Genomic DNA, 231,671 nt, shown 5'->3' with positions numbered 1-231,671 from the left:
TTTGCTCTTGGAGCAAGAGAAAAAACTAAGAGGCGATTAAAATAAATCATTGAATCAGATCCTTACCAAAGAAGAGAAGGAAGCCCCACATCTAGGGGGAAGCTCTTGGGTGTGGCCTCGTCAGCTCCACTCCCAGCCGCCTGACACGCGAGAAGAGAAGCCGCCTCTTCCACCTGAGAGGGTCGGAGGAGGGGCTGACTGGAGGTGCGGCCCGCCGGCTCTTCGCCCGCTCCCCATTTTCCGACAGCCAGCCAGTGCTTGAACTTAAGGGACTCCGGGGAAGCAAAAAGGCCGGAGCGGCGGCGGCGGCAGCAGCCAGAAGGAGGGGCGGACCCTCCGCACATACAGCCCCTTCGCGCCCCCCGCCCCCCTTGGCAACAGCGCCGCTGGGACTCCGTCCAGATTTCCTTTCGGCTGCCTGTGGAGAGCCGCTTGGTTTCCTTGTCTCTCCGATGTGCATCGCGGAAAGCACTCAGGCGGGCTCCCGCTGAGGAGAAGGAGGAACTGCAGCGTTGCAACGGGAGTTTGCAGATTATGCTCACAAGCGGCGGCGGCAGCACCACCACCAGCAGCAGCAGGTAACTCCCGCCTTTCGAGGGGGAGCGGATTCCCCAGCAAGCGGTGCAGGAAGAGCACCCGATGCTGCTTTTTCTTCCTTCTTTTCTGTGGCTCTGCAAGCCAGGTGGTGGCCGGCCGGCGGGCGGAATCCCTCTCGGGGAGGTCGCTGGCCTCGCTGCAGCTTTGGCTCGGAGCGAAGTGATGCCGCTCTCCCTGCCTCGTGCCAGCGGGGTGTCCTGCTGCCCCTCTCCGCCGGGGTTTAGTTAGGGGGTGCGCGCGCGCGTTGCCCGGGCTTCGTCCGCGCTCTCCTCCTCCCACGTGTTGCGCCAGCCGGGCCTCCTCCGTCTTCCCGCGCTGGGGATCCCGCGGCCCTCCAGATGGTCGCTGGACTGCTGCAAACTCCTATCGCTTTCCTGACCATTGGCGGTGCCGATGGGAGCTGAGGTGACGTCTATCAACATCTGGAGGGCCGCAGGTTCCCTAGCTCAGTCCTAGGCACGTTTACTCGGCAGTAAATCCCGCGGAGTTCGGTAAGAGTGTCTACAATTGCAGCCTAATTACACCTACTGGAAAGTGCGTCCCCCTCCTGAACTGAAAGGTTCAGTTTTGCTAGTGAGTGACGTCCAGTGTCTGTAATGGGAGGTGCTGGGTCTGAAGAGACTGGGATATTTGCAACTTCTCTGAAATCCTACATGTGTGGAGCTGGTTTGATGGTAGTTACTTAGTAGGAAGGAAAAGGCACTCTGCATGTGTTCAGAGGCACTTCACCCTTTGCATTCTTGCTGAAATGCTTCCCAGGATAAGTGGTGGCAGCTCAGAAGAAGCCCTCTCTTCATCCATTTTCTTTCACAGTCTGCTTCTAGTTCTTGTCTGGTTTTGTCCTCACCTGTACACCAGCTGTTAATAGTGTAATTTTTTAAAAATAATAATTATTCTTCTCCTCGTGCATGTTCTCATGCAGCCAAAGGAATGTCAGCCCTCAGGCCACTCTAGGCAGGGAGTCCCTTCTGAATTCTATAATATGTTGCATTGTCAACCAGCTGTTAAGCCCCCTGGGCCTGTCCTTTTGACAGCTCGCCCCCATGGAGCAGGGAGGGCAGAGTAAATGGAAAAGGATGGAATATCTTTGCACTGGAATCACAAATAATTTTGCATCAGGGTGGCACCTTCGGATTGGGGATATCATCACAGCAACCCTACAAAGTAGATTAGATTGGTAATCTAGGGAGATTTACTGAGCTGAACAGGGATTCGCACCAGGTCCTCCTGATCCAACATTCTAGCCGCTGTACTTTGTGTGATGATTGCAGGGGTTGTCCTAGATGACCCTTGGGGTCCCTTCCAATTCTATAATTCTACGATGGTAAGCTCTCTCTCTCCCCCCCCCCCCGGTGGCCCATAATTTATATAACATTTTTTAAGGCTTGAGGCACACTGTCACCATTTATTCTCCTTTTACAGATTGGAAACTGAGGCTGAGGCCTTACCCAGATGGCCAATCAAAACACATGCTACCCATATTTCAGCCTTTGTGGGATTCTCCTGCTACAAGCCTCACATTAAAGGCAATGAAGTGATAGCCAATCCATGAATAAAATGTAGAGGTGTGGGAGCCATATTTTAACATCTGTGCAGATGTACCATTTGGCTATGGAAACAGAGGGAACAGCCTTCAAAGAACTAAGGAAATCCTCATTTTTAAAGCAAAAAGTACATGAAATAAAAGAGGAACACAGGAGGTTGACTTCTGCTAGGCCTGATTATTTGTAGTCCGGTACGTTGCTCGGTCCCAGTTCCTGCCAACCTAGTACTGTAGTTCGAAAGCACGTCCAAGTGCAAGTAGATAAATAGGTACTGCTCCAAGCAGGAAGGTAAACGGCGTTTCCGTGCGCTGCTCTGGTTCGCCAGAAGCGGCTTTGTCATGCTGGCCACATGACCTGGAAGCTGTACGCCGGCTCCTTCGGCCAATAATGCGAGATGAGCGCCACAACCCCAGAGTCGGTCACGACTGGACCTAATGGTCAGGGGTCCCTTTACCTTTACCTTACTGTCTACTGGCACAGGGTCTCCTGCAGACAGGGGTGTTCCGGGGGGGCAGGGGGCGGTCTGTCCCGGGTACCATTCCAAAGGGGTGTGTGTGACAAAATGCCGACCCCCCAATTGGCGGCACCCCCTGGGACGAGTGCCGCTCTGGGTACTGGAGCAGGTTGCTTCGCCTCTGCATGCAGAGGTCTTTCCCCATCATGTAATACTAGCTGGAGATGCCAGGGGTTGAGCCTGGGACCTTCTGCATGCAAACCACGTGCTCCACTACTGAGCTATGGCTCCACCCTCCATCCCATATACCAGGGGTCAGCAAACTTTTTCAGCAGGTAGCCGGTCCACTGTCCCTCAGACCTTGTGGGGGGCCAGACTATATTTAAAAAATAAATATGAACGAATTCCTATGCCCCACAAATAACCCAGAGATGCATTTTAAATAAAAGGACACATTCTACTCATGTAAAAGCATGCTGATTCCTGGACCATCAGCGGGCCGGATTTAGAAGGCGATTGGGCCACATCCGGCCCCCGGGCCTTAGTTTGGAGACCCCTGCCATATACCAATGCTGCAGGGTAGAGGGAAGCTTTGTTCACTATAATTAGAATGAATGCAATAACCTTTTTAGGTGGTGGTGTGAAAATTACATTTTTTCCTGTGATGTGACCAAAAAAGAATTAGAATCCAAGCTGCAGAGATGCAATAACTCTGCAACACATAAGGAACAATAATGCAGAAACAATAATGCATTTACTGTGGAAAGGACCCTGAAAGTTAGCGACTTTCCAAGACTTATCTTGTGGTTTGTGGCAGAGCTGGAATTTCAATCCGAGATCATATGCTGTCCACTGAATGCACTTGATCTTGCCAAGTCAAAAGCAGTTTCCTGAGGCTATGAATATTAGACCAAGGTGACCCACCTGTTCATGCATATTGCTTCCAGGATTCTAGGGGAAGACTGGAGTAACTAGCAGTTAGTTAGGCAAAGAAAGTGGAAGGACTCCAGAGTGATGCTCTGATTATTTGAAATAACTTTCTGGCATGGTTTTGCTCGATGTGGAAAGGGGAATCCCCATATTCCATCTAGAGGGTGGGTCCCATTCCTGAGTCCCTGCTCACTTTGGTTACTGATCTTGCATCTTTCAAGGTGCAGAAAGACTCGCACAAAACCCAGAGCTGCTCCCGTGAAGTATGCCTTGGCACCTGTTTTAACAGTAAAGTGTCAGATGAAATATGTGCCCAGGGGAAGCTTGGAGGCGAAAGGAAAGGAAAGGAAATCCAAGGAACTAGAAAACCTGGGAACTTAGGAGTAGAAGAGCAAAACAGGGAGCAAAAAGCAGCTGGAGGAGAGAGGGGCTGTGAAGGGCTGGGCAGCAGTGCCTAGGGTGGCAGGTTTTGCTGTCTGAACTCTGTACTGTACACACCTTTTGCCCCGAGGCTGAGATCTTTTCTCAGCTCCTGCAAAGCTTTTCAAAGACACTCATTTGTGAGCTTTGTTTGTCTTTCACAAGGGCTGCAGGGGATTAATCTGAAGCTGTGTGGTGAACATGGACTCCTCTGGATGAGCAGGACATGAAAGGGGTGGGAGACATAGAAAAGCACAGTTTTTACACTTATGCCTGAGTCTGTTCTGTCACACCTACACAGATGCATGTGCTCAGTCTGTTTTGTGTGTGCACAAAGCATCTTAGATAGTAATGCACACCATTTGCACGCAGTGAATCTCCTGACACTGCAGGCACTGTGATCTCCGGCACAGTTAGAATTGCATGTGGACAGTGATGTGTGTGCAACTTGCTGTGAGGCTGGCCCAAAAATTACTCAGGAGAACAACATAGTCCTGGCACTCTACTTGAGTCATGCATATGTCATTGTGTATAATGGTGCTTCCTCTTTGATGAGTATGCCTGGTATTAAAATGGAAAGAATCCCGAAATGTGTAAATGTGTGATACTTGGGAGCTTACCGGTAATCCCTTGGCATGAGAGAGAGCAGTTCCATGAATGGATCACCCAGCTTTATTTCCTTTCCTTTTTTCCCAAAAAGTGGCTTGGGATGCATTTAGTTTGGAGTAGGACTATGGGGCAGAGGGAGTTTTAACTCTTTGGCCCTGCACCAACCATGCAATGCAAATGTATCGCCTTCCTAAAACTGCTGTTAGCATCAGAGGGGGAAAACATACAGACACACAAATTGTACCTGTATCTCTTTCCCTCTGCCTCAGTGTGGTGTAGTGGTTAAGAGTAGTAGACTCCTAATCTGGGGAACCGGGTTCACGTCTCCGCTCCTCCACATACAGCTGCTGGGTGACTTGGGGTAGTCACACTTCTCTGAAGTCTCTCAGCCGCACCCACCTCACAGGGTGTCTGTTGTGGGGAAGGAAGGGAAAGGAGAATGTTAGCCGCTTTGAGACTCCTTCAGGTAGTGATAAAGCGGGATATCAAATCCAAACTCTTCTCTCCTCCTCCTCCTCCCACAGCTCCAATCCAAATTTGGGCATGGCTGTTTTTTAGAAGAGGAAAACCGCATTGGGACTTCTGTGACTGACAGTGTAATCCTATAAATTCTATTGAGTTCAGGGAGATTTACTTTCAGGAATATGTGTACAGGATTGCAGCCTGAATCTCCCAGTTTAGCCTTCTGGTGCTTCTGTAGGACGAGAGCAGTAAAGCCAGTGCTTGAAAAAATTTCAGACCATCTAAATTCTGAGCAACTAAATTCTGTGTTAAGAAAAGCTGAATTCTGTGACTAGTATGAATTATGAACATTTTCATAATTTATCCTATTCTCCTTAATTTGTTCTGTTGTTTTTCCCCTCTTGCGTGAAAAAAAAAATGGTTTTGATGGAAGCCCTTACCTCTGAGCACTGCAACTTTTGGCCAGTCACCTTCTGATACTTCAGTAAGCGTTTCCCACATTCCCTTGAGCATCTTTACAGTCAAAAGGGCTGGGAACTTGCAGTTTTTAAAAGGAAAGCTAAGTTTGTCAGCACATTCAGCCAAAGTTACATTTTCTTGCACTCTTGCAAAACCGCAGAGTAGGCACAGCACTGAGTAAAGCTCTCAGCGGCAAGCGTGGTTCTGCCTTGGCACATAGGAGACTTAGGGTAGTTCAAAGGGGGGAAAGTATTCAATTCTGCTGCTTACCTTTCTATTTTGACAGGGAAACTCTATCAAAGTGCGCTCCAAACCAGCTGAACAGCTATGCATTGACCCTGTTGCAAAAAAAAGGAGAAGATTGATATCTTTTATGCAACATTCTTTAAATGATCCAATCCAGTATAGCAGATGTGTGTTTGCAGATCTTGGGCTTGAAGGCTGATGACCATGGGTAGGCAAACTAAGGCCCAGGGGCAGGATCTAGCCCAATCACCTTCTAAATCCGGCCTGCGGACAGTCTGGGAATCAGCGCGTTTTTACATGAGTAAATGTGTCCTTTTATTTAAAATCCATCTCTGGGTTATTTGTGGGGCATAGAAATTCATTCACCCCCCCCCCCCAAAAAAATATAGTCTGGCCCCCCACAAGTTCTGAGGGACAGTGAATCGGCCCCCTGCTGAAAAAGTTTGCTGACCCCTGCTGATGACTGTGGCCTCATCTGCACAGTACAGTTAAAGCAGCATTATGCCACTTTAAACAGCCCCCCCGCCCAAGAACACTGGGAAGAGTGGTTCATTAACAGTGCTGAGAGTTCTTAGGAGATCCCCTGATCCCCTCATAGAACTACAATTGCCGGAGTGGTTTTGCAGTTAGTCCCTTTCCCCATGGAACCCCTGGGAATTGTAACTCTGCGACAGGAATGGGGAGTCTCCTAACAACTCTCAGCACCCTTAATGAACTACACTTCCCAGGATTCTTTGGGGGAAGCCATGACTGTTGAAAGGTAGGATGGTACTTCAAATGTGTAGTGCAGACAGAGTTTGTGGGGCATAATCCACAACACTGAAGAATGTCAATAGGCATTTTAGTTTGTCAGTCTTATTCCTGTTATAGCACAGCTGCAGATCTTGGGTTGCCATAGGCATCCCACTTACAATTAATAATAGTAAACTAAGCAAAAACAAAGTGCAAGGAGGCCTCTTGTCTGACTCTTCCAGGAGCGCTTGATTGCTGCAAAGTAGCACATAGCTGGCTAGGAAGTTGGTGGTCTTGGAATTGAGACAGGCTTCCAGGAGGTAGGGATTTCCAAGCTGTAATTGTACTGCAGGAGCTGAATGCAGCGCTATGATAATTCTCTGTGCAACTGACATCTCCAGAGTGCTAGCCCTTTCCTATTTATATGTCATACCAGGATTTTCATTCTGTTCTTTGGTCATCTCTTGTTAAGGTACTACATACCGGTACTTCCTCTAGGATGTTGCTGTACTATAGCTCCCATCATCCCTGAGCATTGGTCATGCCTTTATCATGCTTGCAGTCGGCAATACCAGTGTGGATGACTAGAACTTACCAGTGTTTATGACTAGAACTAGGGCTGTCGAGCAAGGTCTTGTAGGACAGCACTGATTTTGAAGCAACTTGCAACTGCTCTTGTTACGTTCTTGCCTCCTGAGCCATCGTCTTTTCTCTTGTTCTCTTTTACAGACTCCCACAATGAGAGGGGAGATGCTGTTCCTCACGGCGCTCCATGCCACGCTCTTTGCTTCAGCGCAAGTTATGGCTCAGAAAAGGGAGAGAGGTAGGTGGATTGTAACATGTGTAACACTACGGAATGGTTCCATAGCTCAGAGCACATGCTCAGCACCTGAAAGAGTTTGGGGGGGGGGAGAATCCTCCGCTGGAGACCTTTAGGGCCGCTATCAGTCAGAAGACCAGGGCTGGTCTGCTTCAATGTAAGGCAGCTTTGTGTCTTCCTCTGTGCGTGCTAAAACAACAACAGCGTGCTAAAACAACAACAACCCCCACACGGGTCCTTTGCAACTAAATGGTTGCACAAGCACAAGGATTAGCAGTAGCACAATGGTTCCCCCACCTCTCCTCCAACCCTGCGCACCCTGCCCCATACCCAAATCTACTGCAGAAGGTTGGAGGAACCCTCAGACTATATTTGGGAGAGAGAAAAGTAGGAGAATGTTCTGTGGTGCAAAGAGAAATCTTTGTTCTGATGGAACGTTGTCCTTAGCGCTACTTTGAATACAACACCTGCCAAAGTCTTGCCCAAGGATCTTAGTCTGCATTCCAACAAGAGAGAGTGAAGGGAGAGGAGAGGGTAGCAAAAAAAGGGAGGGAAGGGTGAAGGAATGGAATAGGAGGAGAGGTGATGCTTCCAGCACCACTCGGAGGTTCATGCTAAGGGTGAAGTTGGTTTGGCTGCATTGCCCTTCCGGAATGAAGATGGAGGTGGTGTATACATAGGTCTGACTCTCCCTGTTTACCAGAGACAGTCCCTGTTTTCTGATTTCTTTTTCCTGGTGAAGCATTATCTCTGCATTGCAACCTTTGGAAGATGACAAAGATGACTACTTGCAATGCACTAGGTCCTTTAGACACCAGGGAAGCTGTGAACAGAATAGAACTGCTTGCCATTCTAAGTTGTGCCTTCCCCATTCCTTTATCATGGGAATGCAAGGGACTTGGTGTTGTGGAAGCAACTCTTTTGCATGAGTAACCCTACTGCCTGCTGTGCCTCCATTTATTCATGCCTTGAGGAGAGCTGCGTTTTGCCTGCTGTGCCTCTGCCTATGTATCATTTGCATGTGTATCATTCTGATTTGAGCATTAAAACTTTTGGAAAGAATCAGCACCTGAGTTCATGGACTTTAGCTAGGGTGGGCCAGGATACCTGGTGTAAGCAGCAGTGAGGCCGCTGGTAGGAAGGTGGGCGCAAAGGTGCTCCTTCTCACCCATCTCTCCTGACCCCTTCCTGACCTACTTACAGTCTCCAGGCATTTAACACCCTGGCTTTGAAATAAGCTGGGATTTGTTAGGCAACTTTAAACCATGGTTTAATGCTCGCTTTTGGCCCTCAACGTCTTTAGAAGAATTCAACCATAGTTGCTAGCTCCTGTGTAACAGAAATATATGTTTATGTCATGAACCTGTCACACAGGGTACATACACACTGCTTGCACTACCTAGAGCTACCCACCTGTCAAATGTGTGAGTTTGCAAGTCTCCCTTCACTCCCATTTTAAACATCAAAATCTCTGGTCCAGAGGTTTCCCACCCTTACTACAGCATGACAAGCTGTTTGATGGTTCCAGTTATCTAACCACAACTTAACACTGATAATTGCTCTGGCTTTGCCTCAAGATAGTTTGCCAAAGGTTTTGTTTCATGTTGGAGTGTTTATTTTGCTGAGAAAAGTCCATTGCACTTAGTGACCTTTCCTCTTCCACCCTTTCTCATCCTTCTCTCTTGCCTGAGAGCTTCCAGATCAAAGATTAGCATGCAAATGTTCTTGGCTACCTATCTAAAGTTTCTCTGTTCACATTCATGTTCCATTCAGTATCCCATTGGTATCAATACTGTACACTCACTTTCTCTTGATATCCAAGAGTTTTAAAAACTGATTTTCCCCTTGAGGAGCATATTGTGGCTCCTTTGAGTAGAAACTGAGCATCTTATAGCTCCACTGAGGTGTCAAGGACTGGCTTCTCTGCAAATGTTTACAGATAGGCTTGCACTTTCCCATAGCACCTGGCAACAGGAGAAAAAAACTATTTAAAAAGCCATCTTCAAAAATGTTGGGCTCCACTCCCCAACTGCACGTCTGGGATGAAGCAAAGGAATTTACCATGGTCCCTTTGTTACAGAAAAAGACACTCCTCCTCTATTCACCTCCTAAATCAAATATCATGATTCTAGATAGCATTTCTTTCCCCACTTCAGCTGTGCCAGTTATTAAGCCAGGACTTGCTGTCTCCTCTTTCTCCTCCAATCCTTCCATAGGATGGAGACTTGGGAATTTAGAGGGCCAGTTGTGGACTTGATGCACAAAGAGGGAAATAATCCGTCACCCTCTTGGAATAGGAATGGTTCTGTCTGCCCCGGTGGGAGCTGGAGCTCCAAGCTATCTCTTTCTGATGACTTAACTCTAAAGGAATGCGGTGTGTAACTCCCAGTGTAAAGGACACCTGATTGGTGTGCAGATACATTTCTGTCTGCTTTGTGAGTGGCTGTGAATGGCAGCAGTGAATGCAATACCAACCTGAGAATACACAGCCCTTTCTCCAAAAGGCTTCTGGTACGGGCTTTTGGCCTGTATAGAAGCACGGTGCAAGGCTGGCCATACCCAGCCTCTGACCCCAAAATGGGATGCCTATCATGCTTCTGTATTTCACGTGACAGTGAACCATTTGAGCCATGGGTTGTTGTTTTACAGTGGTCTGCTCCAATGTCTACACGGCCGACATAGTGTTCCTGGTGGACGGATCCTCTAGCATTGGAAGAGCCAACTTCCAAATGGTCCGGAACTTCATGGAGGGGCTGGTTGCCCCTTTTGTCAACGTGGTGGGTGAGAGAGGGGTGCGCTTTGGAGCTGTGCAGTACAGTGACGAACCCAGGTGAGTCCCAGCCTCTCTGTCCTCCAGCAGTATTTGCAGGAGCTGCAAATTCATGGTAGATGGGTCTGTCCAATGGCTGCGACTGTCAAATCGGACCTTTCTGATTAGAGGCAGTGTATTGCTGAATACCAAGTGCTGAGGAGGAAAAACAACAAGGGAGGATCCTTGCCTTCGTCCCGTGCCCATAGGCTTTCCAGAGGTGCCTGATGGATGACTGTTAGAAAGAGCTTGTGAGCTGGACCAGACTAGCCCTCAGCCTGATCCAGCAGGGCCTTTCTCATAGAGCAGGTGGCTAACTTGTGACCCTTCAGGTCTTTGTAGTTGGACTCCTATCAGCCCTAATCTATATGGCCCTCTGGGATATATAGTCTGGGATGATGGAAGTTAGAATCCATCAACATCTGGATCTGGCACCCCTGTCTTAAAGGCTTCTATAGAATAGCCTTCCTCCAACCTGTTGGATGTTGTTGGACCCCAACTCCCCTCAAACCTAGCCAGCCAATGGCCAATTGTTGAGGATGATGGGAGTTTCAGACCAACAACATCTCAAGTCCACCATGTTGGGGGAAGTGTTCTAGAGCTTTCCATTGTCATCGTGTAGATTTTTGCTCAAAGTTCTCTGCGTTCCTGCAGTATGATCCTCACAATGCCCAAAGGAGAGGGCACTTCTTATTCACAGAGTTGACTAATTTAATAGAACTTCCATAGAGAGCTTCTTTTCAATTAGGCATTTGGCTGGTTAACATTATATGGCCTTTTAAACGTGTCTGTGGGAGGAGGAATATTAGTTTGTTTTGCCTTGTGGTCTTTGGATGAAGGGCATTATACAAATTCAGTAAGTAACGGTGATAATAGTAATAGCTTAAGCTGGCTCTAAAAATGGCTGGGGTATCTTTTTTTCACTTTCAAACCCCCACCCCTTGAGACTTTAGCTCTTTGTTCAAATATAAAAGAAACCTGGATTCACAGCATGGCCTCATTTTCCTTTTCTGAAGAGCCAACCATTCCACTTACACCTGGAGAAACACCTTAAGAGCACCACTGGGAATTTCTGAAAAACTCTTTGGTGATGCACAAAGAAGTAGTGGCTTATTCAGTGGATTCCACTCAAGAGATGGGCTGGCAGGTCCTGTGACTTCTGCTCCTGCCTCCTCCCCTGACCTTTCCTTTCGTTTTGACCCCAGGACTGAGTTCACGTTCTCCACATACCGCAATGGGACAGCGGTGATGAGGGCTGTCCGAGAGATGGCCTACAAGTCTGGGAACACGCGGACAGGGGCAGGCTTTCGCCATGTGGCAGATAACTTCTTCGGAGCCGGTCAGATCCGGCCTAATGTTCCAAAGGTACCATGAGAGAGTTTCTTCCGCTAGATCAGAGAGAAGGGTGGCTGGATGGGTGGGAAGTCAATGGACAAAGCAGCAGGGTAATATGCTGGTGGGACTTCTTAGCCTCCTGGTGACCTCTCTTTTGGGTTCTGGCACTGTTGGAGCATGCATGTTATGAAGCCGAATAATTAGCTATCACCGTCTTTGGGAAGGTTGAGAGAGACAGAAGGGGCGGGAGGCTACCCCCAGGCTATGATGATGCACATTCCCTTAAAATAGGTCGCATGTGGCAACCCCTCACCATTCCCCCTGCATCTGAGCCACCCAGCTTAGGTGAAGGATCCAAAAAGTTTGCACCAATGTAAATTCAGAAAGAGGCACTTTGCTACAACTCCTTGTTGAGGGTACCTCCATGGCTTATAACTTTCCCTTCTCCGCATCAGATCTGCATCCTCATCACAGATGGAAAGTCTCAGGATGAAGTCGAGGGGGCAGCTGCAAAGCTGAAGGATCAAGGCATTAAAGTCTTTGCTGTGGGTGAGTGGCTACTGCATTCAGGTCCCACGAGAGATTGGGACCCAGGAAGGACAGCATTCGTGAGAACTTCTCCCTTCCTCCATCCCCCATACAGTCGTATCTTCCGGTAATCTCTGGCTCCTTCACCCTGCCGCTGGTTCTCTGTATGAAAAAGCAGAGCTCGGTGGGTGATGCTGGTTAACATACCAGCATCACCTACATACCAGTTCCTACTTGCCACATGAGGAGGCCTAGGTAGGGAACAAGTACTTTGCAAGCAGGTGATGAGCCTCCTAGTTTTGTTATCCCTGGCAATCTTCCCTCTCACAGAAGGCACATGCACCTGGGGTGAACATGTGGAAGTGGTTGGCTATTGTGAGAGCAGGATGCTGGATTAGATGGGCCATTCGTCTGATCCATCAAGGCTCATATTATGCTTTTAACATTTTCAAAAAAAAAACTAATAAGAAACTTTTTAAAAAAAAATAAACCCCAAATGTTCTATCTCAACAGTGGATTAATAAATCACATATGATCACAGCTGTCAAGTTCTCCCTTTTTTAAAAGGGAAATTCCCTTGTGCTGAATAGGCGTCCTCGCGAGAAAAGGGAAAACTTGACAGCTATGCATATGATTTTGAATGTTGAACACGTGCAATTGTCCCTTCTTCAACAAGCCATGAAATATCTTGTGTTGCAGTGTTGGCTGCATCGTACAATGCTAGCCTGTTTGGGTCCATTACAATTAGGAGAGAAATTGGCACAGTCCTTGTGAGGGTTGCAGGCACTGTCTGTACAGCAGCCCTCTACTTAAAGTGCTCACATGGTGGCTAGGGGAGGGCTGTAGCTTGGTGGTAGAACATCTGCTTTGGATGCAGAAGGTCCAAGTTTCAGCTCCTGGAATGAGAGGAATTGAGGAATGAGAATCTCCTCTGTCTGAGACTAGAGAGTAGCTGCCTGCTCATTGTAGGCAATAATCATCTGCCCTTCACTGCAAACAATACTGAGCTAGAGTGACCGATATTCAGATTTCCTATGTTCTTGCCTTAACCTGTAATCAAGGGCCATTATGTATCCAGGACTGTGCACAGAGAGGACCCAACACTCCAGTGCATGGAAAAGACAGAGGGTTAGGAAACCACAAATGTAGGTCTAAAGGTGGTTGAAGACAATTGCTACCAGAGTCCTCTGTTTCCCACTCAGGCATCAAGAACGCGGACAGCAGCGAGCTGACCAAAGTGGCTTCCACCCCCACAGAGGATTATTTCTTCTTTGTCACTGACTTTAAAATCCTCTCAACTCTCTTGCCGCTGGTGTCGCGGAGGGTGTGCACCAGCACCGGAGGCATCCTACAGCCGGCAGGTAAAAGGTTCGGGGTGGGGTGCAGGTGCCGCTCGGCTTTGAATGCTGCTTCGGTCCTGATTCTCTCTCTCTCTCTCTGGCAAGGGTTGCAAGGGGTTAATTCCCAGCCTGCCCTGTTTCCATGGAAATGCATCAGCAAATCCTGGAGGAAGCTCCTGATCTAATCAATGTGATACTCCACCAGGAACCCTGACCTAAGCTCAGTGTTGGTTTAACCTCACCCTGCGGGTGGGTAGCATTCAATCTTCTTACCCTCCAGTGCTTGCTGGTGTCAACATAAGTTGCTCATCATTCTACAAATCCTTTCAGCCTTTTTTTGTGTGTGTGGGTTGGGGGGGGGGAGAGGGAGGAACTGCTTTTCTGAAATTCCTGGCCTTTGCTCACCTTACCTTCTGGGCCTGTGGTGAGCTGCATGTGCTAGCAAGGATCTTGATTTATTCTCTCTGTTTCCTCCCCTCCACTTTAAGGTACAGAGACATATGGTGGCCCCTCGAATTTGGTCTTCCTGGAGCAGGGAACAGATATGCTGAGGATCCGCTGGACGGCGGCTGGTGGTCCTGTAACAGGCTACAAAGTCCAGTATGTGCCTCTCACAGGCTTGGGGCAGCAAATAACAGCTGAGATGCAGGAGGTGAGCCTTCCCCTTTCAGTGCAGTCCTAGGTGTCTTTACCTAGCTGTAAATCACAAAAGGCAGGCTAATCCTAACTCCCTGCTGATGGGGACCCTGTGGAGTGGTGGGAGCCAGCACCACACCCACAGCCTGGCCACTCATGGCGGGGAAAGGGCAGGGAAAGCCTGGAGCGGATGCATGGAATGGGCCCAACTCCAACCCAGTGCTGGCTGTGAGAGCAGCTTGGGAGCCAGCAGATCCCGGACTAGCTCAGTCCTTCTCTTGGAACACCCTGTTTTAGCGCTTTCTGGATACTGCCAGCAGGTTTTTCCGCCTGGCTGCATGTTTGGCAGGCAGAAGCGGGGAAATCTGCGCTGACAGAGTGACACTTGTGTCTGTCAGTCCACCGGCAGCAACCAGAAAGAGGCCAGCTCAGCTGGCAGAAGCGAGCCAAACAACATCTCTGTTCAGTCCAAGCCCTCCTCCCCAAGCCCAGTGTAAGGAAGGCTTAGATTGTAGCTTAAAACATAAATGATGCATTTTATGTTGTTACCCCTGCCCTCCGGAGGTTTAAACCTAGGGTTGATTAGGAAGTAAATGTTGCAGATATTTCAGTCCAGCCATCCCTACATATTGCCATCTTCCCTGGGGTGGGGGGGGGGAATGAAATGGCTTCAGAATTTATGGAAATTTTACTTTTTTAAGCACCCAGGAATAAACTTGACCAGAGCTGTGTGTGTGCATTTACATTTTACCTTTGCACCATTTACCCAGTTTAGATGCCTTCCCTTACAACCTACAGTTAACTCCACAGAGAGAGAGAAAATAGAGAGGTCCATTGATCTTGCCTGTGTTCCCCCCCACATTGGGGAGTTTGTGTGATTGGATAGAGATAAGGAAACCAGTGAAGAAGAATGGGTTAACCCGGGCTTGGTGCCTTCCAGATGTTTGGGGCCAACTCCTGTTAGGAGCTAGCCGGTGGGAGTTTGGGTCTGAAAGACCTGGAGGGCACCAGGTTGGCAAAGGCTAGGTTAGACATTCCTCCCTCAGCACTATTGCTCCAGTTGAAACTCAAGGTTCTCCCTCTACCTGTCTTCTGTTGTAGCCCTTTAGCTGCTTCCCCCAGGCTTTACTGTCCAGGTGCTAATTTAGTGTAAGAAGTCCCACACATAGTTCTCTATGTTATAGGAGGCCACTGGCAGTCATGGCTTCCTCCCTCATGTGCACACAGTTAAAATGGATACGAGTGTTTTTGTCACACATGACTAGGGACTGGTGCATTCTTCATACTATCTGAAGCTATTTTTCCCCATTCATTCTTGCTATTGGACAGGTTAGTTTGGGACCTGGTGAGACGAGTACCGTGCTACGTGGTTTGAGGGGAGGCACAGATTACCTGGTGACTGTTATTGCTCAGTATGCCAACAGCATTGGAGAATCCGTGTCCGGCAAAGGACGTACTCGTGAGTAATGACTTCTGCCTCTGATAACCCCACATTTCCACGACTTCTTTGAGACTTCCTGTTTATGTGTGACTCTTCACAAGAACGTGATTCGTTTGGGTTTCCTTGTGTGCAAGGCACACGTGCCGTGCATGTGGGCTTTGTGCATTTTCCTGTGTGAGAATTGCTTTCTGTGTAGGAATATGGTAGTTGGTATGTGAGTGTGTGAAGAGGCCGCATTTGGGACAATTGCAGCAATAGGGGGTTCAATGAATGGTGCTTAGTCTGTGCAGTTGTAGCCTATTTTTGAGGAGACTCAGGGAGGAAAAATGTAAGGAGTTGTATCCAACTAAATTTCACTCAGAGGAAACCCATTAAATGTCCATTTATTTTAATGGGCCTACTCTGAGTTGGACTATATTTGTATGCAACCCACAATTATTGAGGCTGACATTACTTTTGATCTTGGCACCACCATTAATACAGAAACCTTGGGTCTTGGGTGTCAGGCTCCAGATCCACCTGCTGCTTCCCTCCTTTTTAGAGCTCACATGCACCTTGTATGTACACTGAGTTCATCATTGGAGACCTTTCTCTGGGTGCCTGCACCTTCTGAAGTTAGGTACTGATGGCTGTGTCTTTTGGGCTGTGGCACCCCATGCTTGGAATATGCTCCCCAGATAGGCTTACCTAGCTCCTACTTACATGTCCCTTTGGCAAAGACCTTTTTATTTCCCTGGGCCTCCTTAAATATTAGTTGAATCTGGTTTTGTACAACTTTTGTGATGCTCATGAGCTGTTCTTTTAACTGGTGCTTTTAAAATCCAAGTTGCCACTGTTGTGTTATATTTACACTGCAGGTACCAACTGTGTCATTACCAGCGATGTCTTAAATGGTTTTTATGCACAGTAGTTTTATTGCTGTTATGACTCGCTTTGGGAAGGAAGGACAGGTTATAAAGTACAGATTCCTGTACTGCAGGGGGTTGGGCTAGATGACCCTTGTGGTCCCTCCCAACTCTACAGTTCTGTGATTCTATCATTTGTTTTTATCGACTTAACTGTGTTCAGGGTCTATTGCTGAATGTTGTTTTACACACACACACACACAAAGTGGTACCTTGTTTACAAACTTAATCGGTTCTGGAAGTCCGTTCTTAAACCAAAGTGTTCTTAAACCAAAGCGTGCTTTCCCATAGCAGCGGGGGACTCAATTTACAAGTGGAACACACTCAACAGGAAGCGAAACATGTTCTGCTTCCAAGGCAAAGTTCATAAACCAAAACACCTACTTCTGGGTTTGCAGCGTTCTTAATCCAAGTTGTTCATAAACTAAGCTGTTCTTAAACCAAGGTCCCACTGTATATTATATATTTGTGCTACCATCTTGGATTTTGTAACTGATGGTAGCAATGGGGAGGCTATTGATAGAATATATCATATCCTCATTTGTGCATCCCACACAGCTCTTAACTCTAGGTTGTGGTGGATATAGCAGCTCAGATTGAGACGATCTGAAATGCAGGGAGCACGACTCACCTACGTTAGCTTATGACAAGAGTTGTATGTTGGCCTTTGGTGTCCCTCAGTTGCTCACTCTTTCTCTTGACTTTGCAAACTCCTATTGTTAGTCTCCTCTCAGCACCCGCTGGTAACTGAGGCACCCACCGTCCTTTCACCTTGCACCCACTGTGTGTCTCAGTCCCACATGAAGAGCACACAGGCATATCTTCTTTCTCTTACAGAGGCTGTGTCTGGAGTGGCAAATTTCCAAGTGTTGGATGCAGGACCCTCCTTCCTTAGGCTGTCATGGGCCCCTGGTTTGGGTACCCTACAGGGCTACAGGCTCACGTACCTGGGCAGAGGTGAGTGAAGATTATGGCAGGGTTGGCAGAAATACCAATCAGTCCTGTTGTTAGGTAGAAGCGCTGCAGAACAACTGTAAGATTGACTCTGAACTCTTTCAAGAGCTGAAAGGCTGCTGCTTTCACCTGCATTTTAAACCATCATTGGACACAGCATTTCCCACCCACCCCTTAAGCAGCTGGCAACTAAGCAGAGTAAATGCTGAGGGTGATGATGTTGTGCTTGAATTGTTGCCAAGAACAGGAGGCAACATGGGCTCTGGGCAGCGGTCATAGGTTATAAGCTAATTTGGTTTTAAGAGGATACTGAGAAGCAACTCTGGAAAATCTTTAGAATGCCTCCTGTTTTTATATCCAGGATAAGAATGTAAGAAGAGCCTGCTGGATCAGGCCCATGGCCCATCTAGTGCAGCATCCTGTTCTCACAATGGCCAACCAGATGGCTGCAGAAAGCTTGCAAGCAGGCCCCGAGTGCAATAGTGCTCTGCCCACCTGTGATTCAAAGACACCTTGCCTCTGACAGTGGAGATAGAACATAGCCATTGTGGCTGTTGGGTGGGTCCTGTTGTCATGTTTTCCTTGCCTTTCAATGCTCCAGCTGCAGCAGGAGGGCAAGCAGTGCTTATTGGTGGAAGGCAGGCTAGTGTTCGGAAGAGAGAAGCTGAGCCACGCTGGAGTTGCAGAAGCACAGCTCAGCCCCGCTCTTGTGGCTTACGCTTTCTGTAACAGCACAGCTTGAAAACAAGGCCTTGGGACAGCGTGGGGTGGAGGAACAGCTTGTGCCAGTGTTTGGAGTCTCTCTGTGCAGCTGTGAACGTGCTGCCTGAGCATCGCCCTGTGTGCCCGAGTGTCGCAATACATGTGCGTTGCTGCCACAGTTTAGGTTGTGCTGAGAGAGAGAGAGTCCAGGCTTGGGGGGAGTGGAGGCTGTTTGGAAGATTCCCTCTACCATTTCCTGTGTTTTGTGCCTGTTGGAAGCTGCACCTGGAGCTGCCCCTCCCCAGCCTGCAGCCATCCCAGTGCTCAGAGCCCTGGCAGATCTCCCAGAGCCTCACCCACTGGGTGGCCACACCTGTTGCCATGGCAATGCAGAGAATGCTGGCCCTGTGGGCACCAACATGCTGCTGAGCTCAGCAGAAGCAGCCACCGCTTGGGCTGCTGTTTGGCTCTGCGTGGCCCAAACATGCAGGAGCCAAACGGCTGCAGCGTCAGCCACAGTGGAACCAAACCATGTCTACCCATGGCGTCCCCCACAAGTCCTTTGTCTATCATTGTTGGAGAGGTCACCCCTGGCATTTTCAGCCCCGGTGAAATGTGCTCAGGTCCCTGCCCGGTGGTTTATTGGCTGCAGTGATCCAGAAACTCAGAGATGTGTGTATCTGCTGCTAATTTGAGAGATGCCGACATAAACAAGTGGACATACAAGAATTCATGGTGGGGCAGGGATGGACTCCAACCAAATGGACCACCTCTACCTGCTGCCATCAGCCAAGCACACAGACATTCAGGCCCAGCTCTAGGGGTAGTCTCGGTGGCGTGGGGCACGGGGCCGGCAGGAGGGCGCTGCGCGGCAAAGCTACGCGGAAGCCATACTGCGCCCGCCCACCAGGGCGGGGGCGCTGGAGCGATCTCCGCGCCAGGGCGCCTGACCAGCTTGAGACGGCCCTGCAGACATTTTCTCTCTCACATGCATACCATCTGTTGCTCAGGAAGTGTTGCCTAGGTGGGACTTGGAGGGGACAGTTTGACCCTCCACCATGAACCTGTAAGACTAGGGAGTATTTACCATAGGCAAAGACCCTCTCTGAACCTGCACAGCCCTCCAGTGTGTCTTCTTGGGTGTCCACATGTGGATTGATTGGATTCTCAAATAGGCTATAGATTCCTCCAGGAAATGGATGGAAGATCATAAGAGCATAGGAGGAGCCTTGCTGGATCAGGCCAGGAACCCATCTAGTCCAGCCCTCAGGACCTGAGTGCTGCAGCATTCTCCCTACCTGTGATTCCCAGCAATGGGTATGCAGAGGTAAAACATAACCACGTATAGTTTTACCCTCCATAATATCACATAGAAGCTGACATGGCCACCAAATTAAAAGTTTGGGTTGCATCATGAAACTGGGATGCATATTCTATTACGTATTGAAGATGAAGGAATATTCTGAAAGAAGCAGAGGTGCCCCTGCAGTGACTTCAGTATGTATGTGCCCCTCAGGTCAGCGTGGGTGCTTTGACTTAGAGCTGTGAATCTCTTCACCTTTCAGTCATTAGACTTGGTCGCAGGGACGTAGCCAGGATCAAAATTAGGGGGGGGCAAGGGGCAAGGGGCGGGGCCAAGGCACGGGGAGAGGGGCCACAGTGGGGCAAGGAAAGCCATGGTAGTTCAGGGGCGAGGGGGCGCCAGGATCAGCCCGAAATCGGGCTGTTCCGATCCCCTCCTCCCCCTCTGCGATCGCCGGGGTGGGTGGAGGGAAAGCTGGCAGTCCCTCCACCCGCCCCACAGCCAGCAAGGGAGAAGGGAGACGTCCCTTCTAGCCGGCTGGCTGTGGGGCGGGTGGAGGGAAAGCCCCAGAGCCGCGCAAAGCGTTTGGCTGGCTTTCCCTCCACCCGCCCCACAGCCAGCCAGGGAGAAGGGAGACGGCACCGGGCAGCGGGGCAAGCTGGCCACCAGCGGCCCTGCTTCTAGGCTAGGGGTGGCAACTGGCCCCCCTGCCTACGCCCATGCTTGGTCGTGTTCTTGACTATATGCGGGCCATTAGCTTAAAATTCCAAAAATAAAAGGACCAGTGAGGACTTGTTTGCCAGCAGTGTTTTGAAATAAGAAGCACCTCACATAACCAATGATGTCATTTATGTGTGGTATCTTTGGTAATGCTGTGTGCCTTCACACTTCTGTTATTTGTGTCCCTGAAATTCTCCTTGTTCGTTTCCAATCAAAGGTGAAACTCAGCCCGAGGAGATCAGTCTTGGGCCCAGTGCTACTTCAGCTTTGCTCAGCAACCTTCGCCCCAACACTGACTATATGATCACACTCTACCCAATCTACCCCCGTCAGACAGTGGCACCTGCCGTGATCAACGGCCGAACATGTAAGTCCCATCTCAGTTAAGACCATCAGACCTGGAAAACTGGGAAAAGAGAGATGGCTCTCATGTATTTCTCTACTTGCAAACGAAGATTGTATCCATGCTTTGATTTTTACATCCCCCCCCCCCTGCAAGTAGAAATAATTTCCTTGGCCAGAGATTCTGTCAATCATTGTGTTTTTAATATGTTCATTTTCTTATTGTATTTATGAAACACTTTAATTTTTATTGCATCCGTTGCCCATTTCACAACTTTGGATGCACGACCCACAGCCATGATTCATCCTTGTTTCCTAAGGTGATAAATCTGCATGTTGGGATCTGTAAACCGGTACTTATTTTTGCTATATGAATTGTTTGCATTATTTACTTAAGCAGTTGAGTGGCCAGTGCATGGACAGGCAACCCCAAGTTGCCCCAGACAATCACCAAAGTTGCTTGTCCCTAAACCTGGCCCCAATGAGTTCCTAAGGAATTGTAGTCTCTCCCATGTTTTGGATGAGTTTGTAGATTTTGAGAGATGTAGGTGGACAGGGCTTGTAGAACTCTTCAATCAAGACTGCCTATTTATCTTTAGCTGAGGGTTTTAAACAGATATTTTAGATCAGAGGAGGCATCCCGCTTTAGATATTATTTGGTGCATGCTTTTAAATATGCACCATGTTTAAAATACAGTTGTAAATACTGGGAACCATTCCCTTCATTCAGTTTGCACTGCAGTTAATTAAGAATTAATTCTGCGAGGTTGTGGTGCACCAGCATCTAGACCAGGCATCCCCAAACTTCGGCCCTCCAGATGTTTTGGACTACAATTCCCATCTTCCCCGACCACTGGTCCTGTTAGCTAGGGATCATGGGAGTTGTAGGCCAAAACATCTGGAGGGCTGCAGTTTGGGGGTGCCTGATCTAGACTGTAGGATTACTGGTAAATGGCACATCTAATGAACATGGAATGTCACCACATTTTTCAGTGTTGGTCCCCCCCCCTTCTCTATCCTCAGTGGGTTTGTCAGGAGTGCAACAACTGTCTGCCTTGAACATCTCCTCCCAGGGCATGCTGGTGACCTGGCGGGGGGTGAGTGGAGCAACGGGATACCGTGTTACCTGGGGCCTCCTCTCAGGTATGTCTGCTCAGCTGATCCATTTTCTTCCTGTGCTCCAATATCAGGATGCCAGAGCACAGCATGATCAGTCAGATCTCTCACTGTGACTACGTGACTGTCCCAGGATGCTATGAAAATACACTTTTTTACATGCCCAGTGGGACCTAATCAACTGTAATGATGCCTTATGAAAACACAGGGGTAATTTCACTTTGCAAATAGCACTATTTGTGAGATGATGGTGTTTCAGCTGCCAGAAAAGAGGGGTGCAATTGTTTAATTCAATAGGTATATTTGAAGGTTTTTTGCGGATGAATATGGAAAAGTGCGGGAGGTGGTTTGGGTAGCAAATGTGTTGATCGTAGCGGTTCAGAACAAGACTTCAAAGTGGCTTGGCCTAGGGCTTAATCAGATGACTGGCTAAAAACGAAGCAAGTGACTGGTTCAAACAACTACACACACACACACACACACACACACACACAAAGAAGCTTTGTGTGTCTGTGTAAAAAGTATGTCTATCATTTATCAAAAACCAAAATGATACTAAACATAAACAGTAAGCTCACAACTTAAGCTCATTAAACTTGTGTACATTCAGCTTTATGTGCGTGGCATAAAATTAAAGTGGGTAGACATCCCGGGGGGGGGGGAGAGAGACTTTAACATTCTCACCAACCATTGCACCTAGTGTGTTTTGACTATATGCAATTTTGGCTTAAGGCACGATCCCCGGAACATAACCCCCACTTAAGTTGCGAGCTTAAACTGCATATGAAGACTCACTCAATGTGGGACAAAGGTAAAGGTCCAGTCGTGACCGACTCTGGGGTTGTGGCGCTCATCTCGCGTTATTGGCCGAAGGAGCCGGCGTACAGCTTCCAGGTCATGTGGCCAGCATGACTAAGCGGCTTCTGGCATACCAGAGCAGCACATGGAAACGCCGTTTACCTTCCTGCTGTACTTACCCTGTTTCTCATATTTTAAGACATACCCATAAAATAAGCCATAGCAGGATTTCTAAGCATTCAAGGAATATAAGACATACCCCGAAAATAAGACATAGTGATAGGCGCAGGAGCAATGCCGGCCGCGGCAGGAGGAGAAGGAAAAAAATAAGACATCCCTTGAAAATAAGCCATAGTGTGTTTTTTTGAGGAAAAAATAAATATAAGACATGTCTTATAATATGAGAAACACGGTATCTACTTGCACTTTGACGTGCTTTTGAACTGCTAGGTTGGCAGAAGTCAATGTAGGATACATGACTATAAAAGTTATTCTAGATATGTGTTAGCCTTATTATGCAAGTGCACTCTATGTGGGACTTTCCTTGCACAGTGTGGCAGCACCTACCCTTTGGAACTCCCTGCCTATTGACATCAGGCATGCACTTTCACTGTACTGTTTTTGGTGCCTATTAAAAACATTTTTGTTTAGTCAAGCCTATTCAGACATGTAGAATGCTGACGTGGTGTGTGTTTTTTTGTAACATAGTTTTTATTCATGTTCATCTTTAAACTATTTAACATGGTTGCATTGTTTACAAAAGAGCATATGGGATGCAACAATTACATAAAATTAAAATTAAAGCAAACACTCGGATAAACGTTTCTGAATACATTAACAAAGTTGTGTTTCACATGTGTTTTAGTTTGTGTGTTTTTTAGCTTATTAGCCTCTGATCTTGCCTTTATTGGAAGCCAGTCTCCTCAACCCTTTTAACGGGTAAACTTTCATAATCCCACGAGGAAGCAGAAATTACTCTGGATCGTAGAATCATAGAATTATAGAGTTGGAAGGGGACACAAAGGTCATTTAGTTCAACCCTCCGCAATGTGGGGATCTTTCACCCACAACCCTGAGATAAAAAGTCTCGTGCTCCACAGCTCTAGAACCTGAACAATAACCAGCAGTGTTAACTGTTCCAACAAGCTGTCAAAATCTCAGGTTTTAAAAAAAGAATGTCAGCAATCAAAAGTACTATATTACATCCTAATTAATTATATAATTCATATCTTAATTACATCATGGTGATATTATATAATAAATTACATAATTCATAACTTTGTCATTATATAATTATCTTCCATTTAAAGCAGCATTCAAATGCTGTTTTATCTGAAACTTTATCATGAAATATGGTACCACATCTGCATATGTGGTCACACTAGGTAAAGTGGATAACCCAGAACCAATTCGCAGGATCTGTTGCGTCACTGTTGGGTTCCAGTTCTCTTGTTAACTCATTCCATCTATTGACTGTAGCCATTCCATGCATTGCTGGGAGCCCTTGTGAGTTAGTTGATGGAGAGTGTTGCACTTGGGTCAGAAATGCCGGAGTCCAGAGCTCTGCTCCACTGCTCACCTAAGCCACCACACTTTTTTTTCTTTTAAAAAAAATATATTTATTAATTTTTACATTTTAACAATCCAGTAAAAACCACATTAAAACATTCCAAATTAATACAATAAAAAAGCCAAACTTAATGCCAAATTATACATCTTTGGATGGCTTCCCATGCTCTGAGGTTCAGGGAGTGATGATCTAATATTGTACTGCATTTCTTAATTGGTCCCAATAGTCCCAATAAAACATTTCCGATGTTGATCATTTATTTTTAACACCTCTGAGTTCATTTAACAAGTGGGTTAGTCCTTTGTAGTTCTGTGTGAAATATTTTAAGTTTCTTCTTTTTTTATCTTCCACCACGCTTGACCCTTTGTGAAATGGACAGGATCCAGGATCCAGGATACAATATATATTGTAAAATAATCAGTTTGTTCCAGGGGCACTTTTTTCCTTGTTATTGTTGCTACTCAGTATTGATGTGTGTCCATGAAGACAGCTGTACAGGTTTAGGTGGGACATTGGTCACTTTCAGGGATACTGCTGATGGCATCCTCTCTGCTAGGGACCATCCTTTCATTTCTGTTTTCTTAGAATTTCCTATGTCCCTGTGAAGATTAACTTAGTAGATAGTCTTCTCCCCCCCCCCCCAAATTAAGCCAAGTGTGAGATGTCCGCAGGCCATTTGAATGCAGACCACTCTAAGGTTCATCTCCGCATGCAGTAAATACTTTGCTGTCAACTTTTGTTTTTTGTTCTGTGCTTTCTCAGGTCAGGATGTGCAGAGAGCTGATGTGGATCCCAGCAAAAGCTCCTTCTTGTTGACCGGACTGCAGCCTGATAGTGATTACCTGGTGACTGTTGCTCCAGTCTTTGGGCAGGTGGAAGGGCCAAAAGCCTCCATCAGGAGGAGAACTGGTGTGTGTTGTGTGCCCGAGGGAGTATTTGTGGTTTGTTTGTTTTATTGTTGTTATTAGCAGGAAATTGTGCTAGTATTGGCCAGGCAAAGTAAGGCCTGTGGTTTAATAATTATTGGTCTGTTCAGCATTCCATTTATAATGCGATGACTCAAGTTTAAACTAGCTTTACAGAAGAGGTACCAGAATTGTTCAGGGCACAGTTCTTGTTGGCAGACGCTCCTGGAGGGACGGCAGACCCCCAGTACCTTCGAGCATCTCCCAGTAGGCATGTCTCTGGAATGGCATGTCCCTTCACTAGTCCAGAGTGCCTGTCTGCGACACTTCTCATATGAGAAGTGCACACAAGTCTTCTGGCATCACACAGCTAGAAGAAGGAAACATCCGTAGATCTAAACTACGTTTTATTCACATTATATACAGAGAATCCATAATCACGTCTGTGTTCTCCAAACTCTGTCAGAAAACCGAAAGCATATAGCAAAAATCAAAGTACAGTCCAATAACACTTGCAGATGAAAGAGATAAGACAGTCTTCCGTTCCCACACTCTTCTCAGACATCTCATGTGATTTATACCAATCACACTAGCCAGCATCAGCTACTTAAAATCCTAACAGTTTTGTGGTGCAAGTTTGATTACCAGCTCACCCCCCTCCCCTCACACCAATACAGTTGTACCTTGGTTGTTGAACGCCTTGGTACTTGTCCGTTTTGGCTCCCGAACGCCGCAAACCACTGTTTTTCAGTGTTCCAGAGCCGAACCTCTGATGTGGCTTCCACGGTTTCCGATTGAGTGCAGGAAGCTACGCCTTGGTTGTTGAACATTTTTGGAAGTCAAATGGACTTCCAGAACAGATTCTCTTCAGCAACCAATGTATGACTGTATTCAAAAGGGGGAGAGGAATGCAAAATACAGTGCAGTGTTGCAAATCTGCTGAAGATTGAATGAGATACTGCAGTGAAGATTGGTTTGTGTGGGTGTGTGGCAAGATCCCATTATGCATCTCAAAGGCAAAGCCCAGCTGGGCCCCTCCTTTTTGAAGAGTGACAGAGCTTATCATAGTGGGTGTTTTGATTCAGATTGGCTTCCTACCCACCTTCACAAATGAACTTCTCCCATAGTCACAGGCATATGTGGAAAGTGAAGTATTGAGTACTGAGTGGTTCTCAAGCTTTTTCTAAGAGTCTCAATCCTCCTGAGTCCACTTTCTCTTTGCTATGTTTAGATGCCATTATACTCCAGACTCTGAGAATTGTCACTATTGATCCAACGTCTATCCAGTTGGCCTGGAACATCATCCCTAACGCCCGAGGTTATCGGCTGGAATGGAGAAAAGCAACAGGTAACCCAGCCTGATTTCAGCAATGAGTGGAAGGGAGGTTGTGGGGAAAGCTAAGACAGTGTGGGTAGACCGGGGAGGCTGTCTCACACACACTCCTTATGGGAAGGAGTGTGAAAGATTATTCTTTTCCAGCCATTTTCCTGAGACATGATCTCTGAGGGTCCTCCATAGGCATGAGGCTCCTCTCTATAGAACAAGGCTTAAGAGAAAGAGTATAGTGTTGTTGCTGCAAAGTTTGGACAAAATGGGAAGATCTGATGAAGTTGGTGGGCTGGATGTGCAGACGATTGCTGTGACTAAGAATTGACGAACTTATTTCTGCTGCATGCAATTTCCACAAGTGTTCTGTTATAAATCTGTTCCATTCCATCTTTGCATTAATCTCCAATTTATTTATTTTTTTAAAGCCACATGAAAATGCACATGTAAATATTTATTTACACACTTTTATGTATATTTTTTTCTATCAAAATACACATTTCTAAATTCCCTCCAAAATATGTGTGTTTTTAAAAATGCATTTGACTACATTAAGGAAAGAAAATCTGTGTTAGGGAAATGCAAATGCTTGTAGAGAACAAAGTTTCAATCCAGACATTAGTCCAGGAGGTGCAGATCAGGTCAGCCGGACCAGAGCTCATAAATTCCCTAGCATTCTTACATGTGATCTTGTGCTGATCTCCAGGTTTGGAGCCCCCCAGGACTGTGACACTGCCCACCAATGAAAACAGCTACACTCTGACTGGGCTGCAGCCAGGCACTGAATACCACATCACTCTCTACACCTTGTATGATGGCAAGGAAGTGGCCACCCCAGTTACCATCTTGGAGACTGGTGAGTAAGTGATTAATGTCTTGCTGCATGTTTAGCCCTTGCCACCTTGCTTTCACATCTGGAGAGAAGGAAGGGCCCTTGCAGTAGAGCTGCCAAGTTTATCTCTCTGAGCAGTAGGCTGGTATTAAGATAAAGCTGCCTCTTCTGAACCTTGCTCTACATATTGATGAGATGTTTGTCTTTGGGTGAGTTTTGTTTAAAGTGCTGGGAAGTGTTTATACCTTTATACAGAAGAAGCAGCTTTTTTTAATGATCAAAATAAGGAAAATGTCCTTGCAGAAGCTGGATGGTTAGAGGGTGGAATTCTGAATATGCAAGCTAATTTAAATTAAGTAGAACTAAGCCAAAGTGCGCTTCCCACTTTAGATGATAATATGGGGGCGGTGGCTTCAAAAGCAGGGCAAATGAATTCATTTCCTCTGTGTGTGGTGTTGTCATGTAAACAAAACAGAATGGTCCTGTGCTGCCAAAATGTTATTTTGGTGGCTGCATGACCCCTGACTGGCTGGACCACAAAGCATTGAAAATATGCCCCCCACCTCGTTTTTTTAAGAAGAGGGTGAGACCCCCTTTAAAAATATACCGATGCAGAGGGGTATTGAATGGGAATAAAACAATGCAAAGTACGCTAAAATGCTGGGGAATCTTTGGGAAACCAAACCCTCATTTTTGTCCCAAAAATGTTTGCTCACAGGACGTGACTTTGCAATTAAGATTAGAAATCAACAGTTCTCCCTGTAATGTAATTTTTCAAAAAATTATGTAGACATTTCTACCCCAGATGTGTTGCAATGCTTTTGGCTTTCAACATACCTTTAGCAAACGGGATGTGAATCAATATAAACATTAATGATGCCTTCCTCAACCTGGTGCCCTCCATATGTTTTGGACTGCATCTCCCATCAGCCCCATCCAGCATGGCCAGTGTTTAGGGATGAATGGGAGTTGTAGTCTAACAATACCCGTAGGAGGGCACCACATTAGGGAATGCTGGAGTAAAGCTTCTGAGCGTGTTTTATGGGTGTTTCTTTCATTCGCCATGGGTGTCAGGTGTGAGAGAGAGCAGGGAGCTTAAGGTCCTTGGAAGAGCCCAAGCCTTCCTCTTCTAGGCTTCCAAGTGCTGAATGGCTGTAGCTTGGAAAGCCAGGGATGATGCAAGTGGCAGGAGTCTCTTTGTCAACCTGTTCCTTTGACTGCAATACATGTTTACTTCAAGCAGGGGCAGCAGACCTGCAGGTGGGCAGGCAAGATCTCTGCAGGTTTGGGGTGTTCACATGTGCTGCCTTTGTTTCCCTTTCTCTTGGGAACCAATCCCCATGATTTTCTCCAGCCAATCAAGTACTAGAATTGTGGACTTGAACCTTCCACACCAGCAGTCACGGCTCTTAAGCCAAGTTGGTTGCATAACGTTCTGGAAAAACTTTGTTTTTCTGCGGCTTGGAGCTCTAGGCCCCTGGTTGGCCTTCTGCATGCATCTCTTCCATGTTGATCAGATCTGTACATTATTAAGCTGTGGGCCGCTTTTTTGTTTTTGCTGATGTTCAAAGTCCAATATAGGGGGTCCTCCTCCCCATCCCTTCTGCTGCAAATAAATTACGGCTTTCCCTGTAATGAGAACCTGGTGCAGCCAGGCTGGTCCCGCTGCTCGTCATACTGGCACCTTGGCTTCCCTCACTGGTTTCCTTGCATTTGAGCTGTGGTTTGTCTTGCAGGGGTGGCACAACCTGTGGGCAGCATCTCTGACTTGAGGGTCACCGAGACTTTGGGGAACAGAGTCAGACTGGCCTGGACGGGTGTCCCCGGGGCCACAGCATATAAAGTTGTGCTGCGCAATACCCAGGGTGAGTATCTAGGGGAAGCAGAATTGTGGGGTGGGATTGCTTCACAGTGGTCCTGGTCCTATTGAAGATCCAGTTTGCATCCTCAGCTGATAGGAGCAGGGATGCGGGGGGAAGCAGTAGAATTTGGTCCATTAAGGCAAATGGGGCAATATCATAGCTGCCAAGTACCCCGTTTTCTCCGGGAAACCCCCGTTTTTACTTACCTTTTCCCGGTGGTCCCCCGTATCACTTCATCTCCCGTTTTTCTCCGTTATTTTCTCCTGCCGGCGGCCATTCCCCCCCCCCCCCTTCTGATATACCCTTCTATGGGCACAAAAAATTGCTGCCGCTGGCTTCAAAAGTCGCATCTACGCATGACCGGAAGTGCGTAGAAGCTACTTTTGAAGCCGGCGGCGGCCATTTTTTGTGCCCATAGAAGGGCAAAGCGACACCGGAAGTTACGTCGACGCAACTTCTGGTGTCACACGGCTGCCGGTCCTGGATTCTGCAGTCCGGGACTTGGAAGGTAAGGGCAGTATCCCATCAGCCCTCAGCAAGACTTCAGTCAGCACCCACCTGCCTGCCTACTTACTTACTTGCATTCAGTCCAGGTATCTGTCATCTTCCTCCTCTATGAGTATTGCCACTGTCAGAGTCAGAAGAGCAAGCAAAACCCAATTTAGATAGCTCTGCCTGTCATGGCCCTGGCCCCACTTAGTGTTGGCCTCTCTGCCTTCCACCCTACCAGCCCAAATGGGCACCAGTCATTGCTGAGGAGGAGCAAATGGTAGCCATAGGAGAGGAGGCAGAGTAGTGCAGTGCAATGCAACAGCATTTGTTGACAGATGGATGCCCTGCCCAGAAATTGTTCCTCAGCTAACTCCCGATACTGTCTTAAATGTCTCTCAGTTTTACTGCACAACCATGAGAGCTAGGAACTTGTTTATCTTAGAAAACCAACACGGGTATCTCGTTTGCAAGTGAAAATTGTGAATGTATAGCACATGGTCGTTTTGGTGTCTGCTGCAGATGGCACAGAGAAGACACGGCGTATCCCAGGCTCACAGACCACCGAGGACCTGACTGATCTGAAAGAGGACGTTGTGTATGTGGTGCGTGTGTCAGCCGTTATTGGCAACCGTGAGGGTAGCGCTGTTCCTCTCAACATCCGACTCCGTAAGTGTCCACTCATCCCAGATAGTCCTAGGCCCTTTTCAGAAATTAGCCTCCATGCGCATGGAAGTGGGAGCAGGGCCACATGCGCTAGCACCATCACCACCAGCTCCACCCTGAGACCTTGGTGCAATGGGAGGGAGAGCCTGTGCCAATTAGGTAGAACTCAGGTGGGTCTCCAGCTCCTAGCCTTGAGAGCCATGCACTTACTTCCACAGCCAGAGGCAGGAATGCTTCTAAATATCACTTGCTGGAAACCACTGGAGGAGAGGAGTGTACTCTTGTGCTTGGGTCCTTCTTGAGGGTTTCCTGGTTGGCCACTGGAAGAACAGGATGCTGGAGTAGATGGGTCATTGGCCTGATCCAGCAGGTCTTCTTGTGAGAAGCTTTAGCAGGTCACACTCCATCTGCAGTATGGTGATAATAATTCCTCCCTGAGACATGAAGCACTTCAAAAACTCCCAAGGCAAGAGGGGAGAACATTTTCCAGCCAGAGGGCCACATACCTTTATGGGTGGCTTTCTGAGGGCCACATGTCTGTGGTGGATGGGGCCAGAGGGAAATGTGGGTGCAGCAATGGATGTGACTCTTTGGTACCATAGGCTGCACATCACAGCGATGCAAATGTCAGGAGTTTCTTCATACATGCACTCACTCCCATATCCCATTCGGACAAACCAAGGGCATCATCACACGTCAAGGACACATTCCAACCAGGCAATAGCACTTCAGGAAGGTGTGGAGTAGGGCTGGTGAGGGACATGGCCTGAGGAGGGGAGGGGTGACCTGAGGAGGGGCATGGTCTGGGGGGCAGTATAGACACCCTCTGGGCCTGAAGTTCTCCACCCCTGCTCCAAAGTGGCGCGTAAGTGATTGTGCGTGACCAGTTTTTCCCAGCCAACCCCCTCAATTCTGTCTTTGGCTTTGTAGAACGCCCGACTGTGGGCAGCATCACCAACCTACAAGTGGCTGCCCTTGGACCCAGCCAATTGCGGGTGATGTGGAATCCAGTTGCCGGGGTTACCGGATATAAGGTGACGTGGCGGCAGAGAGATGGTGAGTTGTTCTGTGTGTGACAAAAATAACATTGAAGCCTTCAGAATTAGGCTTAATTGGAACTTGGGGGTCTGCTGTATTTAAGGACTAAAGTGTAGTGTCAAAACTAGAGAGATGAAATATATGAGGGGTGGGATAGGGCAGGAAGGAGAACTAGCTTGAGACTGCTGCCCAGTTACAAAAAGTGACAGCCCACTCAAACTCTGTAGACTCAATTAGCCTGATTAACTTGGGGAAAGTCTCCACATAGGTTAATTCTAAAATGCAATGCCATTTCGGACAGGATAGTTTTATGAAGTTGTTTTGAACCATTTTTAATAATTGTGTTTTTGTGTTGTAACCTGCCCTGGGACCTTAGGGTGAAAAATGAAAAATAAATAAACAACCAACCAACCAACAGGAGTCTAGTTTAATCAGCAATCTAGAGATCTCTTGAGTTCTTTTTTTTTATAACCAAGCAGGGGAAATAGTTTTGTATTTCAAAGGTGAAATACAATAGCCAGGAATTCTTAGCTTGGGTTCAGCTTATAACAAAAAATCCCTCCAGTTGGAATTTGTATTCCTTTGGGCAGCAAAATCTCTCTCAATTGGTCTTTTCTTTTTTAAAACACACACACACACACACAGTGTTGCTGTTTTGAAATATTTATTTGTCTCAGAAGGATGTAGACTGGTTTTGTGGTATGCCTGGAAGCTGTTCTGTTGAAGGATACCTTGTTTTTGCTAAGATATGCTGTTTCTGTTGGAAATGTCTGTCCAGAGTCTTACGTGGCAGTTGTGGCAGAAAAAGATTCCCAGAGCTGCTGTCTGGTAGCTCTCAGCTGAGGGATTTCTTGCCGAAATAGTCCACCCTGTTTTCAGCCCTGCTTTATGGAATACGCTTCCTCCAGCTTGATATTGTCTTCTCCCCCAGGTCAAGAGTTCTCTCAAGTCCTTCCAGCTAATAGAAACTCCTACACTATTGAGGGCCTGAGAGCTGGGTCCTTCTATCTCATTGGAGTCTCGGCCTTGGTTGGCAACAGAGAAGGGAGTCCGGTTACCGCCACAGCTACAACAGGTGAGGTCAGCTCTGGCTGTAGAACAGGGATGCCCACAGCAAGTCCATCTCAATGGCACTGCTCTCAATCATCCTTTTCCGTTCTTTTGTTTTGCAGCCCCTGATCAAGTGGGAATGGTCACCAGCTTGCAGGTCCTGGAGTCTCGGAGCACGGATGTACGAGTCACATGGGTTGGTGTGCCCGGAGTTACAGCCTACAGAATTGTGTGGGGCCGCAGTGATGGTACAGTAGCTGCTCAGTTGATCAGTTGTCTGCCTGCATTGATGCTGTTTCTGATGCTGATGTTTCTCCCAGAAAGTGAGATAGCAGAACCTTTGCAAGTCCCAGAATCCAAAGCCCCATTTGTTTTTCCCAAGTATGAAACGGGTTAAGACAGGGTTTAGAAACAGCTAGCCTTCCAGATGTTGCCAGACTGCAACTCCCATCTTTCTGACCATTGGCCATGCTGCCTGGGGGCCGATGGGAGTTGGAGTCCAACAACCTTTGGAGGGCTACAGCTTGCCCATCCCGGTTGTAGGCCAAGGATAACCTTTTGTCTGTGAATAGTATCAAGATTTGCACTTGCGAACTGGGATAGCTTGAGATGATTTTGCCCATCCTTTTAAAACTCTGCTCTGCTTTGAAGGTGGACCTGAAAACAGCAAGCTGGTCTCAGGAAGCACCAATTCCTTTGACATCCAGAACCTGGAAGGCGGAGTCAGCTACACTGTGAAGGTCACTGCACTGATTGGCAACCGCGAAGGAGACCCTGTGTCTATCATTGTCACCACACGTAAGACTTCAATGGATTTGTGTGCCACATCTCTGTCTGGTCCTCATTTCAAGGAGCTCTGGGCACTCACTACTTTGGCCTCTCTGTGAGTTAGGCAGGGGGGTTTGGAGACGTTGATTTGCCCAAGGTTGCCGGTGAGCTTCATGGGCAAGTGAGCGAGAGGTGTGAGCATCAACTGACTCCTTTTAGGTGGGGTTTGGCACCCTGGATTAGGCGGTGGCTGCATTTGTAGCTGTCATCCTAGAATCTCCCTGGAAGCAGAGGCTGCGAAATGGGGTTTGCACAGGGGTTTTCTGGATCTTTGGAATGCCCATCTATGGAGGGTGTCGGCTGCAGTTCCTAAACGAAAGGCCTTGTATTCATCCCACATTAAATACCCAAATGGACTCCTGGAGCACCCTACAGGATGAGTCCATGTGCATTCTTCGGTTCCCTCAGCAAGGTTCACTCCCTTCATCCAGGACAAATACCGTAGTTCCTACTACTGTGCCTTCTCCTATCCATGGCAGTGACTGACCCTCCCTGGATCCTCTTCCTTTGCTAACCCTCCCAACCTTTCCTCTCAGCGACAGTCTCAGTTCAGCCAGTTGGGAATCTGCGTGTGACCGACTCCTCTGAAAAGCACATCCGGGTCGAATGGAACCCAGCACCAGGAAGCACAGGCTATCGGCTTGTCTGGCAGCCTGCAGATGGTGAGTATTGCCTACACCAGAGATGGTGAGCCTCAGGTCTGGGGACCTCTTTGCCCTTAGGACTCTCCTCAGCCAGCCCTGCTTTGCACCCTCTTAAATGTTTCCTTCCTCCCCAGCTAGAACTCTGCCTGGGTAGAAGGGCGTGTGTGAATTTGCATTTGTTGCTCCACCTACTTTCGTTTCTGGACCCACCCACCTCCGGCATGTGGCCCTTGTAAAGTTGCCTAGAAGGGAATGTGGCCCTTGGCCCAGAAAAGGTTCCCCAGCCCTGTTGTGCTACCTACACCTCTCTTACTTCCGCCCAGCACTCAGGAAATTAACTCCCTCTCTAACCCGGGGCAGGCGGACCAGAGAGGAGCCAGCTGCTTCCGGCCAATGTCAACACCTATGACATCAGAGACCTGCAGCCAGGAGGGCGTTACGAAATCCGCATCACCAGCCTGGTGGGCAACCAGGAGAGCAGAGCTGTGGCTGTTGTTGCCAACACTGGTAAATCCACCTTCCATTCTTCCACTAAGTTGGCTAGTCTCTGCAGGCACAGAGATCAGCTAGAAGACACATTATTTATGAATTTAGAAGATATTCAAAGCGTACCTCGCTCTCACAGGTGACCTTAGGTTGCCTCTTGTACCCCCATGGGGCACTGCCTCAGGCCTGGCTCTGCTTGGAGTAAGGGAGCCATCTCCTGGTGGCATCTTCAAATTGCATTTCATCGGAGCTAAAAGGCTTCGTTCGCTGTGCTCTCCCTTCTTTCCTAGGTCTCACGTATGTGACCTGATAAACGGTGGTGGTTGGGAGTTGTGTGTGTTTCTTGTTATTTATTTACTTATTTGATTCCATTTATGGACCCTTTCCCATGAACTATGTCCAAGTGATTTCACAGTAAATTTCTTGGGTGTGTATACCTTTTCCAGAGGAGTTAGATTGGAGGGCTTATAACTTCAGACAGTATTAAGGTGTTTGTATGTTGTCCCCAGAGATAATGTGATGTATACCGTGTTTCTCATATTTTAAGGCAGGGGTCCCCAGACTTACCGAGCGGCGGGCCGGTGCCCGCCGCGCCGACCGCGCGGTGGGCCGGACGGCAGGGGAGTGCGCGCCCGTGTGCATGCGCACACGCACACGGGCGGGGAAAAAATCGCCGAAAATCGCTTGTGCGCATGCGTATGGGCCTCCCCCGACCCGGAAGTGCACCAGAAATGACCTCTTCCGGGTCGGGAGAGGCCCGTACGCATGCGCACAAAGGATTTTCGGCGATTTTTTGCCGATTTTTTAGATCGCCGCTGCGCCGCGCGCCGCGAGAGCGGGCGGCGGCAGCGGGCGGCGGGGGTCGTCGCGGGCCGGATTGGAAGGCCGATTGGGCCGCATCCGGCCCGGGGGCCGTAGTTTGGGGACCCCTGTTTTAAGGCATCCCCAAAAAATAAGCCATGACAGGATTTCAAAGGGTTGGTGAAAAATAAGACATACCCCGAAAATAAGCACTATCGCAAATCCCCGACCGAGCGAGAGGCGAAGGCGCGGGACCCAGCAGGAGCTCCCTGCCTGCTTCCCCGAGCCGTAGCTCATCGGGGGACAGAGCCGAAGATCGGCGGGCGCTCCTTGCTGGGCTTGACAAGCCCGGGAAACAGCGCCCGCCGATCTTCGGACCTGTGCTGTGTGACAGGCGGGGGGGGGAGCGGAGATCGTTCTCCGCTCTCCCCCCACCCCCGCCTGTCACCGAAGATCGACGGGCGCTCCTTGCTGGGCTTGACAAGCCCGGCAAACAGCGCCCGCCGATCTTCGGCCCTGTGCTGTGTGACGGGCGGGGGTGGGGGGAAGCGGAGATCGTTCTCCGCTCTCCCCCCACCCCCGCCTGTCACCGAAGATCGGCGGGCGCTGTTTGCTGGGCTTGACAAGCCCGGCAAACAGCGCCCGCGTGCACTTAATTAAAAAATAAGACATCCCTTGAAAATAAGCCATGTCGTGTTTTTTTGAGGAAAAAATTAATATAAGACATGTCTTATAATATGAGAAACACGGTAGGTTCTTCTGTTTCTGCCCTGTTATATGTTTAAAACCCGTCTTGCTGTTTTTTCCCTCAACTTCTAAAGAAAGAGGTTTGTGGGTTTTTTCCCCATCAACAATGGTGTTTATATATTATATTTCTGTATTGCCTTTCCATGGAAAATGATGAATGAATAACTGTAACAAACCAGTGGTGGCTAGTTGTGTATATGGATGGTGCTGTTCTCACATCTGCTGGGCTGTGAAAACATCTTTGTGATGAAAACACTCTCGCTTGTACATGGTAGTTATAACTACTGCAAGGCACTTCTGCAAAGCTTGGGGATGTAAATGCTTCCATGAGGAGTCAATGGCACTGGGGAGAATGTTTCACTAGTGTGGTAACTACTGCCATTGATCATGATTATGGAGTCTCAGTTGCTTCTCTTGGTGGAGGCAAAGATTGTCTGAAGGCCCCAGACAACTGCCTCAACTTTTTACCTCTGCTTGTCCAGCAGCAGTGGGTCGTGTGACCAACTTCCGGGTGGCAGAGGCTCAAAGGGATGCTGCGATTTTGACCTGGACTCCCGTTCCTGGGGCCACTGGCTACCTCCTCACTTGGAAATCTCCACGAGGTAATGGCAGAGGTTGAGGACCAAACAGCTGGGCCATTGAGGGGTGGGTGGGTATGAAAGAGGAAATACTGGCAGTGTGTCCTAGTGCCATCACCTCCTCCAGCTCTTGCACAGCTGAAGACTGGGTGGAGAAAGGCAGCTTGCAGCTAGCTAGCAAGAACAGATCTCGTTATATCTTGGCCTTCCTCCAGTGACCTCAGGGCAGCGTGCATAATTCTCCTCCCCCGTTTTATCCCCCCCAACAACCTTGTGAGGTAGACTGAGGCTGAAAAACAGTGATTGGATCAAGGCCACCCAGGGAACTTCATGGCTGAGTTGAGATTTGAACTGGAATCCATAAGCCAATACTTTTTAAGTACTGCCCCACACTGGCTCCCAGGAAGCGTGAAAATGACTGGAAGATTATTCCTTCCTTGGCAGGTGTAGCTGGTTCCCCCACCCTTCCCACCCCTCACTTTTCTCCTGTCATGCACAGGCCGAATCTCCCCATGGCATACCTTCTGCCACTGGTTCCAAGACCTGCTGCAGGCTTGAGATCTGTTACATAGGGGGGGCCACAGCCTCCGTACTGGGTCATCCTCTTGTGGAATTGCCCTTGTTTAACCTCCTTCATGCTCTTGCTTTCTTCCAGATGAAGGGGAAGCACAGAGAACGTTGCCTGGGTCTGCCACATCACACCAAGTTTCTGGCCTCCGCCTGGGCAGGAGCTACATCTTCACCATCCGCCCGCTGTTTGGGAGCGTCACAGGTCCTGAGACTTCTGTGACTGACCGCACAGGTGAGGTATCCTTGCACCTGGGAGGGAAATGCAGGACCTCTCCTATGTTGGAGAGCTTTCAAAGAGGATTGGACAAATTCAGGGAGGTTGCTGTCATCAACAACTATTAGCCATGATGGCTCTGCCTCTGCTTCAACAGTCTCTCTCCTCACTCCCTGTTATGTGTTATGTTCCCAAGGAAAACAAGTGGAGCTAAGGTGGATCATTTTTGCTTGGGCTGTTTCTGCCAGGCCTTGACATGCCACCTGGATCCCTTCTGTGCTCTGAACCAAAAGCTGTGCACAAGGGCAGCTTCTCGCGTGGGTGGGTGGAGAAAGGTCTTTGTTTTTATGTCCCCTGACCTCTGCATGGACGCCAACCCTACTCATTTTGAAACGTTCCCCTCTACAGTCTGCCGAGACGCCCGCAGAGATGTAGTTTTTCTTGTGCATGCCACTCGAGACAATGCCTACAACGCAGAGGCCGTGCAGAGCATCCTCTCCAACACTGTATCTGCACTGGGCCAGTTGGGTCCTGGTGCCACCCAGGTAATGACTGGCAGCTCTTCCTTTTGGCTCAGTTTGCATGTGCTGTAGGTGTTGGACCACTTGGTAAGAAGCCCATGCCAAGCCTCTGCCGCATGGCATGGCAAGCCATTCTGGTGCCAAGGCTCCCACTGCGGTCCTGGTGATTTTCACTTCATTTGCTATGGTTTGTGTCTGTAAGGCGAAAGTGGATGGAGCAGCACGGGAAGCGGCTGGTGTGAGTGGCCAGCCACACAGTGTTTCAGGTGGCTGCCTTGCTGGCCTTCGTGCACCCTAAAGTTGGTCAAGTACATTTCCCTTAGACATTTCCTGTCTTGGCTGCGGAGTGTCTTGGCTGCAGTGCCCTCTTCCGTACAACTCTCTTGCTCTATCTCAAAGGTGGGGAACCCCATTCCACCTGAGCACAGCAACCCCTTATTGGTGGTAGTGGGTGGGAGCAAAAACAATAAAGGGTGGAGCAATAGATGTAAATTTTTAGCTTTGTGCAGTATGCCTGTTTTTACACAAACTCTCTCACACACACATACAGTACATGCCTTTGGCCGTATCCAAGTCCAAGCACACATTGAAGCCTGGCAAAAATACTCAAGGAGGGTGTGAAGTGTGGCCTGGGGAGAGTCCCAAGGGCCAGGTGGAGAGGCCTGGAGGGCCACATCCAACCCTGGGCTTGAGATTCCGTACCTCTGCTCTGACTTTGTTTTTTTCCTTTTCTCCCCCAGGTGGGCATCGTGCTTTATAGCTACCGAGGCCTCCCTTTACTCCGGCTCAACCGCTCTAGTGACTTGCCAACAGTCCTGCAGTTTATCCGCTCGCTGCGCTATGATGAACCCAGTGGCAATGCCATTGGTAAGTGCAGGGCTGGGGGACTGAGCCACACAGGCTGGGGGACTGAGCTGTGTGGTACAAGTTTAATTGGTTCAGAGACCAGGGAGGGCATCACTGTAAGGACAAAACACACACACAGGGCTTTATTTCTGTTGAAATCCAGAGCCGTGTGTCAGGAGCTGCTCTGTCCTCTGGGCCTGAATATCATCACCTGCTCTTCTCCAGGATTTGACCTGGAGTAATGTGGGGCTGCTTCCAGTGTGGGACTGGTCTTTTATCAAGGGAAAGATAGCCAGAACTGCCACTGGTGTTGACTGTAACTTTAAGAACTGTAAATTAAAGCCAATGTGTTTGAGCTCGTTTCTTCCTCCTCCCTCACATTCCTTTTTTCCTTATGTGTCATGTCTTTGTAAGCCCTAAGGGCAATCTTAAAACTGATTTTTGCAAGCCACTCTGTGAGTCTTTTCAGCTAAAGGGCAGGGTTGGTAATAAATCCTGACCATGGGGTTGGCCAGTTACTGCTGTAAGACCTGAACAAAGTAGTGGCCAGATCCCAAATAAGAGGTGGCCACTTCCACTCCTGTAAAGCTCTGTTGACAATGAAGCACATGCTTGCTTTCTGTGGGTATGTGTATCTTGGGTCCTTTGCTTTCTTCACTGCAGGAGCTGCCATCAATTTTGCCAAGAGCGACATGCTGAGTCTCGCTGCAGGGCGCAGACCTGGTGTGCCCGGGACCCTGGTGATCCTGGCGGATGGTCCATCCAGCGATGATGCAATTGGGCCAGCCAGGGATCTCAAGGCTGCAGGTAAGGCACACAGGCCCTTAGAGTGTGGAGGGGGGTGGGAATATAAGAGTACAGGAGCACAGGAAACTTTCCTTACATCTTTTGCCTGTCCTGAATCTTCCAACATTCAGCTTCATTGGGTGGCCTGGGTTCCATGAGAGAGGGAGAATAAACTTATCTCTGTTCACTTCCCCCACATCTTGCCTAATTTTACATACCTCTGTTGTATGTATCCCTACCACTGTCACCTATTTTCTGAGCAAGATAGCTCCAGATATTGTAACCTTACCTCAGTCTGCCCACGGACTGTCTCGCCATGCTCTAGTTATCTCTCGCTCGGACTATTGCAATGTGCTCTATGTGGGGCTACCTTTGAAGGTGACCCGGAAACTACAACTAACCCAGAATGCGGCAGCTAGACTGGTGACTGGAAGCGGCTGCCGAGACCACATAACACCGGTCCTGAAAGACCTACATTGGCTCCCAGTACGTTTCCGAGCACAATTCAAAGTGTTGGTGCTGACCATTAAAGCCCTAAACGGCCTCGGTCCAGTATACCTGAAGGAGCGTCTCCACCCCCATTGTTATACCCGGACACTGGGGTCCAGCGTCGAGGGCCTTCTGGTGGTTCCTTCGCTACGAGAAGCCAAGTTACATGGAACCAGGCAGAGGGCCTTCTCGGTAGTGGCACCCACCCTGTGGAACGCCCTCCCACCAGAGGTCAAAGAGAACAACAATTACCTTTAGAAGGCATCTGAAGGCAACCCTGTTTAGGGAAGCTTTTAATGTTTGATGGATTTCTGTATTTTAATGTTTTGTTGGAAGCTGCCCAGAGTGGCTGGGGAAACCCAGCCAGATGGGCGGGGTATAAATAATAAATTATTATTATTATTATTATTATTATTATTATTATTATTATTAGGAAGTTGCTCCAGACCCTTGATTGTTTCTCTTGCCCTTTTCTTTGCAGCTAGAAAAAAAAACTTTTCCAGAGAAAACCCTATCCCTGTAGGTCTGACCAAAGGTTCTCTTGGAAAGAATTAGTTAAGCTGCTAGTCTCTTCTTCCGAACTGTTAATGTGCCTTGCCTAGGGAATGGCCAACCCACAGAACCCCTCAATGGGCTTACTTTCTCTTTCTGTGGCTTGCAGGAATCCAGGTGCTGGCTGTTGGCATGAACGGGGCTGACCGCGAGCAGCTGCGCCGCCTGGTGACCAATGAGGACCGGCGCAATGTTTTCTTTGTGAGGAGGGATTTGAGCACTCTGCCAGAGGCGGAAGAGGGGCTTGCCAACGCCCTCTGCAGGGCAGCCGACACTGAAGGGGTAAGACGTTCCTCACAAAATGCAGGGGAGGGATTACCTGCAGTTTGCTAAGCCACTGAATGGAGGGAGGTGAATGGAAGAGTGTTTGTTCTGCCTGTTCAGGTAGCACCCATGCAACACAAGACGTCTTGAGGTGTAGAAGGACAGCCACTCCTCTTGTTTGTAGGTGGCCTGGATTCCTCACACACGAGGGCCTTGTCTTAAGCCATGGGTAGACAAACTAAGGCCCAGGGGTCAGATCCGGCCCAATCACCTTCTAAATCCAGCCCGCAGATGGTCCAGGAATCAACGTGTTTTTACATGAGTAGAATGTGTCCTTTATTTAAAATGCATCTCTGGGTTATTTGTGGGGCATAGGAATTCGTTCTCCCCCCCCCCAAAATATAGTCTGGCCCCCCCACAAGGTCTGAGGGACAGCGGACCGGCCCCCTGCTGAAAAAGTTTGCCGACCCCTGTCTTTAAGTGGAAATGCCTTGTGGTGTGCATATAATCACATATTAATGTTTAATTCTTTTTAAATTACCCCCAAGTTTTTAGCTGTTCTCACTTTATCTGTAAGCCACCTTTAATCCCCGTCAGGGGGAAAACGGGAGTGTAAATAACATCATCATCATCGCCACCATCATTATCAATAATAAAAATAACCACTGGGTAAAGACCATCCCCCTGGAGCACTCTGCCAAGTGGTGGAGGGAATTCACCTCTGATTTTACATGGTAAAATGTTTGCATCTTGGCAGGACATCACAGGCCACGGGTTGTACCAATTGGTTACACGCGCACTGTGGTGAATTTCATCCCAGCGTCCAGCACAAAACATTTTCATGCAGCGGCAGCAGCATTATAGCTATTCTAACACTGGTCTTTTTATCCTTTGTGTTTCCCCACTTCTTCCCTCCCTCAGCCTAGACCAGAGCCCTGTACGGTGCAGTGTCCTAAGGTAAGTCACAGGAAGCTCCTGTTCAGCAGGACTAAACCAGGACAAGGAGCCGATGCTCTTTCTTGTAGCAGGCCAGATAAGAGCCGGAAATGGATACCAGGGGTGTGGCTTTTTTGAGGGGAGGGCTGTACCTCTGCGGTAGAGCACATGCTCTGCGTGCAGAAGGTCCCTGGGTCTTCAGGTAGGACTGGGAAAGGGACCCTGATCACGAACCCTGGAGAGCTGCAACCGGTTAGCGTAGTCAGCATGGAGCTAGGTTGACCCAGTGGTCTGACTCTCTATGTTCCTAACTGGGCATTGGCAAATAGAGACCTGGTCAGAAATTGAATTGGCGGTGAAGCTGTAGACAAGTATTTCCAACCTGTATTTCAGGCACCAAGAAAGGGCTTCCGAGCCTGGGGGGGAGATTCACACCCACACTCCCACATTGATAGAATATTTGAGGGGGAACTGCGGGACTAGTTCTGCACATGCCAGAAATGGGTGCTGTGTCCACAAACCACCCATGTGCTTGGGCAGGGTGGGGAAGGGCTCTAGGGCACGCTCTACTGTGTGAGAAGATGTTCTCTGGGGCAGGCTAGCCCAGGCCTAATAAGAGCTTCTCCTTGCGTGGAATGAACTCTAGATGTGCATATCAGTATTTCTCCCACCAGTTAAATATGTCGGTGGGTGACACAGGGCAGAGCGTCCTTCCATGGTTTGAGGGGGTGGGAGTCATGTATATCTGCCTTCTATAAGAATCAGCTGGAGTAAATGAGAGATGTGGTGAGAGCTACCAGAAGGCTTTCTCATCTTGGACAGGGGCTCTACCAGACGTGCCGACTCTAGGGGGCCGAAGGCACCTCAGCCTCCTTAATATTTGTTTCAAGGGGACCAGGCCCCCTCAATCTTTAGGTGGTCCTGCGCACCACAGGCCCAGGGGTCAGCTCCTCTTGAGCTCTCGGTCTCCTGCGACGTGTGCACGGTGTCACACATGTGTGTGATGTTGCATGCGACCCCTCCCCCCAAAAAATATTGGGGCCATCCCTGTGCCTCCGGGTTCTACAATTTATAGGCCAAGGCTGGGAGGAACCTGTGGCCTTCCAGATATTATTGTACTCCCGCCCCATCAGCCCCAGCCAGGGTGGCCTATGGTCAGCTTTTGACACTTGGGCAAGTTTTTAGGGCCCACCTTATTTATATGTTTGCAAGTTGTTTTAAATTGTTTTTCTGTTGTGTTCCAATGCTGTAACCTGGCCTTGGACCTTAGTGTGAAGGGCAAGGAAGGAAGGAAGGAAGGAAGGAAGGAAGGAAGGAAGGAAGGAAGGAAGGAAGGAAGGAAGGAAGGAAGAGTAGTCCAGCAGTATTTGCGGTGCCATGCATTAGCCAACTCTGCTCTAGGCTGGCACAGCATGTGGAAGTGTGTTCAGTTCCCCTTAGAGACAGGACGGAGGAAGTCAGCAATGGTGGAATCCGACCAATGATGCCATGCACTTTCCTAGGAGACTAAGGCAGGTGGAGAATAGGAGGGACTTTGGCGGGCATGGAAATGGCTCTGCACTGTTTCCCACTCTAGCTGTAGGCCAATCTCAAAGCTATTATTATTTATTGAATTTATATACCACCCTATACCTGGAGGTCTCTGCAGCATTGGACCACTTCCCAAGAGTTTTTTCCCCCCCTTATAAGCTGCCCAGAGAGAAGCAGGGAAATGTTTTGAGGTGTTCTTGCATGCAAACTGGGGCTTCTCTTTTCTTTTCCTGCAGGGCGAGAAGGGCGAGCCTGGTGAGATTGTGAGTATCTGAGATTTCCCAATGAAGGTGATCTCACACTGAAGTCCTTTTAGGGCCTAAAGAGGGTCGGTCCCTGGGGGTGGAAACAGCACTTAATCTCTCTGATCGTTTTTGCAGGGACGGAAAGGACGCATGGGACTTCCTGGGACTTCTGGAGATCCGGTAATGCCTGCTCTTTTGTGTGGGTCCCTGACCTGTATGGCTTGGAGTAGAGCTCATCTTGTTTGTTACGGTGCTGTTGGTTTGACTAGGGTCTTTTCATCTTCAGACTATTGGGGGCGAGGCAGGTGAGGGGGGGGACCCCTTGGCAGCAGCCCAGCCTGTATTTCAGGCAGGTTATAGCTCCCAGCACCAAAAGCATTTGGAAAAATCCACAACAGCAACCAGGCACTTCTTAAATAAAACAAATCCTATTATTTGTCTTTGGTTTTTTTCAGGGGCGCAATGGAATCCCTGGTCCTCCAGGCCCAGTAGGACCTCGGGGTCCTCCGGGCGATGTCACTGAGCGGCGGGGTGAGAAAGGAGACAGGGTGGGTACTCAAAGCATCTCATGTAGTCTTGAATATTTTACTCAAGAGGGAACAGAACACTAAGAATGATGGAACTTTTTTATGGGCAGGAAGCCTTCCTTGTTCCTCCTCATCAATCTGTTCAAGATCAGAGAATCCCTCTGGGTTCATCTTAAATTAGAGAATTTAGCTTTATGGTGCCTCTACTAATGAACTCTCTTTCCTGCAAGATGAATAGACTATGGGAGCTTGTTGCAATAACTTGCCTGCTTGGGTTACCTGGAGCTATCTGCTCTGCAGTCCCTTTGCTTTTGTTATTTGGATCTCACTGAGGGCCTGGCAAGTAACAGGCCCTTCCTTTCAAGTAAAAAACAAATTAGATGATCTGCGATCCCTTTCATTTCTAGTCTTCTAGCACTGAAATCCTAGACACGCTTCCTACTGGAATAAGTGGGATTTACTTCTGAGTAATATAATTAAGATTGAAACCCTAGCAAGCAGATGCACGTGGTAAAGAACGACTTATCCATCTGGGAATGCCTGCGTGTATGTTCTCATGCATGTGCTTCTTAATCTTAAGAGTAAAGGGCATTTTCACAATGGCATGTGCGACGAACCCCCTCGCCGACGCTGCCAATAGATTATGAGACGAAAGGGTACCGGGGTAAAGCAATCCCCACTCAATTCCTTACGCCTTAAAATAAACCCCTCAATTCTGGACTTCTCAGTAAAGAGAGTCTAATTCACGGGTGTCAAACACAAGGCCCGGGGGCCAAATCCAGCCCGCCAGACCTCTTCATGTGGCCCGCCGAGCCCCCCAGCCAGCGGGACCCAGCAGTGGGATCTTGCTGCTGAAGCGCCGCGCCAACAAACAGCTGGGGCCGGGGGGGGAGCGTAGAAAGGTGGCCAGAGCAACGCTGCGTGGAGCCACAGCAGGAGAAGGAGGAGGCAGCTTGCCGGGTCAGTGCCTGGCAGCGCCGCACGGAGAGTCCCGAGCCTCTGCGACGCAGCAGTGCTCTGTAGCACTTTGAATCCTCCTCCTCCTGTCACGGCTCGGCGCCTGGAAACGGCTGCTGCTGCTGCTGAAGCACAGACAAAGCACCCAGCAGCGCCGTGTGGAGGAGGAGGAGGATTCAAAATGCTACAGAGCACTGCTGCATCCCAGAGGCTCGGGACTCTCCGCACGGCGCTGCCTGGCACCGACCCGGCAAGCCGCCGCCTCTGCCTCCTCTTGCCTCACCTCATCCTCCTCCTGCCGCGGCTCAGCCTCACGAACGTGCAACTCTGAGGCTTTATGCACTTCTCCTAAAATGGACACCCGCTGCCTCACGCTGCACGGGAAATGCTTTTTGCCCTTGGGTCCCTTCACGCTCTTTTCTGGCGCTGAATCAAGGCAGCGACCCCCCCTTCCCTTTCTTTCTTCCTCTCTCTCGTTCTTATTCTTTCTTTCCCTCTCCTTCCTTCCTTCTTTATCTCTGTCTTCTCTCCCTCTTTCTTTTTCTTTCCTTCTTTATTCCTTCTTTCCTACTCTTCTTTCGCTCACCTCTTTCTTTCCTTCCTCTCTCCCTCCTGCTCCCTCTTTTCTTCCTTCCTTCCTTCCTTCCTTCCTTCCTTCTTCCGTCCTTCCCATCTTTCTTCCTCTCCCTCATTCTTATTCTTTCTTTCCCTCTACTTCCTTCCTTCTTTCTCCCTTTCCATCTTCTCTCCCTCTTTCTTTTTCTTTTCTTCTTAATTCCCTTCCTTATTTCCTACTCTTCTTTCTCTCCCCTCTTTCCTTCCTTCCTCTCTCCCTCCCACTCCCTCTTTTCTTCCTTCCTTCCTTCCTCCCTCCCTCCCCTCCCCTCCCTCTCCCTCTCCTCAGAAACATAGGATGCTGCTTTATACTTCTGGCCCTTAAACCCTGGAACCAGGAGAGCAGCTCCAGTGAGTCAACCTCAGCCAGTCCCTTTGGTGAAGGGTGGTGGCTCACTGGCAGAACATCTGTCCTGCATGCAGAAGGACCCCAGCATCTCCAGGTACTAGTAGCTCTGCAAAGGTCCTGCATGAAACCCTAGTGAGCCTCCACCACCCAGTGCAGTTACCCAAAATCATTTTTCAATAAATTGTACAATAATTGTACATTTGAATATCTACTTGCCATTATTCTGACTATGTTTCTGCTTTCAGAGCTAGTTATTACTTACATTATTACAAAAAACTAATAATTGAATGCAGTGACAATAATTTATGATAATAAAGAGTGGACACATAGTCCTACAGATACAACCGGCCCTTTGAGGGTGACCAAACTGCTGATGCGGCCCCCGATGAATTTGAGTTTGACACCCCTGGTCTAATTCCAGCTTTCGTGGCCTGATCTCACAAACACTCAGGCTATTTGAATGAACAACCTCTTGCCTACAGAACAGGGACTCCCTCAACTCAGATCCCCACTTTATCAGTCTGCCATATCACCCTGGCAAACTTGTGGCACTCTAGGTTTTCACCATACTGCCCATGTGACTCTAGGACGCAAACTATCCCCTTTTCCTTAGGTAAGTTTTGCCATTTTCTGCGTCTCCACCTCGGTGAGTTTTAATACGCTGCTGGAATAACCAAGACGATACTCTTTGGCACAAAAAGAAGATGAATTTTATTTACTTGAGAACATAGGTTTTTCTTTTCTGAACGATGCATAAGTTTACAAGCTTAGTTACAGTTGTACATTAACTCTGTCAGACTTTAACTTCAAGTTATCCTAAGCCTAACCTAAACCACCACTATCCTGGCCCCACAACCTTCTTCTTCCCTCTTCGTTACCACACTCCCCCTCTCCCAAACTGCCAAAACGGTAATCATCCCGCCTCCTAAAGATGCGCTGTCAGTTAAACTGGAAGTGGATTAACTCCTTCTAATCCAGGGTGTAATAAATCTTCCATCCTGGAGCTAATCCGTTACAGCATGTTCTTAATCGCTCTTGTTTTCTTCCAGGGATTTCCGGGAGCTGATGGATTGCCAGGGAATCCTGGCCGCCCTGGTGACCCTGGTTCTTCTGGCCAACCAGTAAACAGCATTTTTCTTTTATCTTTTTAACGTCTTGCCATCTGTCATTGCACACTGGGGCATTCCCATTTCCCATGATGCCTTGCTGTACTGAGACATTTATTTGTCTTCATCCACCCATTTGAGCTTAGGAATGATGGGCCCCCCTTGAGCAAAGAGAGCTATCTTCTCCTTGCACTAAGTTTGTAGTATTGCCATGACTTATGTTAGCCTAACCTGACTAGTTGCAAATTATCTGAACTATGAGAGGCCTCAGGGATTCCAGTACTTAGCCTGAGTTTGGCTTCTGAAATATACTCGGAGTCGAGAGTGAATTTCATGCTCTTTATTCAGCTCGTAGTCATCAAGGAGAAGAAGAGAAGAATGCCCTTTTCCCAAAACCATCTGCTTATATACATTATTTACACAATGGGCTTTGCGTGATTGGCTACTTTAGGGCTACACCTGTGGGCCAATCAGTTTGTGGATTGACTTCTGCCAGCCGCCTGATTGGCTGCTCCTGCAGGCCAATCAGGTTGCGGATTCACTTCCACCTGGAGTTGGATTGGGTGGCTCCTGAGGACCAATCAGACTGCTGATTCTGGATCCTATTGTTCTATGATTCAGCTCAGTACATAACAGCTTCCTTTGGAATGAGGTCACTTTGGGACTTACTGGCATTTTGGAATATTTGCTTTTATTCAGTGCTTTTTTTTCTGGTGGGACGCAGGGGGACACATACCCCTAAACATTTTGTGAATATAAGTTTGACCTCATTGAGGGGCAGTATTTCAATATGAGTAGGAAATGAGAGTACCCCTAAACATTTTTTAAGAAAAAAAGCACTGCTTTTATTTACAAAAATGCACGTTAAACATAGGTGGGAGTTCACAGCTTAGCGCTCCCAACAGATACCTGCTAATCACCCAGAGCTCCAGCTTAGCTACCTGGAATTCAGTCTGTCCCAGCCTGTGCTGTCTTATTATACCATCAGTGAGGAACCTTTGACTTCTCAGATATTGCTGGACTGCAGTTCCTATTATTCCTAATGGGATGATGGAGTCCAAAAGCATCTGGGAGGGCTAAAATCTTCCCCATCCCTGATCTTAGAATAATAAAATTGTAGAGCTGGAAGGGACCCCAAGGCTCATCGAGTCCAATCCTCGGCAATGCTGGAATCTCAAATAAATCATACATGACAGATCCAACCTCTGCTTAACAACCTCTAAGGAAGGAGAGTCCACCACCTCCCTAGGGAGTCCGTTCCACTGTTGAACAGCTCTTAGATCCATTCACACCCACACATAGCTTGATGACATCACCCCCAGCCAAGGAAGGGGGCAGAAGATGCGGGAAGAAAGAAATGTCCCCCTTCCAAAACAGATATTGGTCATCCTTAAAGTCCTTTAATTTCCTCATTTAAAAAAAAAAAAGAAACTGAGCTATTTTGCTGAATACCAGTTGCTGCAAACTACATCAGGGGAGAGTGCTCTTGTGGTCGAATCCTGTTTGCGGGTTTCCCACAGACTGGCCCCTGGTTGGCCACTCTGAAAAACAGGACTGAAAACAGGATCCCAGTCCTAAGGATCTTAGGCTAGGACTACTTACAAGTGCAAATCTCCAGCCAGCTTGTGCCTCAGGCAACCTTCACTAACAGAAAACCCAACTCTAAAAGAATGCTGAGTCGGCAGGTACCCAAAGGGCCCATTTAGCCCAACCCAAATCCCACTGCAGCGCTATGTGGCTGTACATGTGTCATCTTCCCATCCCACCTGCTCAATTCGGGATTCCTATCCTGGGGCGAGGGAACCCTTTTTATTACTGTCCATCACTGAATTTATTTTCTCTTCCACAGGGTGGCCCTGGCCTTCCTGGTCTCCGAGGACTCCCAGTAAGTAAAGGGGTTGATTCCCATGGATCCCCTCTCACTGACTGAAAAGACTCTTACTTATCTTTACCGTTTTCTTCCAGGGAGAGCGTGGAGTGATTGGCCCAATAGGGCCAAAGGGAAGCAAAGGTGAGCCGGTAAGTGCATAGACGACCTCCTAGAAGGCTCAGGTGGGGTCTTAATTTCTGAATTCCTACAGGGCAGTGTTTCAAGACGCACTGCCAAGCCAAAGGTGCTGTGATGGTGAGAACCAGAGTTAGACAGGAGAAACTGCTCTAGCCTGCTCGTTCCCAACCCTGTGTTTCTGTAGTCTACCATAGTGCTGCAGCCAGTGAGGTGTTTAGAGTGTTGGACTAGGACCTGGGAGACCAGGGTTCAAATCCCCACTCGCCCATGAAGCTCACGGGATGATGACCTCGGGCCAGTCCTTGCTTCTCAGCCTAGCCTACCTCACAGGGTTGGTGTGAGGATTAAATGAGGAAGGGGAGAACCATGTGTGCCACCTTGAGCTCATTGGAGAGAGAAAATGGTGGGGTATTAGATAGATAGATAGATGAAGAATACCTGGTTGGGAGAAACGGTGGAGGGGGTGGGTAGGAATAACACAAAGCCCCCACTTTCTTATCTCTTCTGAAATTTGGCATTTGGGTGGCATGACCCCCCCTCTCTCTTCACACTCCCCCATCTCTCTGGAGCAAGGCCATATTGGACCAGCATCTGTTGTAACCCACATTCAACTGGACACAGGTAGTCAAGGTTCAACAGCACTGGGACAATGACCTCATGTCTGGGAGTCCTGGGACTGATTCTTTGACTGCAACAGGTGCTGTTTTAATTGATCAGGGCTGCCCTTCCCAGATTCTGCTTCCTCATAGGGACACCAGAGAGCAGCAGGCAGCTGGGACCCAGATGGCTTGTAGGGTTTAAAGCGCCTCCTCTTCTCGGTCGATGACTCTAGAAATCTGTGTACCATTCATGTTTCACCCTGCACAATCTAAATTCAGATTCCAGCTTTGCTAGTAATAAATATACTTTACTTCTGCTCTTTGCCTTGCAAAGGACCCATATGTTTGGTAAGTCCTAGGGACAGATCCGATTTCTTTATATTATCAAAAAGGATGGGGCATTGCTCCTTCACCCCAGCATACCTTGCAGCAGGCATGGCTAGCTCCATATTTGAGGGGCTCCCCAGCAGTGTTGTGCAGCATGCCCCCCCTTTCATCAGTGGAATCCCACCATTGGGCTTGCTGGTGGCAAGCAGCAATGAGGAGGGAAGCAGGATCCAAGCTGCCTGCTATTTAAAATCTCCTTTTTAAAACTTGCAGGCATGTCTTCCCCCTGAACTTTCTGCTTTTGTTTTGTTTTTGCTTACCGTAACAGTCCAGCACGTGGAAAAGTTCTAAGTGACCCTGAAAACTGTCTAATGACTTTTTTTGTTGCTGCTTGTGGGCGTTACACTGCTTTTGCTGTGGTACACCACATTTTAACATAGCCGTAGAATAACTGCCTGTATTTCCTCCCAAGAGAAACTGAGGCAGTCTCCCGCTTCATCCCTGAGCTGTACTCTGTTGATGTGACCTTCGGCCTTTTGTCTTGGGCAGGGGGAGCCTGGTGAGCTTGTAAATGGAGCAGGAGGAGGTGGGCTTCCTGGCCGGAAGGGGGAGCCTGGCAATCCGGTACGTAGCATCTTACAGGCAAGAAATGAGAAAGTGGCTGAATGGGGGGGGGCAACCACAGAGGGGAGGGGAGGATAGTTGTACTGCATGAGAACCTGAGCCCCTCTGTACATCAAGCCCTGCATCTCTTGAAGCATCCTGCAGCTGTTCAGCACTGCTGCTCTTTCTGTGAAATGTGTGGTGCAATCCTCCATGTTCAGTGAGATTTACCTCCACGCAGGTGTGCAGAGGATTGCAGTCAATTGCCTCCACAGTGGGCAAAGTAGGAACCAACTGGTGGGGATGGTCCTGTGTTTGTTAACTTCGCTCTTTCTTCCCGAAGGGAAGCCCTGGACTTCCTGGACTTCCTGGGACCAGGGGATCATTTGGTGATCCTGGACCTCCTGGGCCTGTGGGACCTCCTGGGCCTGTGGGACCTGCCGGCGAGTTTGTCAAGGTATGCTCTCCCCCCTCTTGGAAGGCTGTGTTGTTTCAGCAACTGCACCTTATGCAGTCCATGCACACACACTTTGCCCCTTTTGCTAGGTATGTAAGCAGGCGTTGCACACACATGTGCCCAAACCCACAAATTCACAGCAAACAAGCTTCACTCTATGCAACAGCTCTTGCCGTTTGCCTCTCATCTTCCTCTTTGTAGTGATATATGTATCCCCTGGCACATATATCAGCCTCACACAAATCCCCTCCCTGTTCTGTCACTATTCACAATCCTCATATCATAAGCCACCCAAGCGGCAAAAATATTTTTTGGGAAGCACCAGTAGAGCAGCAAACAGCAGGAGAGATGCATCTGATCAGCCTCCTGTGACATAGCAAAAGTTCTTGGACCACATCTCCCCAATGGTTTGGGATTTTTTTTGGGATCACCCTTGACCCTGAAAGTGTGCCCTCACTGAATGCTCCATGGTTTCTCATGCATACACCTGTCACTGCAGTTTCTTATTACCAGACATGGGCCCCCAGAGTTGCCCAGCTCTTCTCTTGGACGTGTCTTTCCTGTAATGTGCATATTGTTGCGTCTATACCCTATAAATGGCTGTTGCGTGATGCACTCTGCATTTGGATGAATACACGGGGTGCTTGGAGATGCTGAGCATAAAACTTTGGCTTACGTGTGGGCAATTTTTCTTACAGGGAGAGAAGGGCGACCGAGGTGAGCGAGTAAGTGATCCTTCTTTTCCCCTGGCTGCTTTGCCCTTGCTGTTGTGGCACATTTGATTCTAGGAGTTTTGTTTGTGATTGTGAATGGGAGAGCTGGAAGAGAGCTAAAGGTCTTCTTTTCCCTCCCCTTGTGCAGAGACATCCTATATTGGCATACTGGTACCCATAGCAATTTCCCCCCCTTTTTCCTTTTGCACAATTATTTAGCCTTAATTAAAGGAGCTGTATCATCAAGTATATTTGTAGACCATGGGTGGCCCTGTCTCCTCCAGCCCTCCATTTATTCTATATGTGTTCAGCTCACCTGATTATCTCATGGTTTGTATATTCTCTCCCCCCACCACCACCACTTCAAGGTAAGCTCAGTAGCTCTCTCCCACCCCCCTCACATTGACTCATATATTTTTTGGGTCTTCTGACTGGCCCACCCCAACATTCTCATATGCATACCTATAAAGATATTTTGGTGTCTTCATTGCCTTCTGACTAACTGCTCTGTGTATTAGTGGTCTGCCAATGTCTGCTCTCAGTTATGTATGCTGATTGTTTTGTTCTCTTCTTGACCTGGGATTTAGTGCAATTACTACACTTGGCCAATCTCCTAGTGTTTCGTTCTCCACCATCGTTTCTTATCTGCTTACGTTCACTTCCTTTCAGTTGTGCTAGGAGCTATGGAAGAACACAGATTTGCCCATACATCTACTTAGAAACAGTCTGTTTGTTCTATTAGGAAAGGTTTAGTAAAGCTCAGGCACAGATTTCAGGCTGCAAAGCTTTAACTGCACAAAATGAATTCAGAAATGAAATTTAATGGGAAAATTCTCTTACATCTAAGCTTAAGAGAAAATTGTACATCTTTCTAAGCTGGGGTTACTGCCGTTCTCAGATGGGCTTCCTGCTTAAATTATATACATCTGGGCACAACCTCAGTAACTATTATTTGCATCTATTTACAATTTGAACTGCTCTTCTTTGAACATCACAGCCATTCGAAATAAGCTTTACCTATGTTTTATACAGAACAATCTTCCTGTTCCAGGATTATGGATGGGTCAGTCTTCAAGTTAGCTGTATTGTGCTGAGATGACCATGCTTGTAACTGGTTGCACAATGTGTCCTCTGTTCCCTATGTAATATTGTGCTGTGCCGAAATTGTGATTGCAGTGTTGTAGCTGTCCAGAGTCTCATTTTGGTTGTCTTTCTAGGGCCCTCCTGGATCAGGAGATGGGGGTGTGGTCAGAGGAGAACCAGGTTCCCCAGTGAGTATATCCTTTGCCATTCTTTTGGATAGAGGACAACAAGAGAGGATTAGAGCACATGGGCAAATGCAGTGTTTATAGATGTGGATGTGAGCATTTCTTGAGGAATACTAGAATGGGGCTGTGAGAAGTTTGTAGAGGTGAGGCTAACATTGTCCAGGAGCATTGGACAGTTATTGCTGAGGGAAGTTTAAAATTGTCAAAGATTACAGGATTCAAATGCATAGTGACATATTGGGGGGAAATGTTGAGTTCTGATTGCTGGGAAAATGTGATATATCTGCAGCTCTTCTTCAAGGGACGGCATCTGAATCCCCATATATGAATACTATATGAACTGCAAAGGACATAAGATCTTTTGTGTTGCCTTTTGTGCTCTAGGGTGTGCCAGGAGATCCTGGGCCAAGAGGACCTCCTGGGCTCGCAGGACAGAAAGGAGACAAGGTAAGATGACTATCTATCCTTAGCTGCCAAGTATCCCGTTTTTCACGGGAAACCCCCGGATTTAAATCCGTTTCCTGCTGTTCTCCTGGAAAAAAATCCCATAAATCCCCCGGATTTCCTACCTGCCAGGGAGCCTCCATTTTGGGTGGCGCTCTTCCCATGTGTGGGCACCGGATATCAGGAGAGCGGCACCGGAAGTCGCTTCTACGCATGCCCGGTGGCCATCTTGGTGGTGGCCGCATGGTGGCGGCCGTGACCAAGATGGCCGCCGCCATGTGGCCACCACCAAGATGGCCGCCGCCATGCGGCCACCACCAAGAGGGCTGCCGGGCATGCGTAGAAGGGACTTCCGGTGCCGCTTTGCCAGATTTCCGGTGCCCACACATGGGAAAAGCGGCCCCGGAAGTTGCTTCTATGCAATTTCCGGTGCCGCGCTGCTGCTGATCCTGCATTTTTCAGCGGGAGACTTGGCAGGTATGCATCTATCTGCTCAATGACTTTGAGAGCAAGCAGCTAGTAGGTGAACATAATTTAGTATTCCTCTACCATTTCTCAATGCCCTGACAAAGCAGAAACCTGCTTTATCCCTGCTTCTGCACAGACACGTCTGAGACAGTTAACACAAGAGTTGTACAGATGTGAATTAGTTTGCGATGCAGGTATACTTCTTGCTTTTAACCCCTCAGTTCCCTATAGCCTACTTGAATTTCATGGGTGTTTATTTAAAATATTTCTAGCCCTACCCTTCATCACATGCGACCCAAAGGCAGGGATAGGACTTTTATTTCTTACGGGTAATAACTTATTTGCTTTGTGTCCAAAGGGGGATGGAGAAGAAGGTTTTCCTGGACCACCTGGACGGCCTGGAGACCCAGGAGATCGAGTGAGTTTTTGAGAGAAAAGAAATTCCTGCTATGTCCTGATGGGATTTAGAGCCTATGAAAACTAGATTATTAGTTTCATTCTCAAGAGGAAGAGCCTCAGCAAAAGATTGAACAGTTCCAACAGTGTCCACGCTGTCTGGGGAAATAGGCACAAGTTTCCTTGAGAGATAATGTGAGTCACGTGGCAGATTCCTCACTTACCAAGTAAAATGCTCTTGCTTTGTCTTTAGGGCCCTAGAGGACCTCCAGGTGAACAGGGAAGCAAGGTAGGTACTTTCAAAGCACTGAAGTGTTCTAGAATTAGGGCCACAGCGTGTCTCTCATTGACTCTTTCCATTTGCTGTCAGCCATTCAGAGAATACTCTGCAGTAGGCCCAGCCTAGTCCTTTGGTATGCAGGGTTGCTTTTTCTTCACAGGAAACTCTTAATTCAACCCCCCTCAACAATGATAGAGGTTAGAAACTCCTTGGTTGCTTTGTAATGGGCCCCTTCATCCACACTGGCACCCTCATCCTTTGTTGAATCACTTGCACCCTTAAATGCGGCTAATACACCCACTATTTTTGCGACAGGGAGACCGAGGGCAGCCTGGTGAGATTGGACCACCAGCCGAGAAGGTGAGCTCTGGTTGGAAAAGGTGACTATATTGTACAGATGGAGGCAGGATCTTGTTGAGCCAAGATTTCTTTGCAGAGATGGAAGATAACCAGCAACTTGGTTTGGGCAGCTGCTGCGTATTACGTGATGAGACATCAAGTGACGTGCATTCATGTGTAATGAATCAGCCGCATATCAGTCAAAAACTGATTCACAAATGTGTGTCCATCACTTGGTGTCGCATCGCTTTGTACATAGCCCTTGACGCTTTAATGTGTCAACTGCCTCCTTTCAAACAGAGCGATATGAAAGCCCTTTCTGTGGTGTATGATTTGGGATGCTGTTTTCACACATGCATCGCCCGCTTTGGTGCTGTAGTCATCGAGAGGTGAACACACCTGTGGGAATCAGCTGAGTCAACAGTACCGCTTTGTTCCAAACAGGCTTTGCGTATGCTGGCGGTGTGCAGGTAACATTGTAAGGTGTTGTGTGAGGTGCCTGTGTATAGGAGGAGCTTCCAGTATTTGCCTTGGGATTCTGTCCTCGGATCCTCTCCCCACCTGGAAAAGCTTGGATCTGGGTTGAGGAGTCCCCAGAAGGGGTAATGCAGACATAGTGATGGTTGCGCACCTCTGCATGGAAGCCACCTGCATTCTGTATCCTTGTTCTAACGGAAGCATATCCACACAAAAAAGACTGGACATTGGCTCCTCTCAAGAAGACAGTTTTTTCCAGAACACTCTATGGCTCCTTAATCTGCCAGACATATACTAATTTTCTCATTTCCTTTTCCCTTGTAGGGAGACCGTGGATTACCTGGCCCTGAAGGAGAGAAGGTACTTTCATTCAAGAGTAGCCCTGCTGTACCTGGGGGCTCAGTAGATTCTAAGCTCAAAGGAATTCCCTCTCTGGGAGAGCTGGTGTGGTATAGATAATTCATAATAATTAATGCATCAAAATTAATTAGTGGATAAACTGTTTGGCCTAGACCAGGGAAACCTGGCTCAAATCCCTGTTCCTTAAGTTCTTAGTGTTTCTCATCTTAACCTGCTTCTCAAGCACATTCTGGTGATAAACTGGGGAGAAGCCTGTGTACACCACCCTGACAATGAGGGAAAAGGGACTTGCAGAAAGGAGCTGCTGTTGAAGAGCTGTTCTGTTCTTAGACCTCAGTGGTGAATCTGAGTGTTGTCCAGACTCCATTGCAGGGATATTGCTAGGTACTTCAATTCTACAAATCTGCATAAAATTTGTGTATGCTAAATGTAGCATACACAATGTAGCATACACAAATGTAGGCCTCTGATTGATTAAAGCCTAGCTGTCCTCTAAACAAAGGGATTTTTTCTTTAAAAAAATTAAGAGTTTAAAAGAAGTGGGGGAGAGGCAAGAAATCTAGAGCCCAGCACAAAAGATCCAGGACTTGGATCATTTGAACCACCTGCTAACAACTTCCCTGCACTGGTGCAAATACTCTCCTTGGCCCTACTAACTTCCCCGTTTTCCCTTGTTCCAGGGAGAGCAAGGACCTGCAGGTCGTCCAGGTCCATCTGGCAGAGATGTAAGTATGGGTCTCCCCTTAGGCTCGGTAGCTGACCCTGCGGGAGAATCTAGACGGGAACCAGCATTTAGATAGGAACCAACTGGTGATTTGACCCCTCTGTATATGCTCACCTGGCTACTCCAGAATGTAGTTAGTACTACTGCAAGCGCAACTGGTATTGCCAGGGTGAGATCCATGGGTGTTGCCATATTTATGATGAATATGTTTCCCTTTGATTTTTTTGGAACAGGGCTTGCAAGGGCCGCCTGGCCTTCGAGGAGAAAGGGTAAGGACTCTTTAAAATAACGAACAACTAAAACAATACGACGAGTGAAATAATTAACATAGGATGAACAGTAATCAAATGTTTCCAAAATTAGGGGTAAAAAGTCTTTGCATGTCTTCTGAATATGCCTAAAGTTGGAGTTAGGCACACACACCCTGAGGTCGGGGGTTCCAGAACCTAGTCACTGTCCCACAGACCTCTGAGGGCAGCCAGATTACCCACAAGGCCTGCCCTGCTGATCTGAATTCCTGGGCTGGTCTCCTTTCGGAGGCTGGGTAGAAATGTAACCATGTGGCTTGCCAGATTCATTGCGACCCCCTTGCTTTTGTAGTTCTAGGCAAGCAGGAAAACTGAGGCTCATCAAGCCCTTGGGAGACAGCTGGACATGAGCCACATAGGCCTGGCTCACAGCATTCAGAATTCAGAATGCCTGGTTGGTTCTCCTAGTCAAAGAAAGCTTGACAAGTTCACTGAAGAGTGAGAACTGAGCTGTTTTCTGTGCGACTAATTGCAGATATTGGTTAAATTCTGCTCTTTCAGCCACCTCATAATATCTCTCATGGTTTCTTGGCTCCTGGGGTGCTGGCTCCCACTAGTGTGAGACAAGTGGGGTATTGAAGTTGCATCACTTGGTCTGGTGCCAATGAAGTCCCTGGTCCGAATGAAACCCTTCTAAAAGGGTTTTGCTATTTTTGCTATACTTTCTGAACCTTCTTCCTGTGTCTCTTCCTTCCACAGGGAGACCCAGGGGAACCTGGACTACCCGGGAAACCAGTAAGTGCCCCTTGGTTGAACCCACATAGTTGCACATGAATGACTACCGCATATTTTTGTGCGACTGTTTGGTGAAAACCTTTCCAAACTCATCCTAGCTCTCTTCCCTAACCCCCCCCTCCCCATCCCCCAACCCTGCTGGTGGTTTTATTCCTGGGCTGGAAAGGGTGGCCAATGTATAATCTCTCATCCCCTCTCCTCGAGGTATTTTCACCTTCACATTACGTAGCTACTCAGACATACCGCAAGCAAATTGGGTAACTAGAAATAATGTTGTGTGCCATGTGTGAGAATGTGCATATAGCATCCCACAGAGGTACCTTGGTTGTTGCATTGATGGAATACAGACGGGAGGCTTTTTATGCCCCCTGCACCCCTTCACCACCTTGCACAGCTAATGGGCAGGTGGAAAGCTTCATCACCTCTTCACCCTGAAGTGGGCAGGTCCCGGCCTCCCTTCCTGCTTTGCACACAGCTTGCAACCAGTGGGTAGGAAGTCCCTTTCCCTGGGTTGATACTGTCAAAATTATACTCAGCAGGTTCTTCCCTTGTGTGTCTCTTCTAGGCTTCCAGTCTGTCAGGAATCAAAGGAGACAAGGTAACAGCATGGAAACAAATCTGCCTCTCAGTAGGGACTTGCAGAATAGGCAGCGTAGCTTAGAAACAACCCTGTTTACTCTCTTGGAGAAAACCACTGTGAATTATTTCAAGCCCACTGTTGTGGCACTCTCTTCTTTTTTTCTGGTGGTTTCATCCCTCAGTTTTGGTAAAGGGACCCCTGACCATTAGGTCCAGTCGTGACTGACTCTGGGGTTGCACGCTCATCTCGCATTATTGGCTGAGGGAGCCGGCGTAGAGATTCCAGGTCATGTGGCCAGCATGACAAAGCCGCTTCTGGCGAACCAGAGCAGCACATGGAAACGCCGTTTACCTTCCCGCTGTAGCGGTTCCTATTTATCTACTTGCATTTTGACGTGCTTTCAAACTGCTAGGTTGGCAGGAGCTGGGACCAAGCAACGGGAGCTCACCCCTTCACAGGGATTCGAACCGCCGACCTTCTGATCAGCAAGCCCTAGGCTCAGTGGTTTAACCACAGCGCCACCTGGGTCCCCTCAGTTTTGGTAGCGTCTTACAAAACAGCAGTGCTCATCTCCATTAATAGTATGGGAAGCAAGAAATCGCCAGTATTACCTGCTGAAGCTGTGTTGCTATCTTCTTTCTTTAGGGGGAGAGGGGCCTTGTAGGACCAGAGGGGCCACCTGGACCCAGAGGAGATGCCGGGAGCAAAGGAGAGCGTGTAAGTGCTCAAGATGTCTCAGCGCTTGCCGGGTGTGACGATGCAGCGTGCAGAACCTGATTCTTTTGACTCCAGAGTCCGGATTTCAAGCCAAACTGAGATGCTCACTGCTACAAACTTTGTCAGGGATTACATAGATTTCTGGACAGAAGCCTAACAACTTTACTCTGAGAAGTAAAGGCGGGCTAGAAATCCGTTAAATAACAATCATAGTAGATTTGTGTGGCCACCTATGAGGAAGGCAGATGCTATAAGGCCAAGCTAGAGAAAGCTGCAAAATTTACTCGTTGTTTTGGTGGCAGGAAGCTGGGCAGAGCAGGATGGTGGTTCATCCTTGGTGGAGGTTACAGAGCTCCTTCCACCTGCTGCCTGTCCAGCCAAATCCAAGAACGAAAGATGGATTTCTTCCTCCATTCCACAAAACATTTTGCCAGGCTCTACTTCAAACCCGTACCGTTTGAGATGATTGATGATGACTGTGCCCATCCAGTTGAGCAAGATCTGACTAATGGTTGAAACACTCTTTTTTTATGACCATTTGATAAAAAGGTACTGTAGTTCACTGCTACAGTTCATGAAATCCCATCTTTCCATATAGCAGGACCAACTTGCGCAAATCTTATTAATATGTGTTGTGGAACTTTAGAGTAAATACAATGTGAAATCAGTGTGCATGTGTTACATGGGGGAATACATACATCACATCCCCTCAACTGGCTTTTATCCTGACATGGCTTTGTTTTTCCTTTTAGGGGCCGCCTGGACTTGGTGTCCCAGGCTCACCTGGTCCAAAAGGAGAGCAAGGGGACAGGGTGAGTCCTATCCTAATTTCCTGGATCTGTGTTCAGGCAACCAGCTGTGCACCCGGGCTCTGTTAGTCCCCCTCTTTACTTTGAAGAAGAGGGATCTCTTCAGCCTCTGCTCTTTGATTTGACCCAATGGGCTGGTGTCTGTGCAGTGCCTCCTCCAGTAGTTTCAAAGCTTGCCAGCATTTGCACAAGCAGCAGATGTGAGGCATGTCTGCTCAGCCTGCCATATATTCATGGGGAAAGGGTTAGGACTGTGCACCCGAAGAAGATTTATTTCCCCCCATGATGTTAACCCTTACTTATCTGAAAGTAAGGGTATCTGAAGAAGTGTGCATGCACAAGAAAGCTCATACCAAGAACAAACTTAGTTGGTTTCTAAGGTGCTACCGGAATGAATTTTTATTTTATTTTGTTTTATCTGAAAGAAAATGTGACCTCGCCCTCTGTAGGAGCCTCTGCTTTCCTGAGTGACATAGAACCGTATTAATTACCTGCTTCTTCCCTTTCAAAACAGGGGATAGTTGGTTTGACTGGCAAGACAGGTGCAAAGGTAATTATTGTGCTTTGGCTGAAGGGAGCAAAAGGGTGTTGATGAAGTCTGGGCTAGACAAGTGGCGTTTGCATCATTATAATGTGTGTGTGTGTGTGTGTGTGAGAGAGAGAGAGAGAGAGAGAGAGAGAGTATGTAACGTGGGAATAAGGAACCAGTGAACCTCCAGATGTTGCTGGATGACAACTCAGATAATTCTTCAGCATTGCTCATGCTGGCTGGGGCTGGGAGCTAGAATCCCAGCCAGTGAGCTTCATAGCAGAGCAGGAATCTCAACCTCCCCAGTTCAAGTCCAACCCATTATCCTGGCTCTGAGAGAGTGGTTCTGTGCAGGCTGAGTAGGCGTTGGGGGTAGAAGCACCTTTTAGCCTTCTCAGAGAGTGTCCCAGTGCCTGGCGGTCAGTTTGGGGCTCCTTTAGGATCCTGCATTATTTGTATTGATGCCATGTTCATTTCCTTGGCCAATGGTTCTCTTGCTTAGGGTGAACCAGGAGACCCAGGTGAGAGAGGAGAACCAGGAAGACCTGGACTTACTGGACAGACCGGACAGAGAGGAAAAGAGGTAAGTAAGAGAAAAGAGACTTCGGCTTTTTCAGACCTGGGATCTACTTTTAGCCTAAACTTGCATTTTAAGAACCAACTCTTTTTTTAGCCATGCATTTGTATGGTGACCATACTGCTGGCCTGTTGCTTTAGATTACAACAGGGCAAGGCATGAGCATACTTAACAAGTAGATTCATTTGAGGGTACTTAGCCTTTAACACAGGGCCTGTTGAAAGTGTGCTTGTATTTTGGTGATAATAAGAAGGATGGAAACAACTTCTCTGCTGTGGATTCTTTGCTTCTAGGGTGAAAGAGGTGACAAAGGAGAGGAAGGAGCCCCAGTAAGTAAGAGCGTCTCAATTTGCCACCTGCCCACTCTGATGTTCCTACTTTTTCTTTTACTTACCAAAGGCAAAATAAGAGATTTATATTCCACCAACTGTCCATTTCTTTAAATATAGCCTACACGTAATGTATGCAATACCAAAAATCATCTTCAAGTACTTAGCCCTCTCTCATTTTCTTTCTCTCCCAAGGGTGAGCCAGGTCTACCGGGGAAACCTGGAGAGAGGGGTCTGCGGGTAAGTGCAGTGGAAGCACTGCCCAAGCGGGTGATGTGTGGCATGAAGTTGGGAGTTATTTCTAAGAAAAGTCATGGAGACATAGATGCAGGATGCTGTAAACACTGAAGCAGGGGAGTGTGGATGAGATGACTTGCCAGCACTGACTTGCCATCCCTTTGGTGTCACAGCATAAAACTCTGTCCATTGAGCCTGGGCTTTGGCATTGCAGAAGAGCTGCTGGGCAGTCTTTTGCTTCTTGTATGGGCCTAGCCTGGAAGGTTGACATATTAGCATAAGCCAGAGGTTTTCAGCCTTTTTGAGTCCACGGCCCCCTTGACCAACTACATTCTTTCTGCGGCACCCCTGTGGGGCTCAGGAGCCCAGTTGTGTCACCCCTTGCCTGCAGAGCTGGCAGCCTCTCACCCTTTTTCAAACACCCTTTCTTGTGGAGTGTTCCCTCAGCCTACTCTTTTCTCCCCTCTCCTTGGGAGTCCTCTGGGCAGCCGCAGCTGATGCCCCTGGTCTCTGAGCTGCTTCCCTGCCCCAAAGAGAGGTGTGTCCTCATACTGCCCCACAGGGGCCTGGGAAGCACCCTCTGGCCAGCCCCAGAGGCACCATTTGCCTGGGGAGCTTGTAGCCAGGGCTGCTGCAACAAACAGCTGTGCAAGCCTTTGGGAGGCAAGAGGGCATCAGAGGAAGGGAGGCAATGAAAGAGGGACAGAGGCCAGTGTTGCCTGCAGCACCCCCCCTGACCATCATTCAAGGCACCCCAAGTTGCCATGCCACACTAGTTGAAAACCACTAGCATAAGCAGTGCTGATTGGTGGTGTTCGGGGGGGGGGTGGCCTGCAGCCTGAAGGTTTGGAATCTATTGATCCTCCTTGTTCCTTAGACGAAGTTGGAGAATTTCCTTTTCATCACAGCATTGAATTCCTCGGCCCTCTGATTGCCCCCTTCCACTGACTAGTTTCCCCGTCCAGCCTCCCTCCAACTAGCCAGTTCCACAAGGCAATGCCCCAGGCATTGTGGTATCCCAGTGTGTTATTGGCTACCTGATAATGTTCTGATTTTCATTTCTTTTTCACATCACAGGGTCTGCCAGGAAGCCGAGGGCTTGCTGGCGAGAAGGGGGACCAAGGCGACCCAGGTGAAGACGGGAGAAATGTAAGAGCCCATTTTGTACCCCCTGACCCAGTTGCAGCACCCACCCACCCCAGGCTTGCATTTACAATGTTGCTTCTTCCCTTTGCAGGGCAGTCCTGGAGCACCAGGGTCAAAGGGCGACCGAGGAGATCCTGTGAGTAGTGTGCTTTTCCCACTATTGGCTGCTCTAGCCAACCTATGTCGTCTGCTTGAGATCTTGCCCAGAGGTCTAGACCTTGCAGTTGGGGCTCCAGATGAGAACGGACAGGTGCATGGTTACTGGCACCAAACAAGGCTGCAAAACAAACATATTATCTTAATACAGAGCCACCAAGAATGCCTGGGGCAACCAATCAGATGGATGGGGTACAAATAAAATTAGTATTAGTATTATTACAACAGCAAGCTGCCTCCATGTTTCTTCCTGACCATGGGAACTTCCAGACACACACAGACACACAGATTCTTGTATAAAATATATGTAGTGAACATTCAAAACCTCCCAGCAGTGCCCTTGCAGGGGCTGGCTTTTGCTCTCCGCACTCCTCGTTCAAATCTGTTTCCCTTCCTTGTGTCCACACTGGCAAGCCGAGTCTCCCCTGCCCCCAAGCTCTTGGCCTGCTCAAGTTCTGGCTCCTTTCTGTTTCCTTGTGCGCTCAGTGCCATCTGTTTGTGGTCACATCCCAAAGGTTTTTGGCACCGAAGATGAAACCTGCTGTCGCACTTCTTCACATTACACTAATAAGGGCAAATCCTGGCAATGGGTGCTTCGTATTCTTCATATGCTGATGCTGGAGTTGGCAGCCTGCCTCCCAGGGAAATGACTCTGAAAGCTAATGATGCAGCAGCCTTGCTGGGGCTCAATATTTGATCAGTGCCCGGATGGGAAATCACCTGGGAAAGCTTCCTAAAATCCTACCATGGAAGAATGTCATTAATCATCCAGGCAGAGGAGGCTGAACTAGCTGGCCATCTCTGAACTTCTTGACTACATGTCCAGCATTACCTCTCTGAAAGAAACCCGGAGCCCTCACAATGCCAGGTGGAGATAGAGGAATGTGTGCATTTTATAGTGTGTGTCAAGGGACTCCCTGCCCTCCTTTCTAACAAATGTGATGTTTACCTTCGCTCTCCCCTGGGACATAGTGCTGAATCTTTGTTTTCTTTTCTTCTTCCCACTTACCCCCTTCCCCTTGCAGGGTCAGCCAGGACCCCCAGGCCAGACAGTAAGTTCCACATTTCCCTCCCCAGAGGCAGTATTTTGCTTTAGACTCCTCTAAGTGTCTAACTCCTATTTTCCGCTCTGCAGGTTGGACCTGGAGGAGGAGGAGGGCAAAAAGGCGAGAAGGTGAGTAATCTGGCTCCAAGATCCCATCCGCCCCACCTGCTGGTAACTGTGGGAAGATGGCAGGCTCTGGACTGCAGGCATTCTTGGTGGGAGCGGGAATGTCATGCAAAAAGATGCTGCTTAAGGGCTAAACTAGACATAACATTGCATGTCTTTGCATTTAGCATGGAGGGTGTTTTTCATAAAATAAATGCAAATAGAATCAGGGGGGGAGAGCTGATAAATAATCAAGATCACAGGAGGTGTAGGGGGGTAATTAACCCTCTCCCCCCCCCATCCTGCAATCCTATGCTCTTTACACAGGGAGGAAATCCCTTATGGGCATTTGAGCATCATGCCCAGTCTGGCCCACAGAGAAATCATTCACCCTTGGGCATTCTTCAGAAACCGTTCTGTGGATATTGGTTAATGAGAAGCGAGGGCATGCCATTGTTGTTTCTTCATCCACTGCACCACTGTTTCCTTTACAGGGGGAGCCAGGGGACCCTGGAGAGGATGGAATGAAAGGTGTCAAAGGAGATGCTGGTTTACCTGGCCTGCCAGGAGAACGAGTAGGTGCCAGTTCATTGGAGTTATATCTGAGGATGCCCAAAACCTCATCAAGCTAAGACTGAGGCAATGTAGAGCAGCTATTAGAGAAGAAACAAGCTTTGGACATAAAGGGGATGAAGGGCAGGTCTTTAGGGTTGGAATGGGTTCATCTCCTGTTGTTTACGGCAGGGATTGCTGAACTTTTTGGGGTCTGTGTCTCATCTATATCTGGAGAAACCACACACCACAATCTGTTCTATTGGCTACAGCAGAGTGCTTCTTCCAATTTCAACAGGAGAAAACCACTGTGGGGGCCAGGGAAGGCCTGTGGGGGCAATTGGGTGCCTGTAGGTGCCATGTTGGCCACTTGTGTTTATGGTTTTCTCTGTACATTGCTTTGAGTTGGAAAGGTTAGTTCATCAAAGCAAAAGGTCATCATCATGCCTTAGAGAGTAGCAATGTGTAGCAGGTGTAGCAATGAGGCATAATATCAGGGGTAAGTGACTTAGTAGTGGATAGCAGGTGGCTCCCAGGGTGTATTTCTCCTTGCCAAATGGGCCCTGGCTAGCCTTGCTTCTAATGATTTTCCAGCAGCAGTCAATGCATAGCTGCCAAGTTTTCCGTTTTCTCGCGAGGAAGCCTATTCAGCATAAGGGAAAATCCCTGTAAAAAAGGGATAACTTGGCAGCTATGAGTCAATGGCATTTTTATTTAGGCAAGTCTCTGGCCCACGAGCTGACTTGTAAATACATTTGAAGTGGTTTTAAACTGGAGTGCTGTTGTTGATGTTTTAACCTCCCTTGTTTCTGGGTGTATTATATTGCTGTTTTATTTATCACATTTTATTATATTTGTATGACTGAGAACCCTTGGGTGGAAAGACAAGGTCTGTTGGCCTAAATGGCCTAAAAATGTCTAAACGTCAGCCAAACACTCCCTTCTCAAACCCTCTTTTTTTGTTCCTCTCTTGCAGGGAATTGAAGGCTCCAGAGGTCTCCCTGGAGTTCGTGTAAGTCTTTTTCTCTCTGCCTTGATGTGTCCTGCTCCCCGTATGATTTCTGGAGAGCTTAATTCCCAGCTCTATGTGGTTCTTTGAACCGAGCATGTGCTCATCTCTTTCATTTTGCAGGGTGATCCTGGAGACCGAGGCCCTGTGGGAGAGAAGGTAAGAGAGCTCTGACGTCTATATGCTAGAGGTGATGGTGAGAACCATGGAAGCCCGCTGAATTTATAATTCCCCCAAGTAAATGCTGCACCCACTTCTATCCACAATAGCAACAGCTTGCTTACTTTTTAAAAAAGAAAGCTGAGGTTTTCTTTGATGTCAATTTTTGTTTCAGATAACGAATTTTTGATTTAAATGGAGAAATTATAAAATAACTAAAACTAATATACACTAATGCAGTGGGCTTTCGTGGTTCTTGCTACCACCATCTCTGATAGTGCTCAGTACCTCAGGAGCTTTATGCAGCCACTGAAATCATGAACGGTGGTAAAAGATGGTGGCAGAAGTCCCACAGCCCTAATACTGCAGATAAGCCTCTGCCTATGGCCTCTTAAACATCAGAGGCTTTTTCACACCTCCTGCCTTTTAAAGACTGTGCAGGGGATTATCTCCGGAGATACAACTGTCAAAGAGCGGGCAGAGGCTATCTCTAACTTTAGCGCTATGCAGCACACTGCTAAGATTGGAGATAAGCTAATGTCTTGTCTTAGTGCTGTGGCGCTTAGTGCTAAGACTGGAGATAAAGGATCTCTTGTCTCCAATCATAGCACTTAATGCTTAGACCAGAGATAACAGAGCTTCATTGGCTCCCAGTACGTTTCCGAGCACAATTCAAAGAGTTGGTGCTGACTTTTAAAGCCCTAAACGGCCTTGGTCCTGTATACCTGAAGGAGCGTCTCCACCCCTATCGTCCAGCCCAGACACTGAGGTCCAGTGCCGAGGGCCTTCTGGCGATTCCCTCACTGCGAAAAGTGAGGTTACACGCAGAGGGCCTTCTCGGTAGTGGTGCCTGCCCTGTGGAACGCCCTCCCAGCAGATGTCAAGGCAATAAGCAACTATTTTACTTTTAGAAGACAACTGAAGGCGGCCCTGTTTAGGGAAGTTTTTAATGTTTGATGCTGTTTTAATATTCAGTTCGAAGCCGCTCAGAGTGACTGACGGGTAGGTGTGGATTGCACAAAATGGCTTTGTGGACCAAATTCAGAAGTCTGACAGGCTTAATTAAGCCCATGGGCTAGAGGTTTCCCAGAGTTCCAGAGTATACAAAACTTTCCCCACAGCTCCCATTCTTCCAGAACACTGGGCACTCACTCTCATTTAATTCTCCTCCAGGGCGACCGAGGCCCTCCAGGACAAGATGGCCGGAATGGGTTAGATGGGAAGCCTGGTCAAACAGGACCTGCAGGCCCAAGGGTAAGTGTAGTGCTTGGTAAAAGATACAATTTGCAGGTACAGCTAAGCCACAGTGGTGCTGTGTCATTGTTAGCCCAGTCAATTGTCCTATGAGCTGCTTCAAAGACCATATGCACAGAGTGATTAGGACAAGCAGCCATTTTGTAGCATTTGCCGTCCGCCTTCACAATAATGTCCATAATATGGAAACTGGGTTGTTGGGGGCTGATCTTTAGGCCCCAAATTAGAAAAAGTCCTCAGAGTGTTTATTGGACCAGATTAGTTGGCGCAGGAGAAAGCTTTGACTTTCACGGCAGTCTTCATTAGGCAGAATGTGATTCTGTCTAGTGTTGAGAGCTTTGTAATGTGAAAGCTTGTACACCCCTTAACAAGCCTAATTTAGTTTTTATTGGATCATCATTGGATCTCATTGTGTCACCTTAAAAAGGGAAGTAAACACAATGGTTCAAGTAGTGAATGTGTTCTTATAGAGTCCTAAATGAACCTCTTGTTTTGCTCTAGGACCAGACCTGACTTTAATCGTAAGGGGAGAGAGAGATGTTTCTGTGAAAAAAAGACTTTTGTGCCTCTCCAGCACCATGTTTAGAGAAATTGGGGGTTGTTGCAAATATTAGTTGTTGCAAATAAAATAACAGTGATGTGATTATACCTGCCTCTGGGGCTTTTTTAAAGTATCTTACCATCTTAGACATGAAATAAATAAATAAAATGGTGTTGTATCTCCTGCACACTAGATTCTAAGTTTGCTGGATGCCTGGCTCTCGATCACATCCACATCTTATTTCTCTCCCTAGGGTGATCCTGGGAAGCAGGGTGATCCTGGCAGAGATGTAAGTATGGGTACCTCACATCAGGCTATGTGAGTTTTGAGCTCAAATGCTGATACTTTCTCTTGCAATCCTGTTTCAAAAGTGGGGTGCTACTTAGAAGCTGAAATCTTACAGCAAGTCCATCATTTCCTGTTTCTCCATCTCCTTTACCTGTTTGAGCACAGCTCCTGGCCTTTCTTCTTGTTAGTGATTAGCACTTAAACACCTTAGTGTGGTCTTCAGGGACTACAGGAAACCCTGATGTGACGGAGTTGGTCTAATTTAATTTTCCTCTTGCTGATCATAGTGCAGTCTGTATAGAGTCCCGTTGTCTTACCATCCTACAGGTGCTTGGCATTCTCTTTCCACACTGTGAGAGACTTCTTAATCTCAGCTACCAGGTATCTTATGAAGAGTTGGGTCTCTCTTCTGCTCTGCAGACTAACAGGGGTCTACCTCTCACCTTTTCGCCTCCCCACCCTTTTCACAGGGTCTCGCAGGTCTGCGTGGCGAGCAGGGTCCTCCTGGAGCAAGTGGCCCCCCAGGACCTCCAGGATTGCCTGTGAGTAATGTGCTTAAGGATGAAGGATGGTATTTTGCACCCACTGATAGTATCATGCAGTGTGCAGCTCATCCCTGATAATACACACCCAACATCATACTTCCCTGTAGTGGCTCTTGTTATGGAGTTGCTCTTCTTCTGTGTCCCAACCTGTATGTCCATTTTACATGATTTGATAAGAGGAATATTGAGTCTGTAGGGCGATCAAAGAGAAACAGTGTTGCTGTTTTTAAGGACAGTCAAGACTGGTCCTGCACCCAAGAGGCAGGTGGTGGAAGTGCGTAGTTCTTTTGAAAGGAGGAAAGGTGTGCTTTCGGACGACCCTGGCATTGCTTTGGGTTGAATGCAACCTTCTGCAGCATAATGTGCAGATTGCGTTGGTCATTAGCGCATCAACCCTACCAGCCAACATTTGGCCAACCCACAGTTTTACATCATGTAATCACAGCCTTGAAATGCAATTCTCTGAGCAGCATGGCCCGTACAGAAACTGGGACATTTTACCATCTGCCAGAAAGTTCTCCTTTCCTCTTCCTCCTTTTGACATTGTTATGTTTAAATCTTCTTTTCATTCAAGGATGAAAGCCAGGGTAGAATGAATGAAGGGTGATCTTGTGCTCGGTTGATGTGGGTTCAAATCCCACTTTGTTTACGGTGATCTTGGACAGTTCAGTGTCTCGGTTCCCTCTCTTGGCTCACAACTTGCATTTCTTTTCCAGGGCAAGCCTGGTGATGACGGCAAACCTGGGCTGAATGGGAAGAATGTGAGTGATGGGCCTGACCCCCATCCCCTTCAGGCCTGACAGGCAAGGGATTGTATCGGTGGGGTGGAAGTGTGGGTGACTGAAAGAGCACTTTTTATCAGATATTGCAGCAAATGGGAAGATCAGAGCAGTTGGTCTCTAAGCAGACCTTGGAGCAGTAACATAGATGTGACATTTTATTTTCCAGGGTGAAGATGGGACTCCGGGAGAAGATGGGAGGAAGGTAAATCCCCTATATGTTTTCCTAGTATGTTAGCCAAACCTCCTCCTGATAGCCAGCCTACTTGCAGCCTATCAGAAAGCAGGGCGGGCTTTATGATGAAACAAACCCCTCATCAGGGGTACCATTATTTCCAGCATGACCACCATCCTGCTGTAGCTCATAGCAGCCAGTTTGCATTAAGAGTGTCAGTGAGCTGTGCAGTGATGAGTGTAAGGCAGCAGCCGCCGGTGTGATGGGGCAGAGCTGCCCTTCCAACATTGGTGTTGCTGCAGCTCACCTGGACTGGGCTGAAGCAAGGCAGGTTGGCAACGAGGTTGGGACAGTGCGGGTACATGGGCAGAGGCATTCTGGCACTCCCACCACAACCCTGACCTTGCCACCACCCCAGCCCTGCCCAGGGTATGCTGCAGGGATACGAGTCTGGAGAGTGCAGCACCTCTCCACCACTTGGACTGCTACTAGGTGTAGGGATCCAAGGAAGCTTGGAGCTCTCTGTTTAGGGAATACAAGAGTAGGAAGGCATGGCTCAATCCTGTCTGTACTGCACAATGGTAATTTTAATGATAAAATCTTGTTTTCATTTTTCCTGTTCAGGGGGACAAAGGTGAAGCTGGAGCGTCTGGCCGAGATGTAAGTACCATTGCCTTTGAAAGGTGGTATTATTATTATTATTATTATTATTATTATTATTATTATTCCCAAACAACTTTATATTTTAAAGAAAAGAATCTCACAGCAGGCTACAGCACATTAAAACACCACATAAAACATTCCAGAATAAAACATTACTGAAGAACGTCAGCTATGAAGTATATATTCAAAGCAACGTAATTAAAACATTAAACATTTCAAAAGAAAACATTTACTGTACTTAAAGGAAGCCAGATATAAAATGCACGTTTAAAACAGCATAATTAACGAGAATGAAATATTATCATAAGCATAAAACAGGTTTGCCGGTATCCCCACCTCTAAGAATCAGACCAAGAACTCAGGCCAACAATACCATTCAGTAATGAGAATAACCCCTATTAACAAACCAATTGTGAACATGGAAAACAAAATTACACGCAACCATACAATTTCTGTAATAAACTTAATGTTTAAATAATATTTGAAAACTGAAAATTTCTCAGTTCAATGGTATCTAATTGAATAACTCAGGTTCCAGTCTTTTGACGCAAAATATCAATACGGCGTTTGGTGTGTATTCTTGCTACCTCTTCTTGATGTCTTCTGCTTCTGTTCTGATTGTTGGTTATGATAATAGTAAATAAATAAAGGCTCTCCAGTGAATTCTCAGCACCAATGAGCTGAAAAGGGCCTCAGGCAACAGGGCTTAGAAACCCTGCGGAGCCACTGCCAGTCAGGAGAAGCCAGATGGACTCTGTATAAGGCACCTCCTTCTGTATTACATGTTACTGCATATGTTCTTTGCTGGCAGGGTCGTGAAGGTGTGAAAGGAGAGCGAGGGACCATTGGACCTCCAGGCCCCCCTGGGCCACCAGGTGTTCCTGGCGTGCCAGGGCAAGTTGGTCCTCCAGGCCAGGTGAGTAGCCTCCTCACGCATAACAAGCACCACATTATTTTTGCCAACTTCACCAGCAGAAAAGGGCGGACTCTCCCGGGATGTTGAACCGAGAGCAGAATTAGTGTTGTTTAGTGTGAAAGGCAAGCCACAGTTGGTCTCTCTGCCTTCTGCCCTACCTCCTCCCAATGGGCACCACTGCTTCAAAGTCCTGGGGAACCTTGCCCACTTCGCCTCACTGCCTAGCTGGTTAGACATTGGGAGGTCTGGGGGAGCGGCTTCAACTTCCCCCACCCCAGCATGCTTGATTCAGACAAGGCCACTGTCCAATGGATAGTGATTTTGTTCCCTTGGGACCACAGGGGTTGGAAGCCTTTTTAAGTTCTCCATACAGTCAAGAATTCTGTCCCTGCACTCCTAATAGCTCACTAGAGCTGCTGGGGAAGAAGCTCCCTCCCCAGGATAACAGCCAAGGTCACTGCACACAGCAGTCTTGGCTCTGTTGGTTGCAGAGTAAAATGTGTGTAAGAGAGAGAATGGGAGAAGTTGTCTGTATTTGCATATGTGAGCATGCACACATATGAGTCTGCAGCCTCCAACCCTGGTATCCCTTATAATGGGAGTCCCGGCAGAGCCCATGTGGTTAAGGATTCTTTGTGTTGAGTGTCCTTGCTTAGTTGCTGTTTTGCTCACCACTGTCTTGCCGTTTTCAGAGCATGCCAGGCCTCCCAGGGATTTCAGGACAAAAGGTAAGCAAAGCCTTCTTGTACAAACTTGCACACAGTTTGACGGAGTAAGAAAATATAGCTAGCACATTGCAAACTTGCCTCCACATCAGCTGAACTCTCCCTGGGATTTGAAAACTCAGCCTTCAAAGTATGGGGCATCTCCTATGGCTACTCTCATCAGATGAGCTTATGGCCAGAAAATAAACGAGGTAGCTGCAAAGGAGGCACGCTGTGGACTGGAGTTCCCTGCATATCTGAATCCCTACCGGCAGTAGCAGGATATATTGCCCTGTGTGCTACAATCCATGTTGCATGTCTCCAGGCCCCTAGACCCAAAGTACGCTACATGTAGAGCCAGAGACCTACTGTATTCTGCACCCTTAGTCAGAACGGAATTTCTCTCTTCGGTACTAACTCCTTGTGTGCTTGTGTTTCAGGGAGACAGAGGGGAGCCCGGATCCAAAGGAGATCAGGTGGGTATCTCTTAAAGCCACAAAGCACCTGAAAAAAGTAGAATGACATGGCGGCCCCAAGTGTTGGAGCCCCTTGCAGAGGGGTCGTTGACTTAGTCTTGTGGAATCCCTGTCTTATTATTAGCTGCAGTTTGCAGTGAGCTCCACCTGCCACAGCAATCACTTTTCCTTTTGTCATGTAAAACTGTGATAATAAATACGCATCCCACTTTGAGAAGGAGTAGATTTGGAAGGGACTCAAAGCACATTTGAACCAGGACTTACTGGAATCTTTATTGGCCAGATCACTTGGGTTCTAGACCAGGGATCCCCAGACTACAGCCCCCGAGGCTCTTTTATGCGGCCCCTGGGGACCCCCGCCTGCCGCTGCCCGCTCTTACCGGCGCGGTGTGGCACGGCTGCCGACTTCTGACCCGGAAAAGCCACGGAAATAGCTTGTGCACATGTGCACAAGCTATTTCCAGCGCTTTCCAGGTCGGGAGTGTGCCAGAAATAGCGTTTGCACATGGGCACGCACAGCCGCGTGCTCCTGCGTTCCCGCGCGTGCTCCCCCACCCTCCGGCCCACCACGCAATCAGCGCGGCGGGCATCCGGCCCAAAGCCAGGTAAGTTTGGGGACCCCTGTTCTAGACCATCCCCAGTCTGCACTGAGCTACATGAGGGCCACATATCATGCAGTAATGCATATTAATGGGGGTATTGTCATGCACAACACACCAGAGGCTTCTGCCCGCATGAAATGCAATCTAATGACCATTGATGGGGGCTGTTACATGGTGATGTGCACCTATTGAGTACTATAGCTATACACAATGAGCCTTATTTTGTTTTCCTTCTCTCTCTCTCTCTCTCTCCCCACCCCCACCCCATCACTTACAGGGAAGACCAGGGGAAGCTGGGCTTAGAGGTGAACCTGGAACAACACCGGTGAGTTAACAGACATGCTCTTTCACCTTGAGGGCCTGGTGGGGGGACATGACACATGTACGGATTTGCTCTCTGTTTAAATTAACAATAGACTCTGGGGGAGATGGTGGTAGCAGTGTTTGCCTTCTCCCAAATATGCCTTGTGGCTTGAGTCGTGGAGGGAAGTACCGTGTTTCCCCTTTTTTAAGACACCGTCTTATAACTTTTTTTCCTCAAAAAAACACACGGTGGCTTATTTTCAGGGGGTGTCTTTTTTTTTAAGTGCTGGTACAACTGGGTCCCACTGGCTCAGGACACTCGGTGCTCTCTTCCGCGCACATTATAAACACCACACTCTAGCCTACTGTGCTATCCAGGTTTTACTGTCAACCAGGCTGGCAGCAGCTCTCCAGGATTTCAAACTTGGGGGTACCTGGGGGTTAAACCTGGGATCCTTCTGCTCCCCGGGCTCTCTCACGCCGGCCGAGGAATGAGGAGGGAGGCCGTGACCCGTCCCGCTCCGAGATGCTTGTGAGGGAAGCGCGAGGGGGACGAGGCTTGGGCCCATGCCCCTGGCGCGCGTGCGCGGCTGAATGACGAGCCGAAGTGGAACCTTTTCTCTGTGGGGGGGGGGAGACGCGCGCGCGCAAACACACACACACACACACAGAGAGAGAGACACGCACAGGGAGAGAAAGAAAGAGACGCGCGCACACACACACACAGAGAGACGCACGGGGGAGAGAAAGAAAGAGACGCGCACAAACACACACACAGAGAGACGCACGGGGGGGAGAGAGAGAGACGCGCGCGCACACACACACACACAGAGACGGACGCACAGGAAGAGAAAGAAAGAGACGCGCGCACACAGAGAGAGAGAGACGCACGGGGGAGAGAGAGAGAGAGACGCGCGCACACACACACACACAGAGACGGATGCACGGGGAGAGAAAGAAAGAGACGCACACAAACACACACAGAGAGAGAGAGACGCACGGGGGAGAGAGAGAGAGACACGCGCACACACGCACACACAGAGAGAGACGGACGCACAGGGAGAGAAAGAAAGAGACGCGCGCACACACAGAGAGCGTGCGGCTGCAGCGCTCACGAAGCAGCGCTGCACTTAGGGGAAGATGGCCAGGGAGGGGGGCTGCGGGGTCAAGGCAACGCGTGAAAGGGACGGATGGCGAGGAAGAAGTGGGGAGTGAACTGATTGGGGCTTTAACATGCCCGCACGCGCAAAAGGGAGGCTCGGAATGTGGAGATCGGTTCTGGCTGCTTCTCTTAAAGTGCCGCAAGTAACGAGCCTCTCTCTCTTTCCTCCTGCCGCTCGTGCCCTTGGTGCTTCGTGCGGCGCTGCTTCACGCTTTGTCAGCGCTGCAGCCGCCACCGCTTCTGGGCACCCACCCGACCCCGCAGGCTTCCTCCTCCTGCCGCGGCCGGCATTGCAGGAGCTGGGTCCTGCTGGCTGGTGCTCCGTGCGGCACTGCTGCACGCTTTATTGGCACTAAAGCAGCCACCGCCGCTTCCGGGCACTGACCCGACCCGGCAGGCTTCCTCCTCCTGTCGCGGCCGGCATGCTGGGTCCTGCTAGCTGGTGCGGAAGTATGGCTTATTTTCGGGGTATGTCTTATAGCTCTCAAATGGTTAAAAACCCTGCCATGGCTTACTTTCTGACTACGTATTAAAAAAGGGAAAACACGGTATTTGCTCTGTAGGTACCTTTCTGCAGTACCTCTGCTTTCCACTTGTAGTACACTGTGGTCTGGGTTCCCATGGGTGGATCAGAGGGGGGGGGGCTGATGGATGTTCCTAACACTGGATACCGGTAGGAGATGGTTTTTGTTTTCTCAATTATATGGCATTACTGTGCCTCCTCATTGCCATAACTGGAGTATTCTGGTGTGTTTCTCTGGAGCACTACTTGGAAAATAAACCCACATATGTAAAAATTTATTAGTAATGGAAGCTAGGGAACTTGTCCACCAACAAACTGGTGAAATACTGTATAGAACTGTCCCGGTGGGAATCCTGCCCTAAGACAACTATCTGTTGGTATAGCTTCCTTTATGTGTCTCCAGTTGGGAGTTCCCTTCTGCAGAGAGCAGCTTATATAGAGAGAGGGATCTCTAGGTCTGTGGTGTTGCTCTGACTTCTTGATGGTTTGGTTGTGCTCTATTGTGATGTCACAATGGAGTTGATCTCCCATAGGGAGAAGCAAGACAAGAAATACAGGAGGGTGGCCAGAACCCTCAAGGGAAAGACTAGACAGTTTGATATTTGTTTGTAATTTATCTCCCCCTGCCTACCTTTTTTGCTAATGGGTTTCCTTCCTCCTTTTGTCTAGAATGTTGAACGTGCCTTAGAAGCGAATGGAATTAAGGTATGAGTTGGCAGCCTCATTTGCCATTTTGCCTCCAGGGTTATGCTTTCCAGTGTATATCTATCGTGGGACCTGGTTCTTTCTGGTGAATAACCAGGCAGATGAAGGGAAACGTTTCTAGGCTCTGTCCAAAGTGCTAGAATTAAGCTTTAAAACCCTGGTACCTGGTTCCTTAAGGACCATCTTACATAGGGTTCACTTAGGAGACAGTGATGGTCACCAACCTGGATGGTTTTAAAAGAGGATTAGACTAATTCATGGAGGAGAGGGCTACTAGCCATAATGGATATGGTGGAGTCTCCTTCTTTGGAGGTCTTTAAGCGGAGGCTTGATGGCCATGTGTCAGGAATGCTTTGATGGTGTTTCCTGCTTGGCAGGGGGTTGGACTGGATGGCCCTTGTGGTCTCTTCCAACTCTATGATTCAATGATATGCTCTGATTCTGCAGTTGGAGGCAGCAATGCTTCTGAATACCAGGTGCTGGAAAGCACAGGAGAAGAAAGTGCTGTTGTGCTTGAATCCTGCTTGCTGCTGGTTTCCCAAAGGCATCTGGTCAGCCACTGTGAAAGCAGGTTGCTGGACTAGATGGGCCGTTGGTCTGATCCAACAGGCTTTTTTTAGGTTCTTATACATCATGAACATCACAAACAAATGAAGGTTCTCGAGTGCATCTTACAGTATACCTTAAGGTTTCTGATTGAGGGGTACCTGCTCAGGTACTTGGTACAACATCAGCACAGGCTGCAGGGATGGTGGGGGGAGCTGCTGTAGCCCACTGTCCTTTGATCTCCATCACCAAGGAATTCCTCTAGGAGGGCCTGCACCTGGTGTTGGCCTAAGAAAGAAGTAAACTAGAAGTAATGCTGGTGTATCTTCTACTCTGTTGCCCAGAATGTTATTTCTGGGTGCTTTTAGCATCCATGCTGAGGTTGCCTCCAGTGTTCCAGCTTCATGGCCTCCATGACGACCATAGGGCTCTCTCAAGTTATCATTGGTCCAGCACACAGGGCAGGGCATATATTAAGTTTGCCTTTTGCTCCAGATGTAGGAAGGGGTAGTCTGGAAATAGGGTGTGTGTGGAGACCATGCTGTTGAGGTTTGTGCTTAAAGGTTTGTGCACAGGGTGGTGGACCAATTCTGCCTCTTTTCATTTCCTTAACAGACAAACTCAACTCTCCCTCCTTCCTTTACAGATTTCCTTACTGCGGGAGATCACTGGTGCCTATGAAGGGAGTTCTGATCAATTCTTGCCTGCCCCTGTCCGCTGGAAAGGCATGAAGGGTGACAGAGGGGATCCAGGAGAGAGAGGGCCAGCAGGCAGAGAGGTGAGGTTTACAACTCCCTGGCTATTGTGCTCTGATGTTCATGCAAAGGTCTGATGGAGCAAACAAAATTTCACTTGGTGCCAAAAGTTGTTCACTATTGGTGTTAGTTTAACTTCAGGGGAGGGAGGTATTCCTCAGTGGTGGCGCTACTATCAGGAATGCCCTTTCGGAACTGAAGGATATAGTGGAGCTGGAAGGACCCAGAATTCAACGTTCATGCTCAGAATCTGATTATCTGACATGAGAGGTTAATAGCTGCTGTAGCTGCTGGGACCTGATTCAAAGCTCCTTTGGGGGGGATCCATCCTGTTGGAGTTACCAGTCTCCATGATGAAAAGCATTTGCAGAGGCGCTTTGCTCATAGAAATATCTGAGTTTCCTTTTGTAGAGAAAGCTGATCTGAGGCCTGTTAGATGATGCTCTATGTTTTGTTTTGTTTTCGCAGGGGCTCATAGGCTTCCCTGGAGAAAGAGGCCAAAAGGGAGACAAAGGAAACGAAGGCCCCCAAGGTCCAACAGGAAGAGCCATTGGAGAGCGGGGGCCAGAAGGACCATCTGGCCAGCCAGGAGAGCCTGGGAAACCTGGAATACCAGGGGTGCCAGGCCGGGCAGGAGAACTTGGAGAGGCTGGGAGGCCTGGAGAAAAGGTGGGTATATCAAAAGGTGGGAACAGAAAGAGACACCATTAACTGGGAAGGCACCAAATGTAACCAGGAGCTCAAAAGCCCCCAAGTAACCTTCGCCTACCCCTCCAGTGACCACATTTTCCGAATCCATTGCTTCCTCATAGTCATTGCATGAGTTGCAGAGCAAGAGAGGTTCTCCTAAGTGGGATTATCTGTGGGAAACATGTCTGAACATCAAATTGTTTGTTTATTTAAAACAATGAAAAGTTAGTTATCTCTCGCTTGGACTACTGCAATGCACTCTACGTGGTGCTACCTTTGAAGGTGACCCGGAAACTACAACTAATCCAGAATGCGGCAGCTAGAGTGGTGGCTGGGAGCGGCCGCCAAGACCACATAACACCGGTCTTGAAAGATCTACATTGGCTCCCAATTAAAAGTGTTGGTGCTGACCTTTAAAGCCCTAAACGGCCTCGATCTAGTATACCTAAAGGAGCGTCTCCACCCCCATCGTTCTGCCCGGACACTGAGGTCCAGCTCCGAGGGCCTTCTGGCGGTTCCCTCATTGCGAGAACCCAAGTTGCAGGGAACCAGGCAGAGGGCCTTCTCGGTGGTGGCGCCTGCCCTGTGGAACGCCCTCCCATCAGATGTCAAAAAGGAAAACAGCTACCAAATTTTTAGAAGACATCTGAAGGCAGCCATGTTTAGGGAGGCTTTTAATGTTTAAGAAATTAGTGTATTTTAATGTTTCTGTTGGAAGCCGCCCAGAGTGGCTGGGGAAACCCAGCCAGATGGGCGGGGTATAAATAATTTATATTATTATTATTATTATTATTATTATTTATTACAACACAGTTAAACCAAAATAAAGCCATGTGTTAACAATATACATAATAGACTCATGGCTACTTTCACATTTCCTGGATAGCTCGTTAGGACTTCTTTTCCGGAAACAGTTTTGTGGTTCTTTCTAAAACTCATCATTTTCTTTTTCCAGGGTGATCGGGGTGAGAAGGGTGGACAGGGAGAGCCGGTGAGTGGGTTTTTTATTATTATTATACTTTGTGAGTCCAAAACTATCCATCTTAGGACAGGTGCTAGATAAATCATCTTTAAAATTATCCATGCTGGAGTATTCATAGAAGAAGGAATTTGCCAATTATTTGTTCACACTAAAAATATATGACTTGTAGTGTAAACTGAAATCTGGAAAATTAACTTCTTTTGATATTGGCAGCTGCATTCTCTTAAGTGAGATTTGAGGTTGTGTTATATGATCATTAGCTGTGTGTGCACCTGGATGTTTTGTGACTAATTGGTTTCGCCTCCCCACCCCCCACCCCACCCATGTTACAATTTTGTCATGGTAAACATTGGGTTGGCTCTAGACTTTAGTTGGTCACACTTTACTCCCATTGAGATCAATTGTATTTATGTACAGCATGACTAACGCTCCACTGATTACAGTGGGACTAAAGTACTGTACAACAAATTGGGATCCAACCTATTGATCTGGTTCACACATAATGCAAAGGCAAACCAAGACTTAGTGTAAAAAGGTAAAGGGACCCCTGACCATTAGGTCCAGTCGTGACCGACTCTGGGGTTGTGGCGCTCATCTCGCTTTACTGGCCGAGGGAGCCGGCATGCAGTGTCCGGGTCATGCGGCCAGCATGACTAAGCCACTTCTGGCGAACCAGAGCAGCACACGGAAACGCCGTTTACATTCCCACTGTAGCGGTACCTATTTATCTACTTGCACCTGACGTGCTTTCGAACTGCTAGGTTGGCAGGAGCTGGGACCGAGTAATGGGAGCTCACCCCATCACGGGGATTCAAACCGCCGACCTTCTGATTGGCAAGCCCTAGGCCACCCGCATCCCGCTTAGTATAAATGCATGTATATATGGGTTCCCAGAAATAAGTTCACAGCCACTTTGCTTCTCCTCTGGTTCTCGTACAGCTGCACTTCTGCTGCACTAAGTTTAGCTTCACATATCAACTGAACCCAGACTCATGGTTTGCCTCACTCCAGACAAACCACAAACTGTAACCGACTTTTATTCTTAAGAGACGACATGAATCTACCTTGCAGGGGAAAGGGTAAGGTCCTGTCCAACTATCATGAATGCAAGCTCCACTGATCTTGGATGCTCCTGGTTACCTAAATTTGCAGGCGGGTGGGGATAGGAAGGGAATGTTTAGATTGCTTTAATTGCTTGTCAGAGAGACAGAAAATACAGGTCTTAATTGGTTCATTTGGGAGAAACAGCAAAGGTGGGAGTGCCTTGTTCGCCAGAAAATGAAAAGGAGGCAGCGGAACAAAATCTCTAGTGCATGTTAGATATGCACATCCTATATAGACTGAACCTGAAACTATATACCAGAATTGAAAGGTGTACAGAAAGTTTAAGGGAAATATGCTTGGGGTTTGAAGAGGCTTTAGAAGCAAATAGACAGCAACAATCTAATGAAGCTGTGGACCCAGTCCGAAAGCTTAAGGAGAGATTTGTGAAAGGGGTCTATCTTGTGGTCTTGAGAAGGGAATAAAAAATTGCTGATTTGGCCAAAGTGGAGAAACTCCTTTCTTGGATTTTAAGGAGAAAAAGTCTTCAGGAAAACTGTCAAACAGACAGGGCACTTGTATACTGGTTTCGGTATGAATACAACTGTATACTTCTCTTGCTGTTGGGGTCCGGTTCTTGTTTAGGCAAGAGCATAGGAAGAGCTATACTGGATCATACCAAAGGCCCATCTAGTCCAGCATTCTGTCCCCACAGTTGCCAACCAGAAGCCCATGGGAAGCCCACAGGTGATATTCTGAGGCACTTGACCTCTGAATAATATATAGCCTTCATGACTAGTAGCCACTGAAAATTCAAATTTATTAGACTTCAGAGTGATTGCCAATCTGTCTCTCCGCATCTATCTCTGACAACATACAAATGCAGCTTCAGGACAAAGAAACTTTATTTTTTTTTAGGATTATATACCTACTTTGAGGATACAAATCCTTCTGAGACAAGATATTTGCCTCAGGGTAATTGGTGTCAGTCCAGTTTGGAGCAGGCACTGAGGGCTGCCTTACTTGAAAACAAAGTAGAGAAAGTAGACAGTGCTTGAATAATGAAATACATGTGGGATAAGTAAAACCCGCAATTCTGCATATAAGCATTGGAGGGAGGGAAGCGGATGTGTACCACTTTTTGTGCTTGCTGTTTTTCTGCTCCAAATCACCCTCATGTGGCTTTTCTCCACCACAGAGTTCTAAACTCATGTTTATTTATTTGCTTGTTTAAAATATTCATGAGTTCCTTTTCTAATAAGAAGCCTCAAAAGTGATGTACAATAATAAACCAAGCCCAAAACACAAGACTAAAATATTTAAACTGGAAGATTAAAAGCGAACACCTCAACACAAGTTTGGAACTCTGCTCAGGTCAGGGAGAAATCACTTGGGGGAGGGAAGTAAAACAGAGAGATAAGCAGACAAGGACAGGGTTAAGAACCCTCCCCTCCCCTATACTGCTTTTTGGTTCTGAATCCCATTCTCAGGAAATGTATGTATGTATGTATGTATGTATGTATGTATGTATTGAAAGTGGCATCTGGGCCCTGTTACAGATGTTTTGCCTGTAAAGTATGGTAGTTCTGAATGATATACCTGTGGTGGGCCCATCTCCCTGTATTCCTCATTCATCCCATGCCTTTAGGAGTCACTGGACAATGTCTGCTGTTGTGACACATTGCGGGTGGGGGTGAGTAAGACTTGGATCACTTCTTTGGCAAATCATCCATGTATTTGATCATTACCCTGTTTCTCTTGTCCCCAGGGCAGAGATGGCTTACAAGGGCCACCAGGGCCACCAGGACCCAGGGTGAGTGATTCCTTCAACTGTGTGTGTGGTTAATACGAGTTCAGCATCTAGGGGACGTGTATGTGTGTGGGGGTGGGTGTGTGTGTGTGTGTGTGTGTCCTAATTGCTGAACTCATATTAAGCTTGTTCACACATTGTACTAAGCACAGCTAAAAGCTATATCTACACAGGTGCATATATTTGTGTAAAAGAATGTGCACTTTTTGATTTCTGTAAAAGAATGCACACAGTTTGATTTGTACAGCCCAGCTCTTGTGAGCATAAATGGTACACTTATTGAATGTAACACGAGGAAGACCTATAATAAGTCAATGTAAAATGATGTTGATCACTGGTGTTGAGTTATATCCTGAATTCTTTGAACTCTGTGAGAAAATCCCTGGGTTTTGAAAACCCAAGGAAAGGGGAGACATAGACATCTTCTGCCCCTAGTCCTTGTGGATTGTACCCTGTGGCCATGAATGCCTTGCCCTAGACAGCCTTGTGTGCTTCCTTGGAGGCAATTCAGTGTTTTGAAGCTCAAACAGATCCCATCCCTTTACTCCTTCCTATTTTGCCCTGCCTACTTACTGGCTAGATTTCTAATGGGAATAAAAGTTAAAGCTTTTCCCTAACACGTGCTGCTCTAAATTGATACCAGGCCTCAGAAGTTAGCGTTGAGCATTTCCCGTCTTCCAGCTGAGTCCAGGGTCTTCAAATTTCGCTGCCTACTTTAGTTAACTAGAAAAAGCTCAATGAGTAAGTTATGAATGCCCATCAATGTAAGGTCAATCTCAAACATACACACACACACACACACCACACACACACTCTTCTGCTCCTGATTCTGTGTGAACTTTTTTGAATTTGCGTCATAGCCTAGAAAAATTAATCAAGCATGAAGGATAGCTTGGATAGCTCTGTTGGTTACAGCATGGTGCTGATAACGCCAAGGTTGCAGGTTCGATCCCTGTTAGGGACAGCTGCATATTCCTGCATTGCAGGGGGCTGAACTAGATTATCCTCAGTGTCCCTTCCAACTCTTAAAGTTTTATGCTCAGGGAAGGATGGCTCCTAAGCTGCATGTGGAACAGATTAAGTCAAGCAATTCCTACAGCTCTATTAGCAGTTAGTTCTTGAGAGGTGATCCAAGTATTGGGATATCCACATAAATGTTCTTTGCATGTAGTGGAGAACAGTACAGGTATGTGACATTCTGTCAGAATACAGACAAAACATGAAGGGATGTTAGAGTGTGCAGGGTCTTGTTTCTGTGCAGGAGGAGAAACCCCATTGCAATTCTTCTTATTTTTCCAGGTGGATGGAGTGGAAGGGGGTCTCCCGGGGCTTCCAGGAGAGCGTGGGTCTGCAGGACCCAAGGGAAGCAAGGTTAGTGCCCTTTCCATGCCAGTCTTTTCTCAGCCAATGGAGACTTCCCTACCTATGCACATAGCAGCTTTAGGGAAATTCCCCCCCCCACTCCCCAGAATAGGGCTATGCTCCACTCTCCTAGTGGTTTTAATAATTTCAGTTCTAAGCCCTGTATTTTTCTGACCATGAATGGTAACAGAACTCGCATTTAGCTCCCCAAATCAGGGAGCCTTTCAACCCACAACAGAATCTGAGACTGCAGTATTGTAAACTCTCCCCACTTTGAAGACCTTCAGTGGGGCATTGGGGTTTTTAACCAGTTGGTTAAATATAAACAGAATTGCTGAGTCCCAAACCCTCAATTTATCTGCCATTTTGAGATAATGAAGAATGTGATGAGACAACATAGAAAGGCTATATTAGAAATCTTCAACATGTTCTTTCTGCTTCCCTTTTAATATTCATCTGTTAAAATTTGCTAAAAGATTAACTTAAACATTAGTTAACTAGCATCACAATCCAGCACAGGTCTGCTCAAAAGTAAGTCCTTCTGTGTTCACTGAGACTTGCTTCCAAATAAGTGTGCATATGATTGCTGTCTTAAATCTTTGCCTAGTAAATTACAGCCCTAGTAATTTGAAAAATAAAAACAACAACAACAGCAAAGGTGTGAACCATGTGATAGACAGAAGCTTGGGAGGAGCAAGGTAGCAATGCAGGCATCCTTGTTGAGCTTCACATGATAGCATTTGTTACTACTTGGGCCATTATGGGTGATGAAAAATAACTAGGCCAGGAATGAAGCATCCATGACCCCCCATATGATGGATTCCCAAATCCCTTCTGCCACAGCCAATGATTGGGTTGATGAGGGCTGTACCCCAGCAGTACCGCGGAGGGCCAGATTCCCCATCCATGGACTAGAACTCACTTCTTTGAGGCTTGCAGCAAACAATTCCCCTTTTTCTTCCCCTTGTACAGGGAGAGCCAGGAGAAGATGGCGAGAAAGGCTCTAGAGGCGATAAGGTCTGAGTATAGTAAGTCTCCCACCCCTGCATCTCTCCGGCTTCCCCTGTGCCTGCTCTGTGCCTTCGCTTGCCAAGAGGGGGACCTTTACTTTCCTGCCGAGTGTTTGGCTTTGAAAAATCTTCTTTTTCTCTATCCCTTTCATGGGTTTCATGAAGAACTCAGCAGTGCTGAGCCGAAAGGGGGGTTACTTGCCCTCCACCCAAGCAGGGGTGCAACAACAGCTATGACTAAGAGTGGGATATCCCTGCTCACCAAAGCAGGAATTTCCTGCAGGTGTTTTCCTGGCCTCACCATGCTTTCCTTCAGAACTCAGCTTTGGGAGCTTGGCTTGCTTATTCCCATGATTATTCTCCCCCACCCCCACCCCACCCCCTTCCAATACCAAAGGACCCTACCCCACTCCCAGAATTGGGGTAGAAACCATGGATAATGACTGCTGGCACTCCATTCCTCGAGGGTTAGGGTCTCGACTCTCTCTAGGTTCATGGTCTTCCTTTATGCCAAGGTAGCATAAAGTTCTAGCTCAAGGGCCCGGAAGAAAGGTGGGACATGAAGGTACTAAATAATATCACAATAAACTGATTCCAGTGGGACTTCATGTGCTTACTTTTCAGGTTTGCCCTTGATGTGTACATCCCCACACTTCTCACTATTTCTCAGGGGGGGGGGGGTGAGCCAGGGCTGTCCCAAAACATTGGCAGCCTCCATCCATGCCCTCGGTTGAGCTGAGCCCAAGTCCCATGCTGGTCTCCTGGGGAAGCAATGCAGACAAACGCATCATAGTGGGCAGTCAAGGGGAGCTGGATATGGATTGGCCCTTGGGATGGAACGTTGAAACAAAGGGCCCCACCTACTTGCCTTTGTGACATCAAGCAACGTTTTGAATTGCAGGGTGAAACTGGGCAGAAAGGGGAGAGAGGCGAAGCCGGCGAGAGAGGCAGGGATGGGGCTCCAGTAAGTATTGGTGATGGACCGCTGTTGGAAATGGTGGCAGGGGGAACCTAGTTCTGAAATCGCAGCTGTCACTGCTTCTTCTAATAATAAACAACACCCTGTTTTGGGGAGCAGTGGGGCTTGGGGACATAGTCCACGCCCACCTGCATTTGATGCTGTTCTACGCTGTGGCTGCAGAGATGGTATTTGATGCCTTGTTGGCCTTCTGTTTTCTCTCAGTGACCTTGAATTCTATTTTGCTCTAGGGGCTTCCAGGAGAAAGAGGCCTTCCTGGCCCAGAAGGGAAAGCAGTAAGTAAAAGTGGGGGGGGGGGTGGAAGCCTCAGTATTGGGGTGGGAAATGTGTGTGATTTGGGGAGTAGGACAGAAGGCAGGAAAGAGAGAGCAAAGAGAAGTATTCAGAGCTCAAATTATGGCAGGAAAGGTGGAGGGTGGGCTTATTGAAATCCACAAGTCATATTCCCCAGCTCCAGCCTAGGCTTTTTCTCCATAGCCTTCTAAAAACAGTTGCTAAACCATTCCAGGAACAAAAGTCTTGCTTCAAGGCCTTCCATCTGCCACACATAATTCTGTATAGTACAGGGTGGCCTAAAAGTTTACAGTTGAATCAGTGAAATTCATGACAACAGATTATATGGGTACACATAACTAACACACAACAAAGTGGCAGTTAAATTTCAGGCTGGCAGTTGGGAAGTACAGTATAGTGGAGTCAGATAATTTTCCTTTACTGATACTGTGAATGATGACAGCAAACTTGAGTCAAGAAAGTGGATTCTAAAGCAGTATACCTACTTTTGGGCCACCATGGCAGAGAGACAACATTATCTTATATTATATTATATTATATTATATTATAGTCAACTTATTTCTTTTCATATGAAGCAATATAATTACATACAGAAGCACGCACTGTTACTTTCTGAATGCTTTGTGTTTGAGGTTTGTTTCATATTCTGCATATCTTGCAGAACTTGTCCATCTGAATATGTTCTTCCAGAGGTTGTCTGTGTAGCTGGTGGTTTTATCTGACCGGATTGTTGGTTACTATAATCTATGAAGCTGCAGTAGTAGCCTTATTCCACAAAGTCATCCATTGCAGAAGTACTTCATGCTACCTCTTCTCCGCTTTCTTAGCATCTGTGCTAGCGTCATAGTCCAGACATAATTGTACCAGATCTCCAAAGAGATTTTTTCTTCAGTTTTCCAACATTTATACGTTGCTCTTATTTTCCCCTTTACATATTGATAATAGTAGTGTCTGTTAGGCTGGGCACTTGTGATGCTTCTCACTCTGACCCACAGAGTCTGGGTAGAATCCCTGAGGCACTAGGAGCCCTGAGTGGTGATGGGCAGGGGAATATCCTTCTGCTTTACCAGCAGCAGAAAGCCAGGGTGAGATTCAAGGAGAAGAAATATTGTGGGGATAGAGGATTCTCTTCACAATACATTTTCCTTTCACACCTAGTTGGAATCCATCTCTGTGTTGCTGTGTGCGCCTTCCTTCCCCACAGTAACAGCGTGCTTTGCCTTCTGTGTTGAGTGTTCTACGCTGATGTAACAAACCATTTCTAGGACACTCCCCACCCACCCCTGTTGTCTTGAGAACACAGTGGATTTTTGCAGGAATCCACCTTCCATCGATGCTGTCCCTTGCAGACCATCATCCTACTGAAGAGGACTCAACTGAAGGTTCTTCTTCTGAGTGGAGCAGCCCTGCTCCATAAGAATGTTCAGAAACACTCAAGCATCCGGACAAATGACTAGAAGCTTCCACACACTGTCTATGATGCCTTGTCCTCACTCTTTTATGGCCTTAGGAGCCCCAGTGGAATGGTCTGTGTGGTGTTCACAGATGGCCTCAGATCTGCCTCAGTAGAGCTCCTTTGTGCAGGGGAGCTCCCTTTTGGCCTGACAGAACTCAGCACTTCCCACAGCAAAGAGGAAACAGGATAGCAGCCTCAAATCCCCTCCCCCTCCCCCAGAAAATTACAGTTGTACCTTGGATCCCAAACGCCTTGCGATATGAAAATTTTGGCTCCCGAACGCCGCAAACCTGGAAGTGAGTGTTCCAGTTTGCGAACGTTCTTTGGAACCTGAAAGTCTGACGCGGCTTCGTGCCTTGGTTCCCGAATGCTTTTGAAGTCGAACGGACTTCCAGAACGGATTCTGTTCGACTTCCAAGGTACCACTGTATGTTTCCAGGCCATTCAGAGGACAGTCTGTCCCCTTTGTTGGAGTGCTTTATGTTACTGGTTCATGTGTGTCTGTTTTCTGTGTCATTCCCTCCCATCCAGGGCCTGCAGGGTGTTAGAGGGCCCTCCGGCCCAGCTGTAAGTAACCTTTCTTGGTAGGCCTCAGCTGACCTGAGTCACTGGCTGTGGTTGGCTTCTTCCGCTCGTTCGCTGTCTCTCTCTTCTCTCTCTGTCTGTCTCTAGTGCGGTAGGAGCAGCTCTGCTTGGCATTGTGTTGTGAGATAAGGCAAGGGCCAAGCAAGGCTTGCTTGAGGGATTGCTCTGGGTCTTGCTAACTCTCTGGATATTTGAATTGGATCTTTGCAGGGCTTGCCAGGCTTCCCCGGAGTTCTGGGCAGACCGGTAGGTGCTCCCTTTGCTTCTCCCACCTGCTTGCTGTATCTCACTTGCCCCTCACCTTGCATGTAGCAATATGCCTCTTGCTAACAGTCGTCTATGGAGTGTTTTCGTCTTCACATCACACTATAAGCTTTGAAGGGGAGAAGGGCAGGGCAGGGGGAAGTCGTTGGCAGTGCGGTCAAAGCAGAGGCCTGGGGTCCAGAAGGAAGGAACTTTAACCTCTTTCTGTACCTGTTGAATGGGAGTTCAAGATAATGAATCTTGCAGTTAATATTTGTAAACCATTGTTGATGTTGTTGGGGTAAATGCAAGAGGGAGAGTCCACAGCTCTAATAGCAATTAAACCATGAGGTCACTGGGTGATTGTAGACCAGGAGTGGCTAACCATGTTTTTTTTGGCATGAGGACCATATTCACCCTTAGCCAACCCTCTAGCATCTGCATATCAGTGGTGGGTGGGTGTTCTGCTGCCACTACTAAAATAAGTGGGACCTTACAGGTGGCATCAAAAGTGCTTGGAGGGTTAGGTCAGACCCCCCAGGCAGGGGCTAAAGATCTCTGCAGTAGACCAAACGACCATCTCTCTGCCTCAGGCTTTCCTCCTTCACCCCAGTAATTTAGAGGTTGTTTTTCCTCTCCCTGTGAACCATTTGAGAGATGTGATGTGTACAAAGAAATTTATTTTATTTTGTGCAAGTATACAAGTATGCTTCACAGGAACTTATGCAGTCCTAAGTACAGGTGTGGTTTGTGGAGAATCACTGGGAAATGTACTGTGTCCTGCCAGTTCACACAATCCTTTCCCTAAGTATGGTATCTGCGAGCATGCAGAGGCTTGATAATGATTGCATTTTGGAAATTTAGTGGTGAAAATGTCTGTGAACTGTCCCGACGTGGAGAGCTCTCCAGGAAGAGGGGCAGAGTAGTTCATATACTGAGCTGTGGTTTCAATGCTCCATATCCAGTACTGATTGTGTTTCTTCATTCATTTCAGGGTAACCAGGGAGATACTGGACCACCAGGCCCTCCTGTAAGTAAAACTGGCTTTTTTCCATGATATGTTATTGCATCCTAAAATCCGCTTAGCCAACCATGCATAGAAAAATAAAGGTCCCCAGTGTTTGTGGCAAGGATATGTAGTGTGTGCAGCCTGGATTGTTCCATTATCTAGTAGGCTAAGTTCTGAGAGGAGACAGCACCTCCAACTTGATCGGAGGCAGAATATTATGTATTGCACACGAGATTTCTGGCAATAGTTGCTTCCTTCATTTCTGTATCAACCTTGTTGTGCTTTGGTTACTGAAAATAATTGCCTTTTTTTCTTTTCAGGGTCCTATTGGCCCTCCGGGTGCTCAAGGTCAACCTGGAATAAAGGTATGTATCTGATTTGATCACCAAGAAGCCAGAGAATGATAGGGCTTTTAGAACTACTTTCTACCCAAACCAGTGACAGCTGGAGGCTTACACTCCCAGCCTTCACCATCGCCTGCAGGGAACACCACAAACACATCTCCGAATTCCTATGGAGAACTATGTTTTCTAAAAAAAAAAAGGGACAGGAACCCTATTATGCCAGGTGGTTAGCCCACACTCTTCTTTGCAGAAAATGAAGAGTGTTCAAAACAGGTTCATAATAGTGAGTTGTTGCGTTTTATTCTTCCTATTTACAGGGCGATGCAGGAGAGCCTGGCTCCAGCACCCGAGTAAGTACCTCTAACCTTCCCTAGCCTTCCCTCCCCAGCACAGCTTTCCTGCTGGTTCCTAGTCTTCTAGCCTAATAGATGTCATTTCAGGGCCTTCGCTCATTGCCAAAGTGGCTCTCGTGAGTTTTACCTTTCCTTTCTGACTGTTGATATTTCGGTGTTTCTTGAAAAGCCCAGTTAGTTGGGAATTCAGTACCATTAGTCCGGCTGAGTGTAAGTTTGATCAGAGGTTTCTCATCTCTTCATTGCAGGGTCCACCGGGTCTCCAGGGGAATGTTGGACTCCCAGGATCAGTAGGACCACCGGGACCTGCAGTACGTGACCAATATGCTTCCCTAGCTTCAGAGCTATTGGAGAATTAGGTTGGGAAGTTCATGTCTCCTCCTACATGTTTATTGATGCTTTCTTGTTTGCATTTATTTTCAGGGTCAACAGGGCCCTCCAGGGTTGCCGGGACAAGTGGTAAGCTTGCTTTGCACCATATGCCGACAGACTCCTCCACACGCCATACCACTTTACACAACTGATGGTCGTTCTCCAATGATTCAGGCTTTGGTGCCTGCTTGAGTTGAATCCCCATTGGTACATTTCAGGCCTAATGCCCTTATGTTTGTCTTTTTGACAAAGAGCAGCTTGACTAACCAATTCTCTCCCTGTGTGGTGGAATTCATTCTCGTTGCCCACTTATCCAAACACACCCAATATGCAGCTGGTTCCCTGGCCATCGTGCCCTCCGAGCAAACCTGTTTGTCTAAAACACTATGGAATGATTTCGTTGCAAAATATATTGCCTGTGTTGTCCCCTGTGTACAGACAAGGTCAGGCACTAATTCCAGCTGTTTTCTCTCCATGTCTTAGGGTCAACCTGGGAAGCTAGGTGTGCCAGGAAGGGATGGAGTGCCAGGGAAAGACGGGGAACCCGGACTGCCTGGGAAAATGGTATGGCCTGCAGTGTGAGGTTGTAAGTTTCCTATCTAAACTGTGATTCTTTTCAAGACTGGGCAAGACACCAAGACTCAACTTACATGATCTTGCCTTGCCTGTGCACCAAGGGCTGGTTACAGAAAACGGACTTGATTCATCAACTTTGCATTCCTAATACCTCTGTGGCATCATATGCAGACCAGAGGCTCTTAAAAAATCTTCTAAGCCCCCTATCTCTGTGGTTTTGTATGAAGCGCGGGGATTAAGCTTGCAGGTTAGAGAGCAGCAAAGTATTTCCTGTAATGGTTCAAATCTCATTTTTTGATAGGGTCAAGTTAGCCATTTTTGAAGCTGAATTCAAGACATAGGGCAGTGGTTTGAAAATGAATTACAGTAGTCATACTTTATGATCAAAGAGGCCACCTTTTATGTGAAGTCCTCCTCTTCAAGGAAGCAACTGCTCCCAAGCATTTGAAAGTCACTAGCTGCAATCCTGATTGCACAGCCCAGGGGAGTAAGAAACATTTAACACAATGAGACTTGCTTCCAAGTAAATATGCATAGAATTGCATTGTCAATGAGGGGCAAGTGAGCCTACCTAAAGTCTTACGTGTTATTAACTACTTTTCAGGGTGTCCCAGGACCAGCAGGACCTGCCGGACCCAAAGGAGAACCTGGGGATGCTGGGCTCCCAGGACAAGTGAGTAACAATCTCCATTTTTTTCTGGAGCATATGCTTTCTTTCTCTCATTTGTTCTACTAAATATTTTTGTTCTAGTAAATACTGGCTGAATTTTCCAAATATACATTGTTTCTAATGGTTAAATATTTTTACCACTGCACTTGGAAGCACTCAAGGTGACTTGTAAACTATAAAAGAAAAGATAATTATACATTTTTTTACAATGAACATTGTCTCTGTTTTATTTTATTTAATGAAATTCAATATACCGTTCAATTCTAGTAAAACCTCAAAGCGGCTTATGAAACAGCAAGAACATTAAATTAAAATTACCAGTAAAGGTAAATTGTCTCACTTTGCTGTTAAGCATCCATCTCTCTTTCTCCCTGACTGTCTATAGAGTGTTGTGGGGCCTCCTGGAGCAAAAGGTGAGAAGGTAAGCTACAAACAGGGGGAAAGTACAGAGAACAAGGTGAGGGGCACCAATTTGGGGGTCACCTCAGATGCCAAACTGTCTTGGGCCCGCCTGGTACAATGTACTGAACAACAGTATGATGCATTCTGGTGGCACAAGTGGACAGAAATACAGCAGACCTGGGTCCTTTGGCAGCTCAGTGAGGATTGTAGAAGCAGTTTCAGGATTATGACTCGAAATCTGCTTGCCGTACAAATATTACCCCTTCAAAAGTGGTGATGTCTCCAGCGGGTGCAGATCAGTGCTAATTTATTTATTTTGTATTTTATTACACTTATAGCTAGCCGTACTTCTGTCATGCAATCCAAGGTCATCTTTGTCTGGTTTTCAGCCAATGACCCAGACCTAGTGAGCTTCCACATAGTGGTAACCTCATGTAGAGCTTTCAAACTGTATCTTGGAACTTGGATGCCATAACTTGTCAGAACTGTGCTGCCTGTTCACTAGCGCTGTGAGCTATGGCTCTTCCACTTCAAAGAGAGTGGCTTTGCTCCTGACATTTTTCCCAGCAAGACAGAAAAAGGAGCATACTCTCTCTGTGTTCCATAGTCTTCATGGAATCTAAAGAGGGAACTGAATTCAGTCAGATAAAACAAATGTGCCTGGCACTTACTTTCTGGAAGTGTAGGGAGAAGAGAATACCAACTTTTGAGGGTGGGGTGGGAAGTTTGATTGGATTTGAAGGGAAGCTTCAGCCGTACTGATAATCTACATTATCTGTTTTAGGGTTCACCTGGTGACTTTGATGGGGAAATTTTTGGGAAACCGGTGCGTTGGCTTTTCTTATTACTCCCCCCCCCCATTTCTGTTTCTCAGACTCTTGTTTCCCAAGCCAGATATCAATGCTGATCTTTCTACTTTACAGGGTCCCAAAGGTGATCGAGGCATTCCAGGCCCTCGAGGAGAAAAGGTGAGAAACAGATTTCCAAGAAGGAGCCTTGGTATGCTGTGTCTGTGTCTGTGTGTCTGTCTCTCTTTCTTTCTTTCTTTCTCTCTCTCTCTCTCTCCCTCTCCCTCTCCCTCCGTCTCTGGAAGCTGAGGACTTCATGGAAGCCCTTGAGGCCTTGGCTCATTGTCAGTGTAGATACCTCTAGATAACCTTCCTTTCTCCATGCTAGGGTGAACCTGGGAATCAAGGAGAGCCTGGAGATCCTGGAGAAGATGTACGTACTATGTAAAATGAAATGCTTGATCAAGCTACCACTACAAGGAGGTACCCCTGTCCAATGAATGTGATTTGGATGTTGGAAGAGTAACCATGCATCATCTGATTTCCTAAAGTGAGGTGCCTGTTTCCCCAGGGAGAAAACCCCCTAGGGTAAATGAGTGTGTGTGTGTGTGTGAATGTGTGTGTGTGTGTGTGTGTGTGTGTGTGTGTGAGAGAGAGAGAGAGAGAGAGAGAGAGAGAGAGAGAGAGAGAGAGAGAGTGTAACTGGAGGGACAATAGGCTATGTAGAAACATAGCTGCCTGTGGACAGGCTAGGCAGTGACAAAAAACCTGAGGCAAGTCCTTGATAGGCAAAAAATAGACCTTGTAAAGTGTGATAGATAGAAATGAGTTTATTTTTAGAGTGGTTATTCCTAATTTAGTGCAATACCCTGGGGAGGATACCCAGTACCAGCAAAACTGGACAACCTTTTCTTTAAAACCCCCAAAACAGAATTCAGTCTATAACATACCCAAGCAACTAGTTCAATGGTTACTAATGCTTAACAAAAATCTGCCTTCCTGTAATTTAAACCTATTACTTGCTAACATCTTCCTGCCTATCCTCAGAGGATCTGATGGCCGATTCCCCTCGCCCCGTCTTTTTTATACTGCCTTTTTTGTATTTGTATTTGAAATGCATCTAACACCTTTTGCTATTTTTCTGTTTTTGGATTTTAATAGGGAGCCAAAGGATCATCTGGGACCAAGGGAGAAAAGGTATACAGTGGTTCTCATGTGTTTTGTTGCAGCTTCTGTTGGTTAAAGTCCAAATGTTTATTAAATCTTTTAGGTGTGCTTTTATTGTCCGTGTGCAATATTCTGAGATGTTCCTAACTCTACATTGTCGCAAGTATATGTTAGTGGCTAGGAACTCAGTAGCAGTCAGAATGGTGCTCATAAATGGAGACGGAGGGCATCCATGTTCTATTTCATCTGAACTATCCTGTTCTTGTCCAGTTTGCAGCCCTCAGAGGAAGCTTGCCCAGTCCAGTCCAGACCCCACTGAGCCTGCTGAGTTAGGGAAGTTGTTGTCCCAACCAGAGCCCTGAGTCATCTTGGGGCTTAAGAACGGTGGAACAACCTTCTCTTCTGGTAGTTCCATCCCCTTGGAAGAGCTCTGAGCAGCCTTTAAAAGGTCTGTAGCTATTCTGCAGTCGCATGGCTCTGTGTGGTTGGGGAACAGGAGAAGCTGCAAGTGACTCAACCTCGGACACCGAGGATGATAGAAGAACCAATCCTCATCCCAGGACAGTGTAGAAGTGAGTGCTAAGGGATCCCCTTCAAGTGAGATGGCCAATACACCATCTAAATCCTCCTGAGATTGACACCAGGACCCCGAGGTAGGGAACATGACATCAATTTACTTCCCAGTCAGTGAGCCACCTAAAAATAAACTAAATTGTGCCATCTCTTCCATGTGAGCTAACCACCCACCATTAGCGCTCTTAGTGCAGTCTGTTGGGAAATAAACAACCAGATCTTAATAAGTATTTATTCATCATCTAGGCACACAATTGCTTTTTCTTTCATCTGCATCATTCAGGGTTCACTCGGGATTGGCCAACAGGGACCTCCTGGGCAAACTGGACCTCCGGGATTAAAGGTAATCCCTTTCCTGTTACTTCTGTGACCCCATGGTATGCAGCTTTTCAGAAATGTTCCCGTTTCTCCCCATTTTGTTCCTTTACACAGCTTTAGCCTCAGGATGCATAAGCCTCTTCAAACTATTTCAGCACTGCCCCTGGTGGACAGCTCCTGCTGAAGAAACTTTGCCATTCTTCTTATGGTTTGCAAATCAGAACCAGGAAAAAGTAACATCAAAGTACTATATCTTAGAATACAGAACCAAATACAGAGGAATGTTAATGTTCCGTAGCTGAGATTGTAAATTTGGAAATTGCTTCATTCAGTACTATACTCTAAGCCTGGGTTTCTGTTCCTTTTGAGTTTTAGCCAGATAAAAAAGATATTTCAAAGGCACATAATCTATTCATTTCTATTGTCTAGGTGTATTAGAAAGGCTAGAATAACAACTATGAGTGCAAACCTCATACTTTGCCACTTCTTTTATGAATTTATAGTGAAAACGGTTGTCAGATGTTTGGAATGGGGGAGAAGGGGGTGGGGCCATAAGGATTACCTATTTCTGGATCTGACATAATGTCATGCGGTTTCTTTTCAGGGAGACCCTGGCTTGCCTGGACTCCCAGGACCTCCAGGTTCACCAGGCACAGCTGGGATTCCAGGCCAGTCAGGTCTGAGAGGAGAAAATGGACCAGCTGGCCTTCCAGGACCTCCAGGAGAGAGGGTAAGAGAGGTCACCGCCACCACCCTTCCAGCTCCAATGCTCTTCCTTTCTTTGTTGCCAATATAAATTAATGGAGATTCAGGTGTGTGGCTGTTCCACGACTGAACATTATTCTTTGGTCGGGCGCTTTGATCAGGTGCCCCAGCATTGGCATGTGATTCTGAAGTTGTCCATAGCAATGAACATTGCCCTAGTTTATTTGGACTTGCTTGTAGCCTTTGAGCAACCCAGCCTGGATCTAGACAAAGAGGGACATCATGTGGTTCTGGATTTGGGTTCACTGAAAAGGATGAATCGTTTCTAGCCCAGCTGAATAAAAGCTTTTGCAGTGACAGCTGTTTTCCTTTCCAGGGTCAGGCTGGCTTTCCTGGAAGGGAGGGCACTGCAGGACCTCCAGGTCCACCTGGACCACAAGGACCAGCGGTATGTATAGCATTTGGAATGTGGGTGTATGGTGAGGATTGCATAGATAGATAGATAGATAGATAGATAGATAGATGCATTCTAGCTGGATCCTATCCCATGTGCCACTGTGTTCCTTGTGTGTATTCCTGTGTGGGTGCTACAATATTAACCTGTTTGATTGTTTTCTCCCCCCCCCTTTCCCCATCACTTTTTTTTATCATAGGGTACACAAGGCATTCAAGGAGGGAAAGGTGACAAGGTAAGCCCTGATTTTGCCCACTAGCCTCCAGAAGCTCTGAAAAAGATGGCGATCCACACATGGCCTCACCTACTTAATTTGTACAGTGTGCTGTTGCTCAGGGCTGCTGGTCCTTATGAATCTTGGTGCATAGAATTTGGTAGAATCTGGCAACTGGTTAAGAAATCTAAAAAATAATAATATCAGTTTCTAGTGTAAGAAAGGCAGGTTTTAGCACCTCTAGTCTCAGATCAGATAGTGTCAGTTTTAGATCTTGCAGGAAGTTTGTTTCTGCCCAATATCACACTATATAAACCAAAAAAAGAAGAACCAATGAACTGCTGCACTAATGAGACTTAGTTTTTTGCATTATTCAGATTTTTTTAAAAAACAAAACTTTTAATACCTTATTACTTAAGTTATATCAAGCCTATTTTTTCCTTGGAAATATTCTGACAAAGTTTGAGGATCTTTAAATAGATGCAAAGCTTTGCTGAGTTGCTGGCTCCTTAAATTCATTGAGAAAATATTGCACATAGCAACAGGATGATGGATGGATTTTCATTTTCCTCATTTTAAAAAAAGATTTTTTTTTTTAGGGGGCCACAGGTATTGGGCAGCCAGGTGCTAGAGGCGAGCGAGGAGATCCAGGACCCCGGGTATGTATCTTGATTCTGCTTCTCAGACTTAGACCAAAACTTGTGGGGTGGAATCAGCTCACCTCAGTATATAGGTGTTGCAGTCTAACTGTATCAGACAAGCAGCAAATAGAGACAGAGCAGTTGGCTATGTGGGATTTTGCACTGTTTGAAGGAAAAGTCTGTAGCAACCTTTTAGTTTCTGGTTTCCATGAGGAGGAGGAACAGATATGGCCATCAGGCAAGGAAAATGACTGACACCATTTTGTCTTTCTGTGGAATAAACCTTTAGAAACCCAAGCAGAACCCGTACTTCAAAATTTTCTGAAGATCTCCTTAGCTCAGGGGTTGCCAGTTTGGCAACCTCCACATGTTGCTTGACTACGAGTCCCATCATCCCTGAACACTGGCCATGTTGGCTGGGTCTGCTAGGAGTTGGTTTCCAACAACCTTTGGAGGGTGTCATGTTGGCTGCCCCTGCCTTAGCTTAACTTTGATGTGGCATCTTCAGGATTCATCTGCTTGCTGAGTGTTGTGATAGGTTCTTGCATTGGGTTCAGTCTACAGCTACAACCGCAACCTCTTCCCCATCCTGTGCTCTTTCCTTTCATCTGCTTCAATGCCCTTCTCCTCTTCTTTTTTTCTCAGGGTGAAGATGGGCGCCCAGGGATGGAAGGAGATCGCGGGCCTGCAGTAAATATCTTGACTCCCCTTCATTCTTTCTCTGCTTCCTCAAACCTGAGCATAAGCATTGGTTGCCATTCTGAAATGACCTCCCTTCTGTTTTGTCTTTAGGGGCCTCCAGGAAACAGAGGGGAGAGAGGTGACAAAGTAAGTAAAGCCTTTTTTGTGGGCTGGGGTGGGGAATTGTAAGAGGGAAATGAATGAGGTAAAGGCTCCCTTTGTGCCCTTCCTTCCTGCTGATCACTCAAATAGCAATATTTGTAGGGATAAAACTCTGGATCGGGACCACTGAAGGAAGGCTAAATCAGATTATTTGTCTCCTAGCGTTACCCACTGGTGTAACCACTCTTGGGCTTATGAGCAAAGGGAAACGTAGATTGCAGAGACTGAGAGTCAACCTCTAAGTGACTTGAGTCAATGAAAACGGCTGGCTTTTTTTTAGCTTATTCTGTAAATTTTTATTTATTATATTTCTATTTTGCTTTTCACTCACACAAATCACGAAGTGGCTCACAAACAATAAATAACAATAAGAGAACATCACAAGTACAACATGAATCATATAGTATAATTTACAAATTATCAGTAAAACATTTACAAACCGTCACGAAAGCAACCGCATTCTATAAAACGCTATTAACAAAATAACTAAAACAATAAGCTGAACAACACACCCACAGCAAAAGTTGTACTATAAAATTCGCAAGGCGCTTCAGCACTCATAATCCTCAAAACAATATTAACAACATGAACAAACTAGCAACCAAAAACAAACTAAGCACTCCCCACCCCCAGGACTCATAATCTTCCAGTCAGTTTATCAAAAGACACCTACACATAATGTCCGTGGTGGCAACATCGTTCAGAAGGTTCCTAGGGCTGGAAGGTGGGGCAAGGCAGGCGGAAAAGCCATTGCCTGAGGGCCAGCGCAAAGTCTTGCTCCCTTCATTATAAATATTTGAAATTATATTGACAATTCCACAAATATGTTTGCAGTTGGCCTAGTCTGAGGAGTAGAAAATATCCTGAGTGAGACTGGAATCTTGAGAACAATGAATTCAACAGAATTATTTTCACCTTTACTTTCTTCTCTCCTAGGGAGATGTTGGGCTCATGGGGCTGAAGGGAGACAAGGTGAGGGCTCCATCCATGGCAGGATTGTGATGATTGAACACAACCTTGTGGGATTCCAAGCCCAAACCCTTCAAAGCAAGGAAGGAAAAAACACATCCCTGCTCGCAGAGCTACTTCTGCAAACACCATGTTTCCACCTGATGCACATTAGACTGGCCTTGGGAAATACGATATCAGGGCATTCACTGACGAGCTTCCACCCACATACCTGCAGTAGCTCTGCTTATAGTCAGGTGGTGTCTGTACGGGGAAGGCTGTAGCTGAGAGGTAGAGCACATCCTTTGCATGCAAAAGGTAACCGGTACAAGCCCCAGCATCACCAGGTAGGCCTGAGAAAGAAACTCCTGCCTAAAAGAGACCCACTGCCTGTCATTATAGACCATACTGAATTGGATACAGTGATGTTCTGACACACAATAAGGCAGCTTCCAATAATGGTATAGTTAGCGGTATGTGGTGTTACCCCTAAACTGCAAGTTTTCCCCTGACCTTGCAATTGCTCTAATCATTCTGTAGCTGTGAGGTAAGCTGGTGCTCTCTCCTGGGCTTGTGCCTTGGATTTTGCCATGTTGTAACAAAAGGCTTCTGTTGATCCTGTGTGGACTGAAAATTTGAATTTGCCCAGGAGAAAGTGATTGTTGCTCACATGACCAACAGGAACAAAATTATAAAAAATCCTACCAGTAGCACCTTAGAGACCAACTAAGTTTGTCATTGGTATGAGCTTTCATGTGCATGCACACTTCTTCAGGTATCAGACCAACACGGCTACCTACCTGTAACTATGGCCAACAGGAGTGGGGGATGCAGCTGTATGATCTGATTGGCAATTGCTTTCTCTCAATTGCAGGGTGACACTGCCATTGTGGAGGGCCCACCAGGTGCTCGAGGGAACAAAGGGGAGCCGGTAAGTGTCTTGGCGCTATTAAAAAAAATTGTCTACCATGTGGCAGGTGGGGGGAAACATGTGGCACTGAAGTCTGCATCCCTAGTCCTTTCAACTAGTTTTCTTTCCTTGTACCTGTTGATGTTTCACGCAATATCATATCATATACCATTTGTACTCTTCCGACTGCACTGCTGGTTATTTACTGATAATCCCTCTTTCCCATCCTTTTCTAGGGAGACCGTGGCCTAAAAGGGATGGAAGGTGACAAAGGTGACAAAGGAGACCAAGGCATCTCTGGAGAGAAGGTACCAGAGCAAATCCCTGGGGACCTGCATAAATGACTTGCATTGGGTTGGGGTTGTGTACCTGTGTCTGAAGGCAATGAGCAGATATGGGGCCATATTTTACACATATCATAAAGTTGCCAGCTCAGAACGAGTGGTAGGTTTTTTTTGGGGGGGGGCTGCAAAACATTACTAGGACATCAGCAAGGCAGGCTGAAAGAAGTAGGTTCAAATTCTGTATTCTAACTGGTGTACAATAAGGTTACCAAAAGATATAATAACGGTACAATCACTTAAAATTAACCATTACTTCATAAAGCTTAAAGTGCTTGCTGAAATAAAAATGTCTTCTCCAAGTTCCAAAAGGGAGGAAGTTTGTCTGATCTCGGCTAGGAAGAAGTTGAACACATGACTCCCAGAGCCGGTGCATCCATTCAGGCGACCTAGGCAGCTGCCTAGGGCGCCAGAATGGAGGGGGCGCTGGCCAGTCTGCCCACCGCCCCCTGGTGCTGAGCGGCTTCAGGCCGCTCTCCAGAGGCACGCACATGCCTCCGGAGAGCAGACTTAAGCCGCTCTACAGCTGACAGGCGCAGTGGAGGCGGCCCCAGGCTCGCGCTCCCCGTGCGAGGCTCCGGAGGCGCGCGGGAGCCTGGGACCACCTCCCCCCACCTCTCAGCTGTTTTTATTTTATTTTTATTTTTTTCTACTTTTTTTTCTACTTTTTATTTTTTCTACTTTTTATTTTTTTCTACTTTTTATTTTTTCTACTTTTTATTTTTCTATTTTCTACTTTTTGTTTTTATTTTTTCTATTTTCTACTTTTTCTATTTTTTATTTTCTACTTTTTATTTTTATTTTTTCTATTTTCTACTTTTTGTTTTTTCTTTTTTTTTTTAATTTTTTCTTTTTTAATGGAGGGGGTGTGCCAGAAGGTGATCTCGCCTAGGGCGCAAAAAAACCTAGCACCGGCCCTGATGACTCCTAAACTCTGGCTTTGGCCTATAGTAATTTTGGGAAGTGATTTTTTTCCCTTCAGCACCAGGATGGGACAACCAACTTCTTTTTTCTGTTGCCCATATTTTTCATTAACGTTCCCCTTTATAACCTTTAGGGAGCGAGAGGTGAGCAGGGAGAGAAGGGGTCAGCAGGATTCCCAGGAGCACGTGGTCCTGGTGGGCAGAAGGTAAGAGGTTATCTCATAGTTCACTGATTACTGTTGTCCTATATGACTTCAGGAATGACACCGTTGAGCTGGTGGGGATGTCAGGTGTGAAGAACGCTTTTTCATTTAGGGTAGTTTTAGGAGACACCTGCTTTCTTAAAGACTACTGCACAGATGATCCTGCAGGTTTCACATCTAAAAATATAGGATGGCCGTACTCAAAGGTTGCAATCTAAAGTATTGGTAATATGGTTGGTTGACAGCAGCTAGGATATCAATGTGATCTCGTCTTCTTTTCAAGTGTCATTGCAGGTGCTTTGAAACTTCTGCTAGCAAGAAGGCTGCCATTCTGGAATGGCTTGTGCATATTAGAAAGTTCAAAGATGTCAGCAGAATGATGCCCTTTTGTAGTCTTCTTTGTTTTTAGAGACTCTCATTGAGGCCAGCAAAAGTTTTAATTTAGATTTTGAAGCTGAAATGGCCAACTCCCAGCCTTTGATCTTTGTTGTATGCATATCTGTGTGCTGGTTTCTTCTTTAGCATACCTGCCCACTTGACTTCTCACCTTTGTATTAAGCATTTCCATATTGTGTATTTGCACAGGGAGAAGTTGGTGCATCGGGAGAACCAGGAGAGCCGGTGAGGACTTGTCATTTGCTGCTCTCTCTGCTCTGTCTTACGCAGATCGCAGCCTGAGACTCACAGTGACTTGCCTTCCTCTTTATCCCTCCAGGGCCAACCCGGGAAGGATGGCATCCCAGGCACCAGAGGGGAGAAAGGAGAAATGGGTCCTTTTGGGATGCGAGGTCCAAAGGTGTGGCAATCCGTGATTTGCTTTCTTTTGTGTTTCTCCCTGTGATCCCCAGAGATGCTTTCCAGACAAGGAAGTACTATGTCACAAAACAGAGTGGAGCTGAACCTCTCTGCCAAATCTATTTTAATATACTTGGGAACTATCAAAGGGGAAGTTCAGATTTTGTGGTGGTTGTGGGGTGTGTTGTTGCTTCTTATAGCCCGAGACTGCTTGCATTATCAAGAAAAGGTTTCTTCATCTTGTAATCAATGATTGCATGTAAAAGCTGCCTCTGTAGCTCATCAGAAATGGGTGTGAAGATCCTTGAATTATACTGGCAGAATACATCCCTTGCTGGGTAAAAACCTTGGATTGGATGTGGGAGATCCATGTTCAAATCATTCCTCAATCAGGCAGCTTATTGGGTGGCCTTGGGAAATTCTGTATTATTCAGCCTGGTCCATTTCACCAGATGGTTATCATGCTATTGTCATCAATGGGCTTGCTGTTGTTTTGTCTGGGCAGGGGGCAGGAAATGTATTCTGAAATCCTAATAATTTTTTGTAAAGAATGGCAATGAGCTGTGTACGCTGAACAGGTCCATAAAAATGGTTTAAGACTCATCTGTGGTGTGCTATTTCTCTTCTACCTGTTGTAGGGGGACCGAGGGATGAAAGGAGCCTGTGGCCAGGATGGAGATAAGGGAGAGAAAGTAAGTGCCAAAGTTTCTCTTAGTTCCCCCCCCCCTTTTTTTGCATTATGACACATTGGGTGGTACTTAAATTTTAAAAAATGCCAGTGTCAGGATTAGCGCTAGTGCAAGGGGATTCCATCCCCTCTCTAAAGCACTAGAAGTTTTCAAAACATTGCTTTGGGCAGGCACAGAATCTGTATGTGTAACTGCACAGAAACTCCAATCAGCTGAGCAATGTGGGGGGCGGGGGGGTTGCTGTTCCTGTTCCTCAGCGATCCCAGCATTAAAAAGATTGCTGTCCCAGCCCTGCTATCAGCAGCACAGGGATAGCAACCACTGCTGCATCAGGATCACTAAGGTATGTGTGTCATATGCGGCTGTGTGTGAGAGATGTGTGACAGCGCAGCAGCAGGAGAGGGGTGTGTGTGTGTGTGTGTGTGTGTGAGAGAGAGAGAGAGAGAGAGAGAGAGAGAGAGATTGTGCTTATGTCCCTGCTCACCACTGTGCCTGCCCATCACTTCAGTGTGGTGTAGTGGTTAAAGAGCGGTATACTCGTAATCTGGGGAACCGGGTTCGTGTCTCCGCTCCTCCACATGCAGCTGCTGGGTGACCTTGGGCTAGTTACACTTCTTTGAAGTCTCTGAGCCCCACTCACCTCACAGAGTGTTTGTTGTGGGGGAGGAAGGGAAAGGAGAATGTTATCCACTTTGAGACTCCTTCAGGTAGTGATAAAGCGGGATATCAAATCCAAACTCTTCTTCTTCTTGTTGCCCACCTCTGTCCAAGAGAGCAACCGCTCTTCCTATGAAGAGTGTGTGAGCTCACTGCCAAGCTAGCGCCCAGCATTTCCTTCCCTTGTGTCCTTTCTCACTATTGGGCCCTCTGTCTCTTCCAGGGAGAGCCGGGCCTGCCAGGCCGAATGGGACTTGCCGGAAGGAAGGGTGACCCTGTAAGTGTTCCCAGCGCATGCCAATGAAGCAGTGTGTGGCAAGACATGTGTTTGGAGAGGTCAGCCTACCTTGTGCTTTCTTTTCCTAGGGAGAGGTGGGCCTGCCTGGAACCCCAGGAATCCCCGGGAAAGAAGGCCTCATTGGACCCAAGGTATGGACTAGAGAACATTGATGTGGACTCAGTAATTGGGCTGGAAGATGGCCAGCAATATGAAGCTGCATCCCAACAAGATGGAAGTACCGAGGATGGGTGGTTCTTGGGTCTGGTTTTTCTTTTGTGTAAGTGTGGGTGGGGGGTTCTTTATGAAATGCTTTACTCTTACAGACACATCTAAAAAGTCTGCTTCAGTTATATACTTGATCAATATGTTGTTTTTTGTTATTAGGGTGACAGAGGGTTTGATGGCCAACAGGGATCCAAAGGAGACCAAGGAGAAAAGGGGGACAGGGTATGTTGTTCTTTTACTGGAAAGTGGTGAGGTTTCTGGTTTCATCAGGATCAAAGGTAGTCTCAGACTGCTGAAGAATTTGAGAGCATCCCTGCATGTCCCTTTTCTTTTTTCTTTTCTTTTTTTATATAGTTTTATTAATTTGTGCATAAATTTTCCAAACCCAACAAAACATCTCTTTTAATATTATACAATATTTTGGCTAGACTTCCATCAACTACGTCTAATGATTTCCAATCTTCATCACTTAATCTTGCATTTCATTATTTTCACTATTACTTTTAATAGTCCATAACTAATAATCCTTTTCATTCATCTTCCCTGCAATATTTCATATAGTTCTCCTTACGAAACTTCTTGCAATCCTACTAGTGTAGTCTGTTGATTACAATTGATTTTCAAATAGTTCACATATTTACTCCAATCTTCTAAGAACCTCCGATCCCGCCGGTTTCGATTTCTCTCTGTCATCCAATTCTGCATAGTCCATTAATTTCATCTGCCACTCCTCTTTCGTCGGTAATTCTTCTTGCTTCCATTTCTGGGCCAATAATACTCTTGCTGCAATTGTCGCATACAAAAATAATTTATTGTCCTTTCTACTAATGTTCTCACCAATAATACCAAGTAAAAATGCTTCTGGTTTTTTTTATAAATATATATTTCAATATCTTTTTCATCTCATTATATATCATTTCCCAGAAGCTTTGCACTTTCTTACATTCCCACCACAAGTGATAAAAAGTTCCTCCTTTCTCCTTACATTTCCAACATTTATTATTTGTTTTATACATTTTAGCTAATTTTACTGGTGTGATATACCATCTATACATCATTTTCATCACATTTTCTTTCAAAGCATTACATGCTGTAAATTTTATTCCTTCTTTCCACAATTTCTCCCAATCTTTTAACTGTATATTATACCCAAAGTCTTTGGCCCAATGTATTAAGACCGACTTTACCTCTTCATCTTTCAAATGCCATTCCAACAGCAATTCGTACATTTTAGACAATATTTTACCATTATTATTTAATATTTCAATTTCAAATTTTGATTTATTGTAACCAAATCCATTTTCTTTTAAATCTTCTTTAAACATTTCATTAATTTGGTGATAGTGCAACCAATCATTTACATATTCTTTTGCCTGCATGTCCCTTTTTCAGTGCTGTGGCACACAATGCGATGCCCTCGGACATGCGCTTCATCTTCTGTGCGTCTGCTGGGCAACTTTGAGGATGACGCTTGTGAAACCTCATTAATTGCTAAGCAAAGCTGCTTCTGTCAAAAATTGCAAGGCCCTTTGAGTAAAAAGTGTGGCGTGTGAAACGGGAATCACATTGTCTACATATAACTATGGTAGACGTATTTCATTCAAGCGCATGACGAAGGCAAAAAGAATTGCTCCATAATTAGCATCAAATGAAAATGAACTGTGGGCCAGTATACTACAATGTGTAGCAGGCACCTAATAAATGCTTCCCATCTGATAGCAAGAACACTGTTGTTAAGGGCTGTAAGCAGCTGTGATAACACTGGAATCCTCCTATCGGTGAAGTGCATTTTTTTTGAAGGCAGGGAGAAAATCTTCTTACCATTTGAACTATTTTAGTCCATGTCAGCATTGCATAATATTGGCCTTATGCAGAAGGAAGGGGCAGTCAGTTTTGTTTGCAGGTTAGGGATACCATGTCAGGACTGTTCCTATTCTTATCCTCTGTTCCTTATTTCATAGGGTGCTGCAGGAATTATTGGCTCTCCAGGACCTAGGGGCAGTGATGGACCCCCAGGGCCCCCTGGACCCCCTGGCAGCATTGGCCCAAAAGGCCCAGAAGGGATTCAAGGGCAGAAGGTAAGTGCCCATAATTTCCACACCACTTTCCTGAAAGCCAAATGTCTGTGCTTAAAAAAAGAAGAAGAGTTGATTTGTTGCGCTAGGCTAGGGCTTTGATCCGCTTCATTTGTGCAAATTTAAATCTCCAGTTTTGCGCTTTAATCCCTCCCACAAAATAGTGATGATCTGGAGGCCCCGTGTCCCCTCCAAACCTGCTGTCTCTTCTTCTTTTTAAAGGGCCACATAACTTCTGAGCTGGAGAGGCAATGCAAGAAGTGCTAAAAAAAGAAGAAGCAAAATAAAGCAATTGTCTTGGTGTGTTTGTTTTCCCCATTTTAGGGTGAAAGAGGGCCACCAGGAGAGTCTGTTGTAGGAGCCCGTGGAGTCCCAGGTCTGTCAGGAGAAAGAGGGGAGCAGGTTTGTAAATATGTCTGTAAGTCCCTTTGAAGAAGGCTAGGATGCTTCATTTACTTTGAAATAAAGTAAGGACAGTGTTCTCAAAGCTACGAACATGAGTTTGGCCAAACTGCGGGAGGCAGTGGAAGACAGGAGTGCCTGGCGTGCTATGGTCCATGGGGTCATGAAGTGTTGGACACGACTAAGCGACTAAACAACAACAAAGTAAGGGTGAAGGAATTCCATCAGTTCTGGTTTGGTATTATTCAGATTTACCCAAGGTGCACAGGCCACTCTGCAGAGAGTTTAAGCTATTGCGCTAGGTTGTTCAGGGGCCTGTAGGATTGTGGAACTGGTAAGTCCTTTCTGCACAAAATACACACACACTCACTCCAAATTTCACTGGAGATTTCATCTGACTGGGCTTTAAAATCTGCCACCAAAATCTGTTAAGCCACAACCCTAGAACAGAAACCTCATCATACATCAAGTCTTCTGGCAAAGTGAGAAAACTCAATTTGACAGGAAGCTCATTTCAGCCTCTCACAATGCTGCACCTTTATATATATATTTGCTACGTGTCTTCATGAAACCTCAGTTTTAATTTGGGGTGGCAACTTGTAAGTGCTTTAATAGATGGAAGAACACATAAAGAACTATTTCACACTAGTATCTCCAAGCCAATAAAATGGAACTGAAAGGCTCCCGACAATGGCAGCAACAATGCCCAACTGATGGAGCCCCAGTGTAGAAATTTCCCAGGGATCGTGAGGAAGGCTGGGGAAGGGGCCACACACTGAGCAGGCCAAGACTGGACAGGGTCAGGCAAAGGAGCAAATTCTGTAGAGGAGTTGAGAACCATAGATGGAAGGAGTTTGCCGTAGCTGCAAGGATGAGACAGGAAAGAAAAAAATATTAGGCACAGCAGGGAGGAAAGGGAAGGGAGCGAGGGAATCTCTGCCTATAAGCCAGATGCATCATCTTTGTGATTTTCAGCCATAGGATCCTTGGATACCCTTGCTCTCTAGGCTGTATTCTTAGTACAGTAGTACAGATCTGGAACTATCTAGCTGACGGGATCTTCATCTCCCACACCCTTATATGCCAGATTGGCGGGGAGGGGCACCCTGCCAATGGTCACCTGACATCACGAAGGTGTCCCGTGACATGTTTTCCTTTGCCTGCACCGTTTGAAATCAGACTTTGCAGGTAAAAGGCACAGCACTTGCTGGGGTTGGCAGTCAGCTTGCAGAGCCCCTTGCTTTTGAAAGCAGTGCTGCTGTTAGCAGGTGTAGAGCAGGTGGCAGAAAATGGCTGATTAGGACCATAGGTTCTGAATGATGTGCAGCTCACCTGGGCTAGGTTAGGGCCAAAGGCTTACGTCATCTTCTCACAATGGCCAACCGGCAGGACATGAGCACTGTAACAGTCACCTCCTGCTCTTCATTCCCAGCAATTCATATTCAGAGGCTTCCTGCTTCTGACACCGAGCACCTTCTCTAGCTTATATTGCAGATCTTCCAGAAATTGAGTAAGTTTCTTAGCATGTTAATGTATTGTCTTCTGTCATCAACTTGCTGAAATCCTTTGTTTTTTGTTGACAGGGAAATCCAGGGCTTGATGGCCTCCGGGGAGAGAAGGGAGATCCTGGAATGACGGTGAGGAGAGAGACCTAAGTTTATTCTTTGAATAAAAACTCTGAGATAGGATGGCCATTTCAATATTGCTAGCCCTATAGTGGCCAATGGTGGTCAATGCAGCCGAGTTTCTTCCTTTAGCAGGAAGTCAAATTCAGTCAAACTCTTGGCCCTGGTTTCCTTTAAACTTGCTCCCTGCTGCTTCTTCCATTTTGACTCTGCTCTTGTGCTGGAATGTCGTTAGGCGACAGAAGTTTGCGCTCTTAACATTCCCTGTGTATATCTCACATTGCTGCACCAGCCATGGGAGATCCATGCAGGGGTAATAGAACTCATCATGCTATGCACTGTCTCCTCTGCAGGAAGAAGAGATCCGTCTGTTTGTCAGGCAGGAGATGAGTCAGCACTGTGGTAAGGCCTTGACCTCCTGCACCTCCATCCTACTGTTTGCTCCCTTGACTCTTCCACCTTATTGTTTCTTTCTGAGTGTCCTTCTCCTCCTAGTTTCACAAGTACCCTAACTGGGCATGAAACATACTTGTTCCATGGTGTGTATTTCTTAGGCTGTCCCTTTGGGGTGTGTTCTGTCTGAGCCAAACTACACTTGTTGTGCAAAAGATCTGGGACTGGATTATCAGCTAGTGCCTTCTTTTTTAAATCAACTGCAGTTGTGGGTATGTGGGAAATGCAGCAGGCATGAGTGTTGTGGGGTGTTCAAAACTTCCCTCATAGAATCATAGAGTTGGAAGAGACCACAAGGGCCATCCAGTCCAACCCCCTGCCAAGCAGGAAACACCATCAAAGCATTCTTGACGTATGGCTGTCAAGCCTCTGCTTAAAGAACTCCAAAGAAGGAGACTCTACCACACTCCTTGGCAGCAAATTCCACTGCTGAACAGCTCTTACTGTCAGGAACAGGCCCGGCTCTAGGGGTAGTCTAGGGGTAGGCCCGGCAGGAGGGTGCTGCGCGGCAAAGCTGTGCTGCGCGCTGCACCCGCCCACTAGGGCGGGGGTTGCCAGAGCGATCTCCGCACCACGGCGCCAGGGCGCCCGACCGGCTTGAGACGGCCCTGGTCAGAAAGTTCTTCCTAATGTTTAGGTGGAATCTTCTTTCTTGTAGTTTGAATCCATTGCTCCGTGTCCGCTTCTCTGGAGCAGCAGAAAACAACCTTTCTCCCTCCTCTATATGACATCCTTTTATATATTTGAACATGGCTATCATATCACCCCTTAACCTTCTCTTCTCCAGGCTAAACATACCCAGCTTCCTAAGCCGTTCCTCATAAGGCATCATTTCCAGGCCCTCAAGTGCTGTTGTCTCAATCAAAATCCACCTCCAGGATTTTTTTTGTTTTTGCAGGGGAATAAAAGGGTTAAATGCCGCTTCCTCCCCCTTGCTGCTGCGCCAGAGAAACTGACAGCCCCTCACCCCATGGCTATATTTGGGTTGGTTTCAAATCTTCCACATAGCATGTAGTTTGGCCTCCAATGCCTGACAGCTGAGACCCAAAACTGGGTGCCTGGCCGAAATCAGCACCATCATCATTTTATTTGTATGCTGCCTTTCCACAGATTAAAACAACGCTCAAGGCAACTTACAACATGACAAGATTTACATAATTACAGAAGTCATAAACAATAAATAAACCACATTAAAAAATACACAACCAAACGGAAAACAATTTCCACATAAATCAAAATCTATAACTAAGAATACAGCATTAATATCACAGTTTAAAATGACATAGGTAAAAAAATAACCGCAATTTTTTAAAACAAAAACGAAGCTCTCTCTGCCCGGTGGCAGCAGCAGCAGCAGTCCTTTATGGAGCCCGTCAGGCCCCGCCCAAGATCAGGTTGTAAGTAGCAGGACTGGGGCCCTCAGGTGCTGATCAGGGGAGTCCAGAATGTTGAACACCCAAAAATCTTTTTAAATCATTTTTCAAAATCTAAAACCAAAACATTTAAAGGGCACTGCAGATGAACAATTCTTCGCCAAACTGAAAGAAACGCCTATTTCTCGTTTCAGCTTGTGGAGGCCAGTTCTCCCCTCCTGAGCGACGTGAGTATATTTGTCTCTGTTGGATCAGCTTCCTCTTTGCCGTAATCACAATCCCAGCCAGCAGGAGCGGCTGGCATGGTGGGGCTGTGCCAAGGACCTGCCCTCTCCACAACTGCATTGCTGCCTTGTGCCAGAATGGGGTGGGGCAGAACCAGGGGCGTACCCAGGATCAAAATTAGGGGGGGGCAAGGGGCGGGGGCAAGGGGCGGGAGGGGAGGGGCCACAGTGGGAATATGGGTGGGGCTACGTGGCCTGCGTCCTCCCAGCTCTTCTGAGGAGGCAGCCCCAGGCTCTTGTTCCCGGCGCGAAGCTCCAGAGGCGCGCGGGGAACGCAAGCCTGGGGCTGCCTCCTCCGCACCTCCCAGGTCTTCCGAGGAGGCGGCCCCAAGCTCCCGTTCCCGGCGCGAAGCTCCAGAGGTGCGCGGGGAACGCGAGCCTGTGGCTGCCTCCTCCACTTACACTCCCCGCTCCCGCTTAGCGCTCCTCCGCTTACGCTCCCCTCGCGCCTCTGGAGCTTTGCGCTGGGAGCCGGAGCCTGGGGCTGCCACGCTGCGCCCCTTAGCCTTTTGCTTCTGGGGGGGGGGCAATTGCCCCCTCCTGCCCCCCTGCCCACGGCACTGGTCGCCCCTCTGGGCAGCTCGCCCCATCCCCCGGGTGCGCTGTTTCCCTCCGTCTCTTACGTTTACACCCCACCGCTTTTGCAGCTCGATAGTGGGAGGGGGAGAGGAGAAAGTGCGATGGGTTATGGAAAGGGGAAAGGGGGGAGGGCTGGTCTGTTTCTTTCTGGCTGGGGCCGCGCACCCCACTTTTTGCATTGAGATTTCTTTCTTTTTAGCTTGGGGGGGGGCGGGCAGCTGGCTTCTAGAGTAGGGCAGCTGCCCTAACTTGCCCCGTGGTGGGTACGCCCTTGGGCAGAACGGCAGCAAGTTTGGGGTGTGTGGGTGTATCGCCGGGAGCATCTGATTGGCTCTGCGCTGACCTCGCTGCTGCCTAGCCCCGCCCCAGCACCTTCCAGGGAAGCAGCAGCAATGCTGCTCTCAGGAGGGCGGCTCCTCAACACCATCCCACCATGCCAGCTGCTCCGGCCAGTCAGCGGTAAAGAGCAGCATCCTGCATTTCATGGATAAATGAATATGGTTTGTGCTTCCAGGTATGCAGCAGGCTTCATCAGCTCACTACATCCTTTGTAATGGGCACTTTTTTAATCGCCCCATTCGTGTTTTTAATCGATTTATTAATTAGCACTAAAACTCTTTTCCAGCTATATTTTGCAAATATCAAAGTATTAGTGACCTGTAATGTGAGTGTTTCATAGCACGATCATATTCATTTTGGGGGGAAACAATACAGGGCAGAACTTTCCGGTGGCCTCCATTTTAGCAAGCTGTTTAATGGCAGCATCCGAAAGTGGGTTACTGTATAGTGTTATATAGTGTTACAGTGCTGAGTTTGATCTTGAATGGGAACATAGTGAAATGAGCAGCAAAGCTTTGGGAAAATCTAGCACGAATTATCTTCTTCTTTGTTATCAAGGGAGAATGGTGTGTGCGGGGAGAGGAAAGCAGAGGGGGAGAGGAAGCAGAGGAATATAAGCAGAGGAAGAATTTTGGAGGGGTGGTGGGAGGCCATGAGGATCTCAACAGCACAGGGAGTCTCAATAGCACACATATAAAGGGACGCAGGTGGCGCTGCGGGTTAAACCACAGAGCCTAGCGCTTGCTGATCAGAAGGTCGGCGGTTCGAATCCCTGTGGCGGGGTGAGCTCCCGTTGCTCGGTCCCTGCTCCTGCCAACCTAGCAGTTCGAAAGCACGTCAAAGTGCAAGTAGATAAATAGGTACCGCTACAGCGGGAAGGTAAACGGCGTTTCTGTGCACTGCTCTGGTTTGCCAGAAGTGGCTTAGTCATGCTGGCCACATGACCTGGAAGCTGTATGCCGGCTCCCTCGGCCAATAATGCGAGATGAGTGATGCAACCCCAGAGTCGGTCACAACTGGACCTAATAGTCAGGGGTCCCTTTACCTTTAAAATGCATCCCCCGAAGTGCCAGCATCAGGGGTGGGAGGCTCTGAAGCAGGGCAACACCCCTCAGTCACCCTGTGCTCAGGAGCTTGTGGTCAGAATTGGATTTCCACGGTGCTGGGAGGACTTCTCAGGGCTCCCACCTGCCTTTAGGTTTGTGCATGGAATTCACCTTCTCCTAATATCCCACAGATAAATGCTGCATATCTGGGAGCAGCCAGTGCTGTTCTTATTCGTCTCCTGGCATATACTTTCCGCTGTTTCGCTAGTAGAAGCTTTCCATGTGTTGTTGTGTAGTGCTGAAACATTGATCCACCCAAATGTGCCAGGGCTCAAGGGCACAGCCCCACTTCCAGCATGCAAAACTGGGACACAATTCAGCCGTGCAGACTCTGGTCTGCTTTTCAAAAGGGTCCTCTGCCACTACAGAAGGAAATGCCTGGCTGAATTGGAAATGCCATTGGACTGGGCTGCTGGGGAGAGAACGTTCTCTCTGTTACGGTCGGCCCATCATGCAAACCTTATGTCAGGATTTTCCCTGTCTGATGTGTTTAGTGGCTGACTTTTGTGGAAGAGGGCAACACCGGATGTGGCTCTTGAACTCTGGCTGTGGGGTGGGTGGGGGCCTGTGTTGGTTCATGTCTGGGGTGGGAGGTAGTACAGCTTGTCAGTGACTCTTATGTGCTTGTTGATGTTTGTGTTGTGACCTTGCCCCTCCCAGGTCTCCTCCCCAACTATCCATCCACCCAACCGTTCCCATCTGTCAATGCTCAAATAGTCCCTGTGCTTAAGTTGTCCCACGCTGAGGAAGAGGAAGGTGAGTCCTGTCTCTTGCTGTTTCGTGTGCACAGTATCACCTCTGCTAGCATGCGCAGAGGTTCTGCCACCAGCCTCCCCTTTCCTTGCCTTTTCGCTTCCCTTATAATGCCAGCCGCAGGAAAATGCAAGCTGTTTCAAAGGCAGGATTTGGTGATATGCTTGAATCATTTGAGGGCGTGGCAAACAAACGTAATAAAGTGAAAATAGCAAAGCATCCTATGGGGATGTTGAAGACTTAACACATTCATTGCAGCATATAGTTTTGCAGGCCAGAGCCCTCCTCGTCAAATGGAGCTTATCCATTTGTCAATTGAGGAAGATTCAGCTTTCATTATCTGACAAAGTGCAGTCTAGCCAGCAAAAAGCTTGTGCCATAATTAACTTATTAAAAACTAACAGTCCTTTTTGTTGGTTTTTCTACAACAGATAAACATAGATGCAATTGATAATATTGCATTTAGGGTGGTAATAAGGACAGAAGTACTGGCAGAGCCTTCTCATGGTGACAGACCGTGAAAGGACCGATGGCTACAGAATATGCCAGATACAGAAGTAGCCCAAAGGTACCCTTTGCTGGAAAGTTGCCATTTGATCACCCAAAATACATAAAGTTGCTATGCCCTTATACTGTGGGGCTTGTCTTTGGGCAATTAACTGATATGGCATAGATAAACAACAAGCTATGTAACAGTTCTTCATTTCATGCATAAAACTAAGCCAAACTATGCTGTGATCAAGCAAATGAGGTTACCATGCTACTGGGGCTAAGTCATGGGTTGGCTTAGCATTACATCCAAACCCGAGCTTTTGGTTTGTCTCCCCCAGACAAACCATGGGTGGTAAACCAAGACAGACTTTAGATACAATTCCTGGTTTGTCTGGAGCAGGGGTCGGCAACATGCGGCTGCGCGCTGCACTAAACCGGTGCAGTGCGGGGACTCGCCAAGTGGTGCCAGAAATCACGTCTGTGCACGCGCAGATACTGGAAATCGCTTCTGCGCATGCCCAGACACAAAAAATCGCTTCTGCGTAGACACAATTTCCAGCGCCACACTGCGCCGGTTCGTCCCACAGACTATCTCCATGGGAGTGATCCGGCCCATGGCCGGTAAGCCTTGCCAACCCCTGGTCTGGAGCGAGAGCTCTGCTTCCACAGTTGGAGGCAGCAATGCTTCTGAATACCAGTTTCTGGAAACCACAGGAGGAGAGAGTGCTCTTGTGCTCGAATCCTGCTTGCTGGTTTCCCACATTCATCTGGTTGGCCACTGTAAGAACAGGATGCTAGACTCGATGGACCATTGGCCTGATCCAGCAGGCTCTACTTACTTTCTTAAGCGTGCTCAGGATGAGACCTACCCATTTGTTCTTCCTTCCTCGCCATCCGTTCCTCATCATTCTTCGATTCCTTCTGAAGCAGCCATTCCTCTTTTGTAGGGAGCCAGGCACGACACGTAGTGAACGTAGATGAACCTGAATATGAGTACATCTACACAGAGGAGGACTATGAAGAGGGCCTGGGAGCAGATGGGACAGAGAGCCCTATGCTGAGGGATGGTGAGCTCCATTGGTCTGCAGAACACATTTGATGGAATTGGGACATCCTCTCCTGCAGTTGCCCCTTGGGTAGGGGTAGCAGCAGGCTGGCGCACTTGGCTCCTACTGAAGCTCAATGGAAGTGATTGGGAATCTGTGTGAAACTACTAGCTTTGGGTATCCCCTGCTTCATAGTATATAATACCGTATTTTTCCGTGTATAAGACTAGGGGTTTTTTTACCAAAAAAAATGGTTTAGAATTGGGGTTCGTCTTATACATGGGTAGTGCTGAGGGGTGTTTTCTTAATTTGGAGTCCCCAGAAATAGGGGACGTCTTATACATGGGGGCATCTTATACACGGAAAAATATGGTATATTGAATAGAAAACCACTGCAGTGCTAGTTGACCACTAGTTGGCAGCCTTGGCAAGTACAGTAATATTGTAATTAAAAAGCAGCAAGGTGGATACCTGTAAGTCACTTTCCTTGGCCATGGGACGAATGGGCTTTGAAAGATGGAGAGCTTTGGTAGTCCTGCCTCCCACCTGTGGTTAGCAACAAAGTAGAGATTACAAGTAAGCAAGGAAGATTCCATGCCCTGATTAAGAATAGAAAAGAACCTTCATTATCCAGCAAACACGTTATTCATTTTGATAAGTAACATTCCCCCACAGCTGAACTAGCCCCTGCAAGGTTAGTAGATCTTAAAGTTGCCTCTTGGGCTGGCATATCACTGACCAGAGTTTTCTAACAGAAAGAGGTGCAGTGGATTAATAAAAAAAAAAGACTCCTTAGGAAGCCAGTAGTTAGGCCTATTCTGTTACTTCCAAGTCTCAAGGTTTTTAAAGTTTTTGCACTGTGCAAACTGTATCCATAGGACACGAGGGCCATGTTTTTTAGCTTTTGATCTTTAATCTGCAGGGGCATGGGAATAGTGAGAATTGGATGATATAACATCTACAGTTCACTTTCCTTTTTTGTTTTATTTTGTGTGTAGATAAGATGGTGCTACACTGTGATCCCCTTTTGTTCTGGGTTTTGTTTTTGGCCAGAAATAAATTCTGGCTCTCCTGAAACACCTTTCATGCCTTTGCCCATCCCATTCCTTCTTCCCATCCTGGGGTGTTAGGGAGGATGGGGAGAAGCTCGATACAGACACTAGAAGCTTCTCCTGTGGCCATGACTTCTTAAACCAGTACTCTGCTCCCTGTTTGCAGAGGTACTGAGCCCCAGGGCAGCTTCCAAGCACGAACGGCAAAAGAGAGCTCCCTCTGAGGAAGGTAAGCAGCAGACCTGCCTTGTGACCTTTCTCTCTCAAAGGAGCTGTTGTCTCCTTTCCTTCCATCCTCTTGGAATGAATAACGAACCATTTGCTCCACCCTGTAAAAAGCAGGTTATCTAGGCCAAGATAAGGAACATGGGGGCTGTGGGGTGCCTGCGGCCTGCATGCCAGTCCCCAACACCACCACCTGCCCCATATTACCATCAGGGCCAACCAAGATGGTGGGAATATCGACAGGCTGAATATGGCTCTGCTCCGCTTGGATCCTGAGGTGGCCTGGTATTCTTTGTAGAGGTGGCCTTTTCTGGCAGGGCCAGTCCACAGTCTCCTTTTAGAAGAAGAACTCAAATCTAGTTGTGATGGCACTTGGAGGGCATGTTGGCTGAACTTCTGGAGATAAAAATAATGGCATGTGTCCACAGCTGCATGTTTCCAGTACAAGCCCTGGTCCTCCCAGATGCTTATGTCTATACTGTGGATGAGTAAACTTAGCTCCTTGTGAGGTGACAGAAGTTAGAAGGAAATCTGTAGGCTGAAGTACGTGAATGACAACATCCTAGCATAACCTGCTGATGTGTTAACTACCAACCCTGTGTGGCTCTTTTCCACCCTCCTCTGGCACTGTCTTAGGCACGCTAGGTGTGCAGTGTTTTCTGTTGAGGTTCTTCTCAGTGTAACACCTGAGAGTGGATGCTTATGCCCTAGGAAATCTAATGTATAGGTTTGTTTCTTCTTCCAGCTGAGCCATGCTCCTTGCCCCTGGACGAGGGAGACTGCAGCAAATACACGTTAAGGTGGTACTATAACCAAAGAGTGTCTGAGTGCCGGCCCTTCATCTACAGTGGTTGCAGGGGGAATAGCAACCGCTTCCATTCCAAGGAGGACTGTGAGCTTCAGTGCAAGTCATAGGCTGCTGCAGGTAAGATTGGTTCAAAGAGGGGCCGGCCTGGGAGCCGCTTCTCCATCTTTTAGCAATTCCTAAAGCATCTTTCCTCAACACTGCCCTCTAGACCAGAGGTTGGCAACCTCCGGCCCATGGACCAGATCCAGCCCACGGAGGCCATTTATCTAGCCCACGAGCTGCCCGGTCACAGAGCCACCCGCTCGGCAAGTCCCCTGCACGCTGCACTAAACTGGCGTGGCGCAGGGACTTGCCGAGTGGGGCCGGACACGGGCCGGACATGCGCAGAAGCGTTTTCCGGCGCTGTGCTGCCCATGTCCGGTGCGCCGGAAATCACTTCTGCGCATGCCCGGAAGCCAGAAACCACGTCTGCGCATGCCTAGACGCCAAAAATCGCTTCTGCGCAAGTGCAATTTTCGGCTTCCGGGCATGCGCAGAAGCAATTTCCGGCACCCCAGACATGGGCAGCGCGACGCCAAAAATCGCTTCTGCGCATGTCCAGCCCATGTCCAGCCCACAGACGATGGTCCATGGGAATGATCTGGTCCACAGCCGGAAAACGTTGCTGACATCTGCTCTAGATGCTATTGGACTACAGCTCCCATCAGCCTCAGCCAGCATGGCTAGCAATCAAGGGTGATGGGAGTTGTAGCCTAACAGCATCTGGGTGACACCAGGGACTCCGCTATACAGCTGCAAATAAAACATTTTAAGCGTGTTTTAAGTACAATATACAATGTGACACAAGATGGAGATGGCAAGCCTTATGGAAAATTCAATGTCTTTTTTAAAATGCTTTTTTAAAAAGCGTTTTCAGAACAGTTTTTATATGTGTTTAGATTCCACCCAAAAAGGGACCCAGGTGGTGCTGTGGGTTAAACCACTGAGCCTAGGGCTTGCTGATCAGAAGGTCGGCGGTTCGAATCCCTGTGATGGGGTGAGCTCCTGTTGCTTGGTCCCAGCTCCTGCTAACCTAGCAGTTCGAAAGCACGTCAAAGTGCAAGTTGATAAATAGGAACCACTACAGTGGGGAGGTAAACGGCGTTTCCGTGTGCTGCTCTGGTTTGCCAGAAGCGGCTTTGTCATGCTGACCACATGACCTGGAAGCTATACGCCGGCTCCCTCGGCCAATAATGCGAGATGAGCGCGCAACCCCAGAGTCGGTCACGACTGGACCTAATGGTCAGGGGTCCCTTTACCTTTAGATTCCACCCAGGTTTGGGAAGTCTGTCCTAAACCAGCACGTTGAAAGCAGGATCAGTTTTAAATATTGTTTTCAAAAAATTATTAGGTTCTCTCTCTCTCTCTCTCCCCCCCCCCCCCCGGTTTTGGTAGGTGGCAACACATTGGATCAGAACAGACGTGTATAAACTCTGAAGTGGGTTTTGGATTCTGGGAGAACTGACCAAAAGAAGAGTTCCGGCTCCTGAGGCTCCCAAACTATTCTTATCCTGCAAAAGGTCTTAGAGTTACACACACACAGAGTACATTTGGTCTGAGACTCATCTTGCAGCCATTTCTACTGCCTGCAGCACAGTTGCGCGTGTTTGTGTGTGTGTATTTTGTATGTGTATGTGTGCGTGTGTGGGCTGCTTCAGCTGGAGCAGAGAAACGGTGCTATTCTTTTTTAAAAAAGTATTTTGGTTGCTCTTGATTTATTTTTTAAATTAAGGTGAAATTTTTATCAAATGAAAAACATATGCATAACCTCTTTTATATATAATATAAAAAGAAAAAGAAAAGACATATTTTAATTAGAGCTCTCTTAACTTATTTGATGTTGGCCGACTGATGACACATGGAATGTATTATATAGCCAGACCAAACTGAGTCTCTCAATTCAGGTTTGCATCCTTTATGAGCTTTTCCTCTTGCTCCCTTGTACCTGGGGGGAGCCAAAATGCCCTTTCTGTTGCAATAAGAAGTGCTATGAGTATCTGAATTCAAAAGTCCCATGATGCATTGCCAAAGCTACAGTTCCAGCAATGCTCCAAAGAGGTTTTTTCCTGCAACTCTTCTTTGAAACTTGACCCCCTTCCATCCCACCTACTCCAGCTTGTCAAATGAGGCTTAATGAATACACCTATGATTTGCCACATCTGCACATCTGGTAGGAGAGTTTGTCACTTGGGATGGACTAATAGGGTAAAATGATTCTTATGGAGTGTTTCTTAAGGACCTGACCAGGAGGAAGAATCTCTTAATTAGCTATTCCTCTTTCTCTCTCAGAATCTTCCAATGCCTGCAGTGTAGGTACACCTCTTCATTTTTCGGCTCTAGGCTTTAAATCTGCTTTGGGCAAAGTAGCTGCACAAGAAATCATATGTAAAGCAGATGAAGTCGACTCTTTCCAAGACCCCTAGAGATGTCACCTCCATGAAAAACAGGGAGTTGCATAAATGGAACCTGAGTTCCCAGGCAAATTATTTGTTCAGCAGTGCAATGGCAATGGTTGTTCCTTTTAGCTATTGTGATTAATAGCCATTAATAGACCGATTCACTGTGAATTTGTCCAGCCCTTCTCACATCCAGTGGCAGTGAATTCCATATGTTACTGGATTGTGGCAAAATAGGCTTCCTTTTTCCGTTCTGAACCTACAGATTGTTCTGAACTTCATAGTATTTCATCGTATTTTAAATAACACTACTGATTTTATAAACCTTCATCATGTTCTCCTTTAAATGGCTTGATTTCTAAACAAGAGTCAAATGCTAAACCTTTTCCTTATAGGTGAAGCTGTTCAGTGCCTTGATCGCTTTGATTATTCTTTCCCATCCCTTTCTGATGCTATTCTATTCTTTTTGAGATTGGCAACCAGAATAGTAAGCAGTCTTCCAAATGTGCTGTGCCACACATTTCAATAAAATAAAATAAATAAAAGCATGATGAAACTGACAGGAATTATTAGGGAAGAAATTGCAAATATACTTAGCAATGTTTTTCAGTGTTGCTGCACATTAGGCCAACATTTTCAGTTCTCTCTTTCCGAGGTAGTTACTCAGCCAATTCAGATCCCACAAAAAGGTATAATTTTTTTAAAAAAATTGCCCCGAAACTTTTTTTGCCTTCTTAAATACCTGTTGTGGTTGTAAACATATTTTTGTCAGAACCTATGGGGAAACACCCTCCTGTGTAAATATCACTCTTAAAAAATGAATTCATTTGAAGAAGATTCACCTTAATCCTGAACAGCAAGCAATAGTCTCCAATAAACAATAGCATTTGGGAAGACTCCAAACACAAATCAGAGCACATGTATTTTGTATGAGGGGATTCTGTATGAAACACTTGTTTTTATGTTTTACTTGCTGAATAACATTATGGAAATAATCAGTGAAATGCTGAGAATGGTGCTATGCTGTTATTATGTTGCTACCACTACAGGGCATTTTAAAAAGCTTTGCAATCATGTGCATTTCAACCCTGATGTCGTTGTTTTGTTGTTGTTATTATCACCCTTCCAACAACTAAGCCAAATAATTTTGCTATCTCCTCTGCTCAGTCCTGCTTCTCTCTTTTCATCTCACTCTTTGGCATCCTGTGTGATCTTAGGATTAGTGCAGATTCAGACAAAGCAGCTGCTTTTTTTTTAAAATACCTTTAAAGAAAACAGCAAAATAGCTAAATACACAAACATATGGCATGTGAAGAACATAAGAAGAGACCTGCTGGATCAGGCCCATGGCCCATCTAGTCCAGCATTCCTGTTCTCACAGTGGCCAACCAGATGCTTGTATGAAGCCTGCAAGCAGGACCTGAGCCACAACACTGCTTTTGCCCCTTGCAATTCCCAGCAACCGATATTCAGAGGTGTACTGCCTCTGACAGTGTTTCCCACTGATGTCCTTGTGGATACTATCTGGTGCTATTACAGTAATTATTTAGTCATCATGTATATAGGAAAGCAGCAATTTATAACCCACTGGGTCTGGTCTGGAGTAAACAAGTTGTGGGTTGTTGCCTTTGAAGGGTGGCTATTAAAACACCCCAATCTTAAATGTGTTTGTAGAAGTAACTTTACTTTTTAGTGGAATTTACTTGGGCATGCCTAAGTCCCCTGGCTCAAGTACACAGTACCTGACCACATATGCACACCATTCAAAATCAATTGGTTTAAGCACACTTAACTGGTGAATTGTTGTCTTAATTCCTGTTGGATTTCACCAGAGCCTATGAAAGTGTTAAGGTGGTAGCCAAACCCACTGGTTTCTTAGAGTGGTACTTCATAGTTAAGGCTACCATTTTCCTGTTGAGCTCTCTTGAGTTTGCAGAACATCAGGTGTGATGCCACCAAATTGTAATGTCGCTTGCTAACTCCAGAGAGAGACTCTTTAATCCCGAGGGACTCTGACAATAATCCCAGCCCTTTTCCAGTCCATGAAAAGATGTTGCTTGTCTTTTGTATTTCTGGTGTGCAAATTCAATCAAATGTCAAGATGGCCTCCTAAAATCAAAGAAGCAGATCATAACAAGTACAGCAAGTTAAGTGCAGCAGGTGACTCAGGTAATAATTTAGTACTGGGATCTGTGGGACAGTTTCTGATGGCATCACCTAGGACACAGTAGGTAGTTTGATGTTGCTGACTTTGGACAGGATGGCTTCGACTGGACTTCCATAGGGTTACTGATGCCCCACCTCAGATGATGTGAACTACAACTCCATCAACCTTGACTGTTGGCCATGCTAACCGGGACTGATGGAAATTGTAGTCCACAACTTCTGGAGGGCGCTGTGTTGTCTACCTGTGCCTTAGGTTATTCCCAGCTCTGTGTTCCTTTGAACAAAGGGAAAGTCACTGTCATTGTAAAATTACATGAGAAAGAACCAGCTATCTGCTATCTAGTGTTCATTGTCTCCATCATGGGGAAAGAATGAACATAGGAACCTGACCATTTTAACAAAAGATGACAGGGCTTCAACCCTGCAAAGAAATCATGTGCTCTACTACTGCACTATAGCTCTTCATCTATACCAGGCATAGGCAACCTTGGCTCTCCAGATGTTTTGGAACTACAACTCCCATGATCCCTAGCTAACAGGGCCAGTGGTCAGGGATCATGGGAGTTGTAGTTCCAAAACATCTGGAGAGCCAAGGTTGCCTATGCCTGATCTATAATATCAATACCTTGCAAATTCCAGAAGAGTAGCCAAGTTTAGTCTTTTATAGAAACAACAAAGAGTCTCATGGCACCTTAAAAGACTAACAAGGATATTCCAACATGACCTTTCATAGACCCGGTATATGAATCTCACTGCTTAGTCATTCAAGCTGTCAAAAAACAGCCATTCCATCCTGACTGTACCTAGCTAGACCACTGGATTAACTGTATGGAGGAACTCAACATAGACCTTGCCTTTTGTCCTCTGTCCAGTGTGTCTGCAAAGAAAGAAAGAAAGGCATTTTGGTCAAAGAGCACCACCCCCTTGGTGTACATATGATCTTTGCTGCCATCATTCACTATTTTAATCCCAAGATGCTGACTGCAGAATATAGATGCAAAAATAACTGTTGTTTCTTCTTTTTGTAAGATGCCTCTAATTATGATGTATGGTGCAAAATCCAAATGCAGTAAATGAATAAAAGTTTATGTTTTACCTCATTCAGTCAAGTGTGTTTGTCAGCTGTTTTGTTAGAACCCACAACAGGACAAATCACCTACCTCTAATCCCACAAGAAATCAGCCTCCACCTGAAGCTGGTTCTGAAGATCCAATCTCCTTAGAAACACTGTGAAAGGGAACCACTTCTCTGGGTTCCCATCCCAAGGGTCCTCATTCACTTTCCCCTCTGCATATTGATGGAAGATTTGGGTGGTGTACCAACTGAAATAAAAATAACATTCTTGGCAATACATTCATTTTTATTACAGAAATGCTTCCCCATAGCGATAAGTTCAACCTTCCCCAAATCTCTAAATTTTTCTTTATTTCTTTCCAAGTAGTTATATACTTGTCTTTAAAAATATTTATGTTCTTAGTTGTCAGCCATACACCTAAGTATTTAACGTTTTTTCCTATAGATAATTCCATAGTTCGTTGTAAGTCCTTTTTATATTGCTCTGTAACATTTTTCACCAAGACCTTCATTTTATTTTTATTTAATTTGAAACCCACCACCTGACCAAACTCCAAGATCCTATCCAAGACCCTCAGTATGCTGCTCCTCAGGTCTTCCACAAGATCAGCCACACCACCTTTCCTATGCCCCTTAAAATAGCCTGCTACCTTCTGTTGTGTTGTAGGACCCTGTCCCATCATCAGTGCTGAAGATTCAACTTACAGTCTGGTTGGTTTCTGCATGTGGAGTGCAGTTGGGAGGGCGGGTACACCACCATGTCCTTTGCCTCAGGTAGCAAATTGTTTTGGGTGGTCCTGATGCAGTTATCATGTGTTGTCTTAAGCTGTAACATAACAAGAGCCTGTTGGATCAGGCCAATGGCCCATCTAGTCCAGCATCCTGTTCTCACAGTGGTCAACCAAGTACCTGCAGGAAACCAGCAAACAGGACCTGTGCACAAGAGCTTTCTGGCAACTGGTATTCAGAAGCATTACTGTCTCCAAGTGTGGAGTTTGAGCCCCTGACTCAAGCCTCAACACTCCATTACATCACAATGGCTCAAGCATTGTGAGCGGCACTGGCCATTGTGGCTTCAGCAGCATTATACAGCCAATCCCTTTTGTCTAAACTTTATTCTTAGCTGTCCACGTGTCAGTAAGACTGTTTCAATTATGAAAGGCCAACCTGATTCCCTGCTTTCCTCCCCTAATGGTTGTGGATAGCAGAAAGCAACAAACCATAACTGTCGTTTGGGCTGCTACTCTTGAAGGTCAATGCAGCCATGAATTTGGGAGCAGAGCAATGGATTCGGCTCAAATGGGCACCAGCACATGCTCTCGTCTACCATTTGCAGTGAACGGAAGGAGAGAACTGCTAGATCAATCCAAAAGCCCTTCTAGACAAGCATATCATTCTCACGCTGGCCAACCAAAGGCCTATGGGATACCCAAGAGGAGGACCAGAGCATGATAGCAATCTCCCCTTTCAATTCACAGCAACTGACATTCAGAGGCCTACTGGCTCCAACAGTGGAGGGAGAAAATAGCTATCATGGCTAGTCGTGGTGAGGGCATCAGCTGGGCCTTGCTCTGTGAGGCTTGGCATGGAAAATAGATGTTTTGAGGAAGCCCTTAGGGCTTCTTAACCTGAGGACAGAACTCCTTTAGTCTCATCATTCCTTTCATCTCAGCACTACAGCAATGCAGTGAGGCACTATCCCCTGTAAAGTAGTTTCTCCTGCCTTCCTCCCCTGCTGCAATATTATCAATAAACCACATTACAGTGGTACCTCGGTTTACAAACACAATTGGTTCCGGAAGTCTGTACTTAACCTGAAGCGCACTTAACCTGAAGCGAACTTTCCCATTGAAAGTAATGGAAAGTGGATTAATCCGTTCCAGACAGTCCGTGGAGTACTTAAACTGAAGAGTACTTAACCTGAAGCAAACTTTCCCATTGAAAGTAATGGAAAGTGGATTAATCTGCTCCAGATGGGTCCGCGGAGTACTCAACCTGAAGCGTACTTAACATGAGGTATGGGTGTAATTGGTTCCGGAAGTCCGTATTTAACCTGAAGCGTACTTAACCTGAAGCAAACTTTTCCATTGAAAGTAATGGAAAGTGGATTAATCCATTCCAGACAGGTCCGCAGAGTACCTAAACTGAAAATACTCAAACCGAGGCATACTTAAACCGAGGTATGACTGTAAATGAAAAGCATATGTGTGTAGAGGTAGACATCTTACTCACACCATGGTTAACTTTCTATAACAATAGTTAAAAGGAGCATCAGAAAAAGCTGTAAGGCCATGCCTCCCACACCCCCCCTTGATGTAATGAACACTATGGACATTGGTCTTTCAAAACAAAAAACACAACTGCATCCAAAGGTGAAGTGTCCAAGTTTGCACTGATATGGACAGCTAGAGTTCAGCTAAATAAGGTATTCAGTGGTGTTATTGCTTATTTTTTAAAAAAACAAACAAACATTTTGATTGAAATGTGCATTACCCTGGGCTTTGAGACAGTGCATGTACACCCACATGCATGCACACCCATACAGAGGTTGTCTGTTGTGCTGGGTTTTGTACTTTCCAACAGAATTTATGCTTGCAGTAGAATAGCTAAAGAAAGTAGGGATAGGGGGGAATCTATAGCCCTCCAGATAGTATTGGATTATGACTCCTATCATCCTAGATCTCTGACCATGTTGGTTGTGGGCTGGTGGGGAATTGCGAGTCCAACAGATATCCTTACCCCTGATGTAAAGGAAGTTGAAATTATTCACTGCATATTAAACAGGCTTCCAGAGTTTATTGGATATAAAGACTGACTTTGGAATCAGCCCCAATTCCCAGGTTTCTGGTTAAGATGCCATCCTAGTTTGGACTGTATATACAGTACCACTCATATAAGACTGAGAAATATTGTGACAATTTAGTATGCATTTTCCTTCTGGCCTAACTATTGTTTGAAAACTGAAGTAGAAAATGATAAGGGGTGATAGATTGTGTAGCTAAGATGGAATAAGTCTCTATGTTTGATATGTCCGGATCACTGCTTGGGGTATTATTCTCCAGAAAGAATGCCTTTTAAAATGTAGTTCATTAAAATGTATTATTAGAAATTTTATGAACTGCTATCTCAAAAAATAAAAATCCAAGCAGTGCACAAGTCCTATCTAAAGACATTTGACTAAAATACATAAACCAATGTAAAACAGACATAAACCCATAATAAACACAGATAAAATCAGTAAGACATTGAAAACAGATATAACCTGACAGTGAAGTTTTCAGCAGTGCACTGATGGCACCTGCTGCAAAGCTAGCAGGAAGCAAATCTGAAGCTTCGCCTTTTGTTGCTGGACCCTGACTCCAGCTTCTTTAGTGAACATTTTGAGATAACAGCGGCTGGCAGTTTGGTGCAAAGTACACAGGCCACTTGTGTAGTGTAGGTTACAGCACAAGCCGCTACAAGACGTCCCTGCGTACTCTAGCTGAAGCTCACCACCGTCAACATGTTCTTTGAGGACCACTGGATTGACAGTAGGTACATCACTCTTTTTGAATGTTTGCAAAATGTAAGAGATTGGTATGAGGAGGTACTTTGAATGAGCTTCTTGCTTGCTTTCTCCTTGAAAAGGACAAAGTAGCATTCCACAGCAGGCAACAGGAAGTGTTGATAAGCATATAATCACTATTATTATTAAAATAATGGAATCTACAACTAGGTCTCAATAGCACAATTGAAGAGACCAGTGTTGAAATGTATTTGGGGAGGGGTCTTTACACAATAGTCAAGATTCTGGTCCTCATGCTGGATAGGTTAGCATTTTCACAGTAAACTTATAAGCATACGTTGTTAGGAGTAAGCTGCACTGAATAAGTATATTTAGTAAGGATTGCAATTTTCATTTGGTCCCATTGCCAGCCTATTGTTTTGTCTGGTGAGCAGGGAGAAGCTAAAATTCCTCTGACCTGAGGGATTCTTTTTTAAGTTCAGTTCAAGGAACATAATAGAATATTCCACTATGATTATACAAAAGCATGGGACTACTTAGTAGCTCATTTAAGACTAGTACCGTATCTTGGCAAGCTTCTCTCTACTGCCGATTCAGTTCCAGGTTGAAACAAGCTACGCTGGTTACAATATGTCCTTGATATGCTTCACATTTCCACCACCTAATACACCTTCAACTCCTAACATGTTGTTACATGGTAAAGTGATCCCTGTTTTTTCTAAGTGATAGAAGGCCAACATTACAAAATTACAGGATTGTTATATTGGATGAGAGAACCCTGGGTACTTAGGCACTGAGAGAATGCTTACGGGGTCTTTGTTAAGGTTTGTTTTATTTACAAAGTATGTTGGGATAGGATAGGCCCATACAGCCATGTCTAAGCCAAGCATGATATATCCCCTTCCTTGCCGCTATTAACATTTTAACAAGACAAATTCTTATGGGGGTGGCATTTTTGTTTGTTACTATGTTATGTATTTTTGTGTTTTTATATTGTAAACTGCCCTATGATCCTCAGATGAAGTGCAACATAGAAATTTAATAAACGACTTAAATAAATTTGAGAGGAGCAGCTTTCTTCCAGCATAGAATGGGACAATGGGGAAACACTTCCTTGACTGACTTCTGCTTGTTAGGCAGCTAATCAAGGCACTGAAACATTGTCAGGAAAAAAACCAAGAGAAAACACAAATAAGAATAAGCAGTAGAGGACTTTTACTCTTATTCATGAAAGCCAACTCAAACGATAGTATAGGATAACAGCAGTGTTGGAACAATTAGAATTAAACACAGGTGGCTCTCCAAACAGCATCAATGCGAATGTTCTGAAAAGAACCACCCTTCTTTTCAAGTTTTATTTTTGCTGTTGCGAAATTGATAGTTCCTGGCAAACTGCAGTTCTTCCAAAGAGGAGGGACTTTCCCACACCCAGAGTATGGTCATCCCGAAAGCCAATTAGCTTGTCCAGAGGAAAAGAAATATACCCAACTGCGGTTGCCCACTAATTAGGAGAGTCCTGGAAGCGGAAGCAGTCGCTTGCGATCTTCCACACTGTGCTGTTGTTTGTGGTTTGTGCTGTTAGCAAGAAGCTCTGGTTGAAGTACTGTTGCTCGTTCCCATCAAATTTGACGAACCCGTATGTCACAATCAAGATCGTGTTATGGTTCTCTGTAGCTTGCTCATGAACGGGCTGGCAATCAAACGTGGTAATTTGAAAATCACTTGAAGGCAGCTTTTCGAAGAATTCTGCAAGCGCTGCTTGCCCAGATACTGCATTCCCATTCCAAACGAGGGTCGCTTTATCCTGGTAGAGTTTGGTCAACGCCCGCCTCCTTTTATCCATGGTTTCATAGTAAATATTTGCGAATTCTTCCGCAGCTTTGCAAGCTTGATCCACATAGGTTTTAAAGTTCATCGAGGTGGCCATGTGGGCGGCGGCTGAGGCGGGAAAATAAGAGGTGGAACCTCCCTTCTCTTGCCCGCAAGGGCCTAGAATAGACCCGGTTCCCTCATTCCTGCTCGAGATTTGCTACCGCACTGCCCACGCATAGCTCTCCCCTCCACCTCGGCGCTTCCGCTTCCCTCCCTCTCAAATATCCGCGTTCCTTGAAAGCGATTGGCCAGGATCCTATCACGTTCTCTAGGTTCCCAATCCGGCTATTGGCTTGAGAATCAAGGACGCCTCGCGGTCATCTCCCCGCCCCCGCGCCCCTCCATCCCCGCCCTACTCCTGGCAGCCACGTCGAGCCCTCGGCAGCCCACTAGGCGGCGAGGGCGCCTGCGCGCTCCTGCCGTGCTGAGCTGTCCCGGTGACATGCTGGCAGGAAGTGGCGCCTTTGCAGGAAGTCGGAGCTTCAGGGATGCCCAGGGAGGCGCAGTCCACCTTAGTAGCGTAATAGCCCTTCTCGGGGTCCGCGCTCCTTGCCTCTCCCCCTTGGCCGTGCTGGGTCGCCTACTGGCCTAGGCTCTCGGGTCTCAAGCTTCTCCGCGGTCCCTGCAGCGACAAAGCGACAGGATGCTGAAGAAGTTCGATAAGAAGGACGAGGAGTCCGGTGAGTTAATGGGGAAAAGTGTGCTACTACCCTTGCTCTAGATCTGTCGGTGTCCACACTGAATTCAAAAGGATGGGATGCGAAAGTGGTAATATTTATCTCATTGAAGAACAGCCAACAGCACCCTAATGAATTGATGAGAAGTCTTCGCTGTTCCTCTCGTTGCCTATAGCAATTCATTTGTCGTCCCAGTTGGGCAGCAATGAAGCTACTAGCACGTTTGTATAGCTAAGCAGGGTCCAGTATGGTTTCGAATTGGATGGGAGGCCGCTTATTGAGATTTCCGCATTGCAAAGGGTTGGGCTAGATCATGCATCCCCTAACTGCGGCCCTCCAGATGTTTTGGCCTACAACTCCCATGATCCGTAGCTAACAGGACCAGTGGTCGGGGGAGATGGGAATTGTAGTCCAAAACATCTGGAGGGCCGAAGTTTGGGAATGCCTGGGCTAGATGATCCTCGAGGTCCCTTATAATTCTACGATTTATATGTGAAATTCTTATTATATAGGACAGGCGGCATCTCCAAACTTTGGCCCTCCAGATGTTTTGGGACTACAACTCCCATCATCCCTAACTAACAGGACCAGTGGTCAGGGATGATGGGAATTGTAGTCCCAAAACATCTGGAGGGCCAAGTTTGAGGATGCCTGATATAGGAATTCTTTAATGTTTTGGTTGTTGAATTGCTTCAAGATGCTTCATGGGAAGCGATTCATCAGATAAATAAAGGTGATCTTAAGGGAAATGCATCTATATCTCTTGCACATCTTATTTTAATAAGGCTTGAAACTGTTATTATGGTCTTTCTGCACAAGGTTTCTTTTGTTCAACCATAATATACTTTTACTGTACGGTGGTTCAGCAGTTGTATACTTTCCATCACCCCATAGCTGTTCCATTTAGGTTAGAACATTTATCTACTGTTTTTGCTCCGTCTCTCCTAACCTCTTAGGCCTCGCTTGGCAACTTATAAAGCCCTTGGCAAGCGCTCTTGGACTGTTTTAGTTGTACAGTTCCAAATGTGACATTAGACAGTCTATAAATAAATAGTGCTTACATTTGACTGGTGAGTTTTTTGCAGGTTTGGAGAGAAAGCAAAATGACACCTTCTCCTTTCCTCTCTGTGTGTATAAGGCAAGTGCCTGTCGAGTGGTTTCTCTCTCCATCTTTATTTCAAGCATGGTACAGCTTTGTTGATGGATGTCTGCAAGCCACCCTTCTTTTGAAACAATAGGGATGCTCATTTTAGGGCAGTACCTTGGGTGGCTGAGGGAACAGCTAATGAATTTGGTTGGCAAGATATGTTGAATAACTAAGTCACCGACAACTGAGTTTCTTTTGTGCGTAAGCTGTGAGTACAAAGGAAACTGCCTTATGCCAAGCCTGACCGTTGGTCAGTCTAGCTCGGTATTGCTGACTCTGGTGGGCAGCAACTCTTCAAAGTTTCCAGACAGAAGACATTTTCAGCTCTGATGGGAGATGCTGGGAATTTGAACCTGTTTTATTCTACATGCAATGCATATGCTCAGCTATAAACTGTAGATGAGACAGGGCTGCATAAATTTTATTTGTTTTGTTTTGTTTTTGGTTGTATACTTTATTGTTTTTTTCTTTTTCAGCAAAGGATTGGGAAGTGGTATTTGAATTAATAGAATATCAGAAATAGGGTTAATGGGTGTACCTATCTTGAGGTTAATAGCAACTGGGGGGGATTGAACCTGAGACCTTGTTCATGCAAAGCCTGTACTCTGTCGCTGAGTTATAAGATCTTCTCCCATCACAAGTTTTTCTGTATGTAAGACTCCTTTACAGAGCTGGTAAATTTCCAAGCTTCTGGTTGCTCAAGTAGCTAAATATATCTAAACTTTTTGAAATACTTCCTTTGGGTTGGTTACAATGGTGTTAGTTGCATATAGCTTGTCAGCCTCAATATATGGGATGATTTGTAGAGGTCTTAGCCTGCCACATATGAGGAATTCCCAGATCTACATTAAAAGTTCTTTTTTGAGGATTCCAAGGTGATAAATATTCACCCCAGCAAAGTCGATGGTGACTGAAATTCAGGCTTTCCAGCTTACTGGATTTTACACATAGTGAAAAAACCTTGGTCATGGTCACATTTGATGTTCCTTTGTTGCAGGTGGGGGTTCCAATCCATTCCAACACTTAGAGAAAAGTGCTGTGCTGCAAGAAGTAAGTTCTTTAACAATGCCAGTCTTTTTATCAAGGTAACACATTTTGGCATATCTCTGAGATCTCATTCATTCACATCTTTCTTCCTAGGCTCGAGTATTCAATGAGACCCCTATAAACCCTCGGAAATGTGCTCACATACTCACCAAGATTTTGTATCTCATAAACCAGGTAATGGGGAGCCTTTTATTTTTCCATTTACAATGGTTTCTTCTCTATGTTAAACCAGAACTTATCTGCTAATGTGTAGAGTTTGTGCTTGTGCTGTTTCAATAGCAGTGGGTTGTGAATTGTTTTGGTAGTGCTTCCTTTTCCCCCTCCAGACTGATGAAGCAGGTACTGTCATCAAGCAGCAACCAAGTAGCCTGTGCCAGTTCTCAAAGTGACTCTCTTTTGAAGAGGTAGTTGGTTCTTTCCACCTGGGAAGGTAGCCTCCTTCCAGCAATTCCTGTAGCCAAGCTGGTGCCAAAGGTATTGCTCTGCTTTCCTTTGGACCACATCAGTGAGGCCAAGAGGGAGGTCTTGTTGCCTGGGCAGCCCAGGCCCTCCATAAACACTTCCCAGGCTTACTCTGCAGGGAGACATACAGATGCCAGCAAGAAGCTCTTGTGGCCGGGGTCCTTTTCCACAAAGATGATGTTAACAAAGTTGCTTCTTTCTGACCTCCCAGCCGAGGCAAACTATTGACATGAACTTCCCTCTGTTGCTTAAAGCGATTGCTAATGTAGATGTGATTTCTGCGGCAATGCTCACTGCGGTTTATTCCACCACTGATTCTAGTTGCTAATAAATGTTGATGGGTTTCTTCCCTGCGTTCCAGGGGGAGCACCTTGGTGTGATGGAAGCCACAGAATCCTTCTTTGCAATGACCAAGCTGTTCCAGTCCAATGATGTAAGCATGCCAAGTCTGCCTCTATATGTTCACATAGGGAAGGGGAAGAGTATGGGAGGCCTGTCCTTTAGTGCAGGGCTGTTCAGCCTCCAAGAGGCTGCGATCTACTCCCACTATAAAACAACTGGCAGTGATCTACCCATTGGGTTGTCCAAAGTTGTTGAGCTTTTTTATAGGGAGCCAGAAGAGTTGTTGAGCTGAGGGTCCCAGGATCAACCACGGACGTCGCACAATCAACCTGTTGGACAGGCCTGCTTTAGTGTGCAGTCCTGGGCACTTTGGCAAAATGGTGGGGTGGCAGGTCCACTCCCAAAATGGCCTGAAGCCATTGTTACATTTGTTTCTCATAGAATCATAGATTTGCAGAGATGGACCCAAGGGTCATCTACTGCAACCTCCTGCAATGCAGGAATCTCAACTGAAGCATCCATGACAGGTGGCCATCCAACCTCTGCTCATATGATATATTGGTCAAGTGCAGTCATGGAAACATAGGAAGTTGTCTTATACCAAACCCGACTGTTAGTCCATCTAGCTCAGTATAGCCTACACTGATTGGCAGTGGTTGTCCAGGATTTCAAACAACAAATCTATTCCAGCCCGACCTGGGGATGCTGAGGATTGAACCTGGACCTTCTGCATGCAAAGCAGATGCTCTGTCACTGAGCTATGACTCATACCAAAATATGTTTTGGGTGAGCCAATAGCAAAATGTTTGGTGACTCTTGTTTCCCCCCAGAAATGATAGCAATATTGTTTGATTATTGATTGATTGATATCCCACTCTTCCTCCTAAAGGATCCCAGGACAGTGGCATTATACCCTGTCCATTTTTTATGCATCCTAACACTTATCTTCCTTGTTTTTCTGCTAGCCAACTCTCCGCAGAATGTGCTACCTGACCATCAAAGAGATGTCCAGCCTCTCAGAGGATGTCATCATTGTGACTAGCAGGTGATTCCTTCTCAAGCTGTTCTCCATGCGACTGTTTCCCTTTTTTAATTTAAGGTGTGTGTGTGTGTGTGTGTGTGTGTCTCCTGAGATCCTCTTAGCCTTGTAGGGTTGGCAGCACTGCCTACAGGAAACAATGAAATTGGTGGGTGTTTGAGAAGAAGAAATGATCTTATTGAAAAAGGGTATTGAAAGACAGATGCTGAAGTCTTCTCAGTGCGGTTGGCTGCCTCCAATCCTTGAGCAATCCACGCATGTTCACTGCAGCTGGGAAATCAAGACAAAACAACAAGATAATAGTGCCTTCTTTCTTTTCCCCCTCTTAAAAAAACAACCTATTGCTTTTTTATCCTGTGGGTACTTTCATGAGTATCTTTCTAGCATATGTGGAGATAAGGAATGTTTTGACTCAGTAGAAACTGTTAACAGCAATGTTTGCAGGCAAATTTGAGCAGTAGTTTGCACCTTCCTTTTGAGTGTGTGAGCGCATGCACATTTTGAAAGACAACGAACCACATTGTTAAGGTGTAGCAACTCCTATTTTAGCTTTTGTGCTGTATCTTGTGATTTACTATTAGCTGCTTTCCTGCCCCCAATGATCTTGCAAAATCATCAGTTTCATAAAGTAACAGGCTACCATAACTTCTCTATTAGAAGTACACTCAAGGATTGACAGGGGTACACATTATCACATTTGTGCCACTCCCACAAAGGCATTTCCATCTTGTTGAGAACGTGCTTCAGTTTCTTCTGGCCTGCAGCTCTTCTTGTGGAGGTGGAGGTGGAGAGGGGATTAACAAAATCTATCCTTCTGGCAAACTGGGAATGTCCCCTCACTCACCCAAGTTTAGGATATTCCACCATTCTTCAGCAGAGTTTCTTTCTCTTTGAGAAAAATAAGTGGCTCACGTAAATGTAAACAAGCTTTAATAATAAACTGAGTGAAAACTGTAGCAAAATAACATGATGAGTGAGACTAAAACAACATCGTGAGTCGAGCCTGAGGCAAGAAAACAAGAAGAGGCAGTTGGTCGCTCTTAACTGACATTCTTAACTGAACATAACGGTTCACACAGAAGGGAAGGGCTGATTCCCCTCCCAACAGATACCAAACATTCTACTGATCAAATTAGGTCGCCGTGTTTTTCTTACAGCTCTCGCCACTGTTGCCTACTGTTTCTGAAAGCAGTCCTAAAAACTTTTCCCTATTTTAATCCAGTTTAACCAAAGATATGACGGGGAAGGATGACAACTACAGAGGCCCTGCTGTACGAGCCCTCTGCCAGATTACCGATGTAAGTGCCACAGTGTAATTCTTTGCTGGCGGATCTTTTTCTCCCCCGCTACCCCTGCTGTCTTCCCCCATCCTTCCAATCACTGTCTCTCTTGAGTCCCCCTCTTTTCCGTTGCTTCCTGACTCGCTTGCTTCTTTTTTGTTCATTTTGCCCCTTCTCTGAAGTCCTCCTTCCAAATGGCCTCCTGTTTCTGCTCTCACGAGCATCTCTCGCTTTGCCATCCCCGCAGACGACCATGCTGCAGGCCATCGAGCGCTACATGAAGCAGGCGATTGTGGACAAGGTGCCCAGTGTCTCCAGCTCTGCCCTCGTGTCGTCTTTGGTACGTAGGTGCTTGACACACAGCCTGTGCCCCGAGCGAGAAGGCCTGTGTTCGGATAGCCGGAGCGTTACATTGTTTGCCCATCTGTAATAATAATGGTATATGCTTCTTTTTGTGAAAAGCTAGGATCGGAGAATGTACTTCTTTCCAGGAACTCAGAGTGTCTCTGTTCTTGGTCTCTTGGTGGTCCATTGCTGCATTTTTGGGGACGAAGCAGTGACGTTCTGAATTTTGTTGTTGTTGTTGTTGTTGTTGTTTAGTCGTGTCCGACTCTTCGTGATCCCATGGACCATAGCACGCCAGGCACTCCTGTCTTGCACTGCCTCCCGCAGTTTGGTCAAACTCATGTTCGTAGCTTCGAGAACACTGTCCAACCATCTCGTCCTCTGTTGTCCCCTTCTCCTAGTGCCCTCTGAAATTTATACCTTCTGCCAAATTGCTTTTCAGAAGCATTACCTTCCTGAGTTCTGAGACTGTTTCAAGCCACAGATGGAAAGGGGGCGATGGTGATAGGCTGACATTAACATGCAGCTCATAGAGCCTAAAACTTGTGCCAGACCTTTCTGGGGTCTTTCTTTGCCTCTGCTGGAAGGACCCTTATTTGGATTGCAAAGGCCACTTCTTTATGTGCCTCCTTGTTGTTATTTTTCTTGACAGCATCTTCTGAAAACAAGCTTTGATGTGGTAAAACGCTGGGTGAATGAGGCTCAGGAGGCAGCTTCGAGTGATAATATCATGGTCCAGGTAAGAATCTTAAAGCCACTTTCAGTCATTTTTTAAAAATGGCATTGAATTTTAGGTGTGTGTTTCTGGGTTGATTTGTGGCAGGGAAAGGGAACCTTTGGTCTGCTGGCTAAACTTGACCCACCAGGGGTTCATATGTGCCCCACATGTCCTTTCCCCCCAAACCACACCAACCTGCCTTCTACACAATGTCCTATGTGATGTTTTGGGGGGGGGGCAGGTAGAGTTATGGCTGCCAGTTCAAAAGCAGAAACCTCAAAGTGCAGACTCTACTACCCATTGGCTGGCAAAGCTTGGTGCGCTTAAAGGCACCACATAGATAGGCGACACTTCCAGCTCTACAATTCTGTGATTCTAAGCACAGTGTGGTGCTTTGAAGTCCCAGCTTAGGGACTTCAAAGTGCCCAATCCCTTGACATCACAGTGATGTCTGGTGAGTGACAGGTGGACTACCACACCCACCTGTCACATTTAGCCCTGATAGCTAGGATCTGATGAGGTTCTGGCCTGTGAAGCCAAAAAAACATGGAAATAACCTTGACCCTGATAAGACCCATTTTTCCTTCTCATTAATGTCTTCCAGTATCATGCCCTTGGCTTGCTATATCACGTGCGCAAAAATGACCGCTTGGCTGTCAACAAAATGCTGAACAAGTTCATGCGCCATGGCTTAAAATCGCCTTTTGCCTATTGCATGATGATCCGAGTGGCCAGCAAACTGCTGGAAGAAGAAGCTGGAGGGTAAGTCCTACTGCTTGCTATTGTTTTTACATCCCAGGGAGTCAACATTTTGCATAGTGCTACACCAAACGTTCTTCAGATTTGATTTTGGGCTTTATTTTAAAGTGTTGGACGGTTTCCCCAAAGCACCTGCAAGTCTTACCTTTCTTACGTTAGCATCATTAAAATGGGGGGGGGGGAAGGTCTCCTGCTTCTAAAAAAGTAGGAAGTCCATTATAGGGACATAGGAAGTTGCTTTGTACTGAGTCAGACCATTGGTCCATCTAGTCCAGTACTGCCTGCACTGACTGGCAGCAGCTTTCCAGGATTTCAGGCAGGAGTCTCTCCCAACCCTACCTGGAGATGCCGGGGATTGAACCACCTTGCAAGGTGGGTGCTCTACGGTTGAGCTGCGTCCTTTCCCCAGTCAGTTTTGGCTGCATTAGAACAGCACTGAGAGCAAGGAAAGCTATTTGGGCTGGGAGACATGGCCCTTGATGAGACTGCCTTGCAACCAGATCTGATTCCTCCCACCCTCTAAAAATCATATGCCGCTCAATGGTGGCAAAAAACCCTTCGGGTGGTTAACACACCTCCAAGCAGTTAGGTCACTTCCAAAAGTTCAGTTTGCTTTCCCAGTGGATAGCCATGCAAGTTTTTAAGTCAAGCCATTGGCCTATGTGTGGGAACCTGACTCTGACTCCTCTTCTTCCTCCTCCTCTTTTGGTGTCCTAGCCGTGACAGTCCCCTGTTTGATTTCATTGAGAGCTGCTTACGGAACAAGCATGAGATGGTGGTCTATGAAGCTGCATCTGCCATTGTTAACCTGCCCAGCTGCTCGGCTAAAGAACTGGCGCCGGCTGTGTCCGGTAAGTCTTTTCATTGTTGGAGGAAAGGGAGGCTTGCTGGACACATGCCAGTTTGGCTTTCTGGTTGTAAAACTGAAGTCTCACTGTCAATGAAAAGCACTCCTTTGCTGGGTTCAGTGCAGGATTCTCCAGCATCTTGAGGGTTGCTGTGTGTTGCAAAGCAGGCCTGTGAGTGCTGTACGATAACATCAGCAAAGTGACATGCAGGCAGGCTCATTGATTGAGATGGTGCATTTGAGTCCTGGGAAGATTGGATATGTGATGTAAGAAAGCCTTTGCCTAATGTTAGGCACCAGGCCAAAATGTTCCTCTTTAACCAGGCCTTTGCTTGATTTCATTGACATCTTATGCCCTTTTTAAATGTGTTAGGAGGGGGTGTTATTGAGTGATTGTTGTTTTTATTTTGATTATGTACTTTGTGGTTTTATAGTCTGATTTTATCCTGTGAACTGCCCTGAGACCATTGGGTATAGGGTAGTATGATAATGATAATAATAATAATAATAATAATAATAATAATAATAATAATAATAATATTTGCTAAGAAAAGTGTACTCTAAAAGGAATCAAAATCCACTGTGAATAGTAAGAGAGGCGTAAGTGAGTGGATGAACCACAACTTGATGCAGGAACAAAAACCTGGTCATGTCTTGTCATCTCCAACAGACAGCATCAACCAGGGGTAGCTAACATTGTGCCCCCCAGATTTTGTCAGACCTCAACTCCCATCATCCCCAGGCAGGCTGGTCAGTGGTCAGGAATGATGGGAATTGTAGTCTAGGAACATCTTGAGGGCACCACATTGACTATCTCAGCTTGGATTTGGTGACTGGTGGACGAAGCAATGTGCATTTGCCTCCTCTGGGGATGAGAGAAATATGTCTCTTCTGCAAACTTCTTGTGTTCCAGTTTCACACCTTATGCAGGCTGTGATCTGAATCGTTGCAGTATGGCTGATGTGGCCATCTTGCAAATAATCCTCTATTATTATTAATTTTGCAGTGTTGCAATTGTTCTGCAGTTCACCCAAAGCAGCACTTCGCTATGCAGCAGTCCGAACCCTCAACAAGGTAAGAAAGCTCATTTTTAAAAAAGTAAGACAGCTCAAAGAACTCTGACCAATTGGGTTTGCCTAGTTGGGTAGGGCTAAATTCTTAGTCTTTGGATAGGTGAAATAATAAAAAAGAAGTACCATTGCTTCTATGAGACCAGCTGATAGGAACAGATTTCACTCTGGTTATGTGTCCATTTCTTGGTTTTCTGAGCTGTGGTTTAAGAAGCTGGGAACAGGTTTTGAGGCCCACGTACTTCTTCCCCTGAACACTGTCTTAATTTTAAGTTGCAGCTCCTTTTTGCATCCCAAACAAGAAAATCTGGGTCAGCGTTCCACTAACCAGGATCAACTGTGAAGATTTGTGTTACTAAACTGGCATTAAACCACAGCATTAAACTGCATTTTATAGGCAAGGTGGAACTGTAGCTCAAAAATAGCAAGACAACAGCTGAAGTTGGAGCACAACAAAAACAGTTTAATAAATGGCAGTTTATTTGTGTCAGAAACTTTATGATTCTTTCCCATTGTGCCGGAATTGTGAACTCTCCCAGGGGCTCTTTTATTGAAGATACTCTTTATTCATGCTTACAAGTTCAGCCAGCCTGCAGGGAGCAAATTCTTCATTCTGTTCCTCACCGCTAGGTTGCTATGAAGCACCCGTCGGCTGTGACCGCCTGCAATCTTGATTTGGAGAATCTGGTCACAGACTCCAACCGCAGCATTGCTACCCTGGCCATCACCACCCTGCTGAAAACCGGCAGCGAAAGTAGCATTGACCGGCTCATGAAGCAGATCTCCTCTTTTATGTCTGAAATCTCCGACGAGTTCAAGGTATGGAAAGACTCATGTCTGGGGCTTTTATTGAGCTTTTCTGCTTGTGGGATGTGGGCTGGTGTGAGGCGCAACTCCGGTCATTCAGTGTGCTTGTTGCATTCCATCTTCTTTCCAGGTTGTTGTGGTACAGGCCATCAGCGCCCTCTGTCAGAAGTATCCACGCAAGCATGCCGTCCTCATGAACTTCCTCTTCACAATGCTGCGTGAGGAGGTAAGTGTCGCCGTTTGCATTGCTCTCCTCATGATTGGCTCAGGGCGATCTTTCTCCTGCAGCCTCTGCAACCCAAAATGGAAGCCTGCGTGACAGAAATATGACTAGCTTCAGGTTACAGCTTGGACTGCAGGAATCTGATACGCTGTAGAAGTCTTTTAACCCAGTACGTTTCCGAGCACAATTCATAGTGTTTGTGCTGACTTTTAAAGCCCTAGACGGCCTCAGCCCAGTATATCTGAAGGAGCGTCTCCACCCCCATCATTCTGCCCGGACACTGAGGTCTAGTGCCGAAGGCCTTCTGGTGGTTCCCTCACTGCGAGAAGCCAAGTTGCAGGGAACTAGGCAGAGGGCCTTCTCGGTGGTGGCGCCCGCCCTGTGGAACACCCTCCCATCAGATTTCAAGGAAATAAACAACTATCTGACTTTTAGAAGACATCTGAAGGCAGCCCTGTTTAGGGAAGTTTTTAATGTTTGATCTTTTATCGCTTTATTATTATTATTGTTGTTATTGTTATTATTGTTATTATTCTGGTGGGAGCCGCCCAGAGTGGCTGAGAAAACCCAGCCAGATGGGTGGGGTATAAATGATGATGATGATGATGATAATAATTAATAATAATAATAACTATTTCCCCACTTGAGTAATGTCAGTCAGATGCTACTACTGCTCGCAGGGCACATATGATACTTGCTTGTCAATATTAGCTAAAATCCACTCACCATTTCCTGCAGAAAAGCATTGCTTCCTGATTATGCTGTACTTATTTGTAGACTGGATGTGATGTACTCCTATACAAGGCCCGTTTGTGTGTGTGTAGGTGTGTGTGTTTTAATGGGCTTGGGCGTCAAACGTGTTGGTGGAGCAGGCACACCAGCCCTGCCCCAACATCTCCACCTACTTCACTCCTGACTTTTCTGTGGTGTGAGGCAAGGTCTGAAAGGGGCTTCCAGCAACCTTTGGAGAACGTCCTTAGAAACCTCTGCATGACTGGTGACCTTGATAAAGGCAAAGCAGTCACAAGGAGACTTTGACATGCATTTAGTCAGGCATGCTTAGAAGACCACATCAGACCTTCCCACTCAACATGGATCAGGTATCTGAAGAAGTGTGCATGCACCTGAAAGCTCATCCCAATGACAAACTTAGTTGGTCTCTAAGGTGCTACTGGAAGGGATTTTTTTTATTTTTTGTTTCGACTACGTCAGACCAACATGGCTACTTACCTGTAACAGGTACACACAAGTGTGCATGAGTGTAAATAAGGCTACAGTTTGTGTTGAGGGATTTTCCAAGGTGTTGCCTGGTGTTCGATTTTTTTTTTATCAGCCTGTCTCCATATTTTAGATTAGGGAAAGGGAGATGTTTTGGGTCCATGGGCCATGTCCTTATCAGAATTGGCCTCGTGGACCAAATTTGACAGGTGGGTGCTAGTTTTGCCAGCCCTGGGTGCTAGTTGCCACCTGTCTTGCACCAGCGCCCAGCCAGTTGTTGACCATTTCAGCACACTTCCCTCCACCTGAAAATCTGCTCTTGGCAATCTTATTTGCAGCCTGAGTTATATCAGCTTTTTCCTTTGCCAGTGCCACAGTGCTTGCCAAGGAATGAGTTACCCCTTTAAGCATTTTCACAGGCAGATCACCAACAGAAGTCAATTATTTTTCCAGATACTTTTTTTCTTTAAAAAAGCAATCTGATTGCAATGTCTGTTTTTCTAAATATATTAACCAGCTGCCAATATTTTCAGTTGTATTGCTTTCTGGTAAGATCTGGATAATATTACGACTGTTAAGGCTGATTTTTCTTTCCCTCTGACAATGGGATGTTCTGTTCTGATAGCTTTTTGTGTGGGTGGAGAGTATCGTCCCAAGTATTCTGGCTTCAGATGTTCCTCCCATTCAGTTTATTCCTAATGGCTCCAGGGCAAACAATCTGAGACGGCTGCAGCTTCAAATATGGACCGAACTTTAGATGAGGCAGCACATTTTAAAATCCTATAGGGCAAACAATGGTCTCTTTCCCTGCAAACATAGCCTATTCTACTTGTAATAACCAGCTGCTGGTTGTATCAGGGAAGATGAAATGTTCTTGTTTTCCTAGTATGTCATTTTATGAAATAATCCAATATTCTGTTTATTTGGGGGCTTCGTGGACATGAAAATATTATTGCATGATGGGCTGTCCCACCTCTGTCCATCCATTCTGTTTGATATGTGCCTTAATTTTGTTCTTGAAAACCTTCCTGCCAATGCTGTGATTTATAGCCAGTCCCTGGGGACTCTTCAGCAGAAGATTTAGGTTTGGAACAGAAGAAATGCAGAGCTTCAAAACCCAGCGCTCTGCATGCTGGAGGCTGTACTCAGGGTGCCTCCAGGCTGTCAGTGTTTTGTGGAAGGGATTCAGGCGCTTTGCTGGATCATTAGCTTTATGCAATTAAAGTGGATTAAAGTGTTCTGTCTCCCTAGCACAACAAATCCACTTTTTAAAAAGGACACTCTTCGATTTGGAAAGTGACAGCGAAGTGTGCTGCAGTGCGAGTTGAACAAATGATTAATGGGAAGATGTCTAACTACCCAGCAAGCAAATTGGGATGAGCGTAGGATGAATGCTCATTGTAGGGACATTCATGCCAGCACAGATTGGACTCGATCTAATCTCTGTATAAGCTTTGTGCAGACAAAGTGGGAAGAATGCTGAATAAACAGGTTGTCTTGAACAGGTTGTCTAAGGCTTTTCCTTTTGCACCTGTGCCTTCCAGTAAAGTCTGTCTCTGCACTTTTTCCAGGCTTTTATTCTCAGCCGTATGAATGAGAAACCCTTTTTGGTATCCCATTTTCTTTTTCCAACAGAAGGCAGCAAGCAAAAGAATTATAAAAATGCAAATTGTTTGGAGCAGGACAATGGAACAGGCAGGGTAGGTGGCAGGGTGTCCCTTTATAAAAGGAAAGCCTAAAATCCTAAAGATTCCAGACTCTTTGCTAAACAGTGCAGATGAGTAAGTGCCCTGACGCCCTCTTGCCTTGAAGTGCAGGTGAAAATTCATTATTACCCAGTAGCTTTTCTTTTCTTTTTAAGAAAGCTACTGTAAAAATAGAGCAACTATCCTCCACTGAGCTTTCACCCTGACTCATTCATGTTCCTATCCAGGGTGGCTTTGAGTACAAGCGAGCCATTGTTGAATGTATCATCGGCATCATTGAGGAGAACTCGGAGAGCAAGGAAACCGGACTCTCCCACCTGTGCGAGTTCATTGAAGACTGCGAGTTCACCGTCCTGGCCACCCGCATTCTCCACCTGCTGGGCCAGGAAGGGCCTAAGACCAACAACCCTTCAAAGTACATTCGTTTCATTTACAACAGAGTCGTCTTGGAACACGAGGAAGTCAGGGCAGGTACATGCACACATACAAGGAGCTTAGGTTGTCGGTCATTCTAGCTCAGGGTCGTCTGGGCTGCCTGGCTGTGGTACTCTCCAGGATTCAGGCAGGCAGGAGTCTTTCCTGTCCAGAGGTGCCAGGATTGGAACCTGGGACCTACTGCCTGCAAAGCATGACAGCCTCTCCTCTTTATGCTGTCGGGGATAATAGAGCTTTCCTGACTTGAAATCAAATCAAGGTAAATGGTCACTTGGGACCAGGGTTTAAATTTTAAAATAGGAACATTGCTTGATTTTTTTTCTGAACATTTTTATCCTTATGAAGCAAGGATGGGCAACCTGTAAGTCTCCAGGTGCTGTTTGGCTCCAACTCCCATCAGCCCCAGCTGGAAGGGACAATGGAAATTGTAGTTCAGTAGCATCTGATGTAAAGAATGTACTGAGAAAGAGCGCTGATACTTTACATGTAATAAGAGGATATCGGCTGCAAGGGATAGTTCAGATAATTCTGTTATATGAGGTTCTAATGATAACATAAAAGCGATTTGTTCCTAGTTCAGTCCTGTGAATATATTCCTATTCCATGCTTGGCTAAACCTTTAAGGCAGTGGTTTTCAACCAATGTGCCGTGGCACCCAGTGGTGCCTTGAATGAAGGTCAGGAGTACGGCAGGCAACACTGGCCTCTGTCCCTCTCTCCCTCCCTTCCTCCCTCTGATGTCCTCTCGCGTCTCTGCCTCCCAAAGGCTTGCACAGCTGTTTGTTGCGGCAGCCCTGGCGACAAGCTCTCCAGGTGAATGATGCCTCTGGGGCTGGCCAGGGGTTGCTTGCCAGATCCCTGTGGGGCAGTGTGAGGAGGCACCTCTCTTTGGGACAGGGGAAGCAGCTCAGAGACCAGTGGTGGCAGCTGCCAGCTGCCCAGAGGACTCCCAAGGAGAGGGAAGCAGAGAGGAGGCTGAGGGAAAACTCCACAAGGGAGGGTGTTCAAAAAGAGGCTGCCAACTCTGCAGGCAAGGGGCGACATAACTGGGCTCCTGAACCCCACAGGGGTGCTTCAGAAAGAAGGTAGCTGGTCAAGGCAGCCGTGGACCCAAAAAGGTTGAAAACGTCCGCTGTAAGAGTCTTCCCACCCTGTCTTCTCCAGCTGATCACCCCTCTTTCCTTTCTTTCTTACAGGTGCTGTGAGTGCTCTGGCTAAATTTGGGGCTCAGAATGAAGAAATGCTCCCCAGTGTCCTCGTGTTGCTGAAGAGGTGAGTTGGGATTAGAGCAGCAGGACCACATAGATCTAACCCAAAACATCCAAGGACGTGTCCGCACCTTCCTTGTTCAGTACTGCAACACCAGGCAGAAACACAAAAAAGTCTCCCTGGGAAAGATGGGCAGTTTTTTTGCTGTTGAAACAGCTCTGGAAAAAAAGCAGACATGCTGACTGTGTGGCCCCTAAGCTGATTTCATAATTACTCCTGCTGCTGTGTGGGAATCTGATTGGATGTGAAAGTCCTGCTGATTTTCCCCAAGCAAACGATGCACAGACCTGCTTTAAATTTCTGGCTTTCTTCTGATTTAGAAAAAAACTGGCTGGCTGGTCAGTGCTACTGGAAACCCAGCCAGATAGGTGGGGGGTATAAATAATAAGTTGTTGTTGTTGTTGTTGTTGTTGTTGTTGTTGTTGTTGTTGTTGTTGTTATACCACTGCAGCAAGGACTGTTGCTGTTGGATCCATGTCCCTGGCCAAAGAGGCAGAGCAGACAGAATCGAGACATCAGGGTTTCAGGCGGCCGGATTTGAGGATAGAACCAGTGCAGAAGGCTTAAGAAAATGAACAGAACATTTTTAATGGGAGCAGTAACGTCTCACTTTGCAAATCCCCAAAATAATAAAAACTGGAGGAAGGGAAATGCAGGATTGGGAAATGCCGAGTAAAAATATAAGACTTCCTCAGATGGAATAGACTGGAGAACTGTTAGAGGCCTAAACATAAGCACCAGAAAGTGCCGACGCAGCCTTGGGTTTGCTTCCGGAAGGAGGATTGAAGGAGGGCGGGTGTTGCGTGCATTGATGCAGCTCTCTGATCTTAGTCTCTGCAGCAGATAAGGAGCTTAGCAGGGTCAGCACAGATGCCTTGGTCTAAAGAAGGGATTGTTCCCAGGCTCGGATGCACTGAGGTGGCCACCCATTGCGGATTCACTCTTGTATTCGGCACCACAAAACAATCTTAGTGGGCTCTGAGTAAGCAGCTGTTTCCTGGCAGTTGTCAGCACTGGGGCAGGCAGGCTATATACGCTGCTGATCCCCTCACCGCAGAGCATGCCGTCCTCTTTCTTGACCATCTGGATTGGATTGACTTGGATAGGTCCATGTGAATTTAAGGGATTCCCACTGAGCAGAGCTCTCTGATCTTGATTTCAGGTGTGTGATGGATGATGACAATGAAGTGAGAGACAGGGCCACGTTCTACCTGAGTGTCCTGGAGCAGAAACAAAAAGCCCTCAATGCCGGCTACATCCTGAACGGTAACCAAGATGCCGATTTGGGGGCATGTGAAATGTAAAGTCACATTTACGGCTAGAATTTGCCATAATGTGGAACGGGTTTGGGGGAGTTAAAAAAAATATTGAAGACTGGTTTGACAGTTAGAATTGTAGGTGCTGTAGTTTGACCTGAAACTTCTGGTGGGGTTTTCTTTAAAAAAGAAAGAAAGAAAAGAAAGAAAGAAAGAAAGAAAGAAAGAAAGAAAGAAAGAAAGAAAGCTGACTTTCCAATTGCTTAGGCTAGATTAGGAAGCTGTTTTGTAGCCCAAAGTCTCAGGGCAAATTTTATACTGATATCAAAATTGTTCACAATCACATAAGACAAACCCAAAGGAAGGTCATGTATAAATCCTTAGTTCTGACTCAGGGAACTTAAAATTCTCAACTTGCTTACCCTACCACCCCCAAAACAATGCCACCCCTAGCTTAATTTTTATAAACAAATAAATAAATTATATTTTATTGAAAAGTTTCAATGAGAAGATAAAGTAGAAGGAAGGAGGGGGGCGGGGATGAAAAAGGAAGAGAGACCCGTAGCTTACTTAACTCTTATTTATGCTAAAATTCACCACATTGGCTCTTGCCAAAGCTACATACAGACTGACAAGGCCAGCTCAAAATGTTTACCTGGAGCACAAGTCTGCCCCTCCTCCTCCCAACTCCCCATTCCACATGGAGAAGCCAACTGGCCTGGCCTCTGAACCTTCCTTTGACACTGGTGGTGGGGTAGCATCCTATGCTGTGTATGAGACAGCTGGCTAGTTTTGGTTAGCCAAAAGAGACTGTGCAGCATATGTGCAGGTCTATCTTCCAATGGACGGGAAAGGCCAGGAGGCTTAGGAGGGTCCGGACCCTGCTGCCCATCTCCCCCAGTACAGTATCTGTTGCCCAAGGCACTTTGCCTAACAGTAGGGCCAGCCGTGCAGATTGATTCCCCTTCTATCCCAACCTAGTAACTGTCACCTTCCAACAGCTCATCATTTCCACCCTTAACGTAGACCAGTGCAGTTCCTCTCAGCCAAGGGGTTGGTTAGAACGAAGGAACAGGAAGGAAGGCAATAGATGGCCCCTTACTTCCACACCCACCAAGCTAGGACACCTAAGTGCGTTGTGCAGCATTGATGAATTGATGGTGTAGTAGGGGAAGGCTTGATGGATAACTCTGAAGGCTCCTTTTCGGTTGCCAGCATTTACTGACACTTTTCAAGTCTGTCCAATCTATCTGTGGGTCAGTGGAGATGGCTTCGTGTAGCATGAAGGGCAAATGGGGATTTTATCCTGATTCCCAGATCTGCTTCTCTTTCTGTGCAGATTGTAGAATAAGGCATAGCAGAGCCTCTGTGCCCCCTGAGCCCTGAATGGGAACAGATGCATGCCAGCTGTTTTGTACACAGCTCTCAGGAGGAGAGTCATCTCCATAGGTACCCTTTGGAGGTTATGAGTGTCCCCAGCTCCCTGAAATGCAGATATTCACCAGGAATGGATTTGCAGTGAAGCATTTGGTTCCTCTGCATCTGGATAGGAATATCTCCTCAGTGGGTAGTTGCTCCTAGCTCAATCAGCAACCTATTTAAACTGTCGGGGATTAAATTGGCCCCAAGCCAAGCCCTTTAAGCAGGTTTTGGGATGAGGCCATATGGAAGAGCAGATGTGGAGACTTAATTGAGCTCTGATTTATAAGGCGACAAAGAGGTCCCTGGTTTCCTGTTAAGTTCAATTTTGGTCACCCTTTCTCTTCTCCAGGATTGACTGTATCCATCCCTGGCCTGGAGAGGGCGCTACACCAATATACACTGGATCCTTCTGAAAAACCCTTTGACCTGAAGTCTGTTCCCTTGGCAACTGCCCCCATCACTGAACAAAGAACAGGTAATTGTAGAAATAACAAGGGACAAACTTTCTCATCAGTGTCTAGCGCAGCATGTTTCTTGGGGCTCCCCAGTTCTCTCTGCCCTTTCAAGGTGGCCCAGCTTGAATTTCATGGGCCCTTTTAACAGCAGCATCTGCGATATTATGAATTGCTTCAGTTTCATCTTGCTAAGACATCAGGGACCGTTTTCTTTTCCCCTTACCCTGCTACCTGATCAGAATATTGGTGCCATCTTCTTCCATTACGGTAATCAACCTGCTGTTTGTTCCTATTCTGGCTCCCCTCCCACCTCCTGTCCTGGTTTTCTAAATGAGCACCAAAAATAAGGTGCTGTTTCTCTGTAAGAGGTTCGATTCCCCTTTGGAATTACCACAACAGAGCTTCAGGTTAGCAAACGTGAATTACTGTACATGTGCTGTGTTTTTCTTGCTCCATTTGCAGAAAATGCTCCGGTGTCATCCATCAAGCAGCCAGAGAAAGTGGCAGCAAGCAGACAAGAAATATTCCAAGGTATGATATCACCTTGTATTTGAGAATAGAATGTGACAGTTGAGCAATTTGTAGGATTGTTCCCTCAGTCTTTCGACATCTGAGATTTTTTTCTGATAGATGAAGTGGTTTAACTAGAAATGTTTTTGGGGAGAGTAGAGTCAAGATCAACTACCTTTTTATGTATATAGCAGGTGGGGGAACTAGATCTGGCCACTGAGCTAGATCCTTATCTCCCCCACTTGTGGGCCAACTTTGACCAAATAGAAACAGACAAATTGCCAGTTCCAGATGGCATCCACCGCAAGAACTCAAATGTGATATCTTCTAAACAGAAATATGAAACTTTTCCCTCAGATCAACCTGCATACATTAGCTACTTTCCAGTTCTCAGGTAACACCATTTTTTAAAAAGGGATCCAGCGAAAATTCTGAAAGTTACAGGTCTGTTAGCTTAATGTTTGTTTGGGGAAAACTGGTGGAAAGTATTGTTAAGGATAAAATAGCTAAGCATATAAGAACAAGTCTTGTTGAAGTAGAACCAACTTGGCTTCTGTGAGGGAAAATCCTTTCTCACAAACCTATTAAGAGTTCTTTGATAGTGTCAACAAGCATAGATAAAGGTGATCTGTGGTGTACTTTGACTTTCAAAAAGCTTTCCACATGGTACCTCACCCAAGACTGCTGAGTAAGCAATTCCTGGATCAGGAATTGGTTAGGTGCTAGAAGCAGAGAGCAGGAACAAATGGAAGTCCCCCAGGGATCAGTACTGGGAACTTGTTCATAATTGAATAGGATGCTGGACTACATGGGCCATTCTCCTGATTCAGCAGGCTCTTCTTGTGGTGTTCTGTACTTAAATGTTTGTATCCATGTTTTACAGACAAGGGAACTGAGGCTGGGAGTTTTTTATGCCCCTAAAGCTATGGTCTAAGTAGAGCAGAAATCTTGAATAGGTTCCACTTGCCAACTCCCTCCCTCTCTCTCTCTGTCCCTGCACTTGACTTTAGAAATCATGCTCTGACAGTGAATGGAAACCGATTTGTTGCCTTTTTTAAAACTGTATTTTAGAACAATTAGCTGCCATCCCAGAGTTCCGCGAACTCGGCCCGCTGTTCAAGTCCTCTTCTGAGCCAGTGGCTCTTACAGAATTGGAGACGGAGTATGTGATCCACTGTACCAAGCACACGTTCACAAACCACATGGTGTTCCAGGTGGGTACTGCATTGAAAATACATGCGTAGTGACAGGAGTCTTTTCCATTTATAGATGAGTTAACGTCTGGACACCTCAGAGCTGTTTACAGTATAATATATGCACAGTGGGTGCAATAAAAATAATGTCACATGGTTTACCTTCAAATAAACGCCAAATATGGTTTCCATATCCATGAAAACAGTATCAGTATAAATAAAGTCAAATAGCATTTCAAGGCAGCATAAAGTAGAATCCTAACAAACATAAAACACCCTTTTCATACCACCACTTGCCCAGTCTCATGCTCACAACATCCGTTCCCCAATCACTACAATCATTTACTACCTTTGTCAACCAACCAACTGCACTCAGCACCCACATGCAAAGGATTGCTGCCAATCATATACATATAAGAGACACTCCTTCCATGGAGACTAGGACCCAACCAATGGATTCAAATTACAAGAACGGAGTTTCTGACTAAACATATGGAGGAACTTTCAGACAGTAAGAGGGTCCCTCAGGAGGTGGTGGATCCTCCTTCCTTGGAGGTTTTTAAGCAGGGGTTGGATGGCCATCTGTCATGGATGCTTTAACCGAGATTCCAGCATTGCAGGGGGCTGGACTAGAGTAGACGATCCTCGGGGCCCCTTCCAACTCTACGGTTCTGTGCTTGCACACCTCTCTGTCCTCCATCCAGGCAGTCAAGAGGCATACTTAGAGGTCAAGGGCATATTCTCGGGAGATAAAACACTCAGAGGTTCGAAGCAGGACCGTGGCTGGTGAAGAGATGTGGCCTGGGTCAAGTCTCAAGAGGCTTAGTTAGTTGGAGGGCTGCCTTTGGTCCCCGGTTCTGAGGTTCCCCATCCCTGCCCTAAGACTTAACCACATTGGGTCTGGGTTTAAACAAAATGAGTAACTGTGGTTCATTAAAAACAGAAGCAGAACCTTCCAACCTTCTTGTGGCTGAACTGGAGGAGGAGAACGGGGGGCATGCAAATAACACGGAGGCCTAGTGCCTAGAATGATTCATTTGGGGTTGTCCCTCCCAGAGGCCTCAGACCAGAGCATTTCCCTCAGCTAAGCATGGCCAGATAATCAATGCATGCAGTACAGCTCCACGAGGGTAGGTTAGATTAGCTTATGGCAAGGCACAGGTTCCTTTTTAGATCTGAAAGATGGGGAGATGTCCTAGTGGGTGCCTACCTGACCCCATTACAATGCTAAGAACCACTCTTGATGCTGATCCTAAAATATATGAAGATTTGTTTTACTACCGAAAGCGTATATGCCTTGGGAAATGTGCACTCCAGTGGTGATGCTGGAGGATGGAAAGCCATTCTTAAGGACGTTTCAGCCCAAGAAATACTGTAGCATAGGAAGCCAATGCAGGCAACACTCAACTTACACTGGGGTTAGGTTCCGGGGATAGGGTGTGAAGCATAGCTGCCAAGTTATCCCTTTTTTTAAGGGATTTTCCATTATGCTCAATAGGCTTCCTCGCGAGAAAAGGGAAAACTTGGCAGCTATGGTGTGAAGCCAAAATCATGTATTGTCAAAACTCATGGGGTTGCCAAAGTCTCTCCCCCCCCCCCCTGAAACATGCCTCTTTTCCACCCATTTTTATATTGATTGAGTGAGTAAGTGAATGATTGATTGATTGCCGAGCACTTAAAGCTGAATAGTTAAATGTGTGTAAGTTGTGAGTTACTGTATATGGTAATTGCATCATCATGGAAGCAGGCTCTGTGCCTATGCTGGCTCAAGAACTGCACTGGCCTACAGCTTAGTTGGGTGTGGTCAACCCAGGACCAGTGCAGGCACTATGCCTGCAGATGCACTGAAGCAATATGTCTGCTCCCTGCCTTCTGCAGTTATCTCCTTAAATGTGGGTCTTAATATGTGTGTCTTTGAAAACTATTGTTGGAAACCAGTTAACCTGAAAGACCGCCTACTCCTCTGTAAACCAGCAAGATCATTTATATCCTCTGCATATCTCACCCTACAGAATGTTATAGGATGGTGCCCCCTAAATGGGCATTTTCTGCTATTGCTCCTATATTCTGGAACACCCTTCCCTCTGAAGCAGCAACCACCAGTCACTTCAGTTGTCTTATAAAGAGACGTATTTTGGCCCAGGTTTTCCCTAATCCCTAAGATCATACTCTGTCTTAATGTAAATTCCCTGAATTTTTGTTTTTATATTACCCTTTTACTGAGCCCAGGATCTCCGTACATAGTGCCCAGGTTTGTGCCGTGGAGAGGTCACTTTGGTGCTAACACAGCAAAAACAACATGGGGGTGGGGCAGCAGGTTGCTGTGATTCTTTTGACAGCCTGGCTTTTCTCCCAGAGGGACACTCCGTTGTCTCTTGAGACAGACAGATGCCAACAATTGGTTTTATGTTGTATTTTTCGTTCCATTTTTGTGTTGTATATTGCTCAGAATTATTTTTAAAGAGAGATTAAGTGACTTAGAAATGCTTTTAAATAAACAACAACCCCAAACTTTACAGTACAGTACAGTAAAGTACATTCAGTATTTCGTGCCATGACATTCCTTGATTTTCCCCGATAGTTTGACTGCACAAACACCCTGAATGATCAGATCCTGGAAAATGTCACAGTGCAGATGGAGCCAACTGAGGCATATGAGGTCATTGGTTACATACCTGCCAAAAGTTTGCTGTACAACCAACCTGGCACTTGCTATACATTGATTGCATTGCCCGAAGAGGACCCAACAGCGGGTAACAAGATTTTTTGTTTTCTTCCCTTCTCAGTCAGACCAAGCTGCCTTGTAGTTTTGAGCTTGCAGCCCCTGTCCATTTTAACAAACATTAAATGACTTTTGAGAATTGACGTACTTTTTCTTTGAAGACTTGTCTCAAATGCAGTGCTCGGTTCTGTAAGTGCAAGGATCTAATTTTGCACAGTGGGACTGACTTTGCCCGCACGTGCCCTGCACCCGACTAAGATGCTCCAGATGGGGGCTGGGGGGATCCTGGAACAGATTTAGAGGTGTTCTTGGAGAGAGAGGGTGCCTTATGAGGAACGGCTTAGGGAGCTGGGTATGTTTAGCCTGGAGAAAAGAAGGTTAAGGGGTGATATGATAACCATGTTCAAATATATAAAAGGATGTCATATAGAGGAGGGAGAAAGGTTGTTTTCTACTGCTCCAGAGAAGCGGACACGGAGCAATGGATTCAAACTACCGTACAAGAAAGAAGATTCCACCTAAACATTAGGAAGAACTTCCTGACAGTAAGAGCTGTTCAGCGGTGGAATTTGCTGCCAGGGAGTGTGGTGGAGTCTCCTTCTTTGGAGGTCTTTAAGCGGAGGCTTGACGGCCATATGTCAGGAATGCTTTGATGGTGTTTCCTGCTTGGCAGGGGGTTGGACTGGATGGCCCTTGTGGTCTCTTCCAACTCTATGATTCTATGAGAGAGAGGAATGTACCATTGTGCCAGCGTAAATCCTTGTGCAGATGGGACAGTTTATTAGTACTGCATTGGACACAAGCCTATAATAACAGTGTGTGAATTGTAGGCCTAAAGACTTCTAGACACCCTCTCTGTGGAAAAACCTTGTGTGCCTTGAGTGAGGTTGGTAGGTTAATTTGACTCTTCTGTCTAGGGGAGAACTGTCTTGTTGGGAAATTATAAAATTACAAGCAGTCCTCTCAGTCCTCAGTGACTTTTTAATAAATAGGCAGACTGGACCTAGGAGCTGAGACAGGAATATAAATTAACCTGTACATTTCACATTTCTTTGGGCTTGATTTTTTTCTTTTTCTTTTTGCCCTTTCTGCAGTGGCCTGTACGTTCAGCTGCATGATGAAATTCACTGTCAAGGACTGTGACCCGAACACTGGTGAAGCAGAGGAAGAGGGCTATGAGGACGAATATGTGGTAAGAGGAGATTTAGCTACTTTCCTGGTCTTTTACAATGTCACCTGAGATGTGCACCAAGGCAAGGCCATCCGGGGTGACATAGCTTTGCCCCCCGACCTCCTCTGGGGAGCCGTGGCTTGATCTAACAAATGCATTAGAAACCCTGTCTCATCAGGGCAGAGGATGGATTGACCAGCTTCTGAGCTAACAGGCCGTTGAGTCTCAGCATGTCCAGATGGCTGAGTGTCAAACCTGGGGTGTCCTGTCACCAGCTGCTCACACACAGACCTGGCTTATAACCAGCTGAATGTTGGCAGCCATTTACTTGAGGGCTGTGACATCTTCCTGGGGTCACACTTAAAATACCAAAGGCTCTATTCCCCCCTCCCCGAAGTATGAATACATAATAATATGCTCTACAGAGAGTATAACTGATGCACTGTTTGGAGGATAGTGATGAGCCAGCTTTTATGCTCAGTGGGTTTCATTTTATGATTTCCTGACAGCTTAGGGCACCATGGAAGTGTTCTGAGTGTCAAACCTGCAGGAATATTTTGCAGGGAGGGCTCCTTTCTCCCCCTTTCTTGGGAATTGTTGTTTTTTACTCCCACCATGCAACTGATATTTCGAGCCTGGGCTGTTTTACCTACTCCTGTGCAGAGATTTTGCTTGCCCTAAGACTTATCTTCTCCCTGCAGCTTCAGTCCCATTACACAGGGTGGCATTTCCTTTTTTCCGCTCTGAGGAGCAGACTGCACAATGCAACTTGAACCTGGCTCTGATCTATTGATTTTGCTTCTCCCTTTCTCCTGCCCAAGTTTTCTGGCAATTCCGCTGAGAGTCACATTCGCTGTGTGCGCTGCTCCAAAAGCTGCCCACTAAAAAGATCCATCATTTGGGAACGGGAAAAAGTGACAGCATTCAGTCTGCATTTGTGCCATATTAGAAATGACATAAATGACATGCTGTGTCATACTGCTAAAGGCTCAAAACACATTCTTTCTCTCTCTTTGTCTTTCGGCTGGTGTGCAAAGTTATTTTTTGGAGGGGCAGCACAAGCCCCTCCTCCATATGCAGACCATAATGTGAGTCAGGCTCCCTCCAGGGAGGCCTTGACTAAGTCTCCTTCCCCACCCTCAGGAAATAGCATGCAGATCAGTCTGTTTTGCATATTATTATTCTTTGGCGATCACTCGTAGCCGAGTAAGATTGTCTTCTATAAACACAGTTTTAACAGTGAATCCTTAAGTGACTGTGGAGGCCAATTCTGGATCCGCACGTCCTTCCACAGTGGGGACATTGGTTCCCGGGCGGGAGTTGATCACAGTGTGGATTTGCCAAGCATGCCTTCCTCTTAGCACGTTTCTCCCTTGCTTTCCGAGTTCGAGTGTCTTCAAAGTCCATGACACCTTTGGTGAAGGTTGTAGAGCACCCAACTCACACATAGTGGGCATGATTCATGGGATGAACTCTTTCAGCAGAAGCCAAGTGGAAGTGCTTCTGCTTGCGCAGCAGGGCTTTTCCGACTGCCTCTTCCCCTGTGTGCCCCCCCAAAAAAATTGGCTTTTCGAGGGGATGGTCAGGAAAACACTCAGAAGAGCATGCAGGGAGAGGGGCAATCCTTCCATCTGGCAAGCGGGTGTCTGTAATAGTGCGACTTGGAAGGGCACACCGCTCCTCCATCCAGAGTGTGATTTGGGTGCCGGCCCAGTGATTCTGTGGAAAGACGGGCATTAAGGGAGGCTGAAGACTAGATGGTTGGTAAAGGAGAGGGAGTACAGAAGGAGGCAGAGTCACAGGCATATAGAGTACTCTGCAAAACACAGAACACCTTGGCCAGCATCCCTCTAAATCCAGGGGTGAGGAACCTTTTTGACTCCAGGGGCCAAATCCTCATTAGGATCAGCCTCGTGGGCCAAAATCTGTGGGTGGGTGTGGCTGCTGATCTGTCAGTCACATGACACATGATTGGCAGGTGGCCAACCTGGGGAACAATGCAATCCTTTTAAAACATTCTCCTGTCTTAAAGCTGCTAAGTGCCCTTTGAAGCAGCCTCCAAACCATAGCTGTCAAGTTTTCCCTTTTCTCACGAGGAAGCCTATTCAGCATAAGGGAATTTCCCTTAAAAAGGGGGAGAACTTGACAGCTATGCTCCAAACCCTCCTTTAAATTGGAAGGAGCAAGAGGAGAGATGCCTTAAAGTGACGAGGGTTACAGCTGTTCAATGAGCCAATGGCAAAGCTTGATACAGAGTGATATCGTTTCACATATCCTTTTTTTATATATTAGCTGGAAGACATCGAGGTGACCATAGCAGATCACATCCAAAGGGTTCTGAAGCCAAATTTTGGAGCAGCCTGGGAAGAAGTTGGCGATGAGTTTGAAAAAGAAGAGACTTTCACGTTATCCACAGTGAAAACACTGGAAGGTAATACTTGTGGGGCTCTTGACATGCTTTCTCCCTCCCCACCCCCCGAGTTTTTAAAGTATTTTTTCTTGGATTGTGATATGGTCCCCAATCTATTTCTTTCCACAGAGGCAGTAGGCAATATTGTCAAGTTTCTAGGGATGCAGCCCTGCGAGCGGTCAGATAAAGTGCCTGAAAACAAGAACTCTCATGCCTTGTACCTGGCAGGTGAGTTGTTGTGCTAATATATTGCTTTCCATTTTTGTGGTGACCCTAATGGGTACGGCTGAGTAGGTAACTTACAAAGTAACTACCGAAGTATAACACTGGATAACTGTTATACCAAAACATTATTAACGTAAAGGCCGTTCTAATTTTCAGGTCTTTTTCTTTTTAAGTGCCGTATGTTTCTTTGGAATTTTAGTTTAATGCTCTCGAGGTAGCAGAGATGCAGAATTCTTCTAAGCATTTGTGATGCTGATGGATAGCCTAATGCTATTGTCTTGCTTATATCTACTACAGGTGTATTTCGGGGTGGCCACGATCTCTTGGTTCGTTCTCGTCTCGTCCTGACAGACATTGTGACGATGCAAGTCACAGCACGGAGTGGAGAAGAACTTCCTGTGGATGTTGTCATGGCCTCTGTTGGTTAAACGCAATATAGGACTTGAGATTTCAAACTCTGAAGCCAAAGGGGGTGTTGGAAATGTATCCCCACTACTCTGGACGCTGAGAGAATCATTAGAACATTAGGCTCTTTTTCTAATTAGGGAAAAAAATGAAAATTGTTGTGTGAGTTTAAAGCTAAAGAGTGTTTAAAGTATGATCAGAGGTTTTCTGAAATACTGAACCAGTAATTTTTTTCAGGATCTCTAAACCATTTCAAAAGAGCATCCTTTTCATATCAAACTCTGCAGGATCCCGGTGCCTAAAGATGCTCACACCAGCTCCTGTTATAGCAACAGTGTGTCAGATCCTTTCTGTGATCAGCGAGAGCCTTTCCTATTATGGCAATTTCTATTTTTGTTTGACATGTTTTAAGCCCTTCAAAACGGATCATAAAACTAAAAGCATCCATTTACTCTCATTGCCCCTACGAGTTTAGTTTCTTTATTGTGGCATTAAAATAGAAGACAACATTCTCTTTCCTTATCTGTATTCAATAAAATACAGTAACCCCAAAAGGCTGCCTTGGTATTCTCAAGAATTTGAAAGGAAGTAAATGCCTCAAAGTAATATCTCTTGCCCACATTAGAATGCAATTGCAGCCACAGAATACAAATTCAGTGGACCTGTTACTTGTTCCTATCAAACCTGACTGACTTCCCTTTCCATTAAGGATAGTTGACCCCAGTTTTTCTTTTATTAAAACAATTAAGTTATGCACAAATGTAAAAAGATGTTTCTGGTGGCAGTAATTGGCAGCAGAGAAGCAGCAGGGGTGATCTAGAGTGGAGAAACAGTGAATAGAGAAACGTTTCGCTTCTGGCCCTACTATATTGCTCCCATTCACCCTCTACCAAAGCAGTTTTTCCATGCTAACAACATCAAAATAAAGCAATTGGCCTACCATATCACACAGGTTGGTCCTAAAATAGGATGTCTCTTTTTTGTATTTTACAGTATGTGGGGAAAAGAATTGGTCTAATAAATTGCTGATAGTCACATTGCTTCATTGATTGTAATGCATGTTTTAAATAATTAGCCAGCATTTTATTTTATTGAAGGTACTTGGAGTTTTGTTTTATTTATATGGGCTAATATTGTGCTTTGTTCTACTCTGCATAATTTTGTACATAAAAGTTGTGCCATGTAAGCTCAAGATTTAAACAGTATAGCGTTCTTTTTGAAAAGTATGTGGTTGGTCATTATGGTTGTGAAGGGGGTTGTGTACAGCCACATTTCATATTTATATGGCTTTGGCAAGGAGAGGAATAGTTTTACAGAGAGCAGATAAGGGCAAGTTCGCCCATAAGTTATATGCTCAGGCTTCACATTTAGCAAAGCTCCTGCCAGTTCTGGTTCCTTCAGAGTCTACCTGCAGAGTACATACATTTTCAAACACATCACTCATATTCACATTATTATAGGGGTTGTGCCCCCAATACCTTACATGTAGCTCAAAAAATGTGTGCAATGGCCCTAAGGATTGTCAAAGACGGCACCAGATATGTTCAGCATTAAAACACTTCTCTTCCACTGCTTCAAACGCCCATTAGCAAGATGCCTTGTATTAAGTCAGATCATTGGTTCATCTACCCCAGGATTGTCTACTCTTGAACAGCAGTGGCCATCCTGGGTTTGAGATGGGTCTTTCCCATCCCTACCTGGAAATGCTAAGAATTGCACCTGGGAGCATCCATTTGCAAAATCGTTTGCTGCTCCACTGAGCTACTGTTCTCCGCAACAAGTCTCTTGCTGTGTTGTGATCATTCTCCCACCCCAGTAAATGCACATCTTCTGGTTTTGCCTTACACATTGTCTTCACAGAAGTTTGGGGTACTGATATTCAGGACTTGCGACGCCTGTTTTTATAGCTGTTGCTGAAGTCTGTCTTTATATGGCAGTGGGCTATCCTGCACCAGGAACATATCCCCTGGATTCGTCAGCTTGGTTATATTTCTATACTCTGTTGATGAAGTCAGGCTCCTATCCTTGTGCATTCAAAGCGTGTGGGAAAAGCACATGCAGCGGCACAAACGGGGGGGAAAGATAACCAAACAGAAAATAGCCAGGTTTGATGACTCTGCCAACATCACTTAATGGCATGTAGAAAAAGAGAGCAGGTTATCCTCTCAGTGGCAGAGGGTGGATAATGTCAGGGTGGAATTCAGGGGCAGGGAGGGCAGCCAGCCTACCTCCATGTTTTAAAGAGCGGCCTCACCCTTGGAATCTCAGTATTAAACCTTTTAATTGTCTTAGTTTAATAGAAATATATAGAACATATATAGAGATAACATAATGGAAGACGACAGGGTCCCCAAGGATGTGCTCTACGGGGAGCTGGCTTCAGGCACCAGGCCCGTTGGCAGGCCAATTCCATGTTACAAAAATGTTTGCAAATATGACATAAAGGCTGGGAACGTTAAGCCCACTGTGTGGGAATCCCTTGTAGGCGACTGCAGCACCTGGAGACAAGCAGTCAAGTCGTATATCCATACTAGTGACCAGAGGAATGACCGCTAGGAAGAACACAGAAGAAAGGCCATGATGCATCTGCTGTAGCTCAACCGGATGCCTTCATCTGCCCCAGCTGCAACAAAACAGGTCTCTCCTGTATCAGTTTCTACAGTCACAGCAGGCACTATAAAAAAATTCCTTAAAGACCAACTAAGTTTTTATTTTGGTATCTTTCGTGTGCATGCACACTTCATCAGATACATCAGATACAGCAGGCACTATAGTTCTCCAACAGATTGACTTCACCCCTTAAGATGCACTCCTCCATTGTCTCCTGAGACAGACAGATGCCAACAAGCTTGCAAGGAAATTGCTGAGAGTGAATTCCTGTTTAATTATTATTCGTTGCTATTTTGGGTGTTAATTTTATTGTGTACTATTATATTCTAATGTATTATTGAATATTACTTAACTTGGTATAAGTTGTTTAAGTCTATTTTTATTATGATTTATTTGTATTGGATCAGATTGCTAAAAGATGTGTGATCTTGTTTACTTTTTTCAGCTGTAAACCACCTTGTGTTAGTAATATAGAAAGCCGGCACGTATACAAATTAAAAGTGAAATGACATGAATATTGTGGGATCTGCCTCTGAGTAAACACGGCCCAAGATTGCGCTGGATAGTTTTACTGCAGAAATGCTGGGGCATAAATGAGACACATGCCCAATAACACGCATTTTGGGGCACAAATACTGCCTGTGGTTTCAGCTGCTTTAGCAACTACAATATGTACTGTCATGAGGTTTTATAACCACCTTGGGCTTCTGCAGGAAAGGGCAAGGTAGAAATGCAGTAATAATAGTAGCATTTATTATTATTATTATTAATTATTATCATCATCATCTCTATCCTACCTTTTCTCCTGCAGGAGCCCAGGGAGGTTAGTAATTGCCATTATTATCATTATCATTATTATTGTTTTATATGTGCTGGAAGCCGCCCAGAGTGGCTGGGGAAACCTAGCCAAATAGGTGGGGTATAATAAATAATATAACAACAACAATTTGATTTAAAAGTGGACCTTTTTGGCATTCCCTTGGAAAGGGTCGAGTAGTGAAAATCCTAAGTGTGCCTGGTGTTGCACCTATGTAAGGAGGCCAGATCCCGAGGGGACGCCGAATCTTTCCCCCGCCCTCGCGCGCCCCTTCCTCGCTCGGCGTAGCGCAAAGGCCCGTTTCCGAGACGGCGCTTTGAAAGGCCCACCAGGCCCGGAGCCGGAGCTGCGACGACGCCGAGGAAGGCGGGAAAACCCCGCGAGCCGCCCCGGGAGAGAGAGAGAGAGAGAGAGCTCTCCCTCCGCCTCTTTCCCCTTCCCACCCCGTCACGTGAGAGCGGCGGAGCGCGCGCATAAACACCCTCTCGGCCCGGCGACTGTGGCGGAGCTGAGGCGAAGAGCGCTGCGGGGGGCGGGTTCCGCCGTGCGAGTCCACACACCGGGCGCCGCCCCGGGGCGAAGGTTGCCCTCCTTGCCAGCAGCAGCTCCACAGTCCGTGCTTCTTTCCCTCGGCAAAGGTGGTCGCCGCCTTTTTCAGCCCTCAAAGACACCCCACAGGTAAGGAAGCTGCCCTCTCTTTCCCTTCCCCGCCCTCCGTTGTTTCAGAGCTTTTCATTTTTCCCCTTCTTAAACCAAGAGCGGAGGTTCGTGGGGAGGGATAGTTTCCCCCTCTGTAATAATGCGTCTTTGTCAAGTTGCCAGTTCTGATGATGACTTTTTACTGGCTCAAATTTCAGTCTTTTTTTAAAAAAAAACTTATTTGCCACAAGGAAGTTAAACGTGGGCTAATGGTGTCGCAGAAGAGCTGGATTAAGGTTTTTTTTGGGGGGGGGTCTTTGCTGCAGCAGAGATGGGGCAGGTACCCACATCTGAACTTTTTCAGGAAGGGAGCCTATAATTATAGTGAGCTGTGAAGCTCTAGGTCTTACTGACAAATTTAAGTTTTAACACATCACATGCTCCAAGAAGCTCTTAACTCGAATGTGAAATTGCTGATCTTCTCACTAAAGTATGTGGCTTGTTTCTACTTTGGGCGTTAGTACCTGAGAACTTGAAAGCGGCTAATGTAGCAACATTTTTTAAAGAGGGATGTAAGGGAGAATCTAGGAAACTGTAGGCAGGTTAGCAGCTGTGTGAATGAGTGTAAAGGAAAATTTAAAATAGAATTATCAAAGATATAAAAGAAGAAATCTTGCTGAAGAAAAATCTGCATAGTTTTTGCAAATGTTAAGTCCTGTGTCTCACTAACCTTTTAGAATTATTTTAGAGTGTCGGCAAACATGAGGATGGGGTGAACCAGTGGACACTGTGTACTTTCAAAAAGCTTTTGCCAGAGTCCCTCACCAAAGGCTCCTGAGTAAGCTTTGCAACCATGATACCAGAAGACAAGTATCCTTATTGATTGTTGTTGTTGTTGTTTAGTCGTTTAGTCGTGTCCGACTCTTCGTGACCCCATGGACCATAGGACGCCAGGCACTCCTGTCTTGCACTGCCTCCCGCAGTTTGGTCAAACTCATGTTCGTAGCTTCGAGGAGTTCTCGAAGCTCCTTATTGATTACTAACTTCTTAAAGAACAATCAGCAGAGAATTGGAACAAATTGGCAGCTCTTAGAACAGAGGGATGTATGAAGTTGGATTGTTGTAGCTTGTAACTTGCAGCCTCCCAACATTGTTTTTGCTGCATTAGCAGCACTGAAGTGTCCTCTCTGGGGCACAAGCCTAGACACTGTGAATGGAGGTCCTGGGCTGCCCACACGACAAGATCCCCCTCTCTGTGCATCCTGCAATGGTCTCTCAATGAAGGCTTGCCAAATTAGCATGTAGTGACCGGATGCTATATTAAAATGTGTACTCTTTAGTTCTGTAGTAGCATTGCTTTTCCCCAAGGTATCTGGAATAGCTTTCTTCCTGCTTGAGGTATTAGTGTCTCCAGTATTCTACGTGAATAATTATGCCTAAACAATATTTTTAATATATGAAACAGGGATGGGGAATTCATTGGACCTACAGTTTTTGTTGGACTCCATTAGCCTTAGGCAGCATGGCCAGTGGTTGAAAATTATAGGAATCAGTCCAGCAACATCTGGAGGGCCACAAGTTCTCCATCCCAAACATATATTACTTTCCTGTGAGAATGATATAATGGTGCTTACTGAATTCAGGTTTGCTTCTAGCCATTATTTGAGTTGCAGCTGATCTAGCTAGTGGCTTTCTTGAATTGTGTACACTGCAGTTACTTAAGAATTGTAGGATATATATAATGCAAAATATCTCACAATGCAACAAACACTTGGATGTGAAGCTTAGTTTTTTGGTTAAGCGTGGTACTGATAATGCCAAGATTGCAGGTTCGATCCCTCCACAGGTCAGCTACATATTCCTACATTGCAAGGGGGTTGGACTAGATGATCTTCAGGGTTCCTTCCAACTCTGTGATTCTATGAAAGGTGTACATCAAGGGCACACGGAATACTAGGATTTACTTCTCTGTGTTTGCATTTCTAGAACTGAGACATTGGAGATTGCTGGGGTGTCAGCCAGATTCATAGGCCTTTGGTCTTGGTACATCTGCTTTTTGCAGGCTACTGAAGAATGTGTGGGCGAACAGCTGTTGTACTGGGAGCAGATCGTATCCGCCGTGCCTGTGAATACCGTGATAATCAAGGAAAAAGAAGGTGTCCAGAATGGAAAAATGCTGACAAATATAGTCCATCCTACAATAAGAGCCCACAGTCTAATAGCCCTGTGCTTCTCTCCCGACAACACTTTGAAAAGGTGAACCCCCCAAATATTAGATTTGTGCTTAGCATAACTTTCTGTTCAGTTATTTTTACATGTATAGATGCTTTATGTTAGCTCTGCGAGATCAAAATTTCACAAATAAGGGGAACTGTGATTGTCTGCTCAGTGGAGCATTTGTGTTCCAAAATTAGAGACATCTGTTATATTCTGTAAGTCTAATCATCTAGAATAGAGAGCTTCTGAAGAAGCAGTCTTTCAGAGTAAGACATTTATCACTCTTTGCTTTATACGTGAGGCCAAATTTTGACCAATCCATCTTTATTTAAGACAGAGATGTGGAACTTGTGTTGCTGGACTCCGACTCCCATCAGACCCAAGTAGCATGACCAGTGGTCAGGAATCATGGGAATTTTAATTCAACAATGTATAGAGAGCCACAGGTTTCCCCATCCCTGATTTAGGGCATTGTGGTCAATGTTGCCTTCATCAATGACTCCAGCAATGAGGCATGGTTGCAATGATCTTTAGTGTTCACTGTCTTTCCAGTATTGCTGAGGGAATGTTTCCTTGTTTCCAAGACTACCAAACTATCAGCAAAATACAGTTTTGGTATATCAGTGGGGAAATGGTGTGAAGGTGTCAGATTCATATGAGATGTTAACTGCAGCAGCCATCTATAGAAACTTCCCACCATCCAGCAGTGTGTTGAGTTGGATGATCCAGCTGACCCCCGTCATGCCATTTCATCTTCATAAGCTCTTGACTAATGTTGATAGCAGCCCTAGTAAAGAAGCCAAGACTGAAGTCTTTGTATCCTGGCATTGTGACGGCATCACACAGGCCTATTGCAATACATAAATCATTTTCTTTTCCTTCTGCATCACCCTAATTTTTCAAATAAAAGTTAGATTTAAATTTATAATAAATATGCTTACATTCATCTTTATATGTAATACAATCACTAAATAACAATTTTGTATACTGAGAAATTACTAATAATTATAAAGCTTACATTTCATTTAACTCAATCTGCATAGGCCTGCATATGGAGTTGCTAGTCTATCTCAGAGTGAGAGGAGAAATGTATGTTGGGAAGTGAGAGATAGAAACACTTCCATCAGCCAGAGATGATTATTTATCTGTAATGGAGCATTACAGTCTAAGCAGGCTTCTCCGCACTACCGTGTTTCCACAGGGTGCTGTAATATTTGTGTATGTGTGTGTGTGTTGTTTTGTTTTTAAAAAACAAATTCCTGCTCCAGCACACAGACAAATACTATTGGATTGGTGGTTAATTGTGCTTTCTGTTTTGCAATAAAGCTGAGTTCTCAAATCTTGGAAGGTAAGCACTTGTTCTGACATGATTTCACTCACAGTACAAGAGTAAAGAAGGAAAAAAGTGATTTTTAAAATAATCTGTGTCTCAAAATAGTATACATGCACAAACCTGTCACCTTTTCAACCAAAAATTTGCAATCCGTTTCCTCTTTCATTTTCCTGCCTAGACAGGAAGCTGCCTAAATGCTTGTGGTTGATTAGTTCTTTCTCAAATGCACATACCAAAGGTATCTTGCCCTTGTTGGCCAGAGGAGCACAACATAATTGCCTTGTCTAGGCAGAAGAAGAGGATGTATATGCAGCAGTGTCAGGTGGATTTCAAAACAGCAGGGAGGTCAGCAAGTTGGATGAGTGAATGGGTGTCTGGAGTCCTCAGTACGCTGCTCTTCTACCACAGATGTCAATAAACATTTGCTACACTGTATTCCTTAACAAACTAGTTGCAGTGGTATTTACCATTAAGGAAAAGGTATCATGCATATTGATTTAATACTGAATTAGAGCTTGTGCAGTATTTTCTGATGTTTACATGTGCATGCATGCTGTAAAATCTCAGACCAGTAAGACTATTTTGGTATTTGTTTTCATTGAAACCATTTTTAAAGTTCCCCTCGGGATAACACCGAAAGTGAATTTGAATAGAAACTGGCAAACAGAGAAATGAAACCCGTTGGTCTGTTTCAATTGTTTCAACTGAGAAAAATGAAATAAATGACTCATAAAAACCGGAAGGTACATTGTGAAGAGGGTAAAATGGCAGATTTCAAATTCTGACAGCACAATCCTACGCACGTTTACTCGAAATTAAATCCCACTATGTGTTCTACTTGCCTGTTTTCAAATGGTATTTTTTAACGTGGCTTGCCTGGCTATAACTCATGTCTAATTTACTTCAACAGGATCCTTGCATTTTGTTGCTTCCTTCTGTAACCATTGTAGTCATATGGTAGGGTCTCTTCACAACACGGAATTAGAGCAATGAATCCCAGAGCTGTTATAAAGTGATAATTAACTTGCTGCCTTCTTTTTAAATATAAAGCTTGGTATTAGAATCACTTTGCTTATATAATGAAAGACAATGTTGAAATCTAGTACAGCCTTTCACCTCAGTCTACCTAGGAGGTATAAGTGCATAAAAGTTTGCATCTCTAACTGGATAAAGAGCTGCTTGTGCAAACAGGCACTCCACACACGTTTTCCAAATCCGAACACCTGGGGCTGTGCACCCAGCCCCTTTTAGAAAGATAAAACCCCCTCCACTTTGGAAAGGTGAATTTATCAACCATTTTCTGCATTCCAACGGGATTTTTCAGCCGGAATTTTGCTGTTCTCTGTGATTACTCTGAAATCTTCCTTCTGTGTTTTTGGATGCTTCTCAATATTTCTTCCTGTTTCCACTTTATGAAAGGATGCCAACTCTTCTGAACGTGTCCTTGTAGCTATGCGTTGGGGGCTGGTTCCAGCCTGGTTTAAGGAAGCTGACCCATCTAAAATGCAGTATAACACTGCAAATTGCCGGAGTGATACCATGATGGAGAAACTTTCCTACAAGGTTAGTTTTTGTATAGCCTTCTATTTGAAAATAAACTTTTTTTTGAAAGTCTGTCTCCTCCTGGCCATGCCATTTATGTCTTTTGAGCTATACATAAAAAGTGAAGCTTTTTCCTAGAGGTATTCATAACAGTTGCCTTGCCGCACCAAATGTAAACAATTCTGAACTGCATGCTGTGAACACAGCCTCATGATTTTCCTGAAAGGGAAGAGCCCAGCAGGTGATAGCATTTCACATGCTGTGCTTGACAGAGCAGCTTCAAGATAACTGGCTGTTTGGTATCTGTACAGGTTCGATTAGAGAAAAACATAAGTAATGTTGCTGGGTATGGGAGGCTTTGGGAAATACAATAGCAGAAGTGGAAGTCTATGAAAACTCGCTGGAAAAAAAGGTTTGCTCTGAATACTTTCACCTCTTTTCATATGCATCCCACCAACTTCATACACACAAATGGAGGGTCTCTATTGGGGGGAGACAAAGGGTCATGAAGAAATAACATGCCTCTGACAGAGGAAATGAGAGATCACATTGGAAAGTTAACCCTCATTGTTTCTCTGTAACTCATTCATTCTGTAATATTTCTTACCCACCTTTCACCAAAATGTCCCAAGGCAGGCAATAATAATAATAATAATAATATATTATTTATACCCCACCCATCTGGCTGGGTTTCCCCAGCCACTCTGGGCGGCTTCCAACAGAAATATTAAAATACAATAATTTATTAAACATAAAAAGCTTCCCTAAACAGGGCTGCCTTCAGATGTCCTCTAAAAGTCTGGTAGTTGTTTTTCTCTTTGACATCTGGTGGGAGGGCGTTCCACAGGGCGGGTGCCACTACCGAGAAGGCCCTCTGCCTGGTTCCCTGTAACTTGGCTTCTCGCAGCGAGGGAACCGCCAGAAGGCCCTTGGCACTGGACCTCAGTGTCCGGGCAGAACGATGGAGGTAACAATATAATCATACCATTATAAAAATAGGTAAACAGTTCCAAACAAAAGCAGCTCGGTATAGATTAAACAAAATGGTGGGTCCTCAAAAACCAAATGCCCTCACTATCAAAGTCTAAAAAGGTATGTATTCAGCATATAGCAAAAGCTACATGATAAAAATGCTAGACACATCTCTGCGGAGAGAGAGTTCCACAACAGAGGGGCCCACTTCTGACCATCTTTTCCTGAAGGATGGTGGAACTATCAAGAGAGCCCCTTCTGCCAACCTTAACACCTGGGAGTCTTCCTCCAGCAGCACAAGTCATCTAACTATGTGGAAGAGCCCCTTCAAGGGCATGTTGCCATCACACAGCAGTTTAGTCAATGTTTAGGAGAGGAAACCTCATTGTTCCTCTTGACTTTTTGTAAATCTCTCATTTTCCAGCCAATAGACACATTCCATACTTCAACACTTTTTATTTCTGAGCCCAGTAAATGCCCTAAAATAGCTAAACCCCTTGACTCAGTATTATGTAGAAGTTGGAAGTTGGAATAGGTCGTGGATAAGCTTCTCTCAGAGCATGCTAGACAGTGCCTTTCAGCACATAGATGGGTGTCTTTCTCTGGCCATTAAGTAGCACTCTCAAACACTTGTTCATTAATGTTGGATTCGGGATGCAGACTTGAACCTTTTTCAGTTCTCTGAAACTGATCATGGCATTAACCCATCCCAGGAAGAAATCATTTGCTAGAGAGGCATTGCAAGACTGTCTTAGGTGAAATGATTTCACCAGTGAAAGTGCCTTAGCACTCAGGAAGTGTGAGTCGCATTGGTGCTAGGAGTAGAAGAGCTTTCATATGAACGGTTGGTGCATCTGACTCCTGAGAAATTGTAGCAGTTCCCTTAAATGAATGCACCATGCAAATACAAATTTAGTTAACAACAAAATGCGAGGTGGCATGGTGCTTGTTGGCAGCAAGACTGTTTCTCCCCAGTTTCTCCACCTGCTTCACACCTCCTTTTGAGAGCTTTTGAATGCAGATCAGCTAGCTTTGTTGCCAGATCCTTCTGTTCCAAAACACAACACTGAACTGCCTCTCACTATGTTGTTGTCACACAGTCTAGACTCTTAAGAGCAGAACTGAGCAAAGTGCACTGACGCCCCTCTTTTCCTCCAGTGGAATAGCCTTGCTGCAATTGCACATCCTCCCAACTTTTTGTGACAATTTTGTGTGATGCTCTGACAGTGTGATTCCTGTCAGCTCTTCCATCCTAATTTCTCAGACTACTTTTTGGAACAGGAGCATGGCAAACCTTGGGAATTCCTCCCTGTTGCTCTCCTACCTTTTTATGTTAATAGGTGGCTTTGTTTTAATAAAAATTCAACTTTAGAAATGTATTACATTCTATCCTAAAAATAAGATTTATCCTCAAATCTTCATGTAGAGGCACAAATAAGACACATAAGACCTTGTGGGAAAGCGGCCTAAACTCTCATCTACACTTCTGGCAGGGATGAGTAGAGGCTTGTGTAAGGAAAGCCACTTTAGGATACATCTCTGAGATCACTAAAAGCATCTGTTAGGCTGATAATGTGAGTTAATCAGAAAGCTAGAACCAGAGTAGAGAAATATACAAATAAGCACTCTAAAGGGATAGTAGGGATTCTTAAGCATGACATGTAAGTGGAAAGCTCACATACTCTCATTAAGGAGCAGAATGATAGGAGATAGGGGAATTGTTCCTCACACCCTGTATATGTAAAAACCGTTGCAATAGTATCCCCAAAAAGCACTTGAGCTGCACCAGGAACTAGCACAATTGTAGGACTGTTGCCAATCGCCACCATTTTAGAATCCCTATTGTGTTAGGAATGTCATAGCGGCAATAAGTGTAGATGTAGTAATTAAACTTCTGTTTTCTTCCAAGGATTGTAGTGAAAACAAATGAGTCAGCCAATTTTGTCAACAGCTCCATGTGAATTCACATTTGCTCTGAATATCATTTTTTAGAATCCTATGTGATACTATTAAAGTCGTCCCATCTCACATGTTTATTTTTAACTGTATTTGACATTGCTATTTGCGTGAATTAATATTTCACTTGCTCCCCCTTCCCTACATCTCCCTCCCTCCCTCTCTCTCCCTCCCTCCCTCTCTCTCTCTCTCTCTCTGAAAAGGGGCCTCTGATAAAAGGCAAACGCTGTGTTGTGCTGGCTGATGGCTACTACGAATGGCAACAACGAAATGGGCAGAAGCAACCCTATTTCATTTACTTCCCCCAGGCCAAGGATAAAAAGGTACAACAACAATGCATTCATATTTAATGCTGAAGTGCTCATTGGCTCTTTCATTTTCATTTACTTTCCCTCAAACTCTTAATTTGCTTCAGAAGGTTTTGGCTTTATTATTTTGGTCAGACTGCCTTTCCCCATGAAGCAAGGCCACCTGAGGGCAGCTGTTACTGAAGGTCATATGATTCTGTCCTCCTTTGGCCATGCTGAAAGTTCAGCCTAACAGTGTGTCAGAAATGTTCATCTTTTATACATGTAATTTTTATTATTTCATTTCTGAATCTCTTCCCACGAGGCATCCTGAAGCAATTTACAATATTTAAAGTGTTTTCGCATTGCCATTCAATTCAAAATTCCTAGGACAGTTTAAAATAACTGCATTCTTTTAGCTACTACGGTAAAAGAGTACAATAGAATGCTAAAAGCAATTGCAGCGAAGTGCAGAATACATCACAGGTTAAACCCATAGGGAGAAATGGGTATTTGCCTTGCACCTAAAAAGAAACAAAAAAAGGCAAACCTCCCTAGCGTGAGAATTCCCCTCTCCCATAGCCACTCAGAGGCAGATTTAGGGGTGTGTGACCAATTCATTTGCACTGGGCATAGAGTCTCAGGGGTGCCGCAACTATGATGTAGAATGAAAGCGGGGGAGGCACTGAATTTTGGCATTGCACAGGGTGCTGTTGAAATTTGAAACTCCAAGATTTGCCACTGTAGCCACACAACTCACTACAGATCATGAAGGGTACCAGAAGACGACCTCTGAGAAGATACTGGTGTACAGGGCAGGCAGGTTGAGGTGGGAAATGTTTCCTTAAGTAGCCAGGTCCCAAGCCTTCCAAGGGTTTAAAGGTAAGCACCATCAATTTGAATTGTGTGCAGAAATAGAGCAGAATCCAGTGGATCTATTTAAGAACTAATGAGTAGTGGTTACAATTCCTGGTTCCCAGTTAGTAGCCAGGCTGCTGTGTTCTGAACAAAAAGCAGTCCTGGGAGTCTTCAAACACAGCTGCATGTACAACATGTTACTGTAGTCAAAGGTTACCAGGGCATGGATAAGTGCAGATGGTTTGTTTTATCCCAAAGGGGTGCAGCTAGTGTACCAGTGGATGAACAGGCTCCATGGTGTTGCGACCACATTATCCTCTAGTACAGGGATAGCAAATGAGGTGTCCTGCAGATGTTGTTGGACTCCCAACTCCTATCAACGCCAGCATTGCCAGTGGTCAGGGCTGATGGGAATTATAATTTACTAAAATATGGAGAGCACCACATGGCTACTCTGCTTTGGTGACATAGCTAGAGCAATGGATATTTCTAACTAGATCAAAGCCACGTTGGGAGCTGACTAGAACACAAGTGGCAGAAGTCTCTGGGGAAATGTCACTGAATGTACTCCTGTTATTGAGCTTACTCTGGTTGAGCGTAGGAAATACTCTGCACCTTTGAATCCTTGGGGTCCTATCTAGAAGAGCTTTTCTGAGTGGCTTAGTGTCTACTCCAGCTTGGCCCACAGGGCAATGTTAGTGACATGTTTGTTAAGCACTTTGAGGATGAAGTTTCTCATATCTGCCTCAGCAGATATGGTTCAGCCGTTCAGTTTATTGATGTGTCCAGAGCACCATCTAGTCTTGGGTTAAGGAATCAATTTCACATATTGAAGTCTGAGGACTTGGAGAAAAGCAGCCTATCAGTGTTTGCTCAGCTTGTGCCCTTAGCTTATTACATCTAGTAGGAGAGGGATAATCTGGGTCTAGGAAGTAATAAAATTGCTTGTTATAAAGAGTCCTGTCTGCCTTGAAGGAGGTAGTTGTGATGCCATTATTAAAGGAACCCTTCTTGGACTCTGATAACTGCAGTAGCTATTAGCCAGTTGCAAAGATGCTTATGAGGTGTTGTGATGCAACTCCCAACAATATGCATGAAAAAGACCCTGTGGCTCAATTTTGATTTGGTTTCATGAATGGCTTTGGCACAGAAACAGTTTTGTCTGTATATCTCAGCAGCTTTCAGTACTGTAAACCATACTATTATTTGTGATTCGTCTTCTGAGTCAGGGGCACAGTGTTTCTGTCAGGGCCAGCCCACTCATTAAGTGCTGCGAAGCAGCCACCTCGGGCAGCAGAAACCCCCAAGCTGATTCCTGACCTACCTCTATCACTGGTGGAAAAGCAGCACCAGCATCAGCACTGATTTCCCACAAGAGATTTCATCTTGCCATAAATTGGCACAGATGCTGGCACAGCTTCTTCAGTGGTGGAAGCACTGGAGATGTGTGGCGCAGGGACAGGTGGCACGGCAGAATGGCATGGCACTTCCTGCTTTGCCTCAAGCAGTGAAACAGGGCTTGCTACCCCTGGTTTCCATGGTTCTGCTTGTAGCTGAAATGCCAGTTCTAGGACTTCTGAGCAGTAAAATGGCACCTATTTTGTGGGGTCCTGCTGGGCTATTGTAAACACACGGCTTATGTTCAACACTAGTGTCTTTTTTTACATCAAATGAGAGTGAAATCATGGAAGTGTTGAATTGCTGCCTGGAGGCAGTGATAGTCCTTATGAGTCTGATAGTCCCAATGAGGGCTAACAAATTGAAACTTAATCCTGACAAGATGGGTGGTATTGTTGATGGGTGGTTCATCTATCCAGGGAGGTGTATTTAACCTTCTCTGGAAGGGGTTGTGCACTTGAAAGATTTATGTTTTTTAAAAACACGATTCCTTAATTTTGCAGCTCGGCAAACTAGATGTGGAAGGTGAGGATGAAGATTCAGAGGTCAGGAAGTTACTCACCATGGCTGGTATTTTTGATTGTTGGGAGCCCCTTGATGGAGGAGAAACATTGTACAGCTATACCATCATCACAGTAAATGCTTCAAAAGATCTAAGCTCCATCCATCACAGGCAAGGGAGAATAGCTCAATAAGTGTTTGGTGAAAATAATATTGTACAGTGGAACTAGTTGAGAATAAGGCTGCTTAAGTTTCAATTCCCATCACTTAAGTTTTTGTTCTGTGTACCAACTAGCGTGGCATATGATTTTTATATTATATTTTTAAAAAATCACAATTCTATATATAATGTATGACTTTTAAAGGAAGGTCAGAGAAATAAAAAAAACCCAAAAAATCTCCTTTAAGAGTAGAGCATCTGAATAGAAGTTACTTGTTCTGAGTGACAGGTTTTGGCTCATAAAGAATTATGTTTATACTATATTTTGTGGTTGTCATTTAAATTATTCCAAAACGGTTACCTGGCTTTGTCATTCAGACCCCTTGAAAAATAGGGCCTCTCTTGAATGATTGTGCTGAAAATTCATGCAGATCTCAGTTGCTGAATTCTCCTTCCTTTATCTCCGTCTAATATTAGGAATCTGATTCTTATTGATGCTTCAGCTGTGGTTCCCCTCCCCAACGATAACATGCTGTAGACTAATTTGGGTTATTCTATTCACTGAGATCTGTATTGTTTAACTTGTTTAGAATGCCAGCTGTCTTGGATGGGGATGAGGCGATCAGAAAATGGCTGGATTTTGCAGAAGTACCCACACAAGAAGCTGTTAAGCTTATCCAACCCACAGAAAACCTTGCTTTCCACCCAGTCTCAACCATAGTGAACAATTCCAGAAATAATACACCAGAATGCATTGTACCCATTGAACTGGAGTTCAAGAAGGTAAGATTTGGGATTTTAAGGTTTGGGAAAATAGGTAGGGCTATTATTCTCACGTCGTATTTAACTTCAACTAGGGCTACATTCACATCATACATTTAAAGCATTATGATACCAATCCAATCCAAATAACTTTATTGTACTAGCCATTGGCCATGACAGTGCTGAATCAAAAATAAATACAAGCAAACAGGGTGTCGCACTACACCATGACACCACTTTCAACAGTCATGGCTACCCTTAAAGAATTATGGAAACGATAGTTTGATAAGGATGCTGAGAGTTCTTTCCCTCGCAGAGCTACAATTCCCAGAGTTGCCTAGCAAGAGGAATTAATTGTTAACCCACTCTGAGTATAGCTCAGGGAGGAGAAATAGGGATCAAATAACAGCTCTCAGCATCCTTAACAGACTACAGCTACCAAAATCATTTAGGGAACTGGGGAAGCTATGATTGTTTAAAGTAGTATCACAGTGCTTTAAAGGGGTGCTCCAAAAACCATGATGGTAATAGGTAGATTCTCTAAACTACTCTCATTATTCCTAATTGACCTTTAGTTCATAATAGTGGTATACTTTTCTGATAGTCCTAGTTCTCTGTCTCCTAGGATACCAAAGTTGGTGCAAGCAGCAAAATAATGATGAACTGGTTAAAAAACAAATCTCCCAAGAAAGAAGATGATGGAGATGGCTTACCAAGATGGTCCAGCCAGTTTATCCAAACCACACCACCTAAAAAGACCAGTTCAAGCTTAATACATCAGTGGCTCAAGAAGGAAGATGGAGAACCTTCTGCAAAGCATCCCAAAATTCAGTGACTTGTTACTTGCACTTTATTCTTAAAACACATTTGGCAGTTTCTACTGATTTGAGTTTGCGGAGTGGGATTGCAAATATTCTGACTATGCGGCCCTTGACATTTAACACTTTTTCTTGTCTGTCGTACAAACTGGGGTGTGCATTTTATTTACAGTGTTGCTATTCCCCTGCCAAACTTGGGAGAGCAATTGTACTTCAAATATGTGAGACACTTAATATATTTCTCCTCCTAGGAGAGAAACAAAGATTCTGTATGGCATGTTTCTTGTCCTGGTGTTCATCCAGTTCACTTACTGGATTCTTTGGAGAAAACAGACTACTGTTAAAACTAAGAGCTCCTGTTGCAAAAATGAAAATAACTGTTCTTAAAGCACTATGAATACCTTATATTCATCTTATGAGGCCTGGTGTGTCTACTTCACTTACTTTGTAAGTATGGGCTGTATTAGTGGGAAACTGCTATGGTGGTGGTATGTCTGTAGCTACTGTTTTAATTATAACTGCCCAAAATTGTGATGAGAAAATGTATGGCAAGAATTCAGTACACTGGCATTGTAGAAAGAATGAGAGTTTGGGCCTATTTTTCTGACATCAAACTTACTCATAGTCGGAATTGTACAGGTTCTCATGTTTTAAGCAAGGTTGCCCGTTTCAACAATAAGAGATACATCTTTTGGTTTAGTTTGTGGCTAGCATTGTTCTTGGCATATCAAAGGATTATTTTGTAACCTCTCTGACAAATGAAAGACTCTTAAGAGGAATTAAATACACTCAGAATTCTTTTTAGTAACGTTGAGCTGCTCTGGTACTCTGCTGTGTTGAACAACACCTGCTAAAAATTGATTTTCTAGAAGGGACAAAGCACATGCTGTTATGTTTCTGGTCTTAAGTTTTGAATAAGCAGGTGCAAATCTTACTAAAGCTCACTATTTGAGCACAGTTTAGCAGAAGCCAGGCCCTCTGGAAAACATTAATTGCTTTTATTTAAATAATGGTGGTAAAAAATAAAATGCGTTTCTATCTCATTTTTTTGTGTGTATTGCCCAATTCCAGCTAATCATCAAAACACTCATTTAGGCTACAGTGCTAACCATACTTACTCAGAAGTAAATCCCACTTACTCCAAGGTAAGTGAGGTTAGGACTGCAGCCTCTCAGAGGCACTGAACAATATGCCTGTTTTGTCTTGAAGACTACAATAACGAACATTAGCACATGAATCTGTAAGAACTCTGGCTATGTTAAGAATTTATGCTATAAGTGTATCATGGTAGCCCATGAGTGTTTGCAACATTATGTATGTTCAGTATTAGGAAGCTGTCTTCTACAAAGTCAGACCAATGATCTGTGTAGCTCAGTATGCCCTGCACTGACTAGCTGCCTCTTCCAGGTTTCAGGCAGGGGTCTCTCACAGCCCCACATGGAGATGCCAGCCACTGGTCCTGGGACCCTCTAGATGCAGGGCAGATGCTCTACCTGGGCCTTTTGACACAATGTCTCTGAATGCAGTTTATACTGCCTTGTAAATAATGTATATGAATGACTTGTGTGTTTAATAATGATACTGCCACAAGCCCGGTGCTCTTTTCTTATGAGGTATGGAATATGTATCCATCACAAGCCCCTCCAATTCTTTCAGCTCTGGAAAGCCTCCAGAAGCAAGAAGGCAAATTGTCTCTATTCTAGAGCCTTCTTACAGTGTATATCACAGTGTTAAGTCCACCAAATAAATGGGTTTAGGCTTGGAATGTAAGTGTTTTAGAGGATGCCTCACATTTCTGTACAGTTATGTCCAAAGTTGGTCTTCCTACCCATGGGTTTCCGTTTCAGTAATTTAAGGAAATAATTAACCCAGCTTGCTTAGATTCTTCTTGCTTAACGTCTAGCTGGGCCTAATTTGTGCTGAACCTAGAAACGATTCACTCTCCCCTGGCCCTAGAAGTGTATCCCTGACTCAGCGGTTTCATCTGCCCCCTAAAGTCCAGTCTGGCAATTACAAGTGTCGGGGCATGCTGGAGACTTAACAAGATTTATTGCAGCAAGCATTTGGGGACTAGTCTACTTCAGCTGATGCATATTCATCCGTTTCATCTGGTAAAATGAGACACTGGTCCACAGAAGCTTATGCCATCATAAATCCTGCTAGTCTAAGTGCTACAACATTCTGTTATATTTTGCTGCAACAGACTAGCACAGCTATCCCTGTGTGAAGTCACTGGTCTGGCTGACAATGTTTGATTTAACATTATTTGCAGCAGGTATTTTTTTTAATAAAAAAACCACCTAATTTAACTAGAATAGGAATGTTTGTGATTGGAGCATGGCCTGCTTGGCCCAACATCCAGTACATCAGAGAATGAGCTTGTTGGCCAGGCTCTTCTAAATCCTGATGGCTTCCTCACCAGCCACAAAAACAGTAACAAAACCATGCCCAGCATAGCAGGCACAATTCGCTGATCCATGAAGGTGGCACAACTCTTACTACAATCTTAACCCCCATATAATCTCATCCGAAATCCTTCCAGATGGGTATCCTCATCTGCCCCCACCCATTGATTTAAACTGGTGTAAACCCTCACATCTTCCCCCAGCAGATTTCCTGAGTTAAGACTGCTCTGCTTTCATTTCAGGGTGGCACAGTATACTGGTTTTAAGAATGCAATGTGACCCTTAAGACATTGACTTCAAATTTCACTTCTATCCATGAACTCCCCACAAGTAACCTCCCCTGTAAGAACTTAGCAATACTGACTTTTACTAGATTGTTAAATCATACTGGGATAACACATGCAAAGTGCTCTGTGCAATAAAGCCACTATATAAAATGCTAATTAGTAATTGCTGGATTAGGTTTCCCCACCTCAGATGTGCCAATCAAGAAACACTTGATTTGGCCTTTTGACTTGGCCTTTTGACTAAGGTTTGGTTGGGGTTTGAGCACAGGTTTGCCTGCCTGCTTTGAGATGGGCCAGCATCCTTTTTAGGTGTCTTTGCCATAAGGTACTGCTAATTAGGCTTATAGAGAGAAAGCAATACCCAACCTACAGGATCTATAAATAAATAAGAAATGTCCTCCAGAAGGGCACCCAGATACCGCACAAATAAATGGAAGGAGGAATGTAACCCTATCATGCTCTTCCTCCTCAGGCCCTGCCTGAGTTAAGTTCCCCTTGTGAAAAACCAGACAGCCTTAAATTAAGGTTACCAGATTTTTTTTCAATGAATCCGGGAACACTTTAAATAAATACATACATTATACATACTACATGTTCGGGACATTGATGCTGCAGTGATGGCGGTGGCAGAGGGAAGAGAGGTTTCACACTGCCTTTCAGAGCAGCACCATCCAAACTCCTACTTGTGTGTAAGCAGGAGGGGCCGGGATTCCTCAGCTGGGAAGGGAGGCTTCCCGTTGCTTATCTGAGAGATCCCTGGCCCCTTCTGCTTGCAGGCAAGCTCTGATACAGCGTGAAGTCTCCCTTCACAGCTGAGACATCCCCGCCTGCTCCTGCTTGCACACAAGTAGGAGTTGGGAGGCTGCTCCGATAGGCAGCATGAAGCCTCCCTTCACAGCTTAGTTGCTGGGGTCAGGGAAGGTGGAGGCAGCCTGGAAGCTGCATCTTAGAGCCCCTGCACCACCATTATATGGGGACTTCAGAGCAGCTCCTGAAGCCAGCCAGAGCCAACTGCTCCGGGCTGCTGAGACTGCGGCTGCTGCGTTTCCCAGGGACATTAGATGAAATGGGGATGGAATTTGTCTGGGGACTTATTCACAAATCCGGGGACTGTCCCTGGGAAACGGGTACGTCTGGTAACCCTACCTTAAATGTTTGCCTTTATTGCGGGTGCTGCATTTGCCCTAGGGCAGGGCGATCGTGATCCTAAGCTTGGGTTTGCGCCTGCGGGTTAGCCGTCAGCTGGGTTTGGGGAGCAGACCAAGTATGTATTTCAAGAAATTCAACTTGGGAGAGAGGGGATTAGGGAAATTCTGCTAACCTTGGCTTGCCTTCTCCTTACCCAGAGGGACGGCTGCTCCAGGTGGCATTATCAGGATCAAGTGCAGCAGCCGCCCACCTCCTCTGCCCCCGGTGCATCCCTTTGTCACGCCGCGCCAGAGACCCCCCGCGTCTCCCAAAGCTGCTGCTGCTGCACATTAATATGCTTCACCAGCAGCTCTCTTTGCAGGCGGCCAAGCCTGAGCGTCTGTTGCCGCTCCAGCTCCCTCCAAGTCCGAACATGGACGACGCGAGCTCCTATGCAAATCAGGGATCGGAATACCCGCCAATAGCGGCGCGGCTCCGCGCTCGCCCCCGCCAATGGGAAGCCGCCGACAGGCTGGGCTTGGATTTATATCCTCCAGCATCTCGCGCTTGTTATTGTCACTGCAGCTGCGGATCTCTGGCTGAGCGCTCCGCTTGGCAAGCCGGCGAACGGTGAGGGGAGGGAGGTGACCCCTGCGCGCGGCGCTAGCTGGGGGCTGCCGGAGCCGGGAGTGCGGCCTGCAACCTGCTCCCTGCCAGTCCGCTCCGGGGCTGGGTTGCAAGGCGGGGTGGTGCGCAGCGGGGAGGGGGCGGAGTTGCTCCGGAACACGCGTCATGCTTTCAATCTTCGTTCCCACGTTACTTTGGTAACACTCTGTGGTGGCGGTGTTTTTATCCAGGTCTTTCTCCTTCTCTGCCTGCTTCGCGAGCAAAGCGCCGGGCCTCAGCTTGCAGCCCTTTCGGAGCGCCCTGCCCGCCCCCTCCAGCCCAGCCGCCTGCCCGCGATGTCCGGCCGAGGGAAGTCCGGCGGCAAAGCGCGCGCCAAAGCCAAGTCCCGCTCGTCCCGCGCCGGCCTGCAGTTCCCGGTGGGCCGCGTGCATCGGCTGCTGCGGAAAGGCAACTACGCCGAGCGGGTGGGCGCCGGGGCACCAGTGTACCTGGCGGCCGTGCTGGAGTACCTGTCGGCCGAAATCCTGGAGCTGGCCGGCAACGCGGCGCGGGACAACAAGAAGACCCGCATCATCCCGCGACACCTGCAGCTGGCCATCCGCAACGACGAGGAGCTAAATAAGCTGCTGGGCGGGGTGACCATCGCCCAGGGCGGGGTCCTTCCCAACATCCAGGCCGTGCTGCTGCCCAAGAAGACCCAGAGCTCCAAGAAATGAGCCCGGCCCTGTTTCCGAAGGGGAACAACAAAGAATGGGCCGGTGATGTGTCCCCACCACCCCACCCGCAGGATCCGACCCAGCGGGCACCGGACATTTTCTCCCTTTTCTCTCTGCTTCACTTGGAGCATCCAGCGCTGGGTAGATCTCTTCCTCTCCGCCTCCTCTGCCTTGGCGCAGCCATCGCTGGGCCGCCTCTGCGCCTCCTCTCCTCGCTCTGGTCCTCCCTGTCCGCCTGGCGTTGCAGCCGCCGGGCTTCCCTCTCGCCCTCGCCAGCCCTCTTTCCTTCCAGTGATCTGCACCTCGCTTGGCACTCCTGCCCTCTTTCAGTCCCAGGGATTGGTGTGGGAAGAGCAGGCTTAAATCATTTTTCTGTGTCTCGAGAAGGGCACGTGCCGCGGGCCTGGTGGCTGCCACCTAGTGCCCTGCAAATTGATTTCTGTATTTTTTTTCTCCCTCCGTGTCTCTCTCTTCTCATTCTCCCTCCCATCCCCATGATTTATGCCCTAATCTACTACTACCCTGAAGCTGCTTAAACCTGCAGCATCTGTGCAATTAGCTTTTCTTTTCCCTCCCTTAAAGCCACTATTAATTTTTTCAGGAAAGGGGATTTGGAAAGAAAGAACAGTTTTGGAACTAGAAGAATGATTTGTGCATCTTGTTTTTCTTGAATTGGGACTAACGGGAAGAACGGAAGTCATGAAGCAAGGTGGAAGCTGCAAGCCTGCCCTAGGAAGGCAAGGGACTTTTGCTTGGCAGTGTGCCACCATTTGTGACCATGGAGGCTTTCTGCATCCTGTCTGTGCACCTGTCAGGGAGGGAGGATGAAGGGAGAGCCTCTCCATTCACTACTGTTCTGCACAAATATTCCGTCTACTCTCTTAAAATTGCTCTGTCACGGAGCTGAATACAGTGATGGATCTATCTACCTGTTGTTGCTGCACATCCCCATTCAATGTGATCACAAACTTAATAAAACGTTTTTTTTTGGGGGGGGGGGGAGAAAAGGAAGCTGCCAGAAAAATCATAATGTGAAAAGAGCCACTTCTCTTGTTGAGAGAAATGTTCATCTCTTCAAGTGCTAAGCTTTTTTCTCCCCCTTCCTTGTTTGCTTTATGATGAGGTATTGCGTCACTGTATTTGTACTCCATTCCTAATTGTGTGCTTGTGTTAAATTTTTGATTTTATTGTTGTTGCAAACCTTTTTTTGAAAGAAGGGGGGAATCTAGTTTATGAAGTTAACAGCCTTGGGCTGGAGGCAAACAGTAGTGTGTGTGTGTGTGTGTGTGAGAGAGAGAGAGAGAGAGAGAGAGAGAGAGAGAGGTTATTGGACAGTGTCTTCAATTTCCTAGGGTATACACATCTTGTCCTACTGTCACTTCTGGCCAAGCATGCTTGGGGTAGGGTTTTGAATGATGTGAATCCATGTAAGACCTTTTGGGCCAGACACAAAAGTGAGATGAGTGCACAGGCCAAGAACAGTAATTGTCTTTCAGGCCAACTCTTGGGAGAGGGAGGGTACCTATTATCTGTCTCTAGCCTTGATTGGTGCTGCATTCAGATCTTCTGAATGCGCTTAGCAGCTTAGCTGGAACCTCATTTTAAGCAAGAGTCCTTGGATTTAGGTCGTATTTTTGTCCTGTTGACGACAGCAGAGCTAAAATCAAAAGTATTTTAGCATAATGGCTTTTGTGGTTTTTCAGCCTAAGTGATGGTAGGTCTGGAGGTGCCTGAAGTTTCCTTGAAACAGAAGCAATTACGTTGTGTTGTCTGTTCTGTCCTCCTCCCACCCCCGTTCCCTTTTGGATTATTAGTTCTGTTATAGACCTTTCCCCAACGATGGAGGTTTGGCATTCTGTATCCTTGTTTTGCACTTTAAAACTATACACAGGTTTTTTTCTGTTCAGAATTTCACGCCTGCTGCATAAAATAGAGTGCAATTGTGGCATCTGTTTAATTGTAATCCTCAATGGATTCATTTTTGGGATTTGGGTTTTTCTAGGGGGGGGGGAACTTAATTTATACTAGAGTAAAATATCTAGTTAATGTGTTGGTTTACTAAATTGGTATTTGGGTAACGTATGAGCATGGAAGATGACCTAGCCAGTCCTGTGGTGCATAGTAGCTATGGTACTCTAGAGATGGTGTTGTTGTTGTTGTTGTTTAGTCGTTTAGTCGTGTCCGACTCTTCGTGACCCCATGGACCAGAGCACGCCAGGCACTCCTGTCTTGCACTGCCTCCCGCAGTTTGGTCAAACTCATGTTGGTAGCTTCGAGAACACTGTCCAACCATCTTGTCCTCTGTCGTCCCCTTCTCCTAGTGCCCTCAATCTTTCCCAACATCAGGGTCTTTTCCAAGGATTCTTCTCTTCTCATGAGGTGGCCAAAGTATTGGAGCCTCAGCTTCACGATCTGTCCTTCCAGGGAGCACTCAGGGCTGATTTCCTTAAGAATGGATAGGTTTGATCTTCTTGCAGTCCATGGGACTCTCAAGAGTCTCCTCCAGCACCATAGAGATGGTATTGGAGCCAAATCTTGCTTGCTTGCCTAGGTGAAAAGTTTATAGAACCACGTGCATGCAGCAGTGTCTCTAGGCTATTGAGCAAGTAGAACTTGTAATATTTATGGGCAACTGTGTATGTGCTGTTAAGTAGCATGTGTTCAACCTATCAAGTGAGGTGTAAATCTGTGGATAAAGTATTGTCTTGCTCTGGTTCGACTAATAACACATAGGTTAGGGGAACTTGGATGCTTTAATACCTGGGTAATGAAAGTGGTTTGTTCACTCCTTAGTGATATTTGAGAGGTAGAACTTTGATCTGCTCCTGTCTGATTTGTCTTGCCTATCTCCCATTGCACACCCAGGAAAAAAGACCCATTGTTTCTAAGTTGCTATCTCATTCCTCTGGCACTGGACCAGTGTAAGGCTCTTGCTTTCTTCTAAAATGAACACGGATTGCATAATTGTGGAGAAGAGATTGTTTAAATGCAAATAACTACTGAAAAATAGGAAATGAGAGTTTGTGTTTTTCTGTCTTTTATTATTTCAAGATCAGTATTTTGTGTTCTGTCAAAAGACTGCTTTGTATTTATTAGAAAATGCAGAACTTGTGATACTGGAAAAGTGCAAAACCAATATTCTTATTAAACCGATTCAGTCTTGAATGCAGATCACAGATGTCTCTTGTCGACACATCACTTAATTAGCTGTTTGGGGGCTACTGAATCCATGAAAGGTGTTTTTTTGTGGTTTGGGGTCTGTAATGTGCATTTATGCCCTACTGTCCTGAAAATACTGCTGGAAGAAAGGAAAGGTGGCCAGTGGAAGGACAAAGGTTTGGTCGTCTAGTAACTGTGACTTGACTGCAATGTGAGCCATCTGTCTTTCAGCTCCCATGTTCCCTCTTTCTATCTAAGAGCAAATTAAATGGTGTTGATTAATAAATGGGAAATTAATGTTTGTATCAAATCTTAAAGCCCATTTTGCCCAAAGTATCCTTTTGTGGTCCTGGCAGTGGAGCCCATTTTTAAAAGATTTATCTGACTTGCACAAACAAATGCCTCATATCTTCCTCACTTCTCTCCTCCCCATAGCTGCCAACCCTCCCTTTTTTTGTGGGAAACTTCCTTAATCTAAGCCACAGCTGTCAACTTTCCCTTTTTTTGCTGGAAATTCCCTTATTCCAGCGCCGTTTCCCACTGCTATCCTGGATTGTTAGATATACTGTAGACTGTCCCCAGGACAGGTGAGGCTGCCGATCCCTTATTTTCAAATCCAAAAGTTGACAGCTATGCTCCTCCCTGCTTGGCAAATGACAACCTGACCCCAAGATTCCCCTGTATGCAGAGAGCTCTGCACAACCCAAGGTTTCCCATTAACTTACATTAGAAGTGCATTAACTTACATTAACTTACATTAGAAGGGTTATTCCTGACATCAGCGCAACCCATGCACTATTAATCTGTGTTAGAACCCATCAAGCATTTATTTGGTGGTGCCCATTCAAAGTTGGCATGACTTGCTTCCGAAAAGTGCTAGCATCAGAGTATGAAGTCCTGAGGAAGCCAGTTCGGTTGGACTCAGTATTCAAAGTAAATGGGGACAGGATTAAGCTGTGCAGTGCATTTCTTGCAGGTAGAACTTGCATTGTGCTCTCATGTATTCTCTGTTCAGAATGAATGAAATCTGTTTAGCAATTAACAAATATACCCTTCCTAAGCCCTCAACACATGGCCCCTTGGTATATTTTACTTTTAATTGTGTTTTAAATGAAGGGAAGAGAACATGATTAAATCAACAGATGGTAAAAAGTAATATTAGAAAGGGATGTCAGTTCTACAAATGGCATTCCTAACAATAGCAGCTAGCTTGCTCTTCTATCTGTGGGAGCCTATACAGTGGTACCTCTACTTACGAATTTAATGTGTTCCGAACACACATTTGTAAGTCGAAAAAATTTGTAAGTTGAATCCCATAGGAATGCATTGGGAGAAAAAAATCATAAGTTGAAGCAACCCTATCTAAAAATTCGTAAGTAGAAAAAACCCTATCTAAACCGCATCCAAGATGGCGGACGGAGCTCCATTTGTAAGTAGAAAAATTTGTAAGTAGTTATCTGTAAGTAGAGGTACCACTGTAGTTCGGTTTGGACAGTGTTCTTGAAGCCACGAACATGAGTTTGGCCAAGCTGTGGGAGGCAGTGGAAGACAGGAGTGCCTGGCGTGCTATGGTCAATGGAGTCATGAAGAGTCGGACACGACTAAACAACATAGTTCAGTTTGCAAGTAACACTAAGCCAAACCATGAACGTATTGATGTCCAGACTGCAAGAGAAGAGAGATTGTGGCTGCTTTGTTCATCCTCTGAGCTAAGCTATGATTTAGCATGTTATCCAAACCTATACTTGTGGTTTGCCTTGCTTCAGACAAATGAGGAACTGTAAACTAAAAGCAAACCTTGGAGTTTACTGGAGCAAGACAAGCCATAAACCTGCATTTGGATGACATGCTAAGCTAAACCACGACTTGGGTCACAGGGGCAGGAGCTAAGTGGCTATGATCTCCAGGAATCCTGATGGTATGTCTTAGCATGGTGTAGGAACTGTGTCTGTATATTGCTTGAATTAGTAGCACAAAGGTGAGCTTTTCTGCCCTGCCCTGTGTCACCGTTAACTCTTCCCTTTAATGCTGATAGAAATGAATGGCGGGTGGAAACTAGATTCAGGAAGAGAATGCAGGTGGGAAAGTGTGTGTGAAAAGCCTAGAAGTGACTTGAAAGCAGCAGCCTTTATTTGGAAGATAACTTTGTATTGAGGGTGAAGACAGGAAGTCAATTCAAATGTACAGTATTGCTTAGAAGCATAAGTCATTGCAATTTATGAGGATCTTGGTGAACAGCATTAATGACCACTCTACAGAGTGCCAAAAATTAAAAAAAAATATTCTAAATTTATTAGATTCCCAATAGTGAACTGAACAGCCGCCTTTAACAAACTGGGATATGAATTTAAACGGCCTTCCATCCATACTATAGAATACTGTTGAAGTCTGATGTGAGCTGCAGCAGGTAGGTCAGGACTAGCACTATGTTGCCTCTCAACACATTATTTCATATAGCACTTGGATTGAAAAATGTGCTTCTATAATCCTTAAAACAGTTTAAGGTAGTGGACACAGAGCTTGTGTAAAAGGAACTCGAGATCTTCAACATAAAAATGCCTCCAAACTCCCAGCAGACTCTGCTACCTGCTACTCTTCTGTTTGAGCCTGTAGCCTGAGAGCCTTGCAAATTATAGAAGGGGGTGCTGCTGTGGCTTTCTCCCTCTGCCTATTTTTCACATGCCTGTTTCTGCCTTTTGGAAATATCCTTGCAGGGAATTAGGGTAATCAAGGCTCATTTTGGAAAAGGTAAAGTTTAATGTTTCCCTTCTCTTGGAGAAACATACCATGCTGCTACAGTGGTGGTTTTTAGCTACTGTATCTGCACTTAGATATAACAGGGGTAGCCAGAGTGGGGCCCTCCAGGTGTAACTGTAAGAAATGTGAAAATGCCAATTCACAAAAGTGAAGGTATCTCCATGCATGATTTGAAGAAAGTCTATCAATATAGTTTGCAGGGCGTGCCTTGCTCCTGTATCTACATTGGGTTGTGAAGCTGGGAGAATATCTTGCCATCCTGTCTTCTTAAGTAGTTTATCAAGATAGAGGTTTTTCCTGAAGTGCCAAAATCTGGTCCACTGCAGTTAGTTCTAGGCCACAACTCATACTATATTTATTATAAGGATCTTTCTATGCCACTAGTTTTATCTGGACATTTAGAATAGTATTATCACCCTTTTTAAAAACATTTGGATACCCCTTACACCGGCACACTTGCTATGTATTATTACGTTCTTCAGAACTACCGGTATATGGTGGTGGTTATATTTGCATGATGGTGAGTTATGGCACCTATGAGGGACCATTTCATGGTGGGTGATACATTCTCTTACCCTCCCCCTTAATTGTAAACCTGAACTGTGTGCTGTGTTTTCTTTTATGTAGAGGATTCCTTATGGACAAGTGCCAAGATTAAAAGTGTAGGAGAAATAGTCAGGCTGCTCCTTCTACAGGCTTGGTCTTAGTTCCTGATCCTAATGTGCTCAGCTCTTGGAGCTCTTTTAAGTGTTCTCCAAGGGGCTGAAAGTTAGGCCATAATTTAATATGTGGGGTGATATTTGTAGTTACAAGGTTTGTATTAGCAGGGCCCTGGTCTACTGCACTGTGTCTGCCACCCTAAGCAGGTGCCCTCCAATTCCCTTCTTAAGGTTATATACTTCCCTGACCTGAGTAGCCCCATGGCAAGATCCTGCAAAAGGAGGCCCGGGAATAACCCAGCATCCCTCTCTCCCTGGGCATGTTCTCCCTAGATGACCTTTCCCCTATCCCAGACGGCAATAGGGTACCAGCCTCCGCCGTTCATTTCCCACTTTCACCTCTTCGTTTGCTGCGACTGCCCCTTCATAGGTAGCGACCCGCGAAAGGTGAAGTCCCTTTTCCAGTTCTGGGGTGGAATTGGAAATCTCAATTTTACATTTGAGAACCGCCCACAGGTCAAGGAACGGCGTTTCCCGCTCTTCTACCTTCCGCGACTGACATGGGATGTACGCTGACTCAGGTGGATCGGCCTTTCTTGCGACCGGAGCTCTTGTTTTGCTAGCAGTGCAAAGCGGGCCACTGGCAGGAAGGGACAAGCTAGGAATATGCAACTACTGCCCAGCCATTATGGGATGGTTAAGAAGAGTACTGACTATATATATAGTCACATCGGGGGTTTTTAGTTTAGGAAGTGAGCTACATTGCAGGGCTGTTGTAAGCCACTCCCACCCCTTACGCTGATATAAATGAGAGGCAGGAGCAGACCTGCGGGGGCGGGTGGTAGAAAGCAGCGGTAGCAGCTCCGGAGAGACGATAAATTCACGACTCAGTTGAGCACCTCCTTTCAACCTATCTGCGAAAGGAGTGACGCTACCGGTACAGCAGAATGGCTTGACGTAACCTCCCCGGCCAGCCAACCAGCGGACGTTTCCCCACTCGTGCGCACTGGCGCCCGATGACGTAATCCCCCATGTACGCAAAGGCTAGGCTCGCCCCCTAGAGGCTTCTTTTTAGCAAGGTGCCTGTGCGCGGTTTTGGAGGAGGGGAACCGCCAAACCAAATGATTGCCGCCGTCTTCCTGGAACTTCAGGTCCGGCTCGGATTTTTGTTGCCGGCCTCCAACTTGCAATACCTACTACGATATGGGTGAAAAAAGTGACCACGGGCAGTTTTTTTTAATAACAGGGCAATGCAATGCCTGCCGGCCTTTGCAGAAAATGGGGCTCAGATCAGAAAGCTCGTTTGAAATGATTGACACGCCCACTTCCAGAAAACTCCATACCGGCAGAACCCCCCCTCCAACGCACAAGTAAGCTACACCTCCGCGTCTGGTACCCAGCCTCCTCCACCCTATAGCCGCACCCCATTATCTCCGGTTAATCCCACTAGGGCCACCTTTTTCCTCCTTCAGCGCGTGTCAATTCTAACGCCCCATTTCCCACCCTCCCACCCATTTTTATTTGCCTCTTGCACACTTAAAACACACGGAGGAAGCAGCGAGTGAAAAAAAAGCATTTTAAACGATTTATTGAACAAAAAACACAAGTGCGGAGGGGAAAGGCTACCGAAGGCAAGACACCTTTTGAAGGCAGTATGATGATCTTCCAGGAGAGGAGGGAGATCCCTTCCGATCCCCACCTTCCCTAGAACTGAGCATCTACGCATCTCGCCCGGTAATGGCTGTGCAGGCCTCTCAAAGGCAAAAATACAAAAAAGCACCCCGCCACAACCCCACTTGGTCCCAACCGCTTCCCTTTTCTCGCCTCCCTCCCTGCATCCCGAGAAGCGCCTTTTTAATCGGAAAAGCCCAGACGCCCTTGCAAAGCCAACTGGGCCGTTGCCATGGCGCCACAGCGGCGTCCGAGGGGCGGCCACCACGGTCGGGCAAACTTTCGGAAGGCAGCCAAAACGCCCCCGCGAGCATGGAGAACCAGGGGCAAGCAAAGAAGCGGAGCCGCCTATCCTCCATATTTTTAGGGGGAGGGGGCAGGAAGCATTAAAATATTCCAAATAATTAAAAACAACAACAACCCCGCACAAGCCCTCAACAGTCATCCCCTTTATTAAAATAAAATAAAATAAAGGGCTGGGGCGAATAACGTATTCCACTCCCCTCCAAGGAACCGGCGGTTATGAAGAAAATGTGCGCCTCCAACCCACGCCCACCCCTCGCCCTCCAAAAAAGAAAAAGCTACAGAAACGAAACCGGGTAACATGGCTGTGCTGAGAGCAATAAGTCACAATGTCTTGAGGCTCCACAAGTCCAGGGCAGGGCAGCCGCCCAGGGCCCCCCTGCCCTCTCCATCTCCGCCTCATTTCCTGCTCTTGAGCGCCTTGGGCTTGGCAGTCTTCTTCACCTTCTTGGCGCTGGGCGAGGCGACCGTCTTCTTGGCGGCTTTCTTGGCTTTCACCTTGTCCTTCTTGGCGGCGCCCCCGCCGGCGCCTTTCTTGTGCGACTTCTTCTCCAGCTTTTTGCTCTTGACCACGGGCTTCTTCTCGACCTTGCGCGACGCGGGCACGGCCACCGCCTTCTTGTGCGACTTGGCGTGCGAGGCGCCCCCGCCGCCTCCTCCGGCGCCCCCTTCTCCGCCCTCCAGCTTCTTCCTGTTGAGCTTGAAGGAGCCGTTGGCGCCCGTGCCCTTCACCTGCAGCAAGGTGTCGTTCTGCACCAGCGCCTTGATGGAGTACTTGAGATAGGTGCGCCCGTTCTGCTGGTCGAACCACGCCACTTTCTTGGCTTCGTTGTAGATCTTGGCCAGTGACGAGCCGTTGCGCTCGCCCAGCTTGCGAATCGCCTCCACCACCAGCTGGCTGTACTTGCCCGGCTGGTTCTTCTTCTTGTTGTTCTTCTTCTTCTTGGATGGCGACAACACCGACCCGCCGCCGCCTTTGGCTTTCTTGGCGGCGCCTTTCTTCTCTGGAGCCAGGGGCGCTTCTTCCGCCTCGGCCAGGGGCAGGTCAGCCTCTTCCAGCTCAACAGACATGCCGGATAAAACGGGACGGCGCTCTTCGCAAGAGAAAAAGACCAGGCTCGGTAGTACTCGCTTGCGCGTTCGGGAAACAGCAGCGGCGGCGGCAGCGGCGGCGGCGGCAGCGGCAGCAAACGCGGTAGCCGAGCACAGCTCGCCTCTGCTCCACCCGAGAGAAAGCAGTCTGCCTGGGCGGGCTCCGCCGCAGCTCTTTATATGCGCGAGGAGCGGACCACGTTGAGAACAACAACAGGCAGCGAGGAGCCCGGCTCCAAGTTGTGCTTTTTGTGGCCCCTTCGGCGAGCTCTCCCGCCCGCGTCCGGTGGCCTAGGGGCGGGCTGCCGGCGCCAGCGGCTGCTCCCGACGGTGCCAGACGGAGCTGACCGGGTGCCGCAGCCTCCCGGGGCTGGGAAAGGTTCCCTGGAGACGATTTTAAGGGCGCACCCTATGCTGGGGGAAGGCAGAGGATGGGGGCGCCCTGTATGGAGGGCTCTGGGGGCCCCCGAGGGATCCGCACGGCACGGCCAACGTGCGGACCCGGTAGAGAAGAGGGCGCCGCGCGCCGCTAGCCGGTCGTGGGGCGCCGGCGACCCTCAGGGGGGTGACTAGCCCAGGGTTAATTTGTTGCAACTAACACACTGGACGCCCTCACGTGGTCGGCTGCAGCAGCAACGAAGCTGTAGAGCTCATTCCAGGGGGGGTCCCCGCCCGATCTGGAGGGGCCGTGACTCAAGGGGTTGCGGGGCACAGAGAGGGCAGGATTTGGCCGCCCAGGGATCCTCGGTTGTAGGGCGGCAGCACCTTCCAGTTTGGGCTAGAGGGGGTTGCAAGCCCTCCCCCCACCCACGCAGGCACTCCCGACGGAGGCGCCTTCCTCTTGAGTATGAAGTGGTATGGAAGGGCAAAGGGGCGCTGCTATTTGTGCAGCTTTTGGGGGGCGAGGGGGCGCGATGTATATTTACGATAGGAAATACCCAAATCGGTGAAACAACCGATGAGGTCGGGTGGGGGGGGCTCTTCTTGAACAGCCAGGTGGAGTAGCCTGCAGAGGCGGCGTTGGGTGCCCACTTACTTTATTACTTTTCGAGTTTGTATATACAGTATTGATATTTGCGAGTTCATTATATCAGGCTCGGTAACGCCTGTTAGATGGGGTTGGGGTGGCAATGTCTCAACTTGGGCTTCGTGCGGGAAAATGAATATGGAGGATTTTTTTTTAAAAAAAAAAGCATCTTGACACTTGTCTTTAAAGACACGGGTAACATTGCAAGGCACCCGGAGATAAGAGAGTATGTAAAGTCTAGCCACGATAAGTCTCTCCGGGCTACTCCGCACCCCACTTCGAGCTACCTAGGGAGGGGGCGGCGCCCTTTAGTTTCTGTTTAAAAGAAAGCGATAATGGGAGGCGTGCAAAACGGGGAGAAGATCAGCGCCACGGGGTGGGGGCGGTTTGGTGCAGCGCTTCCTTTTCAGCCAAGGAGCACCTTGGGGTTTCTTTTCTTTTCTTTCCCGGATTTGATTGGAAACAGATCGGGTGGCAACGGACACTTCCTTCGGGGAGCAGCTACTGGAGGCAGGAGGCATCTTGCTCCGCCCGCGGGATGCCATGGATTTATCTCGCCTGCCAAGTCTCCTTCCCGCCCACAATTTGGGCAGAATTTAAATTCCCTTTTACCCACGTTAGCTTATAAGCTATCTGAGAGGGCTCCCGATCCGGACGTGTTTAAATAAGGGGGGACATATGTCCCCCTCCCCATAGGAAGGGGGCTGGCAGGGAAAGGGGGGGCGGGGCGGCACCACTTTTGCTTTAGAAGTGCAGACAGCCTTAGCCAGTGTTGCCAAGAGAACTGTGTAAAGTGTTTGTGTGTGTGTGTGTGTGTGTGGGAGGGGGAAATCTTCATGCAGGGAAGAAAACGAAAGCAACCCAGCGCGGTTACTGAAGGCGAGGGAGCTTTTTAGCCATGGAATCCGCCTACTCCATCAAAGCCTCTTCCCTGCTGCCACCTTTTAAAGCTGGTTCACGATCGCTCTGGGAGGGAGGGAGGGAAGCAGGCGCGTTACACCCACTTTCAACTGCATCCTCCTGCGCTGGAAAAGTTACCCCCACCTTCCTTTGCCTTGAATCTGATTTGCTTCTTGTGCCAAAAGGGAGAGAAAAATGGTGGGGGGGAGAGAGAGGCAATTCAAACCCTCGAGCTCCGCAGCTTGCTTGCTTGCTCGGTCCCCCTCCCACTTTCGATAAATCTAACACCCGTCCTCCTCCTCCCCCTCCTCCCATGTCTTCTTATTTTCTGCGCCATTTCGCTCGCCCTGCCTCGCTCTTGCACGGCTTTAAAAAAACAGCAGTTCTGTGCAGGAGGTAAAAATCGCGCTCTGGGGAAGAGCCCACTGCCCACCCCGTAGACGTCTAGTTGCAAAGCATGTCAGGGCGAGGTGGACCTTGGTTTAGCACAGCCTCTTCTGCTCTTAAGCAAAGGGTCGCGTTTAAACCCATTGGTTATGCCTTAGAACAGCCAGAGGTTTCTATGTACATGTAAAAAAAGGACGTTGATGAACCGTGGGGATTTTATTTTTAAAACCTTTAAAGCTGAGACCATATCACCACACCGCTTCTCATCTAACTTTTGTTTGAGAAGCAGAGTTCAAATCCCCATGCATCCAGGTAACTACCGATTGGTCAGTTTGACATTGATACCAGAAAAGGTCCTACCTAGAATAGATCTGTAAGCACTTAGAAAAGGATGCTGTGATTACTAAGACCCAGCATGGGTTTCTCAAAAACAAGTCATGCCAGCCATATCTTATTTATTCTTTTTTATGGAGTTACAAGCTTGAGGGATCAGGGAAATACTGTGGAGATAGTGTATCTTGATTTCAGGAAGGCTTCTGACCAGGAGTCCCCAAACTAAGGCCCGGGGGCTGGATGCAGCCCAATCACCTTCTAAATCCAGCCCGTGTACGGTCCGGGAATCAGCATGTTTTTACATGAGTAGAATGTGTCCTTTTATTTAAAATACATCTCTGGGTTATTTGCGGGGCATAGGGATTCGTTCATTATTTTTTCCCCATAATATAGTCCGCCGCCCCCACAAGTTCTGCTGAAAAAGTTTCTGACCCCTGCTTTTGACAAAGTCCCCCATGATATTCTTGTGGAGAAGCTGGTAAAATGTGGGCTAGACATGGTAACTGTTAGATGGATTTGTAGCTCATTGACTCACCGAACCCAGAGTGCTCACTAATGGTTCCTTGTCTTCTTGGGAAAAAGTGACATGTGGGATGTCACAGGGTTCTGTCCTGTGCCCATTGCTGTTCAACGTCTTTATAAATGACTTGGACAAATCAAGGATGTTGTTGTTTAGTCCTTTAATTGTCTCCGACTCTTCATGACCCCATGGACCAGAGCACACTTTGCCAGGCACTCCTGTCTTCCACTGCCTCCCACAGTTTGGTCAAACTCATGTTTGTAGCTTCGAGAACACTGTCCAACCATCTCGTCCTCTGTCGTCCCCTTCTCCTTGTGCCCTCAATCTTTCCCAACATCGGGGTCTTTTCCAGGGAGTCTTCTCTTCTCATGAGGTGGCCAAAGTATTGGAGCCTCAACTTCAGGATCTGTCCTTCCAGTGAGCACTCAGGGCTGATTTTCTTAAGAATGGATAGGTTTGATCTTCTTGCAGTCCATGGGACTCTCAAGAGTCTCCTCCAGCACCATAATTCAAAAGCATCAATCCTTTGGCGATCAGCCTTCTTTATGGTTTGCCAGTAGTACAAGGGGAAAGGATCTTAATAGACCACAAGCTTAACATGAGTCAACAGTGTGATGTATCAGCAAAAAAACTTATGCTACTCTAGGCTGCATCAACAGTAGTGTCCCAATCAAGGGAAGCAGTAGTCTGCTCTGTTCTGCCTTGGTCAGATTACACCTAGAGTACTGCATAATAATAATAATAATAATAATAATAATAATAATAATAATAATAATACCCTGCCCATCTGGCTGGGTTTCCCCAGCCACTCTGGGCAGCTTCCAACCGAATATTAAAAACAGTGCAGCATCAAACATTAAAAACTTCCCTAAACAGGGCCGTCTTCAGTTGTCTTCTAAAAGTAAAATAGTTGCTTATTGCCTTGACATCTGCTGGAAGGGCTTTCCACAGGGCGGGTGTCACTACCGAGAAGGCCCTCTGTCTGGTTCCCTGTAACCTCACTTCTCGCAATGAGGGAACCACCAGAAGGCCCTCGGTGCTGGATCTCAGTGTCTGGGCTGAATGGTGGGGGTGGAGACGCTCCTTCAGGTATACAGGAACAAGGCTGTTTAGGAAACGTACTGGGAGCCAGTGTAGATCTCTCAGGACCGGTGTTATGTGGTCCCGGCGGCCACTCCCAGTCACTAGTCTAGCTGCCGCATTCTGGATTAATTGTAGTTTCCGGGTCACCTTCAAAGGTAGCCCCACGTAGAGCGCATTGCAGTAGTCCAAGCGGGAGATAACCAGAGCATGCACCACTCTGGCGAGACAGTTTGCGGGCAGGTAGGGTCTCAGCCTGTGTACCAGATTGAGCTGGTAGACAGCCGCCCTGGACACAGAATTAACCTGTGCCTCCGTGGACAGCTGTGACTCCAAAATGGCTCCCAGGCTGCGCACCTGGTCCTTCAGGGGCACAGTTACCCCATTCAAGACCAGGGAGTCCTCCACACCTGCCCGCCTCCTGTCCCCCCAAAACAGTACTGGGTACCACAATTTAAGAAGGATTTTGACAAGTTGGAACGTGTTAAGAGGAGGGTGACCAAGATTATCAAAGGTCTGGAAACCAAGCCTTGATAGCTTTACAAAACTGAATTCTGCACTTTCCCCCAGGGTCTGATGGAATCACAGTATACACACAGCCCCAGTAGTAGGGAGCATAGTGTAAAATATGGAGATGCTAAAGAGCATCAGCTTATAGGTTAGCCAAATTTCTACATGGAACCCACTAGAGAAACGGGAGTGTTAATAAACAAGGTAAAGAATTGCCACCCCAAAGTGATTTTGCAAGCCGGGAAGCAGGGAGGAGAAACGAACTTTTAGTATTGATTGATGCAGTTCATTAGGGCACTGATGTATTGTGATCCAAGTTGTGACAGCATATTGAAGGGAAATAGCCTGAGGTTTTCTTACTTCACCTTCAACCTCTATGAATCCAGGAGGGACCAAGGCTTAGAGTCACGGAGGTTCCTTTTGAAGCTGACCTGTTTGGCATATAATGGCATACCCATTAAATCTGTGTTATTAATTTCACCCCAATGAATCAATGGGGTCTAAGGGGCACAGTCTGTTGTTACCTGAGTCACAATTATAAATTTATCTCAACAGGCCCGAATGCAGCCTACTAGTTTCCTGTAATTTATTTCTATCCTTCGTCTGCTACAGATACCTGACTCCATCTTTTGTATCCGTTTTCCTCCATATACAGTAGACTCCACATATTGGGCTCTCCTCTTTCATATCCCTTTTTGAGGATACACATGCCCCAATCACATTTAGCAGCTGGAAGCAAGCACAGCTTTTGCATATTATACCACACACAGGACCTCCAGGGAAGCTATCAGTCAGCCCCCTATATAAACTGAGAAACAATACAGGCAGGGGCAACCTTTTGGACTTGGTGCGATGAACCACTGTCATGAGTTCTGATCGATTCCTGTCACATCCTGAAAGAGAAGCCACTTCAATTGCATAATACCTTCTCTCTCTCACGCCACGAATGCTGTGCAGTTCAGTGCAGTTCATCATGGGTCTTTGGGGCCTACTAAAAAGGCAGAAGGAGCCGTTTTGCTTTGCAAGGAGGGAAAGCCAAATGGCTCTACATTCTCTATAACAGTGGCAGTGGTATAGTGTGGGGAGAGGCCCATAGGGGCAGCTGCCCTGGGTGGAAAATTGTTGAGGGGTCCTGGTATCACATGATCTTTCCCGCTCCACTGGCAGTGGGGAGAGCAGAGGGTGAAAATCACCCTCCACGCTTCCTGCCCCCACTCAGTGGACCACCACTCACCTTGGGCCGGGGAGGGATGTCAGCCCCCTCAATATTCCCTGCCCAGAAACCCTGAGAAGGCTGAAGCCCCTTCCGCCCGCTATAGTTGGTGCCCATGATCCCTAGCTTAATAATCAAATCTCAGGCAAAAGGGTGGGGGTCCCTCAAAACCAACTGCAGTAAAAACAGTGGATTGAGGCCATTTTCTTCAAGCAGAAGGCCTTCCAGCATGACACTATGGAGCTGTAATGCAGTTTGGAACATACCAACAGAGAGATGTTCAGTCTGTTCTGCACAAAGAATAAATTAATGCTTTGTGTATGGTAGGAATAGGATTCTCTTTGCAAGTTCGAACCCCATACACTTAAATCTTTGCTACTGGAATTTCTGTCTGGCCTAGTTTCAGGAGAACTGTGCCTCTGGCAAACATGAGTATAAAAACAGTCTTAGTTTGAGAAAATGTGTGGCCAATATAGTACAGCCCATCAATATATGCAGTTAAAAGATTACTGTATTTTTTAATGAAAGTACACACGAGAGGAGTTACAATACATCTGAACGTCATATACATATAGACAGTTTTGAACTGCAGAAAACAAGTGCTCCCCTCATGAAGTCAGTCTCAGCGTAGATCGAAATCACTGCCTTGAGGGTGCAGCCCTAAGCGCCCAGTCCCGGTAGAAATTGTGTGGTTCTTTAAAAGTGCTGGATGCAGATTGATTTTTAATCCACAATTTATTAAAGGTATCAAAAAAGATGTCCTAATTTAAAGAGGTCTTGAGAGAGAGGAAAACACACTTCATCAATAGACTTCCCACCAAATCAGATGCTCAGTAGCACACTGAGGATTTGCCAGAAAGTTGCTATGTTTGAAGTCCCAGATAGACCACTGGCCACATGTTCCAGAACTCTAGAGAAACACGTAAAAGCAACAGCCCAGTACATGAGATGTAGGTTTCAAATGATGTCAAGTTTGCCACAAATCTGAGAAAACCTGTTGCCACTAAGACCAATCGGAGAGAGTTAGCAGCAGCTCAGGAGTAACATGGGCCAGTTGCCACAGCATTTCAAAGATACTATCAGACTCAACAACTTTATTACAAGATAAGATTATGCAGGATGCTACGCTTTGTGAGAAATAGCCACCCATTCGGTCAAAGCAAACTTGGGAAGCTTTCACCCCTCAAGTTTCCCAAGTAAGATTTCATAGTTACAAGTTCAAAAACCATAGGCATGCATCTCCCTACTGCCATTTAGAATCATAGAACTATAGAGCAGATCACCCTTAGATACCTAAGGGTCCTCTAGTCCAACCCCCTGCAATGCAGGAATCTCAACTAAAGCAAGACAGATGGCCATTCAACCTCTGCTTAAAAATCTCCAAAGAGGCGGCCGCCACCTCTCATGGGAATTTAGCCAGAATCTCCTTTCTTGTAACTTGAATCCACTGGCTTGAGTCCTAGCATCTGGAGCAAGAGAAAACAAGCTTGCTGCATCCTCCATGTGACAACCCATTGGATATTTGAAGACAGCTATCATATCTCCTGTCTCCTCTTTCCCAGGCTAAACATACTCAACTCCCTCAACCATTCCTCATAAGGCCTTGATCATTTCCAGACCCTTGATCATCTTGGTTGCCCTTCTCTGAGCACATTCCAGCGTGTCAATATCCTTAACTTGTGGTGCCCAGAACTGAACACAGTTCTCCATGTGTTCTGACCAAGGCAATAGAGTAGGCCTGTTACTTCCCTTGAATGGCTTCCATAACTTCCTAGCCTTTCTTATATTTGTGTTAAAAGATGCATAGCACTCAGAAGTTTTTTTTATAAATTTTATTCCAAACTACTTTGGGGCTAGTGGCATTGGTGATTCCGTATACATGGTCAATCCAAGAATTTACCCCTCTGTCAATGCATTATTAGCTCCTGCTTTTGCCTTTTTGAACCATAGCAGCTTTGCATGTGTGCAGAATTGACAGAGGACATGCCCAGTTGCGATGCATCTCAAGCCTTGTTAGAACCCAGAAAAAATAAAATTTCAGTTGACATGCAGGATATCATTATCTACTACACTATGTCCTATACAGGACATTGCATTCCCCCAAACAGGCAGACTCCTGAGAAAAAAGCTAACCTATTTTGTCTAGCCTTCCATCTCCCATTTCCAAAAGATTCTAGCTGATATTTAAGGATACTCAAGTGACAATGATGGGGAAGGCTATAGAAAATTCAAATTGTTCTATGCCTAGGAGAAAGGAATTCATTATAGACCAGTTACTAGAAATGAAATCATTAATATGAACTTTTCATTGAATCAGCTGGTCCAAAATAGCTTTTGATCTAATAAAAGGAAACAGCTGGAGGGAGCCCTTTTAGCCAATTACCTCTGCACTTCCACCCTGGTTTTTTTTTTGGGGGGGGGGCTTTGAATCAGCAAAACTCCTCTCTTCTGTTAAAAGATGCCTCTGCTGGACCAGAAACCCTTCCCTGGGGTCCCACCCACTGATGCCAATTCAAGTCATCAGGGAGCAAATAGGTGGTTTTCCAATGAGGGTCCATCAATATGCTTTTGAAAGAATGTAGATAGAAGATAGTGATCAGATCAACCCAATTGCTACAGAACTATGGTTTAAGTGAGAGCAGTGGTCCAAAGCAAAATAGCCACTCCAAGTCCAGCAGCATTTTCTAACTATACTACAATGGCAACAGCCATTCCCCTGTATCATAGCAGAAGTTTCCTGAAGGTATAGTGGAGGGAAGCTGCCAATGGTTTAACATCAATGAGTGAAGACTTGTTGCCATGACAATTTTATAATTCGCAGGCATTCTTGGTGTTCCCAACACAGAAATTAATAGCGGGCTCTGCTATGACATTTTCAGTTCCTCCTGGGTTGTTTTGATTTGTCAGCTTCTACTTCACTGGAGCCCTGAGAGGTCTGGTGTTACAAGATGCGGTTTTGAACAAGTCATGCTTTTCAAGTGGCAATTGAGTTTGATCAGTGAAGTACGCTTGAAGATACTGAAGCAGCTGGCTACACTGAAACCTGCAACGGCAGAAAAGGCTGTGCCATCACAGCGCAGCTATGAAGTAAATCAGTTGCAATCCTCTTTTGGAAGACAAAGAGCATTTCTGAGAAGAAACCATAGACCATGAAAGAGGCAAAGAAATTTAGAGGAGCCCAAACCATATTGCAACAACCATAGCACATATCCATATTGTGGCATTCATGTACCATAAAGCCATGGGTGGATGTTTTGACAAGAAACTAGCTGCACAGGCAGAACAAGTGTACAGCAATCTGCACTGGGAAGAAAAACAGTTCTCGATCCACTTTGTCAAAGGCATAAAGATGGGACATTGCAACAATCCTACTGACAATAATACCAGAAGGCCTGTGCATACAGGGTACATGGTCACAGAAGAGGTGACATTATATGCTGGCCTAGATCATCCAATTATTCCTGGCATTGGAGGTGAGCACCAGCACTGAATGCCCAGAGGATAAAGAACAGCCGCAGCTCCTTGAGAAATGTTCTAAGCCTCTCCCACTATAGAAGAATTTTAATCTTAAATACTACCAATTAACTGTTTGCTTTCTAGAGCTCAAGGCTTTTTGAAAATCACATTGACCTCATACACAACCCACTACCATGAATGCATGGTTTCAGCATTGCCGATGTTCAGAGAAGCAGAAGTGCTCAGTATTTTTATCCACGTTTAATTTTGGAGGGATACTCCAGACATGAGCAGCCTTGAATCTAACGCTCTCATGAGTCATCTATATGGCTAGAGGCCTGTATAGGGGGTCAGGTTTTGGAGCCAGCTATTACATTAAAACAATCAGTCCTACATTGTACAGCAAAGACTTGACTCCATTTCTGTTAAACAACATATACAAACTACAGAATGGAGGAACTAAATATCTGTTCCTTCTGGCTTAGCACAAATATGCAAATGTGTGGGTTCCTGGGATGAAGAATGCAAACACTGTGCTCCTTCCCTGGTCCTGCTGTGCTACATAGGAACAAGTCAGGGTTTAGCATTGTATGAACCTGTGGTTGTGGTTGGTTTCTGCTCAAGCCATGAACAGCAAGCCAAGAAGCAGCAAACCTCAAAAAATGGGCTCAGATGAAATGCCAAGCCTTGGCATAGTTCTGGGTAGCTGGCAGTAGTAGGACGGGGTGTTTGGGAGATGGCTTTCAGCAGACACAATTTTCACCCCAGGAACACATTTCCTCATTCATGGTAAACCATGGTTTGGCTTAGCTTACATGCAAACAAGGTCAATGTCTAAAACTATCCAATATAGCTCATGATGAGAATTATGTTAATGTTTGCTGTCACAACTTTTCCCTTACAAGAATTAAAAATATTAAAGCAGCATAGCTTTACTTCCTCACTGTTGCAAGCAGTGACTGAGATTTCTGCTTCATTCTACTCTTTCCCTGGCTGGCTAAGGTTATGCCAAGGGGAAGTAATAGAAGAGTTAAAAGTGGGCAGTGGACAACAAGAGATTAAAATTAGCTCAGGAGCTTCAGTTTCAGCAAGGTGATAAAAATAGAAACAGGAGCAAGAAGTTTTTTTTCTTGTTAAGTTTATTGGCATGTTTCTTTACAGAAGAGCTCTGCCTACATACTAGAATGTAGACCTCTGGGAAAAACAGTAGAAGGGCTCCATTTAAGAAAGCTACAAATGCAAGAACAAGGAGAGGGCAGAACAAAGTTGCCAAGTTTCCATCCAGAAAATCCAGACTAGTGACAGTAAGAGAGAAAGGGGAAGGTGCTCTTAGTCACCAAGAATGACCATCACAACCCATATGGAGATTGTTCTACAAGACAGACATGTTAGATTCCTCTTTACATTTGCAGAATTAATCATGAAGGGTGGTGGTGGAGGTGGTGGTGGTGGTAAAAGGCAAACAAAGGGATCATTCTGAAAGCTGTATTTAATTTTTCTTTTTAAGTCCAATAATCCAGTGTGCAAGGTTATGCAAATCATCCTTTGTAGCTACAAAGAAGCCAGACAATATTTTTCCAGAAGATGAAGCTTTTTGGCTCTTAAAATCAATAAAAATGTTTACATAATTCTTGCTTCTACTGTACAGAATACTGCCTCTATCTGGACTTGTGTTGCTAGCACACGGCATTCCACAAGTGTCCTGTTCACTTCCTAAACAACCTGTGTTTCAGTACTTAAACATGTAATTCAAGAATTTTACACTAATTTATACATTTTAATTGGTTGCATATATTAACATGTACTATAAGATTTCTCCTAAAGAAGCCATTACATAATACGTGGATACTGTAAAAAGATCTGATTAGTTAAAAGTAACAAGCATTAACAGATACATACAAAACTCAACCTAGTTGGATTGGATGCTGAGCTTGCAATGAACTATGAGTAATCAGCCTTTCCAGTTGCAGCCTTCACAGGGGAAACACAAGACATTAAAAGGTAAATTGTTACAGATTCTGTACATAGTTTCTTTCCGCTGGGACACCTGGAAGTAGCTTAAGTTCCAAACATAGTTTCCTCTTTTTAAAACTAGGAGAAAGGTCTGCTACCATGAAATAATGAGATGGGATGTAGGGACACGGGAGGCGTGAAAAGGAATGGGCTTACAAGTTGTTCATGGTAAAATGGGTGATTTTGGCCACTGAAAATAGGATCTTGTTTCTCTTTTTACACAGAAGAGGGGCTGTGTGTGTATGTGTTTGAAGGCCTAAGTGTGATATTTGTTTGTGAAGGACTGTTCTCAACCCCTTCAGCCCCACCTCAGCAGCTGCAGCTCTCCGCAGAGGCTTTCGCCCGGTCATTCTTGTCTAGTTTGATAGGTTCAGGAAATTCGTTGTAAAGCTCCACTTCAGTTTCCTATCATGAAAGAAAGAAAAGGTCACCAACTACAATTTGGTCCTTTAATTCAACTAAATGGGTGCTAATAGCACCACTTCACCATCATGCCCAATACCTGCCTCCCCAACTCCTGTTCTCTGGAGGAAGCAAGCAAAGCAGAGTCTTCCTAACTTGGACGGAACCAAGTCAATACTACAGTTTATGACAGGAGAAGGTGCACTGTAAAAACCAGGTGCAGCACACCTGGAGGTGCCATGAACTGAAACACATAATCCCAACTGTTGATGACGTAAGAGGCATCACTACCTGTGGGGGTGTATGTTCATCCCACTTTTGCCTTTGAAAACAGGTTTTTGCAATGTTTCAGAATCCTGTTCAACTGGAAAACATATTGGACAAATGCCAGTGCCCAAAGGCACCAGTGCCTCCATCACCTATCTCCAGCCATCGCCCGGTTTGATATTTGCATATAGAGTAAGGACCGGACTGCCAGAAGAGGGCACTAGAACTCATACCTGCTTAAGTGCATTTCGTGCAATTGTTTGGAAAGCCTGTTCCACGTTAATGGCCTCCTTGGCACTGGTTTCAAAATAAGGGATATTGTTTTTGCTGTAGCACCAGGCCTGTGCTCGTTTTGTAGTAACCTGTAATAGAAGAAAACTCATTTAAGCTCTTTATATTTACAAAGTCAACCGCATTCATCTTCCATGTCCATACCAGCCATCTTTTTCCACTGCCAAAAAGGACAGCAATTTGCCATGCTAAATGTAAAACCCCATGTTTCCCAGAATCCCCAGGAAACATTGTTCACCAACTGTTCTCCCCATTTCCCCCCCCCACCCCCATTGTTTTCTCTTCACTATTTAAAAATAGCAGACTTCTGCAGACAGGATTCAGTTTAGCATCCTTAGGAGATCCTGGTTAATGTTTGCTTTGATAATTATTCTAATTAAACACCACAGTATGCATCAACTGGCTTACTTGTCTGTTTTCAAGGTCAATCTTGTTTCCCAGCACAACAAAAGGAAAGTTCTCAGGATCCCGTGGACTGGCTTGAATGAGAAACTCATCTCGCCAGCTGTCGAGAGTTTTAAATGTGTTGGGAGCCGTTACATCAAACACCAGCACGCAGCAGTCTGCTCCTCTGTAGAAGGCTACTCCCAGAGACTGAAACCGTTCCTGCCCTGCTGTATCCCATATCTGCAAGACATCGGAGAAGAACTCTTAGGGACAAGCTCAGATCAGGCCTCAGAATCATACTGACTGAGGTTTCTCAATGCCATAATGCTGCTTGTCAGAATGTCATACAAATTTGGAAGGAACACATTCATGCCTTTGGAAAAATATCAGCATGCCCCTAATGGAGAGTAGGTTCTTAAAGACCAATAGTGCCAAGAATTTGGGAAGTGAATTTGGAGCAGCCTGCCAAATGTGGGAAGGAAGTACCCTTACCACTTAAACAGGACCATCTAGAATTACAAACCATTCCCCACCCCACCCAGTTCAGAAAATTGCAGGCCATGCAGGGGAAGTTCCATGCCATGCTGAGGCTAGTCTTTAGTCTACATGACAGAAAATAAGCCTCTCCTTCTCAGCTCTCCTGCATCCTATACTTGTACCTCTGATTTTTTTCTACCTAGATGCAGGACTTCACATCTGTTAAATTTCATCTAATTGCTTTTGCTCAGGCTTCTTTTTGCTTGTGGTCTTGCTGGGAGATGCCCAGCATTAGAGCAGGTTGCCAGAGGGAAAAGTTTTGTGATGCTACTCAATTTGCCCTCTGGCACTGCAGGGTTAGGGGCAAGCCACTCTCACTTCTGTCGCTACTAACAAGACACCATAATATAATTTAAGCATTCTGTAGATATTTGACAAATGGCTAGTTTAGAATAGTTGTCCAACTATGAGATATGCCATCCCTAGTAAGATCTGGATTCTTTTCCACTCATGTCAACATTTCAAGAGTCTCTGTCTCTCACGCACACTCAGGTTTGCCACTGCCGCCTCCAGAGTCTCGAGAAGAGCAAGGCATGTTCTCAACAGTGTGCCGAGCTTTGGGACCACCAGTCAATCATCCCATTGCTTTTCAAGCATCAGTGCAGGGCCTGGTGTGACTGGCTCTTTCAAACTGGGTGTTCCTCCCTACCATGCTGTTAGCCCTATCAATGTTGTCTAGCAGAAAGGTAGATTATAAACACCTAAACACAAAATACAATTTGTAGACCTCTGCAAGTTGCAGAAATGCAACAGATACAATTCTTACCTGCATTGTGACTAGCCTGTCATCCACCATCACTTCCTTTGTGAGGAAGTCTGCTCCTATTGTAGCTTTGTACTGGTTACTGAATTTCTTGTTCACATACTGGTTCATGAGAGATGTCTTTCCCACCCTAAGGGAGGAGGAACAGAGAAAAGCCATAAGGATACAAAGAATACATGTTGTTGTGCACACACAATATACAGCCATATTCCATTTACAGAAGAATACACGTTATCCTGCATCACTTTTGGATTTATTCAGGAGTGTTTTAATCCTTAGGACTACAACTAAAACCCTGGTGCCTTGGTGGCAAACTTACGACTCTCCAAACATTGTAGGACTCCCAACTCCCATTAGCCCCAGCTGGCAATGCCAATGGTCAGGGATTATGAAAAGCTGCAGTCCAGCAACGGGGGGGGGGGGGGCACAGGATGCCCACCCCACCTTAGATCTGAAGGTATGTGAGGCCACCACTTTGTTGAAGCTAACAGGCCAGAGTCTGGTCAGGGTCTGCATGTAAGACTGTTTAGGAAGCACCTATGTTGCACTGGGTTTCATGATGGAAGAATAGCAGGATGTAAATGAAAAAGATAAAGAAATCCAAACAACTAACTCCTCTCAGGGGTCATTTCAGTGGTGGCCCTGTATTTAGGTGCCTCTGGGATCACTTCCACATAACCCATTTAACTGAGAATACATCCTAATTTGTTCACAGGGAGATTAGAAGATATTGCACCAAGCAAGTGTCACCCTCCTTTCCAGTGCATTTGCCTCTCACTTTCCTTCCGGTGAAAAGCACGATCTTTTGTTGAAACAGTTAGTTGAGCAAGACCTCAAAATCAACTTTAAATGCATAACTTGAATTTGCCACAACAGAATTTCACCTGAAAATAGCAACAGTCTGGAAGCATCCAAAGCCTGTCAATTTGCTTTTAAGTGGGCTTTGGATTTTTTTTATTGTCATCTGCTTTTTACTGAAATGAGATTGATCTGGAAATGCCACTGCTCAGTTTTCAATTGCAATATAGCTCTTTTCTGGTCTGCCTGGAAATTTTTGTATCCTGCTGTTTAACATGCATTTTAAAATACATGTTTTTAATTTAGTTGCAAGTGTTTTTGAAAGGCAACATAAAACCCTAAAAAATAAGACAATTCAGCCCTGTGATACATCCCTTTAATAATATGAGGTTGAATTAGGGTCAGGAACAAGTTATCCCACAGAGTAACTGAAACAAAAGAGGCTCAAAGACAAAGCGGTTGTATGAGCTATCTGAAGCAGCACTTTCAAATATAATGATTAGATGCACTATCAGTAAGGTGGGTGCTATATTCTGTGTCTGGAAAATAAAGGATGCATTTCAACATGCCAAGCCCGCGACCTTCACAAATGTGGAATTAAAAGAGCAAATTGTGCTGAAACCCTTGTGTCTCTACTGGACTAGGCTTTAATTCCATTACTATCTTTAGGTGCTGAAGTGAGCTCTTTCACAAGACCAGTATCGAGATGTGGCCCAAATTTATTTTCAAATGAAGCGACTCTGCCTATTAGGTGATACAGACTGTTCACAGATTTTCATACCCTGTTAACTGAGGAAAGGAAATTAGTCTGGATGGAATAGTTTTGGTCTTTCACTTACACCTTTCCTCTAGCATGATACAAGATCACATGTGTGTACAACAGATTGTTTAAGGAAGCTTCACCCTATCGACTGAGAAGCTGGTGTGGCGCATTAGCAGAATTTGCTATTTCACAACTATGACTGCAGCGGCCAATCTCTTTTGCAGAGATGTACTCAATTATGGCCACAACATCTTTCAGAAGCCTGGGCCAAGTGACATCAGATCTGTTTATTAAGAGTAGAATTTGGGTCACATTACATTCCAGGCAGAAAATATGAAACTGCTTTTCCACTGACAGTTGTGAAACAGCTTTACTCACAAAAAAACCCCATCCATTTGCATTAAGCATCTATTTGGTATTCTATGACAGCATGGTTTGTACCGTGATGCTTTAATGCCTAGAGCACTGCTCTTAAGAGAACTGGTAGAGCTTTATGATCATTGATTTTTCTGTCGCACATCTGCTCTTTCTCTTGTGGGAAGCTCCAAAAAGCCTGGCTTTCCTCAGTCATGCAATATGTAGGTGAAGCAGTTAATTGCCTAGGCAGCAACAATATAGTTTTTAAGTTTACACACCATCTGACTCTGAAGAATTACTCTACAATTAAAAATAGTCTTAATTCTACCAGGGTTGTGAGTTTTTGTAAAAAAAGAAAAAAGTATCCGTGTGATTTGAGCCTTTTAAACAAGTTTTCCCAGCAACTACAGACTGAAAGTGGTTTATTTATTTTTATTATTTTCTTCATTATTCTTGAACTTGTTTCAAAACCTAAATCCACTTCTCCCTTTTGTGGTAATTCACACAACACATGCAATGCTGCAGGCCAAATTGCTTCCTTTACTTTTGATCACAATTCCATTGCAGCAACAATTTTCCTGGATTCTGCACGGCTCACTGATGTGTGATGCTGCACAGCAATTTATACAGTGCCAGTAAAGCAAACAAAACTTAGATAGCTTCACAGGTAAGACAGATAGGTCCCCATTTGCAAAGAGCTTCCAACTACCCCCGTCATATGCATTTCAAGTGAGCGTTTTAAGATGCAGCAAACATTGTGCTACTACATCCAATAGTAACAAACACCACTTTGTTGAGGCTCCACTTACCCCGAGTCGCCAAGGATGATGACTTTGAGTAATACTTTCTTCCTAGAAGTCATTGTTCAAGAGTTCAGAAGATCAGTTCCAAGTGCACTTACTGGACCAAAAAAAAGAGACAATACTATTTTTAAAAAATTATGCAGCTCATTTGCTGCTTGCAGCACCTCAAAGTACAGGACATCCGATGAGCACGTTGTGCGGCTTCAAGCTAGGTTAACAGGTATGTACTGCCTCTTCAGATACATACTTGTTAAACTCGTAGGGTTTGGCCTACTCTTATGACTAGAAGACAAGAGGACCCACCAGGCTCTTCAAGTTCTGGGAAAGTCTGGCCATGAAACACAAGTAGTAAGGAAATAAAATGTATCCAAGCAAGAGCAGCAAAAAGTTGCTTGACGGGAAAACTAGGCCGCCACACTATCTAATAATGAAGAATCTCAATGATTAACATGCAACATACTTTTTTTAATCCAGCTGCCCGAATGCTAACAGTCTTAGTCAATGCTACTATGCACACAGCAACTTCAGTTCTCTTTAGGCTTCAGATTTCACAAGGATTATCCCTTGTGAAAGAACAAAGAGTCTCATCTTACCCCTATTCTATGCATGAATCATGCATTACTAACCAGATTAGACTCTGCAGCAAGGACTCCAGTTCAAAAGTCTTAATTTTCACCAAAGGATCTATAAGTTTAGAAAGCGGTTTGGCTATTGCATAGGGAGAAAAGAAATGCTCAACAAGACTCAGGTTTACACACACCCTTCAGGGTTAAAAGCCCCTTCGATCTACAGTGGCCCACTGGCAGTTAATTGCAATGCTTTGCAATGTTTGTATACCAAGTGCTGGAGAATGAAAACAGGCAGCAAGGAAGCTTTCACAAGCAGCCTCTTCCAAAGGAAGCAGGATGAAGGCGAGCAGGGGCTTTTAAGAAGAACTGATGAAGGCACAGGAGCAAGGAAAAGGTTTCACGGTTCTTCAAATGCTGGACAGTCACTATTGTCAAGATAGCAGAATCTGTAAGTAGTTCATAAAACAGCTATAAAGTTCAGCTGGACAGCAAATGTAGAAGAGGAAAATACAGTCATACCTCGGTTTAAGTACGCCTCGGTTTGAGTACTTTCAGTTTAAGTACTCCGCAGACTCGTCTGGAACGGATTAATCCACTTTCCATTACTTTCAATAGGAAAGTTCGCTTCAGGTTAAGTACGCTTCAGGTTAAGTACGGACTTCCAGAACCAATTACACTCATACTTTGGGTTGAGTACTCCGCGGACCTGTCTGGAACGGATTAATCCACTTTCCATTACTTTCAATGGGAAAGTTCGCTTCAGGTTAAGTACGCTTCAGGTTAAGTACAGACTTCCGGAACCAATTGTGTACTTAAACTGAGGTACCACTGTATCACAAGGGGCAAGCAGCAATTAACTACAAGTTCTATATGCAATTCATACACCAGAGATTGCTAAGCTGCACTGATAGCTTATGACAGCAGCCTTTGGTAGCTTCTTCTTCTTCTTCTTCTTCTTCTTCTTCTTCTTCTTCTTCTTCTTCTTCTTCTTCTTCTTCTTCTTCTTCTTCTTCTTCTTCAAGTATGGCAATGGTTAATCACTGGGCTTGCTCATTGAATGCACAAACTAGTATTTGTACTCAGTTCCCTAGAATTTGTTGTTTTAGCTGGCACTTAAGGGACCCAGACACTGTGCAACAGACTCATTGCTGTAAACCTCTACTGCAGGCGAGGGAAATTTCCATCCTGTGTACATATTAGGGCCCACACTATTTATTATTTTGATAAGCATGAACTAATATGCAATAGACATAAGTGACATTGTTAATATCACATTTTTAGCAGAAATGGTTAACACGTTTTATTTGGTGTTTAACTTTAAAAAAAATTGGTACTGTGCTTCAGTTTTCAAAACTCTTTATTGTTAAACTCCTTAGCATATTGTCTATCCTTAGCATATATACTTTGAGGCTTCAAAGCCTCAAAGCACATACATTTCAATAATCCTTGAGTGTCAGGCACAAAAAATGGCACCCAGACTTTTTGAAGTGCTCACAAATGGAGAATCTTTAGATGCAAAATGCACCTGGCGCCCTGCTAATTTCAAGCCCTGCATCATAGTGTCAGGAGAATGACAGGTGGGCAGTCCCACCCCCTTCAAAGTGGTCCACAATAGGTAGGTGAAGGTCAGGATCCAGCACACCAGAGATTCCCAACCTGTTCTAGAACTCTGATTTTCCACACTGACAAACCCAAGGCAACTCTTACTTCAAGATTTAAATGCACAGCCAGACTCTAAGTGAAATCATTTTTAAGAGATCACCTAAAGCAGGCACCCCCAAACTGCGGCCCTCCAGATGTTTTGGCCTACAACTCCCATGATCCCTAGCTAACAGGACCAGTGGTCAGGGATGATGGGAATTGTAGTCCAAAACATCTGGAGGGCTGAAGTATGGGGGTGCCTGACCTAAAGTATCCAGGAATTTTTACTTGCTTCATGCTTTTGAAATTATATGCATAAATGCAGCTTGAAATAGTTCTACAGAAATTCTCTTTTTAGCTGCACAAAAGCACTACCACAAATTGCTTCCCATTCCTGCAGTGTATCTGAAGAAGTGTGCATGCACACGAAAGCTCATACCAATGACAAACTTAGTTGATCTCTAAGGTGCTACTGGAAGGAATTTTTTTATTTTGTTTCGACTACGTCAGACCAACACGGCTACCTACCTGTAACCATTCCTGCAGTGTCAGAAACTCAGATACAGTGGAACCTCTACTTACGAATTTAATCCGTTCCGAATGCACATTCGTAAGTAGAAACATTCGTAAGTCAAAACGATGTTTCCCATAGGAATGCATTGGGAATGGATTAATTCGTTCCGGGGCCTTTAAAAAAAGGCACTTTAAACGCCAGCGGGAGGCAGCGATGGGCCCGATACGGCCCTATACCCGGATCCACAGGTGGGGAGGCTGGCGGGAGGCCAGTGGTTGCGGTGGCGATGGGCCCGATCCAGCTCTATGGCCAGATCGGCAGCTGGGGGGGTGGTGGGAGGCCGGTGGCGGCGGCTGCAACGGCCCGATCTGGCCCTAAGGCCGGATCGGCAGCTGGAGGGGCTGCGGGCGGTAGCGCGGGTGGCGGGAGGCCAGCGAGGTAGCGCAGGATCGGGCCCTCGCTGGCTCCGCTACCACCGCCGCTGCGAACCCTGAATTGCGGCGCGGAGGGGGCTTTTTGCCGTTTGCCTTCCCCTTGGTTCAGGGAAGGCAAACGGCGGAAAACCCCCGCCGTGCCGCATTCGGCTCCATCCCCCAGGCGCTTTGTCTCGGGGAAGCAGGCAGGGAGACGGCAAAAGCCGGAGAACCTGCGGGCTGTTGCAGTCTCCCTGCCTGCTTCCCCGAGCTGTAGCGCATCAGGGGACAGAGCCGAAGATCGGCGGGCACTGCTTGCCAGGCTTGACCCCCGCCTGTCACATGAAGATCGGTGGGCGCTCCTTGCTGGGCTTGACAAGCCCGGCAAGCAGTGCCCGCCGATCTTCGGCTCTGTGCTGTGTGACGGGCGGGGTGGGGGGAAAGCGGAGGATCATTCCTCCGCTCCCCCCCCTCCGCCTGTCACACGAAGATCGGTAGCGGAGCCGGCGAGGGCCCGATCCCGCGCGAGGCCGGCTTCGCAGCAGCGGAGCCGGCGGGGGCACGATCCCAAGCGAGGCTGGCACACATAAGTCGAATAAATTCGTAACCCCGCCCCCATTTTTCCCCTTCGTAACTCGAAAAATTTGTATGTCGAGTCATTTGTATGTCGAGGTGCCACTGTATAGTTGTACCTTGGCTCCCGAATGCCTTGGGAGTCAAACCTTCTGGCTCCCAAACGATTGGAAACTGGAAGTGAGTGTTTTTGTTTCCGAACGTTCCTTTGGAGGCTGAACGTCCAGCGCAGCTTCTGTTATTGTTTCCGGCACGCCTGCGCAATCGGAAAACAATCAGAAGCCTTGCCTTGGTTTCCAAACGTTTCGGAAGTTGAACGGACTTCTGGAACGGATTCTGTTCGACTTCTGAGGTACAACGATATACAAGTTAGGCGCCAAATGGTTCCTTAAATCAAGGCTGCAGTTGCCAAAACAGAACATCTAGTTGCCATTTTGGGTAAGACAGCTGTAAAGTCTTATTTTTCAAATGATGGACTGACTGATAATGATTCTCAGTTCAGATGGCAACTTTGAGCTGGTTTAAGAGCTTTGAGAACATAAAGTAGAAAAGTCACTTGATCCAGGGCCTATTCTGATCTCTTTTTCTTAATGGTGACTGCTCCTGCTCAGGCTGCACAGTAAAAACAATTTGGTTACAGAAATTCATTCCGATTGTGCAGATAAAATATAACTGATAAAATTCTAACGGACAGGGTATTAGCGTGTGAAAACAATCTAGATCCAATGATCCCCAGATGATGGAGACGTTAGGCACCAGCCTGGCCCCCAGGCATCCTCACTTGGTTACAAGTGGCCAAAAGCCTGGTGCCAAATGCGCCTGCCACTTGGCAAATTTCAAACACTGCATTCCTGTTTGAGGCATTCAGTCTTAAAAACCCCACACAACCAAGTAATGCTAGCAGCGCAGCAGCACAAGCAGTACTGCTTATGAGAGAGTGTTATTGCCCACAAAAAAGAAACTAGAAAAGAGTTAAAGATCATGTCAGGTGATCATGGCCACCCAACATTTTTTAAGGTGGGAGAAGTCATGCTTGGTACACACTGTTTTCCATCTAGACACATTAAAAGAGCTAATGAATTTGGTTACAAGGTCTCTCATGTCTCCTGTTCGCTATTCACAGGAACAGCATTGCATTTGAGCCAACTAGCTTAAGAGGAGCTACACAAGAACAACTGGTATATGGAAGCTTCCACGTAACTGAATTGTTGTACTAAAAATGAGTGAGTAATACAGTGGTACCTCTGGTTACGAACTTAATTCGTTCCGGAGGTCCGTTCTTATCTTGAGGCGCATTTTCGCTAATGGGGCCTCCCGCTGCGCACACGCCTCTGGTGCGTGATTTCCATTCGCATCCTAGGGCAAAGTTTGCAACTAGGAGCAGCTACATCTGGGTTAGCAGAGTTTGTAACCCCTGAAGAGTTCGTAACCCGAAGCGTTCGTAACCAGAAGCTAATTCCTCTAACTGCACAATTTCCAAGGAAACACTAGTGACTGTGGATCAGTTTGACTATTACCGCTTGTCAAAGAAGCCTTGTCCCTTCCCACTGAATGATTTTGTCAGGCACAAGGCAACTTGAGGCACTATAATTCTGTTGCAAAAGCACAAACTGTAGTGGCCTCATTTTGGTACTTAAATTGTCTACTTAAGAAATGGGCACATGATATAGGCATCTTTGATGAAGCAGCTCAAAAATATTAAGACCGATACTAAGATAATCAGAATATCCTGCCTTAAGTCAACTTGTTATTAACCTGAAAATTTGCTTAATAACTGTTCTTTTAGTCACCTCATCAGATATTGCCCCACATTCTCTCTTGCAGCAAGATAAACCCGAGACAGTTAACAGGACTTTTGCTTCTTACTGAATTCCAACAGCTAGCATTGCTCATGCATACTAAGGATGAATACTACCATTCAAAAGTAGTGGGTTTTTTTGGTCACTTGTGAGAAATACTTAAAAGGTCCATGTGACAGCCACAAGTAGGAGAGTCAATTGTTCAAGAGTGGCTGCCTCATGCTATTTGATATACAGCCTTGGCCAGTTCAAGCACTTCTACCACCAAGGCATGACTAAGGACTCCTGAAAACTCAGGAGGATCACATGCTTTGTAAACATCCACAGAGCCAGAGCTTCCTAGTGACGAGCCAACGACTCAGTTTCAGGCTTTATATAAATCCTCCGTGCCCTGCTGCAAATTCAACCTTTTGGTGATCAGCTGGACTAGCTTAAGTACATCATGAGTAAAGTCAAATTCAGCATTTAGTTTTGGGCCAATATATTCCAGTTACTCCAGAGGCCCGAACAGTTTGGAGTTAGCCACAATGAAGGCCAAGGTGGTAACTAAACCAGTGTTTCCCAACCTTTTGCCGACCATGGCCCCTTTCAGACCTTGTTTCCTTTCTGTGCCCCCACCCCCGTCCTACCGGTAGAAAGGTACCGGTAGCTATTTAAATGTTTTGTTTATAAATAGAGTATGTTTTATACCAAAGGTAATTACATTAAATGGTAGGAACACAATAAAATATTGTTAAAGCAGAAAAACAAAGAATCATAGAGTTGGAAGGGATCCAAAGTGTCATCTTTCTAGTGCAACCCTCTACAAAGTAGGAAACTCAGCTAAAGCATACATGACAGGTGGCCATCCAACCTCTGCTTAGAAACCTCCCAGGAAGGAGAGTCCAGGACCTCCCGAGGGAGATCCATCTTTCATGTATTACAAAAAGTAAACAACACTTATTTGATCCCAGTTATTAGACAATGAGGGGGGAACCTACATATTACAGTCCAAAACCATACCCTCCAACATTTCTCCAATGAAAATAGGGATGCTGTATTCCATAATAATAATTTTACTATTTATACCCCGCCTATCAGACTGGGTTGCCCCAGCCACTCTGGGCAGCTTTCAACATATATAAAAACATAATAAAACATTAAACATTAAATAAACTTCCCTACACAGGGCTGCCTTCAGATGGCTCGGAGGTCAGATACACTTCAACATTTTTCCGGTGAAAATAGGGACGTCCTAAGAAAAAACAGGGTATTCTGGAATCAAATCAGAAACTGAGACGATTTCTGTAAATCCGGGACTGTCCCAAGTGGTCCTCACTAACCTGGTGCAAAAAGATCTTGTCATCCAGAGGAGCCCTGGCTGCCTAGATAAAACACTATAGCTCCACACACCTTCACCTGGGAGTAAGACACACTGAGGTCAGTGTGGCTTTCTTCTGAGTAGACAGTAATTTACTAGATGCAAGTCAGCAGCACCAGACATTCTTGGCTAGGCTCTGGGGTGGATCCCTGATCTGCTAGGTGCTGGGGTGGATTGCACCCCAGCGACTTATAGAGTCTGGCCCAGGCTGCCACCTGGCCCGGCACTGGCAACAGCTACAAGCAGTGGTCAAAACGGGAACCTCAGCGATCACCCTCTCTGGCTGGAAACAAACCAGGACTGCTCCAAGAAAATGCATGTGGCAAAAAGAAGGGATAGCCCCCCCCCTTACCTGCTTGTTATTGGCCAAGCATATAGCCAGCCAATCAGGATTTTTTTAAAAAAAAGAAAATAGAAAAAAAATTCTTTTCTTCTCACTTCACTGTGGCCCCCCGAGCCTGCTGCTGTGCCCCCCCCATTTATGTAATTTTCACCAGGGGGCCCATTAGAATATCCTGGGGGCCCCAGCTGGGACACACTGACCTAAACCATACAGTCGGCAACTGTCATAATGGAGATTGTAAGGAAAACTAAGAGCTATGCATTTTTAGGATTTAAGATGCCGTCTGCACTAATTAGTAACTCTAGTATTCCATCAGCTCTAATTTATGAAGAAGTTGGACTTCCTTCAATTGTGGCCCAAGTCCATAATTAACTGTTTTTAAAAACTTCAGGTAGAATAATATTCTTATTAACTTAGGATACCTCAAGTTATAGAATTGGCTCTCCAGGAAACTCCTGAGATAAAAAAAGCTCTCTCAAACATCAGGGGCAGGAAACCTTTCCGGCTCAAGGGCTGGATGCAAACATACTGTTTGCATGCAACTCTTACCTTTGTACAATAAATCTATATTCCAGCTGCACAAATCCTAGAGATTTTTTACAGACAAAGCTCCCTCCCTCCAGAATGAGAGGCATTTACACTATTCAAGGAAACATTCCAGACAGGCAAAAACTGTGTAGCATGGACAGTGTCCTGAGGGACAACTAAAAAGGTCTGGAGGGCTGCATTTAGCCCCTGACCCCAAGGTTCTCTATCCCTGCTCTATACAGTCATACCTCATGTTATGTCTGCTGCGGGTTACGTATTTTAAGGTTATGGACCCACCAAACCCGGAAGGGGTTACTTCCGGGTTCGGCGCGTGCATGCACAGAAGCACTAAATCGTGCTTTGCGCATGCGCAGAAGCGCCAAATTGCATCACATGCGTGCACAGACGCAGCGCTTCAGGATGCGGCCTTTTCATGTTGCGAACGGGCCTCCAGAATGGATCCTGTTCACAACCAGAGGCACCACTGTATACTCTTTGATTACCCAAATCACAGATGCTAAAATTATTGCTCTTAAAATTGTCTTTGTTCAAAAAGACTGAGTTTTAAGTTTACTACAAGCTTCCAGCTGAACTTGACTATGTAAACAGGTAGGTAGCCATGTTGGTCTGCCAAAGTCAAAACAAAATTTAAAAATTCCTTCCAGTAGCACCTTAGAGATCCAACTAAGTTTGTCATTGGTATGAGCATTCATGTGTATGCACACTTCGAAAGCTCATACCAATGACGAACTTAGTTGGTCTCTAAGGTGCTACTGGAATTTTTTTATTTTGTTTTGACTATGTAAAGATAACCACAGTAGAGTTCCTATTTGGTTTCATCTTGCTTTTCCCAAGCTCAAGCAAGCCTTTAGGGCTATTCTCAGAGTATGTCATTGACCACGATTGATGGCTAGTACTGCTGGACTCATCTAACTCAGGATGCAATGTGGAAGATCTATTTTATGCTTCGTACTTTTATCTAGGAACTTGAATTGGGATCCTACTTTATTTGGATTACATTCAGCATCTTTTTTTCTGGGATGGTACCTTTTTGCACTGGTTGCTGCATGGATATTTATTTATTTATATTTATTTATTTAGTTAGTTATTAAGTAATTACTGAACTTATATGCTGCCCTACACCTGGAGGTCTCAGGGCGATTCACAGAATAAAATCAAAACATAAAACCACAAAATACACAATCAAAATAAAAACAACCCAATAATCCCCCCTCCAAAAGCCACATTTTAAAAGGGCGTATGATGTCAATCAGATCAACCAAAGGCCTGGTTAAAAAGGAATGTTTTTACCTGGCACCTAAAGGTGTATAATGAAGGTGCCAGGTGAACTTCCCAGGGGAGAGCATTCCACAGACGGGGAGCCACTGCAGAGAAGGCCCATTCTTGTGTTGCCACCCTCCAGACCTCTCGAGGAGGCGGCACATGAAGAACGGCCTCAGAAGATGATCTCAGTTTTGGGTAGGTTCATATGGGAAGAAGCGGTCCTTGAAGTATTGTGGTCCTGAGCCATTTAAGGCTTTATAGGTCAAAACCAGCACTTTTAATTGGGCCCGGAAACTAATTGGTAGCCAGTGCAGTCGGACTAGGATTGGTGTAATATGCTCAAATGATCTTGCTCCGGTGAGCAATCTGGCCACTGAATTCTGCACTAGCTGAAGTTTCCGAACTGTCTTCAGAGGCAGACCCATGTATAACATATTTCAGGAATCTAACCTTGAGGTTACCATAGCATAGACAACAGTAGTTAAGTTATCCCTGTCCAGATAGCGGCATAGCTGAGCCACCAGCCGAAGCTGATAGCAGGCACTCCGGGCCACTGAGGCCACCTGAGCCTCGAGCAACAGCTAAGGATCCAGCAGCACCCCCAAGCTATGAACCTGCTCCTTCAGAGGAAGTGTAACCCCATCAACAGCAGGCGATCTCCCACCCATTCAGTGTAGGATACCACCCACTAATAGTGCTCAGTCTTATGTGGATTGAGTTTCAGTTTGTTGGCTCTCATCCAGTCCCATTACTGAGGCAAGACACTGGTCCAGCACTTCCACTGCCTCACCTGCAGATGTAAAGGAGAAACAGAGCTGAGTGTCATCAGCATACTGCTGACAACGTACTCTGGAACTCTGGATATCCCCACCCAGTGGTTTCATGTAGATGTTAAACAACGTAGGGGATCAATGTCCCCTACCTTCAAATCACCCTCTTCCTGCCCAGCCAGGAAAACAAGGTCCAGAGTGTGGCCTGCCATGTGCTTTGTGCTGGGGACACATTGGGACAGCCCCTGGTTGTCATGGCAGCCATGAAGTTGTGAGCTGCCCCAGAGCCAGCTACCTTGGCATGAATGTTGAAGTCTCCCAGAACCAGCAGTCTAGGAGTCCCCAACACCACCTCTTAGACCAGTTCTGTCAGCTCAGGCAGGGAGATTGCTGGGCAGCAAGGCGGACGGTAAACCAGCAGAATCCCTAATCTGTCCCAATTGCCCAATGCCAGGAACACACACTCTAGATCCCCACCCCCCCCGACTGGACATAGAGCCTGGAGATAAAGAGAGAATCTCTATAAACCACAGCAACTCCCCCTCCCCAACCCTCGAGTCTAGCCTGATGCAGCACTGAGTGCCCAGGTGGGCACAGCTGCGTGAGACCAACTCCACCCTCTTCACCCACCCAGGTTTCAGTGATGCATGCCAGATCATCCTCCTCCTCCATAAATAGACAATGGATGAGGGAGATTTTATTCTGGACTGACCTGCATTCAACAGTAGCAGTCACAGACCCGAGGGCTGGCTGATATGACAACCACAATTCTCCAGGTTAGAGGAGGGGGCTGGCACACAGCACAGACCAGTTAAGAGGCACCTGTGCCATGTGCCTTTTAACTGGTCTGCCCCACCTCCCATGTCATACCTTCCCCTACCCAGAACCACTGTAATTGGGCCTCCCCCTGCTTTCAGAGATAGCTATAATTATCAGGGTGATACCCAATTTGATTTTATTGCTTTCTTCATCCCTTGTTTTACTGCTTTCTTATCCTCAAGTCTGGCTTTTACTGTGTTTTATACACTTTTTTTACTATTTGTATTTGCAAATATAATTTGTTGCATACCTTTCAGCCAGTTTGAATCTCAATTTTTGCAAAGGCTCTAAGCAACAGAAATTTGACCTGCTCAATGAGTACAGAATTAGCAGTTAAGTTCTGCATTACATTTTTAAAGGAATATCTGGCACCTCTAACACTCTGGTAGTTACCACTGCTTAAGGAATCCCATGAATGCACACGTTTTCCACTTCAGCAGTCAACAGCATTTAGGGGCATGGTGTGTATGACCCTCCCTAAATATTTTTCTTTTGAAATCACATTTTAAAAAACTAGAACCTGTAACCTATCTACTGTGTCTGCAACAACGGTACTTCACTGCATAGAGTATGTTTTCAGATTTATATATACTTCGCCAAGAACATTCCTGTTTCAGAGTCACACTGGAAAGAGGCTCTTGGGAGTTGGGAAAAGGTTTGCAAGCTACTTATGATATGCCAGATAGTGCCTAATTCACACCATGTTCCAAATTCTGTATGTAGTTCCAAAGCATTTTCTACTCGTTAGAATGTTGAAGTTTTTTTTTTTGCTGTTTTATATCAAAACAGCAATTTATTTATCAAACAGCTTGCATAAAACAAAAGCTGAATTAAGTCATTACAGGAGAGGTGGGGAGCCTTCAGCCCATGGGCCTAGTTAGGCCCAGCACATGCCTCAATTTGGCCTGCCGGAGTTTCCCAGAGACCACAGCCACCTGCCCCATACCTGAGGTCACAGGCAACATCAAATGTGAGGAAAGGGTGGGTCCACTTGTTCCTTTGCAAGTGTGGCTCCCTGTCAGCACTGATCAGCTGACTGATGCTGAATGGAAGCCCTGCTGGGAATTCTCTAGAGCAGCTGTGGGGCCTTTACATTCCTGACCAGTTGCTGCCTCTTTTAAAGAGGTATTTGGACACCAGACCTGTCAAGTGCCCATCTGGAGGAAAGTAAAGAGTCAGAAGCTTCTGGAAAAGCACATGTGGCATCCACACTGGTTCAGCAGCTCTACATATATTGCATCTGATGAAATTGTCAGTTCTCCCATATAAACATGGGACTACACTGTGCTACAGTTAGAACAGGCTCTTTTCGCATTACCCTTAGGAGTCAGAAGCTGTTCTACTGAATTAATATATGGTATGTCTCAAAGCCTAGCACACTGTGGTAGGTTCGTGCTTCTATATTGTACAGCATGAGGGGAGGGGCCAAAAGAGGGGATACCTTGAACATGCTATGCTATTTTGAAGGAAATAAATTCAGTTAAAACTGAACAGGATTTCAGTTTCTGCACAAATTAAGCAAGTTCCTATTGCCAACTTTCTTTCTGGTGGCATGTCTTCCCTCCTCCTGTTCACTCCCTCTGGTGTCCATAGGAACAGTACTTGGCTCAAGGCTGCACAGTCAGATTACAGCATCATGTGTGGGCTCAGGGTGCTTAATCACTCCCCCCCCCCCTCCTTGAGAAAACACTCCATGTCTGCTTCCCCACCCTGTCAGAATGAGTCTTTGACTTTCTATAATGGTTTTAGATGTATTGTGAACTCAGCACAGTTGAGTGATTCTTTTGGAAGTGAGCAGAAGTATAAGCAATCAGCATTTCTCCCCTGAATTTCTAAATGCAGCTAGGATGGAGACACACATTTGAGTGGCAAGTTGTACTTTTCCTATAAATGCCCCTCCTCAAATTGAGAAGCAGTAAAGACACTAGCAAAAGCTTCTGAACAGCTGAAAGTAGCAGTTCAGCCTCTGAGGAGGTAGGGTAGAACTAGGCTTTGCAGTCTGATCTGCTCACTTGGTTGTTGCCAGATCCTAGATATATTAAAATGGTTATTTCACATGGTTTTTCAAAGTAAGCTCAAGGGCATGCAACACAAAATCTCACTAACACATGAAGGATTCAATGGAGTCATCTGCCTTCAAATCCCTACCTCTTCACCACCTATATTGACTGTCAACTTTGGCACACTAGCCCTGCCTCCCACAGATTCTGGAACCACTACAGTTGATACCTAAACATGACTGCCAGTGCTTGCTGGTTTCTAATCCTTCCAAGCTTGAGGCACATGAAAGCAACAGAAAAAGATTCATGAAGGGCTCAAGGTAGGAGGGTCTCCATTAGCATTACAATGGTATACTTACGTTACAAGGGTTTGCACAGGCTATAAAGAATAAAAAATAAGCTAGATACAGAAAACCAGATAAATCTATTGAGTTAACAACAAGAACTAAAATGAGTAATTTGTTAAGCAGCAAGTACAGGTAAAGATTTACCCTGCCACACAACCTGTCCACAAGATACAGCAGCGTACTGGACTAGTTTTAGATCAAGTCTTATTTCATCATTATAAAATCTTCTAGCAAGGGAACAACTCACCTGGTTAATGCAACTGTTTCCTTACCTAGCCAAAAGGATTTAATATCCTCATGATAGTTTATGAAATATAAACCAGGCTTCCATCTTACCGAGTCTTCACTTTTAATGTTTACAGGAGATCTGGGCACAATGGCAGTCTCAGACTGCCAGATCACACAGGCAGATCTATTAGACGCTTAAAGACAACCTGTGTACAAGCTGAGTTAGTGAAGCACTATGATTAAGTAACAGATAAGCCCCTCCCCTCTTTGAGAAGACATCCTATGCAATTTTTCTTTTAGAAGTCAGCAATGCTAGATCTTGTATGATACAGGAATACTTTTAGTACTCAGGAGAACAATGCAAATCCTTCTATCAAGCATTTATAGTCTCAACTCTGAATTAGCCTTTATAGCAAGTCGTTCATGCAATTAAAATGCCACCTCCTTTAAATTTCACAACACTCAGTAATTTACAGGTTCCTATTTCACAACAGCATCTAAAAATTTAGTTAAGAATAACCTGCTTGCTTAAACAGGCAATACTTTTTGCCAACCCTAAGGTTTAGTGAGTACTCCATGTTCTGGACAAAGTTGTGCTCCCACTAAAAGACCAGGAGGGCAGCTTGGAGACCTCCTGGCTCTATTACCACCATTGGAGGCGCAAGTGCCTCCCCAAGTGCAGGGTGCCTTCCAGTATTATAAATTATCCAGGCACCAGCCCCATTTTGTGACTGACGTGGAGATTTCTGATGCCAGGTTGGTGACTAGGAAAAGTAAAATGTCACTTAAGAAATTGAAATATTTTCCTTGAAGCTTGAATTTGTTTTATTCTGGATTGTTTTTATGTTTTAATATGCTGCAAACCGCTTTCAGATTTGTTCTGTAAAATATGAAGCAGGATAGACATGAAATGAACAATACAGTAATAATAAATCCGGGGGGGGGGCACAGTGCCAAGACATTCCAATGTGTCGACCACATTGGGTTTAAAGTGCTATTTGGCAATTAGATTATATATCCGAGTTTCTAACACTGGTCCCTTCTGCTGCCTTTCGCATATAACCCTACAGCAATCCTATCTAGATAGGCAAGAGTTTGGCTTCAGTGGTCTAAACTACATTACTGCAATACATTACTGGTATATGTATTATTGTCTTTGAATGAACAGAGTTGAGAAAAATACCTTAATCCTATTGTTCTACAAACCTATGAATACAGAAACAACCCCTTCAGTGCTAAGCTTCAAGAAGTTCAGTGAATAGAATAGAAACAATATTTTTCTGATTGTTTGGAGTGGACAGTATTTAAGTTTTTCATGTGTAGGCTGGGTTGACAGTCTAAGTTTCTTAAAATATATATATATTGTTTTTGTTTAGCCAAATTACTTAACAAACATGGATGTTTGTTTAAGCAAATAACATATGCTGTAATGTTATTGTTTCAGTTGAATAAATCTATTTTAATTGTTATTAAGGTAATGATTATTTTTCTCCTTCCTAAGTGCAACGGTAAAGGTAAAGGGACCCCTGACCATTAGGTCCAGTCGTGACCGGCTCTGGGGTTGCGCGCTCATCTTGCATTATTGGCTGAGGGAGCCGGCGTATAGCTTCCAGGTCATGTGGCCAGCATGACAAAGCCGCTTCTGGCAAACCAGAGCAGCACATGGAAACGCCGTTTACCTTCCCGCTGTAGCGGTTCCTATTTATCTACTCACATTTTGATGTGCTTTCGAACTAGGTTGGCAGGAGCTGGGACCCAGGAACGGGAGCTCACCGTCACAGGGATTCGAACCGCCGACCTTCTGATCAGCAAGCCCTAGGCTCAGTGGTTTAACCACAGCGCCACCTGGGTCCCCAAGTACAACAGTAAAGTTGTCCAAATATGAATGATTAACCTATTAAACTGGGGATAAAAAACTAATATGAAAAGTTGTTATTCTAAAAATCTTCATCTACTTGCATATTAAAGTTATACCAGCAAGAATTAGTCTTTATATAGAAAACTATGATTTAAATCAAGCCTTACTGACTAGTGATTTAAATCAAATCCACCCTGCTTTGAAGCTGCTGTTATAGTGCAGAACTCAGCAGCCAGATTATCAATGGGAACTAGGGGGTCTGAAAATATCATACCAGTTCTGGTGAAGTTGAACTGGCTAACAATATGCCACTGAGCTCAATTCAAAGTGCTGGTTTTTACCTATAAAACCTTACACAACTTGGAACCCCAAAACCTAATGGATGGCTCTGCCATATGAATATAGCTGGAGTCCAAGATAGTCATGGACTATATGAATATAGCTGGAGTCCAAGATAGGCCCTTCTCAACATTTGCAAGTCCTCCCCAGTGAAGTCCAGAGGCTAGCTATGAGATAGCAGGCCTTTCAGCTGGCAGCCCCTGCCCACCCTCTCTGTAATGTTTTCACAGGTAAAGGCGCCTGGAACCAACACTTTCTGGCACCACGAAAGATGTGTTGGTTTTAGCACTGCTGCTGTTTTAGAGGGCATTCTGTTGGTTTTGTGACAATTGTTCTTTGGTGAATGGGAAGGATATTTCATCAAGTATTATTGTTGGATAGAAACTTCTTAATGTACTTTACGGCTTCAGGTTGTTTTTATTCATATGGATTTTTATTTAGCAAGCTGCTATGTGACTGTTTTGATGCAAAGCAACTCATCAATATAATAAATAATATTAGCTAATCAGGCTTGACCAGACTTTCTACTTTTGACAGTTTACATTAACAGCACTACTGAGAAAACCTGTCATGTAGTTAGGTTCTCATATGTAAGAAATGGCTTTACAGAACAGCAACAATGACATCACCAAGGGCAGACCAGTGCTGGGCAGAGAGCTTCAAGCACAGCTGCTGCATGTAAGCTGCAGCCTTGGTTTAAAAACAAAACAAAAAGCAAAGCTCATCAGCAGATATGCTTGTAGCAATATGTGCCAGAACGATAGCAACTGAAAACAGAATGCTCCATGAAATGCCTGCATTCTATACAGCATCTCCTATGCTACTCATTTACCTACTTATCATTCTACTGTGATACATAACTAAGCCATGTTTATACAACCTACCTCATTCTTACCAGCCTGTCCTGGCATAAGTCAGAGCAACAGTCTTTGAACCAGCCCTCTGCTGGCTGAATTCCAATTCCCTAGAGTCCATTTCTGAATGGACTGAAAAGCATTAAGGTGCAAGTGCAAATTAGTGACTATCCCACTACACACAAAATGTTGTACTCCAATACATCCAATGGTGTTAAAAGGGTGCTTCAAACTTTGCATTTGTATAGTGCAGTGTGATTTCTTGAAAACATTATTTCTCAAGCTTAACACTACATGTTTAATTCTACACTAGTTAGGGTCAACCCAGAATTGAGCTATGTTGAAGCTATGCAGGCTCTCTTTAATTGCATCACTGACCCTCATCAAATATTGTTATAGAGTGCCATGGGAATCATATTTGATGTGAAGCAGTGTTAGAAACTCAGGTTTATAAGTTAATCACCAAATGGTGCCTTAAACTTAGCTTATGGCCACTACAACGGAATGTCTAGCTGCCTTTTTTACAATGGGATTTATTATTAATTTCTTTTATATATTTCTTTATATTTTAAAGAATTTCCCCCCCAAAAGAGTTATACAACACATTAAAACAAAACAATCCAGAATAAAACAAATTCAAGCTTCAAGGAAAATATTTCAGATCTTTCTCTAAGTGACATTTTGCTCTCCCCATATTAATTTACCTACTTAATTTATATAGCTGCCCCATAGCAAAAGTACTCTAGGAAGCCTGTGTGGTGTAGTAGTTAGAATATGACCTGGAAGATCAGGGTTTAACTCCCCTCAGTCATGAAGCTCATTGGGGTGACCTTGGGCAAATCACAGCCTCTTAATCTACCCCACAGGATTGTAGGGATTAACTGAGGAGGGGGCAAACCATGTACTCCTTGGAGAAAAAGGTGAGATATAAATGCAATAAATAAGCCGGTATGCTTACCCGCTTAAGAAAGTTGGAGAGGCCAACCAGATGGAGATGTCAGTCACCAAATCAGAGATCTCCATGTGGTCACAATTGGACCTATGCCAGTAGCAAAACATACATGGCTAATTTCTAACACTGAAAGCAATGTATATGGACCAATTCACAGTGCCTCCTGCCTGCACACAGTTCTATAGTACAGTATTAGGTTGAGCTATCTGGGCAGGATTCAGCTGAGTTGTTGTATATGTGGCCTACTCATGCAACTTATCCCCCCCCAACTCCTGAATATGCTCAGGGGTGGGGGACCCCTAAAACAAGATTAGGGGGCATGCAGGGAAAGAAAGGGAAATGTTTCCTTGCACAAGCGAATCCCACTTAGCACTACATTAAATTCCAGCCTGTAGCTTAATTTTGTTATTTTTCACACCCTTGCATGAAATGGCAGATTGGAAGAAACATTTACCAGCTCTGGGGAGGAAAGAGAAAAACGTTGTTAAGGAAAGCACAGAATGAAGTTTTGGACAGCAGCTGAACAGTGGCACAGAGGATAGAGGGAGATATTATCTAATGGGGATGAATATAATTGTCAGCTAGTGTTAGGGTGAATGCTTCCAGCAGTTCACCTGAAATGCAGCTACTGTAGTGAGATCACCCATCAGACCTGGATGAGACCCCTGCAGAGTTTGAACAGCACTGTGATTGCTCATACTTTCTTCCTGCACCTTATAACTAGTCAAGGCTAAAAGTATAAGACTTGCAAGTCAGCATCAGTGAGTGAATAGATAACCCGGAGAGGTGGTGTTGCTGCAACAGAAATGATCTTGCCAATGATATCACAGAGGGTACCTCCAGCTATTTCACAGAGGACTCCAAGAAGGCTTTGTGCATTCATCTCAGCATCACAAACCAACTCTGAGTTGGCTAATTCCAAGTGGGGGTGGGGAGGGAGAAATCTACCTTAATGTTTTATCTTCTGAAGCTATCAAGAGTGTGCTACATGGCTGGGATCTGGATTTAAGAACATTACCCTCATGCATCTCACAGAAAATCAAGTATACATTTAACTTATCTGCAAAACTGGTTGAGGGTGAGCTTCCCAAAGAAGGCAGGGCAACAACTGGTGCATTATCTGCCTTCAGGCTACTGCAAGAAAACTGTCATCCAAAAATTAAGGAGACTATGGTTACTCAACGTGGTGCCCTCCTAATGCTCCTGGACTACAGTCCAACTCTAACCAATCTCACACAGTTTTCAAAATTCGACCACTTGCAACCAATTGAAGATGACTGGGTGCCAGGATGGCGCCTGACATCTCCACCATTTGGGGATCATTGGATCTGGACTGTTTTCACATGCTAATACTCCATCCTGTAGAATTCTATCAGTTATATTTTATCTGCATGATCAGAATGAATTTCTGGAACCAAATTGCTTTTTCTGTGCAGACTGAGCAAGAGCAGTCTCCATTAGGAAAAGGCCAATATATATGTGGAGTGTCCCTGAATCAAGCGACTTTGCACTTCTCAAAGCTCTTTGCACTTCTCAAAGGTAGTTATCTGAACTAGCCAGACGTTTAACTAAGAATCAATCACAGGCAGTCCATCATTTGAAAAATAAGACTTTAGAGCTGTCTTGCCTCAAAATAGCAACTAGACATTCCGTTTTGGCAACTGCAACCTTGGTTTAAGGCACTTAGCTTATTTATATCTGAGTTTTGAACACTGCCACCCAGTATGGCCAACATTCAAAGATGATGGGACTTTTAGTTCAGGAATATCTGGAGGGCACATTGGATAACACCACACTTCCAGGATATCCCTTGCCATGTATAATTTTGAATACAGGTTGAATTGAGAGCACACATATATAATTTAACTGTTGTCAGCTTTCTTTTTCCTAGGAGGCTGCCTTACACTAGGTCAGACCACTGGTGCACAGAGTTCAGTATCATTTACTCTTACTGGCAGTAGATCTCTGGTAGCTGGCATAAGTCAACACCTGCTACTCTAGAGCCGGACTGAAGCTGGAACCTTCTGCACACACAGTATATGCTCTCACACAGTATAAAATCAAATTTGTTTAACTAAAATTGGCTTTAGTCTTGCTTTAATAGCTGCCAGGTAAAGTAACAACACTTCAATACCAACTTAAAAGTAAATATGCTTTTTGAAGCTTTGTACTGCACCCCGCAGCTCTAAAGTGATCTATTTCATGTATTCTGGGTTTATCCTTTCTTGCGTCTGTTTTTAAGAACCCTTGGCTGGACGTTTTATAAGTATTGCGAGCAGGAAAATGTATTCAAGGGCATCTTTCTATTACTGAGACACTGAATGAAGCAGGCATTTATACAGAGTTTGTACTATTTTATAAGACTGAAATTTATTTTTTAAAATTCATCTAGAACATAGATGCTATGCTGATAAAGTCCAGGATGTGACCATTTCCCCCTAAAAAGTGATTCTGCATAAACATGCCAGGATTTCAAAAGACGAGAGTGACATGTTGTATTTCTTTGCTTCCATTAAAGACATGGCATTTATTTGATACGTAGACAAATCATAGTTAACTATTCATAAACTAAATCATGTGCTTAATCAGCTGCTGCTGAAGTCACAAGCAAGACAGTATGTTTGTTCTTCCCAACTAAGAGGGCATGGCTTAGAACAGGAAGAGTTTTTTGGACTTCACCTACTGAAAGTAAAGTTTCACTTTTCAGCCTCTGAACAAAGTAAATATATTCTGAAAATGTATGCTGCTTACAAGAGCTACTAGATTACATATGCTACATTTGATGAATAGTCTGCATCCAGGAGTGTTGCATTACTGTTTACCTAAATATTAAGCTGGTCCGATTTTCTTTTACTATGGTAGTTAGTATTTGGTAGTCATTAGAGTAAAATCAGTTTTAGGGCCCCAATACATTTTTGTTCTTGCCATTTGTATGATGCTTTAGAAACAACATGCTTCTATTGTGCTCATGCTTAAATATTTTTAGTTAAGCTAACTGATTTAAAAGAGTCAGCCTGACAAGATATACTACAATAGGACTAAGATAAGGTAAGATCTTTATTTAAGGACATCAGCACTTCAAACCTTGGAGATCTGAACACCTGCAGTCTTGATCTGACCAGTGACTTCTAAAGCATTACTCATGGACAACACTCCTTGACAAGATGATGACATTTTGTTTACCATCCCAACTTATCAATGACCTCATGTTTAACTAGTAAGATAACATTTATTTAACATTCAAGGTATTCAGAGCAGATTCTGTAATAGATTCTTCAAATAACTGCTCTCTTAGTTCTCCGTGTAAATATCGTCAAATCATTCCACACAGGCAATTCACCAAAACTAGTATTGTCCAGTCACAAGCATTACTAATAGCTTATATGCAGCACTCCACTCAGGATTAAGTCCAGTTGCATTCAATGGGACCGAGTGTCTGGCAGCATGCTGCCAACTAGGAAAAAGCACCGCCCTCCACCACAACCCCCCACCCCAAACTCTGCATGCACTTCGTGAGCTCCTTTTTAAGCACGGCAAAGGAACAAACCAACCTCCTCGGGTAATCACAAATATAAAGCTACACGGGAAAAGTGGAGAAGAGAGCAAAGGCTACAAAAGTTCGGCAATAACACGAACAGGGCTAACACCACCACCGGGAAGTCATCCAACATGCCTTGCTTGAGCCGGCAGCTACGGGAAGCTTTATTGTTTGGCCGGGAGGGGCGGGGAGAAGGAACTTGGGCTGGGCTTGCAAGCTGTTCCTCAGCTCTAACCTTCCAGAGCTTCCCGAGGACTCGGGAGCCGAACGGTCCCGGGCGACCCGCACCGTGACAGGACCCTGGGGGAGGGCGGCCCCTTTCCCACGTTTCTTTGTTCCGGGGAGGGCGCTGGTGGAAGGGAAGGAGGGAGCCAGACAAGGAAAGAGGAACCAACCCTCCCCCCCCCGCCCCGGGCTTCTCCTGCCGGGTCTGCCACACAGGCACTGCCGGTGTTCGTGAAGGAGACCCGCTCCTGTTACACACAGGCGGAGGATAGCGAAGCGGGTAAAATATCCCACCACCACCCCCGCGCCGCAAAAAAACCCAACCCGAATTTGCTCCCTGCCTTCCTAGACCTGGGCGGGGCCCAGTCAGCCGCTCCTCAGCCCAAAACCCTCAGCAAACGCAGAATCCAGCGAAGAGGCGAGCGGCAGGAGAAGCAGCCGCTCAGGCGCCGTTAACGGAGCCGCACCCAGCCTCCTCTCCTTCAGTCCCGGTGAGCGAGCCGAGACCGCCGCACCCGGGGCCTCGCACCCAGCACCGGGCCCAGAGGCCGTAGATCCGGAACAGCCTCCGCTCCCGCCCTCTCTGTGTCTGTCGCTCTACCACCCTCCGCCCCACAGCATCGTCCCCTCAGCCCTCACCTTATACGAAAAGCTCGGCCACCGCGCTGACTCGCCCCTCCGCTACGTTCGGCTCCCTCTATTAATGGGGCCAAACACCCTCCCCGCTTTCACTTCCGCCTCTTGCTCGCCCTCTTCCGGTCACGGGACCCGCCCGCCGTGTTGACGCTCTGACGCGATGGGGAGGTGCGCGAGTGGGCTGGCAGAGGGTGGGGTTTGCGGTTGCAAAACGGCTCGGGGAGCGTCTGGTGCGACTACGGACGGGCCGAGCTGACCTCGGCGGTGTTTGGCCGGCGCCCCACGTGACTTATATGCGGTCGTTAGCGATGTTGAGGGGCTTCTGGGAAATCCGGGCGGGCTGCTCTTTGAGCCTTGGCAGCCTCCCGGTGCCGGGTCGAGTTTACTTCGAAGAAAGCAGGCTGCAACCCAGTTCCCCCATCTTGGCTCTCAGGCTTCTGGCATTATATACCGTGTCTCTTTCTCTCCCTCTCTCTCTCTCCAAGAGTTTCTGGCGCTTGTGTTTTGGCCTGTGGTATGTACTTTGTGCCATTGCACTCGCCATAGCTTGTTCTACGCCTCCCCCATTTAAAATGATGTTATAAGAATTTTCAGTGTCGTCACCTTTTTATCATCTTCATCCTCGGCGAGAGGTTGCTTTCATACTGGACCTGCCTCAGCTTCTGTCGGCTACCCCCCCCCCCATCAGTTTAAAAGCTGTTCTGCCGGTAGTCTGGTTTCATCCTGCTTCAATTGGAGCCCCCACCCCGTTTGTACTACAGTAGTACCTCGGTTTACAAACACAATTGGTTCCGGAAGTCTGTACTTAACCTGAAGCGTACTTAACCTGAAGCGAACTTTCCAATTGAAAGTAATGGAAAGTGGATTAATCCGTTCCAGGTGGTCCGTGGAGTACTCAAACTGAAGTGCACTTAACCTGAAGCGAACTTTCCCATTGAAAGTAATGGAAAGTGGATTAATCTGTTCCAGACGGGTCCGCGGAGTACTCAACCTGAAGCTTACTTAACCCAAGGTATGAGTGTAATTGGTTCCAGAAGTCCGTACTTAACCAGAAGCGTACTTAACCTGAAGCGAACTTTCCCATTGAAAGTAATATGCGTTCCAGACAGGTCCGCGGAGCACTTAAACTGAAAATACTCAAACCGAGGCGTACTTAAACCGAGGTATGACTAGTCCAGCTTCTCCCCAAATGTTCCCTGGTCCCTAAGAAATTTAAAAGCCTCCTTCCGACACCATCACCCTCTCAGCCACACGTTAGTCCTGCACGTAGAACCAGTCGTACCTGTATTTCAGAGAAGGCTTCCTTGAAGGTCCTGGCTTTTGACATCATACCCAGCAACTTAAATTCTGATTCCAGGAGCTCACAACATTTTCCCATCCCATTTACCGTATGTATTACAGTAATTAAATTTGTATACAGTACTGCCCAATACCCATAGATCTCAGAGCAGTTCACAACCTAAGATTGCCAATGGGTCATGGTCCATATTGTAATTTTTTGTAAGTCAATGAGTAAGTCCCATTGAAAGCTAGAGACCCCAGGATTTACTTCTGACTCAGAGTAAATTCTGAGTAAACAAGCATAGGTTTGTGCTGTTAATTTCCCCAAGGTAAAGGTTCCCCCCCATGTTGGGGTGAGTTTTTCATTAATGTTTTTAATAGCTTTTCTTTTGTCTTTTTTTGTAGCAAATTGGGCTGTCTCACAAATAAAAACCTGGAAGAATATCATAGAGAAAAACAGTAATTAAAGCCTCTACTACTCTACTGGGGACAGAAACTGACATTTATGCAACTGAAAGAGGTTATTCAAGAGGCTATTGCTTACTAATCCCCCTCCTGGCACTCATCAGAAAGCAATAAAATTGACTGAAGCCACAAAAGGAAATATTTAATTCACTGCAAAGTACCTGTGAGAGGAGGGAGCAAGGAAGTGTGCCAAGGAGCTCCCAGTCTGACCCGGAAATGGTATTGCAGGGAGAGAGTGCTGAGGATGCAATCCAACAGAATTAAGGCAGGGGGAAAGACACATCAGGTGTGGATGTGGGTCCTCGCTATCAAGAAGGGGAAACGAGCTAAAGAACCAACATATAGCAAAGGAAGCCAAAGTGAAAGGAGCAGCAGCAGAGAGTGCATAGATGAAGGAATGAAATTTTATTACGTTATCTCCAAAATTTATTGGCTATAATATAGCCTCCAAGATCTTCAGGATGAGACCTGTTTGCACCACCCCCGTCCCTGAAACTGGGATAAACCATATTTCCAAAGATTCTAGGCCCTAGGGCAGGTGTGGATATTCTTTGGTCCATCGGCCAATGGCTAGGGATTATGGGAGAACACTTGCACCAGGGGAAGGGTAGGGAACTTTTTTTCTATTCCAAAGGCCACATTTCATTGTGAGTAACCTTATCCCAGTCAGGCAAGAGCATTTGTGAAGCAGGGCTGATGAAGAGTTTAGCCTGGAGAATGCAGAACAAAAAGAGTGTCTGAAGGGGCCCTAGATTCCCAGTGCATTTCAAGATCATACTAACATATCTCATAGTATGCTAGGCAGCTAAAACAATGCAGGAGGCAGCACCCAAGAGGCATACTCATTGTCTCTCGAGACATAACAGCTAACAGTAGTAGTGTAATCCTAACCATTTACTTAGAAGTCTCACTGTTTTTGTGTCTTGTTAAAAGCCTCTTCATTTTTATCTAACTTTTTTTTTCTCTATGCAGAGTGAAAATGTCACATCCTGCAAACACTGATTTGCACACCTGTGACAAATGAAACAACTGTTTTAATTGGCTGAGGTAGAAAGCATCTCATCAGTCTGACAAATGAGAAGTCTTGCCATAAAGAAACTAGTGCATGAGAATTTTGCTCTACACCGATGATTTAGTTGTTACCTCAGAATGTAATTGGACTTAGAAGGACGCTGGTTAAATTTGGACAGCTGTGTAAAAAAAAGCATCTAAAAACTACAATAAAACCAAGGTCACTGTATTTGGTAAGAGGACTACCAAGTCCAGGTGGACTCTAGAGGGTCACACCCTTGAAAAAGTACTAATATTTAAATATCTAGGATAACATATCGGTGGGAAGTCATAATGGAAACCCCATCTGAAAGCAATTAAGCTAATATCTGGCTGCTCTACTGGGCAGTTATATAGATTCTTCCATTCAAAGGGCAGGCAGTTAATCAACCTAACTATTCAGATCTTTGTCTCTAAAATCATTGCCAAAATGCTCTGCGGGGCTGAGATATGAGGAATTGGTGTTGAATCTGAAATAGACATCCCCAAGAATAAATTTGAGGCAGATTTTAGGGATTCCTTGTGGGACACCGGCAGCCCACCCTAGAGCTGAGTTGGGCCTCCCCTCGCTAGCAGCCATAATTAAGACGATCTGAGATACTGACACAGGCTAAATGCCTTCAAGGATCATACTCTTATTAAGCTCTGCTGGTTAGAGCAACTAAGGCAGGCATCCCCAAACTCGGCCCTCCAGATGTTTTTGGGACAACAATTCCCATCATCCCTGACTACTGGTCCTGTTAGCTAGGGATGATGGGAGTTGTAGTCCCAAAACATCTGGAGGGCCAAGTTTGGGGGTGCCTGAACTAAGGACACGGGGCTGGGCACAAAAGTGCCAAAATAAACTTAGGGCTTATAATCTTCAAATGGAGAACTACTTAGCCCCTGGCCTACGAGACCTTTGAAATTGGATTTTTGATCGGTGTCAACCAAGAGAGAGCATGCATCCATTGCCACCAGTTATTCTACTTGGTACCCCCAAATTAAGACCAATCACTCAAGGCCCTGTTACCTTGAGACTCTGACCTTCCCACAACTACGCAGGGCCTTTGCAGAACTAAGATTTCAACAGATGCCCTCAGCATATTTAGAGGGGAGATGTCAGGGAATTTCCCATATGGATCACAAATGTATATATGGATGCAATCAGGTAGAGGACACCACACACTATTTGCTGATTTGCCCCCTGTATACAATGCCCAGAGGAAAAAATATACAGTATGACCAATTCTTAATTGGCTTTCAGGTTGAGCTGCACAGGAAGTGACAGTTCAACTCCTAGCAGGTAAACATCTATATATCATATACCAGGTAGCCAAATTTGCGGTGGCAGCCAAGAAGCTCCGTGCCAGCTATGTGAATGCACTCCAATCTTCAGTTTTAATGTAAATTTCTTTTTATCTTGTAAAGTAAAGAAGCTCCGTGCCAGCTATGTGAATGCACTCCAATCTTCAGTTTTAATGTAAATTTCTTTTTATCTTGTAAAGTAAACTACTACAGGTTACGTATGATTTTAGATGAAAGTGTCCTTTAATTATCTGTCGTCCACAGTAAAGACCTTTGGCTATACCAGTGATGGGCAACCTTTTGAGCTTGGTGTGTCAAAATTTGCCAAAAAACCGAGCTTAACTCGGGTGGTGTGTCACTTCAAGAAAAAACACCATAATTTCGCGATATTTATAGTTTAAATAACAAAAATGTATAATTGTAATATATAACTGTATTTAATAAACAAAAACCTAATTATTTAACCAAACCAAACCAAAAAACCCTTATTTATCACAAAGTGCCCAGAGTTGTTGAGCTTTTTTGGGGGAGCTGCTGACCAAAGTTTTGGAAGTTTTTTTGGGGGGGTGCAAAAGTTGCTTTGCATTTTTTTGGGGGGTGCCCCAAAGCTGCTGCACTTTTTGGGGGGGGGGAGAGAACAGAAATAAATGACGAATAATACCTTCGCTGGAACTAGCACGCAGCACCGACATAGTCTGCTAAAGCGCCAAAAAAACCAGCACAGAATGGGTTAAAAATGAACGCTGTTACACCCAATCATCGTCTGCCAAAGCGCCAGAAAAAACAGCACAGAAAGGGTTAAAAAACCAATATCTGGCTACCAGGATCCGGGTTTTAACAGCAGAGACAAGCTGTAGCGCACGGGTGTCAAGGACAAGGCCCGGGGGCCTAATCCGGCCCGCCAGACATCGTGATGTGGCCCGCCGCCCGCCCGCTGCCAGACCTCGCGATGTGGCCCGCCGCCCGCCCGCCTGCCTGCCGCTCACGGTCGCCTGGGCGCCGCTTCCGGAGGAAAGGGCGGGACCAGGGCCGGCGGGCTCAGTTAGGTTGGGGGCGCTGCTCAGCCTGCCCCCCAACCCCCGCCGCCCTCCCACGGCGCCCCTGTGTGCCTTTCTTTTTGATTTTTCCCCCGGTGCGCCTTTTTTTTTTTTAAGCTGCCGGGCTAGGGGCCTGGGAGGTGAGGGGCGGGCTAGGCTAGCATGGCGACGCGTTATTGGCTGGCATGCCGCTGGCGCCCCTCCCTCCTAGCTGGCCCGCCCCTCGCCTCCATGCTCCAGCATGGAGTTTTTCGGCACTGAGGGAGGGCCTGGGCCTGCCCCCACAACCCCCGCCGCCGCCCGCCGCCCTCCCACGGTGCCCCTGTGCGCCTTTCTTTTTGAGAGAGAGTAGCGCTGTCTCTCCTTCGGCGCCCAAACCCTCCCGGGGCGAAGCGCCCCGGCGAGGGAGGCAACTGACGAGCAATGCTGAAGGAGAAAGTGCCCCCTGCTAGGCATCGCCGTCGAGGGTTGGCTGAAGAGGAAGAGGACGCCGCCGCCAGAGTACCGGGGAGGGAGGCGAGCGAGCCCGAGCCCCCCCTCCTCAATCTTTGTTAACTTCTTCGGGGGCTACCTCCGAGCACAGGACCAGGTTTGCCCCCAGCTCCCACCCCCGCGCAAGGGTGTGTAGATTTACTCGAGAGTATGTCTCACTGGCCACCACCCGCTGTGTGTGCGCGCACTTACGATCTCAGCCCTGCAGTGCAATCCTTACGAGTCTACTTGGAAGTAAGCCCCACGCGCTTCTTTGGAATCAGGGCTTTGGGGTGGGGGGTAAACTCGGGGAGGTGGCTGATTTAGGGGTGCAGCTGAAAGACCGGAAACTCTGGGCGGCGGACTTTGCCCTTTGCCACCATCTGGATGGAGCTTTGGGGAGAGGGCCAGGTGGAGGTATGTGCCACCCGAGGCACCTCTGCACGGCGCCCTTGGGATCCGCTGCCTGCATCTGCCCCAGCCAGCGGTGGGGAATCTGCGTGGTGATGGAGGAAGGAGGGTTTTCACAGGAAACAGCATCCCCCACCCCACCCACCGTCTCTCTCCTGTGTTCTTTTCCAACAGGGTGGAGGTTCCCCCCCACTCCCCGGTTGTTCTCAGTTGCCTTCCTAGCCTTTTTGAAGCCAACAGCATCCAAGCTTTTAGGAAGCAGGGCTTGTTTGCCCATCTCTGCAGCGATTCTGCAGCCTCCTGCCTCTCCCCCCACCTTTCTCTGCTCAGATTTTGTTTTTCTCCTCTTTGGTCAGTTTGCGCGTGTGGCGCCGCCGCCGCCATGGGGGGGGGGGGAAGCTCCTCTCCCTTTGCTCTTTTTTCCCCCTCTTGCTGGCCGAGAGGTAGAAATTACAAGGTCAACCCAGCGTTCCTGAAGCATCTCAAGGTGCACTTTGAGAAGCAGCCTAGCCCAGTGGTTAGCACAGGTGTAACCTAGTGTGGTCTCCCAGTTCCACATGGCTTTTCTTTATCACAATGCTGGCCGTACATTAAATATGTGGCTGTCTGAAGAGATACAGAGATAATTTATGTTCATCTTCCCCACCCCAGTCTACTGTTTTGCGAGTTTTTGAAAGATTCACAGCAATTCATACAAAATGTTAAAAACCAGTTTACCAAATAAAGCAGAAAGCCAAACAAAGTTCAGATTATAGATAAGAAAAAGGAAAAAAAACCCAGCCCACCAGTAGCAGATAACAGGAAGTCCAGGTAACTGGACTTCCATTAGACTGCAGCTTTGTGGGAAATTACATGACTGAATGCTCCTCCACTTTTAAAAAAATACCCCAAGACAGAAATTTAAAAGTGAAGAAGATGGTTTCTAGTGTGTGTTTGTTTTTAATATTTGATTATCTCTTCCCCATTCCCATGGAGGAATAGTCAAGCACACAATATCCCATCTGCAGTCCAGAAATAATTTTGCTACATTATTTCTTTATTTGTCCAGCCAATATCAATTTGATAGTAATCACTGAGACTTTCAGAAAGTGACACTTGACTACAGCCTTTGTTGGAGCTAGAAAAAAAAGGATGATTCACACACTTGTTTTTACATAGTGATGACTGTGTGATGGAGCAGTTGTGAGCTATTATTTTTCTCATAGCAACTGGTCTTCTGAATCCCCACTAAGTCACTGTGGTTCACGTCCTGGAGAATGTTCAGCATACAAGTCAGGGTGAACACATGCAACTGCCTTATACCGAGTCAGACAATTGATCCACTGCCTACTCTGCCAGAGACTCTTCAAGGACTCAGTCTGCACTATACAATTGAAACAGTGTCATAATAATAATAATAATAATAATAATAATAATAATAATAATAATAATAATAATTTATTATTTGTACCCTGCCCATCTGGTTAGGTTTCCCCAGCCACTCTGGGCGGCTTCCAACAAAGATTAAAAATACATTAAAATGTCACATATTAAAAACTTCCCTAAACAGGGCTGCCTTCAGATGTCTTTTGAAAATAGGATAGCTGCTTATTTCCTTGACAGATGTCTTCTAAATGTCAGGTAGTTGTTTATCTCTCTGACATCTGATGGGAAGGCGTTCCACAGGGTGGGCGCCACTGCTGAGAAGGCTCTCTGCCTGGTTCCCTGTAACTTTGCTTCTCACAGTGAGGGAACCACCAGAAAGCCCTCGGAGCAGGACCTCAGTGTCCGGCCTGAACGATGGGGGTGGAGACGCTCCTTCAGGTATACTGGACCGAGGCCATTTAGGGCTTTCAAGGTCAGCACCAACACTTTGAATTGTGCTCGGAAACGTACTGGGAGCCAATGTAGGACCAGTGTTATGTGGTCTTGGCAGCAGTGGACACATAGTCCTACAGATACAACCGGCCCTTTGAGGGTGACCAAACTGCTGATGCGGCCCTCGATTAATTTGAGTTTGACACCCCTGCTGTAGCGTGAGGAGGAGCCGGAGAACAAATGGGGGGGGGGGACAACAACAACAGTGGGCCAATGGGGCACGTGCCAGCAGTGAGGGCTCTGCGTGTCACGTCTGACACGCGTGTCATAGGTCCGCCATCACTGGGCTATACAATAAGATTGATTGATTGACTAGGGCATGGAAGTTTTTGATGCAGCTTTTGTTCTTCAGCTTTGAAGCAAGTTATCGAACAAATGTTGCCAGAACTCTTCTATGCACTCATTTCAAAAAGATTTCAAAAGTTTGGAAAGCAGGCCTATAAATGGAGAATAAGAGATTTTAGCTTGATAACAATCCTTCATTTATTACTCCTGGAATCAAGCCACCAACACCCTGGTTCCATGTAGTTACTTTGAAGCAACTTATTGGATTCAGTGCTGCTTTCTCCAAATATATGTGTGCCCACGGATTTGCTGGACCAACCGAAATCCAGCTATTAATGGAACTGCTCAAAATAGTTTTTAGAACAAACTAGTGATCTAGTATTCACTTTGCTGCTACACATTTTTGCATCCTACTGATACATAAGTATGAGCTATGCATACTTAGAAGCAGATCTCTGTGAGTTCAAAGGGATTTACTCCCAAGTGAGTGTGCACTTCTAGGTTGTTGTTTTGTTTGTTTGGAGGCTGCCTGGTACACAGATGCTGTACAACTTCAAAATTACCTATATGAGAAAGTTATATAGAAATGTTTATCTAGTCCAACCCCCTGAAAAGCAGTAATCTTAACTGCTTAAAAACTAAAGCATCCATGACAGATCCAACTTCTATTTAATAACCTCCAAGGAGAGTACCATTTTCTGAGAGAATTTGTTCTACCGTTGAACAGCTTTTACTGTCAGAGATTTCTTCCTGAAGACATGCTTAGGCTCAAAGCAGAGCTGGTACACTTAGCCTTGGAGGGCAAAGCTGGTCAGGGTTCTCTGCCAAGGACCAGCTGCATTTTTGTTTGAATTGA

General features: G+C 46.0%; 7 protein-coding genes across 16 annotated transcripts; 4 read left to right on the top strand and 3 right to left on the bottom strand.

The window, feature by feature from the left end:
- The first annotated feature begins 236 nt into the window (after nt 1-236).
- Nucleotides 237-120,090, top strand: COL7A1 (collagen type VII alpha 1 chain). Of its 6 annotated transcripts, none has more exons than XM_060271413.1 (120): nt 237-578; nt 7,183-7,276; nt 9,923-10,103; nt 11,288-11,447; nt 11,873-11,966; nt 13,148-13,306; nt 13,774-13,937; nt 15,251-15,380; nt 17,105-17,224; nt 20,164-20,313; nt 21,312-21,431; nt 24,535-24,681; nt 25,909-26,025; nt 26,711-26,860; nt 28,573-28,701; nt 29,710-29,856; nt 30,784-30,909; nt 31,823-31,966; nt 32,064-32,189; nt 32,593-32,739; nt 33,306-33,431; nt 33,774-33,920; nt 35,933-36,049; nt 36,681-36,827; nt 37,218-37,354; nt 38,071-38,197; nt 38,840-38,983; nt 40,113-40,285; nt 41,189-41,224; nt 42,970-42,996; nt 43,114-43,158; nt 43,434-43,526; nt 46,476-46,547; nt 48,382-48,417; nt 48,498-48,551; nt 50,016-50,090; nt 50,413-50,526; nt 51,225-51,251; nt 52,457-52,510; nt 52,892-52,954; nt 53,778-53,837; nt 54,069-54,104; nt 54,411-54,455; nt 55,236-55,271; nt 55,952-55,996; nt 56,229-56,264; nt 57,003-57,038; nt 57,604-57,636; nt 58,264-58,335; nt 59,088-59,147; nt 59,659-59,694; nt 60,176-60,256; nt 60,544-60,579; nt 60,775-60,819; nt 61,894-61,965; nt 62,054-62,098; nt 63,144-63,170; nt 63,254-63,292; nt 63,763-63,843; nt 64,797-64,832; nt 64,953-64,988; nt 66,162-66,242; nt 67,037-67,072; nt 67,542-67,613; nt 68,333-68,377; nt 68,565-68,600; nt 69,195-69,230; nt 70,045-70,149; nt 70,842-70,877; nt 71,294-71,329; nt 72,209-72,256; nt 74,589-74,624; nt 75,817-75,948; nt 76,394-76,594; nt 77,571-77,606; nt 80,407-80,451; nt 81,748-81,819; nt 82,783-82,827; nt 83,722-83,784; nt 84,030-84,074; nt 86,345-86,380; nt 87,372-87,407; nt 87,707-87,751; nt 88,048-88,080; nt 88,332-88,394; nt 88,507-88,542; nt 88,939-89,019; nt 89,636-89,704; nt 90,087-90,122; nt 90,888-90,929; nt 91,027-91,071; nt 91,280-91,324; nt 92,053-92,088; nt 92,915-92,974; nt 93,554-93,679; nt 94,031-94,102; nt 94,308-94,343; nt 94,922-94,981; nt 95,609-95,653; nt 95,756-95,791; nt 96,743-96,778; nt 97,629-97,685; nt 97,901-97,972; nt 99,063-99,134; nt 99,717-99,752; nt 99,847-99,927; nt 100,565-100,618; nt 101,496-101,549; nt 101,639-101,701; nt 101,937-101,999; nt 103,739-103,855; nt 104,177-104,254; nt 105,838-105,891; nt 106,233-106,281; nt 107,900-107,932; nt 110,674-110,769; nt 112,206-112,325; nt 113,523-113,585; nt 114,327-114,506; nt 115,824-120,090. In XM_060271413.1, the coding sequence occupies exons 2-119, from the start codon at nt 7,192-7,194 to the stop codon at nt 114,494-114,496; spliced, it is 9,015 nt and encodes a 3,004-aa protein (XP_060127396.1). In that variant the 5' UTR covers nt 237-578; nt 7,183-7,191; the 3' UTR covers nt 114,497-114,506; nt 115,824-120,090. The 6 variants fall into 6 exon arrangements, with proteins under 6 accessions (XP_060127396.1, XP_034962315.2, XP_060127399.1 ...); XM_035106424.2 differs by lacking the exon at nt 86,345-86,380 and adding an exon at nt 86,081-86,116; XM_060271416.1 differs by lacking the exons at nt 83,722-83,784; nt 86,345-86,380 and adding an exon at nt 86,081-86,116.
- A 3,400-nt stretch (nt 120,091-123,490) lies between these two features.
- On the top strand, nt 123,491-153,800 carry COPG1 (COPI coat complex subunit gamma 1). 3 transcript variants are annotated; one of them, XM_035106430.2, is made up of 24 exons: nt 123,491-123,594; nt 128,263-128,315; nt 128,406-128,486; nt 129,136-129,207; nt 130,082-130,161; nt 131,378-131,453; nt 131,683-131,775; nt 132,433-132,519; nt 133,103-133,260; nt 133,975-134,108; nt 135,111-135,178; nt 135,805-135,993; nt 136,112-136,207; nt 139,356-139,599; nt 140,759-140,834; nt 141,994-142,097; nt 143,859-143,984; nt 144,427-144,495; nt 145,546-145,688; nt 148,249-148,420; nt 149,484-149,581; nt 151,853-151,991; nt 152,100-152,198; nt 152,493-153,800. In XM_035106430.2, exons 1-24 carry the CDS (start codon nt 123,567-123,569, stop codon nt 152,621-152,623), a joined length of 2,616 nt encoding a protein of 871 aa, XP_034962321.2. In that variant the 5' UTR covers nt 123,491-123,566; the 3' UTR covers nt 152,624-153,800. The 3 variants fall into 3 exon arrangements, with proteins under 3 accessions (XP_034962321.2, XP_034962322.2, XP_034962320.2); XM_035106431.2 differs by having other exon boundaries at nt 123,514-123,598; XM_035106429.2 differs by lacking the exon at nt 123,491-123,594 and adding an exon at nt 125,878-126,121.
- LOC118080734 (NTF2-related export protein 2-like) lies at nt 124,751-125,636 on the bottom strand. The gene has a single exon (XM_035106432.2). The coding sequence runs from the start codon at nt 125,494-125,496 to the stop codon at nt 125,071-125,073; it is 426 nt and encodes a 141-aa protein (XP_034962323.1). The 5' UTR covers nt 125,497-125,636; the 3' UTR covers nt 124,751-125,070.
- Nucleotides 153,801-156,457: 2,657 nt separating the features above from the next.
- HMCES (5-hydroxymethylcytosine binding, ES cell specific) lies at nt 156,458-170,513 on the top strand. 2 transcript variants are annotated; one of them, XM_035106434.2, is made up of 7 exons: nt 156,458-156,705; nt 158,729-158,922; nt 161,636-161,779; nt 164,890-165,009; nt 167,733-167,902; nt 168,481-168,673; nt 169,278-170,513. In XM_035106434.2, the coding sequence occupies exons 2-7, from the start codon at nt 158,740-158,742 to the stop codon at nt 169,485-169,487; spliced, it is 1,020 nt and encodes a 339-aa protein (XP_034962325.2). In that variant the 5' UTR covers nt 156,458-156,705; nt 158,729-158,739; the 3' UTR covers nt 169,488-170,513. The 2 variants fall into 2 exon arrangements, with proteins under 2 accessions (XP_034962325.2, XP_034962324.2); XM_035106433.2 differs by having other exon boundaries at nt 156,459-156,705; nt 158,653-158,922.
- Nucleotides 170,514-173,870: 3,357 nt separating this feature from the next.
- On the top strand, nt 173,871-178,174 carry LOC118080739 (histone H2A type 2-B-like). Its single transcript, XM_035106438.2, has 2 exons — nt 173,871-173,920; nt 174,148-178,174. The coding sequence occupies exon 2, from the start codon at nt 174,253-174,255 to the stop codon at nt 174,631-174,633; it is 381 nt and encodes a 126-aa protein (XP_034962329.1). The 5' UTR covers nt 173,871-173,920; nt 174,148-174,252; the 3' UTR covers nt 174,634-178,174.
- A 5,399-nt stretch (nt 178,175-183,573) lies between these two features.
- On the bottom strand, nt 183,574-184,422 carry LOC118080736 (histone H1.10). The gene has a single exon (XM_035106435.2). The coding sequence runs from the start codon at nt 184,251-184,253 to the stop codon at nt 183,582-183,584; it is 672 nt and encodes a 223-aa protein (XP_034962326.1). The 5' UTR covers nt 184,254-184,422; the 3' UTR covers nt 183,574-183,581.
- Nucleotides 184,423-195,171: 10,749 nt separating this feature from the next.
- Nucleotides 195,172-222,833, bottom strand: RAB7A (RAB7A, member RAS oncogene family). 2 transcript variants are annotated; one of them, XM_035106436.2, is made up of 6 exons: nt 222,675-222,833; nt 201,088-201,178; nt 198,364-198,490; nt 197,082-197,300; nt 196,616-196,744; nt 195,172-196,118 (listed from the first exon to the last, which is right to left on the bottom strand). In XM_035106436.2, exons 2-6 carry the CDS (start codon nt 201,138-201,140, stop codon nt 196,023-196,025), a joined length of 624 nt encoding a protein of 207 aa, XP_034962327.1. In that variant the 5' UTR covers nt 201,141-201,178; nt 222,675-222,833; the 3' UTR covers nt 195,172-196,022. The 2 variants fall into 2 exon arrangements, with proteins under 2 accessions (XP_034962327.1, XP_034962328.1); XM_035106437.2 differs by lacking the exon at nt 222,675-222,833 and adding an exon at nt 214,289-214,310.
- Nucleotides 222,834-231,671: the final 8,838 nt, after the last annotated feature.

This window comes from Zootoca vivipara, chromosome 2 (assembly GCF_963506605.1).
Source record: "Zootoca vivipara chromosome 2, rZooViv1.1, whole genome shotgun sequence".
In the NCBI taxonomy this organism is placed as follows: domain Eukaryota; kingdom Metazoa; phylum Chordata; class Lepidosauria; order Squamata; family Lacertidae; genus Zootoca; species Zootoca vivipara.
Note: the sequence above shows the minus strand (reverse complement) of the source record. Positions and strands in the feature narration are given on the sequence as shown.

Coding starts and splice junctions, on each gene's coding strand:
- COL7A1 (XM_060271413.1), top strand. CDS start 7,192: ATGAGAGGGGAGATGCTGTTCCTCACGGCGCTCCATGCCACGCTCTTT. Junction 67,614..68,332: donor CAGGACCTCCAGGATTGCCT/GTGAGTAATGTG, acceptor TTTCTTTTCCAG/GGCAAGCCTGGTGATGACGG. Junction 94,982..95,608: donor GAGGAGATCCAGGACCCCGG/GTATGTATCTTG, acceptor TTTTTTTCTCAG/GGTGAAGATGGGCGCCCAGG.
- LOC118080734 (XM_035106432.2), bottom strand. CDS start 125,496: ATGGCCACCTCGATGAACTTTAAAACCTATGTGGATCAAGCTTGCAAA.
- COPG1 (XM_035106429.2), top strand. CDS start 126,085: ATGCTGAAGAAGTTCGATAAGAAGGACGAGGAGTCCG. Junction 135,994..136,111: donor AAATCTCCGACGAGTTCAAG/GTATGGAAAGAC, acceptor TCTTCTTTCCAG/GTTGTTGTGGTACAGGCCAT. Junction 139,600..140,758: donor ACACGAGGAAGTCAGGGCAG/GTACATGCACAC, acceptor TCTTTCTTACAG/GTGCTGTGAGTGCTCTGGCT.
- HMCES (XM_035106434.2), top strand. CDS start 158,740: ATGTGTGGGCGAACAGCTGTTGTACTGGGAGCAGATCGTATCCGCCGT. Junction 165,010..167,732: donor CCCAGGCCAAGGATAAAAAG/GTACAACAACAA, acceptor TTAATTTTGCAG/CTCGGCAAACTAGATGTGGA. Junction 168,674..169,277: donor TTGAACTGGAGTTCAAGAAG/GTAAGATTTGGG, acceptor TCTGTCTCCTAG/GATACCAAAGTTGGTGCAAG.
- LOC118080739 (XM_035106438.2), top strand. CDS start 174,253: ATGTCCGGCCGAGGGAAGTCCGGCGGCAAAGCGCGCGCCAAAGCCAAG.
- LOC118080736 (XM_035106435.2), bottom strand. CDS start 184,253: ATGTCTGTTGAGCTGGAAGAGGCTGACCTGCCCCTGGCCGAGGCGGAA.
- RAB7A (XM_035106436.2), bottom strand. CDS start 201,140: ATGACTTCTAGGAAGAAAGTATTACTCAAAGTCATCATCCTTGGCGAC. Junction 198,491..201,087: donor ATCATCCTTGGCGACTCGGG/GTAAGTGGAGCC, acceptor CTCCTCCCTTAG/GGTGGGAAAGACATCTCTCA. Junction 196,745..197,081: donor TTGACCTTGAAAACAGACAA/GTAAGCCAGTTG, acceptor CTTCTATTACAG/GTTACTACAAAACGAGCACA.